The sequence below is a fragment of the Stegodyphus dumicola genome, chromosome 9 (assembly GCF_044657685.1).
Source record: "Stegodyphus dumicola isolate Sdum_Otavi_A_Nest chromosome 9, ASM4465768v1".
NCBI classification, from domain to species: domain Eukaryota; kingdom Metazoa; phylum Arthropoda; class Arachnida; order Araneae; family Eresidae; genus Stegodyphus; species Stegodyphus dumicola.
In genome coordinates, this window is record NC_140776.1 from 177,424,882 (window position 1) to 177,668,674 (window position 243,793).

At 34.2% G+C, this 243,793-nt stretch overlaps 2 protein-coding genes and 1 long non-coding RNA gene across 9 annotated transcripts; all 3 read right to left on the reverse strand.

Annotated features, from left to right (window-relative positions):
• Positions 1–87,494: 87,494 nt before the first annotated feature.
• Positions 87,495–88,560, reverse strand: LOC146995567 (uncharacterized). Its single transcript, XR_015043240.1, has 2 exons — positions 87,969–88,560; positions 87,495–87,813 (listed from the first exon to the last, which is right to left on the reverse strand). It is a non-coding gene; the product is annotated as an uncharacterized LOC146995567 (long non-coding RNA).
• Positions 88,561–120,826: 32,266 nt separating this feature from the next.
• Positions 120,827–158,849, reverse strand: LOC146995568 (uncharacterized). Of its 7 annotated transcripts, none has more exons than XR_015043154.1 (6): positions 158,667–158,849; positions 135,088–135,116; positions 133,897–133,938; positions 132,164–132,229; positions 130,278–130,511; positions 124,619–124,755 (listed from the first exon to the last, which is right to left on the reverse strand). XR_015043154.1 is itself a non-coding variant. In XM_085824385.1 (5 exons), exons 1-5 carry the CDS (start codon positions 158,695–158,697, stop codon positions 124,741–124,743), a joined length of 183 nt encoding a protein of 60 aa, XP_085680511.1. In that variant the 5' UTR covers positions 158,698–158,823; the 3' UTR covers positions 124,603–124,740. The 7 variants fall into 7 exon arrangements, 5 of the variants coding, with proteins under 5 accessions (XP_085680509.1, XP_085680511.1, XP_085680510.1 ...); XR_015043153.1 differs by lacking the exon at positions 135,088–135,116 and adding an exon at positions 153,816–153,916 and having other exon boundaries at positions 158,667–158,835; XM_085824385.1 differs by lacking the exon at positions 130,278–130,511 and having other exon boundaries at positions 124,603–124,755; positions 158,667–158,823.
• An 8,217-nt stretch (positions 158,850–167,066) lies between these two features.
• LOC118203661 (E3 ubiquitin ligase Rnf121) lies at positions 167,067–241,581 on the reverse strand. The gene is made up of 8 exons (XM_035375938.2): positions 241,474–241,581; positions 241,004–241,047; positions 226,698–226,839; positions 219,690–219,844; positions 208,629–208,857; positions 192,470–192,603; positions 180,959–181,060; positions 167,067–173,327 (listed from the first exon to the last, which is right to left on the reverse strand). Exons 1-8 carry the CDS (start codon positions 241,501–241,503, stop codon positions 173,207–173,209), a joined length of 957 nt encoding a protein of 318 aa, XP_035231829.1. The 5' UTR covers positions 241,504–241,581; the 3' UTR covers positions 167,067–173,206.
• Positions 241,582–243,793: the final 2,212 nt, after the last annotated feature.

Genomic DNA, 243,793 nt, shown 5'->3' on the forward strand with positions numbered 1-243,793 from the left:
TTTTCCCACATCAGTTGGGGCAATTTTTTTCCCACCTTAGTTGGGGCAATTTTTTTTCACCTCAGTTGGAGCAATTATTTCCCACTCCAGTTGGGACAATTTTTTGGCTAATCTTAAGAATATGGTAATAGGTATTTTGGCTATATTTTGGTAAGGCGATAAAGCTTACTAGCTACAGTTTAGCAATAATCTGAGAAGTGCACAATTCGAATCACAGATTATTTTGTCTCAGAGAAATGAAAGATCATGAGACATGTAATGTGACATTTTCTGGAAAATTCCGGTCGTGATTTTTTAGCTAATAATACTTAGAAACAATTTTGCTGCTAAAGTGCAGGATAGCCCACTTATTTGTTTGGCGCTTTTTACAAGAGTAAGAAGAATTGAATTTTTGTCAAGTTTCTTTGACTTTTTAAATGAAAATAGGTCGATAGATAAAGTCAAGAGTATGCGCAATGTCATTTTTGTGCAATTCTGGGATTTTTTTTAAGTGAAAATAGGTCGACGTGTACATGGATACCGTGTATTTGCAATTCTTAAAAACGCGGCAAGCAGTTTGCGATTCTTCACTATCTCCCAATTTCGCACCTAGTCTTCGTCATGATTAAGCATTTTTGTTCCATAAAAGTTCTAGTATAAGCGTAATTCGGCTAGTAGATTGTTGGAAAAAATGTTGAGTTAAAAAAATGCCTTTACGTCGTGAAAACAAAATGCCGTCCAAAAAAAACTAGGAGGTTGCTATAGCAGGGTTAATCGCCAAATTTTCGCCAAAAAATCGCCAAGTTACCATAATGTAAAGATTCAACAGGAATACAACTGGACGTGAGAAGTGTTAGAACTGTTAGAACTGTTGTCAAAAAGTTCAAAGAGACAATATCGACAGAAAAAAAAAATTTTTTCCCACCCCAGTGGACGACTTCCAAATGTTTTCTCCAAGGGAAAACGTTGCATTATCAAAGAGGTTAAGAAATTAATTTCTTCATTATATGCAGTTGGCCAAAGATGTTTGCTAATACTTCACATCAAACTTTTAGTGTACAGACCCTACGGAATGGCTGACATGGAGGAAGTTATTACGTAAGGGCAGCTAGAAAGAAACCTTTCATTTCAGAAATAAATACGAGAAAGTGATTAGATTTTGTTAAACCTCATTCATGTTAATTTATCAGACGAATTTTGGATGGTAACCCTAAAGGTATAGTGAACTTCACCTGGTAATCATTACTCGCCAGTTAAAGATACCACCTGAATCGTCCGACATAAATTTAATTTAAAATTTATGGCACAAATTGGACCTAGAAGTCAGTAATCATAAATTTCGTAATAATGAACTTGTATAATGAGGAGTGGTACTCCTGCACGAGTGTCACAGAATTTCCATCAGGACTTTGGTTTTTCCCAATAGAAGCTTCTCAACAACCAGAACTTCGGTTTTCTCTATGAGAAAGTTATGAGTGCAAAAGGTATAAACACAAAATATTAAATTTTGTTTTCTCATTTTGTTGTATGATCTTTGGCAATACATTTTTGACATCCAAATTTACGATTTTGTTGTATATTTTGTGAAAGGCATATTAAAACGAAAGCTTTATTAGATTTGCATGTTTATTACCTCTTGTGTTCCTTATGACCAGCTAAAATTATGAAGCATTTCCTTTATTACGAAAGGGGAAAAGTAGTTGGGGCAATTCTTTCCCAATTTTCTTGGGCAATTTTTCCCCACCCCAGTTAGGGCAATTTTTTTCCCACCTTAGTTGGGGCAATTTTTCCCCTCCCCAGTTGGGGCAATTTTTCCCCACCTTAGTTGGGCAATTTTTTCCCACCCCAGTTGGGGCAATTTTTTTCCCACCTTAGTTGGGGCAATTTTTTCTCACCTCAGTTGGAGCTATTCTTTTCCCACCTTAGTTGAGGCAATTTTTCCCCACCCCTGTTGGGACAATTTTTTCCCATTCCCACTCCAGTTGGGGCAATTTTTTGGCTAATCTTCAGAATATGGTAACAGGTAGTTTGGCTATATTTTGGTAAGGCGATAAAGCTTACTAGCTAGGAGTTTAGCAATAATCTGAGAAGTGCACAATTCGAATCACAGATTATTTTGTCTCAGAGAAATGAAAGATCATGAGACATGTACCGTGACATTTTCCGGAAAATTCCGGTCGTGATTTTTTGACTAATAATACTTAGAAACAATTTTGCTGCTAAAGTGCATGATCGCCCACTTATTTGTTTGGCGCTTTTTACAAGAGTAAGAAGAATTGAATTTTTGTCAAGTTTCTTTGACTTTTTAAATGAAAATAGGTCGATAGATAAAGTCAAGAGTGTGCGCAATGCCATTTTTGTGCAATTCTGGGATTTTTTTTAAGTGAAAATAGGTCGACGTGTACATGGATACCGTGTATTTGCAATTCTTAAAAACGCGGCAAGCAGTTTGCGATTCTTCACTATCTCCCAATTTCGCACCTAATCTTCGTCATGATTAAGCATTTTTGTTCCATAAAAGTTCTAGTATACGCGTAATTCGGCTAGTAGATTGTTGGAAAAAATGTTGAGTTAAAAAAATGCCTTTACGTCGTGAAAACAAAATGCCGTCCAAAAAAATCTAGGAGGTTGCTGTAGCAGGGTTAATCGCCAAATTTTCGCCAAAAAATCGCCAAGTTACCATAATGTAAAGATTCACCAGGAATACAACTGGACGTAAGAAGTGTTAGAACTGTTAGAAGTGTTGTCAAAAAGTTAAAAGAGACATTATCGACAGAAAATAAAAATTTTTTTCCCACCCCAGTGGACGACTTCCAAATATTTTCTCCAAGGAAAAACGTTGCATTATCAAAGAGGTTAAGAAATTAATTTCTTCATTATATGCAGTTGGCCAAAGATGTTGCTAATACTTCACATGAAACTTTTAGTGTACAGACTCTACGGAATGGCTGACATGAAGGAAGTTATTACGTCAGGACAGCTAGAAAGAAACCTTTCATTTCAGAAATAAATAGGAGAAAGAGATTCGATTTTGTTAAACCTCATTCATGTTAATTTATCAGACGAATTTTGGATGGTGTATCTAAAGGTATAGTGAACTTCACCTGGCAATCGTTACTCGCCAGTTAAAGATACTACCTGAATCATCCGACATAAATTCAATTTAAAATTTATGGCACAAATTGGACATAGAAGTCAGTAAACATAAAATTTCGTAATAATGAACTTGTATAATGAGGAGTGGTACTCCTGCACGTGTGTCACAGAATTTCCATCAGGACTTTGGTTTTAAATAGATTACAAGCCGTTATGAGTGCAAAAGGTATAAACACAAAATATTAAATTTTGTTTCCTCATTTTGTTGTATGATCTTTGGCAATATATTTTTGACATCCAAATTTACGATTTTGTATATTTTGTGAAAGGCATATTAAAACGAAAGTTTTATTAGATTTGCATGTTTCTTACCTCTTGTGTTCCTTATGACCAGCTAAAATTATGAAGCATTTCCTTTATTACGAAGGGGGAAAAGTAGTTGGGGCAATTCTTTCCCAATTTTCTTGGGCAATTTTTCCCCACCCCAGTTACGGCAATTTTTTCCCACCTTAGTTGGGGCAATTTTTCCCCTCCCCAGTTGGGGCAATTTTTCCCCTCCCCAGTTGGGGCAATTTTTCCCCACCTTAGTTGGGCAATTTTTTCCCATCCCAGTTGGGGCAATTTTTTTCCCACGTTAGTTGGGGCAATTTTTTCTCACCTCAGTTGGAGCTATTCTTTTCCCACCTTAGTTGAGGCAATTTTTCCAAACCCCTGTTGGGACAATTTTTTCCCATTCCCACTCCAGTTGGGGCAATTTTTGGCTAATCTTCAGAATATGGTAACAGGTAGTTTGGCTATATTTTGGTAAGGCGATAAAGCTTACTAGCTAGGAGTTTAGCAATAATCTGAGAAGTGCACAATTTGAATCACAGATTATTTTGTCTCAGAGAAATGAAAGATCATGAGACATGTACCGTGACATTTTCCGGAAAATTCCGGTCGTGATTTTTTGACTAATAATACTTAGAAACAATTTTGCTGCTAAAGTGCATGATCGCCCACTTATTTGTTTGGCGCTTTTTACAAGAGTAAGAAGAATTGAATTTTTGTCAAGTTTCTTTGACTTTTTAAATGAAAATAGGTCGATAGATAAAGTCAAGAGTGTGCGCAATGCCATTTTTGTGCAATTCTGGGATTTTTTTTAAGTGAAAATAGGTCGACGTGTACGTGGATACCGTGTATTTGCAATTCTTAAAAACGCGGCAAGCAGTTTGCGATTCTTCACTATCTCCCAATTTCGCACCTAATCTTCGTCATGATTAAGCATTTTTGTTCCATAAAAGTTCTAGTATACGCGTAATTCGGCTAGTAGATTCTTGGAAAAAATGTTGAGTTAAAAAAAATGCCTTTACGTCGTGAAAACAAAATGCCGTCCAAAAAAATCTAGGAGGTTGCTGTAGCAGGGTTAATCGCCAAATTTTCGCCAAAAAATCGCCAAGTTACCATAATGTAAAGATTCACCAGGAATACAACTGGACGTAAGAAGTGTTAGAACTGTTAGAAGTGTTGTCAAAAAGTTAAAAGAGACATTATCGACAGAAAATAAAAAATTTTTCCCACCCCAGTGGACGACTTCCAAATGTTTTCTCCAAGGGAAAACGTTGCATTATCAAAGAGGTTAAGAAATTAATTTCTTCATTATATGCAGTTGGCCAAAGATGTTGGTAATACTTCACATGAAACTTTTAGTGTACAGACTCTACGGAATGGCTGACATGAAGGAAGTTATTACGTCAGGACAGCTAGAAAGGAACCTTTCATTTCAGAAATAAATAGGAGAAAGAGATTCGATTTTGTTAAATTTCATTCATGTTAATTTATCAGACGAATTTTGGATGGTGTATCTAAAGGTATAGTGAACTTCACCTGGCAATCGTTACTCGCGAGTTAAAGATACTACCTGAATCATCCGACATAAATTCAATTTAAAATTTATGGCACAAATTGGACATAGAAGTCAGTAAACATAAAATTTCGTTTAATGAACTTGTATAATGAGGAGTGGTACTCCTGCACGTGTGTCACAGAATTTCCATCAGGACTTTGGTTTTAAATAGATTACAAGCCGTTATGAGTGCAAAAGGTATAAACACAAAATATTAAATTTTGTTTCCTCATTTTGTTGTATGATCTTTGGCAATATATTTTTGACATCCAAATTTACGATTTTGTTGTATATTTTGTGAAAGGCACATTAAAACGAAAGTTTTATTAGATTTGCATGTTTATTATCTCTTGTGTTCGTTATGACCAGCTAAAATTATCAAGCATTTCCTTTATTGCGAAGGGGGAAAAGTATTTGGGGCAATTCTTTTCCCACCTTAGTTGGGGAAATTTTTTCCCACCACAGTTGGGACATTTTTTTCCCACACCATTTGGGGCAATTTTTCCCCACCCCAGTTGGGGCAATTTTTTCCCACCCCAGTTAGGGCAATTATTTTCCAACCCCAGTTGGGGCAATTTTTTCTCACCTCAGTTGGAGCAATTTTTTCCCACTCCAGTTGGGGCAATTTTTTGGTTAATCTTCAGAATATGGTAACAGGTAGTTTGGCTATATTTTGGTAAGGCGATAAAGCTTACTAGCTAGGAGTTTAGCAATAATCTGAGAAGTGCACAATTCGAATCACAGATTATTTCGTCTCAGAGAAATGAAAGATCATGAGACATGTACCGTGACATTTTCCGGAAAATTCCGGTCGTGATTTTTTGACTAATAATACTTAGAAACAATTTTGCTGCTAAAGTGCATGATCGCCCACTTATTTGTTTGGCGCTTTTTACAAGAGTAAGAAGAATTGAATTTTTGTCAAGTTTCTTTGACTTTTTAAATGAAAATAGGTCGATAGATAAAGTCAAGAGTGTGCGCAATGCCATTTTTGTGCAATTCTGGGATTTTTTTTAAGTGAAAATAGGTCGACGTGTACATGGATACCGTGTATTTGCAATTCTTAAAAACGCGGCAAGCAGTTTGCGATTCTTCACTATCTCCCAATTTCGCACCTAGTCTTTGTCATGATTAAGCATTTTTGTTCCATAAAAGTTCTAGTATAAGCGTAATTCGGCTAGTAGATTGTTGGAAAAAATGTTGAGTTAAAAAAAATGCCTTTACGTCGTGAAAACAAAATGCCGTCCAAAAAAAACTAGGAGGTTGCTATAGCAGGGTTAATCGCCAAATTTTCGCCAAAAAATCGCCAAGTTACCATAATGTAAAGATTCACCAGGAATACAACTGGACGTGAGAAGTGTTAGAACTGTTAGAACTGTTGTCAAAAAGTTCAAAGAGACAATATCGACAGAAAATAAAAATTTTTTTCCCACCCCAGTGGACGACTTCCAAATGTTTTCTCCAAGGGAAAACGTTGCATTATCAAAGAGGTTAAGAAATTAATTTCTTCATTATATGCAGTTGGCCAAAGATGTTGCTAATACTTCACATCAAACTTTTAGTGTACAGACCCTACGGAATGGCTGACATGGAGGAAGTTATTACGTAAGGGCAGCTAGAAAGAAACCTTTCATTTCAGAAATAAATACGAGACAGTGATTAGATTTTGTTAAACCTCATTCATGTTAATTTATCAGACGAATTTTGGATGGTAACCCTAAAGGTATAGTGAACTGCACCTGGTAATCATTACTCGCCAGTTAAAGATACCACCTGAATCGTCCGACAAAAATTTAATTTAAAATTTATGGCACAAATTGGACCTAGAAGTCAGTAATCATAAATTTCGTAATAATGAACTTGTATAATGAGGAGTGGTACTCCTGCACGAGTGTCACAGAATTTCCATCAGGACTTTGGTTTTTCCCAATAGAAGCTTCTCAACAACCAGAACTTCGGTTTTCTCTATGAGAAAGTTATGAGTGCAAAAGGTATAAACACAAAATATTAAATTTTGTTTTCTCATTTTGTTGTATGATCTTTGGCAATACATTTTTGACATCCAAATTTACGATTTTGTTGTATATTTTGTGAAAGGCATATTAAAACGAAAGTTTTATTAGATTTGCATGTTTATTACCTCTTGTGTTCCTTATGACCAGCTAAAATTATGAAGCATTTCCTTTATTACGAAGGGGGAAAAGTAGTTGGGGCAATTCTTTCCGAATTTGCTTGGGCAATTTTTCCCCACCCCAGTTAGGGCAATTTTTTTCCCACCTTAGTTGGGGCAATTTTTCCCCTCCCCAGTTGGGGCAATTTTTCCCCACCTTAGTTGGGCAATTTTTTCCCATCCCAGTTGGGGCAATTTTTTTCCCACCTTAGTTGGGGCAATTTTTTCTCACCTCAGTTGGAGCTATTCTTTTCCCACCTTAGTTGAGGCAATTTTTCCCCACCCCTGTTGGGACAATTTTTTCCCATTCCCACTCCAGTTGGGGCAATTTTTGGCTAATCTTCAGAATATGGTAACAGGTAGTTTGGCTATATTTTGGTAAGGCGATAAAGCTTACTAGCTAGGAGTTTAGCAATAATCTGAGAAGTGCACAATTCGAATCACAGATTATTTCGTCTCAGAGAAATGAAAGATCATGAGACATGTACCGTGACATTTTCCGGAAAATTCCGGTCGTGATTTTTTGACTAATAATACTTAGAAACAATTTTGCTGCTAAAGTGCATGATCGCCCACTTATTTGTTTGGCGCTTTTTACAAGAGTAAGAAGAATTGAATTTTTGTCAAGTTTCTTTGACTTTTTAAATGAAAATAGGTCGATAGATAAAGTCAAGAGTGTGCGCAATGCCATTTTTGTGCAATTCTGGGATTTTTTTTAAGTGAAAATAGGTCGACGTGTACATGGATACCGTGTATTTGCAATTCTTAAAAACGCGGCAAGCAGTTTGCGATTCTTCACTATCTCCCAATTTCGCACCTAATCTTCGTCATGATTAAGCATTTTTGTTCCATAAAAGTTCTAGTATACGCGTAATTCGGCTAGTAGATTGTTGGAAAAAATGTTGAGTTAAAAAAAATGCCTTTACGTCGTGAAAACAAAATGCCGTCCAAAAAAAACTAGGAGGTTGCTATAGCAGGGTTAATCGCCAAATTTTCGCCAAAAAATCGCCAAGTTACCATAATGTAAAGATTCAACAGGAATACAACTGGACGTGAGAAGTGTTAGAACTGTTAGAACTGTTGTCAAAAAGTTCAAAGAGACAATATCGACAGAAAAAAAAAAATTTTTTCCCACCCCAGTGGACGACTTCCAAATGTTTTCTCCAAGGGAAAACGTTGCATTATCAAAGAGGTTAAGAAATTAATTTCTTCATTATATGCAGTTGGCCAAAGATGTTTGCTAATACTTCACATCAAACTTTTAGTGTACAGACCCTACGGAATGGCTGACATGGAGGAAGTTATTACGTAAGGGCAGCTAGAAAGAAACCTTTCATTTCAGAAATAAATACGAGAAAGTGATTAGATTTTGTTAAACCTCATTCATGTTAATTTATCAGACGAATTTTGGATGGTAACCCTAAAGGTATAGTGAACTTCACCTGGTAATCATTACTCGCCAGTTAAAGATACCACCTGAATCGTCCGACATAAATTTAATTTAAAATTTATGGCACAAATTGGACCTAGAAGTCAGTAATCATAAATTTCGTAATAATGAACTTGTATAATGAGGAGTGGTACTCCTGCACGAGTGTCACAGAATTTCCATCAGGACTTTGGTTTTTCCCAATAGAAGCTTCTCAACAACCAGAACTTCGGTTTTCTCTATGAGAAAGTTATGAGTGCAAAAGGTATAAACACAAAATATTAAATTTTGTTTTCTCATTTTGTTGTATGATCTTTGGCAATACATTTTTGACATCCAAATTTACGATTTTGTTGTATATTTTGTGAAAGGCATATTAAAACGAAAGCTTTATTAGATTTGCATGTTTATTACCTCTTGTGTTCCTTATGACCAGCTAAAATTATGAAGCATTTCCTTTATTACGAAAGGGGAAAAGTAGTTGGGGCAATTCTTTCCCAATTTTCTTGGGCAATTTTTCCCCACCCCAGTTAGGGCAATTTTTTTCCCACCTTAGTTGGGGCAATTTTTCCCCTCCCCAGTTGGGGCAATTTTTCCCCACCTTAGTTGGGCAATTTTTTCCCACCCCAGTTGGGGCAATTTTTTTCCCACCTTAGTTGGGGCAATTTTTTCTCACCTCAGTTGGAGCTATTCTTTTCCCACCTTAGTTGAGGCAATTTTTCCCCACCCCTGTTGGGACAATTTTTTCCCATTCCCACTCCAGTTGGGGCAATTTTTTGGCTAATCTTCAGAATATGGTAACAGGTAGTTTGGCTATATTTTGGTAAGGCGATAAAGCTTACTAGCTAGGAGTTTAGCAATAATCTGAGAAGTGCACAATTCGAATCACAGATTATTTTGTCTCAGAGAAATGAAAGATCATGAGACATGTACCGTGACATTTTCCGGAAAATTCCGGTCGTGATTTTTTGACTAATAATACTTAGAAACAATTTTGCTGCTAAAGTGCATGATCGCCCACTTATTTGTTTGGCGCTTTTTACAAGAGTAAGAAGAATTGAATTTTTGTCAAGTTTCTTTGACTTTTTAAATGAAAATAGGTCGATAGATAAAGTCAAGAGTGTGCGCAATGCCATTTTTGTGCAATTCTGGGATTTTTTTTAAGTGAAAATAGGTCGACGTGTACATGGATACCGTGTATTTGCAATTCTTAAAAACGCGGCAAGCAGTTTGCGATTCTTCACTATCTCCCAATTTCGCACCTAATCTTCGTCATGATTAAGCATTTTTGTTCCATAAAAGTTCTAGTATACGCGTAATTCGGCTAGTAGATTGTTGGAAAAAATGTTGAGTTAAAAAAAATGCCTTTACGTCGTGAAAACAAAATGCCGTCCAAAAAAAACTAGGAGGTTGCTATAGCAGGGTTAATCGCCAAATTTTCGCCAAAAAATCGCCAAGTTACCATAATGTAAAGATTCAACAGGAATACAACTGGACGTGAGAAGTGTTAGAACTGTTAGAACTGTTGTCAAAAAGTTCAAAGAGACAATATCGACAGAAAAAAAAAATTTTTTTCCCACCCCAGTGGACGACTTCCAAATGTTTTCTCCAAGGGAAAACGTTGCATTATCAAAGAGGTTAAGAAATTAATTTCTTCATTATATGCAGTTGGCCAAAGATGTTTGCTAATACTTCACATCAAACTTTTAGTGTACAGACCCTACGGAATGGCTGACATGGAGGAAGTTATTACGTAAGGGCAGCTAGAAAGAAACCTTTCATTTCAGAAATAAATACGAGAAAGTGATTAGATTTTGTTAAACCTCATTCATGTTAATTTATCAGACGAATTTTGGATGGTAACCCTAAAGGTATAGTGAACTTCACCTGGTAATCATTACTCGCCAGTTAAAGATACCACCTGAATCGTCCGACATAAATTTAATTTAAAATTTATGGCACAAATTGGACCTAGAAGTCAGTAATCATAAATTTCGTAATAATGAACTTGTATAATGAGGAGTGGTACTCCTGCACGAGTGTCACAGAATTTCCATCAGGACTTTGGTTTTTCCCAATAGAAGCTTCTCAACAACCAGAACTTCGGTTTTCTCTATGAGAAAGTTATGAGTGCAAAAGGTATAAACACAAAATATTAAATTTTGTTTTCTCATTTTGTTGTATGATCTTTGGCAATACATTTTTGACATCCAAATTTACGATTTTGTTGTATATTTTGTGAAAGGCATATTAAAACGAAAGCTTTATTAGATTTGCATGTTTATTACCTCTTGTGTTCCTTATGACCAGCTAAAATTATGAAGCATTTCCTTTATTACGAAAGGGGAAAAGTAGTTGGGGCAATTCTTTCCCAATTTTCTTGGGCAATTTTTCCCCACCCCAGTTAGGGCAATTTTTTTCCCACCTTAGTTGGGGCAATTTTTCCCCTCCCCAGTTGGGGCAATTTTTCCCCACCTTAGTTGGGCAATTTTTTCCCACCCCAGTTGGGGCAATTTTTTTCCCACCTTAGTTGGGGCAATTTTTTCTCACCTCAGTTGGAGCTATTCTTTTCCCACCTTAGTTGAGGCAATTTTTCCCCACCCCTGTTGGGACAATTTTTTCCCATTCCCACTCCAGTTGGGGCAATTTTTTGGCTAATCTTCAGAATATGGTAACAGGTAGTTTGGCTATATTTTGGTAAGGCGATAAAGCTTACTAGCTAGGAGTTTAGCAATAATCTGAGAAGTGCACAATTCGAATCACAGATTATTTTGTCTCAGAGAAATGAAAGATCATGAGACATGTACCGTGACATTTTCCGGAAAATTCCGGTCGTGATTTTTTGACTAATAATACTTAGAAACAATTTTGCTGCTAAAGTGCATGATCGCCCACTTATTTGTTTGGCGCTTTTTACAAGAGTAAGAAGAATTGAATTTTTGTCAAGTTTCTTTGACTTTTTAAATGAAAATAGGTCGATAGATAAAGTCAAGAGTGTGCGCAATGCCATTTTTGTGCAATTCTGGGATTTTTTTTAAGTGAAAATAGGTCGACGTGTACATGGATACCGTGTATTTGCAATTCTTAAAAACGCGGCAAGCAGTTTGCGATTCTTCACTATCTCCCAATTTCGCACCTAATCTTCGTCATGATTAAGCATTTTTGTTCCATAAAAGTTCTAGTATACGCGTAATTCGGCTAGTAGATTGTTGGAAAAAATGTTGAGTTAAAAAAAATGCCTTTACGTCGTGAAAACAAAATGCCGTCCAAAAAAATCTAGGAGGTTGCTGTAGCAGGGTTAATCGCCAAATTTTCGCCAAAAAATCGCCAAGTTACCATAATGTAAAGATTCACCAGGAATACAACTGGACGTAAGAAGTGTTAGAACTGTTAGAAGTGTTGTCAAAAAGTTAAAAGAGACATTATCGACAGAAAATAAAAAATTTTTCCCACCCCAGTGGACGACTTCCAAATATTTTCTCCAAGGAAAAACGTTGCATTATCAAAGAGGTTAAGAAATTAATTTCTTCATTATATGCAGTTGGCCAAAGATGTTGCTAATACTTCACATGAAACTTTTAGTGTACAGACTCTACGGAATGGCTGACATGAAGGAAGTTATTACGTCAGGACAGCTAGAAAGAAACCTTTCATTTCAGAAATAAATAGGAGAAAGAGATTCGATTTTGTTAAACCTCATTCATGTTAATTTATCAGACGAATTTTGGATGGTGTATCTAAAGGTATAGTGAACTTCACCTGGCAATCGTTACTCGCCAGTTAAAGATACTACCTGAATCATCCGACATAAATTCAATTTAAAATTTATGGCACAAATTGGACATAGAAGTCAGTAAACATAAAATTTCGTAATAATGAACTTGTATAATGAGGAGTGGTACTCCTGCACGTGTGTCACAGAATTTCCATCAGGACTTTGGTTTTAAATAGATTACAAGCCGTTATGAGTGCAAAAGGTATAAACACAAAATATTAAATTTTGTTTCCTCATTTTGTTGTATGATCTTTGGCAATATATTTTTGACATCCAAATTTACGATTTTGTTGTATATTTTGTGAAAGGCATATTAAAACGAAAGTTTTATTAGATTTGCATGTTTATTACCTCTTGTGTTCCTTATGACCAGCTAAAATTATGAAGCATTTCCTTTATTACGAAGGGGGAAAAGTAGTTGGGGCAATTCTTTCCCAATTTTCTTGGGCAATTTTTCCCCACCCCAGTTACGGCAATTTTTTCCCACCTTAGTTGGGGCAATTTTTCCCCTCCCCAGTTGGGGCAATTTTTCCCCTCCCCAGTTGGGGCAATTTTTCCCCACCTTAGTTGGGCAATTTTTTCCCATCCCAGTTGGGGCAATTTTTTTCCCACGTTAGTTGGGGCAATTTTTTCTCACCTCAGTTGGAGCTATTCTTTTCCCACCTTAGTTGAGGCAATTTTTCCAAACCCCTGTTGGGACAATTTTTTCCCATTCCCACTCCAGTTGGGGCAATTTTTGGCTAATCTTCAGAATATGGTAACAGGTAGTTTGGCTATATTTTGGTAAGGCGATAAAGCTTACTAGCTAGGAGTTTAGCAATAATCTGAGAAGTGCACAATTTGAATCACAGATTATTTTGTCTCAGAGAAATGAAAGATCATGAGACATGTACCGTGACATTTTCCGGAAAATTCCGGTCGTGATTTTTTGACTAATAATACTTAGAAACAATTTTGCTGCTAAAGTGCATGATCGCCCACTTATTTGTTTGGCGCTTTTTACAAGAGTAAGAAGAATTGAATTTTTGTCAAGTTTCTTTGACTTTTTAAATGAAAATAGGTCGATAGATAAAGTCAAGAGTGTGCGCAATGCCATTTTTGTGCAATTCTGGGATTTTTTTTAAGTGAAAATAGGTCGACGTGTACGTGGATACCGTGTATTTGCAATTCTTAAAAACGCGGCAAGCAGTTTGCGATTCTTCACTATCTCCCAATTTCGCACCTAATCTTCGTCATGATTAAGCATTTTTGTTCCATAAAAGTTCTAGTATACGCGTAATTCGGCTAGTAGATTGTTGGAAAAAATGTTGAGTTAAAAAAAATGCCTTTACGTCGTGAAAACAAAATGCCGTCCAAAAAAATCTAGGAGGTTGCTGTAGCAGGGTTAATCGCCAAATTTTCGCCAAAAAATCGCCAAGTTACCATAATGTAAAGATTCACCAGGAATACAACTGGACGTAAGAAGTGTTAGAACTGTTAGAAGTGTTGTCAAAAAGTTAAAAGAGACATTATCGACAGAAAATAAAAAATTTTTCCCACCCCAGTGGACGACTTCCAAATGTTTTCTCAAAGGGAAAACGTTGCATTATCAAAGAGGTTAAGAAATTAATTTCTTCATTATATGCAGTTGGCCAAAGATGTTGGTAATACTTCACATGAAACTTTTAGTGTACAGACTCTACGGAATGGCTGACATGAAGGAAGTTATTACGTCAGGACAGCTAGAAAGGAACCTTTCATTTCAGAAATAAATAGGAGAAAGAGATTCGATTTTGTTAAATTTCATTCATGTTAATTTATCAGACGAATTTTGGATGGTGTATCTAAAGGTATAGTGAACTTCACCTGGCAATCGTTACTCGCGAGTTAAAGATACTACCTGAATCATCCGACATAAATTCAATTTAAAATTTATGGCACAAATTGGACATAGAAGTCAGTAAACATAAAATTTCGTTTAATGAACTTGTATAATGAGGAGTGGTACTCCTGCACGTGTGTCACAGAATTTCCATCAGGACTTTGGTTTTAAATAGATTACAAGCCGTTATGAGTGCAAAAGGTATAAACACAAAATATTAAATTTTGTTTCCTCATTTTGTTGTATGATCTTTGGCAATATATTTTTGACATCCAAATTTACGATTTTGTTGTATATTTTGTGAAAGGCACATTAAAACGAAAGTTTTATTAGATTTGCATGTTTATTATCTCTTGTGTTCGTTATGACCAGCTAAAATTATCAAGCATTTCCTTTATTGCGAAGGGGGAAAATTATTTGGGGCAATTCTTTTCCCACCTTAGTTGGGGAAATTTTTTCCCACCCCAGTTGGGACATTTTTTTCCCACACCATTTGGGGCAATTTTTCCCGACCCCAGTTGGGGCAATTTTTTCCCAACCCAGTTAGGGCAATTATTTTCCAACCCCAGTTGGGGCAATTTTTTCTCACCTCAGTTGGAGCAATTTTTTCCCACTCCAGTTGGGGCAATTTTTTGGCTAATCTTCAGAATATGGTAACAGGTAGTTTGGCTATATTTTGGTAAGGCGATAAAGCTTACTAGCTAGGAGTTTAGGAATAATCTGAGAAGTGCACAATTCGAATCACAGATTATTTCGTCTCAGAGAAATGAAAGATCATGAGACATGTACCGTGACATTTTCCGGAAAATTCCGGTCGTGATTTTTTGACTAATAATACTTAGAAACAATTTTGCTGCTAAAGTGCATGATCGCCCACTTATTTGTTTGGCGCTTTTTACAAGAGTAAGAAGAATTGAATTTTTGTCAAGTTTCTTTGACTTTTTAAATGAAAATAGGTCGATAGATAAAGTCGAGTGTGCGCAATGCCATTTTTGTGCAATTCTGGGATTTTTTTTTAAGTGAAAATAGGTCGACGTGTACATGGATACCGTGTATTTGCAATTCTTAAAAACGCGGCAAGCAGTTTGCGATTCTTCACTATCTCCCAATTTCGCACCTAGTCTTTGTCATGATTAAGCATATTTGTTCCATAAAAGTTCTAGTATAAGCGTAATTCGGCTAGTAGATTGTTGGAAAAAATGTTGAGTTAAAAAAAATGCCTTTACGTCGTGAAAACAAAATGCCGTCCAAAAAAACTAGGAGGTTGCTATAGCAGGGTTAATCGCCAAATTTTCGCCAAAAAATCGCCAAGTTACCATAATGTAAAGATTCACCAGGAATACAACTGGACGTGAGAAGTGTTAGAACTGTTAGAACTGTTGTCAAAAAGTTCAAAGAGACAATATCGACAGAAAATAAAAATTTTTTTCCAACCCCAGTGGACGACTTCCAAATGTTTTCTCCAAGGGAAAACGTTGCATTATCAAAGAGGTTAAGAAATTAATTTCTTCATTATATGCAGTTGGCCAAAGATGTTGCTAATACTTCACATCAAACTTTTAGTGTACAGACCCTACGGAATGGCTGACATGGAGGAAGTTATTACGTAAGGGCAGCTAGAAAGAAACCTTTCATTTCAGAAATAAATACGAGAAAGTGATTAGATTTTGTTAAACCTCATTCATGTTAATTTATCAGACGAATTTTGGATGGTAACCCTAAAGGTATAGTGAACTTCACCTGGTAATCATTACTCGCCAGTTAAAGATACCACCTGAATCGTCCGACATAAATTTAATTTAAAATTTATGGCACAAATTGGACCTAGAAGTCAGTAATCATAAATTTCGTAATAATGAACTTGTATAATGAGGAGTGGTACTCCTGCACGAGTGTCACAGAATTTCCATCAGGACTTTGGTTTTTGCCAATAGAAGCTTCTCAACAACCAGAACTTCGGTTTTCTCTATGAGAAAGTTATGAGTGCAAAAGGTATAAACACAAAATATTAAATTTTGTTTTCTCATTTTGTTGTATGATCTTTGGCAATACATTTTTGACATCCAAATTTACGATTTTGTTGTATATTTTGTGAAAGGCATATTAAAACGAAAGTTTTATTAGATTTGCATGTTTATTACCTCTTGTGTTCCTTATGACCAGCTAAAATTATGAAGCATTTCCTTTATTACGAAGGGGGAAAAGTAGTTGGGGCAATTCTTTCCCAATTTTCTTGGGCAATTTTTCCCCACCCCAGTTAGGGCAATTTTTTTCCCACCTTAGTTGGGGCAATTTTTCCCCTCCCCAGTTGGGGCAATTTTTCCCCACCTTAGTTGGGCAATTTTTTCCCACCCCAGTTGGGGCAATTTTTTCCCACCTTAGTTGGGGCAATTTTTTCTCACCTCAGTTGGAGCTATTCTTTTCCCACCTTAGTTGAGGCAATTTTTCCCCACCCCTGTTGGGACAATTTTTTCCCATTCCCACTCCAGTTGGGGCAATTTTTTGGCTAATCTTCAGAATATGGTAACAGGTAGTTTGGCTATATTTTGGTAAGGCGATAAAGCTTACTAGCTAGGAGTTTAGCAATAATCTGAGAAGTGCACAATTCGAATCACAGATTATTTCGTCTCAGAGAAATGAAAGATCATGAGACATGTACCGTGACATTTTCTGGAAAATTCCGGTCGTGATTTTTTGACTAATAATACTTAGAAACAATTTTGCTGCTAAAGTGCATGATCGCCCACTTATTTGTTTGGCGCTTTTTACAAGAGTAAGAAGAATTGAATTTTTGTCAAGTTTCTTTGACTTTTTAAATGAAAATAGGTCGATAGATAAAGTCAAGAGTGTGCGCAATGCCATTTTTGTGCAATTCTGGGATTTTTTTTAAGTGAAAATAGGTCGACGTGTACATGGATACCGTGTATTTGCAATTCTTAAAAACGCGGCAAGCAGTTTGCGATTCTTCACTATCTCCCAATTTCGCACCTAGTCTTTGTCATGATTAAGCATTTCTGTTCCATAAAAGTTCTAGTATAAGCGTAATTCGGCTAGTAGATTGTTGGAAAAAATGTTGAGTTAAAAAAAATGCCTTTACGTCGTGAAAACAAAATGCCGTCCAAAAAAAACTAGGAGGTTGCTATAGCAGGGTTAATCGCCAAATTTTCGCCAAAAAATCGCCAAGTTACCATAATGTAAAGATTCACCAGGAATACAACTGGACGTGAGAAGTGTTAGAACTGTTAGAACTGTTGTCAAAAAGTTCAAAGAGACAATATCGATAGAAAATAAAAATTTTTTTCCCACCCCAGTGGACGACTTCCAAATGTTTTCTCCAAGGGAAAATGTTGCATTATCAAAGAGGTTAAGAAATTAATTTCTTCATTATATGCAGTTGGCCAAAGATGTTGCTAATACTTCACATCAAACTTTTAGTGTACAGACCCTACGGAATGGCTGACATGGAGGAAGTTATTACGTAAGGGCAGCTAGAAAGAAACCTTTCATTTCAGAAATAAATACGAGAAAGTGATTAGATTTTGTTAAACCTCATTCATGTTAATTTATCAGACGAATTTTGGATGGTAACCCTAAAGGTATAGTGAACTTCACCTGGTAATCATTACTCGCCAGTTAAAGATACCACCTGAATCGTCCGACATAAATTTAATTTAAAATTTATGGCACAAATTGGACCTAGAAGTCAGTAATCATAAATTTCGTAATAATGAACTTGTATAATGAGGAGTGGTACTCCTGCACGAGTGTCACAGAATTTCCATCAGGACTTTGGTTTTTCCCAATAGAACCTTCTCAACAACCAGAACTTTCTCTATGAGAAATAGATTACAAACCGTTATGAGTGCAAAAGGTATAAACACAAAATATTAAATTTTGTTTCCTCATTTCGTTGTATGATCTTTGGCAATACATTTTTGACATCCAAATTTACGATTTTGTTGTATATTTTGTGAAAGGCATATTAAAACGAAAGTTTTATTAGATTTGCATGTTTATTCTCTTGTGTTCGTTATGACCAGCTAAAATTATCAACCATTTCCTTTATTGCGAAGGGGGAAAAGTATTTGGGGCAATTTTTTCCCACCCCAGTTGGGGCAATTTTTTACCACCCCAGTTGGGGCAATTTTTTCCCACCCCAGTTGGTTCAGTTTTTTTCCCACCCTAGTTGGGGCAATTTTTTCACATTCCTGTTGGGGCTATTTTTTCCCACCCTAGTTAGGGCAATTCTTTTCCCACCCTAGTTGGGGCAATTTTTTTCCCACCCCAGTTGGGGCAATTTTTTCCAACCCCAGTTAGGGCAATTTTTTCCCACCTTAGTTGGGGCAATTTTTTCCCACCCTAGTTGGGGCAATACTTTCCCCACCCTAGTTGGGGCAATTTTTTCCCACCCCAGTTGTGGCAATTTTTTCCCACCCCAGTTGTGGCAATTTTTTCCCACGTGAGTTGGATCAATTTTTTCCCACCCCAGTTGGGTCAATTTTTTCCCACCCCAGTTGGGGCAATTTTTTTCCCATTCCCAATGCTGTTTGGGCAATTTTTTGGCTAATCTTAAGAATATGGTAACAGGTAGTTTGGCTATATTTTGGTAAGGCGATGAAGCTTACTAGCTAGGAGTTTAGCAATAATCTGAGGATTACACAGTTCGAATCACAGATTATTTTGTCTCAGAGAAATGAAAGATCATGAGACATGTAACGTAACTTTTTCCGGAAAATTCCGGTCGTGATTTTTTAGTTAATAATACTTAGAAACAATTTTGCTGCTAAAGTGCAGGATCGCCCACTTATTTGTTTGGCGCTTTTTACAAGAGTAAGAATTGGATTTTTGTCAATTTTCTTTGACTTTTTAAGTGAAAATAGGTCGATAGATAAAGTCAAGTGTGTGCGCAATGCCATTTTTGTGCAATTCTGGGATGTTTTCTTAAGTGAAAATAGGTCGACGTGTACATGGATACTGTTTATGTGCAACTCTTAAATACGCGGCAAGCAGTTTGCTATTCTTCACTATCTCCCAATTTCGCATCTAATCTTCGTCATGATTAAGCATTTTTTTCCATAAAAGTTCTAGTATAAGCGTAATTCGGCTAGTAGATTGTTGGAAAAAAATGTTGAGTTAAAAAAATGCCTTTACTTCGTGAAAACAAAATGCCGTCCAAAAAAAAACTAGGAGGTTCCTGTAGCAGGGTTAATCGCCAAATTTTCGCCAAAAAATCGCCAAGTTACCATCATGGAAAGATTCACCAGGAATACAACTGGACGTAAGAAGTGTTAGAACTGTTAGAAGTGTTGTCAAAAAATTCAGAGAGACATTATCGACAGAAAATAAAAATTTTTTCCCACCCCAGTGGACGACTTCCAAATGTTTTCTCCAAGGGAAAACGTTACATTATCAAAGAAGTTAAGAAATTAATTTCTTCATTATATGCAGTTGGCCGAAGATGTTGCTAATACTTCACATCAAACTTTTAGTGTACAGACTCTACGGAATGGCTGACATGGAGGAAGTTATTACGTAAGGGCAGCTAGAAAGAAACCTTTCATTTCAGAAATAAATACGAGAAAGTGATTAGATTTTGTTAAACCTCATTCATGTTAATTTATCAGACGAATTTTGGATGGTGACCCTAAAGGTATTTAAATTTACCGGTTCCACAGTCGCTTTCCAACCGTACTACCGGGTCTGTCACCCTTAATGTCTCCGTATCAGGCGGGAGGTGGTTTAACAGACTAAAGTGCCCACGAAGAGCTTAGAAATGTAACGATACACCGTCCCCTCGTCCCACACTTACGGGCGACGGATCAAAAAGTTGCTCTCATTCCTCACGTCTGAACGGGTCAACGGGGGTCACCACTCCCCGCGAACCGATACCACAATGAGGTGTGGTCCTATAAACTTGGCCGCTCTACCGGTCGGTGTCGCCCCTACCAGTACTACCGGCCAGTCCTCTAAGCAGAAGGTTTGACATGGAATACCAGAGTCGTAGTCGAATAGCCACCACATTACCGCTACCAATACCATGGCTCGCAAGCGAAGCCACCTGCCCATGGGCCTATAGCCTTTCCCCCCTTTGGTCCAACCGTACAGTCTTCCCTCAGGGGTTCTGGAACCGCCAAGTTCAAAAATGATATACCCCCGTGGCGGAGACTGCCTAGGTACAGATCCTAGCCAGTAGCTTCGCAGAGTTCTCTACGTCGACCCCCGGGGGGGACCCTAAAGGTATAGTGAACTTAACCTGGCAATCGTTACTCGCGAGTTAAAGATACCACCTGAATCGTCCGACATAAATTCAATTTAAAATTTATGGCACAAATTGGACCTAGAAGTCAGTAATCATAAATTTCGTAATAATGAACTTGTATAATGAGGAGTGGTACTCCTGCACGAGTGTCACAGAATTTCCATCAGGACTTTGGTTTTTTCCCAATAGAACCTTCTCAACAACCAGAACTTCGGTTTTCTCTATGAGAAAGTTATGAGTGCAAAAGGTATAAACACAAAATATTAAATTTTTTTTCCTCATTTTGTTGTATGATCTTTGGCAATACATTTTTGACATCCAAATTTACGATTTTGTTGTATATTTTGTGAAAGGCATATTAAAACGAAAGTTTTACTAGATTTGCATGTTTATTATCTCTTGTGTTCCTTATGACCAGCTAAAATTATGAAGCATTTCCTTTATCGCGAAGGGGGAAAAGTAGTTGGGGCAATTTTTTTCCCACCTTAGTTGGGAGAATTTTTTCCTCACCCCAGTTGGGGCAATTTTTTTCCCACGTTATTTGGGGCAATTTTTCCCCTCCCCAGTTGGTGCAATTTTTCCCCACCTTAGTTGGGCAATTTTTTCCCACATCAGTTGGGGCAATTTTTTTCCCACCTTAGTTGGGGCAATTTTTTTTCACCTCAGTTGGAGCAATTATTTCCCACTCCAGTTGGGACAATTTTTTGGCTAATCTTAAGAATATGGTAATAGGTATTTTGGCTATATTTTGGTAAGGCGATAAAGCTTACTAGCTACAGTTTAGCAATAATCTGAGAAGTGCACAATTCGAATCACAGATTATTTTGTCTCAGAGAAATGAAAGATCATGAGACATGTAATGTGACATTTTCTGGAAAATTCCGGTCGTGATTTTTTAGCTAATAATACTTAGAAACAATTTTGCTGCTAAAGTGCAGGATAGCCCACTTATTTGTTTGGCGCTTTTTACAAGAGTAAGAAGAATTGAATTTTTGTCAAGTTTCTTTGACTTTTTAAATGAAAATAGGTCGATAGATAAAGTCAAGAGTATGCGCAATGTCATTTTTGTGCAATTCTGGGATTTTTTTTAAGTGAAAATAGGTCGACGTGTACATGGATACCGTGTATTTGCAATTCTTAAAAACGCGGCAAGCAGTTTGCGATTCTTCACTATCTCCCAATTTCGCACCTAGTCTTCGTCATGATTAAGCATTTTTGTTCCATAAAAGTTCTAGTATAAGCGTAATTCGGCTAGTAGATTGTTGGAAAATATGTTGAGTTAAAAAAATGCCTTTACGTCGTGAAAACAAAATGCCGTCCAAAAAAAACTAGGAGGTTGCTATAGCAGGGTTAATCGCCAAATTTTCGCCAAAAAATCGCCAAGTTACCATAATGTAAAGATTCAACAGGAATACAACTGGACGTGAGAAGTGTTAGAACTGTTAGAACTGTTGTCAAAAAGTTCAAAGAGACAATATCGACAGAAAAAAAAAATTTTTTTCCCACCCCAGTGGACGACTTCCAAATGTTTTCTCCAAGGGAAAACGTTGCATTATCAAAGAGGTTAAGAAATTAATTTCTTCATTATATGCAGTTGGCCAAAGATGTTTGCTAATACTTCACATCAAACTTTTAGTGTACAGACCCTACGGAATGGCTGACATGGAGGAAGTTATTACGTAAGGGCAGCTAGAAAGAAACCTTTCATTTCAGAAATAAATACGAGAAAGTGATTAGATTTTGTTAAACCTCATTCATGTTAATTTATCAGACGAATTTTGGATGGTAACCCTAAAGGTATAGTGAACTTCACCTGGTAATCATTACTCGCCAGTTAAAGATACCACCTGAATCGTCCGACATAAATTTAATTTAAAATTTATGGCACAAATTGGACCTAGAAGTCAGTAATCATAAATTTCGTAATAATGAACTTGTATAATGAGGAGTGGTACTCCTGCACGAGTGTCACAGAATTTCCATCAGGACTTTGGTTTTTCCCAATAGAAGCTTCTCAACAACCAGAACTTCGGTTTTCTCTATGAGAAAGTTATGAGTGCAAAAGGTATAAACACAAAATATTAAATTTTGTTTTCTCATTTTGTTGTATGATCTTTGGCAATACATTTTTGACATCCAAATTTACGATTTTGTTGTATATTTTGTGAAAGGCATATTAAAACGAAAGTTTTATTAGATTTGCATGTTTATTACCTCTTGTGTTCCTTATGACCAGCTAAAATTATGAAGCATTTCCTTTATTACGAAAGGGGAAAAGTAGTTGGGGCAATTCTTTCCCAATTTTCTTGGGCAATTTTTCCCCACCCCAGTTAGGGCAATTTTTTTCCCACCTTAGTTGGGGCAATTTTTCCCCTCCCCAGTTGGGGCAATTTTTCCCCACCTTAGTTGGGCAATTTTTTCCCACCCCAGTTGGGGCAATTTTTTTCCCACCTTAGTTGGGGCAATTTTTTCTCACCTCAGTTGGAGTTATTCTTTTCCCACCTTAGTTGAGGCAATTTTTCCAAACCCCTGTTGGGACAATTTTTTCCCATTCCCACTCCAGTTGGGGCAATTTTTGGCTAATCTTCAGAATATGGTAACAGGTAGTTTGGCTATATTTTGGTAAGGCGATAAAGCTTACTAGCTAGGAGTTTAGCAATAATCTGAGAAGTGCACAATTTGAATCACAGATTATTTTGTCTCAGAGAAATGAAAGATCATGAGACATGTACCGTGACATTTTCCGGAAAATTCCGGTCGTGATTTTTTGACTAATAATACTTAGAAACAATTTTGCTGCTAAAGTGCATGATCGCCCACTTATTTGTTTGGCGCTTTTTACAAGAGTAAGAAGAATTGAATTTTTGTCAAGTTTCTTTGACTTTTTAAATGAAAATAGGTCGATAGATAAAGTCAAGAGTGTGCGCAATGCCATTTTTGTGCAATTCTGGGATTTTTTTTAAGTGAAAATAGGTCGACGTGTACGTGGATACCGTGTATTTGCAATTCTTAAAAACGCGGCAAGCAGTTTGCGATTCTTCACTATCTCCCAATTTCGCACCTAATCTTCGTCATGATTAAGCATTTTTGTTCCATAAAAGTTCTAGTATACGCGTAATTCGGCTAGTAGATTGTTGGAAAAAATGTTGAGTTAAAAAAAATGCCTTTACGTCGTGAAAACAAAATGCCGTCCAAAAAAATCTAGGAGGTTGCTGTAGCAGGGTTAATCGCCAAATTTTCGCCAAAAAATCGCCAAGTTACCATAATGTAAAGATTCACCAGGAATACAACTGGACGTAAGAAGTGTTAGAACTGTTAGAAGTGTTGTCAAAAAGTTAAAAGAGACATTATCGACAGAAAATAAAAAATTTTTCCCACCCCAGTGGACGACTTCCAAATGTTTTCTCCAAGGGAAAACGTTGCATTATCAAAGAGGTTAAGAAATTAATTTCTTCATTATATGCAGTTGGCCAAAGATGTTGGTAATACTTCACATGAAACTTTTAGTGTACAGACTCTACGGAATGGCTGACATGAAGGAAGTTATTACGTCAGGACAGCTAGAAAGGAACCTTTCATTTCAGAAATAAATAGGAGAAAGAGATTCGATTTTGTTAAATTTCATTCATGTTAATTTATCAGACGAATTTTGGATGGTGTATCTAAAGGTATAGTGAACTTCACCTGGCAATCGTTACTCGCGAGTTAAAGATACTACCTGAATCATCCGACATAAATTCAATTTAAAATTTATGGCACAAATTGGACATAGAAGTCAGTAAACATAAAATTTCGTAATAATGAACTTGTATAATGAGGAGTGGTACTCCTGCACGTGTGTCACAGAATTTCCATCAGGACTTTGGTTTTAAATAGATTACAAGCCGTTATGAGTGCAAAAGGTATAAACACAAAATATTAAATTTTGTTTCCTCATTTTGTTGTATGATCTTTGGCAATATATTTTTGACATCCAAATTTACGATTTTGTTGTATATTTTGTGAAAGGCACATTAAAACGAAAGTTTTATTAGATTTGCATGTTTATTATCTCTTGTGTTCGTTATGACCAGCTAAAATTATCAAGCATTTCCTTTATTGCGAAGGGGGAAAAGTATTTGGGGCAATTCTTTTCCCACCTTAGTTGGGGAAATTTTTTCCCACCCCAGTTGGGACATTTTTTCCCACACCATTTGGGGCAATTTTTCCCCACCCCAGTTGGGGCAATTTTTTCCCACCCCAGTTAGGGCAATTATTTTCCAACCCCAGTTGGGGCAATTTTTTCTCACCTCAGTTGGAGCAATTTTTTCCCACTCCAGTTGGGGCAATTTTTTGGTTAATCTTCAGAATATGGTAACAGGTAGTTTGGCTATATTTTGGTAAGGCGATAAAGCTTACTAGCTAGGAGTTTAGCAATAATCTGAGAAGTGCACAATTCGAATCACAGATTATTTCGTCTCAGAGAAATGAAAGATCATGAGACATGTACCGTGACATTTTCCGGAAAATTCCGGTCGTGATTTTTTGACTAATAATACTTAGAAACAATTTTGCTGCTAAAGTGCATGATCGCCCACTTATTTGTTTGGCGCTTTTTACAAGAGTAAGAAGAATTGAATTTTTGTCAAGTTTCTTTGACTTTTTAAATGAAAATAGGTCGATAGATAAAGTCAAGAGTGTGCGCAATGCCATTTTTGTGCAATTCTGGGATTTTTTTTAAGTGAAAATAGGTCGACGTGTACATGGATACCGTGTATTTGCAATTCTTAAAAACGCGGCAAGCAGTTTGCGATTCTTCACTATCTCCCAATTTCGCACCTAGTCTTTGTCATGATTAAGCATTTTTGTTCCATAAAAGTTCTAGTATAAGCGTAATTCGGCTAGTAGATTGTTGGAAAAAATGTTGAGTTAAAAAAAATGCCTTTACGTCGTGAAAACAAAATGCCGTCCAAAAAAAACTAGGAGGTTGCTATAGCAGGGTTAATCGCCAAATTTTCGCCAAAAAATCGCCAAGTTACCATAATGTAAAGATTCACCAGGAATACAACTGGACGTGAGAAGTGTTAGAACTGTTAGAACTGTTGTCAAAAAGTTCAAAGAGACAATATCGACAGAAAATAAAAATTTTTTTCCCACCCCAGTGGACGACTTCCAAATGTTTTCTCCAAGGGAAAACGTTGCATTATCAAAGAGGTTAAGAAATTAATTTCTTCATTATATGCAGTTGGCCAAAGATGTTGCTAATACTTCACATCAAACTTTTAGTGTACAGACCCTACGGAATGGCTGACATGGAGGAAGTTATTACGTAAGGGCAGCTAGAAAGAAACCTTTCATTTCAGAAATAAATACGAGACAGTGATTAGATTTTGTTAAACCTCATTCATGTTAATTTATCAGACGAATTTTGGATGGTAACCCTAAAGGTATAGTGAACTGCACCTGGTAATCATTACTCGCCAGTTAAAGATACCACCTGAATCGTCCGACATAAATTTAATTTAAAATTTATGGCACAAATTGGACCTAGAAGTCAGTAATCATAAATTTCGTAATAATGAACTTGTATAATGAGGAGTGGTACTCCTGCACGAGTGTCACAGAATTTCCATCAGGACTTTGGTTTTTCCCAATAGAAGCTTCTCAACAACCAGAACTTCGGTTTTCTCTATGAGAAAGTTATGAGTGCAAAAGGTATAAACACAAAATATTAAATTTTGTTTTCTCATTTTGTTGTATGATCTTTGGCAATACATTTTTGACATCCAAATTTACGATTTTGTTGTATATTTTGTGAAAGGCATATTAAAACGAAAGTTTTATTAGATTTGCATGTTTATTACCTCTTGTGTTCCTTATGACCAGCTAAAATTATGAAGCATTTCCTTTATTACGAAGGGGGAAAAGTAGTTGGGCCAATTCTTTCCGAATTTGCTTGGGCAATTTTTCCCCAACCCAGTTAGGGCAATTTTTTTCCCACCTTAGTTGGGGCAATTTTTCCCCTCCCCAGTTGGGGCAATTTTTCCCCACCTTAGTTGGGCAATTTTTTCCCATCCCAGTTGGGGCAATTTTTTTCCCACCTTAGTTGGGGCAATTTTTTCTCACCTCAGTTGGAGCTATTCTTTTCCCACCTTAGTTGAGGCAATTTTTCCCCACCCCTGTTGGGACAATTTTTTCCCATTCCCACTCCAGTTGGGGCAATTTTTGGCTAATCTTCAGAATATGGTAACAGGTAGTTTGGCTATATTTTGGTAAGGCGATAAAGCTTACTAGCTAGGAGTTTAGCAATAATCTGAGAAGTGCACAATTCGAATCACGGATTATTTCGTCTCAGAGAAATGAAAGATCATGAGACATGTACCGTGACATTTTCCGGAAAATTCCGGTCGTGATTTTTTGACTAATAATACTTAGAAACAATTTTGCTGCTAAAGTGCATGATCGCCCACTTATTTGTTTGGCGCTTTTTACAAGAGTAAGAAGAATTGAATTTTTGTCAAGTTTCTTTGACTTTTTAAATGAAAATAGGTCGATAGATAAAGTCAAGAGTGTGCGCAATGCCATTTTTGTGCAATTCTGGGATTTTTTTTAAGTGAAAATAGGTCGACGTGTACATGGATACCGTGTATTTGCAATTCTTAAAAACGCGGCAAGCAGTTTGCGATTCTTCACTATCTCCCAATTTCGCACCTAATCTTCGTCATGATTAAGCATTTTTGTTCCTTAAAAGTTCTAGTATACGCGTAATTCGGCTAGTAGATTGTTGGAAAAAATGTTGAGTTAAAAAAAATGCCTTTACGTCGTGAAAACAAAATGCCGTCCAAAACAATCTAGGAGGTTGCTGTAGCAGGGTTAATCGCCAAATTTTCGCCAAAAAATCGCCAAGTTACCATAATGTAAAGATTCACCAGGAATACAACTGGACGTAAGAAGTGTTAGAACTGTTAGAAGTGTTGTCAAAAAGTTAAAAGAGACATTATCGACAGAAAATAAAAAATTTTTCCCACCCCAGTGGACGACTTCCAAATGTTTTCTCCAAGGGAAAACGTTGCATTATCAAAGAGGTTAAGAAATTAATTTCTTCATTATATGCAGTTGGCCAAAGATGTTGCTAATACTTCACATGAAACTTTTAGTGTACAGACTCTACGGAACGGCTGACATGAAGGAAGTTATTACGTCAGGACAGCTAGAAGGAAACCTTTCATTTCAGAAATAAATAGGAGAAAGAGATTCGATTTTGTTAAATTTCATTCATGTTAATTTATCAGACGAATTTTGGATGGTGTATCTAAAGGTATAGTGAACTTCACCTGGCAATCGTTACTCGCGAGTTAAAGATACTACCTGAATCATCCGACATAAATTCAATTTAAAATTTATGGCACAAATTGGACATAGAAGTCAGTAAACATAAAATTTCGTAATAATGAACTTGTATAATGAGGAGTGGTACTCCTGCACGTGTGTCACAGAATTTCCATCAGGACTTTGGTTTTAAATAGATTACAAGCCGTTATGTGTGCAAAAGGTATAAACACAAAATATTAAATTTTGTTTCCTCATTTTGTTGTATGATCTTTGGCAATATATTTTTGACATCCAAATTTACGATTTTGTTGTATATTTTGTGAAAGGCACATTAAAACGAAAGTTTTATTAGATTTGCATGTTTATTATCTCTTGTGTTCGTTATGACCAGCTAAAATTATCAAGCATTTCCTTTATTGCGAAGGGGGAAAATTATTTGGGGCAATTCTTTTCCCACCTTAGTTGGGGAAATTTTTTCCCACCCCAGTTGGGACATTTTTTCCCACACCATTTGGGGCAATTTTTCCCCACCCCAGTTGGGGCAATTTTTTCCCAGCCCAGTTAGGGCAATTATTTTCCAACCCCAGTTGGGGCAATTTTTTCTCACCTCAGTTGGAGCAATTTTTTCCCACTCCAGTTGGGGCAATTTTTTGGCTAATCTTCAGAATATGGTAACAGGTAGTTTGGCTATATTTTGGTAAGGCGATAAAGCTTACTAGCTAGGAGTTTAGGAATAATCTGAGAAGTGCACAATTCGAATCACAGATTATTTCGTCTCAGAGAAATGAAAGATCATGAGACATGTACCGTGACATTTTCCGGAAAATTCCGGTCGTGATTTTTTGACTAATAATACTTAGAAACAATTTTGCTGCTAAAGTGCATGATCGCCCACTTATTTGTTTGGCGCTTTTTACAAGAGTAAGAAGAATTGAATTTTTGTCAAGTTTCTTTGACTTTTTAAATGAAAATAGGTCGATAGATAAAGTCGAGTGTGCGCAATGCCATTTTTGTGCAATTCTGGGATTTTTTTTTAAGTGAAAATAGGTCGACGTGTACATGGATACCGTGTATTTGCAATTCTTAAAAACGCGGCAAGCAGTTTGCGATTCTTCACTATCTCCCAATTTCGCACCTAGTCTTTGTCATGATTAAGCATATTTGTTCCATAAAAGTTCTAGTATAAGCGTAATTCGGCTAGTAGATTGTTGGAAAAAATGTTGAGTTAAAAAAAATGCCTTTACGTCGTGAAAACAAAATGCCGTCCAAAAAAACTAGGAGGTTGCTATAGCAGGGTTAATCGCCAAATTTTCGCCAAAAAATCGCCAAGTTACCATAATGTAAAGATTCACCAGGAATACAACTGGACGTGAGAAGTGTTAGAACTGTTAGAACTGTTGTCAAAAAGTTCAAAGAGACAATATCGACAGAAAATAAAAATTTTTTTCCAACCCCAGTGGACGACTTCCAAATGTTTTCTCCAAGGGAAAACGTTGCATTATCAAAGAGGTTAAGAAGTTAATTTCTTCATTATATGCAGTTGGCCAAAGATGTTGCTAATACTTCACATCAAACTTTTAGTGTACAGACCCTACGGAATGGCTGACATGGAGGAAGTTATTACGTAAGGGCAGCTAGAAAGAAACCTTTCATTTCAGAAATAAATACGAGAAAGTGATTAGATTTTGTTAAACCTCATTCATGTTAATTTATCAGACGAATTTTGGATGGTAACCCTAAAGGTATAGTGAACTTCACCTGGTAATCATTACTCGCCAGTTAAAGATACCACCTGAATCGTCCGACATAAATTTAATTTAAAATTTATGGCACAAATTGGACCTAGAAGTCAGTAATCATAAATTTCGTAATAATGAACTTGTATAATGAGGAGTGGTACTCCTGCACGAGTGTCACAGAATTTCCATCAGGACTTTGGTTTTTCCCAATAGAAGCTTCTCAACAACCAGAACTTCGGTTTTCTCTATGAGAAAGTTATGAGTGCAAAAGGTATAAACACAAAATATTAAATTTTGTTTTCTCATTTTGTTGTATGATCTTTGGCAATACATTTTTGACATCCAAATTTACGATTTTGTTGTATATTTTGTGAAAGGCATATTAAAACGAAAGTTTTATTAGATTTGCATGTTTATTACCTCTTGTGTTCCTTATGACCAGCTAAAATTATGAAGCATTTCCTTTATTACGAAGGGGGAAAAGTAGTTGGGGCAATTCTTTCCCAATTTTCTTGGGCAATTTTTCCCCACCCCAGTTAGGGCAATTTTTTTCCCACCTTAGTTGGGGCAATTTTTCCCCTCCCCAGTTGGGGCAATTTTTCCCCATCTTAGTTGGGCAATTTTTTCCCACCCCAGTTGGGGCAATTTTTTTCCCACCTTAGTTGGGGCAATTTTTTCTCACCTCAGTTGGAGCTATTCTTTTCCCACCTTAGTTGAGGCAATTTTTCCCCACCCCTGTTGGGACAATTTTTTCCCATTCCCACTCCAGTTGGGGCAATTTTTTGGCTAATCTTCAGAATATGGTAACAGGTAGTTTGGCTATATTTTGGTAAGGCGATAAAGCTTACTAGCTAGGAGTTTAGCAATAATCTGAGAAGTGCACAATTCGAATCACAGATTATTTCGTCTCAGAGAAATGAAAGATCATGAGACATGTACCGTGACATTTTCCGGAAAATTCCGGTCGTGATTTTTTGACTAATAATACTTAGAAACAATTTTGCTGCTAAAGTGCATGATCGCCCACTTATTTGTTTGGCGCTTTTTACAAGAGTAAGAAGAATTGAATTTTTGTCAAGTTTCTTTGACTTTTTAAATGAAAATAGGTCGATAGATAAAGTCAAGAGTGTGCGCAATGCCATTTTTGTGCAATTCTGGGATTTTTTTTAAGTGAAAATAGGTCGACGTGTACATGGATACCGTGTATTTGCAATTCTTAAAAACGCGGCAAGCAGTTTGCGATTCTTCACTATCTCCCAATTTCGCACCTAGTCTTTGTCATGATTAAGCATTTCTGTTCCATAAAAGTTCTAGTATAAGCGTAATTCGGCTAGTAGATTGTTGGAAAAAATGTTGAGTTAAAAAAAATGCCTTTACGTCGTGAAAACAAAATGCCGTCCAAAAAAAACTAGGAGGTTGCTATAGCAGGGTTAATCGCCAAATTTTCGCCAAAAAATCGCCAAGTTACCATAATGTAAAGATTCACCAGGAATACAACTGGACGTGAGAAGTGTTAGAACTGTTAGAACTGTTGTCAAAAAGTTCAAAGAGACAATATCGATAGAAAATAAAAATTTTTTTCCCACCCCAGTGGACGACTTCCAAATGTTTTCTCCAAGGGAAAACGTTGCATTATCAAAGAGGTTAAGAAATTAATTTCTTCATTATATGCAGTTGGCCAAAGATGTTGCTAATACTTCACATCAAACTTTTAGTGTACAGACCCTACGGAATGGCTGACATGGAGGAAGTTATTACGTAAGGGCAGCTAGAAAGAAACCTTTCATTTCAGAAATAAATACGAGAAAGTGATTAGATTTTGTTAAACCTCATTCATGTTAATTTATCAGACGAATTTTGGATGGTAACCCTAAAGGTATAGTGAACTTCACCTGGTAATCATTACTCGCCAGTTAAAGATACCACCTGAATCGTCCGACATAAATTTAATTTAAAATTTATGGCACAAATTGGACCTAGAAGTCAGTAATCATAAATTTCGTAATAATGAACTTGTATAATGAGGAGTGGTACTCCTGCACGAGTGTCACAGAATTTCCATCAGGACTTTGGTTTTTCCCAATAGAAGCTTCTCAACAACCAGAACTTCGGTTTTCTCTATGAGAAAGTTATGAGTGCAAAAGGTATAAACACAAAATATTAAATTTTGTTTTCTCATTTTGTTGTATGATCTTTGGCAATACATTTTTGACATCCAAATTTACGATTTTGTTGTATATTTTGTGAAAGGCATATTAAAACGAAAGTTTTATTAGATTTGCATGTTTATTACCTCTTGTGTTCCTTATGACCAGCTAAAATTATGAAGCATTTCCTTTATTACGAAGGGGGAAAAGTAGTTGGGGCAATTCTTTCCCAATTTTCTTGGGCAATTTTTCCCCACCCCAGTTAGGGCAATTTTTTTCCCACCTTAGTTGGGGCAATTTTTCCCCTCCCCAGTTGGGGCAATTTTTCCCCACCTTAGTTGGGCAATTTTTTCCCACCCCAGTTGGGGCAATTTTTTTCCCACCTTAGTTGGGGCAATTTTTTCTCACCTCAGTTGGAGCTATTCTTTTCCCACCTTAGTTGAGGCAATTTTTCCCCACCCCTGTTGGGACAATTTTTTGGCTAATCTTCAGAATATGGTAACAGGTAGTTTGGCTATATTTTGGTAAGGCGATAAAGCTTACTAGCTAGGAGTTTAGCAATAATCTGAGAAGTGCACAATTCGAATCACAGATTATTTCGTCTCAGAGAAATGAAAGATCATGAGACATGTACCGTGACATTTTCTGGAAAATTCCGGTCGTGATTTTTTGACTAATAATACTTAGAAACAATTTTGCTGCTAAAGTGCATGATCGCCCACTTATTTGTTTGGCGCTTTTTACAAGAGTAAGAAGAATTGAATTTTTGTCAAGTTTCTTTGACTTTTTAAATGAAAATAGGTCGATAGATAAAGTCAAGAGTGTGCGCAATGCCATTTTTGTGCAATTCTGGGATTTTTTTTAAGTGAAAATAGGTCGACGTGTACATGGATACCGTGTATTTGCAATTCTTAAAAACGCGGCAAGCAGTTTGCGATTCTTCACTATCTCCCAATTTCGCACCTAGTCTTTGTCATGATTAAGCATTTCTGTTCCATAAAAGTTCTAGTATAAGCGTAATTCGGCTAGTAGATTGTTGGAAAAAATGTTGAGTTAAAAAAAATGCCTTTACGTCGTGAAAACAAAATGCCGTCCAAAAAAAACTAGGAGGTTGCTATAGCAGGGTTAATCGCCAAATTTTCGCCAAAAAATCGCCAAGTTACCATAATGTAAAGATTCACCAGGAATACAACTGGACGTGAGAAGTGTTAGAACTGTTAGAACTGTTGTCAAAAAGTTCAAAGAGACAATATCGATAGAAAATAAAAATTTTTTTCCCACCCCAGTGGACGACTTCCAAATGTTTTCTCCAAGGGAAAACGTTGCATTATCAAAGAGGTTAAGAAATTAATTTCTTCATTATATGCAGTTGGCCAAAGATGTTGCTAATACTTCACATCAAACTTTTAGTGTACAGACCCTACGGAATGGCTGACATGGAGGAAGTTATTACGTAAGGGCAGCTAGAAAGAAACCTTTCATTTCAGAAATAAATACGAGAAAGTGATTAGATTTTGTTAAACCTCATTCATGTTAATTTATCAGACGAATTTTGGATGGTAACCCTAAAGGTATAGTGAACTTCACCTGGTAATCATTACTCGCCAGTTAAAGATACCACCTGAATCGTCCGACATAAATTTAATTTAAAATTTATGGCACAAATTGGACCTAGAAGTCAGTAATCATAAATTTCGTAATAATGAACTTGTATAATGAGGAGTGGTACTCCTGCACGAGTGTCACAGAATTTCCATCAGGACTTTGGTTTTTCCCAATAGAAGCTTCTCAACAACCAGAACTTCGGTTTTCTCTATGAGAAAGTTATGAGTGCAAAAGGTATAAACACAAAATATTAAATTTTGTTTTCTCATTTTGTTGTATGATCTTTGGCAATACATTTTTGACATCCAAATTTACGATTTTGTTGTATATTTTGTGAAAGGCATATTAAAACGAAAGTTTTATTAGATTTGCATGTTTATTACCTCTTGTGTTCCTTATGACCAGCTAAAATTATGAAGCATTTCCTTTATTACGAAGGGGGAAAAGTAGTTGGGGCAATTCTTTCCCAATTTTCTTGGGCAATTTTTCCCCACCCCAGTTAAAGCAATTTTTTTCCCACCTTAGTTGGGGCAATTTTTCCCCTCCCCAGTTGGGGCAATTTTTCCCCACCTTAGTTGGGCAATTTTTCCCCACCTTAGTTGGGCAATTTTTTCCCACCCCAGTTGGGGCAATTTTTTTCCCACCTTAGTTGGGGCAATTTTTTCTCACCTCAGTTGGAGCTATTCTTTTCCCACCTTAGTTGAGGCAATTTTTCCCCACCCCTGTTGGGATAATTTTTTCCCATTCCCACCCCAGTTGGGGCAATTTTTTGGCTAATCTTCAGAATATGGTAACAGGTAGTTTGGCTATATTTTGGTAAGGCGATAAAGCTTACTAGCTAGGAGTTTAGCAATAATCTGAGAAGTGCACAATTCGAATCACAGATTATTTCGTCTCAGAGAAATGAAAGATCATGAGACATGTACCGTGACATTTTCCGGAAAATTCCGGTCGTGATTTTTTGACTAATAATACTTAGAAACAATTTTGCTGCTAAAGTGCATGATCGCCCACTTATTTGTTTGGCGCTTTTTACAAGAGTAAGAAGAATTGAATTTTTGTCAAGTTTCTTTGACTTTTTAAATGAAAATAGGTCGATAGATAAAGTCAAGAGTGTGCGCAATGCCATTTTTGTGCAATTCTGGGATTTTTTTTTAAGTGAAAATAGGTCGACGTGTACATGGATACCGTGTATTTGCAATTCTTAAAAACGCGGCAAGCAGTTTGCGATTCTTCACTATCTCCCAATTTCGCACCTAGTCTTTGTCATGATTAAGCATTTTTGTTCTTTAAAAGTTCTAGTATAAGCGTAATTCGGCTAGTAGATTGTTGGAAAAAATGTTGAGTTAAAAAAAATGCCTTTACGTCGTGAAAACAAAATGCCGTCCAAAAAAAACTAGGAGGTTGCTATAGCAGGGTTAATCGCCAAATTTTCGCCAAAAAATCGCCAAGTTACCATAATGTAAAGATTCATCAGGAATACAACTGGACGTGAGAAGTGTTAGAACTGTTAGAACTGTTGTCAAAAAGTTCAAAGAGACAATATCGACAGAAAATAAAAATTTTTTTCCCACCCCAGTGGACGACTTCCAAATGTTTTCTCCAAGGGAAAACGTTGCATTATCAAAGAGGTTAAGAAATTAATTTCTTCATTATATGCAGTTGGCCAAAGATGTTGCTAATACTTCACATCAAACTTTTAGTGTACAGACCCTACGGAATGGCTGACATGGAGGAAGTTATTACGTAAGGGCAGCTAGAAAGAAACCTTTCATTTCAGAAATAAATACGAGAAAGTGATTAGATTTTGTTAAACCTCATTCATGTTAATTTATCAGACGAATTTTGGATGGTAACCCTAAAGGTATAGTGAACTTCACCTGGTAATCATTACTCGCCAGTTAAAGATACCACCTGAATCGTCCGACATAAATTTAATTTAAAATTTATGGCACAAATTGGACCTAGAAGTCAGTAATCATAAATTTCGTAATAATGAACTTGTATAATGAGGAGTGGTACTCCTGCACGAGTGTCACAGAATTTCCATCAGGACTTTGGTTTTTCCCAATAGAAGTTTCTCAACAACCAGAACTTCGATTTTCTCTATGAGAAAGTTATGAGTGCAAAAGGTATAAACACAAAATATTAAATTTTGCTTTCTCATTTTGTTGTATGATCTTTGGCAATACATATTTGACATCCAAATTTACGATTTTGTTGTATATTTTGTGAAAGGCATATTAAAACGAAAGTTTTATTAGATTTGCATGTTTATTACCTCTTGTGTTCCTTATGACCAGCTAAAATTATGAAGCATTTCCTTTATTACGAAGGGGGAAAAGTAGTTGGGGCAATTCTTTCCCAATTTTCTTGGGCAATTTTTCCCCACCCCAGTTAGGGCAATTTTTTTCCCACCTTAGTTGGGGCAATTTTTCCCCTCCCCAGTTGGGGCAATTTTTCCCCACCTTAGTTGGGCAATTTTTTCCCACCCCAGTTGGGGCAATTTTTTCCCACCTTAGTTGGGGCAATTTTTTCTCACCTCAGTTGGAGCTATTCTTTTCCCACCTTAGTTGAGGCAATTTTTCCCCACCCCTGTTGGGACAATTTTTTCCCATTCCCACTCCAGTTGGGGCAATTTTTTGGCTAATCTTCAGAATATGGTAACAGGTAGTTTGGCTATATTTTGGTAAGGCGATAAAGCTTACTAGCTAGGAGTTTAGCAATAATCTGAGAAGTGCACAATTCGAATCACAGATTATTTCGTCTCAGAGAAATGAAAGATCATGAGACATGTACCGTGACATTTTCTGGAAAATTCCGGTCGTGATTTTTTGACTAATAATACTTAGAAACAATTTTGCTGCTAAAGTGCATGATCGCCCACTTATTTGTTTGGCGCTTTTTACAAGAGTAAGAAGAATTGAATTTTTGTCAAGTTTCTTTGACTTTTTAAATGAAAATAGGTCGATAGATAAAGTCAAGAGTGTGCGCAATGCCATTTTTGTGCAATTCTGGGATTTTTTTTAAGTGAAAATAGGTCGACGTGTACATGGATACCGTGTATTTGCAATTCTTAAAAACGCGGCAAGCAGTTTGCGATTCTTCACTATCTCCCAATTTCGCACCTAGTCTTTGTCATGATTAAGCATTTCTGTTCCATAAAAGTTCTAGTATAAGCGTAATTCGGCTAGTAGATTGTTGGAAAAAATGTTGAGTTAAAAAAATGCCTTTACGTCGTGAAAACAAAATGCCGTCCAAAAAAAACTAGGAGGTTGCTATAGCAGGGTTAATCGCCAAATTTTCGCCAAAAAATCGCCAAGTTACCATAATGTAAAGATTCACCAGGAATACAACTGGACGTGAGAAGTGTTAGAACTGTTAGAACTGTTGTCAAAAAGTTCAAAGAGACAATATCGATAGAAAATAAAAAATTTTTTCCCACCCCAGTGGACGACTTCCAAATGTTTTCTCCAAGGGAAAACGTTGCATTATCAAAGAGGTTAAGAAATTAATTTCTTCATTATATGCAGTTGGCCAAAGATGTTGCTAATACTTCACATCAAACTTTTAGTGTACAGACCCTACGGAATGGCTGACATGGAGGAAGTTATTACGTAAGGGCAGCTAGAAAGAAACCTTTCATTTCAGAAATAAATACGAGAAAGTGATTAGATTTTGTTAAACCTCATTCATGTTAATTTATCAGACGAATTTTGGATGGTAACCCTAAAGGTATAGTGAACTTCACCTGGTAATCATTACTCGCCAGTTAAAGATACCACCTGAATCGTCCGACATAAATTTAATTTAAAATTTATGGCACAAATTGGACCTAGAAGTCAGTAATCATAAATTTCGTAATAATGAACTTGTATAATGAGGAGTGGTACTCCTGCACGAGTGTCACAGAATTTCCATCAGGACTTTGGTTTTTCCCAATAGAAGCTTCTCAACAACCAGAACTTCGGTTTTCTTTATGAGAAAGTTATGAGTGCAAAAGGTATAAACACAAAATATTAAATTTTGTTTTCTCATTTTGTTGTATGATCTTTGGCAATACATTTTTGACATCCAAATTTACGATTTTGTTGTATATTTTGTGAAAGGCATATTAAAACGAAAGTTTTATTAGATTTGCATGTTTATTACCTCTTGTGTTCCTTATGACCAGCTAAAATTATGAAGCATTTCCTTTATTACGAAGGGGGAAAAGTAATTGGGGCAATTCTTTCCCAATTTTCTTGGGCAATTTTTCCCCACCCCAGTTAAAGCAATTTTTTCCCACCTTAGTTGGGGCAATTTTTCCCCTCCCCAGTTGGGGCAATTTTTCCCCACCTTAGTTGGGCAATTTTTTCCCACCCCAGTTGGGGCAATTTTTTTCCCACCTTAGTTGGGGCAATTTTTTCTCACCTCAGTTGGAGCTATTCTTTTCCCACCTTAGTTGAGGCAATTTTTCCCCACCCCTGTTGGGATAATTTTTTCCCATTCCCACTCCAGTTGGGGCAATTTTTTGGCTAATCTTCAGAATATGGTAACAGGTAGTTTGGCTATATTTTGGTAAGGCGATAAAGCTTACTAGCTAGGAGTTTAGCAATAATCTGAGAAGTGCACAATTCGAATCACAGATTATTTCGTCTCAGAGAAATGAAAGATCATGAGACATGTACCGTGACATTTTCCGGAAAATTCCGGTCGTGATTTTTTGACTAATAATACTTAGAAACAATTTTGCTGCTAAAGTGCATGATCGCCCACTTATTTGTTTGGCGCTTTTTACAAGAGTAAGAAGAATTGAATTTTTGTCAAGTTTCTTTGACTTTTTAAATGAAAATAGGTCGATAGATAAAGTCAAGAGTGTGCGCAATGCCATTTTTGTGCAATTCTGGGATTTTTTTTTAAGTGAAAATAGGTCGACGTGTACATGGATACCGTGTATTTGCAATTCTTAAAAACGCGGCAAGCAGTTTGCGATTCTTCACTATCTCCCAATTTCGCACCTAGTCTTTGTCATGATTAAGCATTTTTGTTCTTTAAAAGTTCTAGTATAAGCGTAATTCGGCTAGTAGATTGTTGGAAAAAATGTTGAGTTAAAAAAAATGCCTTTACGTCGTGAAAACAAAATGCCGTCCAAAAAAAACTAGGAGGTTGCTATAGCAGGGTTAATCGCCAAATTTTCGCCAAAAAATCGCCAAGTTACCATAATGTAAAGATTCATCAGGAATACAACTGGACGTGAGAAGTGTTAGAACTGTTAGAACTGTTGTCAAAAAGTTCAAAGAGACAATATCGACAGAAAATAAAAATTTTTTTCCCACCCCAGTGGACGACTTCCAAATGTTTTCTCCAAGGGAAAACGTTGCATTATCAAAGAGGTTAAGAAATTAATTTCTTCATTATATGCAGTTGGCCAAAGATGTTGCTAATACTTCACATCAAACTTTTAGTGTACAGACCCTACGGAATGGCTGACATGGAGGAAGTTATTACGTAAGGGCAGCTAGAAAGAAACCTTTCATTTCAGAAATAAATACGAGAAAGTGATTAGATTTTGTTAAACCTCATTCATGTTAATTTATCAGACGAATTTTGGATGGTAACCCTAAAGGTATAGTGAACTTCACCTGGTAATCATTACTCGCCAGTTAAAGATACCACCTGAATCGTCCGACATAAATTTAATTTAAAATTTATGGCACAAATTGGACCTAGAAGTCAGTAATCATAAATTTCGTAATAATGAACTTGTATAATGAGGAGTGGTACTCCTGCACGAGTGTCACAGAATTTCCATCAGGACTTTGGTTTTTCCCAATAGAAGCTTCTCAACAACCAGAACTTCGGTTTTCTCTATGAGAAAGTTATGAGTGCAAAAGGTATAAACACAAAATATTAAATTTTGCTTTCTCATTTTGTTGTATGATCTTTGGCAATACATATTTGACATCCAAATTTACGATTTTGTTGTATATTTTGTGAAAGGCATATTAAAACGAAAGTTTTATTAGATTTGCATGTTTATTACCTCTTGTGTTCCTTATGACCAGCTAAAATTATGAAGCATTTCCTTTATTACGAAGGGGGAAAAGTAGTTGGGGCAATTCTTTCCCAATTTTCTTGGGCAATTTTTCCCCACCCCAGTTAGGGCAATTTTTTTCCCACCTTAGTTGGGGCAATTTTTCCCCTCCCCAGTTGGGGCAATTTTTCCCCCCCTTAGTTGGGCAATTTTTCCCCACCTTAGTTGGGCAATTTTTTCCCACCCCAGTTGGGGCAATTTTTTTCCCACCTTAGTTGGGGCAATTTTTTCTCACCTCAGTTGGAGCTATTCTTTTCCCACCTTAGTTGAGGCAATTTTTCCCCACCCCTGTTGGGACAATTTTTTCCCATTCCCACTCCAGTTGGGGCAATTTTTTGGCTAATCTTCAGAATATGGTAACAGGTAGTTTGGCTATATTTTGGTAAGGCGATAAAGCTTACTAGCTAGGAGTTTAGCAATAATCTGAGAAGTGCACAATTCGAATCACAGATTATTTCGTCTCAGAGAAATGAAAGATCATGAGACATGTACCGTGACATTTTCTGGAAAATTCCGGTCGTGATTTTTTGACTAATAATACTTAGAAACAATTTTGCTGCTAAAGTGCATGATCGCCCACTTATTTGTTTGGCGCTTTTTACAAGAGTAAGAAGAATTGAATTTTTGTCAAGTTTCTTTGACTTTTTAAATGAAAATAGGTCGATAGATAAAGTCAAGAGTGTGCGCAATGCCATTTTTGTGCAATTCTGGGATTTTTTTTAAGTGAAAATAGGTCGACGTGTACATGGATACCGTGTATTTGCAATTCTTAAAAACGCGGCAAGCAGTTTGCGATTCTTCACTATCTCCCAATTTCGCACCTAGTCTTTGTCATGATTAAGCATTTCTGTTCCATAAAAGTTCTAGTATAAGCGTAATTCGGCTAGTAGATTGTTGGAAAAAATGTTGAGTTAAAAAAAATGCCTTTACGTCGTGAAAACAAAATGCCGTCCAAAAAAAACTAGGAGGTTGCTATAGCAGGGTTAATCGCCAAATTTTCGCCAAAAAATCGCCAAGTTACCATAATGTAAAGATTCACCAGGAATACAACTGGACGTGAGAAGTGTTAGAACTGTTAGAACTGTTGTCAAAAAGTTCAAAGAGACAATATCGATAGAAAATAAAAAATTTTTTCCCACCCCAGTGGACGACTTCCAAATGTTTTCTCCAAGGGAAAACGTTGCATTATCAAAGAGGTTAAGAAATTAATTTCTTCATTATATGCAGTTGGCCAAAGATGTTGCTAATACTTCACATGAAACATTTAGTGTACAGACCCTACGGAATGGCTGACATGGAGGAAGTTATTACGTAAGGGCAGCTAGAAAGAAACCTTTCATTTCAGAAATAAATACGAGAAAGTGATTAGATTTTGTTAAACCTCATTCATGTTAATTTATCAGACGAATTTTGGATGGTAACCCTAAAGGTATAGTGAACTTCACCTGGTAATCATTACTCGCCAGTTAAAGATACCACCTGAATCGTCCGACATAAATTTAATTTAAAATTTATGGCACAAATTGGACCTAGAAGTCAGTAATCATAAATTTCGTAATAATGAACTTGTATAATGAAGAGTGGTACTCCTGCACGAGTGTCACAGAATTTCCATCAGGACTTTGGTTTTTCCCAATAGAAGCTTCTCAACAACCAGAACTTCGGTTTTCTCTATGAGAAAGTTATGAGTGCAAAAGGTATAAACACAAAATATTAAATTTTGTTTTCTCATTTTGTTGTATGATCTTTGGCAATACATATTTGACATCCAAATTTACGATTTTGTTGTATATTTTGTGAAAGGCATATTAAAACGAAAGTTTTATTAGATTTGCATGTTTATTACCTCTTGTGTTCCTTATGACCAGCTAAAATTATGAAGCATTTCCTTTATTACGAAGGGGGAAAAGTAGTTGGGGCAATTCTTTCCCAATTTTCTTGGGCAATTTTTCCCCACCCCAGTTAGGGCAATTTTTTCCCACCTTAGTTGGGGCAATTTTTCCCCACCTTAGTTGGGCAATTTTTTCCCACCCCAGTTGGGGCAATTCTTTTCCCACCTTAGTTGGGGCAATTTTTTCTCACCTCAGTTGGAGCTATTCTTTTCCCACCTTAGTTGAGGCAATTTTTCCCCACCCCTGTTGGGACAATTTTTTCCCATTCCCACTCCAGTTGGGGCAATTTTTTGGCTAATCTTCAGAATATGGTAACAGGTAGTTTGGCTATATTTTGGTAAGGCGATAAAGCTTACTAGCTAGGAGTTTAGCAATAATCTGAGAAGTGCAGAATTCGAATCACAGATTATTTCGTCTCAGAGAAATGAAAGATCATGAGACATGTACCGTGACATTTTCCGGAAAATTCCGGTCGTGATTTTTTGACTAATAATACTTAGAAACAATTTTGCTGCTAAAGTGCATGATCGCCCACTTATTTGTTTGGCGCTTTTTACAAGAGTAAGAAGAATTGAATTTTTGTCAAGTTTCTTTCACTTTTAAAATGAAAATAGGTCGATAGATAAAGTCAAGAGTGTGCGCAATGCCATTTTTGTGCAATTCTGGGATTTTTTTTAAGTGAAAATAGGTCGACGTGTACATGGATACCGTGTATTTGCAATTCTTAAAAACGCGGCAAGCAGTTTGCGATTCTTCACTATCTCCCAATTTCGCACCTAGTCTTTGTCATGATTAAGCATTTCTGTTCCATAAAAGTTCTAGTATAAGCGTAATTCGGCTAGTAGATTGTTGGAAAAAATGTTGAGTTAAAAAAAATGCCTTTACGTCGTGAAAACAAAATGCCGTCCAAAAAAAACTAGGAGGTTGCTATAGCAGGGTTAATCGCCAAATTTTCGCCAAAAAATCGCCAAGTTACCATAATGTAAAGATTCACCAGGAATACAACTGGACGTGAGAAGTGTTAGAACTGTTAGAACTGTTGTCAAAAAGTTCAAAGAGACAATATCGATAGAAAATAAAAATTTTTTTCCCACCCCAGTGGACGACTTCCAAATGTTTTCTCCAAGGGAAAACGTTGCATTATCAAAAAGGTTAAGAAATTAATTTCTTCATTATATGCAGTTGGCCAAAGATGTTGCTAATACTTCACATCAAACTTTTAGTGTACAGACCCTACGGAATGGCTGACATGGAGGAAGTTATTACGTAAGGGCAGCTAGAAAGAAACCTTTCATTTCAGAAATAAATACGAGAAAGTGATTAGATTTTGTTAAACCTCATTCATGTTAATTTATCAGACGAATTTTGGATGGTAACCCTAAAGGTATAGTGAACTTCACCTGGTAATCATTACTCGCCAGTTAAAGATACCACCTGAATCGTCCGACATAAATTTAATTTAAAATTTATGGCACAAATTGGACCTAGAAGTCAGTAATCATAAATTTCGTAATAATGAACTTGTATAATGAGGAGTGGTACTCCTGCACGAGTGTCACAGAATTTCCATCAGGACTTTGGTTTTTCCCAATAGAAGCTTCTCAACAACCAGAACTTCGGTTTTCTCTATGAGAAAGTTATGAGTGCAAAAGGTATAAACACAAAATATTAAATTTTGTTTTCTCATTTTGTTGTATGATCTTTGGCAATACATTTTTGACATCCAAATTTACGATTTTGTTGTATATTTTGTGAAAGGCATATTAAAACGAAAGTTTTATTAGATTTGCATGTTTATTACCTCTTGTGTTCCTTATGACCAGCTAAAATTATGAAGCATTTCCTTTATTACGAAGGGGGAAAAGTAGTTGGGGCAATTCTTTCCCAATTTTCTTGGGCAATTTTTCCCCACCCCAGTTAGGGCAATTTTTTTCCCACCTTAGTTGGGGCAATTTTTCCCCTCCCCAGTTGGGGCAATTTTTCCCCACCTTAGTTGGGCAATTTTTTCCCACCCCAGTTGGGGCAATTTTTTTCCCACCTTAGTTGGGGCAATTTTTTCTCACCTCAGTTGGAGCTATTCTTTTCCAACCTTAGTTGAGGCAATTTTTCCCCACCCCTGTTGGGATAATTTTTTCCCATTCCCACTCCAGTTGGGGCAATTTTTTGGCTAATCTTCAGAATATGGTAACAGGTAGTTTGGCTATATTTTGGTAAGGCGATAAAGCTTACTAGCTAGGAGTTTAGCAATAATCTGAGAAGTGCACAATTCGAATCACAGATTATTTCGTCTCAGAGAAATGAAAGATCATGAGACATGTACCGTGACATTTTCCGGAAAATTCCGGTCGTGATTTTTTGACTAATAATACTTAGAAACAATTTTGCTGCTAAAGTGCATGATCGCCCACTTATTTGTTTGGCGCTTTTTACAAGAGTAAGAAGAATTGAATTTTTGTCAAGTTTCTTTGACTTTTTAAATGAAAATAGGTCGATAGATAAAGTCAAGAGTGTGCGCAATGCCATTTTTGTGCAATTCTGGGATTTTTTTTTAAGTGAAAATAGGTCGACGTGTACATGGATACCGTGTATTTGCAATTCTTAAAAACGCGGCAAGCAGTTTGCGATTCTTCACTATCTCCCAATTTCGCACCTAGTCTTTGTCATGATTAAGCATTTTTGTTCCATAAAAGTTCTAGTATAAGCGTAATTCGGCTAGTAGATTGTTGGAAAAAATGTTGAGTTAAAAAAAATGCCTTTACGTCGTGAAAACAAAATGCCGTCCAAAAAAAACTAGGAGGTTGCTATAGCAGGGTTAATCGCCAAATTTTCGCCAAAAAATCGCCAAGTTACCATAATGTAAAGATTCATCAGGAATACAACTGGACGTGAGAACTGTTAGAACTGTTAGAACTGTTGTCAAAAAGTTCAAAGAGACAATATCGACAGAAAATAAAAATTTTTTTCCCACCCCAGTGGACGACTTCCAAATGTTTTCTCCAAGGGAAAACGTTGCATTATCAAAGAGGTTAAGAAATTAATTTCTTCATTATATGCAGTTGGCCAAAGATGTTGCTAATACTTCACATCAAACTTTTAGTGTACAGACCCTACGGAATGGCTGACATGGAGGAAGTTATTACGTAAGGGCAGCTAGAAAGAAACCTTTCATTTCAGAAATAAATACGAGAAAGTGATTAGATTTTGTTAAACCTCATTCATGTTAATTTATCAGACGAATTTTGGATGGTAACCCTAAAGGTATAGTGAACTTCACCTGGTAATCATTACTCGCCAGTTAAAGATACCACCTGAATCGTCCGACATAAATTTAATTTAAAATTTATGGCACAAATTGGACCTAGAAGTCAGTAATCATAAATTTCGTAATAATGAACTTGTATAATGAGGAGTGGTACTCCTGCACGAGTGTCACAGAATTTCCATCAGGACTTTGGTTTTTCCCAATAGAAGCTTCTCAACAACCAGAACTTCGGTTTTCTCTATGAGAAAGTTATGAGTGCAAAAGGTATAAACACAAAATATTAAATTTTGCTTTCTCATTTTGTTGTATGATCTTTGGCAATACATATTTGACATCCAAATTTACGATTTTGTTGTATATTTTGTGAAAGGCATATTAAAACGAAAGTTTTATTAGATTTGCATGTTTATTACCTCTTGTGTTCCTTATGACCAGCTAAAATTATGAAGCATTTCCTTTATTACGAAGGGGGAAAAGTAGTTGGGGCAATTCTTTCCCAATTTTCTTGGGCAATTTTTCCCCACCCCAGTTAGGGCAATTTTTTCCCACCTTAGTTGGGGCAATTTTTCCCCTCCCCAGTTGGGGCAATTTTTCCCCACCTTAGTTGGGCAATTTTTTCCCACCCCAGTTGGGGCAATTTTTTTCCCACCTTAGTTGGGGCAATTTTTTCTCACCTCAGTTGGAGCTATTCTTTTCCCACCTTAGTTGAGGCAATTTTTCCCCACCCCTGTTGGGACAATTTTTTGGCTAATCTTCAGAATATGGTAACAGGTAGTTTGGCTATATTTTGGTAAGGCGATAAAGCTTACTAGCTAGGAGTTTAGCAATAATCTGAGAAGTGCACAATTCGAATCACAGATTATTTCGTCTCAGAGAAATGAAAGATCATGAGACATGTACCGTGACATTTTCTGGAAAATTCCGGTCGTGATTTTTTGACTAATAATACTTAGAAACAATTTTGCTGCTAAAGTGCATGATCGCCCACTTATTTGTTTGGCGCTTTTTACAAGAGTAAGAAGAATTGAATTTTTGTCAAGTTTCTTTGACTTTTTAAATGAAAATAGGTCGATAGATAAAGTCAAGAGTGTGCGCAATGCCATTTTTGTGCAATTCTGGGATTTTTTTTAAGTGAAAATAGGTCGACGTGTACATGGATACCGTGTATTTGCAATTCTTAAAAACGCGGCAAGCAGTTTGCGATTCTTCACTATCTCCCAATTTCGCACCTAGTCTTTGTCATGATTAAGCATTTCTGTTCCATAAAAGTTCTAGTATAAGCGTAATTCGGCTAGTAGATTGTTGGAAAAAATGTTGAGTTAAAAAAAATGCCTTTACGTCGTGAAAACAAAATGCCGTCCAAAAAAAACTAGGAGGTTGCTATAGCAGGGTTAATCGCCAAATTTTCGCCAAAAAATCGCCAAGTTACCATAATGTAAAGATTCACCAGGAATACAACTGGACGTGAGAAGTGTTAGAACTGTTAGAACTGTTGTCAAAAAGTTCAAAGAGACAATATCGATAGAAAATAAAAAATTTTTTCCCACCCCAGTGGACGACTTCCAAATGTTTTCTCCAAGGGAAAACGTTGCATTATCAAAGAGGTTAAGAAATTAATTTCTTCATTATATGCAGTTGGCCAAAGATGTTGCTAATACTTCACATGAAACATTTAGTGTACAGACCCTACGGAATGGCTGACATGGAGGAAGTTATTACGTAAGGGCAGCTAGAAAGAAACCTTTCATTTCAGAAATAAATACGAGAAAGTGATTAGATTTTGTTAAACCTCATTCATGTTAATTTATCAGACGAATTTTGGATGGTAACCCTAAAGGTATAGTGAACTTCACCTGGTAATCATTACTCGCCAGTTAAAGATACCACCTGAATCGTCCGACATAAATTTAATTTAAAATTTATGGCACAAATTGGACCTAGAAGTCAGTAATCATAAATTTCGTAATAATGAACTTGTATAATGAAGAGTGGTACTCCTGCACGAGTGTCACAGAATTTCCATCAGGACTTTGGTTTTTCCCAATAGAAGCTTCTCAACAACCAGAACTTCGGTTTTCTCTATGAGAAAGTTATGAGTGCAAAAGGTATAAACACAAAATATTAAATTTTGTTTTCTCATTTTGTTGTATGATCTTTGGCAATACATATTTGACATCCAAATTTACGATTTTGTTGTATATTTTGTGAAAGGCATATTAAAACGAAAGTTTTATTAGATTTGCATGTTTATTACCTCTTGTGTTCCTTATGACCAGCTAAAATTATGAAGCATTTCCTTTATTACGAAGGGGGAAAAGTAGTTGGGGCAATTCTTTCCCAATTTTCTTGGGCAATTTTTCCCCACCCCAGTTAGGGCAATTTTTTCCCACCTTAGTTGGGGCAATTTTTCCCCACCTTAGTTGGGCAATTTTTTCCCACCCCAGTTGGGGCAATTCTTTTCCCACCTTAGTTGGGGCAATTTTTTCTCACCTCAGTTGGAGCTATTCTTTTCCCACCTTAGTTGAGGCAATTTTTCCCCACCCCTGTTGGGACAATTTTTTCCCATTCCCACTCCAGTTGGGGCAATTTTTTGGCTAATCTTCAGAATATGGTAACAGGTAGTTTGGCTATATTTTGGTAAGGCGATAAAGCTTACTAGCTAGGAGTTTAGCAATAATCTGAGAAGTGCAGAATTCGAATCACAGATTATTTCGTCTCAGAGAAATGAAAGATCATGAGACATGTACCGTGACATTTTCCGGAAAATTCCGGTCGTGATTTTTTGACTAATAATACTTAGAAACAATTTTGCTGCTAAAGTGCATGATCGCCCACTTATTTGTTTGGCGCTTTTTACAAGAGTAAGAAGAATTGAATTTTTGTCAAGTTTCTTTCACTTTTAAAATGAAAATAGGTCGATAGATAAAGTCAAGAGTGTGCGCAATGCCATTTTTGTGCAATTCTGGGATTTTTTTTAAGTGAAAATAGGTCGACGTGTACATGGATACCGTGTATTTGCAATTCTTAAAAACGCGGCAAGCAGTTTGCGATTCTTCACTATCTCCCAATTTCGCACCTAGTCTTTGTCATGATTAAGCATTTCTGTTCCATAAAAGTTCTAGTATAAGCGTAATTCGGCTAGTAGATTGTTGGAAAAAATGTTGAGTTAAAAAAAATGCCTTTACGTCGTGAAAACAAAATGCCGTCCAAAAAAAACTAGGAGGTTGCTATAGCAGGGTTAATCGCCAAATTTTCGCCAAAAAATCGCCAAGTTACCATAATGTAAAGATTCACCAGGAATACAACTGGACGTGAGAAGTGTTAGAACTGTTAGAACTGTTGTCAAAAAGTTCAAAGAGACAATATCGATAGAAAATAAAAATTTTTTTCCCACCCCAGTGGACGACTTCCAAATGTTTTCTCCAAGGGAAAACGTTGCATTATCAAAAAGGTTAAGAAATTAATTTCTTCATTATATGCAGTTGGCCAAAGATGTTGCTAATACTTCACATCAAACTTTTAGTGTACAGACCCTACGGAATGGCTGACATGGAGGAAGTTATTACGTAAGGGCAGCTAGAAAGAAACCTTTCATTTCAGAAATAAATACGAGAAAGTGATTAGATTTTGTTAAACCTCATTCATGTTAATTTATCAGACGAATTTTGGATGGTAACCCTAAAGGTATAGTGAACTTCACCTGGTAATCATTACTCGCCAGTTAAAGATACCACCTGAATCGTCCGACATAAATTTAATTTAAAATTTATGGCACAAATTGGACCTAGAAGTCAGTAATCATAAATTTCGTAATAATGAACTTGTATAATGAGGAGTGGTACTCCTGCACGAGTGTCACAGAATTTCCATCAGGACTTTGGTTTTTCCCAATAGAAGCTTCTCAACAACCAGAACTTCGGTTTTCTCTATGAGAAAGTTATGAGTGCAAAAGGTATAAACACAAAATATTAAATTTTGTTTTCTCATTTTGTTGTATGATCTTTGGCAATACATTTTTGACATCCAAATTTACGATTTTGTTGTATATTTTGTGAAAGGCATATTAAAACGAAAGTTTTATTAGATTTGCATGTTTATTACCTCTTGTGTTCCTTATGACCAGCTAAAATTATGAAGCATTTCCTTTATTACGAAGGGGGAAAAGTAGTTGGGGCAATTCTTTCCCAATTTTCTTGGGCAATTTTTCCCCACCCCAGTTAGGGCAATTTTTTTCCCACCTTAGTTGGGGCAATTTTTCCCCTCCCCAGTTGGGGCAATTTTTCCCCACCTTAGTTGGGCAATTTTTTCCCACCCCAGTTGGGGCAATTTTTTTCCCACCTTAGTTGGGGCAATTTTTTCTCACCTCAGTTGGAGCTATTCTTTTCCAACCTTAGTTGAGGCAATTTTTCCCCACCCCTGTTGGGATAATTTTTTCCCATTCCCACTCCAGTTGGGGCAATTTTTTGGCTAATCTTCAGAATATGGTAACAGGTAGTTTGGCTATATTTTGGTAAGGCGATAAAGCTTACTAGCTAGGAGTTTAGCAATAATCTGAGAAGTGCACAATTCGAATCACAGATTATTTCGTCTCAGAGAAATGAAAGATCATGAGACATGTACCGTGACATTTTCCGGAAAATTCCGGTCGTGATTTTTTGACTAATAATACTTAGAAACAATTTTGCTGCTAAAGTGCATGATCGCCCACTTATTTGTTTGGCGCTTTTTACAAGAGTAAGAAGAATTGAATTTTTGTCAAGTTTCTTTGACTTTTTAAATGAAAATAGGTCGATAGATAAAGTCAAGAGTGTGCGCAATGCCATTTTTGTGCAATTCTGGGATTTTTTTTTAAGTGAAAATAGGTCGACGTGTACATGGATACCGTGTATTTGCAATTCTTAAAAACGCGGCAAGCAGTTTGCGATTCTTCACTATCTCCCAATTTCGCACCTAGTCTTTGTCATGATTAAGCATTTTTGTTCCATAAAAGTTCTAGTATAAGCGTAATTCGGCTAGTAGATTGTTGGAAAAAATGTTGAGTTAAAAAAAATGCCTTTACGTCGTGAAAACAAAATGCCGTCCAAAAAAAACTAGGAGGTTGCTATAGCAGGGTTAATCGCCAAATTTTCGCCAAAAAATCGCCAAGTTACCATAATGTAAAGATTCATCAGGAATACAACTGGACGTGAGAACTGTTAGAACTGTTAGAACTGTTGTCAAAAAGTTCAAAGAGACAATATCGACAGAAAATAAAAATTTTTTTCCCACCCCAGTGGACGACTTCCAAATGTTTTCTCCAAGGGAAAACGTTGCATTATCAAAGAGGTTAAGAAATTAATTTCTTCATTATATGCAGTTGGCCAAAGATGTTGCTAATACTTCACATCAAACTTTTAGTGTACAGACCCTACGGAATGGCTGACATGGAGGAAGTTATTACGTAAGGGCAGCTAGAAAGAAACCTTTCATTTCAGAAATAAATACGAGAAAGTGATTAGATTTTGTTAAACCTCATTCATGTTAATTTATCAGACGAATTTTGGATGGTAACCCTAAAGGTATAGTGAACTTCACCTGGTAATCATTACTCGCCAGTTAAAGATACCACCTGAATCGTCCGACATAAATTTAATTTAAAATTTATGGCACAAATTGGACCTAGAAGTCAGTAATCATAAATTTCGTAATAATGAACTTGTATAATGAGGAGTGGTACTCCTGCACGAGTGTCACAGAATTTCCATCAGGACTTTGGTTTTTCCCAATAGAAGCTTCTCAACAACCAGAACTTCGGTTTTCTCTATGAGAAAGTTATGAGTGCAAAAGGTATAAACACAAAATATTAAATTTTGCTTTCTCATTTTGTTGTATGATCTTTGGCAATACATATTTGACATCCAAATTTACGATTTTGTTGTATATTTTGTGAAAGGCATATTAAAACGAAAGTTTTATTAGATTTGCATGTTTATTACCTCTTGTGTTCCTTATGACCAGCTAAAATTATGAAGCATTTCCTTTATTACGAAGGGGGAAAAGTAGTTGGGGCAATTCTTTCCCAATTTTCTTGGGCAATTTTTCCCCACCCCAGTTAGGGCAATTTTTTCCCACCTTAGTTGGGGCAATTTTTCCCCTCCCCAGTTGGGGCAATTTTTCCCCACCTTAGTTGGGCAATTTTTTCCCACCCCAGTTGGGGCAATTTTTTTCCCACCTTAGTTGGGGCAATTTTTTCTCACCTCAGTTGGAGCTATTCTTTTCCCACCTTAGTTGAGGCAATTTTTCCCCACCCCTGTTGGGACAATTTTTTCCCATTCCCACTCCAGTTGGGGCAATTTTTTGGCTAATCTTCAGAATATGGTAACAGGTAGTTTGGCTATATTTTGGTAAGGCGATAAAGCTTACTAGCTAGGAGTTTAGCAATAATCTGAGAAGTGCACAATTCGAATCACAGATTATTTCGTCTCAGAGAAATGAAAGATCATGAGACATGTACCGTGACATTTTCCGGAAAATTCCGGTCGTGATTTTTTGACTAATAATACTTAGAAACAATTTTGCTGCTAAAGTGCATTATCGCCCACTTATTTGTTTGGCGCTTTTTACAAGAGTAAGAAGAATTGAATTTTTGTCAAGTTTCTTTGACTTTTTAAATGAAAATAGGTCGATAGATAAAGTCAAGAGTGTGCGCAATGCCATTTTTGTGCAATTCTGGGATTTTTTTTAAGTGAAAATAGGTCGACGTGTACATGGATACCGTGTATTTGCAATTCTTAAAAACGCGGCAAGCAGTTTGCGATTCTTCACTATCTCCCAATTTCGCACCTAGTCTTTGTCATGATTAAGCATTTTTGTTCCATAAAAGTTCTAGTATAAGCGTAATTCGGCTAGTAGATTGTTGGAAAAAATGTTGAGTTAAAAAAAAATGCCTTTACGTCGTGAAAACAAAATGCCGTCCAAAAAAAACTAGGAGGTTGCTATAGCAGGGTTAATCGCCAAATTTTCGCCAAAAAATCGCCAAGTTACCATAATGTAAAGATTCACCAGGAATACAACTGGACGTGAGAAGTGTTAGAACTGTTAGAACTGTTGTCAAAAAGTTCAAAGAGACAATATCGACAGAAAATAAAAATTTTTTTCCCACCCCAGTGGACGACTTCCAAATGTTTTCTCCAAGGGAAAACGTTGCATTATCAAAGAGGTTAAGAAATTAATTTCTTCATTATATGCAGTTGGCCAAAGATGTTGCTAATACTTCACATCAAACTTTTAGTGTACAGACCCTACGGAATGGCTGACATGGAGGAAGTTATTACGTAAGGGCAGCTAGAAAGAAACCTTTCATTTCAGAAATAAATACGAGAAAGTGATTAGATTTTGTTAAACCTCATTCATGTTAATTTATCAGACGAATTTTGGATGGTAACCCTAAAGGTATAGTGAACTTCACCTGGTAATCATTACTCGCCAGTTAAAGATACCACCTGAATCGTCCGACATAAATTTAATTTAAAATTTATGGCACAAATTGGACCTAGAAGTCAGTAATCATAAATTTCGTAATAATGAACTTGTATAATGAGGAGTGGTACTCCTGCACGAGTGTCACAGAATTTCCATCAGGACTTTGGTTTTTCCCAATAGAAGCTTCTCAACAACCAGAACTTCGGTTTTCTCTATGAGAAAGTTATGAGTGCAAAAGGTATAAACACAAAATATTAAATTTTGTTTTCTCATTTTGTTGTATGATCTTTGGCAATACATTTTTGACATCCAAATTTACGATTTTGTTGTATATTTTGTGAAAGGCATATTAAAACGAAAGTTTTATTAGATTTGCATGTTTATTACCTCTTGTGTTCCTTATGACCAGCTAAAATTATGAAGCATTTCCTTTATTACGAAGGGGGAAAAGTAGTTGGGGCAATTCTTTCCCAATTTTCTTGGGCAATTTTTCCCCACCCCAGTTAGGGCAATTTTTTTCCCACCTTAGTTGGGGCAATTTTTCCCCTCCCCAGTTGGGGCAATTTTTCCCCACCTTAGTTGGGCAATTTTTTCCCACCCCAGTTGGGGCAATTTTTTTCCCACCTTAGTTGGGGCAATTTTTTCTCACCTCAGTTGGAGCTATTCTTTTCCCACCTTAGTTGAGGCAATTTTTCCCCACCCCTGTTGGGACAATTTTTTCCCATTCCCACTCCAGTTGGAGCAATTTTTTGGCTAATCTTCAGAATATGGTAACAGGTAGTTTGGCTATATTTTGGTAAGGCGATAAAGCTTACTAGCTAGGAGTTTAGCAATAATCTGAGAAGTGCACAATTCGAATCACAGATTATTTTGTCTCAGAGAAATGAAAGATCATGAGACATGTACCGTGACATTTTCCGGAAAATTCCGGTCGTGATTTTTTGACTAATAATACTTAGAAACAATTTTGCTGCTAAAGTGCATGATCGCCCACTTATTTGTTTGGCGCTTTTTACAAGAGTAAGAAGAATTGAATTTTTGTCAAGTTTCTTTGACTTTTTAAATGAAAATAGGTCGATAGATAAAGTCAAGAGTGTGCGCAATGCCATTTTTGTGCAATTCTGGGATTTTTTTTAAGTGAAAATAGGTCGACGTGTACATGGATACCGTGTATTTGCAATTCTTAAAAACGCGGCATGCAGTTTGCGATTCTTCACTATCTCCCAATTTCGCACCTAATCTTCGTCATGATTAAGCATTTTTGTTCCTTAAAAGTTCTAGTATACGCGTAATTCGGCTAGTAGATTGTTGGAAAAAATGTTGAGTTAAAAAAAATGCCTTTACGTCGTGAAAACAAAATGCCGTCCAAAAAAATCTAGGAGGTTGCTGTAGCAGGGTTAATCGCCAAATTTTCGCCAAAAAGTCGCCAAGTTACCATAATGTAAAGATTCACCAGGAATACAGCTGGACGTAAGAAGTGTTAGAACTGTTAGAAGTGTTGTCAAAAAGTTAAAAGAGACATTATCGACAGAAAATAAAAAATTTTTCCCACCCCAGTGGACGACTTCCAAATGTTTTCTCCAAGGGAAAACGTTGCATTATCAAAGAGGTTAAGAAATTAATTTCTTCATTATATGCAGTTGGCCAAAGATGTTGCTAATACTTCACATGAAACTTTTAGTGTACAGACTCTACGGAATGGCTGACATGGAGGAAGTTATTACGTCAGGACAGCTAGAAAGAAACCTTTCATTTCAGAAATAAATAGGAGAAAGAGATTCGATTTTGTTAAACCTCATTCATGTTAATTTATCAGACGAATTTTGGATGGTGTATCTAAAGGTATAGTGAACTTCACCTGGCAATCGTTACTCGCGAGTTAAAGATACTACCTGAATCATCCGACATAAATTCAATTTAAAATTTATGGCACAAATTGGACATAGAAGTCAGTAAACATAAAATTTCGTAATAATGAACTTGTATAATGAGGAGTGGTACTCCTGCACGTGTGTCACAGAATTTCCATCAGGACTTTGGTTTTAAATAGATTACAAGCCGTTATGAGTGCAAAAGGTATAAACACAAAATATTAAATTTTGTTTCCTCATTTTGTTGTATGATCTTTGGCAATATATTTTTGACATCCAAATTTACGATTTTGTTGTATATTTTGTGAAAGGCATATTAAAACGAAAGTTTTATTAGATTTGCATGTTTATTATCTCTTGTGTTCGTTATGACCAGCTAAAATTATCAAGCATTTCCTTTATTGCGAAGGGGGAAAAGTATTTGGGGCAATTTTTTCCCACCTTAGTTGGGGAAATTTTTTCCCACCCCAGTTGGGACATTTTTTGCCACACCATTTGGGACAATTTTTCCCCACCCCAGTTGGGGCATTTTTTCCCACCCCAGTTAGGGCAATTATTTTCCCACCCCAGTTGGAGCAATTTTTTCTCACCTCAGTTGGAGCAATTTTTTCCCACTCCAGTTGGGGCAATTTTTTGGCTAATCTTAAGAATATGGTAATAGGTGTTTTGGCTATATTTTGGTAAGGCGATAAAGCTTACTAGATAGAGTTTAGCAATAATCTGAGAAGTGCACAATTCGAATCACAGATTATTTTGTCTCAGAGAAATGAAAGATCATGAGACATGTAATGTGACATTTTCTGGAAAATTCCGGTCGTGATTTTTTAGCTAATAATACTTAGAAACAATTTTGCTGCTAAAGTGCAGTATCGCACACTTGTTTGGCGCTTTTTACAAGAGTAAGAAGAATTGAATTTTTGTCAAGTTTCTTTGACTTTTTAAATGAAAATAGGTCGATAGATAAAGTCAAGAGTGTGCGCAATGCCATTTTTGTGGAATTCTGGGATTTTTTTAAGTGAAATTAGGTCGACGTGTACATGGATACCGTGTATTTGCAATTCTTAAAAACGCGGCAAGCAGTTTGCGATTCTTCACTATCTCCCAATTTCGCACCTAATCTTCGTCATGATTAAGCATTTTTGTTCCATAAAAGTTCTAGTATAAGCGTAATTCGGCTAGTAGATTGTTGGAAAAATGTTGAGTTAAAAAAAATGCCTTTACTTCGTGAAAACAAAATGCCGTCCAAAAAAATCTAGGAGGTTGCTGTAGCAGGGTTAATCGCCAAATTTTCGCCAAAAAATCGCCAAGTTACCATAATGTAAAGATTCACCAGAAATACAACTGGACGTAAGAAGTGTTAGAACTGTTAGAAGTGTTGTCAAGAAGTTAAAAGAGACATTATCGACAGAAAATAAAAAAATTTTCCCACCCCAGTGGACGACTTCCAAATGTTTTCTCCAAGGGAAAACGTTGCATTATCAAAGAGGTTAAGAAATTAATTTCATCATTATATGCAATTGGCCAAAGATGTTGCTAATACTTCACATGAAACTTTTAGTGTACAGACTCTACGGAATGGCTGACATGGAGGAAGTTATTACGTCAGGACAGCTAGAAAGAAACCTTTCATTTCAGAAATAAATAGGAGAAAGAGATTCGATTTTGTTAAACCTCATTCATGTTAATTTATCAGACGAATTTTGGATGGTGTATCTAAAGGTATAGTGAACTTCACCTGGCAATCGTTACTCGCGAGTTAAAGATACTACCTGAATCATCCGACATAAATTCAATTTAAAATTTATGGCACAAATTGGACATAGAAGTCAGTAAACATAAAATTTCGTAATAATGAACTTGTATAATGAGGAGTGGTACTCCTGCACGTGTGTCACAGAATTTCCATCAGGACTTTGGTTTTAAATAGATTACAAGCCGTTATGAGTGCAAAAGGTATAAACACAAAATATTAAATTTTGTTTCCTCATTTTGTTGTATGATCTTTGGCAATATATTTTTGACATCCAAATTTACGATTTTGTTGTATATTTTGTGAAAGGCATATTAAAACGAAAGTTTTATTAGATTTGCATGTTTATTATCTCTTGTGTTCGTTATGACCAGCTAAAATTATCAAGCATTTCCTTTATTGCGAAGGGGGAAAAGTATTTGGGGCAATTTTTTCCCACCTTAGTTGGGGAAATTTTTTCCCACCCCAGTTGGGACATTTTTTGCCACACCATTTGGGACAATTTTTCCCCACCCCAGTTGGGGCATTTTTTCCCACCCCAGTTAGGGCAATTATTTTCCCACCCCAGTTGGAGCAATTTTTTCTCACCTCAGTTGGAGCAATTTTTTCCCACTCCAGTTGGGGCAATTTTTTGGCTAATCTTAAGAATATGGTAATAGGTGTTTTGGCTATATTTTGGTAAGGCGATAAAGCTTACTAGATAGAGTTTAGCAATAATCTGAGAAGTGCACAATTCGAATCACAGATTATTTTGTCTCAGAGAAATGAAAGATCATGAGACATGTAATGTGACATTTTCTGGAAAATTCCGGTCGTGATTTTTTAGCTAATAATACTTAGAAACAATTTTGCTGCTAAAGTGCAGTATCGCACACTTGTTTGGCGCTTTTTACAAGAGTAAGAAGAATTGAATTTTTGTCAAGTTTCTTTGACTTTTTAAATGAAAATAGGTCGATAGATAAAGTCAAGAGTGTGCGCAATGCCATTTTTGTGGAATTCTGGGATTTTTTTAAGTGAAATTAGGTCGACGTGTACATGGATACCGTGTATTTGCAATTCTTAAAAACGCGGCAAGCAGTTTGCGATTCTTCACTATCTCCCAATTTCGCACCTAATCTTCGTCATGATTAAGCATTTTTGTTCCATAAAAGTTCTAGTATAAGCGTAATTCGGCTAGTAGATTGTTGGAAAAATGTTGAGTTAAAAAAAATGCCTTTACTTCGTGAAAACAAAATGCCGTCCAAAAAAATCTAGGAGGTTGCTGTAGCAGGGTTAATCGCCAAATTTTCGCCAAAAAATCGCCAAGTTACCATAATGTAAAGATTCACCAGAAATACAACTGGACGTAAGAAGTGTTAGAACTGTTAGAAGTGTTGTCAAGAAGTTAAAAGAGACATTATCGACAGAAAATAAAAAAATTTTCCCACCCCAGTGGACGACTTCCAAATGTTTTCTCCAAGGGAAAACGTTGCATTATCAAAGAGGTTAAGAAATTAATTTCATCATTATATGCAATTGGCCAAAGATGTTGCTAATACTTCACATGAAACTTTTAGTGTACAGACTCTACGGAATGGCTGACATGGAGGAAGTTATTACGTCAGGACAGCTAGAAAGAAACCTTTCATTTCAGAAATAAATAGGAGAAAGAGATTCGATTTTGTTAAACCTCATTCATGTTAATTTATCAGACGAATTTTGGATGGTGTATCTAAAGGTATAGTGAACTTCACCTGGCAATCGTTACTCGCGAGTTAAAGATACTACCTGAATCATCCGACATAAATTCAATTTAAAATTTATGGCCCAAATTGGACATAGAAGTCAGTAAACATAAAATTTCGTAATAATGAACTTGTATAATGAGGAGTGGTACTCCTGCACGAGTGTCACAGAATTTCCATCAGGACTTTGGTTTTTCCCAATAGAAGCTTCTCAACAACCAGAACTTCGGTTTTCTCTATGAGAAAGTTATGAGTGCAAAAGGTATAAACACAAAATATTAAATTTTGTTTTCTCATTTTGTTGTATGATCTCTGGCAATACATTTTTGACATCCAAATTTACGATTTTGTAGTATATTTTGTGAAAGGCATATTAAAACGAAAGTTTTATTAGATTTGCATGTTTATTACCTCTTGTGTTCCTTATGACCAGCTAAAATTATGAAGCATTTCCTTTATTGCGAAGGGGGAAAAGTAGTTGGGGCAATTTTTTCCCAATTTTCTTGGGCAATTTTTCCCCACCCCAGTTGGGGCAATTTTTCCCCACCCCAGTTGGGGCAATTTTTTTCCCACCTTAGTTGGAACAATTTTTCCCCTCCCCAGTTGGGGCAATTTTTCCCCACCTTAGTTGGGCAATTTTTTCCCACCCCAGTTGGGGCAATTTTTTTCCCACCTTAGTTGGGGCAATTTTTTCTCACCTCAGTTGGAGCTATTCTTTTCCCACCTTAGTTGAGGCAATTTTTCCCCACCCCTGTTGGCACAATTTTTTCCCATTCCCACTCCAGTTGGGGCAATTTTTTGGCTAATCTTAAGAATATGGTAACAGGTAGTTTGGCTATATTTTGGTAAGGCGATAAAGCTTACTAGCTAGGAGTTTAGCAATAATCTGAGAAGTGCACAATTCGAATCAGATTATTTTCTCTCAGAGAAATGAAAGATCATGAGACATGTACCGTGACATTTTCCGGAAAATTCCGGTCGTGATTTTTTGACTAATAATACTTAGAAACAATTTTGCTGCTAAAGTGCATGATCGCCCACTTATTTGTTTGGCGCTTTTTACAAGAGTAAGAAGAATTGAATTTTTGTCAAGTTTCTTTGACTTTTTAAATGAAAATAGGTCGATAGATAAAGTCAAGAGTGTGCGCAATGCCATTTTTGTGCAATTCTGGGATTTTTTTTAAGTGAAAATAGGTCGACGTGTACATGGATACCGTGTATTTGCAATTCTTAAAAACGCGGCAAGCAGTTTGCGATTCTTCACTATCTCCCAATTTCGCACCTAGTCTTTGTCATGATTAAGCATTTTTGTTCCATAAAAGTTCTAGTATAAGCGTAATTCGGCTAGTAGATTGTTGGAAAAAATGTTGAGTTAAAAAAAATGCCTTTACGTCGTGAAAACAAAATGCCGTCCAAAAAAACTAGGAGGTTGCTATAGCAGGGTTAATCGCCAAATTTTCGCCAAAAAATCGCCAAGTTACCATAATGTAAAGATTCACCAGGAATACAACTGGACGTGAGAAGTGTTAGAACTGTTAGAACTGTTGTCAAAAAGTTCAAAGAGACAATATCGACAGAAAATAAAAATTTTTTTCCCACCCCAGTGGACGACTTCCAAATGTTTTCTCCAAGGGAAAACGTTGCATTATCAAAGAGGTTAAGAAATTAATTTCTTCATTATATGCAGTTGGCCAAAGATGTTGCTAATACTTCACATCAAACTTTTAGTGTACAGACCCTACGGAATGGCTGACATGGAGGAAGTTATTACGTAAGGGCAGCTAGAAAGAAACCTTTCATTTCAGAAATAAATACGAGAAAGTGATTAGATTTTGTTAAACCTCATTCATGTTAATTTATCAGACGAATTTTGGATGGTAACCCTAAAGGTATAGTGAACTTCACCTGGTAATCATTACTCGCCAGTTAAAGATACCACCTGAATCGTCCGACATAAATTTAATTTAAAATTTATGGCACAAATTGGACCTAGAAGTCAGTAATCATAAATTTCGTAATAATGAACTTGTATAATGAGGAGTGGTACTCCTGCACGAGTGTCACAGAATTTCCATCAGGACTTTGGTTTTTCCCAATAGAAGCTTCTCAACAACCAGAACTTCGGTTTTCTCTATGAGAAAGTTATGAGTGCAAAAGGTATAAACACAAAATATTAAATTTTGTTTTCTCATTTTGTTGTATGATCTTTGGCAATACATTTTTGACATCCAAATTTACGATTTTGTTGTATATTTTGTGAAAGGCATATTAAAACGAAAGTTTTATTAGATGTTGCATGTTTATTACCTCTTGTGTTCCTTATGACCAGCTAAAATTATGAAGCATTTCCTTTATTACGAAGGGGGAAAAGTAGTTGGGGCAATTCTTTCCCAATTTTCTTGGGCAATTTTTCCCCACCCCAGTTAGGGCAATTTCTTTCCCACCTTAGTTGGGGCAATTTTTCCCCTCCCCAGTTGGGGCAATTTTTCCCCACCTTAGTTGGGCAATTTTTTCCCACCCCAGTTGGGGCAATTTTTTTCCCACCTTAGTTGGGGCAATTTTTTCTCACCTCAGTTGGAGCTATTCTTTTCCCACCTTAGTTGAGGCAATTTTTCCCCACCCCTGTTGGGACAATTTTTTGGCTAATCTTCAGAATATGGTAACAGGTAGTTTGGCTATATTTTGGTAAGGCGATAAAGCTTACTAGCTAGGAGTTTAGCAATAATCTGAGAAGTGCACAATTCGAATCACAGATTATTTCGTCTCAGAGAAATGAAAGATCATGAGACATGTACCGTGACATTTTCTGGAAAATTCCGGTCGTGATTTTTTGACTAATAATACTTAGAAACAATTTTGCTGCTAAAGTGCATGATCGCCCACTTATTTGTTTGGCGCTTTTTACAAGAGTAAGAAGAATTGAATTTTTGTCAAGTTTCTTTGACTTTTTAAATGAAAATAGGTCGATAGATAAAGTCAAGAGTGTGCGCAATGCCATTTTTGTGCAATTCTGGGATTTTTTTTAAGTGAAAATAGGTCGACGTGTACATGGATACCGTGTATTTGCAATTCTTAAAAACGCGGCAAGCAGTTTGCGATTCTTCACTATCTCCCAATTTCGCACCTAGTCTTTGTCATGATTAAGCATTTCTGTTCCATAAAAGTTCTAGTATAAGCGTAATTCGGCTAGTAGATTGTTGGAAAAAATGTTGAGTTAAAAAAAATGCCTTTACGTCGTGAAAACAAAATGCCGTCCAAAAAAAACTAGGAGGTTGCTATAGCAGGGTTAATCGCCAAATTTTCGCCAAAAAATCGCCAAGTTACCATAATGTAAAGATTCACCAGGAATACAACTGGACGTGAGAAGTGTTAGAACTGTTAGAACTGTTGTCAAAAAGTTCAAAGAGACAATATCGATAGAAAATAAAAATTTTTTTCCCACCCCAGTGGACGACTTCCAAATGTTTTCTCCAAGGGAAAACGTTGCATTATCAAAGAGGTTAAGAAATTAATTTCTTCATTATATGCAGTTGGCCAAAGATGTTGCTAATACTTCACATCAAACTTTTAGTGTACAGACCCTACGGAATGGCTGACATGGAGGAAGTTATTACGTAAGGGCAGCTAGAAAGAAACCTTTCATTTCAGAAATAAATACGAGAAAGTGATTAGATTTTGTTAAACCTCATTCATGTTAATTTATCAGACGAATTTTGGATGGTAACCCTAAAGGTATAGTGAACTTCACCTGGTAATCATTACTCGCCAGTTAAAGATACCACCTGAATCGTCCGACATAAATTTAATTTAAAATTTATGGCACAAATTGGACCTAGAAGTCAGTAATCATAAATTTCGTAATAATGAACTTGTATAATGAGGAGTGGTACTCCTGCACGAGTGTCACAGAATTTCCATCAGGACTTTGGTTTTTCCCAATAGAAGCTTCTCAACAACCAGAACTTCGGTTTTCTCTATGAGAAAGTTATGAGTGCAAAAGGTATAAACACAAAATATTAAATTTTGTTTTCTCATTTTGTTGTATGATCTTTGGCAATACATTTTTGACATCCAAATTTACGATTTTGTTGTATATTTTGTGAAAGGCATATTAAAACGAAAGTTTTATTAGATTTGCATGTTTATTACCTCTTGTGTTCCTTATGACCAGCTAAAATTATGAAGCATTTCCTTTATTACGAAGGGGGAAAAGTAGTTGGGGCAATTCTTTCCCAATTTTCTTGGGCAATTTTTCCCCACCCCAGTTAAAGCAATTTTTTTCCCACCTTAGTTGGGGCAATTTTTCCCCTCCCCAGTTGGGGCAATTTTTCCCCACCTTAGTTGGGCAATTTTTCCCCACCTTAGTTGGGCAATTTTTTCCCACCCCAGTTGGGGCAATTTTTTTCCCACCTTAGTTGGGGCAATTTTTTCTCACCTCAGTTGGAGCTATTCTTTTCCCACCTTAGTTGAGGCAATTTTTCCCCACCCCTGTTGGGATAATTTTTTCCCATTCCCACCCCAGTTGGGGCAATTTTTTGGCTAATCTTCAGAATATGGTAACAGGTAGTTTGGCTATATTTTGGTAAGGCGATAAAGCTTACTAGCTAGGAGTTTAGCAATAATCTGAGAAGTGCACAATTCGAATCACAGATTATTTCGTCTCAGAGAAATGAAAGATCATGAGACATGTACCGTGACATTTTCCGGAAAATTCCGGTCGTGATTTTTTGACTAATAATACTTAGAAACAATTTTGCTGCTAAAGTGCATGATCGCCCACTTATTTGTTTGGCGCTTTTTACAAGAGTAAGAAGAATTGAATTTTTGTCAAGTTTCTTTGACTTTTTAAATGAAAATAGGTCGATAGATAAAGTCAAGAGTGTGCGCAATGCCATTTTTGTGCAATTCTGGGATTTTTTTTTAAGTGAAAATAGGTCGACGTGTACATGGATACCGTGTATTTGCAATTCTTAAAAACGCGGCAAGCAGTTTGCGATTCTTCACTATCTCCCAATTTCGCACCTAGTCTTTGTCATGATTAAGCATTTTTGTTCTTTAAAAGTTCTAGTATAAGCGTAATTCGGCTAGTAGATTGTTGGAAAAAATGTTGAGTTAAAAAAAATGCCTTTACGTCGTGAAAACAAAATGCCGTCCAAAAAAAACTAGGAGGTTGCTATAGCAGGGTTAATCGCCAAATTTTCGCCAAAAAATCGCCAAGTTACCATAATGTAAAGATTCATCAGGAATACAACTGGACGTGAGAAGTGTTAGAACTGTTAGAACTGTTGTCAAAAAGTTCAAAGAGACAATATCGACAGAAAATAAAAATTTTTTTCCCACCCCAGTGGACGACTTCCAAATGTTTTCTCCAAGGGAAAACGTTGCATTATCAAAGAGGTTAAGAAATTAATTTCTTCATTATATGCAGTTGGCCAAAGATGTTGCTAATACTTCACATCAAACTTTTAGTGTACAGACCCTACGGAATGGCTGACATGGAGGAAGTTATTACGTAAGGGCAGCTAGAAAGAAACCTTTCATTTCAGAAATAAATACGAGAAAGTGATTAGATTTTGTTAAACCTCATTCATGTTAATTTATCAGACGAATTTTGGATGGTAACCCTAAAGGTATAGTGAACTTCACCTGGTAATCATTACTCGCCAGTTAAAGATACCACCTGAATCGTCCGACATAAATTTAATTTAAAATTTATGGCACAAATTGGACCTAGAAGTCAGTAATCATAAATTTCGTAATAATGAACTTGTATAATGAGGAGTGGTACTCCTGCACGAGTGTCACAGAATTTCCATCAGGACTTTGGTTTTTCCCAATAGAAGCTTCTCAACAACCAGAACTTCGGTTTTCTCTATGAGAAAGTTATGAGTGCAAAAGGTATAAACACAAAATATTAAATTTTGCTTTCTCATTTTGTTGTATGATCTTTGGCAATACATATTTGACATCCAAATTTACGATTTTGTTGTATATTTTGTGAAAGGCATATTAAAACGAAAGTTTTATTAGATTTGCATGTTTATTACCTCTTGTGTTCCTTATGACCAGCTAAAATTATGAAGCATTTCCTTTATTACGAAGGGGGAAAAGTAGTTGGGGCAATTCTTTCCCAATTTTCTTGGGCAATTTTTCCCCACCCCAGTTAGGGCAATTTTTTTCCCACCTTAGTTGGGGCAATTTTTCCCCTCCCCAGTTGGGGCAATTTTTCCCCACCTTAGTTGGGCAATTTTTTCCCACCCCAGTTGGGGCAATTTTTTTCCCACCTTAGTTGGGGCAATTTTTTCTCACCTCAGTTGGAGCTATTCTTTTCCAACCTTAGTTGAGGCAATTTTTCCCCACCCCTGTTGGGATAATTTTTTCCCATTCCCACTCCAGTTGGGGCAATTTTTTGGCTAATCTTCAGAATATGGTAACAGGTAGTTTGGCTATATTTTGGTAAGGCGATAAAGCTTACTAGCTAGGAGTTTAGCAATAATCTGAGAAGTGCACAATTCGAATCACAGATTATTTCGTCTCAGAGAAATGAAAGATCATGAGACATGTACCGTGACATTTTCCGGAAAATTCCGGTCGTGATTTTTTGACTAATAATACTTAGAAACAATTTTGCTGCTAAAGTGCATGATCGCCCACTTATTTGTTTGGCGCTTTTTACAAGAGTAAGAAGAATTGAATTTTTGTCAAGTTTCTTTGACTTTTTAAATGAAAATAGGTCGATAGATAAAGTCAAGAGTGTGCGCAATGCCATTTTTGTGCAATTCTGGGATTTTTTTTTAAGTGAAAATAGGTCGACGTGTACATGGATACCGTGTATTTGCAATTCTTAAAAACGCGGCAAGCAGTTTGCGATTCTTCACTATCTCCCAATTTCGCACCTAGTCTTTGTCATGATTAAGCATTTTTGTTCTTTAAAAGTTCTAGTATAAGCGTAATTCGGCTAGTAGATTGTTGGAAAAAATGTTGAGTTAAAAAAAATGCCTTTACGTCGTGAAAACAAAATGCCGTCCAAAAAAAACTAGGAGGTTGCTATAGCAGGGTTAATCGCCAAATTTTCGCCAAAAAATCGCCAAGTTACCATAATGTAAAGATTCATCAGGAATACAACTGGACGTGAGAAGTGTTAGAACTGTTAGAACTGTTGTCAAAAAGTTCAAAGAGACAATATCGACAGAAAATAAAAATTTTTTTCCCACCCCAGTGGACGACTTCCAAATGTTTTCTCCAAGGGAAAACGTTGCATTATCAAAGAGGTTAAGAAATTAATTTCTTCATTATATGCAGTTGGCCAAAGATGTTGCTAATACTTCACATCAAACTTTTAGTGTACAGACCCTACGGAATGGCTGACATGGAGGAAGTTATTACGTAAGGGCAGCTAGAAAGAAACCTTTCATTTCAGAAATAAATACGAGAAAGTGATTAGATTTTGTTAAACCTCATTCATGTTAATTTATCAGACGAATTTTGGATGGTAACCCTAAAGGTATAGTGAACTTCACCTGGTAATCATTACTCGCCAGTTAAAGATACCACCTGAATCGTCCGACATAAATTTAATTTAAAATTTATGGCACAAATTGGACCTAGAAGTCAGTAATCATAAATTTCGTAATAATGAACTTGTATAATGAGGAGTGGTACTCCTGCACGAGTGTCACAGAATTTCCATCAGGACTTTGGTTTTTCCCAATAGAAGCTTCTCAACAACCAGAACTTCGGTTTTCTCTATGAGAAAGTTATGAGTGCAAAAGGTATAAACACAAAATATTAAATTTTGCTTTCTCATTTTGTTGTATGATCTTTGGCAATACATATTTGACATCCAAATTTACGATTTTGTTGTATATTTTGTGAAAGGCATATTAAAACGAAAGTTTTATTAGATTTGCATGTTTATTACCTCTTGTGTTCCTTATGACCAGCTAAAATTATGAAGCATTTCCTTTATTACGAAGGGGGAAAAGTAGTTGGGGCAATTCTTTCCCAATTTTCTTGGGCAATTTTTCCCCACCCCAGTTAGGGCAATTTTTTTCCCACCTTAGTTGGGGCAATTTTTCCCCTCCCCAGTTGGGGCAATTTTTCCCCACCTTAGTTGGGCAATTTTTCCCCACCTTAGTTGGGCAATTTTTTCCCACCCCAGTTGGGGCAATTTTTTTCCCACCTTAGTTGGGGCAATTTTTTCTCACCTCAGTTGGAGCTATTCTTTTCCCACCTTAGTTGAGGCAATTTTTCCCCACCCCTGTTGGGACAATTTTTTCCCATTCCCACTCCAGTTGGGGCAATTTTTTGGCTAATCTTCAGAATATGGTAACAGGTAGTTTGGCTATATTTTGGTAAGGCGATAAAGCTTACTAGCTAGGAGTTTAGCAATAATCTGAGAAGTGCACAATTCGAATCACAGATTATTTCGTCTCAGAGAAATGAAAGATCATGAGACATGTACCGTGACATTTTCTGGAAAATTCCGGTCGTGATTTTTTGACTAATAATACTTAGAAACAATTTTGCTGCTAAAGTGCATGATCGCCCACTTATTTGTTTGGCGCTTTTTACAAGAGTAAGAAGAATTGAATTTTTGTCAAGTTTCTTTGACTTTTTAAATGAAAATAGGTCGATAGATAAAGTCAAGAGTGTGCGCAATGCCATTTTTGTGCAATTCTGGGATTTTTTTTAAGTGAAAATAGGTCGACGTGTACATGGATACCGTGTATTTGCAATTCTTAAAAACGCGGCAAGCAGTTTGCGATTCTTCACTATCTCCCAATTTCGCACCTAGTCTTTGTCATGATTAAGCATTTCTGTTCCATAAAAGTTCTAGTATAAGCGTAATTCGGCTAGTAGATTGTTGGAAAAAATGTTGAGTTAAAAAAAATGCCTTTACGTCGTGAAAACAAAATGCCGTCCAAAAAAAACTAGGAGGTTGCTATAGCAGGGTTAATCGCCAAATTTTCGCCAAAAAATCGCCAAGTTACCATAATGTAAAGATTCACCAGGAATACAACTGGACGTGAGAAGTGTTAGAACTGTTAGAACTGTTGTCAAAAAGTTCAAAGAGACAATATCGATAGAAAATAAAAAATTTTTTCCCACCCCAGTGGACGACTTCCAAATGTTTTCTCCAAGGGAAAACGTTGCATTATCAAAGAGGTTAAGAAATTAATTTCTTCATTATATGCAGTTGGCCAAAGATGTTGCTAATACTTCACATGAAACATTTAGTGTACAGACCCTACGGAATGGCTGACATGGAGGAAGTTATTACGTAAGGGCAGCTAGAAAGAAACCTTTCATTTCAGAAATAAATACGAGAAAGTGATTAGATTTTGTTAAACCTCATTCATGTTAATTTATCAGACGAATTTTGGATGGTAACCCTAAAGGTATAGTGAACTTCACCTGGTAATCATTACTCGCCAGTTAAAGATACCACCTGAATCGTCCGACATAAATTTAATTTAAAATTTATGGCACAAATTGGACCTAGAAGTCAGTAATCATAAATTTCGTAATAATGAACTTGTATAATGAAGAGTGGTACTCCTGCACGAGTGTCACAGAATTTCCATCAGGACTTTGGTTTTTCCCAATAGAAGCTTCTCAACAACCAGAACTTCGGTTTTCTCTATGAGAAAGTTATGAGTGCAAAAGGTATAAACACAAAATATTAAATTTTGTTTTCTCATTTTGTTGTATGATCTTTGGCAATACATATTTGACATCCAAATTTACGATTTTGTTGTATATTTTGTGAAAGGCATATTAAAACGAAAGTTTTATTAGATTTGCATGTTTATTACCTCTTGTGTTCCTTATGACCAGCTAAAATTATGAAGCATTTCCTTTATTACGAAGGGGGAAAAGTAGTTGGGGCAATTCTTTCCCAATTTTCTTGGGCAATTTTTCCCCACCCCAGTTAGGGCAATTTTTTCCCACCTTAGTTGGGGCAATTTTTCCCCACCTTAGTTGGGCAATTTTTTCCCACCCCAGTTGGGGCAATTCTTTTCCCACCTTAGTTGGGGCAATTTTTTCTCACCTCAGTTGGAGCTATTCTTTTCCCACCTTAGTTGAGGCAATTTTTCCCCACCCCTGTTGGGACAATTTTTTCCCATTCCCACTCCAGTTGGGGCAATTTTTTGGCTAATCTTCAGAATATGGTAACAGGTAGTTTGGCTATATTTTGGTAAGGCGATAAAGCTTACTAGCTAGGAGTTTAGCAATAATCTGAGAAGTGCAGAATTCGAATCACAGATTATTTCGTCTCAGAGAAATGAAAGATCATGAGACATGTACCGTGACATTTTCCGGAAAATTCCGGTCGTGATTTTTTGACTAATAATACTTAGAAACAATTTTGCTGCTAAAGTGCATGATCGCCCACTTATTTGTTTGGCGCTTTTTACAAGAGTAAGAAGAATTGAATTTTTGTCAAGTTTCTTTCACTTTTAAAATGAAAATAGGTCGATAGATAAAGTCAAGAGTGTGCGCAATGCCATTTTTGTGCAATTCTGGGATTTTTTTTAAGTGAAAATAGGTCGACGTGTACATGGATACCGTGTATTTGCAATTCTTAAAAACGCGGCATGCAGTTTGCGATTCTTCACTATCTCCCAATTTCGCACCTAGTCTTTGTCATGATTAAGCATTTCTGTTCCATAAAAGTTCTAGTATAAGCGTAATTCGGCTAGTAGATTGTTGGAAAAAATGTTGAGTTAAAAAAAATGCCTTTACGTCGTGAAAACAAAATGCCGTCCAAAAAAAACTAGGAGGTTGCTATAGCAGGGTTAATCGCCAAATTTTCGCCAAAAAATCGCCAAGTTACCATAATGTAAAGATTCACCAGGAATACAACTGGACGTGAGAAGTGTTAGAACTGTTAGAACTGTTGTCAAAAAGTTCAAAGAGACAATATCGATAGAAAATAAAAATTTTTTTCCCACCCCAGTGGACGACTTCCAAATGTTTTCTCCAAGGGAAAACGTTGCATTATCAAAAAGGTTAAGAAATTAATTTCTTCATTATATGCAGTTGGCCAAAGATGTTGCTAATACTTCACATCAAACTTTTAGTGTACAGACCCTACGGAATGGCTGACATGGAGGAAGTTATTACGTAAGGGCAGCTAGAAAGAAACCTTTCATTTCAGAAATAAATACGAGAAAGTGATTAGATTTTGTTAAACCTCATTCATGTTAATTTATCAGACGAATTTTGGATGGTAACCCTAAAGGTATAGTGAACTTCACCTGGTAATCATTACTCGCCAGTTAAAGATACCACCTGAATCGTCCGACATAAATTTAATTTAAAATTTATGGCACAAATTGGACCTAGAAGTCAGTAATCATAAATTTCGTAATAATGAACTTGTATAATGAGGAGTGGTACTCCTGCACGAGTGTCACAGAATTTCCATCAGGACTTTGGTTTTTCCCAATAGAAGCTTCTCAACAACCAGAACTTCGGTTTTCTCTATGAGAAAGTTATGAGTGCAAAAGGTATAAACACAAAATATTAAATTTTGTTTTCTCATTTTGTTGTATGATCTTTGGCAATACATTTTTGACATCCAAATTTACGATTTTGTTGTATATTTTGTGAAAGGCATATTAAAACGAAAGTTTTATTAGATTTGCATGTTTATTACCTCTTGTGTTCCTTATGACCAGCTAAAATTATGAAGCATTTCCTTTATTACGAAGGGGGAAAAGTAGTTGGGGCAATTCTTTCCCAATTTTCTTGGGCAATTTTTCCCCACCCCAGTTAGGGCAATTTTTTTCCCACCTTAGTTGGGACAATTTTTCCCCTCCCCAGTTGGGGCAATTTTTCCCCACCTTAGTTGGGCAATTTTTTCCCACCCCAGTTGGGGCAATTTTTTTCCCACCTTAGTTGGGGCAATTTTTTCTCACCTCAGTTGGAGCTATTCTTTTCCAACCTTAGTTGAGGCAATTTTTCCCCACCCCTGTTGGGATAATTTTTTCCCATTCCCACTCCAGTTGGGGCAATTTTTTGGCTAATCTTCAGAATATGGTAACAGGTAGTTTGGCTATATTTTGGTAAGGCGATAAAGCTTACTAGCTAGGAGTTTAGCAATAATCTGAGAAGTGCACAATTCGAATCACAGATTATTTCGTCTCAGAGAAATGAAAGATCATGAGACATGTACCGTGACATTTTCCGGAAAATTCCGGTCGTGATTTTTTGACTAATAATACTTAGAAACAATTTTGCTGCTAAAGTGCATGATCGCCCACTTATTTGTTTGGCGCTTTTTACAAGAGTAAGAAGAATTGAATTTTTGTCAAGTTTCTTTCACTTTTAAAATGAAAATAGGTCGATAGATAAAGTCAAGAGTGTGCGCAATGCCATTTTTGTGCAATTCTGGGATTTTTTTTAAGTGAAAATAGGTCGACGTGTACATGGATACCGTGTATTTGCAATTCTTAAAAACGCGGCAAGCAGTTTGCGATTCTTCACTATCTCCCAATTTCGCACCTAGTCTTTGTCATGATTAAGCATTTCTGTTCCATAAAAGTTCTAGTATAAGCGTAATTCGGCTAGTAGATTGTTGGAAAAAATGTTGAGTTAAAAAAAATGCCTTTACGTCGTGAAAACAAAATGCCGTCCAAAAAAAACTAGGAGGTTGCTATAGCAGGGTTAATCGCCAAATTTTCGCCAAAAAATCGCCAAGTTACCATAATGTAAAGATTCACCAGGAATACAACTGGACGTGAGAAGTGTTAGAACTGTTAGAACTGTTGTCAAAAAGTTCAAAGAGACAATATCGATAGAAAATAAAAATTTTTTTCCCACCCCAGTGGACGACTTCCAAATGTTTTCTCCAAGGGAAAACGTTGCATTATCAAAAAGGTTAAGAAATTAATTTCTTCATTATATGCAGTTGGCCAAAGATGTTGCTAATACTTCACATCAAACTTTTAGTGTACAGACCCTACGGAATGGCTGACATGGAGGAAGTTATTACGTAAGGGCAGCTAGAAAGAAACCTTTCATTTCAGAAATAAATACGAGAAAGTGATTAGATTTTGTTAAACCTCATTCATGTTAATTTATCAGACGAATTTTGGATGGTAACCCTAAAGGTATAGTGAACTTCACCTGGTAATCATTACTCGCCAGTTAAAGATACCACCTGAATCGTCCGACATAAATTTAATTTAAAATTTATGGCACAAATTGGACCTAGAAGTCAGTAATCATAAATTTCGTAATAATGAACTTGTATAATGAGGAGTGGTACTCCTGCACGAGTGTCACAGAATTTCCATCAGGACTTTGGTTTTTCCCAATAGAAGCTTCTCAACAACCAGAACTTCGGTTTTCTCTATGAGAAAGTTATGAGTGCAAAAGGTATAAACACAAAATATTAAATTTTGTTTTCTCATTTTGTTGTATGATCTTTGGCAATACATTTTTGACATCCAAATTTACGATTTTGTTGTATATTTTGTGAAAGGCATATTAAAACGAAAGTTTTATTAGATTTGCATGTTTATTACCTCTTGTGTTCCTTATGACCAGCTAAAATTATGAAGCATTTCCTTTATTACGAAGGGGGAAAAGTAGTTGGGGCAATTCTTTCCCAATTTTCTTGGGCAATTTTTCCCCAACCCAGTTAGGACAATTTTTTTCCCACCTTAGTTGGGGCAATTTTTCCCCTCCCCAGTTGGGGCAATTTTTCCCCACCTTAGTTGGGCAATTTTTTCCCACCCCAGTTGGGGCAATTTTTTTCCCACCTTAGTTGGGGCAATTTTTTCTCACCTCAGTTGGAGCTATTCTTTTCCAACCTTAGTTGAGGCAATTTTTCCCCACCCCTGTTGGGATAATTTTTTCCCATTCCCACTCCAGTTGGGGCAATTTTTTGGCTAATCTTCAGAATATGGTAACAGGTAGTTTGGCTATATTTTGGTAAGGCGATAAAGCTTACTAGCTAGGAGTTTAGCAATAATCTGAGAAGTGCACAATTCGAATCACAGATTATTTCGTCTCAGAGAAATGAAAGATCATGAGACATGTACCGTGACATTTTCCGGAAAATTCCGGTCGTGATTTTTTGACTAATAATACTTAGAAACAATTTTGCTGCTAAAGTGCATGATCGCCCACTTATTTGTTTGGCGCTTTTTACAAGAGTAAGAAGAATTGAATTTTTGTCAAGTTTCTTTGACTTTTTAAATGAAAATAGGTCGATAGATAAAGTCAAGAGTGTGCGCAATGCCATTTTTGTGCAATTCTGGGATTTTTTTTTAAGTGAAAATAGGTCGACGTGTACATGGATACCGTGTATTTGCAATTCTTAAAAACGCGGCAAGCAGTTTGCGATTCTTCACTATCTCCCAATTTCGCACCTAGTCTTTGTCATGATTAAGCATTTTTGTTCCATAAAAGTTCTAGTATAAGCGTAATTCGGCTAGTAGATTGTTGGAAAAAATGTTGAGTTAAAAAAAATGCCTTTACGTCGTGAAAACAAAATGCCGTCCAAAAAAAACTAGGAGGTTGCTATAGCAGGGTTAATCGCCAAATTTTCGCCAAAAAATCGCCAAGTTACCATAATGTAAAGATTCATCAGGAATACAACTGGACGTGAGAACTGTTAGAACTGTTAGAACTGTTGTCAAAAAGTTCAAAGAGACAATATCGACAGAAAATAAAAATTTTTTTCCCACCCCAGTGGACGACTTCCAAATGTTTTCTCCAAGGGAAAACGTTGCATTATCAAAGAGGTTAAGAAATTAATTTCTTCATTATATGCAGTTGGCCAAAGATGTTGCTAATACTTCACATCAAACTTTTAGTGTACAGACCCTACGGAATGGCTGACATGGAGGAAGTTATTACGTAAGGGCAGCTAGAAAGAAACCTTTCATTTCAGAAATAAATACGAGAAAGTGATTAGATTTTGTTAAACCTCATTCATGTTAATTTATCAGACGAATTTTGGATGGTAACCCTAAAGGTATAGTGAACTTCACCTGGTAATCATTACTCGCCAGTTAAAGATACCACCTGAATCGTCCGACATAAATTTAATTTAAAATTTATGGCACAAATTGGACCTAGAAGTCAGTAATCATAAATTTCGTAATAATGAACTTGTATAATGAGGAGTGGTACTCCTGCACGAGTGTCACAGAATTTCCATCAGGACTTTGGTTTTTCCCAATAGAAGCTTCTCAACAACCAGAACTTCGGTTTTCTCTATGAGAAAGTTATGAGTGCAAAAGGTATAAACACAAAATATTAAATTTTGCTTTCTCATTTTGTTGTATGATCTTTGGCAATACATATTTGACATCCAAATTTACGATTTTGTTGTATATTTTGTGAAAGGCATATTAAAACGAAAGTTTTATTAGATTTGCATGTTTATTACCTCTTGTGTTCCTTATGACCAGCTAAAATTATGAAGCATTTCCTTTATTACGAAGGGGGAAAAGTAGTTGGGGCAATTCTTTCCCAATTTTCTTGGGCAATTTTTCCCCACCCCAGTTAGGGCAATTTTTTCCCACCTTAGTTGGGGCAATTTTTCCCCTCCCCAGTTGGGGCAATTTTTCCCCACCTTAGTTGGGCAATTTTTTCCCACCCCAGTTGGGGCAATTTTTTTCCCACCTTAGTTGGGGCAATTTTTTCTCACCTCAGTTGGAGCTATTCTTTTCCCACCTTAGTTGAGGCAATTTTTCCCCACCCCTGTTGGGACAATTTTTTCCCATTCCCACTCCAGTTGGGGCAATTTTTTGGCTAATCTTCAGAATATGGTAACAGGTAGTTTGGCTATATTTTGGTAAGGCGATAAAGCTTACTAGCTAGGAGTTTAGCAATAATCTGAGAAGTGCACAATTCGAATCACAGATTATTTCGTCTCAGAGAAATGAAAGATCATGAGACATGTACCGTGACATTTTCCGGAAAATTCCGGTCGTGATTTTTTGACTAATAATACTTAGAAACAATTTTGCTGCTAAAGTGCATTATCGCCCACTTATTTGTTTGGCGCTTTTTACAAGAGTAAGAAGAATTGAATTTTTGTCAAGTTTCTTTGACTTTTTAAATGAAAATAGGTCGATAGATAAAGTCAAGAGTGTGCGCAATGCCATTTTTGTGCAATTCTGGGATTTTTTTTAAGTGAAAATAGGTCGACGTGTACATGGATACCGTGTATTTGCAATTCTTAAAAACGCGGCAAGCAGTTTGCGATTCTTCACTATCTCCCAATTTCGCACCTAGTCTTTGTCATGATTAAGCATTTTTGTTCCATAAAAGTTCTAGTATAAGCGTAATTCGGCTAGTAGATTGTTGGAAAAAATGTTGAGTTAAAAAAAAATGCCTTTACGTCGTGAAAACAAAATGCCGTCCAAAAAAAACTAGGAGGTTGCTATAGCAGGGTTAATCGCCAAATTTTCGCCAAAAAATCGCCAAGTTACCATAATGTAAAGATTCACCAGGAATACAACTGGACGTGAGAAGTGTTAGAACTGTTAGAACTGTTGTCAAAAAGTTCAAAGAGACAATATCGACAGAAAATAAAAATTTTTTTCCCACCCCAGTGGACGACTTCCAAATGTTTTCTCCAAGGGAAAACGTTGCATTATCAAAGAGGTTAAGAAATTAATTTCTTCATTATATGCAGTTGGCCAAAGATGTTGCTAATACTTCACATCAAACTTTTAGTGTACAGACCCTACGGAATGGCTGACATGGAGGAAGTTATTACGTAAGGGCAGCTAGAAAGAAACCTTTCATTTCAGAAATAAATACGAGAAAGTGATTAGATTTTGTTAAACCTCATTCATGTTAATTTATCAGACGAATTTTGGATGGTAACCCTAAAGGTATAGTGAACTTCACCTGGTAATCATTACTCGCCAGTTAAAGATACCACCTGAATCGTCCGACATAAATTTAATTTAAAATTTATGGCACAAATTGGACCTAGAAGTCAGTAATCATAAATTTCGTAATAATGAACTTGTATAATGAGGAGTGGTACTCCTGCACGAGTGTCACAGAATTTCCATCAGGACTTTGGTTTTTCCCAATAGAAGCTTCTCAACAACCAGAACTTCGGTTTTCTCTATGAGAAAGTTATGAGTGCAAAAGGTATAAACACAAAATATTAAATTTTGTTTTCTCATTTTGTTGTATGATCTTTGGCAATACATTTTTGACATCCAAATTTACGATTTTGTTGTATATTTTGTGAAAGGCATATTAAAACGAAAGTTTTATTAGATTTGCATGTTTATTACCTCTTGTGTTCCTTATGACCAGCTAAAATTATGAAGCATTTCCTTTATTACGAAGGGGGAAAAGTAGTTGGGGCAATTCTTTCCCAATTTTCTTGGGCAATTTTTCCCCACCCCAGTTAGGGCAATTTTTTTCCCACCTTAGTTGGGGCAATTTTTCCCCTCCCCAGTTGGGGCAATTTTTCCCCACCTTAGTTGGGCAATTTTTTCCCACCCCAGTTGGGGCAATTTTTTTCCCACCTTAGTTGGGGCAATTTTTTCTCACCTCAGTTGGAGCTATTCTTTTCCCACCTTAGTTGAGGCAATTTTTCCCCACCCCTGTTGGGACAATTTTTTCCCATTCCCACTCCAGTTGGAGCAATTTTTTGGCTAATCTTCAGAATATGGTAACAGGTAGTTTGGCTATATTTTGGTAAGGCGATAAAGCTTACTAGCTAGGAGTTTAGCAATAATCTGAGAAGTGCACAATTCGAATCACAGATTATTTTGTCTCAGAGAAATGAAAGATCATGAGACATGTACCGTGACATTTTCCGGAAAATTCCGGTCGTGATTTTTTGACTAATAATACTTAGAAACAATTTTGCTGCTAAAGTGCATGATCGCCCACTTATTTGTTTGGCGCTTTTTACAAGAGTAAGAAGAATTGAATTTTTGTCAAGTTTCTTTGACTTTTTAAATGAAAATAGGTCGATAGATAAAGTCAAGAGTGTGCGCAATGCCATTTTTGTGCAATTCTGGGATTTCTTTTAAGTGAAAATAGGTCGACGTGTACATGGATACCGTGTATTTGCAATTCTTAAAAACGCGGCAAGCAGTTTGCGATTCTTCACTATCTCCCAATTTCGCACCTAATCTTCGTCATGATTAAGCATTTTTGTTCCTTAAAAGTTCTAGTATACGCGTAATTCGGCTAGTAGATTGTTGGAAAAAATGTTGAGTTAAAAAAAATGCCTTTACGTCGTGAAAACAAAATGCCGTCCAAAAAAATCTAGGAGGTTGCTGTAGCAGGGTTAATCGCCAAATTTTCGCCAAAAAGTCGCCAAGTTACCATAATGTAAAGATTCACCAGGAATACAACTGGACGTAAGAAGTGTTAGAACTGTTAGAAGTGTTGTCAAAAAGTTAAAAGAGACATTATCGACAGAAAATAAAAAATTTTTCCCACCCCAGTGGACGACTTCCAAATGTTTTCTCCAAGGGAAAACGTTGCATTATCAAAGAGGTTAAGAAATTAATTTCTTCATTATATGCAGTTGGCCAAAGATGTTGCTAATACTTCACATGAAACTTTTAGTGTACAGACTCTACGGAATGGCTGACATGGAGGAAGTTATTACGTCAGGACAGCTAGAAAGAAACCTTTCATTTCAGAAATAAATAGGAGAAAGAGATTCGATTTTGTTAAACCTCATTCATGTTAATTTATCAGACGAATTTTGGATGGTGTATCTAAAGGTATAGTGAACTTCACCTGGCAATCGTTACTCGCGAGTTAAAGATACTACCTGAATCATCCGACATAAATTCAATTTAAAATTTATGGCACAAATTGGACATAGAAGTCAGTAAACATAAAATTTCGTAATAATGAACTTGTATAATGAGGAGTGGTACTCCTGCACGTGTGTCACAGAATTTCCATCAGGACTTTGGTTTTAAATAGATTACAAGCCGTTATGAGTGCAAAAGGTATAAACACAAAATATTAAATTTTGTTTCCTCATTTTGTTGTATGATCTTTGGCAATATATTTTTGACATCCAAATTTACGATTTTGTTGTATATTTTGTGAAAGGCATATTAAAACGAAAGTTTTATTAGATTTGCATGTTTATTATCTCTTGTGTTCGTTATGACCAGCTAAAATTATCAAGCATTTCCTTTATTGCGAAGGGGGAAAAGTATTTGGGGCAATTTTTTCCCACCTTAGTTGGGGAAATTTTTTCCCACCCCAGTTGGGACATTTTTTGCCACACCATTTGGGACAATTTTTCCCCACCCCAGTTGGGGCATTTTTTCCCACCCCAGTTAGGGCAATTATTTTCCCACCCCAGTTGGAGCAATTTTTTCTCACCTCAGTTGGAGCAATTTTTTCCCACTCCAGTTAAGGCAATTTTTTGGCTAATCTTAAGAATATGGTAATAGGTGTTTTGGCTATATTTTGGTAAGGCGATAAAGCTTACTAGATAGAGTTTAGCAATAATCTGAGAAGTGCACAATTCGAATCACAGATTATTTTGTCTCAGAGAAATGAAAGATCATGAGACATGTAATGTGACATTTTCTGGAAAATTCCGGTCGTGATTTTTTAGCTAATAATACTTAGAAACAATTTTGCTGCTAAAGTGCAGTATCGCACACTTGTTTGGCGCTTTTTACAAGAGTAAGAAGAATTGAATTTTTGTCAAGTTTCTTTGACTTTTTAAATGAAAATAGGTCGATAGATAAAGTCAAGAGTGTGCGCAATGCCATTTTTGTGGAATTCTGGGATTTTTTTAAGTGAAATTAGGTCGACGTGTACATGGATACCGTGTATTTGCAATTCTTAAAAACGCGGCAAGCAGTTTGCGATTCTTCACTATCTCCCAATTTCGCACCTAATCTTCGTCATGATTAAGCATTTTTGTTCCATAAAAGTTCTAGTATAAGCGTAATTCGGCTAGTAGATTGTTGGAAAAATGTTGAGTTAAAAAAAATGCCTTTACTTCGTGAAAACAAAATGCCGTCCAAAAAAATCTAGGAGGTTGCTGTAGCAGGGTTAATCGCCAAATTTTCGCCAAAAAATCGCCAAGTTACCATAATGTAAAGATTCACCAGAAATACAACTGGACGTAAGAAGTGTTAGAACTGTTAGAAGTGTTGTCAAGAAGTTAAAAGAGACATTATCGACAGAAAATAAAAAAATTTTCCCACCCCAGTGGACGACTTCCAAATGTTTTCTCCAAGGGAAAACGTTGCATTATCAAAGAGGTTAAGAAATTAATTTCATCATTATATGCAATTGGCCAAAGATGTTGCTAATACTTCACATGAAACTTTTAGTGTACAGACTCTACGGAATGGCTGACATGGAGGAAGTTATTACGTCAGGACAGCTAGAAAGAAACCTTTCATTTCAGAAATAAATAGGAGAAAGAGATTCGATTTTGTTAAACCTCATTCATGTTAATTTATCAGACGAATTTTGGATGGTGTATCTAAAGGTATAGTGAACTTCACCTGGCAATCGTTACTCGCGAGTTAAAGATACTACCTGAATCATCCGACATAAATTCAATTTAAAATTTATGGCCCAAATTGGACATAGAAGTCAGTAAACATAAAATTTCGTAATAATGAACTTGTATAATGAGGAGTGGTACTCCTGCACGAGTGTCACAGAATTTCCATCAGGACTTTGGTTTTTCCCAATAGAAGCTTCTCAACAACCAGAACTTCGGTTTTCTCTATGAGAAAGTTATGAGTGCAAAAGGTATAAACACAAAATATTAAATTTTGTTTTCTCATTTTGTTGTATGATCTCTGGCAATACATTTTTGACATCCAAATTTACGATTTTGTAGTATATTTTGTGAAAGGCATATTAAAACGAAAGTTTTATTAGATTTGCATGTTTATTACCTCTTGTGTTCCTTATGACCAGCTAAAATTATGAAGCATTTCCTTTATTGCGAAGGGGGAAAAGTAGTTGGGGCAATTTTTTCCCAATTTTCTTGGGCAATTTTTCCCCACCCCAGTTGGGGCAATTTTTTTCCCACCTTAGTTGGAACAATTTTTCCCCTCCCCAGTTGGGGCAATTTTTCCCCACCTTAGTTGGGCAATTTTTTCCCACCCCAGTTGGGGCAATTTTTTTCCCACCTTAGTTGGGGCAATTTTTTCTCACCTCAGTTGGAGCTATTCTTTTCCCACCTTAGTTGAGGCAATTTTTCCCCACCCCTGTTGGCACAATTTTTTCCCATTCCCACTCCAGTTGGGGCAATTTTTTGGCTAATCTTAAGAATATGGTAACAGGTAGTTTGGCTATATTTTGGTAAGGCGATAAAGCTTACTAGCTAGGAGTTTAGCAATAATCTGAGAAGTGCACAATTCGAATCAGATTATTTTCTCTCAGAGAAATGAAAGATCATGAGACATGTACCGTGACATTTTCCGGAAAATTCCGGTCGTGATTTTTTGACTAATAATACTTAGAAACAATTTTGCTGCTAAAGTGCATGATCGCCCACTTATTTGTTTGGCGCTTTTTACAAGAGTAAGAAGAATTGAATTTTTGTCAAGTTTCTTTGACTTTTTAAATGAAAATAGGTCGATAGATAAAGTCAAGAGTGTGCGCAATGCCATTTTTGTGCAATTCTGGGATTTTTTTTAAGTGAAAATAGGTCGACGTGTACATGGATACCGTGTATTTGCAATTCTTAAAAACGCGGCAAGCAGTTTGCGATTCTTCACTATCTCCCAATTTCGCACCTAGTCTTTGTCATGATTAAGCATTTTTGTTCCATAAAAGTTCTAGTATAAGCGTAATTCGGCTAGTAGATTGTTGGAAAAAATGTTGAGTTAAAAAAAATGCCTTTACGTCGTGAAAACAAAATGCCGTCCAAAAAAACTAGGAGGTTGCTATAGCAGGGTTAATCGCCAAATTTTCGCCAAAAAATCGCCAAGTTACCATAATGTAAAGATTCACCAGGAATACAACTGGACGTGAGAAGTGTTAGAACTGTTAGAACTGTTGTCAAAAAGTTCAAAGAGACAATATCGACAGAAAATAAAAATTTTTTTCCCACCCCAGTGGACGACTTCCAAATGTTTTCTCCAAGGGAAAACGTTGCATTATCAAAGAGGTTAAGAAATTAATTTCTTCATTATATGCAGTTGGCCAAAGATGTTGCTAATACTTCACATCAAACTTTTAGTGTACAGACCCTACGGAATGGCTGACATGGAGGAAGTTATTACGTAAGGGCAGCTAGAAAGAAACCTTTCATTTCAGAAATAAATACGAGAAAGTGATTAGATTTTGTTAAACCTCATTCATGTTAATTTATCAGACGAATTTTGGATGGTAACCCTAAAGGTATAGTGAACTTCACCTGGTAATCATTACTCGCCAGTTAAAGATACCACCTGAATCGTCCGACATAAATTTAATTTAAAATTTATGGCACAAATTGGACCTAGAAGTCAGTAATCATAAATTTCGTAATAATGAACTTGTATAATGAGGAGTGGTACTCCTGCACGAGTGTCACAGAATTTCCATCAGGACTTTGGTTTTTCCCAATAGAAGCTTCTCAACAACCAGAACTTCGGTTTTCTCTATGAGAAAGTTATGAGTGCAAAAGGTATAAACACAAAATATTAAATTTTGTTTTCTCATTTTGTTGTATGATCTTTGGCAATACATTTTTGACATCCAAATTTACGATTTTGTTGTATATTTTGTGAAAGGCATATTAAAACGAAAGTTTTATTAGATGTTGCATGTTTATTACCTCTTGTGTTCCTTATGACCAGCTAAAATTATGAAGCATTTCCTTTATTACGAAGGGGGAAAAGTAGTTGGGGCAATTCTTTCCCAATTTTCTTGGGCAATTTTTCCCCACCCCAGTTAGGGCAATTTTTTTCCCACCTTAGTTGGGGCAATTTTTCCCCTCCCCAGTTGGGGCAATTTTTCCCCACCTTAGTTGGGCAATTTTTTCCCACCCCAGTTGGGGCAATTTTTTTCCCACCTTAGTTGGGGCAATTTTTTCTCACCTCAGTTGGAGCTATTCTTTTCCCACCTTAGTTGAGGCAATTTTTCCCCACCCCTGTTGGGACAATTTTTTCCCATTCCCACTCCAGTTGGGGCAATTTTTTGGCTAATCTTCAGAATATGGTAACAGGTAGTTTGGCTATATTTTGGTAAGGCGATAAAGCTTACTAGCTAGGAGTTTAGCAATAATCTGAGAAGTGCACAATTCGAATCACAGATTATTTCGTCTCAGAGAAATGAAAGATCATGAGACATGTACCGTGACATTTTCCGGAAAATTCCGGTCGTGATTTTTTGACTAATAATACTTAGAAACAATTTTGCTGCTAAAGTGCATGATCGCCCACTTATTTGTTTGGCGCTTTTTACAAGAGTAAGAAGAATTGAATTTTTGTCAAGTTTCTTTGACTTTTTAAATGAAAATAGGTCGATAGATAAAGTCAAGAGTGTGCGCAATGCCATTTTTGTGCAATTCTGGGATTTTTTTTAAGTGAAAATAGGTCGACGTGTACATGGATACCGTGTATTTGCAATTCTTAAAAACGCGGCAAGCAGTTTGCGATTCTTCACTATCTCCCAATTTCGCACCTAGTCTTTGTCATGATTAAGCATTTTTGTTCCATAAAAGTTCTAGTATAAGCGTAATTCGGCTAGTAGATTGTTGGAAAAAATGTTAAGTTAAAAAAAATGCCTTTACGTCGTGAAAACAAAATGCCGTCCAAAAAAAACTAGGAGGTTGCTATAGCAGGGTTAATCGCCAAATTTTCGCCAAAAAATCGCCAAGTTACCATAATGTAAAGATTCATCAGGAATACAACTGGACGTGAGAAGTGTTAGAACTGTTAGAACTGTTGTCAAAAAGTTCAAAGAGACAATATCGACAGAAAATAAAAAAATTTTTCCCACCCCAGTGGATGACTTCCAAATGTTTTCTCCAAAGGAAAACGTTGCATTATCAAAGAGGTTAAGAAATTAATTTCTTCATTATATGCAGTTGGCCAAAGATGTTGCTAATACTTCACATCAAACTTTTAGTGTACAGACCCTACGGAATGGCTGACATGGAGGAAGTTATTACGTAAGGGCAGCTAGAAAGAAACCTTTCATTTCAGAAATAAATACGAGAAAGTGATTAGATTTTGTTAAACCTCATTCATGTTAATTTATCAGACGAATTTTGGATGGTAACCCTAAAGGTATAGTGAACTTCACCTGGTAATCATTACTCGCCAGTTAAAGATACCACCTGAATCGTCCGACATAAATTTAATTTAAAATTTATGGCAAAAATTGGACCTAGAAGTCAGTAATCATAAATTTCGTAATAATGAACTTGTATAATGAGGAGTGGTACTCCTGCACGAGTGTCACAGAATTTCCATCAGGACTTTGGTTTTTCCCAATAGAAGCTTCTCAACAACCAGAACTTCGGTTTTCTCTATGAGAAAGTTATGAGTGCAAAAGGTATAAACACAAAATATTAAATTTTGTTTTCTCATTTTGTTGTATGATCTTTGGCAATACATTTTTGACATCCAAATTTACGATTTTGTTGTATATTTTGTGAAAGGCATATTAAAACGAAAGTTTTATTAGATTTGCATGTTTATTACCTCTTGTGTTCCTTATGACCAGCTAAAATTATGAAGCATTTCCTTTATTACGAAGGGAGAAAAGTAGTTGGGGCAATTCTTTCCCAATTTTCTTGGGCAATTTTTCCCCACCCCAGTTAGGGCAATTTTTTCCCACCTTAGTTGGGGCAATTTTTCCCCTCCCCAGTTGGGGCAATTTTTCCCCACCTTAGTTGGGCAATTTTTTCCCACCCCAGTTGGGGCAATTTTTTTCCCACCTTAGTTGGGGCAATTTTTTGGCTAATCTTAAGAATATGGTAATAGGTGTTTTGGCTATATTTTGGTAAGGCGATAAAGCTTACTAGCTAGAGTTTAGCAATAATCTGAGAAGTGCACAATTCGAATCACAGATTATTTTGTCTCAGAGAAATGAAAGATCATGAGACATGTAATGTGACATTTTCTGGAAAATTCCGGTCGTGATTTTTTAGCTAATAATACTTAGAAACATTTTTGCTGCTAAAGTGCAGTATCGCACACTTATTTGTTTGGCGCTTTTTACAAGAGTAAGAAGAATTGAATTTTTGTCAAGTTTCTTTGACTTTTTAAATGAAAATAGGTCGATAGATAAAGTCAAGAGTGTGCGCAATGCCATTTTTGTGGAATTCTGGGATTTTTTTAAGTGAAATTAGGTCGACGTGTACATGGATACCGTGTATTTGCAATTCTTAAAAACGCGGCAAGCAGTTTGCGATTCTTCACTATCTCCCAATTTCGCACCTAATCTTCGTCATGATTAAGCATTTTTGTTCCATAAAAGTTCTAGTATAAGCGTAATTCGGCTAGTAGATTGTTGGAAAAATGTTGAGTTAAAAAAATGCCTTTACTTCGTGAAAACAAAATGCCGTCCAAAAAAATCTAGGAGGTTGCTGTAGCAGGGTTAATCGCCAAATTTTCGCCAAAAAATCGCCAAGTTACCATAATGTAAAGATTCACCAGAAATACAACTGGACGTAAGAAGTGTTAGAACTGTTAGAAGTGTTGTCAAGAAGTTAAAAGAGACATTATCGACAGAAAATAAAAAAATTTTCCCACCCCAGTGGACGACTTCCAAATGTTTTCTCCAAGGGAAAACGTTGCATTATCAAAGAGGTTAAGAAATTAATTTCTTCATTATATGCAGTTGGCCAAAGATGTTGCTAATACTTCACATGAAACTTTTAGTGTACAGACTCTACGGAATGGCTGACATGAAGGAAGTTATTACGTCAGGTCAGCTAGAAAGAAACCTTTCATTTCAGAAATAAATAGGAGAAAGAGATTCGATTTTGTTAAACCTCATTCATGTTAATTTATCAGACGAATTTTGGATGGTGTATCTATAGGTATAGTGAACTTCACCTGGCAATCGTTACTCGCGTGTTAAAGATACTACCTGAATCATCCGACATAAATTCAATTTAAAATTTATGGCCCAAATTGGACATAGAAGTCAGTAAACATAAAATTTCGTAATAATGAACTTGTATAATGAGGAGTGGTACTCCTGCACGTGTGTCACAGAATTTCCATCAGGACTTTGGTTTTAAATAGATTACAAGCCGTTATGAGTGCAAAAGGTATAAACACAAAATATTAAATTTTGTTTCCTCATTTTGTTGTATGATCTTTGGCAATATATTTTTGACATCCAAATTTACGATTTTGTTGTATATTTTGTGAAAGGCATATTAAAACGAAAGTTTTATTAGATTTGCATGTTTATTATCTCTTGTGTTCGTTATGACCAGCTAAAATTATCAAGCATTTCCTTTATTGCGAAGGGGGAAAAGTATTTGGGGCAATTTTTTTCCCACCTTAGTTGGGGAAATTTTTTCCCACCCCAGTTGGGGCTATTTTTTCCCACCCCAGTTGGGGCAATTTTTTCCCACCCCAGTTAGGGCAATTTTTTCCCACCCCAGTTAGGGCAATTTTTTTCCCACCCCAGTTGGGGCAATTTTTTTCCCACCCCAGTTGGGGCAATTTTTTCCCACCATAGTTGGAGCAATTTTTACCCACCCCAGTTGGGGCAATTTTTTCCCAACCCAGTTGGAGCAATTTTTTTCCTACCTTAGTTGGGGCAATTTTTTCCCACCATAGTTGGGGCAATTTTCCCCACCCTAGTTGGCGCAATTTTTTTCCCACCCCAGTTGGGGCAATTTTTTCCCACGTGAGTTGGATCAATTTTTTCCCACCCCAGTTGGGTCAATTTTTTCCCACACCAGTGTGGGCAATTTTTTTCCCGTTCCCAATCCAGTTGGGGGAATTTTTTGGCTAGTCTTAAGAATATGGTAACAGGTAGTTTGGCTATATTTTGGTAAGGCGATAAAGCTTACTAGCTAGTAGTTTAGCAATAATCTGAGAATTACACAGTTCTAATTTAATGTTGGAAGTGAGGAACCTAGGAACTGATAAGCGAATAATCGCTAGAGTTCGATGAAAGGAAACAACAAGAGAGAAGTGTAACTAACCCTTTATTATTTGATAAGATTTAACAAAACTCCGCCTGGGAGTGTACAAATAAAGTCCGCACTTTGGACTTGAACTTCCGCACTTTGGACTTGAACTTAACAGACTAAGAATTAAACTAAAACTAAGATTAACTAACTAAGTATAGCCAAAGCTATCAAGGTTCAATGAGAGTTGGCCGCTTAACCTATTTTACTACGAAGCTTAGCAAGGGCCTGAGTACGGCCGAGCGTAAAACAGCTTTGGGAGAGAGAGCGGCCAAAAAGGCAGACGCGCGTAGTTCAGAAACTCTGTTTCTCTCTCTGTCTCCGTAAGTAACTTCGCGGTTTAAATACCGCTCCTTCTCATTAAATATTCATCAAATTCCAAAACTACGTTCTGGCCGGAAATAGTAAGTTGAAGTTAAGAATTTGACAGGAAAGAACTTTAACTTAAATTTTAACTGTTAATAAAATTAACATAATCCTTACAAACTGAATAGTTAATTAATAATTATGTAATTGTAGAATGGATGTTAACAATGAATATTTATTAATAATTATTTAATTGATAATTATTATTTAATTCATAATTAATTTAATATTGTTTATTAATTGAATAATTAAGGATTAAAGTAATTAAATAAAACACAAAGAGGTATATTAGAATTTAATGATCAATTTGTAATATAATTTTATTGCTAAAAAAAATTGTCGAGATCCCATTTCTACTGAAATTGTTGTTCAGTTATATAAAAGAAGTGAAGCCTTCTTATTTAGGGCTGCGGTGCACTCCGGCTAAAATTAGAATTTATCCCCAAAACTAAGAAGTATCGGAGCTGACCTCCGATGGACTCCGGCACAATTTGAGCTCTGAACAGTTTTGAACAGAGATCTGTGTGAATAGCTTATCCAAGCACCTTGAATGGAATGAGAGATCCCATTCAAGTTCTTTGGTGTCGCAAACTGTGTTTACTGTGTATTTTGGTTCTCCAAAAAGCAGATGTTGTATCTGCTCAGTTTAGTTTTTGTTTGGAATGTATAATCCGGTAATTTAATTTTGGGAGGGGGGAGATGTTCCTCCTAAAATTCAAAATTTAGATGATTTTTAAAGAGTAAGAATGCTTTACTTTAATTAAAAGGTGTAGAAATTCTGAAAATATTCATAAAAAAATTTCATTCGTAGAAATCCGCAGAGTTCTTTAAATCTTATTTTTATGCAATGGAAGTTCGGTATAGAGGTAACGTAACGTTCATAAAAAACAAAGCTGATAAGATAAAGTTCATTGGAGATATATTTCTGAATATCATGATTTGCACGAACGTCAGTAATTATCAGATAACATTAGACAGCGGATGCTCTTAATAAATGTTTTGTAATAAATGGAAGACCTCAATATGCTTAAAAAGGTAATTTGTTTTAATCATTAAATTTCCTTAACCTCTTGGCCTACACGATATCTGCCAATTGCGCGAGCCATAGTAAACAAGAAAGTCGGCCCCGTGCCGTGCCTTTCAACTCTTCAGACGTATATCGGAACTGGAGTAAAATGTATACTTTCATGGGCTAATCTTTGGAATATGGTAACAGGTAGTTTGGCGACATTTTGGTAAGGCGATAAAGGTTACTAGCTAGGACTTTATCAGTGTACATGAATAAAGTCAAGAGTATGCGCAATGCCATTTTTGTGCAATTCTGGGATATTTTTTAAGTGAAAATAGGTCGACGTCTACATGGATGATACCGTGTATGTGCAATTCTTAAAAACGCGGCAAGCAGTGGGCGATTCTGCACTTTCTCCCAATTTCGCACCTAATCTTCGTCATGATTAAGCACTTTTGTTCCATAAAAGTTCTAGCATAAGCGTAATTCGGCTAGCAGATTGTTGGAAAAAAAAAATGTTGAGTAGGAAAAAAAAAATTGCCTTTACTTCGTGAAAACAAAATGGCGTCCAAACAAAAACTAGCAGGTTGCTGTAGCAGGGTTGGTCGCCAAAAAATCGCCAAGTTACCATAATCCAAACATTAACCCCACAAAATATTATATATAATTCGTCTAGTAATAGTTTTTATTTTATTCTATTCTGCACTTTCTCCCAATTTCGCACCTAATCTTCGTCATGGTTAAGCACTTTTGTTCCATAAAAGTTCTAGCATAAGCGTAATTCGGCTAGCAGATTGTTGGAAAAAAAAATTGCCTTTACTTCGTGAAAACAAAATGGCGTCCAGAACAAAACTAGCAGGTTGCTGTAGCAGGATTGGTCGCCAAATTTTCGCCAAAAAATCTCCAAGTTACCATAATTCAAAGATTAACCCTTTCATGACATATATATTTTCCTGTAACGAAAGGAATTGTGAAATAACAAACAATGTTTAGGTACAAATAATCATTTTAAGAAGTCTAGGGTGTAATCATAATCAATTGATCAGTTGAGAAAAATAATTGCATGATGGTATGAGAGTTTGGCATGATGGGTATAAGAGTTTAATTCTTTATACGAAATTATACCTGAAACGTATGAACGTAACGGAGCTATACGAGGAAGTAACAGATCATCCAGTTTCGTCGAGGGTTAACAATATACAAAAGAGCTGGATTTTGTGAAGAATGAATTGAATTATAGGAAAAATTTAAATATTTCGAGTTCATAAAATCAATTTATAATTATTTTCATAAATAAAGCAAGTTAATATATTCTACAAAAATGAAGAGGCTAGAGGCAAAAGTCTAAAATTTTTAAACGACGATAAATTTAACTGATGACTTGATTTTTAAACACGACAAAAATATCTTGATGAACTGATTTTTAAACGGCAAAAAAATATATTGATGAACTGACTTTTAAACGCCGAGATGAACTGATTTTTAAACGCGAAAAAAATATCTTGATGAACTGATTTTTAAACGGCAAAAAAATATATTGATGAACTGACTTTTAAACGCCGAGATGAACTGATTTTTAAACGGCAAAAAAATATCTTGATGAACTGATTTTTAAACTACAAAAAAATATATTGATGAACTGACTTTTAAACGGCAAGATAAACTGATTTTTAGAGGGGAATAAATATCTTGGTGAATATTTAAACATAAACAATAAAGACTCATAAAACCGAAAAACATTTATTTTTACTTGTACAAACCAGGTAACTGCAACAACATTTATGTTAGAAATAAACTTCAAAATAAAATCTAAAATTTACGAGTCGTATCTCTGCAGATGGAAAAATTCTGCAAAAGCCCCTTCCCGGATGGCACTGTTTTCCTCCTAAATTAATCTTCTTCTCTCTTTTGCGGGGCTCTTTCGTGTGCCACCCGGACATTTTCTTCTCTCCTTTCCTTTCCTTTCCTTATTTATTCATTTCCTACCTTTTTTCTTCCGATTATGCGCCCCTTTTCTTTTCTCAGCTTTCTCTTTCGTTTAACCTATAACTTACAACAAATCTCGTTATTACAGCTCCCGCCCTCATACATTTACATTTACATTACTTTTTTTACAATTATAATTCAATACATTTCATCATATTCATATCACACATTATTTTACATCTAACATTTATGATTCAATGTCACTTACTTACCGAGGATAGAACTTGAGATCTTTCTGTAGAAGCGAAGCCTCTTGCCAACCTGTCTCTGGGGCCCCGGAAGAAATTACTTCTCTTAAGTACTTCAGCTTAAACCGCTTCTTGTACCCTGTCCTTATCTTTCATACTTTCCCTACGTGGCGTGTACAATTCTTATTTTTTTCTCCAGCTCCCGTCATCACTTTGAACAACGATACGTCCTATAAAGGAACGAACATACCCTCTTCTATACAGATGAAATCTACCCTACCCAAAGGAGGTTCCCGCTTCAAGAGCTCTCCATGTAAATTTTTTTTTTCTTCTTCCACTCTTCAGCAATCTGAAAAAGAAAATTGTTATTAGTGGTTAAGTTTATAAACGAATATCTAGATTATGTGGAAACTAAATTAAAACCGGACCTTCTTCCCCTCAGTACTTTAACGCTCAAACGTACGCAGCTAACATGTTCCGCATGGCACTAATACTGAAATCTGAATGTTTAAATTTAGATTTTAAGGATTATTATTTATCCTAAGCTGTCAAATAAAAGACAAAACTCGCACTTCATTCGTACGCACATAGAGGTGGCGCAACATCTCAATATACATTTCAGTAACTTCAAACCGCAATCATTCAATTAATAGACAGCGTCATCAAAGATGTACGGTGTTAACAATTTAATCTGAAGAACATTTGCTTTTATTGTCGAAGCGATTGAAAAAGATTTGGTGACACCGAAAATTCCAATCATCTGTTCTATCGCTGCATGAAGTTTGACGTTGTGCTTGAAACACGGATAGTTTGCGTCTCACTCCCTCCATCTTCTATAGAATTATAATTCTAAAGACCTTTAACATGGTACCCTCATCATACTCTGTACAGCCAAGAGGAATGGGAGCTTGCACTGTTTATTAACGACTCCAGGTAAAAACCTGAATTGCAGCTCTAGGCAACTGGAAAGAACCAGGAACACGAAACTTGCCTTACCTTGTTCATACAAATCCAGGGAAGCAGTTGCATGGTTTGCAGTGGAATCATCAAACATATTCATACATCAAATATATGAACGACGTCTTGGAATCGTATGTGAGGCTGTTTAGGGATGCTATTGGCCCAGACGTTTTGGTAATGACTAATAACGCTGTTCTCAGAATTTTCGGAAACAGAAGTGGGCTGAACAGTCTATTCAACACACTTCAGTCCTACTAAGCATGCATTGGATAAGAAAACTGCACCGAGCCCGATATCTGTCAGGATCTAAATAATGCACATTCTAAAGACTGGCGTGGAATTCCAAAGCAATTCACTAAACTGTGTGAAGATCCCGTATTCTGTCCGAAGTCACCATACCAGATATTAAATAAAGATTTCTCTGTCGGTTCCTATAAATACGACTAAAAATGTAATGTTTTGAGATTGATCAATTGGGAAACATGGTGATTTTAAATCAAGTACTATAAAATCCCTCATAACTGCCAATATCAAAATAAAGGTACTTTCGAAGATCTAAATTTAAATCCGAAATTTAGGCCTGTGAGATAAAAATATATGAAATGGGATAAGAAGAAAATAAGCTGGCTACTAATATATAAAAGAATGGGCTAAGAAACATGGAAAACATCTGTGTTGCGTTTCTGCCGACCACCATAATAAGTCTTATCCAACCAATGAATTATCCAGATTACAAAGGAACGAGCGACCAATTCCATTTTTGTTCCTTGATGTACGAACTCTGAAGGAAGAAATTTTATCTCAACTATAATAAAAGACCTTTATAATTTACTCGACATAGACAAAACCCAAAGGAATCCTTTACACCCACAGCCATGGTAAAGAGGTTTGACCGAATTAGCTTTAGTAACCACTCGCTAATTCTTTCCAGAAATCAACAGCACTGGGACCACACGTTAACTGGCCCACCGTAGTGCTATCTCGATCTCAGACGCTCTTTTGTCGTCACCTTCGTGATTTATTGTTTGATTGCTTTTCGGATCGCCTGAGGTGCCATTCTCCAGGCACGGTTTCAAATCATGCTCAATTTTGCTCCACAGCAAGTGACGGAGAAGATGAAGGCCCAGTTCGACACGAGAGCTACAGGACATCAATTTAACAAAAATGACAAAGTGTGGTTATGGAATCCAATTCGAAGGAAAGGAGTTTCTCCTAAACTACAGTCACCCTCGGACGGTCCTTACACAATCCTGAACAGGTAAACAAGTAAACGTGCATGGGAGCTCCTAAAACTTCACTATCGAATCAAACAGGTATTGGCCCAATGAGATAAGAACATACACTAACCAGCTAGAGTATGAAATACTTGAACTAAGTATATGCCATTTCTGAGTAATACTGAAGTTATACATCGGAGTTCTTAATTTAAATATAAGAAGATAATAACATAAAATTACATACAAAGTTACATAAATTACACAAGCTGTTTAGAATACTCATTAAAATATTGGATTACGTAAATATAGTAGAGCTGATATTTTGGAGATCGTTGTACGGGAAATTTTGCATTTTTATGGAAGTACATATGCGATTTGATTTTGCTAATATGTTGTTAGTTGGAATCTTGTTATGTGACATTTGTTACAGGTAATCAGATCTGACCTCAGATCTTTCAGTCCAAAATTTATAAATAAAGCTCATGGTCTCAGCTTAATAAGTTAGGTATTTTGGAGCAGTATGGAAATTGTTACTCTAGCACGGATTAAATTATTGGTGTGTAACCTATACATTGCTCTTTCGTTTCGGCTTTATCGTTTTCGGATATAACTTGTGCTTCGGCATAGGTCCAGTCCTAAAGCACCGATCTTTTGTGTACTTAACATAATTTTTGGATATAGGTTGTGTTGAGCTATCACCAGTCTTTTAAAGGTTTTTTTTTTTTTTTTCCCCTCCAAAATGGCAGATTATGAACAGTTACAGCAAAAGGCAAAAATATGTAGATTACAACATCACAATGAAAAAAAAAAAACCCAGCTGTAACAGAGTCCATTAATCTAACATATCTCTTGCCTCCCAGTTCCCAGTAACGCACGGCGAGAAAAGTTTTGAGAAGATCAGGACAGTGGGATAGATGTGCGGCATCCATCACCTCTCCAGAGCTGCATGGAGTGCATATCGGAAAAGGAACAATATCGAATCTATCAAGATGATATTGTAGGCAGTCATGTCCGGTGGCAAGGCGGAATTCAGCGACCGCTCTACGCCTTGGGCCATTACACAAATTCGGGATAGCATTCTTCCAAGACTTATGAGAAACACGATTATAGAGATCTTCCTGAGCACGTACATTGATAGATCTTTTAATAAGGTCCCTAACAGTATGGAAAGGCAAAGGACGAGAAATATTATGCCCGATAAAAGCACCCTTTTTTGCCAAGAAGTCGGCTTTTTCGTTACCTGGAATCCCACAGTGGGTAAGAACCCACTGGAGGACTATAGTTTTCTCAAGTGAAGCAGGTTTTGCAGATAATGTCGACAATCCAATATATCCTGCGATATAGGATTTTCATCTGAAACGATAACCAACAGAGCAGCTCGGGAATCACTGAGTATAACAACTCTTGTGAATTTTTCCAAGTGGCATGGTAGCTGGTACAGAGCTGTGCAAATCGCATCAATTCCACCGTCAAACGCAGTACCCACAGGGATGTCGAAAGAGAAAATTTCCAGTCTTTTAAAGTTAGAATCTAGATTGGTGGGTTTCCGAATGTGTGAGACGGCAGAAGCATAGATAATGGTCTGCATCCTCCTTTGACTCCACACACGCCATTTTCGCTATTGGAGAGATTCCTTTTCAGAAAATAATCTGGATATGGGACATGACCGGTGAGGTAATAAGTTAGGAAGAGCTTAGAGCTTCTAATTTCTGTGCCGATGTTTGGAAATAACCAAGCTGAACGGCGACGTAGTTCGGATCCCTACGTCATCAGATTCTAAGTATAAATCGTTCATTACGTTCATTTATTTATTGAATTGGTGTTTGATTTGTTGTACGTTATTTATTGAAATTATTATTTTAGTATTGCGTTGATGTTCAGTTATTGATTTTCCTTAGTTGTAATTATGGCTACCTGTCCGGGAGTCTCACTGCCCGGGATATGCAGTCTTTGGGAAGGGAAAATGCTATGAATTTTGTACATATGGTAAATAATTTTAATGAGCCTATGCGTAAATTGTAGTACCTCCTGTAAATTGTAACAAGAAAGGCCTCAGAGGGCGAAGCATCGTCACGAGAACACGGCTACAAGGTTTAGTCCAATTTAACATCATAACGTTAACATTATAACGTTTGGCTGCCTTGCCAAACTGGCGAAATAGCACGAAGTATTGTCGCCAAGCTTAGCGATATTTTGGCCCGATTGTTGTGTAACTGTAATTGTTTCGATCTCTGTGTAATTCTTAACTGTGTAAACCTTACAGCAATTTCAAGAAATCGAAGGTACTGGAAATTTTTCGGCGGACAGGGTAAAACTATATAAAATTGGAGAAAGCATTAGTTTTTCAATTTAGTTTATAGAGTTTAGCTCAGATCACTTTGCGAGCTTGTAATATTAGCGGTCATAAAAGTGGCTTGCACTCTTAATGATAATAATGGATTTACTTTTGTAGTATTATTTTACTATTTAAATTTTATTTCGCTAAATGAGCAGAAAAATCTGAAGTTCCAGAACTTTAAACTGCTTTTGGAAAAATTAATTTTAAGAAGCTATCATCGGTGCGCAGATAATAATATAAAGAAGAGTGTTCTTTTGTTTGTAATTCATACAAATCTATAATTTTATTCAGCATTTCGTATTTCTACATGGCTGAATTTATTTGCCCAACATGTTTGATGAGCGACAGCTGTCAAGCCAGTCAAGGACATGTTGAAGACATTGTTGGAAAGTCATGCTGTATGTGGCCGAGCATTGTCCTGTCGGAAAACATAACCTGGACCATCAGCTAGCACAGACAGTACGGTCGACTGCATAATTTCATCAACATACCTTTGAGCAGTCAGAATACCTCGCAGCATGACTAATGGTGAACGGCTGTTTCATCTAATAGCTCCTCAGACTATCACACCCTATGTTCTGCTCGGTTATAAATGGTACAATAGATCGCTCATCTCTCCGTCTTCAGACACATACACAGCAGTCATCAATCATTGACAAAAAGTGGGATTCATCACTGAATATCACTTTCTCCGATCGGACACTGTCCAGCTTCAGCGACAGCGACACTATTTAAAACGATACTGCTTATGGTGGACTGTCAATGGTAAGCATCTTTATAGACGTCAAGATCGTAACATGTTGAGCGCGGTGCCGAATTTGTTGTCCTTTCCGTTCAGCCGGCAGCCAGCTAAGCCGTATTTTTGTTTAGAATGTTTCAATACATTTCATTAAAACTAAATTATCACATTTCATTAAGACTATATTTATTTTTTAACTTTAATACTGTCGGTTCCGCGGGCCGACGCCAGCCAAACGAAAATTCCAGTTCCGGTCCCCAGGGACCGACGCCGGCCACACGGAAATTTTACTGCCGGTTCCCAGGAACCGACGCCGGCCACACGGAAAGTTCACTGCCAGTCCCCAAGAACCGACTCCGGCCAGTCCCAAGAGACCGGCGCCGCGCTCAACGTGTTAACCCCAGCGTCCCATAGTCTCCTGAGAATCGTATCCTTGGATATCCAAGAATCCCTGCGAGTTTACAAATGGCATTTTATCGCTGATAGCATAACGTAACCACGACCACATCACTTTGACCAATATTCAGATCCGTTTGTTTAGCCAACCAGCGTCTTTTAGCCCTATGATGCGACCCTTCTCAAAGTTTGACAAATGTTTGTAACGTCGTCGAGTACGTCTTAAAGGCATTTTTCATTGCAATGCCACATTATAAACTTTTTACAATCTATCCAAGCCGTCAGCATAGCAGCGGTTGTAAATGCTGCTATGCTGCATTTAACATTCTACCAGCTCATCACACCTGCCCTTTAACATTCTACCAGCCCTCATCACACCTTCCCTTTAACATTCTACCAGCCCTCATCACACCTGCCCTTTAACATTCTACCAGCTGTAAACTTCACACGCACACTGTATCGCTCCACAATTCTGAATGTTGCTGCAAGTTTAATCATTTACTTAACTTAACAAACCACATTTGCATACTGTGTTTTCGAAGTTCTGGCTCTGTTTTTCCTCGATTGCTTTTTTTTTCCAACAGTTTTATGTTTACAATGTTCCCACTGAATATAAAGACAGATGTTTTTTTCGCTCGCTAAGTAATTTCTTTTAAAAGAGATGGCGCATAATTCCATGAACCAGATCATGAGACTATGGAAGTTTCCTGTATCGTAGCTCTCGAGATAACAAAGCAAGGACAAAAACATAGAGAAACTAAGGAAAATTTAATCAAGCCGTGCGACCTGAAAATTGATAGATTGAGGATGCGGTGGAGTTTCTGGTGCATAAACTGAAAGATTATATATGCCGAATAGACGTAGAGACACTAGGTTAATTTGAAGTAGGAAGAAATGAAAAATGAGCAGTGCTCTCGCCGGGACTCGAACCACGGACCTCTCATACGCGCCGAGTGTGCTGGCCATTACGCCACGAAGGCATGCTAAGCGGGAGAAATACCTTATATACTTCCCCCTTTTAAAGGGCGACTGGAGATTAAAGGACCCAATCGCCAGATCCTGGTGCCGGAGAATCATCATCCACCCCCATTTTCAGTTCGGGCGCCACCGCAGAGACAATTAGGCATTTTTTGAAAGTAGGAGAGATGAAAAGTGAGCAATGCCCTCGCCGAGGTTTGAACCACGGACCTTTCAAATACGCGCCGAAGAATTGAGGAATGAAATGGTATAAAACTTGCACCAGTTTCATTATTAGAGAATACAGACCAAGGAACGATGAGTGGTATGGTCATAGATATCAAAATATTGGCTTATTCTTCATTTCAAGATGATGACAGTCGTAGAATAAGGTTAGTTGAATGTGCACTACTTCCATCTGTGTTGATGTAGCTTTGCGGATCAGACGTTTTAAACGGAATTAGATATAACTACCTTGCAAATGAAAATGAAGCAGCAAAGTAGACTAGAAGTTAAACATAACCTATACCTACTATGCTGTCTCAGATTTGGTCGGAAAACAATAATTGCAATTTTCCATTAATTTATCCAAAAATTTAAAAAATAAATAAAACAACTGCAAGCATAAACATAAATAAGAATCTCATCATCCTGCTTTGAGGCTGCAGCAGAGTTGATTGGCACAAGCCTTTTGTTGTTGTTATCAGACGTAAAAAACAACTGCAAACGAAAAGTTACGGACGCCTTTAAAATCACTCAAATGAACTACAAGTCCTCCAGATGAATGAATACGATAATTTTAAAGAATAACAGCTATTTTATTCAGTTAAAATGCAGCTTTAAATTAGCATTGCTAACATAAACATCATCAAAATAAGCTGAGAACCCTGCGTTGCGTTCTAAACATTGCGGGGGGAAAAAAAAAAAAAAAAAAAAAAAAAAAAAAAGAGAATATTTTTCTTAACAATAATAATCGTTGCCATTCAACTACAAGAAAAGTAATAATAAAAGTATAAGTTGAAAATCATAGGTGAAGTAGTAGTTAAGTTTAAGTAAGTTAAATAGTTAAGTTCTGAAGTTTCACAATTTCGCGCTTTAAGAGGAATTCTGTGTCAACCGACAGACTCGCTCTAGCAATATGTTTGTCATCGACGTAACTTGGCAAACTGCCAGCTTACAAAAGGCCTGCCATTCGACGCTCTACGAGATCTTTAATGCGTGTGTTAAATTGAAACATTGCATTGCTTACCTAATTTGCTGATTTAAATGCAATGTATACTTATTAATAATTTTAATTTAATCTTTAGTAATATCTGTAACCGTGTAACTTATAATACATGGAAATGACATGAAGCTCTCGTGATTTGTAATTCACAAAGTGAAAATATTCATAAACATTTGCATTATTGAAATAAATAAAATATTTTTCTTACACCATGTATAATTGTTTGCACGCCCATTTGCAACCAAGCCTTCATTAACCCTTTGACTACTTTCGAAATATCTATGTCCCACTGAAAGTTAAAAAATGACTGCTGGGATAAAAAGCACTTAGAATTTTCTCACTGTTGAGGATCGTCTTCCAATAGTTCGAAAATCGAGACGCCGCCGTGCTCGTTATACGTAAATGAACGTAGCGAAAAGAACAAATATGAGCTGCCCAATGTGTAATGTTGGGTTATGCAAAGAATGATTTTTACCCTGTACCATACGATGTAAATCTATTTCATATAATTATGTTTTCCAGAATAATAGGTGTGTTTACAGTAAGTCGATCGCTACGTGTGGGACATACGTATCTTACCGTTACCTACGGCTGGGACATACGTATCTTACCGTTACCTACGGCTGGGACATACGTATCTTACCGTTACCTACGGCTGGGACATACGTGTCCCAGCCTTTGGCTAGATAACCATTTGTCAAAAAAATCCCAAATGCTAAATTTACCTTGTTTATCACATATTTTGTCCACTTCGATAGAAAACGAGCCAAAAACAATTTTTTAAAGTTGTAGTAAAAGAAAGCGAAACACCCAGCATATAAATTCTGACATGCTTAAACTGAAATTATATGATTGAATGAATCTTGGTTAATCACTGCTTAGGTTTCTTTTTACATGAAATATTATGAAACAAATTTTCATTTTTCGTAGGTTGTACTAATACTGTCTCATTTGAGGACTTAGTACAGCTTCTCTAACGGCAGGAAACAGAGATCAGCAAATGTGATGGAAATGGTGGCTATGGCCATTGCATTACCACTACCTTCTATCAACGAAGAAAGATTGGAGAGCCGACATGTTCGTGACGCATCTCGCATTCGAATTTCGAGTGGCACACTGTGAACCGAAATAATAAACTTGAAAATAAATTTCAGTAATTACTGTTGCCAAAGCTTCTTCGCAGAGTGTCAAAACTGTTGGATTACACAGCAGACGAACTGAAGGGTAAAAATATGTACGCACTTTGTCTTTGAGCGAATGTACAAAGATGAAGGAAATGTCACGTTGACCGTGGGGAATAAAAGGTTTTTCTTGACTCGAATCCATTATTTCGTTACAGAAAAATATATGTATAAAGAAATAGATGTATGGAAAAAAATTGGTATGCCATTTCAAAAAAAGTCCGATTTTGTGTCAAAATACCTATATTCAATTCTGACATGCTTAAACTGAAATTATATGATTGTATGAATCTTAGTTAACCGCTGCTTAGTTTTCTTTTACATGAAATATTATGAAGCAAATTTTTATTTTTCGTAGGTTATAGTATGGTTGAACAATGCTATATATAAATCTAATATGTATCTTAAGTTGCGCTTTTGAGACATGAAAACCGCAAGTTGAATTCCGTCAATCGGCACAGTAGAAGGAGAGCTATAGAACTGCCATCTTTTTTTTTTTTTTTTTTTTTTTTTTTTTTGTAGTGTACATGCCATGCATCTTGAAGAGACAAAACTTACTTGTCTTGAAATAGAAATCTGCATAATTTCTAAACTTATTTCATCACTAAATTTGAGGAATGAATAAGATGCATTTAAATGTATAATAATAATAAAGTTAGGCATATGTGTCAATAGCACTCGTGGCACATGCACGAGTCCTTATGATTTTCATTTAACCACATTATTAATCGTAGATGAATTTGATTCTGGATGTTCTGCTGCATTTTGTGTAACAAATAGAATTGATTACTCTGATATCAGGTTATTTTTAATTCTATTACAAGTAAGTGTGTCTAAGTCTACTTCAAAACCTGTAAAACAAGAAAACCACCAAACAAAAAAAGTTAAATTGCAAAGAAGATTTTTTTTCAATAAAGAAACAAATACCTGTATAGTAAGTACCATTACAAAAACCTACTGATGCGGAAAAGTAGTTAATAATTGAATGGTCACCAGTCTTCTGACTGTGAATAGTGATATTTAATGTTTAAAAAGTATTCACATAAGAGTAAATATATTGATTTGATTTTAAAATTGGACCTGTTATTAAGTCCCAGTGGTCCTTGTTTCCGAGATTGTCTGTTTTTAAATAGCTTTCTGGAAATAAGTGCTTCTAGGACATTCACAGAACAATTTTTTTTTTAATGAAAATTATAAAACACTGACAAGTTTGCTGTCCAAGTTATCGTACTGAAATTAAAAATTTTCTTGTATTTATGCAATTAGTTTATAATTTTAATCTTACTCATATTTCAACTTGCTTAACTTTGTGCATGTATTTTAGCAATTATTATTTATGACAATTTTCCATGGATGTTAAGTTTTGCTTTCAGCTGTATTGCCATGTAAAGCTCTTTTCCACTTTAAGAGTCATCGATTTTTATCTCAAGCAAAGTATTGTTAACAAATTCTTGTGTCTATTACTTGAAGACAATACTTTATTACTTGAAGAGCGACGTTATTTCTGTTCTGAATGTTTCTAGATCAAATCGCTTTGAATTAGAAATGCATTTAAGGGACTTGTTCTTTGATCACCTCCCATTTAATGAAAAAATCTTCGCTAAATAATTTGAAAGTTTACAAATTTGGGATTCCATATACCGTATATACCCGTGTATAAGTCGACAATATTAAGAATAGAAAAAAAAAAAAAAAAAAAAGATCCGCCGCCGATCAATGACACGTTGGCGAAATTTATCATTAAATATATCATTCATATGAAAAAAACACAAAATTTTTATTTATTCTTTGTTTATCTCTTAGTTTTTAGCCCAAAGAGCGTTAGCCCAGAAAGGCTATTAATTTCGTTTTGGCATTTTCCGTTTGAAAACTTTAAATGTCGGTTCACTTTTCAAATTGTTCCCACTCAATATTATCGCCCTGTGTTATATTTAAAGAAATTAAATAATGAAGAATCTGCATAAACGTGTGTATGTTTCTCGCATTGTGATAAAACCACCAGAGCCATCCAATTTTGAATAACGTAATCTTCCACCGAATATGGACACGTTTAAGCCCTAATTTGGAATCTGTAACTTGTTTTTATTATGGATTTCATATTTTTTAACACTTCAACGAATTTTTGATTAACAAACTCAAGGATTTCAAAGCGAGCCATGGCAACATTGCAGAGAAAAAACATTTATCTTCAGCGCGCAAGACTGTGTATCGGAAATTATAAAGGTACGCTCATTTTAAAATTATTTTGCGATATTGCTGTTGAACTGAATTTTATAATTTAAGGGCGAAGAAATCGGCTATGACCGCGGCCATGATGTCGCTTGTAATTCACACTCAAGAAGACTGAGGTTCGAACTTAGCGGAGTGCATCCTTATACTGATTGTCTTTACAGAGTAGACAACATACAGATCGTGCACAATCGTGGCGCAAAACGCATCAACTCAATGCAGCTTGAGCTTGGTGCGCGAAATGGTGCATTGGTGTGCGAAATGGTACAAATAGGGCGCAGCCCCATCCACCTAATCGACAAGATTTTATGACAAACAAGGGCTGCGCCAAGCAAAAACCACAAACGAGGGCATCCAGCAACCCGGGTATGTCCCGGCAACAGGCAGTAAAATTAAAAACAAACCTAAAAACTTCAATTTAAAAACACTATAATCGGGAAACCAAAGGGTGTTAAGGGGCTCCGGGTAACAAAAAACATGTAAAGAAAACCAAGAAAATAAACTAGAAAACATCACAACAGGAAAGCAAGAAGAAAGAAAAATAAAAACTAATCAAAATGGTGGTTAATAAAAACAAAATATAAGGAAAGGACAAAACAATTACAAACCACTCATTCTGAGAACAAGCAAAAGTCCAATCAGTACACTTCAAATCGATCGATGTAGAGTGTAAAAACCTCCAACCAACAAAACCATCAGCAAAACCGGAAAAATAAAATCACAGAACTCCAGAAACCGACACTACCAATAATCCGACTAAATATGACCAGAGGAAGGATCATACCAACAAGCCGCTGAGACACTAGTTCTCAGCGGCATATTAAATTAACATTTAATAATTACTTAATACTTAATGGCAGTATGTAAAATTTCAATGTGTACATTAAGGTAAAAGTTATCTAAAAGTTTTCTCTTTCAGTAGCAAATAGTATACAAAAATATATTGCAAGGAATCTTAAAATTCACGAGGGTGAAGAGCAGCGTTGACCATATAATGGAGTCAAAGGCCTTTGAAATATCAAATGAAACAACAGTTACATGATAATCTTTTTTTTTTTTTTTTTTTTTTTTTTTTTTTTGTCTCAGAAATAATATTAATCAATTTATACAAAGCATCATTGGTTGATCTGCCTGCGATAAAGCCAAACTGTCTATCCGAAATAAAATTTTCTCTGTAGAAAAAATTATACAATCTATTGGTGAGAAGTCTATCCAGGACCTTACTAAAAAACTTTCGGTATAAATATAATTCTTGATATTTTCCACGCCCTCGGAAAAACCAACAAGAGGAAAAATGTATTATATAATAAAACAAAAAACTCTTCGTAATACTTATAAAGGCACTTCACAACCACCGCAGAAATATTGTCCAGTCCAGGAGCACTTTTATTTCTTAGTTTATTAATTACATATCCGATCTCATTAGAAGTAAAAGGCAAATCACCAGCACAACAATTTGAAAACTTTAACAATTCATGATCAATAATCCCATCCTCAAACTCACCACAGTCAAAATTCTTATTAAAATATTCCTCAATCACCTCAGTACATTCCTTATATTCACCCTCCGAGACTCTACTTATTATCTGTGGTAGCCGACGCTTTCCCTGGGCAAAACGAAAGTAACAGTCATGATATACCTTATTTTCCAAAAAATGTTTGATTTTACTCTCATATTTACTCTTCTTTATCTGCTTTCTATAAAGTGCCATCTCTCTTTTATATAAAACTTTTCTCTTATTCCTTGTTTCTTCATCAATATCTCTGAATTGAAAACTCTTTCTCAATGCTCTCGTCCGTCGCTTCATTTTTTGCAAACTCGTATTTCACCAATAGGTTTTCTTGACTTTATTTCCACGTATAGTCAGGTACCTCTTAGCCCTCTGGACAATCAACCTTTCAAAGTCATCCACAAAATTCTCCAAATTATTTTCATCACCAATTGATCTCAGTCTATCCGTCATTAATTCCATATCCAGTTTAAGTTTTTTACAAAATTTATTTATTCTAATAAGATTTTTTGTAAAAACAGTACTCTCATTTCTCACAGGTTGAACATCATCAATATCAACAGCAACATATCTATGGTCGCTAAGACTCTCCTCTTCATGTATCTTGAGTTCAATACGAAACGGGGAGAGAGAGGCAGAACTGAGAATCAAGTCTGTCCAACCTTTCCCTACTGCGAAAACAAAAGTTGGTAATGAGTCTGATTGATTATATAAAACAATATTATTCTGTATTAAAAAAATCCATGGTTAAAACACCCCTATCATCCACAGTCCAAGAACCCCAATTAAAATATTTCGAATTAAAATCTCCAGCAATAAAATAAAATGTATACTTATTCAAAACGTCTTCAAGTCTTGTCAAATGTAAATTCAAGTTTTCCGCAGGGGAGAAGTATACCGACACAACACCCATTGTAAAGTTCTCCATTCTCAAGGAGATGGCTACTGTCTCATTTGTTTTATAATAAATAATAAATTCAATCTCTTTTTTGATGACAATTATGGCAGATCTTCCCCTTACATCATGCACCGCTCTCCAACCCTTTTTTAAATATGGGATTTCTGTATTTACATAATAGAGCTCCTGGACAGTTATCAAGTCAAACTTCTGTTCCAAAATATCCTCAACAGCAGCCAAATGGCAAGCTGCCACCGCACAGTGATTCAAGTTTATATTTAGCACATTCATAATCAAGGGAACAGTACAATAGCCAATAATAAAAAACAAAGAATTATAAACCATAAGATTATGATCAATATAAAATATAATAAAACAGCCCAATCGCAGTTCTAACCCTTAAAACCTAAAATAAATCATTTCACTAAACGTATATGTTCTGAAATAAATATAACTTCACGTTTGTATAGTTCACAATCTCGTGATAAAACATGGTGATGAACATCCAAATGAGTACCATATTTCGAGTTAGAGTTCTTACAGTTTACACAAATCTCTACATCCATTTTACATTTTTTAACTTCATGTGGTTCAGAACATCTAAAACATACAATTTCATTTTTACAATTTTTGGTAGTATGTCCGAATCGAAAGCAACGCAGGCATCTCTCTGGATTAAGATAGAGCTTAGCCGAATATGCCTTCCAACCTATACGAACTCTGCAGTCTTCCAGGACAACAGCTTGACATCGAGGGTCTACACGGAAAACGCGATGAGAAATCTAGTCGGACTCTTTACATTTTTGTCTAAAGAGAGGACGAACACAACTTCCATCACAAACGCACTCCTCCTTCATTTTATCCATAATCTCCTTATCATCTATTAAATTGCATACGCCATATACAATCATCTTCGGTTGTATAAACCTTTTCTTCCTTGTATAGAGTTTATCCCTTAAATTTTCCCTGGATTCAATAACATTCTGTACCGTGTCTACTTCTCTGCTATCTTTAAACCATTCTTTCTCGTATAGGAACTCATTATTTTTATATCAACATCCTCTGGTCTAACGTTAGCAATTAACTCCTCGTATACATCAACGCCATTTGCAGCTGGTTTAACTCTTAACTCATTTTCTCTCCAATCATTTACATCCAATACTTTATTCTTTCTATCCCTCATTTCACATATATCTCGATCTTTCTGCAAAATAACCTTAATTTCATCTATATCCTGTTTAATATCAAATAAAATATTGGTTCTTGATTGCACCATGTCCTCTTCAATAGTCTTTAAATTCTGTGAGACAAGCAAATCCAAAACTTTATCGATACCTCTAGCTAAACCATCGGTAATTTCCCGTGAGACTCGTCTAGCTTTTAACTTGTCTACAAAATCATATAATGATCTGACAGCACCGAGTACACTCGCAATTTTTCCTTCATCGTTAGGTCTATCATTACTACAGTCCATAATTTCTTTTATTTCATCCGAACTCTCCAAAGTCTTCCACAAGTTTACTCTCCTTATTACTCTTCAGTTGACTCATCACAAAAATCACGCAAAGTTCACACAATTATTCACTAATATAACTGCGACGGGGCCGTATTAAAATTTTCAGAATAAAAACATATATACAAATATAAGATTTACAATAATTACAATTTAAAATTAGTTAAAATGGCAAGAACTCTCATATATACAATAAAATTCAGTAAAATACAGAGTGGTTTGTATCACATAAACAGAAACACACACAAAAACATATACATTCTACAAAATTAAGATGATTGCAAAACGCATCCAAAATGTTTCTACAGCACAATTAAATCCATCCAGCTTTAGCATCCGAACAAATGCAATTTTATAAATATCAGGAGTAAATAAAACTCCTTAAAAGCTGAAAATATTGAGATTTACAAATTAAAATAATCAAAAATACTTAAAAACACCTCAACTCTCAAAAGCATTCATAGTAAAATATAAAATCAATCTTACATGCGGAAAATCCAAAAATTGTCCAACGGGCTGAAAAACATATATAATCAATGCACCAACTTATATATAAGTCTCTCCTGGCATAACATTTAAAAATCCGAAATTTCAATATTTTCCAGTTGGCTAAAAGTTGACATGCCCGCGGTGCAAAATCACAAAGATTCAAACGTAAACAAAACGTAGTATCAAATTTTCAAATACAAATAACTTTAAAAATAGGCCATGAAAATGAATCATATTCACTATACAGATAGTAAAAGATGTATAGAAACTAAAAATCAAAACAAAAGTACTTTATCAAGTCGATATAAAAGAATACAGGCCAAAACTCCAAAGTCATATGCAAATGAGCTCCTAAATACGCATGAAATCTTAAAATGCTTGTAACTCGGTCAAAAATCCTCGAATCTTCAAACGTAAGACATCTTCACAAACCGGAAGGCCTGTAGATTCCAAATACAGCACGTTTAGACACCAAAAGTCAATATGCACAAATATATAAGCTTTTCTAGACAAACAAAGCAAACATAATGGCCGACAGTTACGGTTGATGCCACAGTGTGCGAAATGGTGTATGAAACGTCACACTTGTTCACCTGAGACAGCTATAAAAGTGATATCTCCTCGTGGTTCTATATTGAAGCTCATGGTCATGGAGCGATTTTCAAAAAATGATTATTCTGAGATTATTCTACTTACGGTGAATGTGAGCGCAAGGCAAGATCGGCAGCGTGGTTGCATCGGCAACGTTTTCCTGCAGAACCGCGTCCTTCATACAAAACCACCCTACAGGTTGTGAAACGTTTAAGGGATATAGACTTTTCGAGATAGGGACGCTAACTCTGCTGTTTTCCACCAAGTGGTGCTGAAAGCTATCTCATCTAGTAGCGCATAGCCACTTTACCTCAACATCCCTTTTATGACTATAGATGCAGCCGTTCGGCAATTAAACGGGTTGTACCGAACTTTCGTGGGCACCCTGTATGTATGTATATATAAGAAAAATAAAGAATATATAAAGATTAAATTTGCAACGTAAATTTCCCTTCTCTATTCTAAAAATAGTAACTCCTCTCTGCACTGCATCATTTCGAGACTATTCTATGTCATATGACTCTTACGTAATCTTGGTGATGTAAATGGATCGAAAACTCAAGCAGCCAATAGTAATTTTAGAGCAATATTAACTGTCCGATCAAAATGTATTGAGAACCAAAACTAACTCAGTTTGACTTTAGATTTCATCCTGAACACGACGAACTTTCTTTCCACGCTTTGGCCTAGCTACACTGCTGTCTGTCTGCTCTGCTTTCTTGCTACAAAATTATCAGAAATGTAAGCCTTTTGGATCAGGCAGATTTAATGATTCGTGCTTCCAGGTGCCCAAATTCGGGTGGGGGAATACGTTATTCAAAATTCGATGGCTCTAAGTACCGTTGTTTTTCCAAAATCCCAGAAACTTGCATACAGTCATGCAGATTCTTCATTATTTAATTTCTTTAAATATAACAGAGGGCGATAAAAATTAGAAAAGTGATTCAGCGCTTAGTGGTTGACGCAAAATGCAGTTTCGAGACTGAAAGCTCTTCTGGGCGTACACCTCTTTCGGCTAATAAAAGAAATGACTGGAAGATTTCATTCTATCGCTTCTATTATATCACTGAAAAAATTAAATTTACTGAAGTTGGTATGCCTATCATTTTAATCTTGAAAATGTTGAAAACATCGAACTTTAGTTTTGAATGTTTATTGCTCAAAATGTTAATCTTTGGTGAAGCAAATTTACATCTTTCGCTTAATTCAGTATTACGCTGAATATTTCATAAAATATGGCGGATTTAAACTTATCTCATAAAACATGGATTTTTTGTGCCAAATTATTTCATACCAAAATATCAAATTACGAAATTTCGAATATAAAATTACTGAATATGCCGTAATTTTGTATGAAAAACGTAAGCTTTTTCCTTGCAGCAAGATGGACGTTTTCGTGGTGTTCCATTTTTATTTGTAACGTGTATACGAGCCAGTTTCCCTTAGAAAGTCCTCCTTCCCATTAGGCAGATAGCCTAGTGTGCTTTGCCGTAATTAAATAAACCAAACCAAACCTTACAGCAAGAACTTCTGCCACAACCTTTAATTTATGTTGTCGCGACTTATTTCTCGTGCAGTAGATAAAAATACCCCGACACTAAACTGTTTTATGGCCAAAAACGTGCATAAAATGCTATATTATGGCTTCGTTTTCTAGATATCTGTATTTAAACAAAAGTTTAGGAGCAAAGAATTTTCCTTTTATATATGCATATGTTTACAATAATAAAACAGATACTGAAATTTCATTAACGTCTGCCGATCGACGGGTACTAAATTTATAGCTCATACGATGTTATACTCAAGTCAATTATACTAATTAAAACTCATACGAAAAGTTTGTTTCTTAAGAGAAATTATATAAGACAGTATTTAAGATTTGGGAATAAGTTCCTTTTTCATCCATTTCCTACATCATATTTATCTTGTTGCGTGCGTACGGGTTCGTTATGAAATGAATGCACAAGTCCGATGAAAAATGAACAAAAAAAAATTTATTATTATCACAACAAAAATGCTTAAATTTTCTCAAATTATCATGCAGTATTACAATATCTCACAGTAGTTATCTTTTAACTACTCAAATGTCCAATAGAACGCAATTAAAAACAGCTAAAGAACGCTAATCCGCGAATTCGCTACAATCAACAAGAGCAGTTTTCTAAACAACAACAAACTAAGCAACTACTACAAACTGAGATGTTTTCCTCCTTTTATAAGATTTTAAAATCACGCGCTAGAATTTTCCAGTACTTTCTCGAAATCAAAAAGAGATATTTATTTATTTAATGCACGCGCTCTTGTAATTTCAATTTTACGGCTTAGCTTTCTTTTAATATTCGTCACGCGCTGCACTGCGCGAGAAATAAAATCATTTAATTTGTAATTGAACTAACATTAGCTTTTTAAATACCAAATTCGTAACACTGCCCCCTTCCCAAGGACTGCACATCCCGGGCAGTACAATCCCTGCACACGAAGCTAAACTTACAACTGTGGCATAAATGCATTAATAAGCATTACATTACAATAATAAACAACATGAACAATAAATGCAATACATAAAAGAAATCAAATACACATTTAAAAACAAAATGGACCATGGTCTTATACTATTTACAATTATTTACATTATGTACTATGGCCATAGTAATGAGCTAACCTGTCGTAATGAACGACTTTAGGTTTAGAGTTCGGAGACTTACGAATCCGAACCACGACGTCATTCAGCCTGTTTAGGACTGTGTACGGCCCATCCCAAGGTGACTGTAATTTCGGACAAAGTCCTTTCCGTCGAGTCGGATTCCACAACCACACCTTGTCTCCTTCGTGGAATTGATGTTCAGTAGCTCTTGTGTCGTATCGGGTCTTCATCTTCTCCGTCGCCAAGTTGACTCGCTCTCGTGCAAAATTGTGCATCACTTCAAACCGGGCCTGGAGATCTTGAATATATTCCTCAGACGATGAAGGAGCATCCGGAGGGCGGCCAAACAATAGATCACAAGGCAGACGAAGGTCACGACCGAAGAGCATCTGTGATGGAGAATAGCCGGTAGTCTCGTGGACAGCACTGCGATAAGCCAGTAAAAAGAGTGGTAATTTCTTGTCCCAGTCCTGTTGGTTTCTGGAAACCACTAATGAGAGGTTATTAAGGATGGTTCGATTGAACCTCTCTACCATGCCGTCCGACTGGAGATGCAATGGCGTCGTTTGAGTTTTGTCAATGCCAAGTAGTTTGCATAGTTCTTTGATTACTGCCGAGGCAAAATTCTTTCCCTGATCGGAATGTAACTGAAGAGGCACTCCGAACCTGGAAATCCAGTGCTGTATCATTACCTCAGATACTGTGACTGCCTCTTGATCAGGAATAGGATAAGCTTCAGGCCACTTGGTGAAGTAATCAATGACAACGAGTATGTATTTGTTGCCATCAGCAGTTCGTGGCAGAGGTCCCAGGATGTCAAAGGCGATACGTTCAAAAGGCGCACCTACGTTGTAACGTTGCAGTCTGCCTCGGCTGCGTTTCCTCGGTCCTTTCCGACCTGCACAGGCATCGCAAGATCGGCACCACTTTTGCACGTCATTCTTTGCATTATTACAGTAAAAGCGCTCACGAACTCTCTGTAAGGTCTTCATAATTCCAAAGTGACCTCCTGTAGGGCTGTTATGTAGTTCTTTGAGGACATCAGGAATCCGGGATCTTGGAAGTATCAGTTGCCATCGGAACGTCTTCCCATCATCCGACTCGAATTTCCGGTATAAGACGCCGTTTCGAATGTGAAGTGAATCCCAGAGTGCCCAGTATTGTTTTGTTGTAGGACTACAGATAGAAATGTCCTGCCATGTAGGTTTTCTGTTTGATGACTCTATTAAATCAAGTATGGGTTTAATGTCGCGGTCTTCCAGCTGGTCTTTCCTGACTTCATCATCACTCCACGGGTCTCGATCAGCCGATGTTGATGTTGTAATTTGTCTTGCGACCGGAGTCAGCAGCTCGTATTTCGCTTCCACCCTGGAACAATATCGGCAGCTTTCTTGGCAAGGTCTTCTAGACAGGGCGTCGGCGTTTCCGTGTGATGATCCCTTACGATGACGGATAGTGATGTCATATTCTTGGAGTCTCTGTATCCACCTGGCTATTTGACCCTCAGGATTTTTGAAATTTAAAAGCCAGGCCAATGAGGCATGGTCCGTGCGGAGGAGGAATTTTCTCCCGTATAGATAATGATGGAAATGTTCTACAGCTTTGACTATGGCGAGCAACTCTTTCCTTGTGACACAGTAATTCCTCTCCGGTTTAGACAGGCACTTGCTCCAGTAAGCTACTACACGTTCTTGGCCGTCTATTTCTTGGGACAAAACAGCACCAACACTTTCATTGCTCGCGTCGGTGTCGAGAATAAATGGTCTGTCCAGCTGAGGATACGTCAGGATTGGAGCAGATGTTAAAGCTTCCTTTAAGTTGTTAAATGCATCCTCGCATTCCTTTGTCCACAAGAATCTTTGCTTGCTCTCTGTCAGCTTGTGAAGTGGTCTTGCGATGGAGGAAAAGTTCTTCACGAATCTCCTATAGTAGGTGCAAAGCCCTAGGAAGCTTCTCAGCTGATGGACATTTTCGGGACGCGTCCAGGATTTAACCGCTGATACCTTTTCAGGATCCGTGCGCACACCTTCTGCAGAGATGACATGTCCCAGGTAAGTCACTTCCTTTCGAAACAATTTGCATTTAGCGGTTGTCAGCTTCAGATTGGCCTCTTTCAGTTTCTGAAGCACCTTTCTAAGATTTTCTAGATGCTCTTCAAAACTCTTTCCGACGATGATGATATCGTCCAGGTATATCAGACAGGCTTCGTAGGAAAGGCCTTTCAAAACAGTCTCCATAAGACGTTCGAATGTTGCCGGCGCATTACACAGTCCAAACGGCATCACTTTGAACTGCCAAAGTCCTTGTCCCGTAGTAAATGCCGTCTTTTCTCGGTCTTCAGGATGGATTTCTACCTGCCAATACCCACTCTTTAAATCAATTGTTGAGAACCACTTGCTTCCAGAAAGAGTGTCTAGAATGTCATCAATTCTAGGAAGAGGGTAACTGTCTTTCTTCGTAACCTCATTCAACCGGCGATAGTCAACGCAAAATCTTGTTGAGCCGTCTTTCTTTCTGACGAGAACGATGGGAGATGCCCATGGACTCGCTGAAGGCTCGATGACATTGCCTTCTTCCATATCTTTTAACAGTGTTCGCACCTCTTCCTGTTTAGCAAACGGTAGACGTCTTGGATATTGCTTGATTGGGGGATGATCGCCAGTATCTATTCTATGTTGTGTCAAACTAGTTCGACCCACGTCAGAAGACGAGCGGGAGAAAACAACTTGAAGATCTTTAATGACGCGATCGGCAGCATTTTTCTCTTTATCGTTTAATTGTGCATTCTGCAATAACTCCGATGTAATGCTCTCTGAGGACACGGATTCTGGGATGTTACTCTTTCTTTCAACGCTGGTTACTGGAGTACATGTTGCAACCACTTCACCTTTCTTAATAACTCTCGACTTTTCAGTTACATTGGCGACTCTCACCGGGATAACCGTTCTGGATAGGTCGACGAGTGTTGAGGCTACTAGTACTCCTTTTGGGATATTACAGTTATTGGGATATTCTATGATGCCGTAGCGGAAATTTCTATTTTCGGCTATGGATCCAGGAAGTAAAATTTCTGTTCTTGCCGGTATTGTGATATAGTCTTGTGCTATGATTTTATGGACAGATTTAACTTCTTCATCATTAACGAGAAATAACGCTATGTCCTCAGATGTAGAATGCAATTCGTTATTTTTAAAATCCAAGTAAAAATTGTATTTCCTTAGAAAGTCCAATCCGAGTATGCAAGAATCAGTGATCTCTGCTACATATGCCGTGTGATGGTAAGCGGCACTTCCAAACGTGATGTTAACATTTACTTTTCCGTCGATGTCGATCTTCTCACCGGACACAGTCTGGAGGGTAACGCAGGGCGGCGTCCAGATAAGTTTGTTTCCTAGTTGTTGAGCCAAATCTTTTCGGATGATTAGTGACGTTGGCTCCTGTATCTATAGTCACATTGCACGGAACTCCATTAATATGTCCTATTATGAAAAGTCCATTACTGCCGCCTCTCACTGCAGAAATCTGAAGCGCTTTAAACGGGGGCCTTTCATTATCTGGCAACCTCCGCCCCGCGAGATGGCCACTAATTAGTTTCCCTGCTGCTTGTTAGAAGCGGTCTTAACATCAGTACCCTGGGGTGTTTTGCAGTTTCGTCGTATGTGTCCTTCAGCACCGCAGTTCCAGCACTTAACGGTCGGTTTCTTCTCACCAATATTCCGTCTCAAGGCGTTCAGTTATCTAGTTAAATCGTCAAGTCGAGCGGTGACTTGATCCCCTGGCTCCTGGACTTGAGCAGCTCTGACTGGGTGGCGGTCTCGACGAGTGGCTTGCTGGGCTGCCTCAAATTTCATGGCGTACGCTAGAGCACTTTTTAAATCTTTTACATCCGCCATTCGTAGAGCTTTCTGTATTTCAGTATCTCGGATGCCGTCGATAAAGTATTGCAAGGACAGAATTTCCCTTGTTTCTGTCGGGCATTCCGAAAAGGTGAGATGGGACAGCCTTTCAACATCCGCGGCGAGCTCCTGAAGTGTTTCGGTAGGCTTCTGTTGACGAGATTTTAATTGGAGCCTGCTGTAGTCTTTTAAACACTTCTCCCCAAAGCGCAACTCCAAGGCGCAGGACAGAGCTTCGAAATCTAACCTTTTGTTTTCGGGAAGAGTCTGAAGGATATCCGCTGCGTCGGCTCTTAGAGAAGCGGCGAGATGACAGGCCTTAGCTTGGGAATCCCATCCATTCGCATCCGCCACGATAGAAAATTGTGTCTTATACACCTGCCAGGAGGTCTTCCCATCATATGTGGATAGCTTCAGAGGTGGACGAGCAGGCATTGGTAAGAATTTAAAATCATCACTCCTGCTCCCTGCCGACGCTACGAATTTCTTTAAAGTATCCATTTCTTTGGCAACTGCAGAAACTCTCTCATCAATTTGTTGTTCGATTTGGTGTTGGACGGCACAAACTCTTCCTTCAATTCGTTCCTCCACAGCAGAAACTCTCCCTTCTATATGTTCTTTTACAGAAGAAACTTTTTCTTCTATTTCTTCTTTCACCGAAGAAACTCTTTCTTCAATATGATCTTTTACGGAAGAAACCTTTTCTTCAATATGTCCAACTTTATTTTCAACTGCTTCAATTCTGCCTTCCATAGCTTCAAATTTATTTTCTATTATGCAAGTAATTTCTCTTTTCATTTCTTCTTGACCAGCTTGAACGGCTTTCATTTCGTCCTTAACGGATTCCTGGCCCAATTTCATTTCTTCCTTAACGGATTCCTGGCCCAATTTCATTTCTTCCTTAACGGATTCCTGGCCCAATTTCATTTCCTCCTTAATTTCTTCTTTAAATGAGGCAAAGGCTGATATTAACTGCCTTAATTGCTCTTCCATCGCTCTTGTTATTGGCATTCAAATCCCACTTCTGACACCAAAAATTGTTGCGTGCGTACGGGTTCGTTATGAAATGAATGCACAAGTCCGATGAAAAATGAACAAAAAAAAATTTATTATTATCACAACAAAAATGCTTAAATTTTCTCAAATTATCATGCAGTATTACAATATCTCACAGTAGTTATCTTTTAACTACTCAAATGTCCAATAGAACGCAATTAAAAACAGCTAAAGAACGCTAATCCGCGAATTCGCTACAATCAATAAGAGCAGTTTTCTAAACAACAACAAACTAAGCAACTACTACAAACTGAGATGTTTTCCTCCTTTTATAAGATTTTAAAATCACGCGCTAGAATTTTCCAGTACTTTCTCGAAATCAAAAAGAGATATTTATTTATTTAATGCACGCGCTCTTGTAATTTCAATTTTACGGCTTAGCTTTCTTTTAATATTCGTCACGCGCTGCACTGCGCGAGAAATAAAATCATTTAATTTGTAATTGAACTAACATTAGCTTTTTAAATACCAAATTCGTAACAATCTGTTACTCCTGTTTTTTACATCCTTGTACGAAGTAAAAAGGAAGTATTGTAATTGCGAAAAGTGTCAGGCAGCATATTTCAACGAAAATATCTATTTTGACCGCTTTACAATGCATTTTAACGATGTTTTTGCGTGATATCCGTACGTAGCGACAGAATAAAAGACTCTTTTCCTTCAAAAAAAAAAAAATTATAAAACTGCTTTAAAATGAATTCTGAAGAGAATGTTTCATGGTGCCTGTACCTACGTACGTATATACGTATTTCGCATAACTCAAAAACGAGTACCCTCAGAACGTTGAAAAAACGGCGGCACCAAAAGTATATAAATATTTATGTATATATATACTCGTATATCCACTCTGTTACCCGGCTCAGCTCAGTTTCTTTACTCTTATATATATTAATATATACTCTTATATTGTAAATTGTGCGTTTTTTACTTTAAAAATCATTGAATTATGTATACGTTGTTCTTATCTTCCGATTAAGGTTTTTATGCCTTTAGGAAAACTGCAAGCAATATTTGTAGAATTATCACACTTTAAAAGCAATATTTGTAGAATTATCACACTTTAAAAGCAATATTTGTAGAATTATCACACTTTAAAAGTACTTCAAAGTGCGATTAAGACTAATTTTTAAATAATAACATGGCGGACATATATGTTTACATTTGAAACAGCAGAATAGTAGATTTGTTGCCAATCTAGAGAGACTAAGCTTCGCAACAACAAAAATAACGCCTTCATTTTATTATTGTGAATTAAATCATGCTTAATCCTTTCTGGAATTTTTCGAGGAAATAAGTGTTTAAGATTTACTTCAAAATTTTTAAGATAAATATTTTATGTATTTTTACCTTGTCGCGAAGTGAGAACTGAATTAATTGAATGAGAATTACTGAATTGTCTGTGATTAACTGTTTCTTTTTTGTTTTGCTTACTTAATTTTTTTTTATACATCGTTTTAGATTTATTATAGTATTTGAATAGAACATGTGGCAACGATTAGATAATTCTTCAAATGATATAAATTTCGTGCATTCTGAGTTATAATATGAACGAAATATAATACTGTTAAGTGAATCTAGCGCCAGACTATCGCTATGGTAAACAAATACTAGAGTGAATTTTAAAAAATGCATTTATTCTATTGTGGTTTATGCGCTATCGACGAAGTACATTTAATTCAATCCAATAAGTTTAAATGAAATGCAAGAAAAAATGCGTATAATTTAATATACCTTACAAAAAAGTCATTGTGGTGTACAAATCAGATTTTTTTTTTTTTTTTTTTTGTTAATACAATGTTTTTTACTTCTTTGCACGAAGTAAAAAGGAAGTATTGTAATCGCGAAAAATTTCGGGTATCATATTTCAACGGGCTCACCAGCGGCCGAGCGGTAAAGTCGCTGAACACTGGTAGTTCGGTCCGAGGTTCGAATCCCGCGAACGGGCTGGCTGCATGGGTGTTTTCGTGGTTTTCCCCATGTGTAACGTGTATACGAGCCAGTTTCCCTTAGAAAGTCCTCCACGAAAGGTATCCCTCCCCTTTGGCAGATAGCCCTAGTGTGCTTTGCCGTAATTAAATACACCACACCATATTTCAACGAAAATATCCATTTTGACGGCTATCAAATGCAATTTAACGATGTTTTTGCGCGACATCTCTACGTAAGGACGGAATAAAGTGCGGCTAAGCCCAATTATTTTTATCATAGCGACTATATTTCTTTACATTTGAAACTTAGTAGAATAGTGGATTTGTTGCCAATCTAGAGAAATAAACTTCGTAAGAGCAAAAATAGCACTTTCTTTTATTATTGCAAATTAAATCATGCTTAATCCGCTCTGTAATTTATTCGAGGAAATAAGTGCTTAAGATTTACTTCGTAATTTGTAATATAGATATTTTGAGATTTTGTGCATTTTTGCCTTATCGCGAAGGGAGAACTGAATTAAATGAATGAAAAATACAGACTCATCTGTGTAAAACTGTTTCTTTTTTGTTTGCTTAATTCCTTTTATACATCATTTTAGATTTATTATAGGAGTTGAATAGAATATGTGGCAACGATTAGATAATTCTTAAGATGATATAAATTTTGTGCAAATGAATGAAATGTAATGCCAGAGTGTCGCTATGGTAAACAAATATAATAAATTTTAAAAAGTGCATTTATTCTATTGTGATTTATGCGCTAACGACGAAGCAGATGTAATTTAATTCAATAAGTTTAAATGAAATGAAAAAAAAAATTTGCGTATAGTTTAGTATTCCGCACAAGGAAGTCGTGGTGTACACATCTGACTTTTTAATTACATGCTAGAATTTAAGTAACCAGAATGTTATTATTTAGGGACCATTACTTCAAAGGTCTATAATTTTTTTCACTAAGATAAAAGTGCAAAGCTTGATTTTCCGAAATAGAATAAATCAAGCATATCTATTTTGAACGAGAATTTATTATATAACATATGTTACCGTGAAAGACCGAAATTGGAGAATGTCGACTTTCACCGGAGAATGTCAACATTCACCAAATGCGTTGGTGAAAGATCGAATATTGCACTACATTCTTGTACATTCGGACCCTCACCGGTGTATGTCGACAATCACAGATATGCTCTGGTGTAGGTCGTAAAGAGAGTAGTATATGTACATGCTGTCATTGCAAAAGGAAGTGTTCCACAAATAAATGCAGTTGTAAAAGCAAGGACCTCTTGTGCAATTAAAAGTGTAATAATAGTTTATGTTGTTGCAATAAATAAGATTGGAATCACATAATTTATTAAGTTTTTAACTTCTATTATTTTCTTTTCTCATTTTGAATGTACTGTGTGCGTTAAGTTCTTATATTCTTAAGTTCTTATTTTAAGTTTCAAGTGCTTTTTTTCACACACTGGACACTGGTACGAGACATTCTTAATTGAGAGACAATGTCAAGTATACTGGTCCTTCCATTACTCTCCACCATATCCAATACACTTTCTTCCCTAATGACCGAGCGAGTCGATCGTGCACTGCCCTCACTTGTCTTGCCACTTCTTAATGACTCATAGTCGCACAAATTTTGATGCAAACGTGCAAACTGTGGTGTGGTTGATGTCAGTCGGGGAAGCGTTTTCGATAAATGCGTGCAGCGGCTCGTCCATTACCCTCAGCTATTCCCCCACGAAGTTCTACAAGCTCTCTGTTCGTATAGCGTTCCATGCTCTTCGTATGGTGCCTACCACTCGAATGAGACAATCCTCACTTTCTACTAATACTCTCTTGTACAGCACTCCCTGGCGGCGTACAGTGGCGTGTCTGGGCATAGGTTCCCATGCAATTCCTAATCCTTATGATGTGCCCTACCTTTCCCAGAAGTTTGTCACAACATTTACAGCACACCATGCATAGTATCAGTCTATATTTTTATGTCGGAATTTAGCTTTTTTATTTTAATTCAAATGCCCAACTCGTACTGAATCTGTTGACCAGAACTTCAGTTTCTAGTCATAGCAGGGACAAAGGTGAGATACTTGCCTCAGGTTAATAACTAAGATGGGCGTTCAATTAGCTATGAAATCGTAGATACATGCATTTAGAAGTTACACACTAAATATTATGCTGGGCTAACTTTCACTTTTCAAACATAAAGAAAAGCATCGTTTTAAAATATATTTAAAGCAATAAAACAGCACTACAGTTTTGAACATTTTTGCACTCATATGGATTTTCCTTCAAAAAGCCTAACTAATTATTAACGATTTAATATTTTAAGTAAGATACAAAAATTATTATTACGCATTTTATGAGCCCAAAAGGAACCGAAAACACCATTTTGTGTTATTTCACTTTTCATTAGAGTCTGCTGCCATTCGGAAAAGCGTTATACAGTCAAAAGTCGTTAATTCGGACACCCACAATCCGGAATGATCTATAATCCGGACCTCAAAGCTAAAAACTTTCTGTGCATGCGTCGTGCGCGCATGCGTGAGGCGTTTACGGGTGCGCGTAAGACCTTTACGGCTGCGAATGTGCATGTGCGCAAGCGCATAAATACGTTTACGCATGCGCATTTAATGTATAACGGATGCTATAAGCTAACCTAAAATTATCTAATTCAGTTAATGTTGCAGATTGCGTCGTTCCTAAATCTTCGAATTGGATCCGGCTTATTATTTTTTGCAGACCGTTAGAGCAATTTTATAAAAGTAAGCTTGAACTTTCGATTATGTCAAATAGAATTTCCGATATATATTTACTAATATGTAAATGATCTATAAAGCGAAAGTGTGTTTTGAAATCCGAAATCTGTTTATCAATTTCACTGCTCTGCGGCAGTGAGGGGGGGGGGGGAGAAATGCCAACACTGGAAGTTGATCTGTCAGCACTATCCTTATCTTCAGGGCAGATGTTTTTATTTTATTTGGCTTATAATTCCTTACTAAATGTAGTATTTCATCTGGATGTACTCTGTCTTTGATATGATTTAAATCAAGTTCCTCCTTAGTGAAGAAAGTGCAGCGGAACTTTGTAACTAAACAAGAAATTATGTCTGTTTAATAGAATTAAAGAGAAAGTATTATCACATGAAACGAAGCAACTTAAACAACATACATTGAAAGAAATGTTTAATAAAGTAAACAAATAAATATTAAGCTTTTTCTTTTTGTAAATTTTGATACCCTTTAGATCATAATTGTTCTTTATTTCATAAATTACGGTTTCATATTTTTAATTTTGTAATTTCTGCATGCCATCTTACCAGATTTAAACTGATGATCTATAATCCGGAATCGGCGAAGTCCCGACGAGTCCGGATTAACGACTTTTGACTGTATATTATTCTCTCATATTTGATCTGTCTGTTAATTAATTATCTAGTAAACCAAGATTATTAAAGACGACAGATGCAGTCATTAAGATTAAATAAAAATGCGGAACTACTCTGATATGCGCGCTCAAATCGCCAAACATTTGGCGAGAAACTCCACGGCTGCCATATTGCTATCTAAATTTTTTGTCTACATTTCAGACTTTAAGCCTAAAATGTCTCCAAAACCACGTTTTAAACACACAATTTAAACTAAAAATCCGAAACAAAAACAAAAAATTTAGACAGCAAAACCGTAAAGTTTCTAACCAAAATTATTTGACAAGAGTCCATGTACACAGCGATATGTTTTTACTTAGAAAAACATCTACGAATGGCACAATCTAGGAAACGAACAAATCTACGAACTACGCACACCTCGCTTTAATAAATTAACATAACAATAAATTTCAAAGAATACCATGTACTGTTTCCACTTAAAAAAACATTTAAGAATTGCACAATTTAGGCAACAAACGAATCTACGAACTACGCACACCTCACTTTAATAAATTAACATAACAACAATAAATTTCAAAGAATACCATGTATACAGCGTTTTGTTTCAACTTTCTACGAATTGCAAAATTTAGACGGTGCGCACTAATCAACAAAATAACTAAAATAAATTTCAAACAATTCAAAAAAATAAATAACGACAGAAATTCATACTAAAAAAACAATGAACATAGCATTCTACAAAATAAGAACAAGAATAAAATAAAATGCACTTGCCATGAATTAATGCTTTTTCGAACAACAGAAATACCAATTTCATACCGCCTGCAACATGCCGCCACGTAATCACTATCGTATTTATATGACAGCCAGACACACTATTCAGAAAATTCATACTATGGTTTACAAATAAATAAAATAGCAAATAATCACAAATCCCTACTTCTATCATGCACAGCCACTAAAAATAATCTCCCACACCCTCTTTCCACACCTCCAAATACCTACTGCCCCTCAACAGGATGGCCACGACGATATTTCCTTTTGCCGAACTTGAATTCAACAACTTCCACCATTTTATCTTTCCCCCCAGCTTCTCAGACACAGAGCATTACGCGAACCAACGAACTCCAGAGAAAGATTTTTCAACATCAACAGGGTTGCCATACAACACGCAATCGCGCCAAAAACCAGCGCAGAACACATATCGCCACATTTGGTGAAATTAGGGCGTATATCAGAGTTGTACCAAGAATAAAAAAAATTAATATATTTAATTAAAAATATTAAATGACGAACATCAAAATCCCATGAGAGGAAGGAGACATTGGGATATGCAAATGATTAGTATTTCATTGCATTTAGACAAGGCAGAAGGGAGAAATGACATCTGAAGCACTTCATAAAAGAAAAGTTGTGCAGTGGATTTCTCATTTGGAAAGCGCTTTGTAAGGTCGCGGTTTCTTCAGAATCTCCTGTTATGCCACGAATAATAAGAAGAAATGCTTACCAGCAAGTGTCGGAATTCGATTTTTTGACAATGCAGAATAAAGAGGCAGGATCGTTGCCTATCAAGAGTGCAGATTATCGTTTCGTGATATCGCCCGTCACATTGGTCGACATCCAACCACAGTCATGCGAATATGGAATCAATGGGTTGCTGAGGGTCATACTAAACGGCATGCAGAATCTCAACGCACTTCCATGACTAACGACCAAGAAGACAGACGTTGTAATGTCAGCCCTGCAAAACCGTACGACCACATCACAGACCATTAGTCAGGGAAATGAGCATGTTTGCAGCACGCCCAGTATCCGTTCGTTCGGTGCGTCGACGTTTCCAACAGCATGGACTATCAACACGATGACCGTTACTTCGTCTTCCCTCGACAATGCAGAATAAAGAGACACGGCGACTCTTGTGCGCGGAATGACAAAGCTGGATACTGGAACAGCAAAATGTCATCTTTTCAGACGAGTCCCAGTTCAGCGTGCAGTATTCTGTTGGCTGTATGCGTATCTGGAGGCTAAGAGAAGACCGCACGTTGTCTGCTTGCATTTGATATCGGCATAAGGGCCCTGCACTTGGTGTGATGATTTGAGAAGCCATTGGTTACACGACATGCACATCTCTAGTTCGGATCGACTTTAATTTGATCGCAGATCAGTACATTTCTCACGTCTTACGTTCAGTGGATGACCTTTGAGGCCGGCCAAACGCCATCTTCCAAGAAGATAATGCAAGATCACATGTTGCATATTGTATTCTGATCTTCCTCGATACACAGGGTATTTGTTAGCTGTCCTGATTTGCACGGTCTCCAGATCTGTCACCCATTGAAAACATTGGTCATGGGTTCCTGAGAGAACCCATGACCAATGTTCTCTCTAGGTAAAACGGTTGATGAAATGTGTCATAGACTTGAAGCAAGCAGTATGGAATGTATATAGATGCTACAGATATTAAACCAGAAACAGGTAGTTTTAAAAAATGCGTTATTTTAATAAATATTTCTCTGGTAAATTCTTTCAAAGATAATATAGGAATGCAGTTTAATTCAACTCTGAGTTAATTATAAAGCTAATTGCGTTATAATTATTTTAAACATAGTCAGAAAATAATTATAGAAATGTTGCTTTCTATATTTGGAAAATCTTGCATCACAAGTTGATCAATTTTCAACAGTTTGAAATTAACTCGAATTATATTCTTCTTGAATGTGGTCATTATGTCCAGAAACTTAATACACTTCCGGCCACTCTAAAGAACCTGTGTGTATCTTGGCCAAAATGTTTTCTGAATTCTTACGAACTAAAGAGAAAATTGCAGCTTTTCAGAATTCAATTATCAATTTATATAATAAAGATGCATTTACAGTATTATATTTTATTTCAGTTTTCTCTTTTATTAAATGTAAGTGCATTGTACAGTTTTCTCTTTTATTAAATATAAGTGCATATTATAAGTGCTGTTGTACTTTTGTTTTAGTTTGTTTGTGATATAACTTACCTCTTACTTCGTGGTATATTTTGTGGAACACAAGGAGATAAAATTAATAAAAAAAATGAAAGCTTCCAGATTTTATATTACGGCGAAAAGAGCTTTCTCTTAACGTTTTGTGTGTTACCTTTACATATTAATTATCATGTTCCTCGTAATTAAAACACATACAATTCAATTCGACAGCAATATCGAAAAATATTTAAACACATCAAAACAGCATGAGAGAAAAATGGTTTTTTTTTTTTTTTTTTTTTTTTTTTTTTTTCTTCGTGCAGTGTTGCCATTGCTCACTTTGAAATCGTAGAGTTCTGTTAATCATAAATTTGTTAAAGTTTTACAAAATTTTAAATAGATAATAAACCAAATTCAAAATAAAGGCCTCCAACTGCCCATGTTCGGTTGGAGGACTACGTTATTCAGAACTGGATGGTTCTAGGTACCTTTGTTTCTTCACAACACGAGAAACATTCATGCAGATTCTTCATTACTTAGTTTCTTTAAATATAATAGATAGCGATAATTTTTGGTGGCAACAATTTGAAAAGTGAATCGACGCAAAGTGGCGTTTCGGAATTACTAGCCCTTCTGGGCTAACGCCCTTTGGGCTAAACAAAATATAGTCAGACGTCAATATTTTAAATATTTGTTACCGTTCCATTCATTTCGAGCACACTTGATTTTTTTATAAAAATAACAATTCCAATGCAAACCAGATTACATGAGACAAAGACTTTCATATATTTTCTTTATTGACATAAAAACAGAGAAACATATTGAAAGGTCTGATTGTTAATCATATAATAACGAAACATTTTTTTGAATATTAACTTTTGGATATTAACCAGTAAATTGAACTGGGCTTATAAATGACAAAGCTATGTAAATTATCATTCATCGTGTGAATTTTGAATGGTATGTATCGCTACCCGAATACGGAGCTCGACGATATGCATTTTATTCACGGGCTTACCGAAAGGAACGCAGCAGTTATTCATAGGAAGTACAGGGGAATAATTCTTTGCACTTCCTTCGAATAACTGCTTCATTTATCCACAGTCCTGGGGATAAAATGTAATGAATTTTTGCGTTCGTGCGACGATAGATACGGCTTAAATTTCGCATGGGGAATGCAGATTTTTGCCTGCGGGTCACCACATACATCCTCAACGGGCCATTCTACACACGCACACACACACACATTCTGTTACAAACTCGGCTTATTTCAATACCCTTTACATTTTATTTTTGATTCACTCTGTATAAATGAAATTTCTGGATTTGCATAATGTTATGTTTTGCTTAATTTTGCGAACAGCGGGAAAATGAAATGAAATGGAAAAATTTTAGCTAAAACTTTTCAGTTGTCGAAAGACGAACAATTTTTCCAGCCCTTATTTTTCCAAAGTTTTCCGGACTTTTCATTAAGCTAATTTTTGGATTGATTGGATCGCATTTTGGACACAAGAAAGAAAACTTTTCGCTTAAGCAATGATATTCATACTATACTGAATTAAGGATATACTGAAATAACGAGATAAAAAATTATTACGGTATACTGAAATAACATGATTAAAAAATTACTACAGTATACTGAAAGAATTTCTATGTAGTTTTGCAATCAATCAGCACTCAATGTAAAAGAACGGTACGCAATAAACTTACTTAATGTTTTGTGCTAAATTTGCAGGCATGACGATTACTAAAAATAAATGTTGCTTTTCATTTCTTGTCGGGAAATAAAAGGGATTAAGATATTAAAAAGATTAATATTAAGGCATTAAAAATAGAGATAAAAAGGCTTAATATAATAGAACAGTAGTAAAAAAAAAAGGCTTAATAAAAATTAATTATTATAAAAGCTAAATATAAATTAAGAAAAAATGCCTCGTATAAATTATTAATAAAAAGGCTTAATATAATAAAAAAGCCTAATTAAAAAGGCTTAATATTGACAAATTAAATCAAACGGGAAATATATTTTTGAGTCAATTTAGACTAAAAAATATAAGTTTTCCGTTTGAACATTTTGATCAATGCTGTGTTAGTTAAATATAAATGCATTTTCCATAGGTATCACTGATATTGATCCTTGAACCAACTGATAGAACATTAGGAACTCTTTCATAATTTGCATCAAAACAGATAAATTCAAAGTGTGCAATTTTGCCATAAAGGCTTAAAATACTAAAATTCAAACAAAAAATACTATAATACATAAAATCCCTTTGTTATTAAACTGTAACAAGTTTTTTATTTCATGTGTTTTTCCTTTTGTTTTTTTATATGTGTTTATTCATTAATGTGTTTGTTTATAATTTTATATATGTTTCTATTTTTCTTTAATTTAAAAAGGAAAAATTCAAGCAAGTAAATTTACACAATTTAAAAATTATATTATGTATATTTGTCTTAAATATTTTATCTTAAAATTCTAAAAGTTAAATGCTTACATAATTTGGACTTTAACTCTTTCTAGTAGCGTCTTTTGCCATTTTTGTTTTTAAATATTCACTTTTAATTTATTTATTTTTGTTTGAAACAATCTCAATTTCAGCTTTAAAAAAACTACTTAAAAATTACTAATTTATATAATTTAGTTTTTTTGTTTTAAAATGCTAGTGTGAGCCGAAAAAGTTTTATAAACTTCCGAAAGAGAAATACATATTATATAAGTTTCGCAATTTAAAAACCTTAGAAGTTCTGCAATTAGATAGAAAAGAATCATTTATTTATAACTTAACAGTGAATGGTTTAAAAACGAGTAATTTAAATCAGAATCTCTCTAATTCATTTAGTAGAAAAAAAGTCATATCAATCATGAAATTCGCAACTATAATACAAGTTCAAAAAAAAAAATTAAGGAAAAGTCATTTTCCAAATAATTCTTACTCTAAAATACCGGATTTACAATCTTATTAATTCACAGTAAGGGAGGAGGGAACAAGGACCCTAACGAAAAAAGTTTTGTTCACATCTAATACCTATAGCAAATGGTTCATTGTGTGCTGCTGCGATAATAATCATGAGCAATTTTTATAATTAAATAGTAACCATAACAATACGATACACTACGAAATCGTAGCACCCATATAGTGCCACCTATTCCAACTGCGCACAGAAATACGAAAAGCTAAAGCAAGTCACAATTTTTCCTTGCTGTAGTATTTCGTGAACCGAAGTGGTCCTATCATTTATATCCATTTACAGTAAGATTTACAACATTGCCATACATTGGTCAAGCATTAACTTTCAAGCATATATTACTGCAAACTGACAACACAGCAGAGTGTGCTATGAAGGATTTCAACAAGGGTGTGTTTCTTTGTTACATATATACAAAAAATATCTCGCTACACAAGTAATAATAATATTATTGCAAATAATAATGATTTAGTATCACAAGAATAACAGTCTTTTTTGGGGGGAACAATTTACTACAGTATGCAAGTAATAAACTACATTAAACAACATGGTCTCGCAGAACAGATCTAATTCATTAATTTTAATTAGTTTCGCTAGCAAAGCTTTTGAAGGTAGAACTCAAGAAGTTATATTCTCGTGTACTTTTAACTCAATTAACGTCTGATTCATAATTTATAAGTATAATATGGGCATACTATAATATATAAAATCCCTTTCTTTTTAAATCATTTTCAAACTACAGCTAATGATAATTTTTGAAGCAGCTGTGTGATGCCCTTTTTAATAAGCAAACTATAACTCTAATGATTGTATTCTACAAAACATAGAATTTGTCATTAATAAAATAGTTTAAATAGTTTTCGACACAATTCAATCTGTGTATCGCTTTGCCATGAATGTTTGTTTGTTTAACATTTCTTAAACAAACAATTTTTGTGTTAGGTTAATATACAATAATAATAACAAATTTAAAATTTTGTAAAGTACCGAAGAATAGTAGTAGAGGATTCATGGAATATTCCTACAAAATTCCAAGTATTCTGGAATGGTAACTTTTTCCTCTTATAGATAATACTAACAAAAGCTGTACATCGACAGCAAATTTCGCAATCAGAACTGTAATTAAAAAATGAGTTTGGACATTGTAATAAATTTTACTCTTCTCCATTTAACGCGTTTTGATTAATTCTATCCAAAAGGGCTCAAAAATTTTTCCATGGTGCCACTTCACTTGCTTTCTATGAATTATAAGCAAATTTCTGAATTATTCATACCCTACCACAAAACATACATTTTTTTACACTTCAGTTCATGAATTTGTAATACATTTTCTGGCATTGGTCTGAAAACATTTAACGTTTGTACACAATAAAAGAACAAAAGACTGCACAGAAATCGCCTCTTCTTCTAAAATGCACATTTCACAAAGTTTTTTACAAAAATCTTTCTTTTTTTACTTAAACACAGTAAGTGTTTGACAGCAGTTTTTGTTGCCTTATTATGTGTTCCTTTATTCTTTCTACCATGCGTTGGTCTTCAGAAAAATATGGCAACCGAAAAAAAGCTGGAATGATGGATAAGAAGCCATTGCTAAATGGACCAATGGGAGCACCCGATTTGGTAAGATCACGCCTCATCATCATTACACGATGGATCACATGCATGGCGCCATTGACAGTTTGCTCATCTGGGCGGACGATACGAGCTTGACGACCTTCCCTTTCTAACAAAAGTTCACCTAAATGCAAAAGATATTTAAATAAATATTTAGTCAATATTTAAATAAATATTTATTCATTCATTTAAACACATAAAACATAATATTATTGAAAGAACACTGTTAACGGAACATTGTTACATAACAGAACATTGTTAACATTGTTATTTAAATATTATCTGTCCCGAAAGCTAAACAAAGATTAACAAAATTTAAATATTAGCCGTAAATTAAGATATTAGCTGAGAAGCTAAATATAGAGATATTGACAAAGTCAATATTTAAATAAGTACTTATTCATTTAAATACAAAGAACAAAATGCTATTAACAGAACACTGTTAGCGGAACATTGTTATTTAAATATTAGTTTTCCTTATGAAAATTAAGATATTAGCTAAATTGACAGAAAACTTGGAATATCATTAGGCTTACCAGACGTCTTCTTTTGACCGGAATTGACTCCGTCTGATGATGTGGTACCTATGTCCCAGCCAGTCATTCAGATTTTCCCGCTTATGTGTTCAAATTTTAAAAGTCCAGAATACACACAAATGATATTAATACGAGCCCCACAAGAGCTGACAACATTTTACGACACATTCTTTCTGACACTGAGGCATGGGAAAGAAGTTTTGATGGAACAGAAACTTTTATTTGGATATACAGCAGTGAATGAACATGGTCTGAAATTGAAGCTTCGGGTGAAATTATTAATGAAGTTCTTGCAAATAATGCAGTAAGCATAGATCATCCTTTTGATGAAGTTGATGATTGCAAAGGCTTTTTGGCTAGCTAGTTTAAAAATTTAGAACGGGATTATTTGGAAAAATAAATACTGAGAAGATGGATGGATATTTTACGGGCATTTCAAAGGAAACGTCTGATGTGCACACCACATGGCTTCCTTGTAAATATTAAATTATGCACATTTTTCCTGCATTCCATTTATACTTAACCTAAAATTAAATTAAACCTACTTCGTCGATAGCGTATAAAGCAAAATAGAATAAATGCATTCTTTAAAATTCACTGTATTTATTTACCATAGCAAAACTCTGGCTCTAGGTTTGCTGAACAGCGTTACATCTCATTCATTTTATAACTCAGAATGCACAAAAATTATAGCATCTGAAGAACTGCATACTTTCCCTAGACAATGTATATAATACCTAAGCTCTCTATAGAATGGCAAATGATCTTTATTAAAAGATGTTCATTCCTCGAAAGTAGAAATGCTATTTTGAAAAAGTAATGAAAGAGTCCCATTAAAAGTCTGTCATTCAAAATACCTAAAAAAGTAGTGAGATGAATTTGAGACAACATAATAAAATTTGTATTTTTTTCTGGCCGAGACTTGGAATCAGTAAGACAATAATCTACCTGACAACGGAAACTAATTTCAGAAATAATCATAAGTTTCACAAAAAATGCCCTTTATTAACACCTTTTTGTTTTTTTCTGCCAGGGCTCACAAAGGTGGTTGCACAGACTCAGTATCATTACGTGTAACATTTTTGTATTTGATGGAAAGTTCTTTCAACATTTTGTCGCCTCGTGCGTGTCCAGTACTCAAATGTGTTTTTATGAAGAATGGGAAATAACTCGGCGTCCATGACGTAGTACTGTATAGTACTGATGCTTTCTTTAACAGGATAATAAATGAACGAGCATTTGCTTTCCACAAACATCACATTCTAAGATTCAGGGGCCAGTAGTCCGGTGGTTCCTTCTGAATGGTCATATTGGCTATTTTACATCATTTATTAACTTCTGGTAAATAGTTTTGATTCTTCGAAACGAAATCGAAAATGTATTTCCTACTTTGCTGTTTTGTCATTTAGCATTCCATAGAATGCCTAGGAAGTGTTCATAGTATAATATGAATAGTTCATTCCCTGCTAGCCAGGAAATATGAATAGTTCATTGCCGGCTAGCCAGAAAATATGAACAGTTCATTGCCGGCTAGCCAGGAAATATGAACAGTTCATTGCCGGCTAGCCAGGAAATATGAATAGTACAGTGCCGGCTAGCTAGGAAATATGAATAGTTCATTGCCGGCTAGCCAGGAAATATGAATAGTTCATTGCCGGGTAGTCAGGAAATATGAATAGTTCATTGCCGGCTAGTTATAGGTATTGTATACAACCACCTAGGCATTTTACAGAATGCCGGATTTTATACTTTGCCGGTAACATATATAATATGAAAATGTAAGATACGAGTTTCATTTTTGTAGAACTACGAATTGATATTTCACGAATCAGCTTCAAGAATTAGATATAAAATATGCAAACTCAAAAAATATATATTTGTAACTCAATGCACATGCATAATATTATGTGAAAACATTTTTATTTATAAGGCAAAAATTTTATGTAAGAGGATACTAAATAATTTTTCAAACCATTTGTCAAGACGACTAATAGAAAACAAAAAAAAAAGGGGACTACGGAATTCATCTGACTGCTCTACATTCAAACAAGCACTATTCTGCTGCAAATAACAAAAAATATTAAAAATTCAAAAATACAATTGAAATAACCATAGTGATCAGAGTTCATGCACATTGCTTATTCAACTAACGGAATACATTGCTCACTCCTGAATGCAGCACAAAAAGATGTGAAGTGAAGGCAGGCAAATAGGCAGCCATATTACAATTAACAGGGTGAATGCAAATTACATTGCTTAGCACAATCGAGAAATATGCAATAAAAAGCAAACTGCTCAAAAAAGAGGGGGCACAGTTCTACATCTCCCGTTCTATGGGCCGATTGAGGAAATCCAACTTGCGTTTTTCATGTCTCCCAAGCTCCACTTAGGATACGCATTAGATTTATATTTAGCATAGTTCTTACATAGCTATCCTGACACAAAATCGGACTTTCTCTCAAATAACATGCCAATTTGTTTCCATATTTCGATTCAACAACTCAAATTATGCCAAACTGGCAAGTTTTATAAAAATCGCACGAGAAGTTTTTAAACAAAATGCTCTCAAAACTCTAGCTCTTCTCAATGTTAATTGAATTTGATATATATTTATTAATATGTTTTTTTTTTTTTAACTTACTTCATTCCTTTTTCAACAATTGGAAATTTCATTTCATTCCAAATAAAATTCGCCCATTTTTTATGATTTATTTTTAAAATTTGTATTTTTAAATATTTTTTATAAATTTTTCAAAAACATTTTTAATTATAACCTATAAAATTTTTAATACCTTCATAAAGAAGATGTATTTTTAAGCATACATGCAAAAAATTAGAGTTTTTTATTCAAAATTTCCTAAAACATACGCGGATTTATATATTGGCGCATTTTGAAATTTGGCATATTTGTTATAAGCGATAATAACGCCAAATTTGGGTTAAGACTTTGTTACAAATATTATAAAGTATGAATGATGACTTTTTCCCCCGCTCGTGTACAATGAAAAAAGGGGAAAAAATAGATTAGTATAAATTAAGAAGTTTGCCAAGTGAGTTGGAGCAAACTGAAAAAAATGCACCAAGATAAATTTTTAAATTTCTCCATAAATTTCTCACGAAAAATTGCAAAATTTAATATTTAGGCATAATTTGAGTCCTAGAACCGAAATATGGAAAACAATTGGCTTGTCATTTCAGAAAAAATCCCATTTTTTGTCAAAGTACCTGTGTTAGAACAATGCTATATATAAATATAAGAGAACCTGCATACAATCCAAGACTTTGTGACAAAAATTCAGTCAAAATCGAAGACACATATGTGCAAATTGCATCAAATCCAGCAAAGTTCCTCTCCCAGCCTTCACTTATATAACTGTTTGTCTGTTTACTTATGTCACAGATATACAGTCTTCCACTTAAAAAAATATTTTAAATGAAACCAAATATTCATGCGTTGTCATTTTTAAATGTGAAATATTCTAAATTTCAAAATAAAACATTTTATACATTTCTTTGCATTTTTATTTAGGAAAATTTAGCATTCCTTATTAAAAAAAAAAATCTGATGTGAACAAAATATGACTTTCTTGTATGGGGTACATTATGCACATTTTTTGCTGCATTTCCATTTATACTTATTTCCTCGAATTTGGGATATATTTCTCATTCATTCAGTTCTCACTTCATGGCAAGGCAAAAATACATAAAAATTCATAATATCTTCATTAAAAATTTAAATATATGAAAAAACATAAAATTAAACTAAATTTGTTTTACTGAAACGTCCCCATCCCAGGACCCTGCGATTTAGATATTGACCTTGTTATTGGTCGGCGCTGGAACAAAAATTTATAAATTAGAAATAAGCCTACTATCCTATATTATGAAGAACTTAAAACCCCAAAATTATAAATTAAATAGAATCGACTAGCGATTTATTACTTTTGAAATTTATCTGCTAAAATTTCAGATTCCCCATATACTACCAAGGGGACTTGGCCCCTGCCACTCTTCCAGCCCTACCATCTTCAATGGATTTAAATAAATTTGCTGGTTTTCCCATCTAGCTAAGGATTTGCAGTATAATGTTAATATAAAAAAAAAAAAAAAAGAAAAAAAAATTAAATCCTTCTTTGGTACAATGAAAACCAAGATAAATTTTTTAATTTATCCTAACAGATTCTGAATCAGACACTCATAATAAGAAATATGACTAGTATGTAGTTTAGAATTTAATAAAAAATGAAAACATTTTTCAAACGGTTAATCTGAAATACACCTTTCGTGCTCAAATTATTTGCAAATCATATTGATTTTCTCTACAGAATAAATTTAACATTAGTAACAGACAATATATTAAAAATTCTTGGCTTACACAGAAATGTTCTGTATTTGAAAAACGTTTTTAAAGTTGTTCTTATCTGAAGTTCTTACACAGACAACTGAAATTTCAAAACTAATTTATTTTTGGTAAGTACAGTCAAAAGTCATTAATCCGGACTCGTCGGGACTTTGGCGATTCCGGATTATACATCATCAGTTTAAATCTGGTAAGATGGCATGCAGAAATTATACAATTAAAAATATGAAACCGTAATTTATGAAATAAAGAACAATTATGGTCTAAAGGGTATCAAAATTTCTTTCAATATAAGTTCTTTAACCCTTTGACGGTTATGGAAATGAGCAGTTTCCGTTTACTTAATTCGCGCAGCATTAGAAGTAAACAGTAGTCGAAAGTGGCAGCTGTTTTCCCCCGCCGTTCTTCCGAAAATGTCACCTTTCTCTGGCGGTGTCGTAGATAGCTCGCCTCGCGTGTTTTAAAAATTTCTTAAAGTATTTGTAGTACATAAATAATAGTTTTTACGTACTTTAAAATAATTACTAAACAGTAAATTATAAATGATTATAACCAATTATATAAATAATAATAGTTAATTATAAATATAAGACAAATATTAAATTGAAAGGACTAAATAAATACAACTAATGTAAAACTTTATGAAGCACAGTATAAATACAGTAATTACCTAAAAATCTTTTTGTGTGTGATATACTTTAAAACATGGAATTGCACATAATGGGGCATTACAGTCTTTGCAATACGTACGTGTTTCATGGCGAATTCTTTTTCCATTAGCATCATTTTTGCTGCAACATACCACACATCGTCTAGTAGGTTCTTTCTAATAGAGAATTTCAGAAATATTTGTCACGCAAGCTTTCATGCCTACATCAGCAGTAAAACTAAATCGGCTAGGAGCGTGAGAACTTGAATCAATTATACACTCGAACACTCGAAAAATCTTCCTCATCGCTTGAATCGTCTTCTGAGCTTGAAATACTGTGAACAAAGTCTTCATCAGATTCAAAACTTGATAAGCTTTCTGTATCACAATCATAATCATCATCATACCTATCTAACTTTCGCTTTTGAGCCATTTTACTGTACAAACACCCTAAAAACCGCGCCATAATACGTATAAAATGAACAAGGTAAAAAAAAAATCCATCTTCATTATGCAAAGAAATTCATGGAACTCATACTTGCATCTGTAGACAGTAAAACTAACTAAATTTCGCGAGTAGCATTCGTTTGAAACACAATCAGTGCAGAATAATAATGGCGAACGAAGTCAGCTCGTCAGCGCGCATTGGGGAAAAATTTCACTACGCGAGTAGTGCTCGTTACTAACCATTTCGGTCAAAATCTTGCTCACGAGCGGAACTCGTTTGCGCGCATCATGAAGCACGATTCAATTGCGAGCTGAACTCGTTCATAACCATCAAAGGGTTAAGATGCTTCGTTTTATGTGATAATACTTTCTCTTTAATTCTATAAACAGACATAATTTCTTCTTCAGTTTCAAAGTTCTGCTGTTCAAGTCCTATGATTGCTGTGTTGAGAATACCGACTAATTTGTCAATCAAAATTTTTTCGTTTTCAATAACCTCTCCACTATCGGAAGTGAATTATAATGACGAGGAATTTGATTTAAATCATATCAAAGACGGAGTACATCGAGATGAAATACTACATTTAGTAAGGAATTATAAGCCAGATAAAATAAAAACATCTGCCCTGAAGATAAGGATAGTGCTGACAGATTAACTTCCAATTCATTGCACACCGCGGCGTTCCCCCCCCCCCAGGCCGCAGAGCAGCATGAAATTGATAAACATATTTCGAAATGGTTTGAGAAACGAAGGATATGACTTTATCCATTTTTTGCAGCAATTCTACTTTTTGTTTAATGGACTTCTAAACATACTTTCGCTTTGTAGATCCTTTACATATTAGTAAATATATATCGGAAATTCTATTTGACATAATCGAAAGTTCAAACTTATTTTTATAAAATTGCTCTAACAGTCTGTTAAAAGTAATAAGCCGGATCCAAGTTGAAGATTAAGGAGCAATGCGATCTGCAACATTAACTGAATGAGATAATTTTAGCTTAGCTTATACCGTCCGTTATACATTAAACGCGCAGGCGTAAACGTATTACGCGCATGTGCACACGCATATTCGCAGCCGTAAAAGTCTTACGGTGTCTTGCGTCATCGTGGCGCATGCACAGAAAGTTCGTAGCTTTGAGGTCCGGATTATAGATCATTCTGGATTATGGGTGTCCGAATTAACGACTTTTGACTGTATATGACACATGAAGAAACATTAAATTTCCTGATATTTAATTATTACAAATAAAAATTGTAAGCAAATGATTACAAATTATTTATAATTACATTATTTAAACATGTGCACAACAAAACAATGCTCCTAAGAAACAAGAGTTAACTTCAACTTGGAAATTAAGACAAAGAACTGATGTCTAATAAAAGCTCCAAAAATAAGTCTAATAAAAATTCTATTAACCAAGTTAATTGAAATATTAAAAGAATAGTTAAATTATGAATTAAAAAACATTCAAAATCTTAACTGACAAATAATTAGCTGTTCTCTTTATAATATAAACGATGATGTACAAAACTTACAGGCTTCGGACGTCGTGGAGGCAGCCGGCGGCGCTGCCTTCGGCTTCTCGTCGTTGATGAGGAGTCCTTTAAAAATAGTATATAAATATACAAATAGTATATAGATAGAAACTTTCAATAGTTACAACACATATTACAAATATTTCTTATATTTGCAATTACATATAAAAAATCTTAAATAGCTGTATGTCGGTTTATATAAAATATTAATATCAAGTTAAACTAAAAACAGAATGAATTACTAAAACATTATCAGCTGCTACAAGTGTATCCGAGTTTTTTAATAAACTTTGTGCGCATTTTTCATCAGCTATGTCTCTTCGATTTTGAAAGGAAAATGAAAACTGGAGCTTTAATGAATAGAACATGACTCTTGATACTATTTTGTTATTCTGTATTAATTAAGCATTCAAATAGTTTTACAGATCTGGAATTCTATATGCTTAACATTGAAAGACATTGTGTTAAAGAAGTACCAGATATATATCTACGAGATCAGTGCAGCAATAATGTGCCGCTAAGATATTACATAAAAAAAACTACAAAGATCTTCTTAGTAACAGTAAATAATCAAGAAAATACCTTTTATGTTTAATCTGTCTACTCTTTAGATGTTATAGCAGTAGAGGATGAGAAAAGCAGTTGCACAAACGACGCATTATGTCGGTCATTACTTAAAGTCTCAGATGGGGCATAAATTCCGTTAGGATACAGAATAAAGTAAATCATTTTCCGAACTGCTCACAGCTTTACAACAGCGTAAGATATTTTAAGATCTTTGAACTGACTTTCTGACACAGCTTTATAGGAAAATCTTAGACTACTATTTTATGTTTCTTTACTGCTTCGTTTCAATATACTGTAGGGTTTATATTTATTTTAACTAACATTTACTTTAAGTTTAAACTATCTTTCCTCTCAAGCCTTACTTTCTCCTGGAATTGCCAATGACAGAGTATGTAAATTTTAGTAGAATGCGCAAAGTATTGAAAATAGTCAGCGGAAGTATTCTGAGTTAAATAGAAGGGAAACGAGTTCGAAAGGTGCTTTCTTGCTTCACGAGCGTGGAGGTGGCTAGTTAGAAATTGAAGAACCACGCGTTTCGGCCTGTGTGCTTGCCTCGGTAGATAGTTAAATCTTTCAACGAAAAATTCAGAAGTTTGCTGAATTGTCAGCGGTATCTTAGAACGCGGTTAGGTTAGTTATGTTTTAGAGAGCCTCGTAGGTAGTCACTTGTTATTATTCATTTTTAGTTTCTTATTTTTATTTTACCGCCGGGTCGGCGTAGTTTGTGAGCGTCAAGAGCACGCATCTGTAATTTCTAAAGTTGAATAAAAAGGGATTTAAACCCTTCTCAAGACTTTGTATACTTTCCAGTTCATAGCAGTCACCACTATTGTTGCGTGCAGGTTGGAAGCGCGCAACATTACAATACTACGAAGAACTTATCCATACACACCTCAAAATTATCTTCTATTAAAAAAAAGATTTCTTGCAATAACAATAAAGGACATTATTTAAACATCAACATAAATAATAACTCAAAAGGCAAGACTTAACTTCGACTGGGAAGTTAAAACTGAGGACAGCTGTCTAATAAAAGCTCCTACACTAAGTTGACTAGTGATAAAAAAGCTAATAACCAAGTTAAATAAAATTTTACATTAAAACTCTTAATTGAGAGATATTTATTCTCATTCTAATATATATGAAGTATAATATACAAAACTTACTTTGGGAGGTGGGGGTGGCGGTGGAGGAGGTGATGTCACACTCTGTAAAAGTAACAAATATGTTTAGAAACTTTCAATAGTTAGTGCACATATTCAAATAGTTCTTAAATTTACAATCAGATGTCAAACATCTAGAGCAGTGGTTCTCAACCTTTTACCTAATTGTGCCATCTAAACAAAAATTGAAAACCTTTAGTATCACCACTAAAAAGTATTACTAAACCTGTTTGGACTGCCTTCATTTATTATCGTGTCTGCACCGATGTTATGACTGGATACCAGAAAACCAGGAAAAGTCTCTGCTTTCCATCCTGGCATCAACTCATAATAAGAAATATGACTAGTATGTAATTTAGAATTAAATAAAAAATGAAAACATTTTTCAAATGGTTAATCTGAAATATATCTTTCGTGCTCAAATTATTTGCAAATCATATTGAATTTGTGTACAGAATAGAATCAACATTAGTAACAGACAATATATTAAAAATTCTTGGCTTACACAGAAATGTTCTGTATTTGAAAAACATTTTTAAAGTTGTTCTTATCTGAAGTTCTTACACAGACAACTGAAATTTCAAAACTAATTTATTTTTGGTAAGTACAGTCAAAAGTCGTTAATCCGGACTCGTCGGGACTTCGGCGATTCCAGATTATAGATCAAATTATAGATCAAGACAAAACAAATGCATATTCTTTCTCTAAAGATGTTTATCGACTAATGATATTGACTGAAGGGAAAAAGGGAATTCTAAAAAAAATATTTTAAAGTAAGAAATGCTTTAGTTTTTGGGGACCAGACATTGTGTGGGTCATTTTTATTAACATAAATTATATCTGCAAAGTTGGGGTGCAGGCATTACACGAGCATATACGGTAAATTTTCTTTAAAATTTGAAAAGAGAAACTGCTTAAATAGTATTATGATGTTCAAGAACCACTGATGATATTCCTGTTTTATAAAAATAGAAACTTTTTCGAGTTTTAAATCTCCATACTAAAAAGAATAATAAATCTGCTAGGAATTTCCTAAACACAATACTCAAGAAAAATCCTACGTTTTCCACTTAAAAATACTGCTGTAACAATGAAAATATATTTTGAATGTTTAAAATAAAAATCAATCAATATTCATGAATTTTTTTGAAGACATGCTTTAGAGAAATGCTAAGGAGGGGAAATTGTTCTTACCTCTTCCGGTCCCCGAAAACTTGCCCTAACTTTAAAAAAAGAAAAAGAAAAAAAAAAAAAAAATGAATTGAACTGTATGTACACAGTGCATGAAAAACAAAAATGCATATTCAATAAAAAATTAACATTAACATAGAATCTAACAATGAAATGGATTTTGGGGAAAAAAACTTCATTTAAAAAGTAAATAAATAAATAAAACCAAAATTGTAAACAAATCAAAGGGAAAATTTATTTTAAATTATCAATACTTTCTCTGTATAATCAGCTCACTCTTACTTTGACACAGATTTTTCTCCTAATTCCATTCATTTCCATTTCAAACAGAAATGGTATTGAGAGACCTTCCCTTTAACAATATCTGTTGTTACTGCATTTTTAGAATATTTATAGAAAAACAATATGAAAAGCATAATATAAAAGAGAAAATCAGCATTTAGTCCTTATTTCTGAAAATGCATCTAATTAATAGTTGACTATTTGGCAATGATATCTGTCGACCTTTTGATTTCTTCCAATATTGTCATCAAAATATTGTTGGATACTTACGAGTTCGTGGATTTGGATTTTGAATAACAACACTTGATGAAGAATGGAAACACAATTTATGAGACAGTATTACTCAGGACAGCTCCAAAAACACATTTACAGTCATTGAAAATCTATGACAAATAACGCTAAAACAATCAGCAATACAGGCTTCAGGCTATAAAGCTATAATGGTGAAGCACCGGAGAATGGCTCCCGACTCAATTCGTTCTCGGAACTCTACGTACTATCGAGACTCTCCGAGCTACAAATCGTGATGCACTCGATGCATCAACTCGTGATACTCGGACTAGGCACCTCGACGTTAGAATAGATCAACTCGATAGACTACGAGACATTACTACTTCACATACCAGCAGGGTTATATAGCTTTTGGGTTGCCTTCGAAAACATTCGTGCCAAACCGGTAAGAATTTGTTCTAGAATGTTCTCCTTCAATCCACGGCATATTGCCAACTTTGTCGCCACATGGGAGATTTTGCGCCAAGGCAACCTGCTTTCCATTGCCATTTTCTTGCAATCCTAAATCCGCCTTGCACTATCTTACTGCAGCTGGACATTTTGTAAGAATATTAAATATATTTTTAAACATTTATTTCAACAGTTATACCAAAGTTTTAACTGAAAGCAAGTTTTCTGCTTCAAATAAACCAAAAATTTAAAGAGCACAAAGTATTTTTATAACATTAATCCCAAAATGAAATTTTACAACTTTCTTAATAGTATTCGCAACTCACAGCACTGCTTAGTTATTACCATTCAAAAATCAGTTATACATGTTCACGTGTTATATCCAAAACCTACTATAAATAGGAATGTTTGAATTACATTCATGGATATTGTTCATTATTTAATGTCTTTTAACGCTTTGCGGCACAGTGTGTCCGGTTTTTGAATAAAAAATTTTAAATAAAATTTTGACAGAAGAATAAAATTTTGAATAAATTTTATTTTGAATAAAATTCACATATATCTTAGGAAATTTTGAATAAAAATAAAAAATTTCCTTCTGTAAATTTTGAATAAAAATTTCCTTCTATACGCACAAAAAAATTGAATGCAAAAGGATTTATAGGTTACTCTGAACCTTCTTTATTTATAGTAGATGGCAGCTCAACACAAGCCAGTCCATATGTTTTAAACATGTTTAGTTTTTAAGACCCTCATTTTTAAAAGAAATCTTCCAGATTTTTCTAGGGTATAAAAGGAATTGTTTGAAAAGAAATTTCTACGTTATTTTTTTTTTTTTGGCTATATGCTAATCACCTTATTCTATATTAGTTTTAATGTTTTACCTTGAAATCTGGGAAAAAATCAAATGGCGAACCCTAGGTGTGCCTAGACCGAGCTCATCGATAATCTAGGACAACTGAGAGTCTGTATTCTTTGTTTCTCTGCATCTCATCGGTCAGTTCATAGACAATAATGCTCGTTTCAGAATTCTTTTTGAAACTCTATTCAATCAGTGTGCCCACTTTGGGCACACCTCCATTAATTAAACGATAAGTGCTATCTTCACAACTCTCTAGGCCTAATTAGACTGTCTATCTTTTTTTTTTTTTTTAATCAAAACTCCAACTTTAAAAGGTAGCGTGTTGGAAAGGGTTAATGAATATGCCAAACTTCAAAACGTGCCAAAATTTAAATTCACATATACCTTAGGAAATTTTGAATAAAAAACTTTAATTTTTTGCAGGTATTCCGATTTTGTCTCAAAATATTTATGCTAGAAGAATGCTATATATAAATCTAATACATGTCACGTCGCACTTTTGAGACATGGAAAACATAAGTTAAATTTCGACCGTCGGTCCAATAGAGCAGAAGATATAGAACTGTCCCCCCTCCCTTTTCGGGGGGGAGCAAGGTGTACATTGTTTAATATATAATAAAAAGCGATATTAAGAAAACAGAATAAAAATGCTTGAATTCATGATTTTATTATATTCGAGTGCAAAGAAATTCATAATACAGTACAAAGTCCGAAATCCGGAATGGTCGGGACTTCGGCGATTACGGATTTGGGATTTTTCCGGACGACAGATCATCAATTTAAATCTGGTAAGATGGCATGCAGAAATTATACAATTAAAAATATGAAATCATAATTTATGAAATAAAGAATAATTATGATCTAAAGGGTATCAAAATTTACAAAAAAAAAGCTTAATATTTGTTTGCTTTATTAAACATTTCTTTCAATGTAAGTTGTTTAAATTTATGTTTAATGGACATCAAAACATGCTTTTGCTTTGTAGATCCTATGGCAAATCCAGAATTGGAAACTCTTTTCGACATAATCGAAAGTTCAAGCTTAGTTTTTATAGAATTGCCATAATAATAACAGTCTGCAAAAAATAATAAGCTGGAGCAAATTAGAAGATCAGGGAGCAGTGCAGTCTGCTACATTAATTGAATGATTATCTTTAATTATTAGAATCAATAAAGATAATTTTAGCCTAGCTTAAAAGCGTCCATTATAGATTATTGGCTATGTATCACAAGATTGGCAACGAAAACCAAGTTGTTTCGCTAAATTTTGTCTTGCTCCTATTGTGTACTGAATTAAGATTGAATTGTATCAGTTTAGCTATTTACTACACATATGTTTATTTCTTGCACATGCTTCAAACTAATCCGAGTTCTGAATAAATAAACTCCCACGTATACTTAAGGCTTTATCTAGGGCCGGTGCTCGATACCGCCTGGTGCAGTCTCTATGGGCTCTAAATTCTGCTACAAAGCACTTTCCTAAGTTTTAAATTCTCACCGTGCGTAAACTTTGGATCCCAGTGCCTTCCCTAAATCATAAAAACTTTTCATCCCTTAATTTTGCCCCTTGGTGTTTACCCAAATTCCAAAAATTTAGTCTTCCCTAAATTCTATCGACGCTTCTGGGCTTATGGTGAATAATGCATCAGTTATTCTGAATTAAAATAGCACTAAATGTAATCTTTTGGCCTATGAGTTTCATTAACAAAATCTATTTTTAGCATATGAAAAGAAATTTTCATTGAATTTTTTCTCGTCAACATTTCTTAGAGCATTTAAAAATCTATAATTATTGCCAAGCATAATGTTAGCATAAACGTTTGGCGTACTCTTGTTATTATTCAATTATTAATACAAAAAAAAAAAAAAATTAGACATCACAGCATGAGTTATTACTGAAACTGTCATTTATTGATAAACACTCGGTGATGAAAGCAAAATATAATAAATAATGACTTGCCAGGCCAAAATAGGTGAATGTTTCAGTTTGAGATGTATGCCAAGCAGATACTCAGCCATGGAGCCAAATTATTAATCTCACAAATTTATACTTACATGATTGTTTTTCCATAACGAGGTATTTTATTTATTGCCTAAGTGAAATTAAGAATTGGAATTTTTAAGTGAAAATCTCCACACGTTTTATTATGCAAGGAAAAATCAAATGCACATGCGTAAAGCATTAATAATAATAATAATAAAATGTTTGTGGCTTTAAGGTCTGGCTTTCAGATCATTCCAAATAATGGATGTCCGGATTTCAGACTTTGTACTGTAAATGAAAAAAAAGTTTCATTGTGCTATTTAACAAGTGCAGGTTTTAATGTACAAAACTTAGTACCACATATTGGTTTCAAATACCATATGAAATAATCACAGTAATCTACCATTAAACTAAAATGTAGACTACATATTGTGGGGTTTTATTTATTTTTGCTAATACTTATTTTACATTGTGAACCTTTCCTGAATTCCCTTAGCTCCCCCCCCCCCCACAGTGCAAATGAAGTAGGGTGAACGAGAGTATTTAGCATAAAAGGTTAGTGTTTTTGCTATTGTGAGTGCATGTTTAACCTTCTGGCATGTGCACTATGCACAAAGTTTACGACAAATTCGGTTTTTAATGCATACTTCTCGCATATTGCGGCTGAGACGTCTGAATGTCATTTCTATTCCTCCTTTCAACCCTTCCCCACATCATGGAATGTGCCAACAGGAAGTCATATGACATTTCTTGTTTTATCACTGGGCTTTTGTGCTATGTGGCAGCTTCTTCGTAAAAGGTGGCTGAAATTTCAGAAAGTAATTTTTCTCAAATATTTTGTAATTTTGTGTTATTAATTGACATGTATTATTTTAATTTGTATAAATTTGACTCTATAATTTTTATATCGGTTTTCACGGCAAAAAAATACGTGCAACCAGCTGATTTTGCTCGCATTCTTCAAGAATTATCTAACAAAGAAAGAGAAGACAAGGAAACCTTTGGATGCGAGAATAATAGCGATCTGAGTTAGGAAAATATACAGATAAATAATATCAGCTGTAAATCTGAACATTATATTTCAGATGATGATAGTAATAATGATATAGAAAAATGGAAGGATGATGATATATTCCACGGGTGGACAAAGTGTGGCTCGCGAGCCTGATATGGCTCTCTCGGGCAATTTGTGCGGCTGGTGCATATAAAATATATGTACGAAATATGGTAAATTAAAACTATTCAGTGTCCAAAAAGAAGTAATTAATTAGTTTAGATTCTTTTTACAAAGTTATCAGGCATTTCTTTCTATTTAGAACCTCCTCCACCAATACTATAATGATGTAAATATGAACTTGTGGCTTTTAGAAAATCTAGATGCGGCTCTTGAACATTCCTGAATTCAAACGTGCGGCTCCTGCTGACATGAAGCTTGGCCAACCCTGATAAATTCTATGTTAGTAAGGATAAATCTTCTAAGTGGCAAAATCAGAAGTAGATAAACTGCTCAAAGACAAATAAGATGAATATTGTGAGCGTTACCTGGCCTAAAACACTATGCCAAGGATATAAAGGATGAAATAGGAACATTTTTTAAAATAGTTGATATAAATATGCTTGATGAAATTTTGGAATGTACAAATAAATATATAAGTTTGCTAAAAGATAAAATACTCAAAAGACAGAGATTGTTACATGTGATGGGAATAAAAAAAAGATACCATGTAAATACAAAATAATTGTTCTCAAGTGATCGCATTGGAATTGAAATAGCTAACTGAGATGAGCTACAAGAGCTTTATTCTTTCTGACAAGTTATCTTCGATCCGACGATAAATCAATAGGACAATAGAATATTAAAACTAGCTTGGATTTTAAAATACAGTTATTAAATAATAACTTTTAAAATTTCTATAGTAAAATACATCATTGCTTTCCACCTGACTAATATAAGCGTTTAAAAATAATTTACTATCATTTAAATGTGACATCATTTGTATTCTGCAATAATGAGGTTAATATTTTATGTTTTAACAAAGTTATTACCAACATTCACTCATTTCTGTCCCTTTTTCGTGCCAAAAACGGTAGAATAACAGATGTCGTAAAAAATACGACACGAGCGTGCTCATATAAAATTGCCAAGCGAATGTGCTGGAAGGTTAATGATTTCTACCTGTTAAACTTAAAAGTGGCTACGCATTCTTGCGGTTGAGTTAGTATTCTGCCTGTGTAGGTTTCTGAGTCTACCTGTTAGCTTAAACTGATTTGTGTAATCTTTACCTTTATTTATGTTACTTCCTGTTTTAAGTTTTCACTGCAAGTAGCCAATATTTCTTGTAATCATGCAAGTCCGTGCCAAATGTTAAATATTTTGTGAACAATAAACGGGTCTTTTACACCCTTCACTGGTTGTGTTCATCTTCAATCTTGTGAGAGAATTTGCAGGTACAGTAGAATTCCAGAAATCCGCAAAGTCCCGTTAATTGCTGTGCCGAGAATACCGACTAACTTGTCAATCGAAATTTTTTCGTTTTCACTAACCTCTCTGTCACATTCTTCATGTCTTTATCCATTTTTTGCAACAATTCCACTTTTTGTTTGTTGGACATTGAAACATACTTTCGTTTTGTAGATCCTTTGGAAGTTCCAGCATCGGAAATTCTATTTGACATAATCGAAAGTTCAAGTTTACTTTTATAAAATTGCTCTTACAGTCTGCAAAAAATAATAAGCGGGATCCAATTTGAAGATTAAGGAACAACACAATCATCAACATTAACTGAAATAGATAATTAGATAATTTTAGCTTACACCGTCCGTTATACATTAAACGCGCAGGCGAAAACGTATTCTGCACATGCGCACACGCATATGCGCAGTGGTCAAGGTCTTACGCGCACGCGTAAAACGCCTGTGCGCATGTGCTAACGCGGCGCATGCACAGAAAGTTTTTGAGGTCCGGATTATGGGTGTCCGAATTAACGACTTTTGACTGTATCTAAACATGTGAAAATTAAAATAAGACTTCATTAGTAGAACAAACTCGAAAAATAAAATGCGAAAAGGAAAAACATAAAAATTAATAAGATGCTTTAAGTTCATATATATATAATTAAGGATTCCACATTAACTAACACGAATATAACCAAAAACTGCATCAATAATGTACTGTTCAGTAAGATTAACTGCACTCTTAAGAATTTTCTGCAGTCTAGTTTGCGTTATTTTATTCATAAGTCTCTAATCAAAATCAATTAAGTGTTCACGCGGCATTAGAAAATTAACTAAAAGTGCAGCGATCGCAATGTATTTGGAATTTGGTAAACGGTCCTTAGACGTGAAAAGGTCGAAAGCCATTTGTGTTTAGACTTCTCAGATACTTCATACACATGTCACATAGCATTCGAAATGCAAATCTGGGTATTTACACTATAGATTTATTGATGTAACAAATATGCACCTTTCTACTCCTATGCCTAAAAAAAAAAAAAAAAAAAAAAAAAAAAAAGATAGATGCTATTTGCCTTACAGTTTATCATTGAATAATCCATTCCTATTGTACAAAATTGCATTCATACATAGAATTAAACTTGTTTTCCTCTCCATACAATTAAATGCAGAGAAGTTAGATGTTTTAAATGACACCTACATTTTCCCATGCCTACAAAGCGAGCTGTCACGCCCTTTTTCGCCATTTCCCATTTTTAGGTTCGTTTGTAATTTATGACTATGTTTGTAATTAAGACCCCTGCGATATAAATGGCCAATTCAACCCCCTACCAGATATTCTCAAACCGCCTCTTCGGAACGGAAAAAGCAAATAAACAAGAGTCCACTTTCAAGGGGTAGAACTACTTGAGGAAAGAAATATTATATCTTAGAATGAAATCCCAGGCCTTTGATACTCTGTGCCCCCCTTTTCACTTCTCTGGAGATCCAGTCACTGTGCCCACTGCAAGAAGATATGCTAGCTGCTGGCCTTATCCGTTAGTAAAAATAGAGGCCTGACCCCAAGGAAAAACATTTCGATTCACCGTTGTAGATGCAATTTAAAGTCAGGGTTTGCGATTATTATTCAATTACAATATTACTCAACTTTTAGCTAATTACATGTCGCATAATTCTTTTTTCCTCGTTTGATTTCAATTAAAGGTATCAGTATTTGCACAGGAAACAATTGCTTAATTTTGCATTTAACTCTGAATAGGAAAACACGAAAATTACAATTAGTAAAAATTAAGAGGTTTACTTAAAAATTATATTAAGTTTTAAAAATCTAATGGATCCTATAGCCACGTGATTTGGATTTAAACATTTAATATAGAATGAACCTTCTTGCGGCAGCTTCTTTCAAAAGTCACCAGCATTTCCCAGAAATAAACACTTGTCATGTAGTCACTTGACTCAAACTTGGAATTTTCTGTAGCTATTTTAGTCACATCTTAAGAAGCATAAAATTAACTTTACACCCAAGCTCAGTCACATCACCATAATAGTGGATTTGAGTTCTGAATTATTCATGGGGAACAGGACAGCCATTTAAATCTCAAGATCCCTCAAAAAAAGTATTAAAAAATTCAAGTCAAGAATTCGTATGGTAAATTAAATACTGTTAAATAAAACAAGTTCGAAAACATCATTAACCAACATATAGACAGAAAAGAATTATATCAGACTTACTGTGTTAGGCTGTTATCACATCTATAGACGCGCGCGCTTACTCGGGACAATTCCGAGAAACGAGATTCTAGCAGCACGGCTTTAAGTGGCAGGCTTCCGAGAAATGTTTCGTCTAGCTTAGAGGAACCTGTCCCGGCTACTAGCAACATTTTAAAACTTTTCCCAAAATGTTTCGGCTGGAGATGTGTTCCTCGAACGTTCAACCAATCAGACGAAAGGTCAGCTTCTGAAGGATCACGGGTAACTTTCAATATGGCGATGGCTCTCACTGTGAAGTGATGGACGGTGGAAATAGAGGCCGATTTAATTATGGCTGTTTTGTTGTAATACAACTGCCTGAGTCATTTTTTAAATGTGTATATATTCATTAAATATATAATCGTGTAAATTTCAGAGTTGACAGTATTTTACAACGTTCTTGCAGTTCGGATTTGTTTACAAATTGTTCGTAGCCAAAAGTTTGCCAGATTTGTCGTATTTCGTGCTGATCGTGTATTATAACACTGTTATATAATAGAATTTTATTTCTTAAATTTAAGTTGAATAATTTTTTAAAATCTGTTTGTATATGTGCGGTTTTTCTCCTAATTACTTATCTTTTAAATTGTTAACTGTAATCAGTGACACATTTTAAACAGCATAAAAGATGCATAAAAAAGAAAAGCATAGCTTATGTAATAATGAGAATACTCATTAAATTTGTCTATTATTTTCATGTTATTAATGAAATACTTTTTGGATTATAAATACATTAGAAACTATACTTTTATTGTAAATGCTACATATTGAAACATTGAAAATTTATGGATTTATTATTATGCATGATGAAAAACATTTGTATATACATTCATTAATATAAATCTTATTCATTACATTAATACTAATAAATATATATTAACAACTTCTAACACATCGCATCTCTCTATCTGTATGTAAATATATGACTTATTAGATGTGTATATATATATGTATGTATGAATACAAAAATGAACATTGCCAAGAAGTTTATTTGAAGTTACTTTTAATTCAGATAACGATTATGTAATTGGCAGCAACTATAGTTACCAGTTCTTTGCAAATTATTATGGGTATGTAATAATCAGTTGAAAAATAATTGATGAGTATTTGAGTACTAAAGAGTGTACACATTTTGTTATTGGGTTAATTCATAATTATATCATACGTATGATCTACGTAATAAAAACATGACTAATAAATAATAAGAAATGTAACAGCTGGGCATTTATAACATTTGATTACTTAAAACAGCGCACAACTGATTATCACCTTCATGTCTGTTTACATAATGAATTGCACTTTCCAATTAAGTGCACGGGCCTACCTAGTGGCCGAAGCGTCGTTGAACACTGGTAGTTCTGTCTCAGGTTAGAATGCCGCGAACGGGCTGGCTACATGACGTTTCCTTGGTTTGCTCCATTTGTAACTGGTATACGAGGCAGTTTTAAAAAATCTTCTACAAAGGGATCCCTCCTGTTGTTATCCCTCGAGGCTTTGCGGTAATCACATAAAACCAACTGAGCCCACCAGCGGCCGAGCGGTAAAGTCGCTGAACACTGGTAGTTCGGTCCGAGGTTCGAATCCCGCGAACGGGCTGGCTGCATGGATGGATGCTTTCGTGGTTTTTCCCATGTGTAACATGTATACGAGCCAGTTTCCCTTAGAAAGTCCTCCACGAAGGCATCCCTTCCCTTAGGCAGATAGCCCTAGTGTGCTTTGCTGTAATCTCAATAAACCAAACCATAAAACAAACTCATGATGTGAACACCTAATTTCTAGAGTTGGTATAATTAATGTGTTTTAGGTATATTACCGAGTGTTCTATGGGACAGTAAACAGCTCGCACATGTTGCTCATGTATTCTTATGCTTTATTTGATCTTCATTTTGCTAAATAGTATCTGCTGGCTGTGAGGAGGTAAATATCAGCCATATAGATTTTTGTCATTTGAACGGACAGAACAGTAATTATGAGCCATATAGTTAGTCAGAAAATGCTTTCACCAGGTCACAAATTTCCCAGTGAGCCATCAAATTTTCATTGAAATGCAGACAACAGAAAATACACATAAGCGATGTGTGATAAATAGACTTATCCAGCACATGTTTTTAAACTATTCTTAGTGTATACAGAATTTGGCTATTACTGATGTAATTGATTGCTATAACCAGAAGTGTGTTTATCTGTTACATGAAGTGCCAGAGTGGAGATCAAAGTAATTAACTTGATAGCAATCACCTTTCTATTATCTTCCATTACTAACAAAAAAGTTTAAAACAAAAAGCGTGTGAGCGATACAAAACACGAAGAAGTGAATCACTCGAAAGTCACTTGAGTCACTCGAAAGGAAACGTCACTTTCGCCAATCTGAGCGATAACTGATTCTTGTTTGGCTTTCAGCCTGTTTGCCAAGTGAATATGGTAACCTTATTTCGCCAAAGGCCATTTCTCAGAACTGTTGCTGCAAACGTTTTGTTCCGGCAACAAACAGCTAATGTGATAACGCTTTTAAGATGTGGTAGTTCTAATTTACGGTTAAGACAAGATAAGCATCATCATTTACATACATAACACACTCTTATAGGATTACTGATCCTGACTCTGCCAGTCACTTTTGAAAAATGAAGATACAAATATTTCAAACTAAATGATCCTGCTTACATTTACAATTACAAAAGTGATCTTAATGGATAAAGCTTGTACAGCCATTATATCCTAAATTATATAAAGCGCAGAACCAAAACATTTTGAAGACTACCCTATCACCTAAAGGGGAATAAAATGTTATGGTTTTGAATGTGATGTGTCTACACAAGCCTGATTTCATCATCTACTACAATGCTTTAAAAAGATGAGTAATGTTCTGTATGCTAAGCTTGTACTGTGTGCATTAAATGATGCTTAAACAATATATTTTGTAACCTTTGAAACATAAACCAACTGCAGTAACACATTATTAAATAATATAACAAAGGTAGGTTAGGTTATGAAAATCTTAAAAAAAAAAACCACAATTTTCCCAAAGGCTAGTTTCGCCAACATTAGGGTTACCAACATTAGGGCTTTTAGATTTCAGAAACAACCAATACTACTTGCCGATTTTTTTCAAACAGAAACCAAGGGGTACCGTACAGTAAAGATCTGCCTGATGTCTGATTATACTTACATAATGTAATGATCAGTGTAATGTTAAAATTTACAGTTTTTCTGAATTGAGATATCTTTTGTCATCCACAGAAAAAATAATAAAAGTTTTATAAAATGTGTTCAACTGTAGCATACACATTAAACAACATATCGATATAGAGTACGAACTGATGGCAAAAATAGAATCGAAATAGAGTATGAATTGAGAAATTTTCAAGTAGTGAATGAAAGTTTTTACTGATCAAAGTACTTTAAATCCAGACAAACTTGGTAATGTACCGTAGATCGAAATAAAATTAAATTAGACATAAATATTAATTGATTAAACAAAGCTTGAACCCTGATGTAAACATCTACAAATATCTCCATTAGATTAAGATAACTCAGATCAGATGATGTTTAATAAAATTAATAAAATAAAATAAAAAAACAATTCAGGTGAAACAAAATTAAAAAAAAAAAAAAATTCTTCTGAAAATTACTAAAGGTGAAAAGATGGAATTAGCACCATTTAAGTTTAATTCACTCAATGAAATTTATTTATTTCTGGGAAACATTTTCCTTAATAAAGGTTAAAAATCGAAAACTGGGAGATTTGATCTACCAGGAGACCAGAAGAAAAACCAGAGTTGGCAGCTGTGGTTTACGAATATAAAAAACTATTTTTATTCGAATCCTGGTATAAAACAACATTTTCTGTACTTTTTTTTTTAAATTTATAAAGTAAGTTAAAAAGCAATCTAAATAAATATATACAGTCAAAAGTCGTAATTCTGGACTCGTTGGGACTTCGGCGATTCCGGATTATCGATTTTTCCGGATTATAGATCATCAGTTTAAATTGCGTAAGATGGCATGCAGAAATTCTAAAATTAAAAATATGAAACCGTAATTTATGAAATAAAGAACAATTATGATCTAAAGGGTATCAAAATTTACAAAAAAAAAAAAAGCTTAATATTTATTTGTTTACTTTATTAAACATTTCTTTCAATGTAAGTTGTTTAAGTTGCTTCGTTTTATTTGATAATACTTTCTCTTTAATTCTATAAACAGACATAATTTTTTGTTCAGTTACAAAGTTCCGCTGTTCAAGTCCCGTTAATTGCTGTGCCGAGAATACCGACTAACTTGTCAATCGAAATTTTTTCGTTTTCACTTTCATGCTTGATGAAATTTTGGAATGTACAAATAAATATATAAGTTTGCTAAAAGATAAAATACTCGAAAGACAGAGATTGTTACATGTGATGGGAATAAAAAAAAGATACCATGTAAATACAAAATAATTGTTCTCAAGTGATCGCATTGGAATTGAAATAGCTAACTGAGATGAGCTACAAGAGCTTTATTCTTTCTGACAAGTTATCTTCGATCCGACGATAAATCAATAGGACAATAGAATATTAAAACTAGCTTGGATTTTAAAATACAGTTATTAAATAATAACTTTTAAAATTTCTATAGTAAAATACATCATTGCTTTCCACCTGACTAATATAAGCGTTTAAAAATAATTTACTATCATTTAAATGTGACATCATTTGTATTCTGCAATAATGAGGTTAATATTTTATGTTTTAACAAATTTATTACCAACATTCACTCATTTCTGTCCCTTTTTCGTGCCAAAAACGGTAGAATAACAGATGTCGTAAAAAATACGACACGAGCGTGCTCATATAAAATTGCCAAGCGAATGTGCTGGAAGGTTAATGATTTCTACCTGTTAAACTTAAAAGTGGCTACGCATTCTTGCGGTTGAGTTAGTATTCTGCCTGTGTAGGTTTCTGAGTCTACCTGTTAGCTTAAACTGATTTGTGTAATCTTTACCTTTATTTATGTTACTTCCTGTTTTAAGTTTTCACTGCAAGTAGCCAATATTTCTTGTAATCATGCAAAGTCCGTGCCAAATGTTAAATATTTTGTGAACAATAAACGGGTCTTTTACACCCTTCACTGGTTGTGTTCATCTTCAATCTTGTGAGAGAATTCGCAGGTACAGTAGAATTCCAGAAATCCGCAAAGTCCCGTTAATTGCTGTGCCGAGAATACCGACTAACTTGTCAATCGAAATTTTTTCGTTTTCACTAACCTCTCTGTCACATTCATCATGTCTTTATCCATTTTTTGCAGCAATTCCACTTTTTGTTTGATGGACATCGAAACATACTTTCGTTTTGTACGATCCTTTGGGAGCTCCAGATTCGGAAATTCTATTTGACATAATCAAAAGTTCAAGTTTACTTTTATAGTATTGCTCTTACAGTCTGCAAAAAAATAATAAGCCGGATCCAATTCGAAAATTAAAGAACAACGCAATCATCAACATTAACTGAAATAGATAATTAGATAATTTTAGCTTATACCATTCTTTATACATAAAACGCGCACGCGAAAACGTATTCTACGCTTGCGCACACGCAAATGCGCAGTCGTAAGAGGTCTTACGCGCACGCGTAAATGCCTATGCGCATGTGCAGAAAGTTTTTAGCTTTGAGGTCCGGATTATAGATCATTCCGGATTATGGGTGTCCGAATTAACGACTTTCGACTGTATATGCATTTTTCAAGTACTGAAAAGGAAGGGCATGATGGGAATGATCTTCTAGCAATGGTGAAAGGGGTGGAATAGGGCAAAATAGGTTGAGAACCACAATATTAGATCTTTTAAGTACTAGTAAAAAAAATGAAGTTTGAAGCTTTCCAGGGCATTCAATTATTATTAAATTAAATTTGTTTACATCTAATTAGAATTTCGATACACTTCCGCAAAGAACCCGGCAAATGTAAACATCGCCAACTTTGGCGATAATAGTTCAAACCTGGTAATCCGGCAGATTCAACCTATTCGCTTGTACGAAGGTTGCAACCATTCCTCTAACGTTCATTTTGTTGAATTATCACCGTCGCTGTTCGCATTTGCCGATTTAAATTATTCTTCACTTATTTATTATTATTTTTTCGTATTTTCACTATATTATTTCTGAACTTTTAACAAATAGATAGAAATATTATCATATAATTAAGGAAGTTTTCGGTGACAAATGCTAGTTTGTGGAAGAAAATATGGCGGGAGAGGGGTTAATGGTAATTGGTAACACGGCTGTTAACGTAGCGTTAAGCACGCAGAATCATGAGGTTTCCAACCGATAAAATATTTTGACTTCATGGGCTACCAAAATATGCATTTTAAATAATTAATTAAGTAATGTTTTTATTATTGGTTATGGTCATAATGAGAAAAAAAATATTTATGGCTTAAAACTTTAACCAACTTTAACTTGTTAATGCACAATTAGATGATTAAACTGAAATAAAAAGTATTATTGATTCTCTAAAATGACAGAATAGTTTTATGGATACGCAAAGTCATCAAAATTAGCAAACCACTACTTGTGTAATGAATCCTAGTGCAAATGACTCTTCAAAAGTAATAAAATGTACAATTTTCTAGTTTTATTAACTATGCTACTGAATAGAATTTCAGTATTGAAAATTATTGGTACTGTCAAATATACTATGAAAGACAGGCAGTTGTTTCAACATAAAATGCTTTAAACTGTTTACAAGTACATTAAAAAAAAAATAACAATGAAAAACTGTTTATGTAAAATGGATGTATTAAAAGTCACGCATTCATTAATTTATTACAGACACATGGCTCTTATTGAACTAAGACTGTCACTGAATGATTGTTTGGAATCAACATTTCTTGCTGTCTGAAACCTACTTCACCTATTTTAGAATGATGTAAACATGCAGTTGTGGCTCTCACTGACATAAAGTTTGGCCACTCTCGATCGATTATATACGTCTACTGTATTTATACCTATTATACTAAAAAATGAAAAAGAAAAAAAAAAAGACACTTGTAGTAGAAATATTAGTATTCTATATGAATTATGGAAAGTACATGTAATGAATAATACCGTGACCACACACTTAAAAAAAAGAATAGATTAAGTGTTTCCTACCTCGATACTTGAGAAAGCAATCCTGCCACACAACACATAGTTAACTTTTGATTACATGATATTACATATTACATATTTAGTCCTACGAGTGGTTAAGAGGGCTGAATAGTGGTAGTTCAATCTCGGCTCAAATCCTGAAAAACGAGCTGGCTGTGCAGGTTATTTTTTTTCGCATGTGTTTTGTGAATTTTGTGACATTTTCGTGATTTTCCCCAAGTGATGTAAATATGAGCCTATTTACCCTAGAAAATATTCACAAAAGCATGCCTTTTTCAGCTAGCCCTCGCATGCTTTGCATATTGAATTAAATAAACACACAAACCCTTCTTATTTTTAAAATGATAAAGTTATTAAGTTCACATTACATGCAACGAAGCTTTTTAAAAGCTAGGATACTTTCTTTAATAATTACAGTGCTAATTAGTGCTGTACTTCTCAGTTATATGTGAAATAACATCTCAGTGCCACTGCTTGTGACACATTTATTTCATGTACAGTGGATGGACAAAAATATGGAAACACCTTGTGAAATGCATGTTTGAAAAGAAAGATTGATTTTAATGAAATATGTAGGTGGCGCTGGCAATTTTTACTACTGACGCCACCTATACAACTTCGTAAACGTGCTAAACAGTTCAGTTGTTGTCGGAGTACTGTTATGTGAGGTTGTCAGTGCATTATGTCAGAGTTAACAGACTTCGAAACGTGGGCAAATTCTTGAAGCAGGTATGGTAGGTGCTTCCGTAAGCAGGATAGCCGAGGTGTTTAGTGTTTCAAGAGGTACTATATTGAAGATTTATTCCGCATATTTGAAAAGTGGAAAAACATCATCTGCTAAATCACAGCGGACGAAAGTGTGTCCTGAGTGATCGTGACAGACAATCATTAAGGGCAATTGTGACGAAAAACAAGAAGACCACAGCTGCAAAAGTTACTGCTGAAATGAATGTTGTGTTACCGAACCCTGTGAGTACCAAAACAATTAGAAGGAAACTTCATAAACAGGAAATTGCTGGCCGTGCTGCAATTGAGAAGCCACTCATCAGGGATGCTAATGCCCGTAACAGAAAAAGGTGGTGTTTAAGTCATAAAGCCTGGACTATAGAGCAGTGGAAGCGAGTAATATGGTCTGACGAGTCTTCTTTCACATTGTTTCCCACTTCTGGCCGAGTTTACGTCTGGAGAACGCCATCTCAAGCCTATAATACAGACTGCTTGTTGCCAAGAGTGAAACATGGCGGGGGTTCTGTTATGGTTTGGGCAGCCATATCGTGGTTCTCTGCTAGCCCCATGATAACTGTGTCAGGGCACATGACTGCCAAGACTTATGTGAACATTTTGGCCGATCAAGTTCATCCCATGGTACAAACTTTGTTCCCTGATGGTGATGGTGTCTTCCAAGACCACAAAGCCCCTGTTCACACAGCTCACATTGTCCAGGACTGGTTTTCTGAGCACGAGGATGAGTTGTCCCATCTCCCCTGGCCACCACAGTCACCAGACCTGAATATTATCGAACCTTTGTGGTCTACATTGGAACGGAAAGTGCGTTCTCGTTATCCACCGCCAACATCGTTATCTGAACTTGCCACCGTTTTGCAGGAAGAATGGTATAATATTCCCTTGGCTAAAATACAGGAACTGTATCCATTCCGAGCAGACTGCAAGCTGTTTTGGATGCCAACGGGTTTCCTACACCATATTAAGCAAAGAAACATGTTTTGTTTTTTTAAAGGTGTTTCCATATTTTTGTCCAACCCCTGTAAGTCTTCTTATGCATGAAATAAACAAAACAGATGGCATGAAAACCTAATCCATACATCCTTGGTGACTGATATTTAACAGTTTTTATGCTGCATCTGTGAATTACACAGTTAAATTTGACTGAGTGAAATTGTGACTAAATTTCAGAAGACTTTGATAAAATTATGGTGTGAAAATTCAAAAGTGAAATTAAAATCAAAGATACATTGAACAGAACAATCAAAAAAGAAATGTTGTCCATAAATATATTAATAACAATTAATGATAAAATAGACATTTAAAATATTCATATAATAATTATATACAATTAGTGTAATTAATATGCATTTAAAAATGATCTAACTTGGACCATATTTGCAATTTTTGTAATGTTATTAAATGTGGACTTTAAATAAAATTTTGAGCAGCATACATCATTTGGGTTTGTTTAAATTATGGAAAAACATGGGAGAGATATCTGCCTAAGAGGAAAGATGCCTTTAAGGAGGTCTTTCTGAAGGGAACTGGTTTGAATCCACGTTACATATTGAGAATACCATGAAAACAATCATACAACTTGCCCATTAGTTGGTTAACCAAACTACCAGACTTCAGTCACTTTACTGTTTGGCTGCTGATGAGGTATATATCAGCTGCAAAGCAGCGAACAAAAAATAATATGTTCTTTGGTTCTTGTTATGAGTTACATGCAAAAAAGCAAGTCTTAATAAAAATTAATATGCCAAATTTAAAGTGAATATGTTTTTTTTTTTTTTTTTTTTTTTTTTGCAATACATGAGCATATACATAAAATTTTAAAAAATGATTCAGAGCAGAATATAATTTATTACTAAAAAAACTTTTACGTAATCAGTTGCAATTAAGTTTCTATTTAAATGAGAATATGTATTGATTTCATTTATGTGATAATAATGGATTTTCAATCATAGTTTTGGAAGTACTTTAAAATTATGCAATGAAGATATTAATCGTAAATTCACAATTTCTTTAGAAACTGCACAGTTAAAAACATAAATATTTTGGAATTTTATAATACTGAAAGATATTCAAAGACATATATCAATTTTCCCAAGAAATTGCCAAGAAAAAGGGTCCATTATTACAAAGCTCAATATTACATGATTATTCTACTTCCGTTAGGCTTTATATATTGTTTTCTGTGCTAACTTGAATTCAATACAAATTTATTTTCGTATATCGTGTTTAACCGGTTAACTTTGAATTTTCACTTCCATATGCTTAATATATTGTTTTCTCTGCTAACATGAATTTATGTTACTTATTCTTTAATTAGTTTGATTATATTCATTAAATATCACGTTTACGCGGCTTACTTCCATGTGTTTAAATATCTCACAACTGACGCCGATCAACCATAGGTGAACTTGGCGAGTAAAACAGCAACGGCACCAACGGGTTCTCTGCGGATGAAAACCTGAAAACCCAGAATTTCTAAATAAATCAAACACATCCATGAAAACAAGCAATTTCAAAAGTCATTATAATAACAGTAGTCAAGAAAGCATAAAGTTACTAGTAAGAAATCTCTAACAAAGTTAAAGATCATCCATATAATCCAATTACTATATTAATCAAAATAAATAAGAAATTCAGTACAAAAGTCAGAAATCCGGACGTTCATTATCCGAAATGATCTAAAATCCGGACCTCAAAACCACCAACAGCGTTTTTCTCCTAGGTTTTACGCATGCACATTTGATTCCACCCCCCACCCCTCTGCACATAATAAAACATCTGGAGAGTGTCAATTCTTAACTTCACTTTGACACTAAATGAAATACCTTGTTATTGAAGAAACAAACCTTTCAGCATAAATATGTACGATCAGGATCAGTAAATTTGGTTTCATTGCTGCATATCTGCTTTTTGGTACACATCTCAAACCGAAACATTCCACACAGATACATCGTTGATCTGACGCCAACCTAGGGAATCGTTATTTATTATACTTTCCTCTCATCACCGTATGTTTATCAAAATATGACAACTTCAGTAATGACTCATTTAGCGATGCCTAATCAATTTTTTTTGTTAGTAATTGAATAATAAAGGTGTATGGTAACCTTATATGTTGACATTACACTTGACGATGATTACAGATTTAAGATAAATGTGCTAAAAAACGTTTACAAGGAAACATTTACCAAACATTTCTTTTTATGTGATAAAAATAGATTTCGTTGATGATACTCATAGACCCAAAGATTAAATTTATGGCTATTTGAATTAAGAATAACTAATTTGTTATTCACATAAACCCCAAACCAGCGCCAGGGCTCGTATGGCTGCACAGACTCGGAGAATTTAGGACCCACAGAGACTGCATCAGGCAATAAGATATCTGGCGTCGGCCCTCAATAAGGCTTAAATGTATGTGGGAATTTATTTATTCAGAACTCTAATAAGCCTTAAGGATGTGCAAGAAATAGAAATAAGTATAATAAATAACAAAACTAATATAATTCAGGCATAATTGCCTCAGAAGCAAGATAAAATTTAACGGAACAACTTGTCGTTTAGTCGCCAAGCTCATGATGCATAGCCAAATATGTACAGTGAAGGATAGCTAAATTTGTTGATGATAGGCACTAATTTTAAAAGTTTTCGGATATAGCAAAAGGGTAAAAGTTTACAATTGGGTGCCCCTTGTTTATTAGCGATTCTTTTTTGACGCCAAGATCGGCGCCAGGAAGGCACAATTTCAAGATGGCCGCTACACAAAACCAAGATAAGGTTAGGTTAGGTTAGGTTATTTAATTACGGCAAAGCCTCGAGGGCTATCTGCCTAAGGGGAGGGATGCCTTCATGGAGGACTTTCTAAGGGAAACTGGCTTGTATACACATTACACATGGAGAAAACCACGAAAACACAGATGCAGCCAGCCCATTCGTGGGATTCGAACCTCGAACCGAACTAACAGTGTTCAGCAACTTTACCGCTCGGCCGCTAGTTGGCAACTGCACAAGATCTGTGTCCACGTACACATCGATCTGTTTTTACTTAAAAAAACATCCTAGAATTGCACAAACTAGGCACTGCGCACTGCCTTAAATATGTCCATGTACACATTAATCTATTTTCATTTAAATAAAATCGGGAAGTTAAAACAAAGTTAAAACTATCGTGGTAACCAGAAGTGAGGTTTCATCACCAAAATTTTTTAAAAATTGTCGCCAATCAAAGGAGCACCCAATTCTACACTAGAGCCAGCAAAACAAAGGTAAAATTTTCCTATTAACATATTTTGTAAAGAAATGTGGACAAGCTGTAAAAAATGAGGATGATATAAAAGAAGATTTTAATTTTGATGACAATGCGGTAAAAGTATAGTTTAGGGTACCCCTTGGCGAAACCTGGCAGTACATGGATGCTGATTTTGTGCAATTCTTTTACTCATTATTTTGGCTTGCGAAGCGGCGATTTTTGTACCAAAAAACGCCAAATACACAAAGCCAAAATAACAAGACAAACAATTGCACAAACTGGGTATTCATGTACACATTGACTTATTTTCACATAAAAAAAATCCCTGAATTGCACAAAAATGACATTGCGCACTCCTTTGACTTTACCATTTACACGTCGACCTATTTTCACTCTAAAAAATCCCAGAATTGCACAAACTTGCATTGTGCACTCCCTTTACTTTGTCCATGTACACATCGATATATTTTCACATAAAAAGTCAAAGAAGCACCCAATTCTACAATATACGCAAACAAAAAATACATAATCTCAATAAAATACATTTTAAACCAAACAATAAAATAATATAAAAAAGAAAAACATGTTATACATTTAAGCACTACCAAAAGCAAATATTCACTTACCATGATTTTGGAGTTCGCTTCGTACACCCAGAGCCATTTAAAAATCAAAATATCAAATGACTTTTTCAAACCAGGTACTATTTCTGATCAAATGCTTCACATAGTGACCAACTGAACCTTTTTTCCTACAAACCAATTCAAATCCATCTAAACGGTTTTTACATTCGACTAGACGCATATCCTTCCTACATACAGGACACTTATAATGGCTACTAAGTAAACCTTCATTTACACACCAGTCAATTAAAGCTCTTTTCCCCTTTCGCTCCAAATCGCACAGAAACTTCAAATTAATCTTACTACATTCGGCCATTCTACAGTCTGAAGAATCAAACCAACACACACCACAAAAACGCTTACAAAACATCCCATGATTCAAAATTTCCCAGAATCATGCACCCGATTACGTCACAATAAGGTAACATTCAACTACTCAGGCTACCATAAATGAAACAACTTGGCAATAAATCAGATAACAACTTGGCGATAAATCAAACAACAACTTCGCCACAATACAAGGAGTACCTTAAAGTCTACTCTACCCTGACAATGCCTCTCAATCATCAATCAATTAATGAATGGCGAAATCTGTAGTATGGTTCTAGATCCAGAAAGTACCACTACCGATAGTGAAGCAAGTGACAGAGAAGTTACAACGAGAAAATTTCGATTGACAAGTTAATCAGAATTCTCGAAACAGCAGTTACAGGACTTCAATAATGTAACTTAAGCAAGGGATTATGCCTGTCTACAGAATTAAAGAGAATGTATTAGTGCAACAAACGGAGCAACTTAAACAATTTGCATTGAAAGAAATGTTTAATAAAGCAAACAAATCAATATTAAGCTTTTTTTTTTTTTTTTTTTTTTTTGTAAATTTTGATACCCTTTAGGTCATAAATACTTCATTATTTCATAAATCACGATTTCACATTTTTAATTTTATAATTTCTACATGCCATCTTACTAGATTTAAACTGATGATCTAATATACAGAAAAATCCCCATTTTTAACGAGCATTTTAAGCTAAACATACGGTTCTGAAGAATAATGGTCAACTTAATATAATATGTGATATGACGAAAATACGATCAGCCTATTTTTGAACTCATACTTTACATCTGGATTTATTATAAAATGAAGACTAAGAAAATGCATAATTCAAGGAAACTAACATTTTATACTTTTAGTTTCGCACATTTTTAGGAAACTACACATATTCGATTACATTTGGATATCAAACATTTTACTTTACTTGTATACTGAATTCCTATGTACAAATGGATCACGAATATAAATATTTTCACTCTAGTGTAGAATTGAGTGCCCCTTTGCATCGCGACAATTTTTTAAAAATTTTGGCGATGAAACCTCACTTCTGCTTACCATGATAGTTTTAACTTTGTTTTAGCTTCCTGATTTTATTTAAATGAAAATAGGGCTCTAGTGTAGAATTGGGTGTCTCTTCAATTAGCGACATTTTTTTTTTTTTTTTTTAAATTTTGGCGATGAAACCTCACTTCTGGTTACCACGATAGTTTTAACTCTGTTTTAGCTTCCCGATTTTATTTAAATGAAAATAGATTGATGTGTACATGGACAAATTTAAGGCACTGCGCAATGCCTAGTTTGTGCAATTCTAAGATGTTTTTTTTAGTTGAAAACAGATCAATGTGTGCAGAGTCTGTGCAATTCTTTGACCTCTTACTTTGGTTTTGTGTAGCGACCATCAAGAAATTGTACCTTCCTGGTGCCGATCTTGTCATCAAAAAAAGAATGGCCAAAAAACAAGTTTCACCAAATTGTAAACTTTTACCAGTTGAAAAACATGTGGGTTTTCATCCGCAGAGAACCCGTTGGCGCCGTTGCATTTTTACTCGCCAAGCTCGCGGTTCATCGACGATGAGCCGGGCCGTAAACGTGATTTTTAGTGCATGTAAATTCAAATTAGCAGACAAAACAATATATTAAGCATATGGTAGTCAAAATTCACAGATAATAAGCATGTAGATATAAAACAAACCGGTTAAACGTAATATACGAAAATAAATTTGTATTAAATTCAAGTTAACACAGAAAACAATATATAAGCATTTATAACGGATATAAAAAATATAAATTAGTATTAATGTACTGAAATTACTCGGTTAAACGTGATAAACGAAAGCAATTTGTCTTAAATTTCAGTTAACACAAAAAACAATATATTCCTTACACCAGCAGTGGTTTGTTAATTTTGACGACCATGGTTATGCATCAAACTATTCTGTCATCTTAGATAAACAATCATTTTTTATTTCAATTTAATCATGATATATAAGTGAATACATACGAAGGAAGCCTTTTGAAGCGTTCTTCTTCATCAACCGCTTCCATATCCATTCAAGTCTCGGAACTTTTAAAAACAAAAGCACACGGTAAACTACGCAATTGTTTCTCGGCGCTACCACAACCAGCGAATCAGCTTTACGTTGCAACGCAGTGTTGTCAAATCGCGCAATTTTCGACGAAACTATGCTGCCAAAATTCATGTGCTTGCGTTTTGGGGAAATTTTCGCTGCTCTTTTTTCTTAAACGCACATATGTTAAAATAACTTTTCTATTAAAATAAATTTATAATATTTGCCCCCCCCCAGATGATATAGTGTTTAAAGTTTAAAATGAGGAAACACTCATTATGAAAGAATAAGAAGTTTGACTCAAAGAAAATTGACTCGCATATTTAATCTCGAAATTTGCAGTTTTTGATGTCGTTTCAAAACGCCTTGAGGTTAGAAGATATATTAGATTTATATATAGCACTATTCTAACACAATTATTGTAATGACCTTGCGGATTAATAAGGCACCATAAGGAAAACGACACCAACATTTATTAAAAATTAACTTTCAAAGAATAATGAAAAAAAATTAACATTTAAAGAATAAAGGCAAACTCGGAGCACTACCTCGCTCCTACAACATAATTAACCTACAACCTGGGTTAACATACAACTCAAGGTTCTTTAATATACTAAGGTTAGGCCAGGAACGGAAAAAGCGTGCCATTGGTTGCTGGTAGTGACGTCACCCGGGAGACAAGACGCATCGGCCGACGCGTCTGCTACATGATTTTGGTAATGGAAAAAATTTAAACTAAAGCAAAGTGATCATTTTATATGTGGTAGATACACCGGAAATACCGGGTTAATACTTTCCGATTAAGTATTTTGTTAAAGAAAATGTTTATTTTATGCACAGAATTCGTACGAATGCTGAAAATAATTGTAAACATTAAATTCTTTTCGTAAAGGAAAGCATTAGAAAATGAAAAACGTTATTTAAGTTAATTAAGGGAAATAAATATTGTAAAACAAGGTATTTTTCAATATATTTTCGTAGTATTGTTTGCACTAAATAAATCTTGTTGAACAGAACGCATGATGGCATAACTGCTAAGACCATGGCAAAAACATAATCAAAAAGTATTATTCTATTTATTTTCATTGCTCATGCACTTTTTTTAATACAAATAAACTTTGACATTCCATGAGAAATATATGATCGTGATTTTCAGTTTAAATTACTAATCTCAAGCAAATATATATATAAAGAGATTTGACTTAACAAATTCATATTTAAATACCATAAAATTCTACAAATGTCTTAATATCCGTCATTATACTTTTAAATAGTATACTTATCACATTCTTTTTAAAGTGAAAATGCACTTCATACTGATTCACTTCAGATTTTAGCAGAAGTGCGTATATTTTCAGTATAATCTAAAAGTACTCTTATAATCCCTTCACTCCCAAGATTTCTATATAACATTTATCCTGACGTGATTAATTGCTACAGTAAATAATCTTCGATATTGGCATCCTGTTCTTCCTTCCATACATTAAAAATGGAACAATTAAAATACATTTTCTTACACATATACGCACAATAATAATAATAATAAACTTGCCTTACATCTTAGTTTCGGCCCACCAGCGGCCGAGCGGTAAAGTCGCTGAACACTGGTAGTTCGGTTCGAATTCCGCGAACGGGCTGGCTGCATGGGTGTTTTCGTGGTTTTCCTCATGTGTAACGTGTATACGAGCCAGTTTCCCTGAGAAAGTCCTCCACGAAGGCATCACAACGCAGATAGCCCTAGTGTGCTTTGCCATAATTAAATACACCACCACATCTTAATTTCAATTCAGCCTGTACATAAATTAAATATTTTTAATTACTAATGTATTTTTATCAAGTTGTTTCTTAAAATACTTTTGTTATACTCGAAATATGCGTTCAATATTGAATTATTTTTCTTTCTCTTATAATTAAAAACAAGTTATATGGAATCAAAATTAAAACATATGCAGCAGTTAAATAACACTGAACAGAATATCTTACTTACTCTTTCGCTATTTGTATTGTAGCATTATACACAGATTTGTTTTCCTTCAGATTCAAGCATGTGTAAGTTATATCAATTAAATTACATCACACATACCTGTATGCATCAGTTAAATAACACTGAAGGAAATATGTCACTCACTCATTCGATGTTTGCATCATAGTGTGGTCGAGAAATTGTTCTTTCGTCACGGTGAGGCATGTATCAGTTTACTTAGTTCGCAAAGCTTAACCCAGACGTTGCTTCAATACATAGAATTCCGTTTGGGATGTAAAGAAAGTAACCAAAACATGTGAATGAAGTTGGATACGCGAATTTATTAACTAATCATTCAGGTACTCAGTGTTGGTAAACATGACACTGAGTTTAAATATCTCACTACGATGTAAGTCTCATACACAAAATGAAGATTATGATAAAAAAATGATTTAAAATGAAAAATTTTTCAATTTAAATGTAAAATAGGAGTAAAATGAAAAATAAATGTAAAATTACATCACAGTTATGTATGAAAACTATTAAACTTCATTAAAAAAAATAGTTATTTTATCTGGTTGTAAAGAGTGTTTTCCGAATTAACAACACAAATCAAATCAAACTGTTAATGCAACGAAAGTAAACAAACGCCAAGAACTAACGCTGTCACCCACATGACGTCATGCGTATGTGGCTTAACTTTCTCCCTGCACTGCGCATCGCTCTTGGGCCCCCCCTGCATACAACTCTCTTCTCTCTCACTTGCTGGGCTCTGCCAGGCAGCTGATTGGCTCACCGCTGCCAGATACATGACAGTTATGTTGACTCAAAATTATATATATTAGATTTATATATAGCACTATTCTAACATAGTTATGTTGACTCAAAACCGTTTGCTATCTTTGGTCGTAGACATATACTTCCAGTTGCAGAGTGTTTAAAGTTTAAAATGAGGAAATACTCATTATGAAAGAATAAGAAGTTTGAAACGAAGAAAATTGGCTCGGATATTTAATTTAAAAATTTGCAGTTTTTGATGTCGTTTCAAAACGCCTTGAGGTTAGATTAATTTAATTAGAATAATTGGAGGAAATATGTATAAATGAGCGGCAGCAAAAATGTATATAATTTAATACGCCATACAAGGAAATCATGTGGTTTCCATATCAGATAATTTTAGATTAAGTTATACAGATATAGCTTCTATTGCTAATATGTGGATTATCATGAACTTCTTGTTTCGTCATATTTAGAACTAATAAACTTTAGTTTATATTACACTTGTTTATGAATGCTTTAATTTATATTACGCTTGTTTCCGAAAAACAAGAATAATTCATCATTTTTCTTACGAAATTCAATGGATATTTTTTAACTTAAATAATCTAACCAAAGATTTATTTTTAGCATTGGATTCTAATCTCACCTTTTCGTCCGTATAATTTTTGTGTACGTATCAATTTTCAAATAAAAAGATGCTGGCACCAAATTCTATCCCCACGTATTATTTTTGAAGAAATAATATAACGAACATAAATATTCGGAAACTAAGTACCGTTTCATTCTAGCGCCGTCGCAGCGCTCTGGTAGGCGTCTCGCGCATGCGCACGAGTCTTTCTTGGTCACTGACTTTCAATTGTCGCCATTTTGTTTGCTCTTTGTTATGTTTTCAGTTTGCTGTGCACATTCAAAATGTTTAAGACAATTAGTTCTCCCGCTCACTGTGAGATTCGTGACGTGATTAAATTTTTGAACGGGAGGAATGTTAAACCGGCCGAAATTTATCGTCAAGTGACAGAAGTTTACGGTGAATGCGCGATAAGTGATGGAATGGGGAGAAAGTGGGTAAGAATGTTTAATGCAGGTCGAACAAATGTCCACGCCGAGGCTCGGAGTGGTCGGCCTTCTGTTGTCACCGATGATTTGGTAAGGAAAGTTGATGAAGCAATTCATGAGAACAGACGCTTCACAATGACAACTCTTTCAGAGGCATTTCCACAAATTTCACGTACTGTTTTGTTCGAAATTGTGTCTGACCGCTTGAATTATCGCAAACTGTGTTTCCGATGGGTTCCAAAAATGCTGACTGATGTTCACAAAACAAAGCGACTTGGTAGTGCCCTGACATTTCTCACGCGGTACAGTGATGAGGAAGAAAACATTTTAAACCAAATTGTGATAGGTGATGAAACTTGGGTGTGTCATTTCATACCAGAATCGAAACAACAATCGATGGAGTGGAGACACACTCATTCTCCGAAAAAACAAAAGTTCAAAGTGATAATGTCATCACAAAAAATCGTGTGCACTGTCTTCTGGGATAGGAAAGGCGTTTTGCTTACTGAATTTCTTCCCAGAGGTGAAACCATTAATGCGGCACGATATCGTGAGACTTAGGCGTGCCATTCAAAATAAACGAAGAGGAATGCTCAGTAAAGGAATAGTGTTGCTCCATGACAATGCTCGGCCCCATACTGCTGGTGTCACTCAATCGTTAATTCGACAGTTTCATTGGGAGCAGTTCGATCACCTGCCGTACAGCCCGGACTTAGCGCCGTCCGACTATCACTTGTTCCTGCACCTGAAGCACGAGCTTGGTGGCAAATGCTTTGGATCTGACGATGACACGAAAAATGCTGTGGAGTCGTGGTTAGTTTCTTTGACGTGGTTCTTTAGTCGTGGAAGTTTCTTTGACGATGGTATACAAAAACTGGTCACCCGCTATGACAAGTGTTTGATCATTGTCGGAAACCATGTTGAAAAATAGTTTAAGACATGTATTTTCATGTAAAAATAAAATTGGATTCGAAAAAATTGTTTTACTATTTTTTTTTTTTTTTTTCAAAACGGTACTTAGTTTCCGAATACGCCTCGTATATATGGCGTATACAAGTCGTATACAACTTGACACTATAATCGAGAATTCTAAAACTTCTCTATTTTTAAACAACTTACTGTTGAGTTCATTTTACTATTGAGTTTTATGCGGCTTAAGTGCAAAAAAAATAATTCTGAATGAATAAAGTTTAGAAGAAAAGAAAAAATTGTGTTAGTGCGAGTGAATCCAAAAGTAGACTGCTAAACTATCAGCCCAGCGAGAGCATAAAAACCTTATTATTATGCAGCATTACTGACACTCTAGTTGAGAACAATGTATTTATAACTTCACCAATTTAACAAAAATTTAACAATTTTGACAAATCAACCATCACACGTTTATCATTAACTATTTTCACCAAGTATCTACAATGCAAAGTATTCAAGTACTTTGCATTGTACTTGGAATTTGATAATCACAAACAAACTAAAATAATGATTTTGAAATAAAAGGTAACGAATTTATGATAACGGTTTGGGTTATGTTATTACGGCAAAGCCTCGAGGGAAGGGATGCCTTCGTGGAGGACGTTCTACTGGAAACAGACTCGTATACACGTTATGCTTGGGGAAAAGCATGAAAACACTCATGCAGCCAGCCCGTTCGCGGGACTCGGACCAAAATATCAGTGTTCAGCGACTTTTACCGCTCGGCCTCTAAAGCTCGGTCTTTCATGATAACAAAGCCCAAATTATTAATAACGGAATTCTAACCAATATCTATTTCGTGATGCTTCATGCAGGATTCATTCATACTGTTGGAGTTAACTATAGGCGAGTGGATTTTGAGTGATTAATGACAACACTTGATGAAGAATCAAAACATAATTTATTTAGCCAGTATTACTCGCATGCGTGTTTCTAAATGAATATTGGGGTTTTAGCGCTTTATAGCATCTATTACGTAAAACTTAAAATCATAATTAATATATGAAATGAAAGAGCAACTCAAACAACTTACAAGTGTTAAATGTGAGCACCTTTCGTCACACATCAAGTCGATAGCCCAGTTCTTTCCAAATGTTGATTAGTGTTTGTGGTGCAATTGTTGCAACAGATGCTTCAATCCTGTTTCTTAGGTCGGGTAGGTCAGCTGGCAGTAGAGGCACATAAACGGGATCCTTTATGAACTAATTCACACCATCCTTTTTAAACTGAACTCCCTCTTTACTAACCCTTGGTCGTCACGTACTCTTCCTTTTGCAAAGGCAGCCGGTATTTTCAAACTGATGATACCATCTACAGATTATCACTTGGGGGATCCCATCTGAACTTGATTCGGAATGCACGTTGCACAGTAACTACAGATTCGGTCTCTGCAAACTGCAGAACACAAAAAGGTTTCTGTTCTCTAGACACCATTTTTGCTATTATTGTACGCGCAAGTGCCATTTTTGGCACATGCGCGTACCAACAAACAGAACTGTTCGAGTTGCTCTTTCATTCCATGTCCTAATTATGATCTTAAATTTTATATAATAAATACTACAAAAGAAACCGATATTCATTTAGAAGCACTTTTTTTTTTTTTTTTGTATTTAGCCTGCTCTTGGCAGTTTCTTGATGTATCGGAAGTTGGGTCAGAAGGTTGTGATTCCGTACGGCGATTTTCTCCGTAGATCTGAAAGAGGAAAGAAAGGGAAGCATCTTGCTTCTGGAAGCTCGCTGCTAGGCTGGAGTGTTCGAAGAGGGGTACTCCTGATTGGTCCATGATCTTATTTCAGGAGATGAGCGGTCAAAGGATGGTATACCTTAACTTCTGCTAGGATTTCGTATGCTAGTATGTCTGCAAAATCGGCAGAGTTATTGCAGATGGATTTATAAAAGAAATTTTCGTTCATTTCCCACATTCAAGTCAGAGTGGAGAATCTTATTTCTTACGCAGTTCAGTGCATCGGTGATGATGTATAACACCTTGTTTTGAAACAGATGGTCATGCTGCCCAACCGATATAGTGGTTAGCATCGCTGACTGCCATACATTAGGGCCCTGTTTCGAATTTTCGTAGAAGGCATGAATGTTTGTGAACGTACACTGTCCGTGCATATGGGGGCAGTCTAGATATGCAGTGAGCCGAAAGTCCTTTCGAGAGGTTGGTGGTAGGGAACGAGGAGTGGGAAACTCTGACTTGTACCCCAGGACATTCTCCATTAAAACTGGGGGGGGGGCGGACCTGAGCTACATGAGATCTCGCATGAAGACCATGTTGTTCAAGTTTTTCTAATTTTAATTCAAACACTTCTCGTGCATAAACATATTAGACTGAATTATAAACCAAGTATAATTAATTAGGTAATTCAAGAAAAAGAATAAACTAAACCTAGTAAGTAAAAAATTACATTCAGAATTCTAAAGATTTTATCATAAACTTTTCTCAAAAGGCTTGCTAGGAAAAAGATATCAGACAACTGCAAACGCACGATCACATGATCACTTTATTTTCAACACCCTCTAATTTGAAGATAATTACATAGCCTAAAACTGCATTTTCCCTTCCATAAAAATGTAGATATATATCTACTTACAGACTAAAATTTTCATTAATATATTTATGTACGGTTTTAAACTGTATTGTTAATTAGGAAATAACTATTTTTAGATTATTTATAATTTATTAACCATGCAGCTGCATACTCATTTCAAACACAACGGCTAATTTAATTTTCCTGCACATTAATACTACAGGAGGAATAATTAAAACATAAATTGTGTCTATATCATTAAATTACACACCATAAATACAGTTAGTTTTTAGAAATTACAACTTTCAATGAAACTTCAGAAAGCTAGAACTTATGTAACAGTCTGATGGGAACTTGCAGACTCAAGACATACATAATGCAATTTATTGTTCACAACGATCTCTTTCACTGGCCACATAAACCACTACAGAATAGTTTTATAAAATGCATAACTTGGAATTCAAAATTACAGGAATGTTACATAAGGTAATTTCACAGACTTTTAATATGCAACTAGAATGTAAAGCAATTAAAATACACACATACAATTATATTTTATTTTTCAAAGAAATATTAAAAAAAACCCACCCTTCTTTAAAAATAAATCTGTTGTTGGTTAGAAATAACATGGAGTATTTAAATACAATAAAAAATGAATATCACAAAACCACTTAATCCCAAAATGAATTCTCAAAATTGCATAACTTTTTAGTAACAAAATTTCCAAAATTATAATTTTGAACTCTTTAGCTGCTTAGAAATATAATTTAACATTAGATTAATTACATAGAAATATAATTTGTTGTTCTCATTTAAATATAATTCTTCATGAATAGAAACATATTATGGTTAATGAAAAATCAGGCTAATATCTGACCATCCTATTTCTAATTACTTTTGTTTCTTTTTATAAGCATTTAATAAAAAACTTAAATACTAAAAGTTTATACTAAAATTAATTTAACAAAACAGAAAAGTGTACATTTTCAATGTGTAGTTGCATATGTGCAAAATATTTCAGTAACACAAACTTATATTTAATATATTTTATTTTTGTTAAATATATGTACAAAGACTAACAAATATAAAAAAAATATATCTTCTGATAGACACATGTATATGTAGTAAAATGACAAGAGAGACTTGAATGTACAGAACTACACAATATATTATACATATTTGCATTCTGCAAATAAAATATCTCTCAGTCCTTCTCTCACAAACGTATCTTTTCAGAAGAGACAGAAACATACTTCAAGAACAACAGAATATTTTTCGCTTCCTAAAATCTTTACGTCTTTTTTTGATAGAATCAATACAACAGACATTTAAATTATTAATCACTTTTTATATATTTCATGATATTAAATAAATCCATTAAGATTTTTCTTTCAATTCACATGCAAATATAAATATTACTTTTCCATTTCAAAACCATTTCATTAAGGAACAATTAGAGGAATTTTTCTTTTTATATAGTACTGCTACATTTTGCATAAAACAGTAAATAAATAACACTGACAATACCAGAATCTTGAACAAACAACAGGAAAATTATTTTTAAATAAATAATTAATTATAACCAAAAAAAAAAAAAAAAAGACTGTACATAATCTGTTTTACAAACAAGAACAAGCAAGCAGATTTAAATCAACGAAAGTAAAGGGGAAGAAATTAAAAAAATACTTTGGTACAAAAATATGATTTCCAAAATGTTTAAATAAACAATGATATTAGTCAAATCTCAACGACAAAAAACAATAATCTCTAAGCAGATGATGGAAGAAATACTTTGGTATAAAATGTTACAAAATGCCTGGATAACATCACCCACACAAAGGCATTTTAATGAACTAATACAGGATATTAGTTCAATAAAACAAATGCTACTTTTCACAACAGTGATAATCATTTAAAAAAATTACTGTGAAATCACTGTAAATTTTAATTTTTTATTCAAATATGAAAACTGTTTTTAATAGACAATCAAGCTTTATAACATTAATATTGAAAAAAAATTTACAGTAGTTACTACTTAAAATGATCACAGTTAATAATGTCTTTTAAACAGCACTAATGAATTGTCAAAGTCCCAGCCATTTGTATCCAAAAGATTAAGAATTCATCATGCACCACCAATCAATCAAGGAATGATCAACATTTAATATGATTAATATGTTACTGATAGAATTTTTTTCCAACTGTACTAAAATAATGAAACAAGGTAGGTTTTTCAGTTTGATTGAACTGATATTATGTGATAAATTTAATCACATTTACTCTTACTGAACAATTGAACTTCTGGAGACTTAAAAATTATAATGAATAGATAAAGATGATCTATGAGTGATCCTCTAATCAGTAGCAACTTTTAATGAATAGATTTTAAAAGTGAACAAGAAACCGAAGAATATCTTTTTCAATAACTTGCACGGACCAGAATGCAGGTCTGTTTAAAGCACACGGAAGTTCAGCAACTTCAGTGTGAAGTCCAGCAAACACTATATCCAGAATTCAGTTCTATGAATAAATAATTATGACACTCACCAAAGAATATTATGCTCCTTTTGTGACTAAAAATGCAAGTTGAAATATTTCATAACATGGAAGACATACATACAAGTGCAGACTGAACCAGGAAAACAAACTTGATTGATTACATCTGCTGAGTATATCTGGAGCCACACCTCAGAAAAGATACTTCTAAATGAACTAAATGGCTTTTCAACTTTTCAGGTAAAAAAGGGAAGGTGATAAAAAAATTGATACAATTTTAACTACCTAACATTAATTGTGAGGGATTAGAAACTTGAAGGACAATTGATAAAAGAGTTTTAGTAACTGCAATGATGACAGATAAATACTTATTCAATACTAATACCACCCAACTGCTTACACAAATATTTCTACAAGGTTGTTCAATAAGTTCGCGGAGCGCCATCTATTCGTCAATATTAGACCTAAAACTTCGGCGCCATTTTCATATTTGTTCTTTCTTAGGAACACGTCAAAATTTTCATTTCGATCTGTTAATTTATTCATTGTTTAACCGTGCTTTATAGCTAACGTGCTGTGCCTTTTTTCAGGTATGGATAAAATTGAGCAACGTGCATTTACCAAATTCTTTGTAAAGAAAGGTTTAAAGGCGATGGAAAGTCATACCGAAATGGTGAATGTGTTGGGTGAATCTGCTCCTTCAAAAACAATGGTTTGCAAGTGGGCTAGTTTATTCAAAAGTGGTTGTATCAGCCTTGAAGACGATCCGTGAGAGGGACGTCCAAAAACTGCATCAACAAAAGAAATCATCGGAAAAATACAAGATATGGTATTGGAAAACCGTCGATTGACTGAAAGAGATTTAACAGAGGCTTCAGGCATTTCATTCGGCACAGTGAGCAATATTTTGAGTGCTAATTTGGGTTTCAAAAAACTCTGTGCAAAATGGGTGCCACATTCTCTAACGATGGAGCAAAAACACATTCGGATGCGACTTTGCCAGCAACATTTGGAGCATTTTAAGAAGAATAAAAGCGACTTTAACCATCGATTTATCACAATGGATGAGACTTGGGTCCACCATCATGATCCTGAATCAAAACAGGAGGCTAAGGAGTTGTGTGAACTCGACTCTTCGGCGCCGAAGCGAGTTCGTGTGCAAAAATCAGCCAAGAAGGTGTTAGCATCAGTTTTTTGGGATGCAAAAGGAACTTCAAACAGGCAAAACAATTAATTTGGATTATTATTGTAACCTTTTGAATCAATTAGATGAAACAATTTGTGAAAGAAGCCAAGAAGGTGTTAGCATCAGTTTTTTGGGATGCAAAAGGAACTTCAAACAGGCAAAACAATTAATTTGGATTATTATTGTAACCTTTTGAATCAATTAGATGAAACAATTTGTGAAAGAAGATCTGGATTACAGAAGAAGAAAATCATTTTCCACCAAGATAACGCACCTTTGCACACAGCTCAAAAAACCATTGCTAAAATAACTGAATTGTTGCAACATCCAGCCTATTCGCCAGATCTAGCTCCCTCCGACTTCTGGCTCTTCCCACATCTCAAACAATATTTCCATGGAAAACGATTTTCTTCAAACGAAGAGGTAATAGCTGCTGTGGAGGGATATTTTGCAGAGCTGCCGAAAAACCACTACAGTCAAGGGATCCATAAATTAAAAGACCATTGGAATAAGTGTATCGAAGTTGAGGGAAACTACGCTGAAAAAGTCATTTTTACAAATAAAAATTGGTTTCTTCATTTCCGTTTTGCGAACTTATTGAACAACCTGGTAAGCATGATACATATGAAAGAGATGTATGCAAATAATGAAAACGAAATATGACAAAATAATAAGTAAGAGAATTTATATCTTCTGATTAGAAACAGATTAGTTAAAAAATTTCTAAAAACATTTCAAAAATGCAATTTATATGTGAAATTTTTGCAATTGCACAAATAAATTATTAAAGAACTTTTATTTCTAATTAACATGAAAAAACATCAACTTTCATATTTGTAGTAAATTTCCAACAAACTTTCTTTATTGATGACATCTGCTGAATCTATCTGGAACCACACCTCAGAAAAAACACATCTAAATGAGCCAGCTTTTCAATTTTACAGTGCTATCATTTTCTCATCGCTTAATGTTGTCATTAGGGTAATAGGTACTATTCCGTTTTGAGGACCGTACAAAATCGCCAAACTATTGTTGATGCCAGTGCTGCCAAAAATAATTGCGGCAACCCCAATGCAAGAAAGGAAGTGTAATATTAAATAACTATCTAAAGATTATTGTTTTAATTTAGGTAATAAGGTTAATTTCATATAATACTTTTTATTATTATAATTTATATAAAAAAAGGCTAAACATGACTAAATGGAAGCATAAGAGTAAATAACTATTTGAGATCATTATTATAATTTATATAAAAAAAAGCTAAACATAACTGAATGGATTCCTACATCGCTATTTCGCTACCGAGCTATCGCTAAAGCATAATTTCATCTCGTTGGTTGTTCAAACATAATTTTCCATAATGAATGATGTGTTTTCTTTGAAAAAAATCTCGGTAAAGTGCAGAATCATCCACTTATTTGTTTGGCGCTTTTTACAAGGGTAAAAACATAAAAACAATTGGACTTTTGTCAATTTTTGTTTACTTTTTAAGTGAAATAGGCGCAGTGCCATTTTTGTGCAACTCTGGGATTTTTTTTTAAAGTGAAAATAGGTCGATGTGTACATGGACTGCAGACTTTTCGCCATGGGCAATTCCCAAATTGTTAAATCAAATATCAAAAAAGGATTTAAAAAATTAAACTAGTATTTCAATGGTGTCTTAATAAATATAGAACTATCTAAACTTACGCAATTTGAAATTAGCACATACGCTAGATTTGGCGCACTATTAAATGGGCACATTTGCTAGATTTGGCGCTTTTGTGCATACATTTTCGATGCAATTTTTTACGGTCCTCAAAACAGAATAGTACCGGGTAATATTATCGAAGTAGCCATGAACAAATGCAATCACATTAAGCATTGAAAACAATAAAACTTAATGTAAACAGATTATAAAAAAGTCTTAATTCATATAAAGCACATTTTTCCCCACACATTCATGTTATTGACAGAAACAGGGAAAGAAGTTATAGAATGTTTAGGATAATTAATCTTAAAAAACTCTTCTACTTGCTAATTTATTGTTTCCTTTGATTTCAATTTATTCTACCTATTCAATAATGAAACCAAAGTTAATGAATATAATTTAAATTCTCCTTTCTTTAAATTGTTTAAATAAATTTCAAACAGAGCACACTTTTTCTCTTTATTAATACTTCAGTACTTCTAAAGAAACACTAAACTGAGAGATGGGAGCAATATACCTTTTGTACTCTTTTTAAAGTGTTATCAGCTCATAAGAAGCAAAAGCAGATATAAGAACAGAACCCATATTAATCTAACTTTTTAAAGAACCAACACACATAAAGTTAACCAAAAGAATACTAGGATCAGAAAAAGAAAAATTACATAACACATTATAGTTAACAAATTCTGATGTTACTCAAATTATATTATTTTCAAAATGACCACATAACTGCAAGTTGAAAATGAATAAGTTTCTTTCTCTTACACCTTTGCAGTTTTAAGAATTATTTTCTTTCAATCATTTTATTTAAATTCTTGAACAATAATTTTTTAGTCATAAAAACTTTCCATTAATTTTATTTATTAGGGAATCTTGAGTCTCCTTCCGTGATTCTTACATAAGTAAATCCTTCCTTATATAATGGCAGTTTGAAACAATGTGGAAGAACATGTTGCATATCTGCAACTTACAAAGTACATAATAAAATATAATTACATGATAAAATAAGATATAATACCTTGGATAGCAGCTACATTTATAAACAATCATACTTTTTACAATATAAATAAAAGCTTTATAATTTTTTTACAAAAAAAGTAAATACCATTATTTTAGTCTAAATGTCAATGTACTAAAAACGAATATTTAAAAATTTCCTTTCAAAGAATAAACGAAATTAACAGTTACAACACAACATAGAGTTATAAATGGCATAATTATTAAAAAAAAATCTCTTTGGAAGTAAATTATAGATATTTAAATAAATTTACAGTGAATTACAGATATTTTTTAAAGAACATTAGAAATTCTAATATTAGAAAACTTATTCTAGCACTTTAAGTTACAATTAATGTATAAAAATACCTACACACTATTTTCTTATTTTCAGAAAAAAAGCTATGAAACTTCTTGCTTAAAATAACTAATGTAATTTCATTTTTCATGAAAGCAAGTTCATCTGTTTATAGAACATTTTTAATTATCAGGCACCAAAATAATTACTTGTATTCTTCTTTGCTTAAAACTTTGTATTTCTGTCCCCAAATTACACAAATATTTGCACAATAAATTAATATGTATAAACTGAAAAGGTTATGAGATGCAACACAGTACTTTTCAGATAAAAGAAATTTTGTAGAATTTACTTCTGAGAAAAGTCTAACGATGACTGCTATCCAAATTCACAGTGATTTTCTTTATTTTCCATGACTTATTTATAAAAGTATGAGCACATGTATAAATAAAACTAAAAGCTTGCTCATGAATTTGAAATTTATTGTATTTTAAAAATCCAAAAGTTATTCTAATCCTAAAGAATAATTTAGAAACTGAACTCCAGTAAAGATAACTGGCTGCCAAGCAACAAGATACCTAATAAAATCTAACAAACTACCATAAAATACATGTGGTTTTTCCCATCTGATATTGAAGTAAAGGTTATTTCACTTAAAGTTTTGACATGAAAATACCATTTATATATTATGAAAGAAACACAGTATATTACACTAAGATTCAAAGGATTCATTCTAGGCAACTTCTTTATACACACTATCAAAAGTTCATTATAAAAACAAAAATTGCTTTGGTCCTCAAACATGGAAACAAATTTTATTCCTGCGATTTTTTGCTTGAGGGAGAGAATAGGTCTTGCACATAAATGACAAAAAGAGTTTTATGAATTTATTATTATATTAGAACAAGATTTATTTAGTTTAAAAATAGATAAGGGTGTACTTCTCTCTGAGTTAGTGAAAAGTTACAAAACAATTAAAAATTTCAGGAAAACTTTTCAAATACAGTCAAAAGTTGTTAATCCGGACTTGTCGGGACTTCGGCGATTCCGGATTATCGATTTTTCCGGATTATAGATCATTAGTTTAAATCTGGTAAGATGGCATGCAGAAATTACAAAATTAAAAATATGAAACCGTAATTTGTGAAATAAAGAACAATTATGATCTAAAGGGTATCAAAATTTACAAAAAGAAAAAGCTTAATATTTATTTGTTTACTTTATTAAACATTTCTTTCAATGTAAGTTGCTTCGTTTCATGTGATAATACTTTCTCTTTAATTCTATTAAACAGACATAATTTCTTATTTAGTTACAAAGTTCCGCTGTTCAAGTCCTACAATTGCTGTGTTGAGAATACGGACTAATTTGTCAATCAAAATGTTTTTGTTTTCAATAACCTCTGGGTCACTTTCTTCACTATCGAAAGCGAATTATAATAACGAGGAACTTGATTTAAATAATATCAAAGACAGAGTACATCGAGATGAAATACTACACTTAGTAAGGAATTATAAGCCAAATAAAATAAAAACATCTGCCCTGAAGATAAGGATAGTGCTGACAGATCAAGTTCCAATCCGTAGTGTGAAATTGATAAACAGATTTCGGATTTCAAAACATGCTTTCACTTTGTAGATACAAATTACATATCAGTAAATATATATCGGAAATTCTATTTGACATAATCGAAAGTTCAAGCTTACTTTTATGAAATTGCTCTAACAGTCTGCAAAAAATAATAAGCCGGATCCAATTCGAAGATTAAGGAACAATGCAATCTGCAACATTAACTGAATTAGATAATTTTAGCTTAGATTATACCGTCCGTTACACATTAAACGCGCATACGTACAAACATATTTGCAGCCGTAAAGGTCTTACGCGCACTTGTAAATGCCTGTGCGCATGCGTGAACGCGACGCACGCGCAGAAAGTTTGTAGTTTTGAGGTCCGGATTATAGATCATTCTGGATTATGGGTGTCCGAATTAACGACTTTTGACTGCATGTCACAAAGTAACATTTTGCATTATTTATCATGCATCTTCAATACCAAACAAAGTTATTTTACTTCATTTAAGATAAACTATGTTATTAGCATCAGAAAAACAACTATTGTCATTTTAATGGTTTATATTTGCTCTACTTAAAAGGTCTATATTTACTTTTAATGGTTTATATTTACTTCTGAGCTCTACATCTTCATTTGTTTACTCACACTGTTGGAAGTTTTACAGTTTTTTTGTGACATACATGCACACTTTTACAAAATTTTATTTAGTAGCAAAAGACGGGTGGGGGAAAGGGGGGAAGATACAATATATATATTCACTTTAGAACTTCATTTTGATTGTATTATGGAAAACAAGCAGAATGTTTGAAAGAATCCAATAAAAATGTAGTATAAAAAGTGCTTCAACATTGTGTTATTCCATAAATGAATGCATGAAGCTCACATAGCAAATCTCTTGCAACTTCTTCAAAGTATGAAAAAATTACAGAACATGGCACAAAACATACATATCAATAACTAAATAAGACATTTTCAGCATCAAAATATGTTTTCAGAATCTGCTAGAATAATTTTGTGTGTAAAAAGAAATGTGGAAAATGAAAGTCACGAGTTCATTACAGCTCTTTATGGATGAACCAATAAGAATACACTGAACAGACACCCATCAGCAACTTCCAAATGACAACACTGGTCAATGTCACTACGTGAGTTCAATGCATTTTTAGCTTTTTAGAGGAACACTTATCTCGCTATTCATATTATAAATAATGCCATGAAATGCCAGAAAATGAAGAATTTTATAATTCTACAAAGTCAGGTGTCAACATTTTTGACAAAATGGCAAGAAACTGTTTAATAAAACAGGAAATTGCAGATGGCCAATGCATGTGTTTTATAATATTTTAATTTGGTTGCAATTAGTGCTTACATTGTATACAAAGAAGGATAATTTCTAGGAGAGAATTAATTACTATAACTTTTTGAAGAATTTTGACAAAAATATTTCATGTTCTGTTCCATAAGTTTCTGACACCAAATTAGAAAATATAATAAAAGTAGAATTGAAGTAGTAGCCACAGCTTGTGATCTCGGCTAATATTACCATTCAGATTCTGTTAATGAACTGTCCTGCCTGTTTATGAAACAAAAATTGGACAATACATCACTTATGAGCAACACTTTGGTTAATATTATCAAAACATTATAGAATAATTTTTGTAATAGAAGTAAAGTTGTCAAATAAGAGATAAAGCCACCAAACAAGATCAAAACAGATTAAAATTTGCCAAGTATCAGAAAAATATCTTCAAGCAGAGGAATAAGTTGATGTACAGTTTGTTTTCGATATTTAAAATTAGGCAAAAAAGCAAGTTTAGTTTAAATTTTGAACAACTCTATCGATTTTGAAAACGACAAGACACAGGTGACCCCTCCCTAAAAATCCTGTAGAATTCTGCCTGCTCTTGAAAAATAATAATATTAATTGAGAACATCTATACCAGACTAGCTTGCTTTTTTTTTATCTAATTTAAAATTTTATGTTTGTGCGCTATCTTCCAGTAACTGAGGAATGTCCTCTGAGTATTAAGATTAGGGGTATGAGTATTGGACAAATAATTTTCAGAGCAGTTCATAATTCAATTTTTTCATCTGCCCAATTAAAACTATGGGAAAGTACTTATTTACATGCTTCTTTTTATATTTATGTTAAAATAATACCTACTAGAGATAGATGATCTGTTCCAGAATCAACTCAAAGAACCGATTCCGTTGACTGAACATATGATCAGTGCTCCAGTGAAAACGGAATGGTTCTTTCAGTTCGCTGAGAGCTGCTGGGAAGCGTGTCAAAAATTTGATTCCTTTTAATGTAAACACTAGCAATCTTTCTTTTACTATTTATCGAAAACGTCTCTGACCTATTTTTTTATGTGTGTCTGTTATGTATGTGTATATATATATATATATATATATATGTGTGTGCTTTTGGCTTGCATGTGTTCCATCTAGTAATTATAAAACAAAATATTAAATAAACTAATGAATCTCAGCAAAATTGATCACTCCTGTTTGTAAATGGATGGAGTCTTTTTTTTTTTTTTTCATCTGGCAGCACAGGGATCTGTTTAAAGTACGCAGATTATAGGAACTAGTACCTCGAATTTCCAGCTATCAGCACTCTGACACTATACACAGTCGTGATTGGATATGATTCTAACAAGTCTTCATTATTCACTCTTTCAAATATAACTAGTCCCTCAGAGTCTCAGCTCTCAGTGCCAGTGCTGCCAGATCGTGCGACTTTGCGAAATTTTTGCAACATCCATACTTTTCTATGCTATTTTTTGCGACTTCAAAGTTTTTTAATATATCGTAAAATGCTTTCATTTTAAAATAATTTATCAATTAAATATTACTGATAATAAAAAAATAGTTTATTTAGACTTAACTAAAAGTTGACAGCTGGAAATCTTATTAGATGCGGGCTTTCCTTTTCAAGGCTGCACAGCCTGATGCCGTTATAACAAGAAAGAGGAAGTGAAAAAAGTAAAAAGAAAAAAAAAAAAAAAAAAAGCTTCAGGATCTCTCACTACCCTCTCTCGTCCATCATGCATTTCGTTTTTAAGTCAGTTCCCTCCCCCTCAGTTCTATGGTGATAATGAATCGAACCAAAGAAGTTGCAGCTTGTGCACCATGTATTGGGTACCCAAACAGAGAAATATATTAAATTCATACTCTTGATTATAATATTGCTAAGAACTAAGCAATGGAAATGACTTGAAAATCAAAGCAATGGCATTTTTCTAAATAACAACAAAAATAAATTTAACAGTGAAAGAACAAGGCTTTCTTAAGTAATCAAAATCTGAAACAGATACACCACACAGAACGGAAAACTCACTGAAAAGCATTCCTTAATCAAAATGTTCACGATTACACACACCTACATACATAAATAAATAAATAAATAAATAAAATAAAATAAAAAATACTTCCAACTCAAAAAATTTAATACGAAAGAGCTAACAGTCTAAACACGAGGAATTTCTTAAGAATGGATATCTGCAAATTAGTTTAAAAATTGAAACCTAAATTAAATGAGAATTAATGAAAAAAGAAATGGATATTTAAGCAATTGAAAATGAGCAATATAGTTTTAAAATTCTCGTGAAAACTAAGATACGTAATTAAAAAGACTAAGAATTGAATGCAGTCTGTAACTTGCAGTAAATTTGTGATGACGTCAGAGGTCATGTGAGCCTGTGTAACTATGACGTTACAAAATCACGTGATCTCTGATATCATTTACAATTTTTTTAGTCTTCTTTTGCTACTTTAATTGAAAATTTTCTGGCAACAGTGCTCAGCGCTCGACACTATTCGGAGTCGTGATTGGATCTAATTCCAATGAATCTTCATTATTTGCTCTTTCAAATCTAGCTCCTGCAGAGTCTCGATTATTTGCTAATTTAATTTTCTCTGAACTGTTCCTTTGAGTTCCATTTTGATTCTTTGAATACTGTGACATAGTATAGCTATGTATATACGGTATTACTCTTTTTTTTATACAATATTACTGTAATATTTATGTAAAATAATAAATTGTATTTTTATTTATTTACTTATTTTAAACGTCTTGCAATCAAGCACTGTGAATTTCTCTTTAATCTTCTTTAGAATTAGTATATTTAATTTTCATTACAGTCAAAAGTCGTTAATCCGGACTCGTCGGGACTTCGGCGATTCCGGATCATCAGTTTAAATCTCGTAAGATGGCATGCAGAAATTCTAAAATTAAAAATATGAAACTGTAATTTATGAAATAAAGAACAATTATGATCTAAAGGGTATCAAAATTTACAAAAAGAAAAAGCTTAATATTTATTTGTTTACTTTATTAAACATTTCTTTCAATGTAAGTTGTTTAAGTCCTGTACTTGCTGTGCCAAGAATACCGACTAACTTGTCAATCGAAATTTTTGTCACATTCTTCATGTGTTTATCCATTTTTTGCAGCAATTCCACGTTTTGTTTGACGGACATCGAAACATACTTTCGTTTTGTAGATCCTTTGGGAGCTCCAGCATCGGAAATTCTATTTTACATAATCGAAAGTTCAAGTTTACTTTTATAAAATTGCTCTTACAGTCTGCAAAAAATAATAAGCCACATCCAATTCGAAGATCAAGGAACAATGCAATCATCAACATTAACTGAAATAGATAATTAAATAATTTTAGCTTATACCGTCTGTTATACATTAAACGCGCACGCAAAAACCTATTCTGCGCTTGTGCACAAGCATATGCACAGTCCTAAAGGTCTTATGCGCACGCATAAATGCCTATGCGCATGTGTCAATGCGGCACATTCGCAGAAAGTTTTTAGCTTTGAGGTCCGGATTATGGGTGTCCAAATTAACGAATTTTGACTGTATTTTTTAACATTTTTTCATTCCAGAATTTTATTGTTATTCTATGGAGAAAGGGTTTTCTTGGGGAATCTTGAAAGTACAGTTGAAAGAAATCAGACGAGGGAACAAGCTGTTTGATCGAGTTGTTTCTAGCGATCCCATTCCTTGTTAAATTATTTCTGCTTTTCCCCCCATCCTTACACACCACTCTTGATCTATGCCTGTTCTGAGCACACTCATCAATATTACTGTTAGTCAATGGTGAATCGTTAGAAAGAACTAATCACTTCAGTGAGGTTGATCTCATCCCTTAAAGGAGCAGTTTTGCTCATCTCTAATACCCACTGCTGTTTTGAAGGATATTTTTTTCTCATTGTTTAGTGTTATCAAAATAGTTGCAGACAAACATGATCACATTAAGTGGCACCTATTGTATATACTAGAAATATAACAGATCAGTTAATAAAAAATATTAAAACGGAATAAAAAATAAAATTTGCATATATTACATTCTTGATTTTCATTAATTTTGTAAAAATGGCAACTTCAGACTTTCTTTAATAACAAAAATAATCCTATTCTAATGCTAATTCATAGACACAATTAAAATCTTCGGTTTGGATTATTTATTTAAACTCTCAATGACGGTAAAATTAATATTTACTTTTCATAAAACTTACTGCCTACTTCTGGATTAAAAATCTTTGTTATTTATTTAAAAAAAATCATGCAGTTATTGAATATAGTGAAATATAAGCATGTAGTAATATTGAAGAAATATGCTTTTTGCAGTTCCATAAAAACATAGAATAGAACTTCCATAAACACATTTTATGACCATTCATACAATTTCCTATCCTAAAAACTTTATAATCTGAGAACCTTTACATACATAATTATGCCTTGGACATATAATAGTACTACACAACTGATGTGTTCATAATTTCAGTCTCACTAATACTTACAAAATATTATATGATAAAAAATAATTTAACCCCAATTTTGTTTCAACTACACAGCTAAAATACTAAAAATCGATCTACTCCACAGTCTGTTACTAGTCAAGTGGCTAAAATAACACACAAATTATTTTGTCTGTGAAAGACAAAGTGTTTGTCTATCTTGTGTATCAAAAAGGTTGTTGGCATAGGTCTTTTTAAGGTTTCTTTCGAATCCAACATAAATATAGTATGTTAATTTCTCTTAGAAAACCTTTCTTGAAGATATTACTTTAGGCTAATAAGCCTTGAGGGTTTCATAGTAATTAATAAAAAAATTACATAAATTTCACGTTCCCACCTTCCATCCAATGTCCTAGAACAAATATTATTATGATAGAATTTTGAATTCTGAGCTATAAGTTTGCATTATAAGTAAAAAATTATGACTTCTTCATTTAAAACAAAGAAAGTCAATAATCACATACCAAATTCTTTATTTTATTTATTTATTTTTTGGAAATATCTGAAGGATACGAAATTTGTAGTACTTTATATTCAAAAACAGAAGTATTCCTTACAGAAAAATAAAAAAGTTAACTTGCTAATGTAAATATTTTTTTATATCTCCAAGAACATATGTAAAATAAATCATGTATTTAATAATCAAATTATCTTCATAACATTTTAAATTCCTTACCCATCAAGTAAACTTAAATGATTAAAATTATCTGTTTTTACATATTCTTAATATTTATATTATACCATGATTTAAAATCCTATATTAAAGAAAATATCACTGAAAGTTAATTTTTGATGAAAATAATTAAAACTAAGAAATATTTTAAGAAAAACTTTAAATAACTCAGAGTTGCAATGTAAAGGATACGGATTACAAAACATCCTTTTCAGGTCAACTTTTTCTTTGCAATATGGACATGTTTGCTTTTTTCCAACTATACACCATCCACGTATACAGAATTCATGAAATCTTTGATGATATAAGGAAAATAAGAAATTTAAGTACATTAATACATTTTTATTAAAATATAACAAAAATTATTTAGTAACATAAAACAGTTACCTTTTTAGACAGAATTCACCTGACTTTTGTGAAATATTTAACATTTCTATTAATGTAAGACATAAATATCAACTTACACACCCACCTACCCACACAGGGGGGGGGCGGAACACTTTTTATTCACCAAAATATAAGTGAGACAGTTTGTTGTTTCCACCTGAAAATCATGTGTTACAGACTCTCAGACACTGGCTTAGCATTTTTTGCCCTTTCTATGCATTTAACTTATTGTTTGGAATGACAAAATCATTGGAACAAACTAACAGTTCCTCAGATAAATCTAATTAAAAATATCAGCAGCAATGACAAAGCATGTAGAAAATGGGGAGGGGGAAAAGGTTAAAAAGAATGTTTTGAGAGAAAGCATCCAAAATTAAGATATGTTTTAACAAATAGTGCCTAAGAATAATTTAATTTGAGGGGGAAAAATAAATTCAATGCTTTATTCTGTTTTTAAATGTACGGTTTTTTTCCTATTGTTGAATTTAAATCTGTAAGTTTAAAAAACAGTTGAAAGACAAGCTGAAAGAACAAATAACAAGTTAACTCCTTGAGGACCAGCGCACAAAGAATAAAGCACAGTCACGGGACCGGACCCGCTAAAATGGATCGTCGTTACTGCCTGCGCATTTTCAGCAGTTAAACCTAATTTTACACACACACACAAAATAAATAAATGAAATAAAATCATATTTTGACATAATGACTTCAATTAATGACACGTCACATGTTTAATGTACTTGTTTTTAATGTGCATTAATATAAAGAATATCACATTAATAGAAATAAATTAAACAGGCAAAACACACAGAAGTATCATGAGATTGTTAGGGAAAAAAGTGTCTGACAGCCAAACTATTGGCATATTTAAATTAGAACGACATACAGATTTCTGCTCAAGCTCAAATAAACTTTTCATCGGAGGTGGATAGTTTAACTGATGAAAGATTCTGCGAATATTAAAGACTTGATTTCATTGATTAATCTATTACAATGATGCTCGCGACACTACACGTTTTAGTTTTGGATGTTCTGATACTGAACTGTCTGATATTCAGGTACAGAAGACTAAATACAGTCAATCTAATCACTACAGTAAACTGTGAGAAGAAGTTGCCTATGTTACCCCTCGGCCACTTCTGAATGCGAACATTAATGGAAAGTCCAGAAATAAAGAAATTATTACTTAGCAGTTGTTAAGAAGAATTTCCGTGATCAAAAATATCTCTTTGCTTGAAATGAAAGTCATAATTTTACTTAACATACCATTACTTAACAAGAGGACTAAAGGTCCCTCCTTCTCATCAGGAGAATGAAATTACTAGAAAGGGGGAAAAAGAAGAAAATAAAGCATTGGCAAAGGTGTTTCAGAACCACGTGGTCGTTATCAGCACCGCAAGTGGTCATAACTGGATTTTTGAATCAGAGTTACACTGGCCGCCTACTTTTACTGAGCAAGGCTATCTGATCAAACATATAACACATAGACTAAAACGCAAGAAAAAATCAGCAAATAAGTCAAAAAATAGGGAGCCAGGGGCAACTGCACCTTCATGCACCTAGTCTGAACCTCAAGGACAAGATGCTGATTTCAGGGAATCTATTTCAGAGGATGGCAGAAAATTTTCCAGAGAATGGTTTTTTTAAGAAGTGTTCTAATAGAGAGGTAAATAGATCATAACTGGCTTATTTATTTAAAAAAAAAAAAAAAAAATCTATATCGTTATTCTGCTTTCTATGCATTTTTTTTACTAAAAGTAAGACAGATTCTACTATTTCCAATCCAAAAAGAAGTTTCAAAGATTGGAAAAAAATTAAAACGAATTTCTGATCACGAAAATTCTATGTTACATCGTGATTCTTATCTTCAATGGAAATGCACTGAAAAAAATTTAAAGGAAGTGATTTCATAGATGATTCTCTGCATAAAGCAGTAGAATCAGAAAAAGAAAAGTGGTGACATACCTTACATGTTATATTAGACATCATTTTGTTTTGTTCAAAACATAATTTACCTCTTAAAGGTACGCATAATATTTTTGGCAGTTCAAGTGCAGGAGTGCTCTCAAATTTAATTGAATTAATAAGTCATTATGATAGAAATATTGTCAATCATACAGCTAATCATAGAAAGGGAACCGTTTCTTATCTGTCTAATAAAGTACAATATGAATTTATATTACTGTTAGGTAATCATGTTGGATTTGAAATTCATTCTAGGATCAAAAAAGTGAAATGTTTTTTTTTCTTTGATATTTGATTGTGCACCTGATGTTTCACATCATGAGCAACTGCGGCAGATTATTAGATATTTGTACATAAAAGACGAATGCATATTTATTGAAGAAAGCTTTATAGATTTTATAGAAACAAAAGAGAAAACTAATAGCGGTTTAGCAAATGAAATTATTTACAAGTTAGAAAAGAATGGTTTCGACATTCAAAATGTTCGAGGACAAGGTTAAGATAATGGGGCCAATATGGCTGAATTGTACAAAGGCATGCAAGCCATTATTTGCCAAAGAAATTATCAAGCTATGTATATTCTTTGATCGGCTCCTATTTTAATAGTATGAAAAAAATGCTGCTTCAACAAATTCAAATATGTTAAAGTAGATGGGATGCACTTATGTCCATTTTGAAAACAACATTAAAAAGTCATACGGATACACAATGGTCATCAAGAGGAAATGCTGTTAAAGAATTAGGTCTACAAATAACAGAAATACATAGATTATTGAAAGATATGACATCAAATCACTAATCTTTGCAATGGGCTGAAAACAACAGCACTTTGAAATAAATCAATTACAAATTTTTATGTTTGTTATCTGCATGGAACTTAATACTGTAAGAAATCAAAATAGTAAATAAAGCCTTGAAGTCAAAAACTGTAACTGTCTATAAAGCAGCACGTTTAAACAGAGGGACTATGTCTTTCATTATAGGAAATGAAAGAAAATATTTCTCACTGAACTTTTGAAAAGTGTAAAACTTCAGCTTTAGAGATGAATATATCATCAGAATTTGAAGAGAAACAAAAATGAAAAGTTAATCAATCAAACTGCGAGGAATCAATTAATGTAGAAATTTTTCAGAAAAAATACATTTTTATAGAAATTAAAGAGGTGTTCAACATTTTAATTTCACATTTGAAATGGCGACACGAAAATTTAAATGAAATCTCTTCCGATTTTCAGTGGTTGGTGAACAATTAATGTCATTAGATTCAAGTAATTTAAAAGCAGCAGCTTATAACTTAGCACTTAAATATCTGAATGATATGAAAGCTGAGGAAATTCAGTTAGAAATACCTAGTTTTAAAAACTATGCTATTTCAATAATTCCAGATACAAAAGCAGCTACAAGCTTAGAACTTTTAAAATAATTCTTCAGTATAATTTAGTTCAGTCCTATCTGAATTTGAAAGCAGCATTAAGAATTTTTTTAACGTTGCCAGTTACTGTAGCTAGCGGCAAAAGAAGCTTTAGTAAACTTAAAATAATAAAGATCTATATGAGATCTTCACTAGGCCAAGAAAACTTTCAAACACGGCCATTCTCTCTATACAACCTAAGTTAAGTAATCAAAAAGATTTTGAAAAATTATTGAGGACTTTGTTTCTTTAAAAGCAAGACAAATTAAAGTATAAATATGCTTGAAATGTCTATGCCATAAATTTTTGAGCAGGTGTTTTATTTTCACTTAATATTATTTGCCATTTTTCAAAAAGCATATTTTTAATGTTTTCTATTTCAAAATTAATTATTATACAGTACAAAGTCCATAATCCGGACTCGTTGGGACTTCGGTGATTCCGGAATAGGTTTTTTTTCCCAGATTATAGATCATCAATTTAAATCTGGTAAGATGGCATGCAGAAATTATACAATTAAAAACATGAAACTGTAATTTATGAAATAAAGAGCAATTATAATCTAAAGGGTATCAAAATTTACAATAAAAAAGCTTAGTATTTATTTGTTTACTTTATTAAACATTTCTTTCAATGTAAGTTGTTTAAGTTGCTTCGTTTTTTAAACGTGCATGCGTAAACATTAAACGCGCTTGCGTAACATTAAACGAGCAAGTTTGTGGCTTTGAGGTCTGGATTATAGCTCATTCTGGATAATGGACGTCCAGATTAGATTAGTCGGGACTTTGTACTGTATATGTTTCACTTTGTGGAATATACAAAGTTGTAATTAAATATTATTATAAGATTTATTGTATTTTCACTTGAAATAGTTACTTTTAATGAGCATAAAATATATATAAATATGCAATAATGCATATATATATGAAATATTAGCTCTAAATTTCTTACTTAATGTCTTTAATGATATATATATATATATGTATATATATATATATATATGTATATTTTGTGCATTTTTGTACAATGTTATGTTTTCAAACATCATTTAGTATGATTTATTTATTCTTCCCCACACACACGAATAGGTAAATAAATGATCTTGCACTGTATACAAGGGCGCACATGCCATTTATATTACCAATTTTTCTACAGTCTGAAGTCAGAATACAGGTCTACTTAATAATTGCAACTAACTAACATGGAGAAATACATATTTCAAATCATACTTAATTTACTTTAATATTTTAAAGAAGTACATATGTAAGCTGTCTGAAAACTTTCCGAACTAACAAAGAAAAAAAGATATTTTTTTTCCCAAAATTACCTTTATTTTTTGACATATTCTCCTTGTAAATGTATACATTTCTTTTAGCGATGCTCCCATCCTTTTAACCCGCCCAAATAATATAAAGAATCTTTCTCTATAATGTCTCCTCATTTGACAGAACTTTGTCCTCCAAGTGCTTCCTTTAGCTTAGGGAATAAAAAACGTCATTTGATGCCCAGGTCTGATGAATAGGGCAGGTAGTCAAGCAGTTCAAATCGTAATCCATGGATTTTTGCTATTGCAACTGCTGAGGTGTGAGATGGGGCCCTGTCTTGGTGAAATAAATTTTTTTTTCTTTTGCAAATTTGGCTGTTTTTCCGTAATTTCTGCCTTCAGCTTGTCAAGTAACATTGCTTAGTATGTTCCAGTAATGATTTTGCTTTTTCATGGCTATCCCCGAAAATTGTTGCCATCACTTACCCAGCAGAAGGAATCATTTTTGCCATTTTTGGAGCCGATTCTCCCTTTGCAGTCCACTGTTTTTGTGTTTTTATTTCTGGGCTGTAATCCTCAATCCAGGTTTCATCTACAGTGATTAACAGTAAAAAAAAACTCTGATTTATTGTGCCAACAGAATGTTCATTCAGACACGTTTTCGGTTCAAAGTGAGCAAACGTGGCACCCAACATGCAGCCAGCTTGCACATATCTAAATCTTGGTTAAATATGTGGCAAACACATTCTTTCGGAGATGCTAATAGCCTCTGCTATCTCTCTAACCTTGGTTTGATGGTCATCAGCACCATTTGGTGAATTTTAGCGATTTTTTCTTCAGTGGTTGCAGTTTTTGACTATCCTGAACATTTATCATCATTATCATCCAAGCTGGTATGTCCCCATTTAAATTTATCAGTCCAAAATTTCACAGTAGTAAATAATAGTGCAGAGTCCCCGTACACAGTGTCCAACCCCTCTTTAATCTGAGTAGGCATATTACCTTTCAAAGATAGATATCTAATGACAGCACAATACTTGATCTTTCCCATTTTTGAAAAAATGGTCACATCAACTGAAAAAAGTAATTGTCAAACAAAAAATTTGCATTCAAAATAGCTGAAAATTTAATTGGTAGTTATCAAGGGATGCCCAAACAAGTCCCCACCCACAATTCGGTTGATTTGATTTGCTATCTACATTTTCAGACTGCTCTCGTATTTTGAACAAACAGATCATTAAATAAACAAATCTAAATAGGGAAATGGATAAGCACATGATCTACAACATATCTTTTTAAATCTTGGAATCAAATTGGACACAGCCCCTTCATTTTACCATGATACTTGCTTTATCTCAACAATCATAAAATAAAAAGCCTATCGTCACACAAATATGTAAAAAATGGAATTAAGATTCACTGATCTAAATCACTTACCAGAGGATATTCATCTTTCACTCAAAATCAAAAGTGAGTCAGGTTCATATTGCTAAATTTTGCTTTCAATAGCTCAAAAAGATATTCTTCTTCAACAAGTTATCAACTCTACCGGTTAGATAGGCTATAGGTTATAAACTCTACTGGTGATGCACTCTACTCTACTGCTATATGCTACCATCTTCACAGCTGTGATACCCCTTCCCTTCCTTTTTAGCTTCCAAAGAAGCTAAAATTTTCCTTACTATAAGTTCAAGATATGCCTGTTATATACCTTCAGGGAGAGATTTGATACACTTAATTTGTCAAGGATACTGCACTAGAATGCTCATTTCTTTAAAAATTGTTTCTGTGAAATGCTTGGCATACTTGTATTTTTACTCTTGAAAAAGAGTTACCGTTATTGTTCAAATTAATAGTATAATAAACTGTCACAGGAAAGGCAACATGAGAAGCAATAGTAGAACCAAAGAATATATCCAGTTCTCAGCCTCACAGAGTTTTTTGAAAAACCATGCTGTTAATGGCCATGTTTTTATAAGATTTATCGTATTCAGCTTACATTCTAATGTAAATTCAGTGAAGGAACTTTTTTTTATGCAAGTGTTTTTCTGTGAATAATGCATAAGGCAAATCCAAAGCTTTACTCTGAAAAAGCACCTGCAATCTTTCATAATAGCCGAATATAAAAAGCTCATTATAAGTACAGAGACTAGTTACACAGTTCACTCTAAATTCTACACTCTTTTCAGTCATAAATACATTCAGATTCTTGAACAAGAACTTTACACTTAAAACTTATTTTCATAAAAGACACCAATAAAAGTCAATGTGCTTTTATAAGAAAAGGTCTGCTATAGTGTTCATACACACTTCTGCCAAGGAATAAGTACTTTTAAGGACCAACAAAGAAAAAAAAAATAAGGCCTTATCAAGCGAACAGGAACTGAATAAACTAAAGCAATTATCTATATCTGAAATTCACTTTTGTAATCTGTAAGAATAAAATAAATCAGTAAGTAGGATGCATTGTTATTAAACATAATCTAATATGTTTCTAATCAAGTTTTTGATGAGTGTTTTCCTTTGCTTCTGATAATACCAAATATTTTACAGACTGTGGAAAAACTAGAGTCACAATTCAAACAACTGCCAATTAATTTATAATATTTTCAATTGATCACAAATATCTTGACTGCGGTATATTTTCTTTAATTTCTCTCTACAGTGTTGTTTAATATTCAATAAAATGTATCTATTTTTAATTCTTTGAAATCCAGACCCTTCGCTAAGCTGTATCCTCAAAATACCCGAACCGCCCGAGCCCGAAATAGTTTTCCAGTTTCACAGCAATTTCCTCCCTTCCCCGTCCATTAGCGCAGAACATAGGTGTAAACATTTCAAATGACATCCTTTGTACTTTCTAACAAAGATTCCATTAGCCTTTGATCCCATTCTTTATAAAACTATTCTGAGGGTCAGATCAACAAGCCTTTCTGGCTTTGTTATGATCACGACTGAGATTTTGTTTATTTTCGTTATTTTTATAGGAAGGAATAAATTGTTTAAAAATAAATATAATCCTTAAATTTTTAAACTGCTCTTTTATTGCTGTTTAAAGCTTAAAAGCACACTGTACCACAAAAGAATCAACAACGAAATGTCACGATCAGCCAAAAGATAAAAAAACCTCTTAGGACAAGCTGTCTGCAGTAAACTGATACAATGCATTTGGGGAAAGTGCACCTGCTATTGAAAAACTTAGGGGGAGGGAAGAAAAGAAGATTACAATCTCGACCGTTTTCGTGCAGTTCTGGTTGTTTCAATGTAGGGCCGTGTCGGGCAGATTGGATGTGAAGGAGTTAAAATAACAACAGCTTTTAAACATTTATTCAATAACACCACCACTCAGCAGCCTCAGTGAAATCCAATAAATAACCAGAACTATTCACTTGCTATATTCACACTGAAGCATCATATGATGTGTTATTGTTACTTCTGTAACTTGTCTGGCAGTATCATCAGAACCAGCCTACGAAATTCATCATGGCAAAGAGAGCAAGACCGTGCTCATCGTAGGCTAAAGCCTTCAGCACCATACAGATGGCAGTACAACTTTACTCAGTTCCACCTCAATATTGATGGTGAACACTCCAGGGAAACGGGTCCAAGGGTCTTTTACCCCTCTTCTCCTACCATCAACCTCTCGAGAGAACTTTCCTCTCGCCGTGTATTTACAGCCATGCTGCATGCTGTTTGTACATTTACAAACATGCATGATTTCTCCAGGATTCAAACTCGGGCCCTTTGGTATTGCAGTAGGCTCCTCTAACCACTACAGGGCCCCCCCATCAAGTGATATTCATTTTTATTAATGTAGTAAGCTCAGAAATATTTTTTTTTCAGATCTATAATAAGTAGAATAATTCACTGTTTCATATATACAACTAAAATTTTTACATCTAATATTTACTCATGAAAAGCAGCACAGTGGTTTGTTCAATTTCTTATCACATCAATGGTTTACTTCTCTCAAAGCATTTAACCCACTGATGCACGCGATATTATTTTTATAATTTTTTTAACTAAAAACTCTAGAAATTGAATATTATGATCCTAGAGACAAATAATATATGAATTAAAAAAAATCTACTCTTGCCCATTGTTCTGTGGGTGGTGGTCGCACTGTGAAACCACCGCACGTCTAGGACTTTGAAACTTACTGATGTAGTAGGTAAAAAAAACTTAAAATTTTCTGCGCGCGTTTCCAATACATGACGAAATTTACGGATTTAAAAAAAATGTAAGAATTGCATTATATATAACTCTTTACATTATTTTATAAAGTAAGTCATCAGAAAAAATTTAAAAATAAACATTTATGTAATTTTTTCTATAGCAATGAAAATATAACTACCTACATATAATAAGGACATTTGGATAAATGGATTAAAAAACTCAATAAAATAAGGATAAAAAAGAACTCAAGTGTTTTTTTTTTTTTTTTTTTTTTTTTTTTTTTTTAATTTCAAAGAACAAATTTTTTTTTTTGTGACACTGTTCAAAGCATGTTTTGTCTCTTTGGATAGACCCACATTGCACGTTTCGCACATAAATCTTGTTCTATGAGGTTTCTTCCTCGTGCTACAAAATGTACACTGCCTGGATTTAAATTTCACTGGTATATGTACAGCCTTATTTAGTTTCTTTTCATCCAGTACATGAAATTTGTGGTTTTTTATGTTAATTGGAGAGGGGGTGCTTGGTCTTTTTGGCTTTGTACGGATCGTTCGTTTCCCATTCATACTTATTTTATTCGTATTTCATCCCAAAATATTCAGAAAATATTTTTAATTTAAATAAAACTTTTACGTAATTTCTATTTTTAATTATAGCAAAGTATATTTACATTAAATTTAAACCACAGGAAATAATTTATAAAATCACAATACTAACTTGGGAAGCAAGTGTGTTGATGTTAGAGAAAATTATTTGGAAAAGAAAGACATTATTACTGGGCAGGTGCATGTACTGTTTAGTAATAAAATAACTCTGTGGTTTCAAAGCCCTTTATCTATATCCGGGTAAAAATAAACATTCCAATTTGAAAAGCAAGCGAACGCCATTGAGAAGCTAACGCCAGTGGTTTCAAGGCGCGACCACCGAGCCTCTAGAGCGCACTAGAGCATTGTGCACAATGCTCTAGTGATGCAGTGGTCGCGCCCTGAAACCACATAGCAAATGCCATACATATAGAGGTCTTTTTTTTATATATGCAGCTTAAATACTGCAATTTTTTATTGTTCATGATAGAAATCACGATGTGCGATGACTAACTTTTGAAATTTAAAGTTGTTTATATTAATAAAAGGAAGTTATTTTGTCTCATCGAAAACGAATTTTAAAAAACATATATGATTCTACAGTCATTTTGTGTTATTTAGATGTAAAAGATCAGTAATCAATTCATTTTCATTCAAAAATTTTGGAAAAAAGAGGAGAAAAAGAATTTGGAAAATGGTGGTTTCAAGGCGCGACCAACGCGCGTAAAAGGGTTAAGCTGTTTAAGTAAAATACTGGGCCATTTCCCATTGTTCTAGTAAGATAGTCCCTATCGGACAGCCACTAATAAGATAGCCCAGAATACCACAACATACAGCCACAACTGCTGTTTTTACATTTCTTTTACTTCAAATATATGAATATACAGCACACAAAAAAAGTCATTATCAATACAAATTTTAAATCAAACTAATTCATAACTGTTAAATATTAATAAGATTATTTTTAGCTTTTTTGAAGTGCAAATTACGGTTTCTTAATCCCTGAGTGGCATGAACATCTTTGTCTGGTCATACGATTTTTTTTTTTTTTTCCAGTTGGTATATAGAAGCATATAATTTAAAATATTTAGCTTCTAACTTTCTTTAATAATGCAAATACCATCTTAATGATTGGAAGCTTAAGAAAACATATTCTGGACTAAGCAATTATATACATTTGGCTAATACAAGCTGTTTAAATACAGATCTTCATGAGCCATACCACTCAGAGAGTTAAATATTTATCACAAGGGATATAATATCATAAAAATCCCATGCCAATGCCTAAATTACCAAAATTTATATTCACATGAAAAGAATTATACACATTTATCAATTAAGGTATTATCTAGACCAGGGCTTCTTAAACTTTTTTCAGTCGTGACCTCTGGACACAATAAGCATTACGCAAATCCGACACATATGCGAGTGAAACCGTCATTGTTTTCACTTGTACTGTAATATACTATTGCAGTTATAGGTCACTAACTTTAATTTATAATTTTAAGACATAGAACAATGTGAAAATTTTAAATAAGTAACAGACAAAATGACAGCGCCACGTGCAAAGCAAATAGCAAAATGAACGTTTATATTATATTATAAAAAGAATGAGTCAAAACATTTTCGTTTTTTATTTGTCTGTATTGTCTTATCTTTATCTATTTTCAGATACATTATGTAAAAATACTTGTAATTGTAAAATTATTATAATAAGTTAAAGAAATATCAAAACAGCTAAAATTTTTGGCGACCCTTGCTGCAGGTCTCGTGATTAAGAAACTCTGATCTAAACAAAACAAATCATCAGCAGTAAGAAGCTACTATTAAAAAAAAAAAAAAAGTCATGTTAAAAACAAAAACTCTTAAGGTGCTAAAATCAAAATTTATAAATTCAGTAACTACTAAAAGGATACGTATGACCACAAGTTAAATTATATGTTTTCTCTACAATGGCAGTGGAATTATCTTGGACTAGAATTGTATTACCACAAACAGCACATATATTAGGTTCTAACTGTCTGTCTGGTATACCTGAAGTAGTATAATACTGTAAGAAAGTAAAAGTATATTTAATGTTCAGTTACAAAATTGTAAAACATTTCATTATCTAAGTTTCTGTTATGCTGAAACAGAGTTCAATTTCTGAAACTAAAAATATAAAATAAGAGCAGAATCAATGCACAAAAACTATTACGACATGGAATTAAAATATATTTTGTGATATACATTTCAACAGTACATCATCAACAGTTCCCAGCTGTCTTCCCCTTCTCAAATTTTAAAACATTCAAATTGACATTTAAAAACTATTCTGAATGCAAAGAATGAGATAATTTACATAATTATTTTAAGATACAAATGAAAATAAAAAAGTAAGGATGTAAAAGTAATTCAGGAAGTCAGCAGTTGAAAAATTAAATAATATAAAACAGAAAATATCAGTCACTGCTTGTACAAAAATTTTCTGTTACAGTTCTTGGTTTCATTAAGTACTCTAATACAACTATTAACTTCAATTATTTTTTTTTTCCTCCTGAAGGAGAGGGATTTGTGATTCGCCTTGAAATCAATATCTTTGTTTAAAATCTACATCAGAATATGGTTACTGTTTTGTCTAATTTTAAATATAGAATAATAATACATTATTTTGTTAAAATATGAAAATAGACTATCTATTTACATGAAATTAAGAAGCAACTAAGAGGTTTCATAATTGCCACATTAGCTTTAAGTAAAAGAAAAAAATAAAAGTTCATTAAAAAAAAAAAAAAAAAAAAAAAAAAAACCTTCTCTGCTTATTCCAAAAGAATCCAATGAAAGATTCCTGCTAAATAAATCGAGAAAAAATGTTTATTTAACTTGCCAGATTAAGTTAGGTTACTTGAATAGGACAGCTGTTTGTCTAATGGGAGGCATGCCTTTGCAGACGACTCCTCTAAACAAAACTGGATTGGATTCATATCACACATTGGAGATTGGGTAGGGGGTGGGGACTCATGCCAATTTGCCAGTTTTCAAACTCACATCAATATTCCTCAGTCAATATTCCTCAAGTGTCAATATTCCTCAGTCTTAACCACTTAGCCACTATTGGGGCTTAAACTTGTTACAAAAATATTTAGAGATAATAACTTAATTTTTAACCATGTTTTTTTAAGAAATAATTTTAACTACATTATATTACATTTTAAAAAGCAATTATGAATTATTTAGACCTATATAATTCGATCATGGACTGTAAAAGTGTACCTGGAGACTCATTTGACTGTAATAATTAAATTTAGTAAATGGCAATATACATATATTATCTGATAATAATTTCAACAAAAATAAGGTTCTATTCATTTCGGTGAACAAGAGGAAATGGCATGCATATATCTATGGGGAATAATGCGATTTTTAAAGAACAACAAATTAATAATAATGATTAAGAAATGTTATGATATCTTATAAAAACTGAGTTTTAGAAATCATCTAAAACATCTTTAAAATCAATAATTAGTCAATAATGAACTTCATAGAACAAATACAGAATTGCCATGTATATAAAGTTTATTTGAATCTCTGTTGTTTTTGTGTTTGGCAACATGGCATTTTCATTTCACTCTTCAGACAATGCCAATTTTAGTTTATATAATCCACCAAAAGCAAGCAAAAATCACCTTCTTCCTAATAAAAACATACAGCATGTTTCTAAATTAATGCAGCAAACATTAAGGGGTGACAGAACATTTCAAATAAAAAATGTTTCATCATTAAATACATGGTTGCAAGCCCAGCAATCATGTACCAAATGATATTCCATTCTTATCTGACCCAGGAAAAATAGGACATAAAACATCTAAAACCTTTAATGAAGAGAAGTAAACATTAATAACTGTTTGACATGATGAAACAAAGCAATCAGAATTATACACATTACAGAACAACACAATGAACAAAAAGTAAAAATGAAATCACACGTACAAATATCACTAACTACTGGAAGTGCACTTTCAAATCAAAATGGTGGATACTATATTTTATTATAGCTGCCAATCTTGAAATATGACAAAAATGAGAGCTCTTGTGCCATAAACCAAGTTTCTGGAAGTTTTCATGCTGCACAATGGCACCATTTAAAAATAACTACAAACTGATTTAAGTGAATAACAATACATGACAATGACTTAATCACTTTACAATGCATGATTGTGATGATGATAACTACTATTTATAATAGGACTCTGATGTAAAATATATTAATATATAACTAGATGTTGTAAATTCCATGCTTTTTGGCTAACTTCATTTTGTAATTTTTCTTATACTTTTAAGGTTACCTATCTGCCATTAGTTGAAAAAATTCCAAATTTTAAGAAAGCAAACATATAAAAAGAATTTTAAAAAAAGGGGGATAAACATAGTTTTAAACAAAAATTTGTTAAAAAAGGAAAAAGGACAGTTTTAAAAAAACATATCTCATAAAAATTATACATATTTTGGCAGGAAAATTAATATCAATTAACATAATGTTAAGATATATATCAGTTATATGAAATACAACAAAATGTAATGAAAATATGCTAACAAAAGTTTTAAAATCAATGTTTTGGCATTAATTCAAATGTTAAAAAAATTACAAAAAATACGATCCAAACATGAATGGGATTTTCAGATAATTTAAATTTTCAGAATGTGATTAATTACTTTGATATTTAGAATCAATAAGACATATTTAACTATAGCTACACAAACACATCATTATCCATCTAAAACTGAAGCACATCACTTTTTAACAGAATCAACCATTTTAATTTAGATGCACAACCACACCTTATCTCCTTTGTGGAATTCGAATTTGTTCAGTAGCTCTTGTGTCGTATCAGGTCTTCATTTTCTCCATCGCCAAGTTGACGCGCTCTCAAACAAAGTTGTGCATCTCTTCAAACCGAGCCTAGAGATCTTTAATATATTCCTCAGGCAATGAAGGCACATTTGGTGGGCGATTTGAATTTCCGGTATAAGACGCCGTTTCGAATGTGAAGTGAATCCCAGAGTGCCCAATATTGTTTGGTTGTAGGACTACAGATAGAAATGTCCTGCCAGGTAGGTTTTCTGTTTGATGACTCCATTAGATCAATTATGGGTTTAATGTCGCGGTCTTCCAGCTGATCTTTCCTGACTTCATCATCACTCCACGGTTCTCGATCAGCCGATGTTGATGTTGTAATTTGTTTTGCGACCGGAGTCAGCAGCTCGTATTTCGCTTCCACTCTGGAACAATATCGACAGTTTTCTTGGCAAGGCGGCATTTCCGTGTGATGATCCCTTACGATGATGGATAGTGATGTCATATTCTTGGAGTCTCTGTATCCACCTGGCTATTTGACCCTCAGGATTCTTGAAATTTAAAAGCCAGGTCAATGATGCATGATCGGTGCGGAGCAGGAATTTTCTGCCGTATAGATAGTGATGGAACTGTTCTACAGCTTTGACTATGGCGAACAACTCTTTCCTGGTGACACAATAATTCCTCTCTGGTTTAGACAGGCACTTGCTCCAGTAAGCTACTACACGTTCTTGGCCGTCTACTTCTTGGGACAAAACAGCAGCGACACTTTCGTTGCTCGCGTCTGTGTCGAGAATAAATGGTCTGCTGAGCTGAGATATGTCAGGATTTGAGCAGAAGTTAAAGCTTCCTTTAAGTTGTTAAATGCATACTCGCATTCTTTTGTCCACAAGAACTTTTGCTTGCTCTCTGTCTGCTTGTGAAGGGGTCTTGCGATGGAAGAAAAGTTCTTGACGAATCTTCTATAGTAGGTGCAAAGCCCTAAGAAGCTTCTCAGCTCATGGACATTTTCGGAACATCTGCAGGATTTAACAGCTGACACCTTTTCAGGATCCGTGCACACACCTTCTGCAGAGATGACATGTCTGAGATAAATCACTTCCTGTCTGAATAATTTTCATTTAGCGGGACTCAACTTTAGATTGGCTTCCTTCAGTTTTTGAAGTACCTTTCTAAGATTATCTAGATGTTCTTCAAAAGTCTTTCCGACGATGATGATATCATCCAGGTATATCAGACACTCCTCGTAGGAAAGACCTTTCAAAACAGTCTCCATTAGGCGCCCGAATGTAGCCGGTGCATTGCACATTGCAAAGTTCAAACAGCACCACCTTGAACTACCAAAGTCCTTGTCCTGTAGTAAATGCAGTCTTTTCTCGGTCATCAGGATATATTTCTACCTGCCAATACCCCCTCTTTAGATCAAGTGTTGAGAACCACTTGCTTCCAGAAAGCATATACAGAATATTGTTCTAGGAAATTCTAGGAAAAGGGTAACTGTCTTTCTTCGTAACCTCATTCAACCGGCAATAGTCAATGCAAAATCTTGTTGAGCTGTCTTTCTTTCTGACTACAAAGATGGGAGATGCCCATGAATTTTCTGAAAGCTCGATGACATCGCCTTCTTCCATATCCTTTAAGAGTGTTCATACCTCTTCCTGTTTAGCAATCGGTAGAAGTTTGGATGTTGCTTGATCGGGGTATGATCAGCAATATCGATTCTATGTTGTGTCAAACTAGTTCGACCCACGTCAGAAGAGGAGCGGGAGAAAACATCTTGAAGATCTTTAATGACATGATCAGCAGCATTCTTCTCTTCATCGTTTAATTGCATATTCTGCAGTAACTCTGATGTAATGCTTTCTGGAGTGTTACTCTTTCATTTAATACTGGTCACTGGAGTACATATTGCAATCACTCTCGTTTTCTCAGTTACATTGGGAACTCTCACCGGGATAACGATCCTCAACAGGTCGATGAGTGCTGAGGCTACTAGTGCTCCTTTTGGCCTATAACAGTTCCTGGAATATTCTATGATGCCGTAGTTGAAATTTCTGTTTTCAGCTATGGATCCAGGAAGTAAGATTTTTGTTCTTGCCGGTATTGTGATATTATCTTGCACTATGATTTATTTGGACAGATTTAACTTCTTCATAATGAGGTATTAATGAAACCAATGAATAGCTGCCAAATTTTCAATAAAAAAGGAAAAAAACTGCTAATTCAACTGTGTCAGTATAGATTTCACATGACCTGACAATGAAGTTTTTTTGAGTAACTGCAAACAGATATTCAATAATATATCATAGAATTTAAATTACACCATATAAAATATGCCGCCATGGTTGATGTCAAAGCTGCTACAAAGACAGTCTGGAATTGAAAAAAACTGGTTTAGACAATAGAGAAAATAGAAAAATTCACATGCGACGATGATTTTAACCAGCAGAGACTTTTGCTGACCAGGCACCTGAAATTATCTGGAGATTTCTCTTAATGTACTAAATTATATAGCATAATATAGAATAATATAATACAGATTGAAGACAACTAATTAATGTTTAACTTTTGTCCCACAGTTTTTTCAGACACTATGCATAGCAAACAATATCCCCTTTAATTTGAAAAAACTCTTTGCACTAAGAAATTACCTAAATTTTGATAGCCAAGTGAACACGTTCCCTTAGTGAGGTTGGGAATTTAGTTTTAGATAAATGGAATTTACATTTTGAATTATGGGTTTGCATACTAAATAATTTGACATTTTTAATGACTTAAATTCATTCTGTTATTAATACCTGAAATATATCACTCACTGATTTTCAATAAACAGTATAAAACAGTACATGATTAAATAATCTTTTTTTTTTTTACATTTTTAAAACTAAAATACATTATTCTAAAAAACAGTTTTTGGTTTCTGTTTTATTATGCATTAATTTTGGAAAAGAACTAAATTTTAATTAGGAGCACTTACATAGTTGAACATTGCAGTACTAACAGTCTACAATAAAATAAAATTATTTTTAATTAAACCAGTTATATTCTAATTTGTTGAAAGTAAATTTTAGATAATAGTAATTTTTAGTAAAGATTTTAATAGTTCCACTGAACTCTAATTTTTAATCATTTCTATAGCTTTAAGCGTTTATTTTTTATTTATTCCCTGTATGGGAGAAAGTTTAAAGTTATAGCTATATTTGATAATATATACCAAAATTAATTTAAAATTATAAGGACATTTAACAGTAAATAAATTTTTAAAAAAAGATGAAGAAAGACTGAGATGAAGACTGGTTAAATTTTAAATTGCCCAAGGAAATAATCCAATAGTTGAAATATTTTTTGAGATAACATTAATATAAAGATACGATAGAAATAATTATTGTAAGCACTTAGTAAAGACACAATAAGTCATTTAAAATTCAAACAAAATTTTATAAAAATGGAAGTAACATTGAAAGAATGACATTTTCTTCAATGGAGGTTTACATATTTCTTTCTGCGTAATGTCCAGTAGTCTCAATCCAGAACAACTGTAACATGAAATTTTCCCTCAGTGACAAAAAGCATCTTGAAGTCTGGTCACTAATCCCTACACTTCCCTTCCTTTTGCAACATAGATGCACCCATCTGTGAATCCATTAAACTACACACAAGAATCTTTGTTGCAAATAGGAGGTGATTTCTTAAGGAAGTATTTGGTTCAAGATACCCTGTCCTTTCAAGGCTTTTACAGCTGCCAAAGCCCGGCCTCAAAAGTTTAGTGTCAAAAGTCAAAGTGGATGAATTTGAAGTCATGTCTGCTCTGGAATACAAAGAGAAAATCTAACTGTGGCAATTCAGAGCGAAGAAAAAAATTTAAGGAATTGAATAAACTCGAAAATTTGGACAATGAAGGTGTGAACACTCCTGACAAAACTGCTACAGATTCCAAAAACGAAAGTAATAAATGTACTTGTCTTCCAAAATTAACTATCTCAAAATTTTATGGTGATCCATCGAATTGGTTAGAAATTATAGGTCAGTTCAAAAATGTGATTGACAAAAATCCAAATTTATCAAAAATAGAAAAATTAACTTAAGTTAAAAAGTTTTCTTGGTGGCTCAGCCACCAAAGCTATTTCTGGTTTCGCTCTTATCGAGAATAATTACGAAGCTGCTCTTGAACTATTGCATTCCAGATTTGGGAAACGAACATCTCACTTAATTTGCATTTCGGACAACTCTTACATATTTCACCTGTTAGAAATCCTAATGATGTAATTCATTGAAATTTCATTGTAGATAAAACCATTTGAAATCATCTTTCTTTTGTCCCATTTAAATTGTAAAATTCTTACTCCATTATCATTTTGATTGTGCATAAGAGTTAAAAGATTTTGAAACGATGACGTTTAATAATGTTTTCTGTTTGACAACAACATATAATTTTTATCAACAGTGCATTACGTACATGCTAAAGGTATGTTTTCCTGCAGTTTAATTCATTATTGATTTTTACCATTGACTTTTTAATAATGGGTTCGGGGGAAAAAAAGAAATGTACTTTTAACAAAGACCTACAGAAAGAATACCTGTTTATTGAAAAAAAACTATAAGCGATTATGCATACAGTGCAGTGCTTTGGTGTGAACATGTTCTTCAAAATTTTCAATAAGCCATGTTGCCCGTACAGATATTCAAATTCATATAAATAGTAACAAATATAAAATGTCAAACTCTGCTGCTGCATCTACATCATTATTGAACAATTTCTTCAAACAGGAGAAAATAGGCAACAAGGAAGAAGAAAAATTAGCTGCAGTGGAAGGAACTTTTGCATACCATATTATTTGCCACAACCATAGCTTTAGGTCTATGGACTATACGTCCAAGCTGCTTCAAGTGGCATTTAAGGAGCCTAAATTTACATGTGTGCGAACCAAGGCCGAAGCAATAATACTAAATGCCTTACACTTGAAGCAATAATACTAAATGCCTTACACTTACTCAGCAACTATTTAAATACTTATCTTGAACAAAATAAATTAAAAGAAAAGGTCTTGATGCCTATAATACGAATTCTAACTCTGAAGGAGCTGATAGACGCGTAGAAAATACTGTTTTTGTTGAACTGAAACGAAACCTTAACCATGGTTTAACTGAAGTCAAATGTGCAATGCATATTATCAATAAAACCATAAGAACATTTGCTGATGGTTTGCCAGTTGATATAGAAATCATTATTTCTAAGATATATACATATATTTTAAATCTTATACTATTAGAGCTGAAACACTAAAAAATTTAAACAACTTCATAAAAACCAATTTTTCAATGATACTAGGGTGGTTAGCATTACTTCTCCCTCCCGAAATGTTTTTACCACTAAAGGCTTATTTTCAATTTCAAGAAAAGTGTCCCAGGCTTATTTCAAAATTCTTTGAAAATCCAGTGGCAGAAGTTTGGGTACATTTTATTAACACTAAAGCTTCAACATTTCATAAAATATCACAACAACTGAAAATCAAACTGCAATTGCATTTGATGTAATTACTTCAGAGGATGATTTTAAAGCTTCAGTATTGAGCAAGATAGAGGATAACTTTGTTCCAATAAATAAATAAATAAATAAAAAACCCACCCTTCAAAAATCTTGAAGTGGAGATGTGCCACAATACGAAGTTTTTGCATTTCGAGAAACTATTGTTTCCTTTTATCAGAACGCTCCTTTGGAAAAATGGATAAAAAAAAGTATTTCAGGAGATGAAAACAGCATGACATAAGAGCAAGATTCATGCACAGAAATGTTAAACCCTGGATCATATTAAATGAAATCCTTTCTTGGAGTCAAGCTGAAAAAGGCTTTCTGTTAATTAACAAAATGATGCCAAATCATAAATTATTTGAAATGATATATATGAGGAATATGTTTACCTTGAACAATATATCACGGAAGAAAAATATTGGAGTGGTCAAAAAATAAGATGTGCCCAGTTCAGAGGTGGATGGAAAAGAGTGCATATTTTAATAAGAACAAGATTCCTTGTTCAAATATTTTAATACTGCCAGAGCTTTTCTTTTATTTTCCTTGCATGCTGTGACTAGGCGAGTATTTATCATTATGAACAGTTTTTGAACTAATGATAAGACACTGCTTAAAATGGACACTCTGAAAGATATGTTGATCACAAACTAAATTTTGATCCCAGACAAAGTATAGGTAATACCAAGCTATAGATATGAAAGAACACTACACAGCTTAAGAATTAACCACCATGAGATCGATAATACTCCAGATATTTGCAATCACAAACTTCCAGAATATAGCCCTTATGTAGATCAACATCATCAACATATTATAACAGGATATTTAGAAACTATAGAAGAAAGAAATTTAAGGCAGTTGATGAATCTTGGCACCAAATGTCGATCCACTTTCAAAGTTAGCAAAAATTTCTGCATTTATTACAATTCGAAAGAGATCTAGAAGCTTTCACTGTATTCTTCAACTACAAAACAAACTTATCTGGAATGGAAAGAAGAAATGCTCAGCGACTTCAGCAAATATAATAAGGAAGATTTAGATATGAAAGTGAAAATTTTAAAGGAACTGTTCACCATTACAAAAATAGACAAAGCCAGTAACAACTTTAGTATTATTTATTTGAAAAGCTTCCTACTACAAGCTGATCAAGAAAGAACTCCATAGCGCAGTTACCTATCATAAAGTTAAAACTACGGCGAATATCCTGTAAAAGCATTTCACGGCCATACATTGGAGACTTAAAATTACTACTAATAAATTTTACAACAGATCTTCTAACCTTTATGCATTGCCTATATTTCACAAAACACCTGTCAAATTTCGATTCATAGCTAACGGGACAAGAAATTACATGAAAGAAACGGTCTACCGTTTCACGAAAATACTTAAAACGGTTCTCTACTTTATTAAAAATGAACAGATGCAAGATCTTAATTTCAAATGGATAATAAATAATAACTTACTGATAATAGAAGCACTTCACACTTTAAAGATTGATAATATCTACTGCTACGATTTTGAGAATTTATACACAGCTCTTCCTTTACAAGAAGTCTTTGACAGTCTGATTACTACCAGATCTATTTCCACAAGTTATTACTGTTATTTCCAAAGAAGAGTGGCAACCGTATTTAAAAAGTATTCTATTTAATTACTACATAACATTTAATAATGCTTTTTTTAAACAAATCAATGGTATCCTAATGGTGACTTGTTCGAGTTCCGCCATCTGTAATATTTACCTTTTCACCAAGGAATTTCATTTCCAACAACAATGATCTCAAGTGCAACATTTATATTACAGATACATAATGATATTATTACATTTTTACAGATACATGGATGATATTATTACATTCAATAACTACAATCAAATAGAATACGATCGCATTTATTCTTCATGTGTGAATCTAAATAAAACTAACTTTCAACAAGAAGATATTAATTACCTACATTTGCACATTAACAATTTTAAAAATATTAAAATCTACGACAAAAGAAGAGATAAAACTCATCCACTGGCACTCCAATATTTTCAAATTAGTAATACTTAATACCTTACAAATTAGTAATACTAATACCATACTCAACTAATTAGAATAAAAAATATTTGCAACAAAGTCAAAATACTTACAAGACGAAATCACTAACTTGGTCAATATTCTCTTAGAAAATAAAACACCTCAATTCAAAATTTCCATAGCTTTAAAGAAAGCTGGTATTAACTACTTTTTTTAAACTTCTCATCTAAAGTGATATGATAATTGTCACTTAAAACTTAATTGGAGGTAATAGTTGGATGACTACGCTAAGAAATTTAATGCACATATGTCCAAGATTTTGTATTTGCCCCCTTTAATTATTTTTACTATTTATATACTCTCTTTCTACTTTTTGTAAATTTATACCGGCAAATCTGGCTGTTACTAAAAGAATGGGGTTTCTAGTTTCCAAGTCGTATTGTACTCCGATTACGTGAAGACATTTATCTTTTATAACATATACCTTTTTCGTTGTCTGAAACTTTGAGGCAGTTATAGTTTTACGCTTTAAAATTTTAGCTCCTTTTAACAGTTTCGTTCTCTGAAACTTTGAGTCGGTTATAGTTTCACGCTTTAAAATTTTAGCTCCTTTTAACAGTTTCTTACGCCGCAAATTTGAGCTGATGATCACCACCTTCTCGATAGTAATAATTTTATAGACTACACCCGACTATTGACACCCCTGCACACAAAATATAACAGTGTCAGACACTTTGAACACATGTTAAAATACTTTGTTTTGATATTGGACAGTTTGAACTTGTCGCATACTTTTCCGAAGAACTACAAAATTTTGGCTTCCCCAGAGCAGTTTGAATTCTACTTTCTTTAACAAGAACATCGTTTAGTTATCTTTAGAATTCAGTAAGAATTTCAGTAAGTTTACGCTTTTCAATTTTTCCAATTATACGAGTAGTTTCAAATAGGTTTTCAGTTTTTAGCTGTTTAAAGCTCAGATTTAACTTTCTTATTTATAAAAATCTCTAAGTACAGTTTTTCGTTTTCTTGATATTAAAAAATTTGTTAGCATAACTGGAGTTCTCTAATTTTTAATTTGCCTAAATGACTATTAGTTTTGCCCTATATTTATGCTTGATTTTGAATTTCAGATTAGCATATATTGGTTTTAGACATTTTTTTTTTTTTTTAAATTTTTGGTGAATTTCAATGCATATAAAGTTTTACGGTTTTTAACAGTCATTTTGGCACTATATTGATTTTAGACCAATTTGTTTTTTGAGTTTTAGTTGAATTTTAATGTACATAATGTAAAGTTCTATGGTTTTTAACTGTCATTTCGGTACTATGTATATTTATGCTTTTTTTTCAAGTGTTTCAAAAATGTATAGGGAAATTTCTGGTACATTTGAGATTCGAGGTTTCATTTTTATATGAATTTTATTTCAAAATTGATAAAATATGTTTATGATTTTTGATCTCAAATGGACGAGGAGAACAAAACATATTAAATGACTTTTAGGAAGCTTTAATTCATTTTCCCCTGAAGAGTTCAGAATTTGAGTTTCAATAAAAGGTGATTAATTTTTTATTCATATAATTTTGTATATTTTCCCTTTTGCATTTTTATTTTTCAAAATTGTTCTACTATGAATTCCCTCTTTAATCCTATTAGTTCAGATATTATGTTATAACTCTTATACATGGTTGCAATTATTATAATACAGAGGAATTGCCTTGCTTTTATTCCAATTTCCTAATTAATTTAGATGCTTTAAATTTATTCTACTTCAATCCTGCAGCTAGAATAGCACATAATGGGTTTAAAAAAAATTTTTATTCGAATTTTTTGCCTATTTATATATATATGTACCGTAATTTCCGGAAGAAAGCGTAAACGATTTTGGAATGATTAGAGAATCAAAGGATATGCCTTTATCCATTTTTTGCACCAATTCCACTTTTTGTTTGATAGACATCAAGACATGCTTTCGCTTTGTAGATCCTTTGGTAGCTCCGGAGTCGGAAATTCTTTTCGACATAATTGAAAGTTCTTACTTTTAAAAAATTGCTCTAACAGTCTGCAAAAAATAATAAGCCGGATCCAATTAGAATATTAAGGAACAACGCAATCTGCAACATTAACTGAAATAGATAATTAGAGCTTAGCTTATGTCATCCGTTATACGTTAAATGAGCATGCGTAAACGTATTATGCGCATGCGTTAACGCATAATATGTTGATGCATGCGCAGAAAGTTTGTAGCTTTGAGGTCCGGATTAAAGAATTTTGACTGTATAAGAATAAAGTTTTTGGTTCAGGAAATCTCGCCTGCCAAAATTGATTCGGTGATGAACTGCCATTTGATCTCAGTTGTAAATGGAAAGCCTGGTACAAAGAAACTGAAGAACTGAACCACCTCAGGATTACTTGTTACTATGAAGGCAAGGTGAAAAGTTCTCGGCCTGACAATGAGACTTTGAGTTTCTGTTAAAAAAAAAATGATTTTATTTTCTACATAATCTCCCTCCACTTCCAATACACTTCATCCAGCATTTCCCCAACATTAGTATTCTTTCGCGTCTGTCTGGAAGTGAGAGTCTGGAAGGTTGTGAAAATATTCATCTACGACCCTCTCAACTTCTGCTTATGGATGCATGGTATAACTGAGAATAGGTTTTAACAATGGAACTTTTCAAACAGTTTTTTTTTTTTTTTTTTGCTTCCAAGAGTAGAGTCACACCTCTGAAATCACTTACACTTTCTAGATTTGAGCTCTTAGGTGCACTTTTGTCCACCAGGTTGAGTTATAAAACCACAAATGTTTAAAATACAAAGTAATCCCCTTTCACTCATAAATAACTTTTTTTTTTTTTTTGGATTTGTGGATCTCCCGAAAGATTTTAACCTTTCATCAAAAACAGAATTTATGAAATTCAAAAACTAACTGAAAGCAGTGATTGGCATTGTTGCTATAGGAAAGACAACCCAGCCTACCTCACATCACGAGGAACTATTGTTGATAACTTAAGAAGCTGCCAACTTTGGTGGCATGGACCACCCTGGCTTTTACAGTGTTGGCCCTTTGGTAATTTAGACATTATTGAAGAAAAAATTTTGGAATATAAGAAAGAAGTTTGCTCATGCTCAACAGAATAAATGTATTGTACAAGAGAAGGATGAATTATCTGATATATATACAGTAATCTTATTTTCATAAGATATTAAAAATAACAGCTTGGATTAAATGCTTCACTTTGAAAATTAGGAAACTTACAAACTTGCCAGATATTCCCACAGCAAAAGAGCTTAAAGACGCAGAAGAGCTCTGGATCTGTAGAATTCAAAGAGTGGTTTAAAATTTGGAAATTTCTGCATTAGAAACTGATAAAAACATATCTAAGAAGTCATCCATATTTTCTTTTTCCCCGTTTTTAGACAATAAAGGAATCTTGCAGCTACGAGGAAGATTACAATTTTCTGATTTCAGCAATGAAGAAAAGCATCCTATCCTTTTGACTCGAAATTAAAAATTTACAGAACTCATTATTGAAAGAAAATATAATAAGTTGATGCATGGTGGAGTTTCAGCAACTTCAACCAACCTTCAAAAAGAATACTGGACATCAAAAGGCTGACAGCTTGTGAAGAAAATCCTTAGAAGCTGTCTTATTTGTAAAAAGTATACAGTAATACCTGTTCAACAGGTGACTGCACAGCTGCCAAAAGGCCGAATAGTTGAAACTCCACCATCTTGTTTTCTGAAATCGACTTTGCTGGTCTGATTTGGGTTAGATCAGAAACCAGAACCAACAAATCGTACATAGTTATTTTTACCTGTGCCGTTACCAAAGCCCTTCATTTAGAGCTGGTCTCCAGTTTGTCAACAGAAAATTTTTTGATGGCTTTTAGATGACCCGTGTCAAGACAAGGACGTTATTGTACAACTTATTCAGATTATGACAAAAACCTTTCAAAAGGTAAATCAACAATGCAAGCATTTTTAAAAAATACTGAAGGATTCCAAATTTCAAGATTTTATTACCTGCAAGAAGATAAGCTGGAAATTTATCCCAGAACACCTGCACGGTGAGAAGGTTTTTACGAATGTTTAGAAAACTTTTAGAACATCTCTGGAAAAGGTGGAAGGAACAATATTTACTCGACTTGTGAACAGCCCACCATTTGGATATTCCCAAATCGATAAAAAATTAAAAGTTGGAGATTTTGTTTTTTTTTGGAAGGGTCTACAAAATCCAAACTCTTATGGGAGCTTAGTGTGGTAGCAGAATTATATAGAGGACAAGATCAACATGCTCATTCTTGTTTAATTAAAACGTCCAAAGGACAAATGAAGAGACCCATACAACTCTCGTAAGCCTTAGAAGTTGTGAACCAACTTAAGAACTATTGACTTTTCCAGCAGTTAATGAGAATAATTTGAACTTATTGATTATTCAGTAATTCCTTTGTTCAACTGATTAATTTTTCTTATTTCATATTTTATTAGACATTCAAAGAGATTCTTCCCTCTTTTTTTTTAAAAAAATTGTAACAGTAAGTAATTGTAAGTATTTTAATTTTATTTAGACTTAATTGTTATTATCCTTAATTGTGTGAACTCTATGAGTTCAGGTGGGGAGTATAGAGAAATGTGTTGTCATACTACGATAGAAACACCCCCACATCAGAATTATACAGAGTTAAGGAGCAGTTAGATGTTAGATTAAAATGCCATATTAAGCCATGATCTCTGATTTGCAGCTTCATAGATGATTAACTGTATACAGTGTATAAATAAATACTTCATCTAGCTTTGAGTTGATTACAGATATAGTGATATTGCTTACAGTAAAATTTGAAGACCAAATTACAATTTGACATTTCACAGATTCGATTTACATCTCCTTTTGTTTCAATTATAAAGCAAGTTAAGACTGGATACTGTTTAATCACACAAATGTTTAACAGAATATTTATTGTTTGAGCTGAGGCTTTCATATAATAATTTCATTATATTTTAAAAACCTGTTAATTTTTTGTGAAGACTAATTATTTATAAACATTTACACAATAAATAAAAAGATTGGTTAGGTTAGGTTATTTAATTACGGCAAAGCCTCAAGGGCTATCTGCCTAAGGGAAGGGATACCTTCGTGGAGGACTTTCTAAGGGAAACTGGCTCATATACATGCTAAACATGGGGAAAACCACGAAAACGCTCATGCAGCCAGCCCGTTCGTGGGATTCGAACCTCAGACTGAACTACCAGTGTTCAGCGACTTTACCGTTCGGCCGCTGGTGGGCTAATAAAAAGAAGTTTCTAATATTAAATAATATGCATATTTACTGCAGAATTTTACTCAGCTTGTATGCTGTCATCCATATAAAAAAGCTATACTCATTTCTTTTCTTTTACCCTACATATATTTTAATGCCAAAGAAAATGAGAGGAAAAGACTAAGAGCGCTTTCAACCTCTCTGGCAATGAACAAATTTTCAATATTTTTCAACTTTTTACTATACTTCAGGAGCAATAACAAAATTACAGTAACAAATAATAGCAATAACAAAATTACAATATGTTAAAACTGGTATCTCAGAATTTCAGATACTATAGAACAAACTGTTTACATTTATGGAATAAGTATTACAATACAAAATTTCAATACATAAAACCCATACAAAAAGAGAATTTATAAATTATTACCCCTATGGTGGCAGCCATCTTGTCTGTGATAATTTCAGATATATCTCTACCTAAGACACCATAGTACAGACCATAGAAAAGACACATAAGGCCGCAATCCATCCATGGTTGGGGTAAGCTTCGGAACATAAGGTTGACTCCAAGAAGTGTTAGGAGTACAATAATATAACCTACAACACCAAGTCCGTAACTTATCATATAGATGAGGTAAAACCATTTATAAACCAACCTATAAATAAATGTTTCAATATTATGCTGGAATTTTATAGCATAATTTTACAATAAAGGAAAAAAATTGAGTAATAATACTTTTTTAGAATGAGCATTAAAAACTGATTACAAAAGATAACATATTATGGCAAAAAAGCGTACACTATCTTACACATACATAAAGTCATGTTTAATTTCCAGAACATAAAAAACAATACGCAGAAAACACAGTTATTAGTAGAATATAAAATGCTTCAGACAAATATCAAAATCTAAGCTAAGCAAACATTAAAAAATATCAGTCATGATGTCTTTAAGTACAAATTTTAAAATCTGTCCAGATAATTAAAATGGTATATATATATATATATTAAGAAGTCAAGGCCCAAAGTCAGAGAGTCATTTTGAAATAAAATCAAGAAAATACCACTTACTCTTTGTCTTAGAAAATTTAGCTCTTTAGGGCCAACCCTTAGCCACTTGGAGCATTAAATTACAATATCAATATCTAGTTTAGCAATTATTTCTTATAAATTTATAATCTTCACACATTAATTCATTCCCAATGATAATTTGTACAGTGTAAGTTCATAACATAAAATATAAATATTAATTCAACTTAACTTCTGAAATTGCTTTGACTATGACAACAGTATGCTATCAGATTTTGTTTTGCTTTAAACAGAACATTTTGGATAATTTTTATCTATTTTTGAATTATATTAAATTTTTCTTTTAAAAAATTAATTCAAAATTCTGAAGTTTTATAGAGTAGGAATTTGTACAATGAAATGTAAATGTAATTTTTTTTACAGCATTTAGTTATAATGGTTGTTTTTCTAAATTTTAGGTTCCTTTCTTCGGTCTCTTGCGAGGGCATTTGTCACTCAAGATGTTTGTTGTTCCGATAATTTGTTAATAAAGTGATGTGTTCATGAAGGGAGATGTCAGTGATCCATGTGTACTGTATCACATATTTGATTTGCTGCTTTTCTCGGAATTAATTACTTTTATAGCCATCCCTCTTGCAACAACGCTTTTCAATTTTTTTTCCAACTGCAATGGATTTCACAACTTGGAATTTGACAACAGATGAACATGCAGCTACTCTGTTTCTTCAAGAACTTCAGAAAGTTTAGTTTGAATAATCACTTCATAAAACTGAAATGCGATCTGAAGCCAAAAGGGCTGTGCAAAATTCTTTCATGCTGGGAAGGCAAAATGTTTCCAAACACAAACATGGTTTAATAGATCATGCATTCCTTTCATTAATTTATATGAGTTCTGCAAACCAAAGCTTGCTTCAAACAAATCACAACACAGTGGCTGATTAAAATATGAGAGAAGTATGCCCCAATTCACTGCCATCTTAACAGGACACCAGCATTATACCTTTGGTCAAGCATATATAATCTCACCAGACTAACTGTGCTCCAATTTTAATATAAAACAGCCTCAGAGACACAGCCAAGGGCCTCCCACCCCTCTTCTATCATTAAAGTACTTTCTAGCCACATTAAGTATTTTAAGTACCCCCAGGTCATATATACAGACTACACACTTAAAAACATTCATGTTTTCTCCAAAATTTGAACCCGGTCCTAGTGATATGGCAGCCAGCATAATTCACCGCTATATCAATCAGGGCAGCCATCTCATCTTAACATTAAAATCAATGCATGTAAAAATTTTGTGGAAATTAATGAATGTTTATTCACAATAATAATAACATAGTCATATGCTTCCCCATAATGGACTTCTGCAGTTTCCATTAAATGAGAGAATATTTCCATGTTGCTGTTGTTGATCAATCCATTTCATTTATACCTATCCAAAAGTATGGGGGAAGAAATAAAACAAAATGCTCCTAAATGTGCGCTTTCATCCACTTTTCATCCACCATCCATACTGTGGGCTGTTACCACGGCAGGATTATTTTTTTTGGCCTTTCAACATGTGTGCTTTCGTCTAATGTGCTTTTATTAGGGAAACCTTAATAATAATAATAATTATCATAATAAAACTCTCACACACATAAGATTGGCACTAAGCTTCAAAAATGGCACAATACTGTTTTGTTCATGACTGAATGTGCAAAAGGTGACTCCCCCACATGGCCATAATGTCACAGCAGACAAACAAATAACCAAGGGTGCTAGGATAACAGAGACAAGTTAGCAATAGTTAACTTTAAGAAACTGCCTTGGCAACAGGTCAGAAGGTTGAAGATGTATGTCAACACATTATTAGGATGCAAACTAAGACTTTATTGGATACACATTTTAAAACTTCACATCTATAAAACAATGTTAATTAAACTGAAAATAAACAGAAGCATAGAGAATGCAACAGAATATATGTCAGAAAAGCAAATGTTTTACAGTAAAAAGGTGAACACAGCAAAGAAGAAACATGAATAGGAACATATTCTGACATTTGAGAAACATTTTTCAGGTTCATGAATATAATTCATTACATTTAAAATATTAGAAAAATTATCCTTGACTATAAAATTATAAAAACTGCAAAAATTGCCAAAATGAAAGAGGCCAAGAGTTTTACCCATCTGCATATATATATAATGCAGCAGATATTCCTTAAAATTTAATTACTTATTCTGTGGAATTTCATCTGACTTTTTATCTTTTGCATGAAGACACAGTATATGGTTTAAACATTAAAGAAGGGAGAATTTATTAACTATTAAAGATCATATACAGGCAGGCGGTCTACAGAGTCGATGCTACAATAGCTTTGAAATTTGGTTGCAGATGAATTAAAGAATTATTTCAACTATCTACTATTTTTTTCATTATTTGTAAAACAGAGAACATCATTGACCAAATAGGCAGATATCTTTGCTCTTGATGAAGAGGCAAGTTTATCAGTTGCCCTCGAAATCAATACAGTCTTGACAAAATCTGCACCAGGAGTTCTCAATCGTTTGATTTAACGCATACCATCTAAACAAAAATTCAAAAACTTTAGTCCCACCACTACATTTTACAATGATTTTTCAAGTTCTGAATAGAAATATTAAAAAAATATATATTTTGTCATTTGCATAACCTATTCGCTACTTACAATTGTATTAAATATGCACACATAGAAAATATTAGATTAAAAATTGGTTACCATTTTATTTATCAAAATTCAAGTCTTAGTACTTTAATTCTAAAATTTAGTAAGAAATTTGGGCCTGTAAACAATCCTGTACATAAACTGCTCTTAATATAAACTATGTTGGACTAAGTGCAGCAACAAGGGTACCCTCTGGCTCTGTAATATTCTTAAAATTAGATGGGATGTCAGTGTGTAACATAAACCTGTTAATAAATTATTGTTACGCTATAAAGGATTCTTTTATGACCCCATTCAAAATGATCCCCCTTACAGGTCTGTTTAAGAGAGATCATTTTCTTTATGTCTGGTCTTATTTCATTTAGTGTTAACCATGAATTAGGATCCACTTTTAATTTTGTTCTGTATTTATTTTTCATATATCTCATGGAAGAAAATCCTTGTTCACACAAATAGATTATGAAAAAAGGAAATAATAAAAAAAAATTTAATAGCTTTATTTGAAATTCCTTTAAATTCTTTTTTTTTTTTTTTTTTTGGTTCACCAAAACTTAACAAGTTCTTTTTCTTCATGAGATAAAATTTCAGGTGCATTTGAACAAATTGGATTTCTAATCCAATTTTCTTTTTCATAATCCTTAGTTAAAAGTAAAGGAGTAAAAGTTTGCCTCTGGATAACTACTTTACATCAGAATGTAACATCATGCTCACAGCCCATCTCTGGCATAAAATCGTAAATATTCTTAATTTTAAAGCTCGGCTTTTAATAAAATTAATATTTTTCACAGCTTGATTCAAAACAATTTTCAGATTTTCAGGGATTGTTTTGGCTACTAAAGCTTCACGATGAATGGAGCAGTCACTAAATACAGTTTCAGGTGTGATTTTCTTTACTTGAGAAATAACACCATATTGTTTTTCCTATTAAAGCTCGAGCTCCATCACTGCATACGGCAATGCACCAGAGCTTAAACTGTGCCAGAACCCAGCTCCAGTACTTCTTAGTTTTTAGGGATAAATCATAATTCTAGCCAGAGCACAGCAGAGCTCTAAATAAGAAAGCTCTGGCAATTCTTTTATGTAACTGAACAACAAATTTAGCAGGAATTTGATACCAAAAATTTTATTTTTAATAATAAAATTATATAAAAAATATTCTAACTTCTGAATGTATGCCTTTCTTTCCTTGGCAAACAAACCCTTAGAAGGAAGTCGAGCCTTTTAAGGAACAGAAAATCCTCCACTCGTAGGGCAAAGGTTTATTTACCAGAAAATACAATGAATTTTTGACAGGAGGTAAATTTTTCATTCCACTGATAATGTCTTCCGGTGGAAAAGAGCGCCTGCAGATTTTTTTGGAAAAGCTGTAACCAAGGACGGGGATTAAAATCGTCACTTGTTCCTTTTTTTCTCAGTTAACCCTTGGATTCAGAGAAAATTTGCTCCTTTATCATATTCTGTTTGATAGCTAGTATTGTACTGACAGGAGAGAGTGGTCATAAAATATTGGACTCTTCCCCTTTGCTTACATACCTATATATTATTCGTTAAAATTTTCTCTATATATTGTTTATAGCATTCTTGTTAGTCTCCTTAGCGGTACTTTAAACATTTTAACGTTTTTTATTGATGTGCTGGTAAAAGAATGGTTTTTATTTCTATCATTTTTTGAAATAGTACATTATATTCAGAGTTAAGTTCAATCGGGCACCGGTTGAGCTATTTCTTAGTTTTTGTTACTTTATTTTAACGATTTACCTTTTGTTTAATAACTTATTTTTATTTATCTCTTTGCTTTCTATTAAATTTTAATTATTTATTTTTTAATCCTGCTAGAAATCATGAACATCTAAGATTTAATTCATTTTGAATTTATTCTCAAAGGCTGCACTGCACTGTTAGTAAGAAACTCTATAAACATCACATGATGTCTAAATGCTGTACTGGAACAGAAAATATCAAAGTACAAAGGATATTTCCAACATTCTAGGAATTTAGGTATAATTTTCTTTATTTCTACCAATTTTCATCAAAATTAATTCAATCAATTTCAGCAATATGCAGTTTAACTAGCATAATCTCTATTTAAATAAATACAATCCCAATGAAAAATTAATCTTTTTAAGATGTCTTCTAAGAGCTTTTCAGTGCCTTCTCAATCCACCTATTTATGACATAAATAGGTGGATTGAGATAAAGAGGATTAAATTAAAATCATCTGTACATAATGAGGAACATTTGTTGGTGTGTTAAATGCTATTGACATGAATCTACAATTTTATTCTGATTTTAACGAATTGCACATTTGACTTTCAAGAGGAAAATTAATACATAATTTTGAAAAACCAACACACCGGGTCCACATTCAGGGTGTTTATATTAGAATGTTGCACACACAGCACCCGCCTTGCTGATAACTAGCTATTTTACGTCCGTGTTCCTGTTATTGTCTTCCTGCTATCAAGTCATAAATAATAAACAAGACATTTCTAATTTTTTTATACATAAATATAAATATTAGTATTTCCACAAAGTTTCAATTTTGATATCACATCATCCGCTTTAGGTTTACATCATCATTGTTGCATTCCCACTATCAGTTCTGAATAAAACCGTTAGATGGTGCTGCATTTCTTTACTCTTTAAACTAGAATTTAAGTGCACACTAAATAAGTGTTTTGAAAGTATTTTAAAAACCATGGACAAATTGGCAAAGTGGATGATTAATTTTCTGAAAGTTGATTCTCAAAAACGACACAAAGGATAACTAAGCAAAATTCAACTCTTCAAAGAATTGATCTATGGATAGAGATATTGATTTATAATTACATAATAAGCTTGTCCAACAATTTTTCCCTTTTCCATCCATTCATTCAGTAATGGATCAGAGCAAGCTGTGCAATGCCTGAAAGAACACAGGATCATTAAATAACAGACCCCATGTCATATTACATAGCATCAACCTGCCAAAGCTATGCAGGAACACAAGGTTCACTGTAGAGAAACTATTGCTGAACATAATAGATGCCAACCTCATCACAAAGCATGCTGCAGTTGAAGATGTGCTCATCGCTGAGATTTTGTTACTTCCAGGAGATTTAAATACAGCCTTAGATTCCAAGTAATTGCAGTACAGCATTTGGCTTGCATTTGCTACAATTATCAACAAGGCACAGGGACAATAACTTTGTATAGCAGGCATGAATTTGAAAGAACTGTGTTACTTGGAAACATTATATTTTTCTCATGGATTGCTAAAGAGACGGCACACCGGATAATTTGTTTATTTATATGGAAAAAGGAAAAATGTTGTCCACACTCAAACTTTGGGATAAAAGGTACAAAATAAATAAATAAAATGTATGTTCAAACATGTGAATAAAATATAAGGAAACTACAGCAATTTCAAGTATAATAATGAAAAAAATTTTTTGAAAGTTTTCAAATTCTATATTACGCCCAAAGGGGCTTTTTTTTTTTTAATGTTTTGTGCGTTTTTATTTATTAAATATTATGTTCTTCACAATTAAAACCTTAAAATTCAATTCAATAGCAACATAAAAAAATGTTTATAAGAGCATGTCTTTTATAATTTCCGATACACAGTCTTGTGCGCTGGAGATAAAAATGCTTTTTTTTCGTACAGTGTTGCCATTGCTCGCTATGAAATCATCAAGTTTCTTAATCAAAAACTCATAAATGCTTTACAAAATATGAAATAGGTAATAAAACAAATTGCAAATTCTAAATTTGGGCTTTCAGATGCCCATATTCGGATGGAAACGTGCATTATTCAAAATTTGATGCTTTAGGTACTGTTATTTTATTACAATGTGAGAAACATACATACATTATGCAGATTATTCATTATTTAATTTCTTTAAATATAATACAAGGCTCTAATATTTGGTGGCAACAACAATAAAAAAATGAAAAGTGATTTGCCATTTATAGTGAATCAATACAAAATGCCAAAACAAAATTAATAGCCCTTCTGGGCAAATTTCCCCTTTGGTTTAATAAAGTTTGTTTTCTATCTTAATTAAAATCTACAGTTTTATTGAGTTTTGCACAATTAACTTTGAAGCAAAATAAAAGGAAACTGACTGTCTGCCTGAGATTTTGAAAAGACTACCCCCATCCGCTTAAATGAAACCTCTTCACTCAGCGCAAAGCCGGGCCAACATCAGGTACTTCAGCTAGTATTAAATAAAGTTTAAAGTATAATGTTCTTTATTCTAAATTACATGCTAAAAGCCATAATAAAATATTTAAAAAAGCAAGAAAGCTTATGCAGATTGCTTATTCAATTGCAGGAACAGAATATGGAAAATACCAGCAATGTTTCACGGCACTAGCCGTTCAGCTAATATGACATCTATTCAAGTGTATCCACTAGCAGAGATTTCAGTTATGGCTGATAAATAGTGTTGCTATTCAAAGAATCAGTAGCATACAGATTATCACCTATTTAAAACTTTCTTGCTAAAACAAAAAATATCTTCCCATACTCACTGTATCCACCTGATGCTGCCCTTAAGTGAATTTCCTTTGTTTCCTATATATATATCATATATATATCAGAGCCATATATATATCAACTCAAGAGTCATCCACTGTTGAACACAGAGGAAATAAAAATATAATATAGCTATGGAAAGTCTGCACAATAAAATGTCTTTTGGCTTCAAAACATTTTTTCTGTTGAAATTTACAATATGTTTCATAACCTCAATGATTTTAATATATAAAGACATCTATGACATCACCATTTTCTCAAAACTCTCATCTCACCAATTCTTATGTGAATTTAAAACATTTCCTGCAAAAATTTAAATTCCTAAAATAAATGCATGTATTGTTCATGTTCCTTCATTTTAGCTCCTGTCACTCTTTCTATCAGTCCAATGCACACATATATGAAATATGTTTCATACAAACATGGAATAAGTATCGGGTTTTAAAGAAAGTTTCCTGCCACCGGAAATATCGTCTGCGCAAACATTTCGCATTGCCGTCTTTAATCATATTTTGTCAAACTATTTTTGGCAATTGAAAGAAAGACACTTGCTTTAGAAAACTATGCTGTGAAATTTGTAAAAAAATATCATTATCATTGAGTACAAGGTGTCTGAAATGCAACTATCATGCTACCAGATTAGATTCATCTTAATTTCAGTTATGTTGCAAAAAGTCAGCTACAGAATGTCACCAAATCATGTGTACAGCTTTAGGCATTAATGTTGTATCATATGACACTGTGAAGGTTGGGTAACGAATGTTGAAAAACAAGGACTATGACATTCAAGAAGCAGAGCACTCTGCCTGGGCTTCTGATGTTGATGAGGTCCCTCCTGCAAGAAATTGTGGAAGAAGATCAGTATGCAACCACTCAAGAGCTTGCTAAGGAGTTAGGTGTTAATGTCATGTCCATTAGTCGCACCATGCATGGCATAAACTTGACATATAAGTTCAATCGCTGGATGCCACATCAGCCGACTCAAGCAGATAAGGACAGACGTGCTCGGGCCTGCACTAATCTGCTCGAATACTAATGCAAGGACAAGATTCTGGACTGGATCATCACTTGTGATAAAAAGGGGATTTACTTCAACAACACAAGCCAAAAAGGAGGTTGGTCTGTTCCCGGTGAGCCCATCAGCAGCATCGCAAAGCACAATTTAACTAACAAAAAGATCATGCTTTCTATCTCGTCAGATTGCCGTGGTATTATCCACGAAGAGTACCTGGAAAAAGGTAAAACCCTCAACAGTAAGGTTTATAGCTAGATGCTAATCAATGTCGATGCTGCTGGCAAGGAAAAATGTCGAACTTAGTTCCGGCGTAAAAAGGTAATGTCCATCAGGATAAGACCACATGTGTCTGCATTCAATGTCTGAACTCTGTACAGATTCAAACGGGATCTTTTGCCACACCCAACGTACAGCCCTGATATCACTCCTTCGGACTTCTACTTTTTTCACACCTGATGCTACATCTTGCTGCTGCTATCTTCGAATCTGCACAGGACATCTGAAACGAAGTAGATCTGTTTCTGGACTCGCGGCCACCAAGTTTCTGGGCCCAAAACTACCAAAACATTGGCATAGATTTGGGTAGTGATTACTACTCGTTTTCATGTTTTTTCCCTCTATTAAAAACGTTTTTTTTTTTTGGGGGGGTGGAAAATTTTTGTTACAGCCATATATATTCTACAGTTAAAAACTTTCATATTTTAATTTACCTGTAATGCTATGGCATTTTGTAAATACACCTTCATATACTTCTACAGTTGTTATTCCTTCTTTGTGAAATACTTTAAAAAACTTAATTATCCCAATAAACTAAGTGCTAAACATGTAAATTTCTGTTTTAAACAAAAAAAAGTAATGAGCCTGATTTTAAATATAAATTACAACACTGAAACTTTTTAAAAAAGGGGTACTTCCTTAGTTAAAGCAACTTTTGTAATGTAAAAATTTGAAATTTTTACATTACAGATTGAGCAGTTAGGTTTGCCAGTTTGGTAACTAGGCACAGTGGCTGCATTAACAAGAGAGTACAGTTAAAGCTTGACTATCCAGCATTCAAACAACCATATTTTTAAATTTCAGATTTTCCTTTCTAAAGAAAAATTAAACAAATTGACAGACTTGTAAAGCCCTTCAACAACACTACAACTCGAAATCCTGCTTATAATATCTTAAATGTGAGTACAATTACACAGCTCTCTTTTAAATGTTGATTACATCCTCCCTCTCACTGTTATATCAATCGTACTGTTCCAAAAATTCCTCTTTGGAACTAGACACTCCTCACAGAAAGAGGAATGAGAAATTAGTATGACACAGGAACCTAAGTAAGATTACAAAGTTTCTGACAGGCATTTAGTCTGTCTACTGTAGGACTTACTCTTGACACCAAACATTTTAGACAAACAGTGCAATTTAGCACCAATAATTAATAAACATTCTATTACAACATAGTCATATGAATTTCTGTTTTGGTTTTATGTAATCAGATTAATTCTCAGTAAGCCTGTTTAGTAGTTTTTGTGAAGATGAGTATAAATTAACTGCTGTTTATTTTTTATCCTTACATTTTAAAAAAATGCTGGAACAGCAAGAAGTGAAGTACTTTCAAAACTACAGCATCTTGGCATCAAGAAAAAGTGTCCATTAATGGACACAATACGTTACTTTATTTGGAAATGAACACGCAATGGGAAGGCAATGAGAAAAATTATGATTTAAAATTTTAATTGATTTAAAATTTTTATATGCTATAATTTACTTGTATTTGTTGATTAACTAATTAACTAAAGAATGATCTGTTTTTTAAAACTTCTGCTGGAAAGATTAGAGCAAATGTGGTAATATCACCAATTTTATAGATTGACGGGATTTTATAATTGGATAAGACTTTTTACTTTTATACGTTTAAGATCTACAAAATATAGCATCTTTTATGTCTGAAATGCATTTTTTAAAATCTTGCATAATTTTAAATGAACACTTTTGATAATCAAGTTTATAACAAACAAGATGGTTGTTTTCATATTCTTAGACCATAAATTTCTTCAATTCACTTGAAATATCGTTAACTGCAATTTTTATATGCTCAAGTATCCAGAATTTTCATGTGCTGAGCATTTTGTATTTTTCAAGCATTCTAGATAATCAAGCTCTTTCAGCACCAAAAAAACTTTACACTAACAAATATTACATAGAGAGCAGTAAGAACTTGGAAAGAAAAAGAAAATTTACAGACCTTGGTGTCATACCAGCAATTGGTTTCTGAAGAGCACGACTTATCACTATACAAGTAAGAATAGTGAAAATAGCCCATGTAATAATAAAACGTATCCAACCATGATTTACAGAAATTATAACAGGTATAAGCCACATTGCCAGTAGAGACACTCTCTGAAATATAATAATAAATGAAAATTATTGAAACAATAGGAAAAAAACAGACTTGTAAAATGATCTAGAATTTGCTTTTAAGCTGGCCTGATAGTACTAGGCTTTCATCACCTGGTCCATGCCAAAATTTTGACACCTCTAAATTCAGCAGCTTGGTGCAACTGCACCGTTTGTACCAGTTATTCACTGACTTTAAATGTTCACATGAAGTATTTCACTATAATATTGGTAACTACATTTAAATAAATTAAAATTTCAAAATAATTTTTTAGTCTCTGTGCAACAAAAATTTAGTTCACAGTAGGTCAAAAGTTTTTGTAAACCACATTTAAAACATGATAACTACAACTTCCAATCAATAGCAATTTTAACTATACAAATACAGCACCTAAATATAGTAGATAAATATTTTTAAAATTGAGGGTTTAACAAAAGATTATTCACCAATTAACACTGTTTTATTCCCTGTTAACATTGTCAATTCCGGAATCGCACTAATTTCTTTCTCACATTTTAATAACATACATATTCAACAGGTAAAATTCAGAATTTTACAATTTATATGATTGTATGAAATAAATTATTGACCATAAAACATAAATAATATTTCTTCTTACTAAAACTTTGCTGGGGAATAATATTACTTAAATCAGTAATCTCCAACTTGCAGTCCACACATACATTTCAATTATGCACTTGTAAAGATTTAAAGAAATTTAATTATTTAATGAATTAATTTACAATCTGATATAAAATCTTTTTCAAAGATCTGAAGATCAGATTTGATTAACTTTTATTTGTACTTTTCAAAACTTAAATATGCTCAGTTGTGGATTTTTTGTACTAAAAATCATTACTTTGTTTTGGAATACATTTATATCATTAACAGATTTTTTTTTTTTCAGCTGAAAATTAAAATAGGAAACCAACAGACCAATGAGCAACTACTATCCATGGCAGAAATAATTTTTTGAATTTTTTTTCCTGCGGTTACTTTACAACGCAAACTTTACAATTACAAATTTTTCAGAACTGAAACATCATCAAGTGTTAAGCTGGAGTAAGAAAAAAAGAAGTTTATAGTTATTTAAATACAAATGTGTTTTAATTTATGTGCTAAATAAATAATAGAAAAAGACTTGTTCGTCATTATTTATCTGCAAATTTAGTCCAACTTGGAAAGTTTTTGTATTTGTTTACGTATAGCTTAAATTAAAACAAATTATTTAATGATTAATAAAGTATGTTAGAATTATTTAAAATAAAAGTCAGTCTGAAAATTTAATATTTAGTTGTCAGTATATATGAATGACAAAGTGTAACAAACAAAAATGCCTTGAAAATACCAAAATTTAAACTTCAGACAGAAAATAAATATAATAGAAGCTCGACTATCCGGAAAACTCGGAAAATGTTGAATTCTGGATAGCTGAGTATATACAGTATGCAATGGACATTTCAAAACGCAAATGAATCAGAAAAATTTTTGCTCTAAAATTATAAAAACAATCATTTTACTTGTTAATAGAGTATCAAAAGCCTACATTTAAAATTATATAAGATTTTGGAAAAAGAAACCCATAATGCTGTCATAAAAAGGAATGCATTTTTATTATTATGAAATTCCAGTAAAAATTTAAATGAGGAGAACATTCTTTGCTTAGTCAGATAATAAGCTTCAGCAATTTTAATAATTTTTTGTGTTACATCATCAGTTATTTGTTTTCAAAGTTGGGTATCACGTCCGGATCCTTTAACTTTGAAAACGCTCCACTTTATGCAGTTCAAAATATTAACAATTTTTTTCAAAACACGAGAAAAGAACTGATATCTTTCTTTACAAAAATTAAATTGGCTTATTGAGAATTAATCAAATTTGCATTAAACCAAAACAAACTTCCTATAACTGTGTTGCGAATTACTGGTGCTAAATTACACTATTTGGTGACAAGGTATACATACGTGTTAATAATATTACTAGCATTACAAATCTCTCCTTTGCTATATTTTTCAGGGGTTTCTTTTTTTATTTTCCTTTTTCTTTTCTTTTCTTCTTCTTCTTCTTTTTTTTTTTTTTTTTTTAAATTCTTAAATATTTTAACTAGATGAATGCCAGTTAGTAAGGCTTTTACCACATAAATTTTGCTTTTTTCCTTTGCAATAATATTGCTATTTCTTATAAATGTTTCATCATAATGTGGCATATTAATACAGGGTTCATAGCCACATTTTAGTTAAAAAAATACGCACCTATAAGCATTTTTCAAGCACATTTTAAGAAAAAATAAGCACCTATAAGCATTTTTCAAGCACATTTTAAGAAAAAAATAAGCACCTGTTTAATTACATATATACACTACTGCATATCCTTAAAATAAAAATGAGATTTAACCGCAATTAAAAATCGGAGAAATTTAGTATTTAAAGAGAGAATCAGCATTACTCAACCATGGGAAACAATTATTTTTTAACTGCAAATAACAGTTCAATTTATAGAACTAGTTTACATTAAGAGAGGGGGAAAGAACCCTATGCAAAACCAAATTATATTACAAGATTTAAGAATGAAATATCAGTTTAAAAAATAAATAATAATAAACTGTATTTATTATATTCATGCAAAGTACTTTACAACATAAAAAAAAAACAATTGTTTTTCACAAATAGTTTTTAACATTTCATTGGATTTATTTTAAAAGATTAATGTCTTTTGTAATTTCAGCCTTTTAAGCAAGTTCATTCGCTTTATTTCAACTTCTCTTTCTAAGAATTTTCTTTCTTTTAAGAGAAATCAATTCATTTGTTGATTCTGCTGCTTTTCTTTTTTTCTCTTCCTTTCTTTCTTTCTGCTCTTGCAAATATAACTGATACTGTGAATGAACTGATGAAGCTGCTGCTCTCGTATCTTTTGTAATTGACACATTGTGTATCCCACCAGCATGTTTCACATAATCACAAACTATGCGCCGGGCAATGTACAAATTCCCCAATTTTCTGTTACTATATTTTTATTGATATTAAATCCTCGTTCAACAGAGGCTTGCCCATGGGAAAGAATAAAGATCATTTTAAATTTTTCCCACAACTTGAAGTATTTTCCATTAATGAATATGTGCAAAATAGGATCTAATCTAATTTTTCTCACATCATAAGTTTTAAATTCTGTAAGGTATGGCTGGACAACATTTTCGATGAAATCAGAATATTCCAAAAGAATGTTTTCGCATTCTTCTTCTGCAATATGACCTTTTTGGGGCAAAATGCACCAATATATTTTTCATTTTCTCGTATGCTTTTGTGCTGTTTTGCGCCATATACTGCGGTTTACTTACGATCCATGTGACACTTTAAAGCAGACACTCTCATACATGCTATGTTGATTTCAGCTTTACACCAGGAACACATGGCCTTACAATTATCTTCGCTTTGTTTAAGCCATTCAGAATATTCTTCATTAGAAAGCTAGTCTGTGTTAAAAACACACCCATTTTTAAAGTTTAGCTATACTTCAACACTTACTGCAAATATAAATATTCATATATATGCTTATAATATAAGCATAATGATTGTAATAAACATGAATATGAACTGACCACGTGGGATTTGGAACATTTATAGTCTGTGGGTGGGAGGAAAAGTATGTGAAATATACCAGAATTTTCTACCCCTTTCATAACTCTTTGACCAACAGAACGACGTGCACCTGTCTACTCGCGTGAATCAAAGGTTAAAGACAGCGTTAATGCGGAGAAAGCTATTTCTGGAAGTATGATTCACAATCTGATGCTCCAGATAAGAAAGAAAAAGTTGTTTATTTAGTTGCGGCTTTGACGCAGGGAAAAAAACACTAAAAACAAAAGAAAAAGTGCTTTAAGAGAAAAAGTAAGCACCTATAAGGGCTTTCATAATTTATTTTCGAATGTAAGAACTTATAAGCACTTGTAAGGACTGCTACGAACCCTGTAATAAATGTGTTTGTATATAGTGCACACAGCATTCTGTTTTGTTGAATAGCATACTGTTTATTTTCCCTGCATTTTGTGCTTTCCCTACTGTTTATTTCATAATTTAAGTTCATGATTACTCTTTTTCATGACTTCACATTATGTGTTTTTTTCTTCCTACACCCCACAGCAGTGAATGTTTTTCTCCATTTCATGTTGTTCATACAATTTATTGTCTTTTTACAAAATTTTAAATGCTATTAAAATGTTTATGCCTTCAAAATAAAAAATTCTTAGAACTAGCATTTGTTAACATTTTTTATGTGTATACTTGTATACGGTATGCTGTCGCCAATAAAGCCTGCTTGGCGAGATTTGTGCCGGCGAAACGGAAAAGTACCCAAATATTTTTTATAATACAGACACTAATTGGAATAACTTCACGAGGGAAGTTGACTTAAAACAACAGATCAAACATGCTAATGATCAAATCAAAGAATCATATAAATTAAAGAACAGTGTCTTTGTTTGGTACTTCCTTATTACGGTGGCCCTGAAGACTGAATTGTTAACCAATCAAGCTATCTCGCTACATCATGAAGCACAAAGATATAAATAAAACACAGAATATACTATAATAAAATTAATTTTTACATGTTGTTTCCAAAGAACATTTTTAATAATCGTTACGATAGACTGCTCTCAGCATCTCAGATCAAAAACAATTTTTTTCCTAATTTCTCCACCTAATTTCTAATTTTTTCCTAAATTCTAAAAAATATGATTTGAAATGATGTTGAGCTGTGCCCTGTTTTATTTTTATTACACCATATGCTAAACTCCACATTCTTTCCACATTTTGGGTGTGAAACCCTGTTTTGTTGGATCTACAAAATGTACTCATAGTTCACAGCAAAGTGACTGTAACCACTTTCTTCAAGTTGCTCCATTTTATTGCACGAGTCTTAATAGATCGCTTATCCATCTTGTACATGTTGAATAATTTTCTCTGTAAGTGCACTAGCATTTCAATTCGAGATCTGAATGACAAAGCACTCACCATCGTCCAGAGACATTCCTCGAAAAATCCACTGTTATAGGAGTACTCTGCCACTGTTGTGAGAGTACTTTGCCACTATTGTGAGAGTGCTCTGCCACTGTTGTTCTTACATTGGATGAAGAAACTTTCAACTATTTTATAGGGGTTGAGAATTCACCCATTGAATCTTTGCATCAGATGTAGGGAATCCACTTCCTGCATGTACGTGTTCCAATTAATTGCAGCATTTACATATTAAGCTATTTTCACATTTGATGGATGTCAACTCCTCTGCTGAAGAATACATAACTCTACTAACGGGGATGAATGATATTCACGAAACACTGAACCAGTTTTAAAAATGCAGGCCGTTCTTTCTTTTCAAGTTTTTAACACTGCACCTCCACATGGTTTCGTCTATAACATATAGTTTCACGCTGTGGCCATTTTTGCATGCTCAGGTGTCAGGTAAAAGACCTCTTTCTTGGGAAAAAAAAAAAAAAAGATATGGCATCCAGCTCTTTATTTGGAGAATTAAAAGATTGTTAACAGCACATTTACAAAAAAAAAAAAAAAAAAAAAAAAAAAAAAAAAACCCACACATTGCTAATATAAGAATACACAGCAAAAGCAAAAATGCAACATGTAGTGAGGTATATGAAGCTGTGGCAGGATTTCGATATCTCGATTGGTTAGCAATTTAATCTTGGGGACCACAATAATAAGGAGGTATTTTGCAGAAAATACAGTTTTCTACAAAAGAAAAAATGTTTGTAGAAAATACACTGCCAGACGAATATTACCTAAATAGCACATATTTGGGATCAAACAAAACAAGAGATTACTTTTTAGTTGAAGTTAATGACTGAAATATCAAAACACTTTTGTAAAATACATCATCTGGAGAATTTATGTGAAGGAAGGATAAAAATCAAGAAAATTGTTTTGAAGCTTTCTTAGCTTATTGGCACTTTTTTGGTGAACTAGCTATCCCAAAGATCCCCAGCTATCCAAAGATGTTTTGCATTTTCCTTTATCCGTTGGAAGAATGAATACATAGAAGAGACTGTGTCAGTTCAGTGAAAATTTTTTCAAGCAGTTTTTTTTTTTTTTTTAATCTTTTGAAGAAAAAGAACCTACAACTAATCCTCCTTGAAATCAAAAGAGTTTTATTCAATATCTGCATATAACTGAAGTTGCTTTTTTTGCCTAATTTTAAATAACCAGTCTTGTTCATAAATCCTCTAAACTATCTTTCCATTTACCTAAAAGTTCATACACCTGAATAACATCACAATATTAAAATGACAGCATTAATTATATAAAGTCTGTTAGAGACATGTCTTGCATAACAGTTAACAAACAAGATCATGAAAATTCGCTGTGGCCTCTTTTCAAAACATGAATAAATTTATTATTTTTTTATTCCTAAACAAGTGGTGAAAACTAAAAATTCCAACGACTGAAATAATTCATAGCATCTTTAAAACATAACACTAACAATTCCTTAACACGTCATGATATTGCGACAATTCATGATCCTACATGAACTGTGGGAAAAACAATTGTTCACAAATATTTACATTCATAGCTATTCACAAATTGACAATATATATTTAATACAAATTTAAATGTGTATGAAACAAAGATAATTACAAAAAATCAAAAGATTTGAAGATTTTAGGTCTTTCTTAGTCTGAGCAAATTTTTCATGATTTGCTTAAAATAATAAAGCAGAAACATTATCCCAAGAAATCCTAATATTCAGTTACGCATAAAACAAAATCTGAATTATACTATCATACTGATACAATTGAAAGCAAAAAATTGTAAATCGCATAATATTTATTCAACAAAAATTATTATTTACCTGATAAGAACGATTATATCTTTTTTTCCATTCAACTAACAGAACTTGTGAAACAACAACTGTAATGAGCAAAATGAGGATCATCCATGCATGCATAGATTCATGGCCTTTATGTTTCTCATGCATCTGTTGATGTAAGTACCTTTGAGAAAAGATATAAACATAAAGTACACAGCAAACTGATTCTAATATAAAATGACTCAGCATTACTGAAGTAGTTTTGCAAGAGAAGGAAAACAGATTTATACACAGGCTCACATATTTAGGTTCATTGAATTAAAGGTATTCTATAAGAAAGATAATTAAGTACTCCTGTATTATCACAACCACCTTAATAGAAATCACAAAAGCTTCAGAATACATCAAACTGTGGTAACCATGCACACGACAAATATTCGGTTTCCAATGTTACCATTTTTATATGCATTATTTTCGTTGTATTCCAAAACCAATGGCTTTTATATAAAAAAAAAAAAGGGTACTTTTCAGTTTCGCCAAGCAGACTTTATTGGTGACAACACACATTATACACATAAAAAATGTTAACAAACGTTAGTTCTAAGAAATTTTTATTTTTAAGGCATGAACATTTTAATATCGCTTAAAATTAAAAAAAAAAAAAGACATTAATTTAAGAATTTAATATGCTTTCATGGGTCAACAAGCTGATTCACAGTTTCTTATCACGTGACCCCAAGTGATCTCATCTCACGTAAACTACGCTACAAAAATTTACATTAATATCGAGTTAAATCTTAACTTGGAATACAAGTTTAAGTGCAAGAATTATTTCAATTAGTACGAATAGCTTACTCAGAAATTATGTAAAACCGCAGTGCTTTACTTTGCTAGTGTATTCTCATTAGAATTGATGATTTTAACCCTTGATTTTGCCTTTTCTATATTTTTGCCTTCGGGTGAGTGGTGTGATTGCATCCTAATTGACTTACTTACCGCAAATGGCGTTACGGTATAAAATTGAACTAGGTAAAAATTCTATGTAATTATATGCCAGTATTGATAGAAACAATCAATCTGATAAGAAATAGCTACAACTTGTTTTCAAAATAAGGTGTAAAAGATTACCAGCAAGGATATTTCGTTTGGTATCAGTTGTACCATTTTTGGCGACTTTATCACTTGCGCTGGCAAAATGGAAATGTACCAAAAAAAGTTACGATTCTCTTTTTGGAAATTTCTCCAAGAGTGTATTATTTTGTTGCAAAATAACTAAAGGAAAAATGCCTTCTTAAAGTTAATGATTCAAGATCTTGGATTCAGTACTGCATATATAAACAAACACTAATGAGAAAAAAAAATCCCTACACCAAGAAGGAGTTGTACTAGATAAACGAAATTTGATAGGCATGTTTATACATCTGAAAGATGACATCTAGTCTAATTTCGAAATAGGCACATAAGTGTCATGCTGGTAGCACTACTATGAACATGCAAATCATGCTTGCATTAAATATACGCTAAAAGTTCACGAGTACTACAGTCGAATCCGGTTAATCGGACCACCAGATAATCAGACCAGCCGCTTTTTCAGACCAAATCCTAAAGAACTGAAACAAATCCTATGTAAATAAGCCTGATATTATTTGTTTATTTGGACCAAAATTCCATTTAATCGTACCAAAAAACGTGAGAGCGAATAAGAAACAGAAGCCACAAGTCAGCCGTGTACAGCGGATGTACAGGTGGTCCACGACATATGGGAGGATCTGTAATTGCAGCTCCCAGGAAAATGCTTTATCAAAGGTCAGGAGTTCCTTAACGTGCATGACAAAAGCAAAACTGGTGGGAGGTGAACACGCACACCATTTTCTTTGACCTGCGCCTCCGAGTTTCGAGGAAATGAACAATAGAGCATCCGGCTCCAGCTGAAAGGAATTCCCGTCTATCAATCATGATTAAAGTTTACACGAGAAAGCTTTCATTTCACCACCTTTCTGGGATGATTTTAGTGCCAAAGCTTTGAATGGTGAGCATTTTATCTCCCTCTTGACCCCGAAACACCAGGATTTCTTCAGACCACTTTAGTCAGTGAACTGTGCATGTGTCTTGTCTTCCCTGCCAAAATGCCACGACGGGACTTAAAAAATTAGTTTCCTGGATAAGATCAAGCAATAACTACGAAACACTAGTCAGTGTCGGCTGGTGAAAATAACCGGATTGGTAAAGACTACAATTTCGCGCTTGATAAAACAAGAGAATGAGCTGCAAGAAGAATGGGCACAATGTGAAGGACGAGGAGGAATTTCCAAAAAGCGGAAACGTAAAAGTAAGGACCCAGATGTCAAAAAGGCCCTTAATGAATGGTTTGTCATTGTTACTGGACGATCTGTGTGAGTAAGCGGCCCAATGTTAAAATGCAAAGCAGAACAACTCACTAAAAAGCTGGGCCACGACAACTTTAAAGCTATGGATGGTTGGTTGTCTCGACAGAAATCTACACATGACATAAAATTCAAGAAAGCACATGGCAAGAAAGAAAGTGCTGATAGTGCAAATGGTGAAGAACGGAAATCAACAAAACTGCCCGAGCTTCTTGAAAATTTTTCAGCAGAAGACATCTACAATGCTGATGAGACTGGGCTGTATTATCGTGCTACACCAGACGGCTTGTTAAGTTACAAACATGTTACACTCTCTGGCTCCAAAAAAGCGATGGATCGCGTAACTGTTTTGTGCTGCTCAAGCATGTCAGGAATGGACAACAGGAAGCTGTTGGTTATAGGAAAAAGCACTAAGCCTCGCTGCTTTAAAGGACTTAGGATGGAGAGTTTACCATTTGTGTATCGTGAAAACAGAAATGCGCGGATGACCTCTGAACTTTTTAAAGAAGGGCTCAAGGATTGGGACAGAGAGCTACAACACCAGTTGAGAAAAGTGCGGCTCCTTCTTAACAATTGTGCAGCACATTCTCATTTAAATTGCTTGATGAACGTCCAACTGGAATTTCTACCTCCCACGACCACAGCTTTGGTCCAGCCAATGGACATGGGCATCACAAAAAATTTGAAGACCCTTTCTCGTGGAAGGTTGGTTAATTACATCGTTGAAGCAATTGAAGAAAGTTTGCTGACCTCATCGTCAAAAGCCAGCGATGTCAATGCAAAAGTCAACATCTTACAAGCAGTACATTTGTGGCCGACAGCTGGCGAAAAGTGAGCAGTGAGACAATTCAGAACTGTTTTTCTCACTGTGGCTTTAAGCACTTATTTTGGAGATGGATGTGGACATGCTCATTGAAAGTGAAAATGATGATTTACATGTGGAACTTCAATAGGTACAACATTGCGAAGAATTTTTATCCATTGACAAAGAGCTTCAATGCTACGTGAAAATGAAGATTACGACACTGCAATCGTTGCTTGAGTTGCAAACGACAGCATCGGAAGACCAAGAAAGTGATGATGATGTTGCCACTAATAAGATGATGCAAGTGACAACACAGGATGCGAGGAAATGCTTTGAAACTTTGCTTCAGCATTTCATGCAGGAGGGAAATGAAGGCAGTCCCATTGCTGCATTAGATGTTTGTGGCAGATTTCGTTCACATGTCAGATCACATTGGATAAGTTCTTCAAATGTTGACTGGAACTTGGTAAGAAATTGTTTTTATTGTACTTCGCATGTTGAGTATCATGGAGATTGTTTCTTAGAATTTGTCTCTAAATTAATTTCCGCAAAGAAAAAAAGTTCCGACTGTATTTGCTGTTTGTACATGTAGGTTCGCCATACGTATATACCACACCATAAAATTCATAACTACATTTTAGTACATGATTTACATGCACCTTTACTGTTTGCTACATATAGCATGTCTTATCTTACAACATTGGACATGTTTGTGTAATCGGACCAACTGGTTATTAGGACCAAAACGATCGCTTACCGATGTGGTCCGATTAACCAGAATCGACTGTATTTATTATTCAGATTTGAGGCAGTGTGTTGATGTTAGTCAAGAATAATTTCAAGAAGACATTATCGGCTCAGCGAGTTTGAAAGAGTTCATGTAACAGGACTAGGAGAAGGTGGATTTCCTTTCCCCGATATTGCAGAAAGACTTGGCAGAAATGTATCCATTGTGCACGATTACTGGCAGAAGTGGTCAAGGGAAGGTACTGCCTCAAAAATCCCAGGTTCTAGGCGGCTACGTATTACTAATAAGAGGGAAGACTGCCATGTTCGGCATATGGCTGTGGCGCATCGCACAGCATCTGCAGCAGAAATTCAAGCTGCAGTAGATACCTCGGTGACACAATGAACCGTTACAAATTTGTTACTTAAAGGACAGCTACAAGCCAGATGCCCTGTAGCGTGCATTCCCCTGACTACAAACCACTGGTGTTAAGCTACAGTTTAATGAAGAACAGGGAGGATATCTGTTGTGTTTTCCAGTGAAAGCCTGGCCATGTGTTTATAGAGTCATTAGGATTTTTTGAAGCAGGAAAACATGAAAAATGAGCAATGCCCTCAACAGGACTCAAACTTCTTGAATACATGGCAAGCATGCTGTTCATTACCCTAATGAGAAAGCTTCAGCTGCCAACACACAGACCTCATATCCATTTCTTGTCCTGCTTTCCTAGATGAATACTATTTATACTTCTTTTCAAAGTCTGTATGAGGAGATTTAAGCCTCCTTGTGTATACATATTATTAAGCCTCTTTGTGTATACATATTCTTTGTTCAAGTAAAACATTATTATCAAACTGAAATACTTTAACTGACGCATTTGACAAGTTAATAAATCAAAGTAAGAACTTTAACTAGTTCATCAACACACAACAATTACAGTAGATAAGGTGTTTAGTGCATTTTTTCATGGTGGGGGGGATCACCAGAGTAGTACACCATTTTTGCGATTATCAGTTGTTTCAAACTGTTATGCTTCAGTTACTAAGTAACTACTTTGAATTTCTTAGTCTTATTCAGTGTGTCCTACAAGCAGATAAGTGTGTTTGTTATACTTTACTACTTTACACAAGTTTTTGCGCTCATTCAAGTTTTTATTTAGCCCTTAAAATTTGGCTTCAACTGAAGATTATTGAATAACTTCCTCATCTGACAATGCAATTTTACAAAGACCTTCCAAATGATATTGTTTGTTATCAGATAACAAGAAAAGTTCACCAAAGTAGTCTATCTGACATGATAAAGCCTTCCACAGTATACCGGCACCACACTGAGTCAGACAATGAAACTGTGGTTGGAGATGACAATAACATTTAGGATGACGTACAAGAGAAATTTAATGTGAATGGCACATTCCTTTGAGAAATCAAGCCAAGGTCACATATTAGTAGGTACGCTTCGAAAAAATCAGCGAGGCAATCCAAAAGAAGTGGTGTCCCATAAATTAAAATGTGGAAATCTTATATTGCACGAGAAAATAAAAATGTTTCAACACATGGAAGGATAAAAGAGATGTGTTAATGCTATCTATAAAACATTCTGCAGATATGACAAGTGTACAGAAAAGATCTTGCTTACATGAAAGGCCAAAAAATGGCAGTAGATTATAATTTAGGGAAATCTTGATTGATTTGCCTGATCAAATTAACTGCTTATATTGTGCCGACTGTTTTAGTTCACCTTTTCTTTGCCTACCGTCTTTCCATGTAATTTACTGCAGTGTGAAAAAAAAAAAAAAAAAAAAGAATATGCATACTTTCCTTGAATTAATAAAATTATTTTTGTATGTTTGTGGGTCCCGATGGAAAAACGAAATCGAAACTAAACAGCCAGAGAATTTTATAATTTAAATAAATGCTTATTTTGAACAGCATATTGATTTTTATATAACTTCCATTATTGTTTACAACATATTACCTTTTCTTTCGATATAAAAATGATATAACAAGCTTTTTAAGAAATAAGGCTTACGTAACGCTTATCATGGTACTTACATATTAACGCTGTGATAAGGTCCCATAAAGGAAGAAAAAACTGAAGATTAATATGGACAAGGATGTCTCGTGAGCATAAGCTGAAAATTATTATTATTTAACTTACAAATACATTTTCAATAGTTGTTATTAAAATAATTAAATTATTAGCAATGTTAAAAATGCAAGCTCGAGAGCCACGTATTGCTCTCGCATGTAAAATGTATTGAATTTGATTTTAAGAAAAAGATTTAGGTTTTTTCTCTTGTTGATAGTATATAGCCATTTTTTGAGCATTCAATAAAATTTTCACATGGTGTTCTATCATTAGCGTTTTCATTGGAGTTCAACACTACACTGTTGAAACATTAACACTACACCACAGCAGTAAATATTAAAAGTTGGTGGCAGCTTTAAGGGATTGTTCCTGAGAGTAAATTTAGGAACGGACTTTTTCGCCTGTGAACTTTATGTGAGTAGTCAAGACTTTCTTCTCTTCACAAGAACGATCTAATTTTGCGTGCAAGGACAGTTGGCGTAGTGAAGCCTCTTCAGTGACAAATGACAGTGTGTCAGAAGGGAACGCCGGAGGAAACGTGATCCAGTGCCGCAAAATAGTGAAATTTCCTGGAAGAATACTCAAGTTAGCTCTGCTATCGGAGTTAGCGGAGGAGTTTGATACAAATGTGTCTCAGGCAAATAGAGTAAGAGAAATTAGGCAGGCTATTTATTCTAATCTAAATGCCGAAGACTATGAAGAAGAACCGGCGAAAGAATAAGCGTCGAGAATTTGGGCTGTGGCTGAGCAGAGAAAAGCAGAAGAAATAGCCAAACAAGAGAGAGCAGAATGAGAACGCGAACAAGAGAGAGCGGAACGGGAGCGGGAGCAAGTTTTTTAATTCGAAAGGTTAAAACTGATAAATGTGGTTCAGACTAATAGCCTAGCTTCCACGGTTTTGACAGTTGAACAATCTAAAGATAAAAAGGTTAATTTAAAAGATCTAGAACGTTAATGAGATTGATTGGGTCTCTCAATTCCTTTATTACCTCACGATGTAGCCCAGTTAATAGTGAAAGAACCAGCAGATAAAGGGGATGATTATCAGCATGTTAAGAAATTACTCATGCAGAGATTCAAGCTTAGTTCTTGGGCACTAAAAACAAAATTTGAAGAACATTGTAGAAAAAACGGATTAGTGTATGAATTGAGTGTGCATTTAGAGAATTGGTTGGATTCAGTGGAAGTTCAAGATTTTGAAAGTCTTAAGGAACTTATGCTCACCGAACAAATTAAGTGGCGAGTTCCTCTAGAAATATGAGAGCACTACTTATACAATTGGGAAGAATTTAAAACAGCTTCTATTTTAGCAGAGAAATGCGACAGGTATGAGGCTTTACGAAGAGATATGAGGAAGTTAAAACAGAGAGCGGAATTAAAGAAACCATTTGAGAAAGATAGAGAGCAGTATGTAAATTCCAATTGTAGTTATAATCAGAAAAGTAGTGGTCATCAAAGAATTAAATCAGAGGAGCATAGAAAAGTGGAGGCTCGTAAAAAAAAAGCAAGTTTTCAATGAAGCAGGTTTCGAGAAACAGCAGAAAATAAGGTTTTACCAATGTGAAAAGGACGGACATATCCGACCTAACTGTCCATCGCTGGAAAAGAATAAAGCTAATCGGGTGAATAATCTAGGAACGGAGACATTAGGAAAATGTTTTGAGCTGTATTTCAAGAAAGCAGTAATTAATGGGATAGAGAGAGAATATCTAAGAGATACTGGAGCTGGAATAGATCTGTGTAATAGTACTTGGATTAATACTAGTGACTTATTAGGGGAAACTGTATGGGTGAAACAGCCTTTGGACACAGAATGTAAATGTTCACCTTTGGCGAAAGTCACCATTGAAGGTGATTTTGGTGTGGTCACCACAAAGGCAGCAGTTACTCCAGTAGAGTTAGATAAAGAGTACTATTTGTTAGGGAATAAAACTGCACAGTTGATTGAGGAAATTAGGGAACGACCGGTTCTCTTGAATGTTGTGGAGATTCGTAGTCAGGCGCATGCACGTAGGAGTTTAGAGAGAGTGAGTGCAGAAGACTTAGATTACAGATCGGAAGAAAAGAGAGGTAGAAAGTGAAAGGATCGTCAATAATGAGCTTTTGGAAGAAAGGAAGTTAACCAGTAATACGGAGGAGGCAATTAAAATTCCAGACATCAGTTTAGAAGAAAGGTCTACCCTTGCGGATGTTTCGCCAGCAGAATTCTCGGAAGCACAAGCAACTGAAACTCATGATAATGTTCAACACCAAACAAAATTTATTATATCGCACACTGAAGGAACACGAGATCTGCAGAATTCGATATTCAAAAAATCCACTTCTATCAAAACGTTTTCTTCTGAGAAATTGCTTCTAAATAAGCTTGCTGTAAAAATGATGTTCAATTATAATGCTGAATCAAATGCATATCCTATATGGCGTGCAATGTATAAGGAGACATTACCAGCCATTGGCGAGTTTTCTTTGGGTGAACTGACAAGTCAAGAAAAAGAAATTGGGACCTCATCCAAATATAGTTGAAATGTATTTTGCTTTTGCCGATCAAACACCTCTGCTTCCTGGTGCCTTCATTAACTATCGACAAGCCCTTCCTGTCCGTCTTCTGGTGATGGATGTAATAGAAGTATGATTCTATTTCTTCTTATGAAGAGATACAATTGCAATTTAAAAGAATATTTGAAAAGAATAGATGTTTCTAGTCACACAGCATTGCTACTGTTTACTCAGCTTTTGGAAGTTTTAGTACACTTGCTTCAAAATGATATTACTCATCGGGATTTACAGACTGACAATATTTTATTAGATTTCCAGTATGGACCCTCCTCTCCTAGACTTGCAATAACTGACTTTGGGCTGCTTGAGAACAACAGGATTGTTCTACACCTAAATTCATGTCATGAAGGCTTCTATTTGGTTTACAATTCAAATGATTCTGAGAAAGGTGGAAATATAGCATTAATGGCACCAGAAGTGGTAAATGCTGAAGCGTGTCCTATCGATTATTCAAGATCAGATCTATGGACAGTAGAAACTTTAGCATATGAAATATATGGAGGAGCCAATCCTTTTTGTTCTGTAAACTGTTGTTTGAAAAATTGTTTTTGTAGTATTTTGGAATTATATTTTTGTAGATTCAAAATTGTTTGCATCGTGTGTTTCATTTTCAAAATGGTTAGAATTAAATGTTTTATCTTAAGTATTAGCATTTTGTAAAATTTGAGGAATGTTCTCTGTATGAGGCAGACATTAGGAGTAGTTTAAATTATTTTTGTTGTATTTTTGCATTTATGTTATCTAGAAATAAGTACAGGGTAATGCAACTGGCTTCTCTATTATCACTTAAATGGTTACCACTTGTGTTTTGAAAGCAGTGAAAAGTATTTAGAATTTTTCCTTCCATAGTCAAGAAAAATTCCTTTATGAGGGGAGGAGTTGTGATAAGGTCGCATAAAGGAAGGAAAAACTGAAGATTAATATGGACAAGGATGTCTCATGAGCATTAGCTGCAAATTATTATTATTTAACTTACAAATACGTTTTCAATAGTTGTTATTAAAATAATTAAATTGTTGGCAATGTTAAAAACGCGAGCTCGAGAGCCATGTATTGCTATTGCACGTAAAATGTATAGAATATGATTTTAAGAATGTTGATAGTATGTAGCCATTTTTTGGGCGTTCAATAAAATTTTCATGTGGTGTTCTATCATTAACGTTTTCATTGGAGTTCAACACCACAGTGTTGAAGCATTAACACTACACCACAATGCCACCGCAGCAGAAGTTACGCTGATGCGCCAATAACAAGCAATCCTGTTGTTCTCAAACAGTTATCTTTTGGATTCCTTATTGCCTTGTTGTTTGCTGATTTTTGACCTCACTTTTTAGTGCTACGAAAATACATCTTTCGGATTTGCCACACACAAGAAGATGCAATTTTATTTTTTTGGAAGCAAAATATTAAAAAAAAAAAAAATGCTGCAATTTGAATGATATAAAACTTTATTTTGGTAAACGTACGTTTTGGAAATGTAATTTAAGACCGTGTGATCAGCAAGTGAGACTTAGAAAAGACAACTAGTTTGAAGGAAGCAAAATTCCATTTTGTTCAACTTTGAGATTCTTATTGCTAATGCGAAGAGTTGACATCAGTTAAATTTTGTGAAAAAGCAACTTGATTTATAGGATAAAACTGTGATAGATTGGAACAATTACACGCGTGAATGATGGGTCTTGGATATGGAGAATAAACCAAACAAGAAGGTAGGTGGACCAGATTGCATTATGGAAATTGATGAAAGTTTGTTTACTAAGCGTAAAAATAATTGTGGTCGAGTATTACCCAAACAGTGTGTGTTTGTTGGTATATGTGAGAAACAAAAGATTCGTTTGTTGTCACTGTTCCTAATAGAACTGGCTCTACCCTTCTTAATAAAGTTATTGAAAACATTGCAGATGGTAGCACAATTTATTCTGACAATTGGTAGGGTTACCAAACAAATAGAATAGAAAGAAGAGGATTCATACATGTTAAAGTTAATAATAAATACAATTTCATTGATCTTGATACAGGAGTTCATATACAAACAGTTGAGAGAATGTGGGGCAGTGCTAAATGGAGGAACAAGAGACATAGGGTCAAGTGAAAGAAAATAGAGACTGTTAAACTATGTTAAACTCTATATCGTCCCATTTTACACTAAAATCTGATTTACTACTTTTATTTTAAATAAAGTTTTTAATTTATGATTTGTCACAAAAATTTAGGTGTAGATTGGCAGCACTTAAAACGCACAAAATCTGTAGCTGCGGTGGCATCAATACGCAAGTACCCTTATCATTGAACACTCCAAGTAACAACTTTTTTGAACTCCCCTCATTGTTGCCAGCCAGTGAATCTTAATTAACTATGCAAAAACATTACATCATGTTGCCAATTAGCAAATCTTAATAATTATATAAAAACATTAAATTATGTTCCACTACATGTTCTATAGGGTATTAATTTCTTCAAACCATAATAGTGACAATTACATTATTACTGATATTATTTAAAAAATTATCAATATTGATGTTTACTTTAATTATGTATTTTTACTATTGGTTGCATCGCCCGTCACTAATGGTAATTATCATAAATTTGTAATTTTTTAGATTTCTGTATCAGATTCTTATGGTTTTTTTTTTAATAAACATACCATTTGTTTCATAATTTTATCCATCATCATTTTTTAGTTATTTATTTTCAAAATTAGCGGGTCCTTCGTAAAACACCCTGTATATATTTTGTTTGGCTCTAGGATAGAATTGGGTTCCCCTTTGATTTTTAAGTGAAAATAGATTGATATCTACACAGACAGTCAAGGATTTTGTGCAATTCTCTGATGGTAAGTGAAAATAGATCGATGTGTACACGGACACCTAGTTCGTGCAATTGTTCGACTTGTTGTTTTGGTTTTGTATAGTGGCCATCTTGAAATTGTGCCTTGCTGGCATCAAGAAAGAATTGCCAAAAACATAAGGAGCACCCAATTGTAAACTTTTACCTTTTTGTTTTAATTATGTTTCGGATGCCATTTGACTGGGGAGGGTGTTGGATGTAATCAGAAAAGATGCCAAAAAAAATGCCAATTTTTGCCAAGAGGCATCCTGAAATATATTTTTACCAAAAAACTATCGTTTGATGTCGTTTGATTAACTTTTTGACTGGATGTCTACACTATAAATGCATCTTGACACCTCGCTTATCCCTTTCTCGATCGCTTCACTATGTGAACATGATTCATATCAGTGTTATTTACTTTCTAGTTTTATATATGGGGTTTTAAGACACCTCATCTATCATTTTATTCCTAGCAACCTTTAGCCATTAGATCTTTAGAATTATACAGTCAATAAAGAAACATTATAGATGTTAGAATCAGTACAGCCCACATAGTTTCTGCTGTTCTTGAACAGAATGTACACTTTTGATGCATGTTGATTTTGACTGTGATTAAGTTACCCTTCAAATAATATCTAAGGGCAAGCTAGCTGTCTTGAAATAGTGGCTGAAGAAAATGAAGATTAAATCTCGATTCAAAATCATCAGTGTTTTACTAAAATATTGGAAACTTTAGAAACACTAATTTATTATCTTTAAAATATTAATGGAACATATTTTGCAGAATTACAAAAAGCAGCTTTTTTTAACATAAACTGAACCTTTTTTTAGTAGATATAACTGAGATCTGAGATAAATTAATCCATTAATTAGTATTTAATTAAAGTATAAAATATATCTTTTCTATTTGAAACACAACACAATAAAACTGATAAACTTATGATTACACACAATTTTCACACCTCACAATGATGTAATAATTTAGGAATTTAAAGATCCTCTCATTCATATGTCTTTTTTTCAAAAGATCTTTCAAATCCATATATGTAAAAAATGAGGGTAAACATATATTTCTGCTTAGAAGAGAATTTTTTATACTGATTTATGCTAGCAGCAGAGCTAACTATACAAGGAAAGCATGCTCCAAAATGATTCTTCAAATTTTAGGGAAACAGAGAAGGATGAGAAACCTAGGAGAAAATCACCATAATTGGACCAAAGAAAACATAGTACTTTTAAGTTTTGGGAAGAAAGAAAAGATAAGGGTTCTACAATTTAAAGTAAATTTTATTGAAAAATAATAAATATAATATAAATCAGGAAAGGCATATAAAAATGTGAGGTAAGGATATTCCAGAAATTTAAGCACATTTGATGGTGTACAAGACAGATTACTAATTTTGTCTATAGCTTTTGCATGGAATATGGATTTACAAATCTCCTAGCACTGCACATCAAAGTTTAATTAACCAAATTATTAGGTGAATAAAGCAAGTACGTTAGTTTTCTAACAGAGGTTTCCAAACATGTCTTATAACTATATGCAAAGGATCTGCTCTAAGAACTTATAAATAGAAATGTAATGTTTTGTTTTGTTTTATACGGGCACAGCCCTTCCGCCTGGTTTGTTGAACCTTATGAAGAAAAGCAGATGCAACCCTTCCAACAACAAACCACACGAGCCGGCGAGCCAGCCGTGTCCAAAAAAAAAAAAAAAAAAAAAAAAAAAAAATTAATTTAGCAGCTTAACAGAAAGAAAAGAAAATTAGGTTAGTATACTAAAAAAAATAACACGGCACATAAAAACACAAAAACATTTAAGCTGTCCCTGGACCTTTGCATATAAAGTCTTTCTCCCCCTTTAAGGGTAGTTTCCATAAATTGAACGCTTTCAGTATGTTAGCTCGATCAATCAGAGATACCAATGACATGTTTATGAGAATTGATGACTTTCATAATGTCTTGTGCAAATTTTACTCCCTTTTTTATAATTTTGATGCATTTCTCTTACACTTCCAAGTCCATGTAAGGCTCTTAGCCCCCCCTCCTTCCCGGTGAGTGTACAACTTTCAATAAAATGAATGCAGTCACCAGCAGTATCACATTTAAGGCATAAATTTACCCCCTGGAGGTGGAATCTCTGTAAGTACATAGGAAAGCGTCCATGCCCTGTTACTAATTGATTATAGTCTTTATCACAAAATATAGGCTTATTCTTCTTAATTATTATATTTGACAAGGCCTCTGATCTTCTAGGAGACACATTCCATTGATCATACCAGGTTTTATACATGTGATCTTTCATTTTGCTAATTGTAACTTTTTTAGAATGTTGTAGATCACCTTCAGAGATCTCATCCCCCAGGGCATCCTCCTTTGCCAGGGAATCCACCCTCTCATTCCCAATGATACCAATATGGGCCTTTACCCAATGAATATTGATTGACATTTTATATTTTAAATTCATATAATCATTTTTAATTTTATTCATGATATAATTTTTGTGGTCCGGCCGAGAGAGGGCGACGAGTGCTGAATAGGCATCCGAGTATATATGAACTGTACATTTATAGATCAAATTAGATTTAATCCATTCCAAGGCTTTATAAATGGCGTATAGGTCTGATTGATAAACTGAATTATGTTTATCCAGTATGTATTTTTGATAATGGATCTCCAAACCATAAAAATATATGACAAACGCACATCCCACACCTCCCTCGAAACCGGACCCATCTGTATAGATTTCATATTCGCTAGTAGGCAATACATCGCAATCAAATAAAATACCATGTCTCTGTCTTGGATGAATCAAATTATTGTCAATTTGGGCAAATGCGTTGCTTTCAACCTGGATTCCATCCAGAATAAGAGAGAGAAATCTAATGTATCTATAATCAATATTATTTCATTTAATTTAGCAAAACATACTACATACAAAACCAAGAAACAAACTCACCTAGCTTTTTCTTCTGCTGTCATGCTTTCTAAGTTCACGGTGTGCTAAAAATAAAGCGGCATAAATCTTAAATGGCAAGTTACAAACGTAATTATTATTACACATTAATTTGTTTTGCAGAGAAAATCAATTTTAAAAAAAAGGTATGAAACCCGCTTTGAACATCAATTCTATAGCTGCTTATGTATAAACATACATAATATAAATACGTATATTAATACATAGTTATATAATGTATGTATTAAACATTTTACCACAAATTCAAAATTAATATTTCAGAAAGCATTTTCATCAAACATGACAGTTTACAGTGTTTAATAATGTCCGATATCGAAACATAATCCAATTAAAAGGTAGCAGCCATTAATATCAAACAATCAGTGGTTTCTATACTATTATTCAGAATTGCATATAACAACATAACACAAAAATAAAATTATCAGTGAGACGAAAAATCCAATATGAATTACATTTTGATCGAAAACATTTTCAACTGCCATGATTTGGCAAGCACCGTCACCGGCAGAATATTTGCTTTCACTTTAACACACGTTGGACGTACGAAGGCTCGTCAAAAGTGCATAAATGTTTATTTTTTGTATATACTAAAAATATATAAAGTTTTTATTTTGGAACGTGTTTTTCTAAGAAATTTGAAATTACTTTTACTTGCTTATTTACATAAAAAGAATTTCTAATGAAAACTTGCTTCAAACATTGTTTTATCAGCATTAATTCTATTAAAATATGATTTTAGAAGAGAGACTTAATCCTATTAGATTTTAAAAAAAGATCCTTAATCCTTTTTTAATTTAATTGCAATATTTCTATTGAATAGAAAATTAATTTCAACTATTTTAGCAGTTCCTTCCTAATGAGATATATTCCGTTGACGTCGAGAGGTCACGTGAGGTAAGAACTGCTACTGTAAATAAACAAGCTTTTGCTGTGGTAGATGCGTTGAAAATTCGGAAACTTTGTTTATTTTTAATTAGTTATGAAATTTGCATTTCTTCTTTAATTATTATTTTATCTATGGGGAAAGTGCAGAATCACCCACTGCTTGGCTCGTTTTTAAGAATTGCACATACTCGGTATTCATGTACACATAGACATATTTTCACTTGAGAAAACATCTCAGAATAGCACAAAAATAGCATTTGCACTCCCTTGACTTTATCTATGTACACATCGACCTATTTTCACGTAAAAAGTCAAAGAAAATTGAAAAAAAATCCAATTCTTCTTACTCTTGTGAAAAGCGCCAAACAAATAAGAGCGATTTTGCAGTTTACCCCAATTTTCATTTTGACATTATTTGAAACAACAACTTACAAATTTTTATTTCAATTATTACATTAAATTCTGTGTAAGGTCTTAAATTTTATATTGGCAGTACATCTGAAATCTCATATGTACAATTTAAGTGAGTAATACATTATTATTGACATGTTTAGCTGTAAAAAGGGTAAAATCCTAGTATACGGTGCAGCCTTGGCGCGATTTTGAAAATTATCACCAACACCAAAAATTACCTAAAGAACGTCTATGTACATACTATACACTATATACATAGTATATACTATGTATAACTATATATATTCTTTGAATACTCGTTTACTACTCAATGTATATGCCTCGTTTTTACTGCTCATCATAAAAGTAGCCAAATCCCGTGTGCACCGGATACTAGGATTAAACCGCAAAAAGAATTATATAAATATGTAACTTGCCTTTATGTATAAAAGAAGGCAACAATGAGCTGTAGGTAACAATGACACTCCCATAGTGGATAATACAGAATTTGTTCTCGGGGACCTGCATACCATTTTACATTAAGGCTGTAATTACGGGGAATGTGCAGAATCATCCACTGCTTCACGCGTTTCGAAAAATCACCAACTTGAAAATAACAAGTCAGAGAATTGCATAAATTCTGTATCCATGTACACATTGACCTATTTTCACTTAAAAAAACATCAGAGAATTGCATACTCCCTTGACTTTGTCCATGTACACATCGATACGCGCCATATAAGTGGGCGATTCTGCATTAACTTGAAAATAAGAAATCAAAGAATTGTACAAATTCGGTATCCATGTACAAATTGACCTATTTTCACTTAAGAAAACATCAGAGATTTGCACAAACTTGGCATTATACACTTCCTTTGTCTATGTACAATCAATAAGTGCCATATAAGTGGGTGATTCTGCACTTTACCTGAAAATTATATGGATTTGCACAACTGAGTTCGCTGTAATTCTAGTTGTGAAATGAATAATTTTTTGGTCATAGATATTTCTTAATTTTTAGTAGAAAATGATAAAAAAATACTACATTTATGCATATTGATTAAAACTTGATTATATCAGCCACATTATTAAAATACAACGTGATTAAATTAATAAAAAGTTAGTGGTGTAACATGTTCTATGGCACTGCAGTTAATAAGAGAAAATTAGCTTGGTATTAATGTTTTTGTAAATAAGCAGATCTTGCAAGAATTCAACTATTTCAATAATTTAGAACTATTAACAAATATTTACGTTATTATGTTTATATTTTAAAGTTTGGAAAATATTATTCAAGGTCTCGGGAATATTTTTCAACTATTGATAAAACTATTCATGAACTATTAACAAATATTTACATTTTAAAGTTTGGAAAATATTATTCAAGGTCTTGGGAATATTTTTCAACTATTGATATACACTTAAAATTCCTAATAAAGTAAAACGTGAATATTGGTAAGTATTGTGCATAAAAGAAAATTTATGAATCTTACC

Bases quoted from the DNA above. Each gene is read 5' to 3' on its own strand.
- LOC146995568 (XM_085824383.1), bottom strand. From the start codon at position 158,697: ATGAAGAAGAACGCTTCAAAAGGCTTCCTTC. The intron at 132,230-133,896 runs GTAAGTTTTGTA...CTATTTTTAAAG, and splicing joins CGCCACCCCCACCTCCCAAA to GACTCCTCATCAACGACGAG. The intron at 124,756-132,163 runs GTAAGTTTTGTA...TTTTGCATTTAG, and splicing joins CTCCACGACGTCCGAAGCCT to GTGAACTTTTGTTAGAAAGG.
- LOC118203661 (XM_035375938.2), bottom strand. From the start codon at position 241,503: ATGGCAGTTGAAAATGTTTTCGATCAAAAT. The intron at 219,845-226,697 runs GTAAATAATAAT...ATTATATTTCAG, and splicing joins GATATAATCGTTCTTATCAG to AGAGTGTCTCTACTGGCAAT. The intron at 208,858-219,689 runs GTCTGTAAATTT...ATTTATTTATAG, and splicing joins ATTGCTGGTATGACACCAAG to GTTGGTTTATAAATGGTTTT.